The 288,358-nt window shown below is 43.5% G+C and overlaps 3 protein-coding genes and 1 long non-coding RNA gene across 7 annotated transcripts; 1 reads left to right on the forward strand and 3 right to left on the reverse strand.

Moving 5' to 3' along the window:
• Positions 1 to 938: 938 nt before the first annotated feature.
• LOC115130457 (ras-related protein Rab-18) lies at positions 939 to 18,900 on the reverse strand. Its single transcript, XM_029661623.2, has 7 exons — positions 18,709 to 18,900; positions 16,482 to 16,537; positions 10,309 to 10,370; positions 9,814 to 9,886; positions 8,938 to 9,056; positions 4,556 to 4,622; positions 939 to 3,614 (listed from the first exon to the last, which is right to left on the reverse strand). The coding sequence occupies exons 1-7, from the start codon at positions 18,774 to 18,776 to the stop codon at positions 3,442 to 3,444; spliced, it is 618 nt and encodes a 205-aa protein (XP_029517483.1). The 5' UTR covers positions 18,777 to 18,900; the 3' UTR covers positions 939 to 3,441.
• A 235-nt stretch (positions 18,901 to 19,135) lies between these two features.
• On the reverse strand, positions 19,136 to 66,275 carry LOC115130458 (integrin beta-1-like). Of its 2 annotated transcripts, XM_029661625.2 has the most exons (17): positions 65,920 to 66,275; positions 46,578 to 46,644; positions 46,036 to 46,121; positions 45,539 to 45,758; positions 44,894 to 45,064; positions 44,383 to 44,621; positions 39,763 to 39,918; positions 35,042 to 35,137; positions 31,816 to 31,905; positions 31,443 to 31,583; positions 31,027 to 31,229; positions 30,532 to 30,770; positions 29,974 to 30,196; positions 28,824 to 29,056; positions 28,363 to 28,529; positions 22,945 to 23,022; positions 19,136 to 20,706 (listed from the first exon to the last, which is right to left on the reverse strand). In XM_029661625.2, exons 2-16 carry the CDS (start codon positions 46,642 to 46,644, stop codon positions 22,945 to 22,947), a joined length of 2,409 nt encoding a protein of 802 aa, XP_029517485.1. In that variant the 5' UTR covers positions 65,920 to 66,275; the 3' UTR covers positions 19,136 to 20,706. The 2 variants fall into 2 exon arrangements, with proteins under 2 accessions (XP_029517485.1, XP_029517486.1); XM_029661626.2 differs by lacking the exon at positions 22,945 to 23,022.
• Positions 66,276 to 85,964: 19,689 nt separating this feature from the next.
• On the reverse strand, positions 85,965 to 205,261 carry LOC115130459 (neuropilin-1a-like). 3 transcript variants are annotated; one of them, XM_029661631.2, is made up of 18 exons: positions 205,139 to 205,261; positions 202,700 to 202,874; positions 164,576 to 164,757; positions 150,918 to 151,145; positions 143,450 to 143,605; positions 140,786 to 140,952; positions 120,408 to 120,563; positions 112,899 to 113,043; positions 101,141 to 101,316; positions 100,670 to 100,825; positions 99,014 to 99,158; positions 92,491 to 92,577; positions 91,501 to 91,548; positions 89,848 to 89,991; positions 88,425 to 88,702; positions 88,055 to 88,151; positions 87,688 to 87,741; positions 85,965 to 87,382 (listed from the first exon to the last, which is right to left on the reverse strand). In XM_029661631.2, the coding sequence occupies exons 1-18, from the start codon at positions 205,203 to 205,205 to the stop codon at positions 87,081 to 87,083; spliced, it is 2,763 nt and encodes a 920-aa protein (XP_029517491.1). In that variant the 5' UTR covers positions 205,206 to 205,261; the 3' UTR covers positions 85,965 to 87,080. The 3 variants fall into 3 exon arrangements, with proteins under 3 accessions (XP_029517491.1, XP_029517489.1, XP_029517492.1); XM_029661629.2 differs by having other exon boundaries at positions 92,470 to 92,577; XM_029661632.2 differs by lacking the exons at positions 202,700 to 202,874; positions 205,139 to 205,261 and adding an exon at positions 183,643 to 183,766 and having other exon boundaries at positions 92,470 to 92,577.
• Positions 205,262 to 205,487: 226 nt separating this feature from the next.
• LOC135572186 (uncharacterized) lies at positions 205,488 to 213,586 on the forward strand. Its single transcript, XR_010464086.1, has 3 exons — positions 205,488 to 205,575; positions 213,180 to 213,266; positions 213,356 to 213,586. It is a non-coding gene; the product is annotated as an uncharacterized LOC135572186 (long non-coding RNA).
• Positions 213,587 to 288,358: the final 74,772 nt, after the last annotated feature.

A 288,358-nucleotide genomic window follows, 5' to 3' on the forward strand; every position in this document is an offset into this window, starting at 1 on the left:
TCCTTAAACTTGACCCCCCCCAAAATATCTGGGTCAGATGGTTTAGACCCTTTCTTCTTTAATAGTGCTCAAATATGTTTTATTTCGTTTTTTAAATACTTTGCGCAATTGATTGAGGTCTGCCTGGAGAGTGCAAGATGGACAGGGTTTGTGTTTTTGGAAACAAATACTATTTGAACTCAGGTCTGGGTTTTGAGGTTGGTGGTGGGTGAGCACCCTCTGGGACAAATGTGCCTTCTATTTGGAAGTTAGCAGTGCCTGCCTTGGCAACCTCTATTCTGTGGAATAAAGCAGATATTTAGGTTGAGAATAAGATGAATGCTACATTATGTACGGGCTAGGTCTCTGTTGATGCTACAGACATTCCGTTATGTCGTAGGTCTGTGTTGGTGTTTGACTGAGACATATTTTGAGACTAACTGCCTTTGCTGAGCGGTGAGGAGAACGGAGGTTAGCGGGTAGCGGTCAGCTCTGCCAGCCCTTTCATAATCACACAGGAATGATGCACATCCCAGTCAAACCCACCGCACCAGGGTAAAAGAGTTATTGCCGTAGTGCTGTTTCCTGAACCTCTGCCCAAAAGATGATTTAGATACATCACAGGCCTGGGAGCCAACGGAAGAGTCATTGGACTGTTTTTAAAACAAACACACTTCTACGTATCTACGTCTCCATTCCGTATCTATAAAACTTAGGAATTCAAATTCTGAAAAAATGAAACAGGCAAGAAAAAAAGAAAAAACTTCCTCTCACCAAATTATGACATTTCCAAGTCCAACATGGTAAGTAGTCTAGGTCGTTTTCCACGAAGACTTCTTGGATGAGGTAAAGTACAATTACTGTGTGAAGATTTATATTAAGTTAATAGGATCTGGCACTTTGTTTTACAATAGGCGAAGGCTCCTTAGCTCGGGCAGGAATAAGCATTAACTTCAGAATCCTTTAAAAAGCATTTTATTCACATAATACATAGTGTGGTTTTATAATTGTAATATGGATACATTAAAAATTGTACAATCCATACAGGAATTATTTTTGATAGAATTCCTAAGTACACACATTCATTTACAATGTGTTTATATGCTGTCAAGCAAAAAAACAAAACAAGAGTTAGTTCAAGAGTTAGTCTGATTCAATCATAAAGCAGACATTAGTTCAGGACAAATAGATTATATAATATCCCAATGTAGTATACTCTATAAACCTGTTTGGAAGGTTCTGGATGCAGGTAAATCTAACTAGTGTTGTGTAAGTGTGGTTCATACAGTCCAAGATTGTGTCCGAAATAGGAGTGACCAGCTTGGTCAAAAGTAATGCACTATACAGGCAATAGGGAGCCATTTGGGACACAAACCAAATGTCTCTGCAAGTCATTCCCAGACTAAACATGAATAAAAAAAGAATTCTCATGCAATTAAGGATGAGAAATAATGATATTCTGATTAGATACACTGTAAAGGCATCTGTCATTACTGCCACAAATATAGGTGATAGGTATGGCCACCCAAAACTACATTTCCCAAACACATTCTGGCCCTCAAGCAGGGCTGGGCGGTATACCGTATTTGACTTAATACCGGTATTGATGCACTTACCAGTTTAAGTTTTTACTTTACCTTCTATAATGGTATTTCTATGTTTGGTTTGTTAACTCCGGGTCACATAATTTTTTATAGTTTACTCTATTTTTTACTTGAGTTGTCTCTCTCCATCTGCTGCATGCCGCTAACCACACTAAGCCAAGCCCCATCACTTAAGAGAGCAGTTGCTTGACATGCTGCTTTCCACAAGCGTTCTATACAGTATTAGTTTGTGTATCTTACTGTCTGCAAACTACCACCTACTAGTTTGTCTTTTCTTAGCAAGGTGTTGCTAAAATTATTTGTGTAAGTTGCTAACGGTATCTTATCAGAGAAGAATAGGCGAAGCATGAATATGTTGGCTAGCTAGAAAACATGTAATGTAACATTTAATTAGGTTCACCTGGAAACACTGACCAACACTTGGGTTCCTAGCCTGTTAATAATTCCTATGATTTATTCATTCGTCATTTCAAACAATGTATTCAAGGTGCTGCCCACTATATTTCAATTATAGAATTAGAATAATCATTACATTTCCATCACTCCAACAGTTCACCAATTAACTGGGCCTATATTTTCCCCCCATATCATCCTGCGTGGCACAAAGGGGAAATTATAATAAAAGTGCAGGAAATATAGAAATTAATCAAAATGCTGAAAAATGTATTTTGCTTGGAGTTGGATTGAACAGTATAAATGGAGAAAGAGAACTCTGCAAAAAAACATTTGTACAGGGTTTAAGCCGCTTTAATTTCAGATTTCAATGGAAACACCCATATGACTCATTGTATTCTTTAATATAAAACACTTTTCCTTTTGTATTTTTTCCCACTCCACATAGGGATGAATTATGAAAAGCTGAAGCTAGGCTATAGCATTGATATTACTAATATCATCTGTGTGAGTGGCAGATGGGCTGTGACCAAACAGGCTATTAGAACAACTAGAAACAAAACAGCAGCGTTCGTTCGTTTAGTTCCTTTTTCATTACACACACAATGGAAAGCCACCCCCCGGTGCCTGCCAATATGTTTGATTTATAAACCCTTCAAAAACACGCTGAAAGTTTTAAGTCCAAGTCAATAAAAGTAGTAAAACTTCATTCCAGAAACTTCGTAACTATTACTTTTGAACAAAATAGGTTTGTGGACAAAAGAGAGACTCATTATGTGGGACTGAGTGGTGAAAGGGAATACAAGACGACTTGGGCTGATAAGACTATAAAACACAAGGCTGTTAGAAGAGTGAGCACTGGAGGATGACAAAGGTTTCATGATCACACAGGGCAGATACACCAGAGAATCAGCTCTGCAGCCAACCCACACTGGTTGTGCTTGCCTTGCTAAGAGGAACAAAGTGCTAAGGGAGAGAAAATAGGAGGAATCTACAAAGAGGGGAGGGCAAAGAACATTTGTAAAAAAAACATTAAATAGAACAGGTGATAATAAAAAAAAAATCCTTGCTAAATAAGCATAATACCCCCATGTGCTATTGATGGTAGTGTTTTTTCCTCACTATTCATTACCAAGTCATACACTCATTAATTTTCTCAATTCCGGTCAGTGGACAAAGACAGACAGAAAGACAGGGAAGACGACTTATAAAAAGCATTATAGCCATGATACCAGGAAGTGTGCAAACAGCAATGTCCCTATGAATGATCACAGCCAGGAAGCTTAGGGTGCTGGTCAGGAGCAGCCCTGCTTCACACCACACCTCAGGGGCTGATGGGGGAAGTAGTCTGAATACCACAGCCTTCATAGTCCTCTTCAAAGTACATCAGCCATTAGTGTTTGGTAGGGCGTCTTTCAAGTGTGTGTGTATGTGATTTTTGTATATGTATGTGAGTATGTGTTGTCTACACCAAGGAGCAGTAGCCCCCACAGCTACCCCCTGCAGTCTGGTCCTGCCTGCCCAGCTGGACTCCTCGGCCCTGCGTCTCGCTCTCCCACAGTCCCGGCGTCTGGATGATCTTTTCAACCAGCTCCTCAAACGCACACTGCACCCCATCTCGCGTCTTCGCACTGGCCTCTGGCCCACACGAGACAGAAAAACAAAGTGTGAGAGAGGAGGAAGAAAGGACACCGACTGGCTGCAGTCAGTGACTGGCTGCTTCTTCATCTCCTCTAGCTACTGAACTCCACAGCTGCAACGCAAGACGCTGAAAATATACTGAAACCAGAATGTGTCATTTTGTTGAAGATTCTTTGTGTGCCTCCCCTGTGCATAGGGCCCAACAACTCCATTTACCCGTGACTATATTCATGACAGAGTCTTATTGCTTAATTAGAATGTGCTCCCCTGTGCCATCATTGGATAATTTCAACATCAGGAAGTTATTTTAGCTAAAATAAAATATTTTAACATTGCGGTTACTCAAATAGCCATAAACTCTTGATTGGTAGAACTTATTTCTGTTCTGATTGCTGAATGGAATAGCGAAGACATGGACAAATAGTTCATACACTAGTTTGTCTTACTTGTTGGGAAAGTGGTCAACATTATTGTTTCTTAAATTTGAGAGAAAAAAAGTAGTTGACGCAGTTACTAAAACAGCCGTATCTCCGGATTGGTAGATTGGTATCTCTGTTCTGATTCATTATTTATTCCAATGTTGGTCTCACTGCTCTATAACACATAGCGTGTGTGGTTATCATATGAAAATGATCTAAAATATGTAATACTAAATCTAGGCGAAAACGTGGTAAATGTACACTAATTTCAAAAGTCATTAAATTGCTGTATTCAAATAAATCCTGAAAATTTAACCACAAGAGCGGAGGGTTTGGCCATGAATCAATGTGAAAAAGTGTTAGACAGAGGACAAAAAAAAGAGTTAAAAATAGAACTAGGCAAACATTTCAATCCAAGTATGAGAGATATCCAAAAAGCAGATTCCCCTGCATAACGGTCTACGATAACTCATGCCCCGGGTCAGTTCGAGAGGGGAATCTTCTCAGCTCCTGGCTTACCTATAAACAGCATGGAATGTTTTCTTGCAAACTTCAGGCCTTCGTTCCTGTCTAGTTCACGGTTTTCCTAAAACAAAGAATAGTAATCTTTTATGAGGTCTGTCTGGCATACCTGTCAGCTATGGGGAATATGACTGGGCTGGAAATACAGGAAACATAGTAGTCCAGTCAGTCCCACAGACAAAGGCTAGTACTACACAGTACTGTAAATTATGTCTACTCAAGTTATTACTACAGGGTCAACAACAACAACCAAGGACATATAATGGTGGAAGATGAGCATGACATGAATACAACAGAGGCAGCAGGATACATTTCAATGTAATTATATGTTTAAAAGAACACAAACTTATAGAACTAAACCCAGAGAGAACATGTGAACATTTTTAAAAACACTGCTGTGGGCCACATGGGCTCGGGCTGTGTTAAAATATGATGAGGACATTACACACCAAGACCTCTTCTCTCAGTTCAGTTTAATGGGACACAACTGGATGGGGGAGGTAATATTACTAACAATACATTCCAGCTCAAATTGGTAACATACCCATGTAGTATTAGTGATGCACCGATATGACATTTTTGGAGAAAGAAAACGATAACAATATAGATGTTTTTTTGCGGCCTTCTAAGCATTCTAGTACAGTTAAATAGTTAACACACACGGATGCAGCAGTCTAAGGCACTGCATCTCAGTGCAAGAGGCATCACTACAGTCCCTGGTTTGAATCCAGGTTGTATCACATCACGTCTCGTGATTGGGAGTCCCATAGGGCGACGCACAATTCGCCCAGTGTCATTTGGGCTGTCATTGTAAATAAGAATTTGTTCTTAACGGACTTACCTAGTTAAATAAAGGTTAAATAAATTCAACAATGGTACATTTTGTATTTCATATGGCACAACGATTCATATGCTATAATGCTAGTAAAGTTGCACCAACAGTGCTGGTCATAAAAAAAAATATATTTTTTTATATATTTTTTCAGTAGCATTAGTAAAAAAAAAAAAAAAAATACTCCACTATTGGGCCTAATCCTTGTGGCTAGCTTCACAACACATAAACCAGTCCGGTCAAGCCTCACTAGCCAGATGAAGCTAGCTGGCTGTTTATAACCTTAGCTTTGGGCTAAGTAGCTGGCTAGTTATTTATTTTCATGAACTGAAGTTCAATTTCAATAGGAGAACAACAAGTGGCAACCTAGCTAATACTTAGGTCACATGGATTCCTAAATCATTGCTAAGAATAATGAAAATGACTGCAGTTTCTACTGGTCATTGTTTTCAGGCTGGTTGTATTGGTGCTAGCTATGTACTAAGCTAAAGCTAGCTGCCCAAGAAGTTGCGGTCAAACAAATGATGCTTTATTACCAACGCGGTATTGTAAACACATCGTTTCTGGCCGGTGTTTGCAGACTTTTTTTTGTACAGCTTTGACAGTGCTACTGTATATTTTTTGACACGCAAAGACCCAAACGGTGTTCCATAGTATGTATGTCGTGAAGCTTATAGCAGTGACGCTATTACTGTGTAACTCCGGTAGGGCAACATCTGAAAAATAGCACACATGGTAGTGTGTACTGGTGCTTGACCAGTCAGCGGAAGCCAACATTACCCACGACAGATAACCGTTGATTGTCAAGGGCAAGGAATTCCATTATCTTGGCTTTAATGGATTTCACCTATGAGTGGTCTCGCTGAAATGTTCTTAATGTGTCAAATGACTGCTCGATCCACACAGCAGACATTCTGGTGCTAGGTTAAGAATATTGTGTTGCACGTGTAGCACAAAATTTTACGTGGCGTCATTACGCCACCAATGTTATATAGGTATGCACTGCAGCATTGACATCGGCTTTTAACATCGGGCTATACCGATTGACATTTTTAGCTAATATTGGCCGATTCCGATAAGTTCACCGATATATTGTGCATCCCTAGTTGTTATTGTAGTATTTACTGGATTACTACATAGGTATAAAATAAAAACTTAATGTAAAGTGTTACCCTCATACGTAAATAGAAAGCATTCCACAAATTGTATAATGTATGCAATAAAGTATGTGTTGTCATTCTCAGGACGGAATCCCTTGTTACCTGTAAATTATAAACTAACACATTTCTCCCTGATTCCAGACCACTCTGATCTGACAAACTCTATACTTAACAAAAATATAAAATGCATGTAATGTGTTGTTACTATTTTTCATGAGCTGAAATAAAAGCTTCCAGAAATGTTCCATATGCACAAAAAGCTTATTTCGCTCAAATTCTGTAGACAAATTCATTTACATCCCTGTTAGTGAGCTTTTCTCCTTTGCCAAGATAATCAAAATGGATTAAACAGCATGATCATAACACAGGTGCACCTTGTGCTGGGGACAACAAAAGGCCACTAAAATGTGCAGTTTTGCCATACAACAAAATGGCACAGATGTCTCAAGTTGAGGGAGTGTGCAATTGGCATGCTGACTGCAGTAATGTCCAACAGAGGTACGGCCAGAGAATTTAATGTTAATTTCTCTACCATAAACCAAATCCAATGTAGTTTTAGAAAATTGTACGTGTATCCGAGCCCGGGGTGTTGAGGAATATTTCTGTCTGTAATAAAGCCCTTTTGTGTGGAAAACCTCATTTTGATTGGCTCGGCCTGGCTCCCCAGTGAGTGGGCCTATGCCCTCGCAGGCTGACCCACGGCCTGCCCAGTCATGTGAAATCCATAGATGAGGGCCTAATTTATTTATTTAAATTGACTGATTTCCTTCCATGAAGTGTAAATCCACACACACACACGAAAGTATTCACCCCCCTTGGCATTTGTCCTATTTTGTTGCCTTTACAACCTGGAATTAAAATTGATTTTTGGGGGGGGTTTGGATAATTTGATTTACACAACATGCCTACCACTTTGAAGATGCTAAATATTTTTTCGTGAAACAAACAAGAAATAAGACAAAAAAAATGAAAACTTGAGCGTGCATAACTATTCACCCCCCCATAGACAATACTTTGTAGAGCCACTTTTTGCAGCAATTAGAGCTGCAAATCTCTTGGGATACGTCTCTATAAACTTGGCACATCTAGCCACTGGGATTTTTGCCCATTCTTCAAGGCAAAACTGTTCCAGCTCCTTCAAGTTGGATGGTGTACAGCAATCTTTAAGTCATACCACATATTCTCAATTGAGGGCTGGGTTTTGACTAGGCCATTCCAAGACATTTAAATGTTTCCCCTTAAACCACTCGAGTGTTGCTTGAGCTGTATGCTTAGGGTCATTGTCCTGCTGGAAGGTGAACCTCCGTCCCAGTCTCAAATCTCTGGAACACTGAAACAGGTTTCCCTCAAGAATCTCCCTGTATTTAGCGCCATCCATCATTCCTTCAATTCTGACCAGTTTCCCAGTCCCTGCCGATGAAAAATATCCCCACAGCATGATGCTGCCACCACCATGCTTCACTGTGGGGATGTTGTTCTCGGGGTGATGAGAGGTGTGGGTGTTGGGTTTGTGCCAGACATAGTGTTTTCCTTGATCGCCAAAAAGCTGAATTTGAGTCTCATCTGACCAGAGTACCTTCTTCCATATGTCTGGGGAGTCTCCCACATGCCTTTTGGTGAACACCGAACATGTTTCCTTATTTTCTTCTGTAAGCAATGGCTTTTTTTCTAGCCACTCTTCAGTAAAGCCCAGCTCTGTGGAGTGTACGGCTTAAAGTGGTCCTATGGGCAGATACTCCGATGTGGAGCTTTGCAGTTCCTTCAGGGTTTCTTTGGTCTTTTTTAATGCCTCTCTGATTAATGCCCTCCTTGTCTAGTCCGTGAGTTTTTGTGGGCGTCCCTATCTTGGCAGGTTTGTTGTGGTGCTACATTCTTTAAATTTTTTAATAACGGATTCAATGGTGTTCCGTGGGATGTTCAAAGTTTTGGATATTTTTTTAATAATCCAACCCTGATCTGTACTTCTCCACAACTTTGTCCCTGACCTGTTTGGAGAGCTCCTTGATCTTCATGGTGCCGCTTGCTTGGTGGTGCCCCTTGCCAAGTGTGGTTGCAGACTCCAGTGCCTTTCAGAACAGGTGTATATATATATACACTGAGATCATGTGACAGATCATGTGACACTTAGATTGCACACAGGTGAACTTTATTTAATACATTATGCGACTTCTGAAGGTAATTGTACCAGATCTTATTTAGGGGCTTCATATGCAAGAACCATTTAAAAAATAAATAATAATAATAATATTTCACCAATTTGAACTATTTTTGTATGTCCATTACATGAAATCCAAATTTGTTGTAATGCAACAAAATAGGAAAAACGCCAAGGGGGGTGAATACTTCGGCAAGGCACTGTATTTATATACACACACATACAGACTCACCTTATCAATTTTGTTCCCGACCAGCATCTTGACGAGGTCATTCCTTGTACAGTACGTCTCTAGCTCATTGAGCCAGTTGTCCAGCTTGGTGAAAGTATCCCGTCGTGTTACGTCATACACTGAGGGAGAGATAAGAGACGAGATGCTCGGTCAGAAACATCACCAGAAGGCTGCAGGACATACTGTCACTGAGGGGGGCCACTTGACCTTTCAAACTGTTCCACAATAACCCGACATATAAAAAACACCAGAATCTGTATGTTTTACATAATTGAATAGGCCTAAGCTTAGGGCTGGCACAGCCATAACTGTTGGGGAATGAACAGCTGACTGAAGACAGGCTGGCCAATTACTGTCATCCAATTACCATTCCCCATAATTTCATGACCGTAACAGCCCTACCTGACCTGTGTATCAACATAGTGAGTTACAACACTGGTCCTGGTCTTAATAGGTACTAAAATTATGAGGTAGGGTTGCAAAATCCCAGTAACTTTACCCAAATTCCAGTTTTTCAGAAAGCCTGGTTGGAGGATTCCTAGATTTCCTGCTAACTTGCCCTCCTGATACAGGGAATTTTCAAACATGATTTCTGGAAAACCTGGGAATTGTGCAACTCCAGGATGAGGAAAAAGATACCTACTTTCATTTCGAATGGGAGCTCTACTTCACCCGTGGTGTTAACCACTAAGTCATAGCCTCCACACATTGTGTGCTTCGGAGGATGTCTGCTTTAGCGTTAAGAGTCGTAAAGTCTGTTCCAGAGAGCAAGGAAGAGGACAGGATGAAAATCCATCACTGTCTTTATGGCGGCTGTCCGGACCAACAGTGGCTGACTGCGTCTAAAGCGTCTGAATTATGAAGGTGTTTGCTCACCCAGGATGACTCCCTGAGCGCCCCGGTAGTAACTAGGCGTCAGGGTTCGGAAACGCTCCTGGCCAGCTGTGTCCTGCAAAAGACAACCATTACAGCTCTGGAGTCTGGACCATAACAGCTCTGGGCACATCAAAACACAACCCTCTCAGCTATCATGCTCTGGACACATGGGGAGGAAGATATGGTGGTGTGACTAGGACAGAAGCATAACAAGTGATGCAGGACCAGGACTAAAGCATAAAGATACATTTGACTGCCATTTATCATTGATGGTTGGTGCTCAGAATGCTGTACATGATCGCTATCTTGTGGACATTTAGTGAACAACATTTTAAGCGGAAAGAATGGGAATTCAGCAATGTGATAATTTTTTTAACTAAACCTTAAAAAACACACATACCTAGGAGGTAGAACTGTCAACAACAATACAATTGAATGTGCATCCCAAACCAGCTCCTTACCAGTCTGAATTTCTAAGTTCAGAAGAATACATACCCATATTGCCAACTTTGCCTTGTTCCCATCCACTGAAATGGTCTTCACTTTGAAATCAACGCCTGCATGAACACACACAACATTTCACAGATGATTCATCACACAAGTCATATACGCCAATAATATGAATCAAGAAGAAGTATGATGATATGTGATTCATTTAAAATGGTCAAAAACATTCATAGGCCTACATACCACAAAATATGTGTCTGAACTCAAACTAACCCTTCCACTAGTCAAGACAGGGTTTCAGCCTTGTGCACTTAAATTATGATGTGAGTCCTGATTTAAAACTACACAGGGAATATGTGGTTTAATATGCAAAGATCAAACAAATACAGCAGCTTTCAATACAACAAAAACTCCACATGTGACATTGCTCAGAAGTGTAATGATTCATTCTTGAAAATCCCCTACGTTCGGCACGAGAAATACATTTACATAAAATAACAGCGCTGTGCTCGTCACACTCGATGAGTAAATCTCTTCTATGGCTTCTTTCAGCGCACATGGCATGAAGCGTTTGGCTGGAGGTATTGCCCATAGTTTTAGCACACACTGAAAGATTTATCAAGAAAAACATATCACCGGGATGGAGTTGTTTCTGTCTGGACCAGGCCCCAGACAAGATCCAAAACAGAGGGGGGTTAAGGACATCAGCCTCCCATTTTCCTACACCCCACGACCCAGGAGGTTGTCAATCATGGCCATTCGTTCTTCTCTGAGCCCAGCAGGGTCGCTCCACTTCTGTCGCCAGTCGCGTAGCAATTGACAATTTACACTAAACAGTCCTGCCGGCCTACAGGCCGTGGTGTTTAGCACACACTACAATAGTTCACCAAGTGCCATGATGCAGTATTTGATTGATATATCATCAACCCAACAATTGACTCACCACACTATATACATTTTACTCACACAGCATATTGTAAAACATACTGTGTTCGTAAAATGTATGTAGTGTATAAGCTGGAAGTAGATACCTAAGTGTTGTTGTCCATTAGTTTACTCCAATTAGGGGAGGGTTAAAATAATAAAAGGATATATATATTTTAATACACACACTTAGAAATGTACTTGTTTTTGAAGAAAAGCACATTTTTGTCCGTTAAAATAACATCAAATGTATCAGAAATATAGTTTAGACATTGTTAATGTTCTAAATAACAATTTTAGCTGGAAACTGATTTTTTTATGGAAGATCTACATAGGCCCATTATCAAGAAACCATCACTCCTATGTTCCAATGGCACGTTGTGTTAGCTAATCCAAGTTTATCATTTTAAAAAGGCTAATTGATCATTAGAAAACCCTTTTGCAAATATGTTAGCACAGCTGAAAACTGTTGTTCTGATTAAAGAAGCAATAAAACGGTCCCTCTAGACTAGTTGAGTATCTGGAGCATCATCATTTGTGGGTTCGATTACAGGCTCAAATGGCCAGAAACAGGGAACTTTCTTCTGAAACTCGTCAGTCTATTCTTGTTCTGAGAAATGCGAGAAATTGCCAAGAAACTGAAGATCTCGTACAACGCTGTGTACTACTCCCTTCACAGAACAGCGCAAACTGGCTCTAACCAGAACAGAAAGAGGAGTGGGAGGCCCCGGTGCACAACTCAGCAAGAGGACAAGTACTTTAGAATGGCTAATTTGAGAAACAGAGGCCTCACAAGTCCTCAACTAGCAGCTTCATTATATAGTACCCGCAAAACACCAGTCTAAGCGTCAACAGTAAAGAGGAAACTCCGGGATGCGACAATGTTTCTGTAGCGATCATGTAATTGGTTTGAAAAACAAATGCAAATAATCATATCATCATTCTGACAGGTAGGCATTGGCTACTTTGAAGTTAACATTCCAATTGAGAAGGTTAATGGGAAAGCCTTTCCATCTCTACCAGAAGGATATCATTAGCACCACACACATACACAGATAGAGGCATTCCTGTGCAGTTTCAGAAAGTTGCAAAAAAAATACAAGTCACTGATGTATTTTGTTCTTGTCTAATGATTAACTTGACAAATTAATGCATTTCTAATCATTCTAAAATATTTAGTTGATTTAAGTAAGTTCAATAAAAAAAATTATATAGTTGAATTCCATTTTAATGTCTGGATTGTGTCCGCAATGCAGGTTTTATAGGGCCCTAAACATAGTGAACAGCCGCCAAAGGCACCAAGTCAGTAGCAGTGCCAAGTATTTTCCCCAGGTTAATAGATTACAGATAAAGTGTCTGAGGTTCTGCTTTTAGGCTCTTTATGAGATATTCATCTGAATTTCTCATCACCATAGTAGTTGTTGAATAATAGGGAGGTAGTTGTATTTGGTTGGCTCTATTTAATGTCAAATGGGCAATACAAATCATGTGTTCCAATACAGATTTATTTAACACGCTGCTACAAAATTAGAGCAACTCTCAAATAAGATGTCTACAGAGACCTCGGAATGTTTATGCCAATATGACAAGTTTATAGTGAACCATCATCTCTGATTGTTCTGAAATTGTTTATTTTGTTAGATAGATAAGATTAGCATTCCTGCAACATTATTTTGATCTGAGAAATTAAGCTAATTGATTGCACTCAAATTGTCCATTTTAATTGATAGAATTCATATATGTTCCGGGGGGCCGGAACATAATTACAAATCCGTTATAGACTGCAATTTCACAGCAAGAATCACAAAGATATAATAATAATAATTGACTAAAACATGATAATTTCAAACCTTACATTTGTATACGATCACGCGCTTTTATTCGACAGAATACTTGGGAACAGATTTCCAAAATTAAAATAACTGGTGTTTTTACATAATAATTGGTGTTTTTATTTTATATACACTGCTCAAAAAATAAAGGGAACACTTAAACAACATAATGTAACTCCAAGTCAATCACACTTCTGTGAAATCAAACTGTCCACTTAGGAAGAAACACTGATTGACAATACATTTCACATGCTGTTGTGCAAATGGAATAGACAACAGGTGGAAATTATAGGCAATTAGCAAGACACCCCCAATAAAGGAGCGGTTCGGCAGGTGGGGACCACAGACCACTTCTCAGTTCCTATGCTTCCTGGCTGATGTTTTGGGCACTTTTGAATGCTGGCGGTGCTTTCACTCTAGTGGTAGCATGAGACGGAGTCTACAACCCACACAAGTGGCTCAGGTAGTGGAGCTCATCCAGGATGGAACATCAATGCGAGCTGTGGCAAGAAGGTTTGCGGTGTCTGTCAGCGTAGTGTCCAGAGCATGGAGGCGCTACCAGGAGACAGGCCAGTACATCAGGAGACATGGAGGAGGCCGTAGGAGGGCAACAACCCAGCAGCAGGACCACTACCTCCGCCTTTGCGCAAGGAGGAGCAGGAGGAGCACTGCCAGAGCCCTGCAAAATGACCTCCAGCAGGCCACAAATGTGCATGTGTCTGCTAAAACGGTCAGAAACAGACTCCATGAGGGTGGTATGAGGGACCGACGTCCACAGGTGGGGGTTGTGCTTACAGCCCAACACCGTGCAAGACGGTTGGCATTTGCCAGAGAACACCAAGATTGGCAAATCCGCCACTGGCACCCTGTGCTCTTCCCAGATGAAAGCAGGTTCACACTGAGCACATGTGACAGACGTGACAGAGTCTGGAGACGCCGTAGAGAACGTTCTGCTGCCTGCAACATCCTCCAGCATGACCGGTTTGGCGGTGGGTCAGTCAATGTGTGGGGTGGCATTTCTTTGGGGGGCCGCACAGCCCTCCACGTGCTCGCCAGAGGTAGCCTGACTGCCATTAGGTACAGAGATGAGATCCTCAGACCCCTTGTGAGACAATATGCTGGTGCGGTTGGCCCTGGGTTCCTCCTAATGCAAGACAATGCTAGACCTCATGTGGCTGGAGTGTGTCAGCAGTTCCTGCAAGAGGAAGGCATTGATGCTATAGACTGGCCCGCCCGTTCCCCAGACCTGAATCCAATTGAGCCCATCTGGGACATCATGTCTCGCTCCATCCACCAATGCCACGTTGCACCACAGACTGTCCAGGAGTTGGCGGATGCTTTAGTCCAGGTCTGGGAGGAGGTCCCGCAGGAGACCATCCGCCACCTCATCAGGAGCATGCCCAGGCGTTGTAGGGAGGTCATACAGGCACGTGGAGGCCACACACACTACTGAGCTTCATTTTGACTTGTTTTAAGGACATTACATCAAAGTTGGATCAGCCTTTAGTGTGGTTTTCCACTTTAATTTTGAGTGTGACTCCAAATCCAGACCTCCATGGGTTGATAAATTTGATTTCCATTGATAATTTTTGTGTGTGATTTTGTTGTCAGCACATTCAACTATGTAAAGAAGAAAGTATTTAATAAGAATATTTCATTCATTCAGATCTAGGATGTGTTATTTGAGTGTTTCCTTCATTTTTTGAGCAGTGTATTTTTTCTCTCAAAAACTTGGGGGGGGCAAATTAAACCACCTGATTTTTAAAGATTTTTTTTAGATACATTTTTAGATAGTTTAGGATGATTTGCATTTGAAACAGCGTAAAACAAAACCAAAGCATGGATTACTGTCATACCTTGCTTACAGAAACAAATGTCCTTTTTTTATTTGGATGAACTATCCCTTTAACGTTGTTAAAAAAAATCAGCCCGGAACAGCACCATCTAGTCATCTTCAATAACTCATTTCTCTGAACAGGGGAAAAAAAACATCACCAAATTCACTGGTTATACATTACATAGGAGGAAGCAACAATACTGTGAGCCGAAGCTCCATACTATTTGTCAGACATAGAGAACTGATACCATATACTTGTTGTTGGGTTGGGATTGGTGTGGGGAGATCATTGGTGGCTTTTGACAATTTATTTGGATTCCTCATGTCTAACTCTTGGTCCAAATCAGATGTTAGGTAGTATATTTATTGGATATTATATGAATCCTCTTTAAAAATTGCCAATTTGGGTGCAATCAATTAGCTACATTTCTCAGAGATCAAATTATATTTCATCAAAGTAATGTTGCAGGAATGCTAAACTTATCTAAACTACAGAAGTGATTTCAGAACAATCAGATGGTAGGTGTCATGCTTGATGAAATGGAACAACCCCGTTGCTTTATACCACAGCTGTCAAACTCATTCTACGGTGTCTCTGCGGGTTTTCACTCCTCCCTTGTACTTGATTGATGAATTAGCAAGGAACTCCCCATACCTGGTTGTCTAGGGCTTAATTGAAAGGAAAAACAAAAACCTGCGGACACTAGGCTCTCCATGAAATTAGTTTGACACCCCTGCTTTATAAAAAGAGAGGAAGCAGGAATTGAGTGGTTTTCAGCAACAAATCACAAGGGACTTGTGTCAATGTGGGGAGTTCCGTAGCTAGACTTCTATGGGGACATCTGTTTGGCAAATATATCAAGTTGGCCAAGTAAAATAGGAGTGAGGCATGCTTACCTCTCTGGGAATCCACAGGCATGTATGGTTGTTTCAACAAAGACTACATTGTGCAGTCAGAATAACTTCAGAGAAATCACATTATAGTTAAAAAAAAGCTATTAAAAAAAACGTTGGTTTTCATGTCACCCCATCCCAGTATCAATAGCGCTATGAATTTTTGCCTGCCTTGCACTTATTCCATTAAGTCACTCCTGGCTGTTAACTGTCTCAAGGCTACCTGAAAATAATAATTGGGGTGTCTTTGAAGAGTCTAATTGTTTGCTATTCTGATATAATTTCCAGATACGTGAAGGAAAGAATGATCCTTTTCCCAAACCATGTATTTCACCATCAGATGAATTACTCATTCACTGTAGACCGGGTCGTATCAAATACATTTTATTGAATTTAGAGAGTATTACATTTCAAATAGTTGTGATATTATCTAGACACCTGAAACCCCACCTCTTTAAGGAATACCTAGGATAGGATAAAGTAATCCCTCTCACCCCCCCTCCCCCTGAAAAGATTTAGATGCACTACTGTTCCACTGGAGGTCATAAGGTGAATGCACCAATTTGTAAGTCGCTCTGGATAAGAGCGTCTGCTAAATGACTTAAATGTAAATGTAAATGTAAATCTATGCTTTTGATTCAGAATACTAGTTAGTGAGTACAAGTTATACATTTTTTATTTAACTTTTAGGCAACCCAACTTATTTTTTCTTCATACAGTAAGAAATGACTTACCTATTGTTGCTGCTAATTCCGGGTCAAATGTGTCATCTGTGAATCTCAAGAGAAGACTGCAAAAAAAGAAACAAAAGACATTAACAGGGAACTTGATGAAACCTTACCATGTCTCTTCTATGGCCGATAAGTAGAAAACATTTAATTTAATATGTGAGTCAACCCTTATACAGAGTTTTTAGAGTAGGCCTACATAACACATTTGAAATTAGGGCAAACTCCACAAAGTCAAATAGCCAACGGAACTTTTACTGGTATTGTACAGAGTCTGTGTTTGGTTTCCAATTTGCCTAGATATCGCTAAATGAAAATCAGCCCTGCCCTGGGGAGCTACTTGGAGTCCCCCCCCCAGGTCTATTTATTGCAAAATGATTGGACATGAGAACAAAGGCCTACATATTCAACACAACAATAACCAGACATCAGATTACATCATTACTTGCTGCATGGTCAGAGGGTCAGTGATCAGTTGTGAGTCACTAATCAAGTGCTAGGAACTGAATCACAGTGCTAATGATGTAGCTAATCCTTCTTATTTCCAGTCAACCCAAACACAGATAATAGCCTAATGCTCAAATATTCTTATTCAACCATACTCTAACTTCCTTCATCCATATTCATAACAAATTGCTTCATCAGGTAGAATGTCAGAGCAATGACTGATCATTGTTTTATGTCTCAGTAGCCTGATACCTCAGTAGCAATGCGGTTAGCCTAGCAGTGCAACATGCCAATTTGTCTGGTAGAATGAAACCTCTTCTCTGCTAGGGATATTTCTAATGATTTGAAGACCTAGGCAGAAGACCTAGGTCCACACCGCAGTCCAGTTGGTAGTGCACCTTAAAGTGGGTTGCCAACCTCCATATAAAGTCCAAAGAAGAAGCCTGAAGGAGGAGGGATTACTAGAAACGAACTCAGTTTATCCTTTTATCTGTGGATTAATTGTCGGAGTAGAGGACCTTGTGCATTTCAGGTAAAATAACAACCCAATGTTTATGTCCCTGGAAAAATTAGCTAGCAACAACAATATAGCTAGCTAAATTGCCATACATGTTTCATGCTTTTCAACCTGTCCCCAAATAAATATATTTGGTTCAGAGTTTGTTTTGATATTTCAACCTGCATATCCTGATCGCATCTGGTGTGGGTGGTGAGCATGTTAGATGTTAGAGTTTTGTTAAGACCCTCATCTTTCATTCTAGCAAGATGAAAAGGGGTTAAATTGATACACACCATTTTGGTCCCACATGGCCATATCTCCATGTTACAGTGCTTGTTTATGGAAAATAGAAGAAAGACGAGACCACCTATGCTAATTAGCTATCTTGCATGCTCTTAACACCTGTGTGGGAAGTGTAGTTTCAGTGGATGGAGGCACCCAGAGATGTATGTATCTGTGCAAAACTGCTACAGTAAGTGTATATTTTTAAGGATTCTTTCTCGCTGAGCCATATCGCAAGCTATGATTAATGAGGGTTCTAAACATAAAAAAAACAATATCGGGATTGTAGTTCACATGAGGCAGTCGTGGGCGAAGCTAATGGCTGAGATCTGTAGGGAGAGTTTTCAAGAACTAACAATACTCAGACATAACATAATTATTTCTAGCAGTCTAAGAGCCAAAGATATACACAGCTTGGTACATGTTGGCACCAACCATTGCATAATAACAACATTCTATAAAAAATTTTATTGGAACATATGTTGCCAACATAGCATCCATTAACATTATATTATCTGTTGAGTATATTATCACTCTCACTCAGGACACATAACTATAGTTAAACCCTGCCTCATATGACAGCAGAGTTTATCACTTCGCGGACACTTTTCCTAATAAGTGAAATCACTTACTGATGTGACTACTGAAGGTAGATCAATACATTTGCTTTGTCAAACTGTGTGAAAATATGTAATTACAGCCACCCTAGTTGTTCTCCACTTAAACACAAACGTTCCACGCAGCCATGCTAGCAAACGTTGTTAGCTAACTGATGTGGGATAGCAAACAAGTGTGTTACATTAGCCTGTTCGCTGTGGTCCCCTAATATACATTCGTTTTTGCTTTGTTGATAACCTCTGCTTAACTGACAAAATATTGACGTTTAATTATTGGGCATATTTTTAAACGAGACAACAATAGCTCCTAGCTAATCGTCCCGACTAACAGTTAGCTCTACAACAACTTCACTGAGCTAACGTCAGTTGGTTACTGTAGCCTTCTTACCTGGACTTCCCAACGCCACTTTCTCCAATTATTAATATTTTCAGTGTTGTCAAAACGTCGTCTTCCATCTTCCTATCCTATGTATAGTTTCAATTCAACGGGTAGCTGTAAAATACAACCCAGAAGTGTTGTCAGCCGGGGAGCTGAATGATAAGACAACCAACACTTCTCGTACTTCCGGTTTTCCTTGGTAGATTCCCGGTATAATGTTGAGCGAGTTCTCTTCTTTTCAAAGTTACACATCTAACTTTGCTTAAGTATCAAACTGATTTTCACAACAATATAGTTGATTAACAGGCCAAATATGATGTATTTGTTTAAAATAAAACCACAGAGAGGAAGGAGCGAGTTACAAGTATCTTTGATCAAACCATGCCTCCTCTTTCTAGAACCAATGTAGCAAAGCTAAAATAAAATAAGCATTCCATGTCATTTAGGTACTTTTTAATAAATAAATTCAGAAACAGCATTGGGAAAAGTGAACATAATATTGAAATAAAAGGCACTTTAAAAACAAGATATGGTATTGAGGAGTTGTATTTTAAAACAATTCCAAGAGGCCATTCACTTAATACTGATTTTACACAAGCACTGCAGATGAGGGGTTACCCCAGCCCAATGATTTCAAAAGGGGGAAACAACAGATTAAAACAAGCTAACTTGTATCAATCAGTATGTCTTCAGAACAAAGTTTACAATTTGTTTAACATTGATCAACATGAAACACATGGAATAAGGCTTTGCAAAGAAGGCAGATATTTGGCTTTGCTAGTAATGAGTACAGAAAAGGACCTGAGGTTGAATACTGAAATCTTATAGAATAAAACTAAATTATACAAAAAATAAATGAAATTTCTAATTTTGTCACAAATGCATGTCAATTGATTATGTAATTAAGTGATTTACATTTCTTTATCCCATTAATACAAGTGGTTTTCAATCCCTTTAAAATAGGTTGTTTATGACAGTTATATGAAATCATTGATTTTTTCCCCCAGTCATTTTGCAAGGCAAAACCTGTTCTCATCAATAGTGCAATAACCTTTGACATCTAAACATCAATGCTTTCCATGTATTAGTTCTTAGCACATCTTCACACATTACATGTAATGCGTCCCAAATATAGCACCTTGTTCCCCATGTAGTGCACTACTTTTGACCAGGAAGCCTATAGGGTGTTGGTCAAAAGTAGCACGCTATAAACGGAATTGGGTGCCATTTGGGATGCACATGTTACCTGATGACTATGTTAGAATTTATGTGATCTTTAAAAACTACCCCTAATGATGAATCCAGATTCTTGCAATCATGCTTGATGGATGTCTCTTATCCACAAATTAATAAGGATATAGCCCTGTCTGAGCCAGAACGGCCCATATGACAGGAGCCCATCTCCTGTTTCTGTAGTGTGAGGCAGGTTGATATACAAGTACACACCCTGAACAGGATGCTAGTCTATCGCAAGGCAAAATCAATGTTTACTACATATGTACCCTATGGTTGAAAAAATACTTCACAGCCACAATGCAAAATATTGGTATGCTTTAGTCTCAGGTGCTGTTTGACACTCAATGGCACAATAATAACAAGTCCATGAACAGAAAGAGAGTACTCTCTGTGCCCATATGGGTATGGTCTCTGAAAGGCACAACCCGTGGCCCATACCAGTCCTGTGGCAAAAACCTTATTTCTAACCAATTCTTCAAGAAAAAAAAGCACCTTAAAGTATATACACTTAACAACTAACTGTACATTTTAAAAGACAATGATTGCATAGAAAATAAACTGTTAGTAAGAAGACCAAATGTAGTGGCCAAATGTAACGTTATAATACTGAAGCGACAAGAAGAAGAAATTACCAAAGACCGTATACCTCTCATGCCCTAGAACTATATTTGCATACAGTGTTGTTCTGGGAGACCTGAAACTCCATCATTTGCCTTCATATTTGGGGTTGACCACCGTCGTAACAGCACTCTTGTAGATGGGATTTTCTCCCTGGAAGGCACAAGAGAAACAAGAAGAAAATGTTAGAATTGTAATTTACAGTCATTATATACAGTGGGGCAAAAAAGTATTTAGTCAGCCACCAATTGTGCAAGTTCTCCCATTTAAAAAGATGAGAGAGGCCTGTAATTTTCATCATGGGTACACTTCAACTATGGACGATGGACAAAATGGAAAAAAAAATCCAGAAAATCACATCGTAGGAATTTTAATGAATTTATTTGCAAATTATGGTGGAAAATAAGTATTTGGTCATTAACAAAAGTTTCTCAATACTTTGTTATATACCCTTTGTTGGCAATGACAGAGGTCAAACGTTTTCTGTAAGTCTTTACAAGGTTTTCACACACTGTTGCTGGTATTTTGGCCCATTCCTCCATGCAGATCTCCTCTAGAGCAGTGATGTTTTGGGGCTGTTGCTGGGCAACACGGACTTTCAACTCCTTCCAAAGAGTTTCTATGGGGTTGAGTTCTGGAAACTGGCTAGGCCAGTCCAGGACCTTGAAATGCTTCTTACGAAGCCACTCCTTCATTGCCCGGGTGGTGTGTTTGGGATCATTGTCATGCTGAAAGACCCAGCCACATTTCATCTTCAATGCCCTTGCTGATGGAAGGAGGTTTTCACTCAAAATCTCACGGTACATGGCCCCATTCATTATTTCCTTTACACGGTGCAGTCGTCCTGGTCCCTTTGCAGAAAAACAGCCCCAAAGCATGATGTTTCCACCCCCATGCTTCACAGTAGGTATGGTGTTCTTTGGATGCAACTCTGCATTCTTTGTCCTCCAAACACGACGAGTTGAGTTTTTACCAAAAAGTTTTATTTTGGTTTCATCTGACCATATGACATTCTCCCAATCTTCTTCTGGATCATCCAAATGCTCTCTAGCAAACTTCAGACGGGCCTGGACATGTACTGGCTTAAGCAGGGGGACACGTCTGGCACTGCAGGATTTGAGTCCCTGGCGGCATAGTGTGTTACTGATGGTAGGCTTTGTTACTTTGGTCCCAGCTCTCTGCAGGTCATTCACTAGGTCCCCCCGTGTGGTTCTGGGATTTTTGCTCACCGTTCTTGTGATCATTTTGACCCCACGGGGTGAGATCTTGCGTGGAGCCCCAGATCGAGGGAGATTATCAGTGGTCTTGTATGTCTTCCATTTCCTAATAATTGCTCCCACAGTTGATTTCTTCAAACCAAGCTGCTTACCTATTGCAGATTCAGTCTTCCCAGCCTGGTGCAGGTCTACAATTTTGTTTCTGGTGTCCTTTGACAGCTCTTTGGTCTTGACCATAGTGGAGTTTGGAGTGTGACTGTTTGAGGTTGTCTTTTATACTGATAACAAGTTCAAACAGGTGCCAGTAATACAGGTAACGAGTTGAGGACAGAGGAGCCTCTTAAAGAAGTTACAGGTCTGTGAGAGCCAGAAATCTTGCTTGTTTGTAGGTGACCAAATACTTATTTTCCACCATAATTTGCAAATAAATTCTTTAAAAAAATCATACAATTTGATTTTCTGGATTATTTTTCCAATTTTGTCTGTCATAGTTGAAGTGCACCTATGATGAAATTTACAGGCCTCTCTTATCTTTTTAAGTGGGAGAACGTGCACAATTGGTGGCTGACTAAATACTTTTTTGCCCCACTGTATGTAACATGTCAGTCATAACACAAAAGTTGCAATTTATGAGGAAAAATAACCCACAACAAAATCCGAGCCCATTTAGAATATCAAATCATTATCAAGCATTCTTTGGAAAGATCATGCCATCATATGGATATCTTGGTGTCATTTTGAGTGAGGATTCGTGTGTTGTCATCCAGGTAACACTGTTAGAAGAAATAACAACAAACGTCTCTGACACATCATGCCATTTCAATCATAGCTTCAAATATGACACAACGTACATACTGCGGTTAAACTGAAGTGTAATAGGCTTATATGTGATGACCTGTTACAGTACTTACCTCTAGTCAAACTGTTAACAGAGGGGACAGTTTACAGTATATGGGTTTATTGTTGGTTTTAATATACCATCATGTGGATCTGTCTGTACAATTTCCTCAACTGACTTACTTGGCCCAAAGAGTGACCAAAGGAAAGCCAGAAATATTGAGATTGATAAAATAGTGACAGCTTACAGTACGTTGACAAACACAAAGAAACACACAAATAAAACAAACAGGAAACCCATGCATGAAAACAGACGAGAGAGAAAGTAAATACAAACTTATAGAACCGCAGCTTTACGTCCATAGATAGGATTCTGGAACTTATTAATAGGGCTCTTGTATATAGGATTGTCTTGCTATGGGTAGAGAGAGTGGGACAGACATTTCAGAACAGGAAAGAAACAACAGAAGAGAAACAGAGACAGAATGAAATGAAATCATGGGTAAAGACAAATGAGAAGGACTGAAACAATGATATATGGAAAAGAGGTTAAAAAAAGGAAGTATTTCTACATCGGGATCAGAGGCTCAGAAGTTGAGAATCATCTAAGAGTGCTGGGAAGATTCCCTTTCTACAGTTGAAGTCGGAAGTTTACATACACTTAGCTTGGAGTCATTAAAACTGGTTTTTCAACCACTCTACAAATTCCTTGTTAACAAACTATAGTTTTGGCAAGTAGTTAGGACATCTACTTTGTGCATGACAGAAGTCATTTTTCCAACAATTGTTTACAGACAGATTATTTCACTGTATCACAATCCCAGTGGGTCAGAAGTTTACAGAAGTGACTGTGCCTTTAAACAGCTTGGAAAATTCCCCAAAATGATGTAATGGCTATAGAAACTTCTGATAGGCTAATTGACATAATTTGAGTCAATTGGAGGTGTACCTGTGGATGTATTTCAAGGACTACCTTCAAACACAGTGCCTCTTTGCTTCACATCATTGGAAAATCAAAAGAAATCAGCCAAGATGTCAGAAAAAAATTGTAGACCTCCACAAGTCTGGTTCATCCGTGGGAGCAACATCAAAACACCTGAAGGTACAACGTTCATCTGTACAAACAATAGTACGCAAGTATAAACACCATGGGACAACGCAGCAGTCATACCGCTCAGGAAGGAGACGTGTTCTGTCCCCTAGAGATGAACGTACTTTGGTGCGAAAAGTGCAAATCAATCCCAGAACAACAGCAAAGGACCTTGTGAAGATGCTGGAGGAAACCGGTACAAAAGTATCTATATCCACAGTAAAACGAGTCCTAATCTCCAACATAACCTGAAAGGCCGCTCAGCAAGGAAGAAGCCACTGCTCCAAAGCCGCCATAAAAAAGCCAGACTACAGTTTTCAACTGCACACAGGGACAAAGATCAGAGAAACGTCCTCTGGTCTGATGAAACAAAAATAGAACTGTTTGGCCATAATGACCATCGTTATGTTTGGAGGAAAAAGGGGGAGGCTTGCAAGCTGAAGAACACCATCCCAACCATGAAGCACTAGGGTGGCAGCATCATGTTGTGGGGGTGCTTTGCTGCAGGAGGGACTGGTGCACTTCACAAAATAGATAGAATAAAATTTAATTCTCAGAGTAAATAACTCAACGGACACTATGAAAGCTTAACCAAGTTTAATTCTTCCCAGAGGATCAATACAGCTGCATTAGACAAAACATGTTTCCACCACCACAACTATATACAGTGGGGCAAAAAAGTATTTAGTCAGCCACCAATTGTGCAAAATCTCCCACTTAAAAAGATGAGAGAGGCCTGTAATTTTCATCATAGGTACACTTCAACTATGACAGACAAAATGAGATTTTTTTTCCCAGAAAATCACATTGTATGATTTTTAATGAATTTATTTGCAAATTATGGTGGAAAATAAGTGTTTGGTCACCTACAAACAAGCAAGATTTCTGGCTCTCACAGACCTGTGACTCCTTCTTTAAGAGTCTCCTCTGTCCTCCACTCGTTACCTGTATTAATGGCACCTGTTTGAACTTGTTATCAGTATAAAAGACACCTGTCCACAACCTCAAACAGTCACACTCCAAACTCCACTATGGCCAAGACCAAAGAGCTGTCAAAGGACACCAGAAACAAAATTGTAGACCTGCACCAGGCTGGGAAGACTGAATCTGCAATAGGTAAGCAGCTTGGTTTGAAGAAATCAACTGTGGGAGCAAATGGAAGACATACAAGACCACTGATAATCTCCCTCGATCTGGGGCTCCACACAAGATCTCACCCCGTGGGGTCAAAATGATCACAAGAACGGTGAGCAAAAATCCCAGAACCACACGGGGGGACCTAGTGAATGACCTGCAGAGAGCTGGGACCAAAGTAACAAAGCCTACCATCAGTAACACACTACGCCGCCAGGGACTCAAATCCTGCAGTGCCAGACATGCCCCCCTGCTTAAGCCAGTACATGTCCAGGCCAGTCTGAAGTTTGCTAGAGAGCATTTGGATGATCCAGAAGAAGATTGGGAGAATGTCATGTGGTCAGATGAAACCAAAATAGAACTTTTTGGTAAAAACTCAACTCGTCGTGTTTGGAGGACAAAGAATGCTGAATTGTATCCAAAGAACACCATACCTACTGTGAAGCATGGGGGTGGAAACATCATGCTTTGGGGCTGTTTTTCTGCAAAGGGACCAGGACGACTGATCCGTGTAAAGGAAGGAATGAATGGGGCCATGTATCGTGAGACTGAGTGAAAACCTCCTTCCATCAGCAAGGGCATTGAAGATGAAACGTGGCTGGGTCTTCATGCATGACAATGATCCCAAACACACCGCCCGGGCAACGAATGAGTGGCTTCGTAAGAAGCATTTCAAGGTCCTGGAGTGGCCTAGCCAGTTTCCAGATCTCAACCCATAGAAAATCTTTGGAGGGAGTTGAAAGTCCGTGTTGCCCAGCAACGGCCCCAAAACATCACTGCTCTAGAGGAGATCTGCATGGAGGAATGGGCCAAAATACCAGCAATAGTGTGTTAAAATCTTGTGATGACTTACAGAAAATGTTTGACCTCTGTCATTGCCAACAAATGGTATATAACAAAGTATTGAGATAAACTTTTGTTATTGACCAAATACTTATTTTCCACCATAATTTTCAAATAAATTCATAAAAAATCCTACAATGTGATTTTCTGGATTTTTGAAGTTGAAGTGTACCTATGATGAAAATTACAGGCCTCTCTCATCTTTTTAAGTGAGATACCTTGCACAATTGGTGGCTGACTAAATACTTTTTGCCCCACTGTATTACACTCCAATTTTAGGCACTCCTCCTTCTCTCCAATCCTTACATTTATTATGGTTCGACAGGAAGACGAAGTAATAGGGTAATAAACCATAATTTCTCCCTTAAGGGGATCTGACCTGACCTCAACCCCTGTGCCTAATCCACAGATGTCCATCCGTATCCCCTATAGCAATCCTGTGACTTCCTCACGTCCATCGAACACATTCCAAAGCCATCTGGCTCCTACAGATAACCATTAACTTCTGATGTAAAAACCAGTCTCTTTCCCTCGTCAGATACTATATTTTTGAGTATAACAATGTTCCAAGTTTATCCCAGAATCTAACAGTGCCTAATGAATACCACCCTGCTGTCCGGAATTTAACCTCTGCCTGCTGTGTGGTTAACACGACACTAGATGGCAGCAGAACTCCACCAACCAAACTAGGCTTCTGTAGCAACTCCCAGGAAAAGACAGATATACATTACCAGTCAAAAGTTTGAACATACCTACTCATTGAAAGGTTTCTTTATTTGTACTATTTTCTACATTGTAGAATAATAGTGAAGAACTCATAAATACAATAAAATAACACATATGGAAATGTGTAGTAACCACAAAAGTGTTAAACAAATCAAAACATGAGATTTTTCAAAGTTGCCACCCTTTGCCTTAATGACAGCTCTGCTTACTCTTGGCATTCTCTCAACCAGCTTCATGATGTAGTCACCTGGAATGCATTTCAATTAACAGGTCTGCCTTTGTTAAAAGTTCATTTGTGGAATTTATTTCCTTCTTAATGCGTTTGGGCCAATCAATTGTGTTGTGACAAGGTAGGGGTGGTATACAGAAGATAGCCCTATTTGGTAAAATACCAAGTCCATATTATGGCAAGAAGAGCTCAAATAGGAAAGAGAAATGACAGTCCATCATTACTTTAAGACATGAAGGTCAGTCATTTCGGACCAATTCAAGAACTTTGAAAGTTTCTTCAAGCGCAGTCGCAAAAACCATCAAGCGCTATGATGAAACTGGCTCTCATGGAGGACCGCCACAGCAAAGGAAGACCCAGAGTTACCTCTGCTGCAGAGGATAAGTTCATTAGTTAACTGCACCTCAGATTGCAGCTTAAATGCTTAATAGAGTTCAAGTAACAGACATCTCAACATCAACTGTTCAGAAGAGACTACGTGAATCGGGCCTACATGGACTATTTGCTGCAAAGAAACCACTACTAAAGGACCCCAATAAGAAGAAGAGATTTGCTTGGGCCAAGAAACATGAGCAATGGACATTAGACCGGTGGAAATGTGTCCTTTGGTCTGACGAGTCCAAATTTGAGATTTTTGGTTCCAACCGCCGTGTCTTTGTGAGATGCAGACTAGGTAAATGGATGATCTCTGCATGTGTGGATCCCACTGTGAAGCATGGAGGAGGTGGCGTGATGGTGCTTTGCTGGTGACACTGTCAGTGATTTATTTAGAATTCAAGGTACAATTAACCAGCATGGCTACCACAGCATTCTGCAGCGATACGCCATCTGGTTTGCGCTTAGTGGGACTATCATTTGTTTTTCAACAGGTTAATGACCCCAAAAACACCTCCAGGCTGTGTAAGGGTTATTTGACCAATAAGGAGAGTGATGAGTACTGCATCATGTGACCTGGCCCCCACAATCATCCGACCTCAACCCAAATTAGATGATTTGGGAGGAGTTGGACCGCAGAGTGAAGGAAAAGCAGCCAATAAGTGCTCTGCATGTATCGGAACTCTTTCAAGACTGTTGGAAAAACATTCCTCATGAAGCTGGGTGAGAGATGCCAACAGTATGCAAAACTGTCATCAAGGCAAAGGGTGGCTACTTGGAATAATATCATAACTAATATATTTTCCTTTTTTAACACTTGTTGTTACTACATGACTCCATATGTGTTATTTTATTGTATTTATGAGTTCTTCACAATTATTCTACAATGTAGAAAATAGTAAAAAATAAAGAAAAACCCTTGAATGAGTAGGTGTGTCCAAAATTGACTGGTACTGTATGTGTATTCAGGGACCGTCACATTCCAAAAAAGCTTCTGTTTTTTGGTTTCTCTATTTTGCACAGAGATGACTTCAAACTTCTAAGATATTTACTTTGAAGTTGAAATTGAGTAGGACTGTCTGTGCGTCTTATAAAATCCTCATCATCAACAGGTCTGTTAGTCATCAAAGGCTGAGAGAGAGTACAACACTGTTTCCAACTCTATATTCCTCTAGGAGTCCATTCTCTGTTTAAGAGATTCAGATGGTTGTCATATCTATAACACCTGTTTTCCATGTCTCAATAAACCTACTGAAATTAGCCAGGGAGAATATAAACTAAGACCGGCAAAAATACATAATCACCCTTACAAACTTCTCAAAGATGGCTGCCAGGTACTGTCTACTATCCACTCTTACCGTGTCCCATTTAGCATTCATCTTCTCCTTTTCAAACTTGGCGAACTCCCTCCTGTCGTGGATGATCATGAGTAGCTTCCAAATGAGCAGCAAAGCCAGGCCGATCAGCACAATGCCCGCCACAACGCCAGCCACGATGGGGATGATGTCCGGGCCCGCAGGGCAGTCTGGAACACAGACAGGGAAACACATAGCAAGAAAATGAAGTTAGCCCAATATTTTTGAGGGTATTTAACCAGGCAAGTCAGCTGATGTAAAATCAAATTCATATACACAATTACATTCTGATTTGCATTATACTGCATCTAGGACAAGGAACTTCTGGTCAGTTCTTCACGGTCAGGCCAAGAACTCCGAGCTCTAATGACAACACTACTCAATGGATAAAACAAATAAACCTATTTTTCACCTTGTTATATCCTCAGTCACAATGCCATGCCAGAGACTACATATTCTCTCACCTAGTGTTTCCACCACATGGACCTCCTTCTCTGTGTTGTTGTTGACAGCGTAGGTGTAGTAGAACCAGCAGTCGTTGGCATCCCTCTCCTTACAGTGCATCAGGGGGAAGGCCTGTCCTGGCTGGGGCAGCTTGTCTCGGTCCTTCACCTTGATCAGGTTGAAGTAGCTACAGTCCCTCTCACACGTCTCCTTCTTCTCCCCCGTCCCAAAGGCCCTGCACTGAACACACTCCCTGTGGAAGACAGGACATTGACATTAAACTCTGTACAGATTTTTATTTTTTTACCTTTATTTTACTAGGCAAGTCAGTTAAGAACACATTTTATTTTCAATGACGGCCTAGGAACAGTGGGTTAGCTGCCTGTTCAGGGGCAGAACGACAGATTTGTACCTTGTCAGCTTGGGGTTACTAGTCCAACGCTCTAACCACTAGGCTACCCTGCCGCGACTACCTGCATGGAGTAACACATGCAGGTAGTCTCACATTGGGATTCCTAGACTTGTAACATATTCACTTGTCTATTGGAATGTAAGAAAGCTAAATATTGAGGTTTATGCAAGCGTCTGTAGTGGGCAATGCTGTACCCTACACTCTTAGAATATTTTTTCGATCTAGAACCTAAAAGGGTTCTTCAGCTGTCCCCATAGGAGGACCCTTTGAAGAACCCTGTTTGATTCCAGGTAGAACCAGTTTGGGTTTTGGGAACCCAAAAGGGTTCTACGTTGAATCAAAAAGGGTTATTCTATGGGGACAGCCGAAGAACCCTTTTATCTAAGAGTGCAACTAGCACCACTGGTTTTAGATCTCACAGTCTAAACGGTCCATTGTTCCCTTTTTTTGGAATGATTGGAAGAAAGGAAACAAGAGGTCACAAAAATAATGCAGGTTAAGTCGGATAAATGAAGAAGGCTAGATGCCTATTTAAAAAAGGTTGAGAGGCAAACGTAAGGCTGAAGAAAGAGAGAAGGGATCGGCCCCTTAAAAAAAAGAACGGGGGGGAGCTGAATTATTTTCAACCATTACAATAAACCTTTATGTAATCCACATATAACATTCCCACAAGGAAATACAGCAAATAGTTGTTTTTTTGCATTGTTAAAACAATATAATGATCAAATAAAATTAATGAATTCCTTTATTCAACTCACTTGTGTTCTGCGCAGACTCCTGGACAGGTGGGGCAGATCTCACAGGTAGGCCCCTGGAACTTGGGGTCAGTGCACTTACAGGTTCCACACTCACAGGTGCCCCGGCCATTACAGATCTGCTTGTTAGAGGCCAGGCAGGTTGTGGTGTCCAGAGAACAGTCACAGGCACTGCCCGTCCAGTTGGCATCACAGATACACACCCTGCACTCACAACGACCGTGTCCTGCCACAACACAACACACACAGGGTCAGAGATGAGAGATTACCCTGCAAAGATCAAATACAATCACAGATAAAAAAAGGCTGACATTAACGAGGGTAAATCTAATTTCATAACGGGCAATGATCTGTAATTTCATTGGAAATGGGCTCATTATAACCACAAACGATCACGAGGTCACTCATTTGTGTGCAGAGCAGGATGTCACACTTGTCTTCAGATGGTAGAGCTTGGCCATCATTTCACAGTAAGCAAAATCTGTAATTATATAATTTAACACATTTATCTGCTTTGACGCATGCCTATTGCACACCACAGCAGCTCAACTGATGACTTACCTCCACAGAGTTTGTTGTTGGAGCGGTCACAGTTAAAGTTGTCACAATCGCAGAACTTTCCACTGTAGCGTTCCTCTGGGTTCTCCCTCTTCTTACACTCGCAGGTTCCACACACACAGTCTCCATTGTTGCTGCAGATGTCTGTACCATTGTCTTTACGACAGTTCTTATCCAGGTCTTCGCTGGTCACTTCGTTGGTGCTGCACTCACAATGTCTACCTATACGGCCCTCGTTGCACCTGAGCGACAATAAAGAAAATCAAATGTAATCCTTTTTTACAACAACATGCCAATATTGTAGAATATTCAGAAAAACCAATGCAATACACCGGAAATCAGTTACATATCAATGGACTATAGAAATAGATTTACAATGCATTATACATTCAGTATCAAACATCATACTGTACACTTTCTCTATGCCATGGACAATATTACAATATGAAAGGTAAATAAGGGTTAAGATCTTCTGCCTGTGAAACATAAGTGCCTTACCTGCAGGCTCCACATTCATATGTCCCGTTGCCTTTGTGGCAGATTTCACTGTTCTCAGTGCCGTTTTTGTGACAGTCACATTCACAGATGAAGTTCAGAGCGATCTCCACCTCCTCTGTGAACCCTAGGGGTTTGATCTTGATGGTCTCTGGTTTGCCCATCTTAGGACACTGCTTAGCTGTGATGCTTATGGTGAAAGACACCTACAGATAAGTGATGAAGGAACGCATTCACACTAAGGGCATACTATTTACATTTCATAATAAAAAAAACGATGCATTTGACTCGTCGGACATCTAATAACAGACCAATCCAATGCACTTGATCAGAAAACTGAAATAACTGAACCTGAAAGATGAAAAAAAATAGATCTATATTTAGAATAGAAAACGACGGAGGATGTTTTGGTTACCCACCTCGTCTCCGATGGAGATGTTGGAGCATTTTCTTCCCATCTCTCCCTCACCAGTCACTCCGTTCTTGCAGCGTGACTGGTACGCGATGGTCACTCCCTCTGCTAGCTTACTGTTCTCCAGAATCACCTCTGAGGAAAGAGACTACCACACAAAGAACAAGAGTTAGCCCACTGCAAATTAAAAATATACTATATTCAGTAATCTACAGTTTTTAAAATGCATATTTGAAAAATGTCCCATGCAAAGAACAGTTCAGACAGAGACGTGATGACTTTAAAGTAAGAGCAGCACGTTTTTTGCCAACTATTTTGAGGCTGAAAGTGAGATTGTGTGCAGTGCATATTGTCTAGTAACCAATTTAATTTATACTTACATTGTAGGCATCAATAATGAGGTTGATAACGTTGCTGGAGTTTGCAGAGAGTGTCCCAACTGCAGACTTAGGAATGAGATTCTTCAACTCCTGAGAAGAGAGAGAACACCGTAGAGTAAATTATCTAGTATGTCAATATGAATCATGTACAATCGTGGCCAAAAGTTTTGAGAATGACACAAATATTAACTTCCACAAAGTTTGCTGCTTCAGTGTCTTTAGATATTTTTGTCAGATGTTACTATGGAATACTGAAGTATAATTACACGCATTTCATAAGTGTCAAAGGCTTTTATTGACAATTACATGAAGTTGATGCAAAGAGTCTATATTTGCAGTGTTGACCCTTCTTTTTCAAGAACTCTGCAATCCGCCCCTGGCATGCTGTCAATTCATTTCTGGGCCACATCCTGACTTATGGCAGCCCATTCTTGCATAATCAATGCTTGGAGTTTGTCAGAATTATTTTTTTTTGGTTTGTCCACCCGCCTCTTGATCACAAGTTCTCAATGGGATTAAGGTCTGAGGAGTTTCCTGGCCATGGACCCAAAATATCGATGTGTTGTTCCCCGAGCCACTTAGTTATCACTTTTACCTTATGGCAAGGTGCTCCATCATGCCGGAAAAGGCATTGTTCATCACCAAACTGTTCCTGGATGGTTGGGAGAAGTTGCTTAAGGAGGATGTGTTGGTACCATTCTTTATTCATGGCTGTGTTCTTAGGCAAAATTGTGAGTGAGCCCACTCCCTTGGCTGAGAAGCAACCCCACACATGAATGGTCTCAAGATGCTTTACTGTTGGCATGACACAGGACTGATGGTAGCGCTCACCTTGTCTTCTCCGGACAAGCTTTTTTCCGGATGCCCCAAACAATCAGAAAGGGGATTCATCAGAGAAAATGACTTTACCCCAGTACTCAGCAGTCCAATCCCTGTACCTTTTGCAGAATATCAGTCTGTTCCTGATATTTTCCCTGAGGAGAAGTGGCTTCTTTGCTGCCCTTCTTGACACCAGGCCATCCTCCAAAAGTATTTGCTTCACTGTGCGTGCAGATGCACTCACACCTGCCTGCTGCCATTCCCGAGCAAGCTCTGTACTGGTGGTGCCCCAATCCTGCAGCTGAATCAACTTTAGGAGACGTCCTGGTGCTTGCTGGACTTTCTTGGGCACCCTGAAGCCTTTTTCACAACAATTGAACCGCTCTCCTTGAAGTTCTTGATGATCCGATAAATTGTTGATTTAGGTGCAATCTTACTGGCAGCAATATCCTTGCCTGTAAAGCCCATTTTTTTGTGCAAAGCAATGGTGAGGGCACGTGTTTCCTTGCAGGTAACTATGGTTGACCGAGGAAGAACAATGATTCCAAGCACCACCCTCCTTTTGAAGCTTCCAGTCTGTTATTCGAACTCAACCAGCATGACAGAGTGATCTCCAGCCTTGTCCTCGTCAACACTCACACCTGTGTTAACGAGAGAATCACTGACATGCTGTCAGCTGGTCCTTTTGTGGCAGGGCTGAAATGCAGTGGCATTTTGGGGGGATTCAGTTAATTTGCATGGCAAAGAGGGACTTTGCAATTAATTGCAATTCATCTGATCACTCTTCACAACATTCTGGAGTATTTGCAAATTGTCATCATACAAACTGAGGCAGCAGACTTTGTGAAAATTAATATTTGTGTCATTCTCAAAACTTTTGTCCATGACTGTAGATCTCTAAATAATCAATGCACCAGAAAAGTTTCTCAGAGCAAAGCTGTTATGTTTTGCCTGACCATTTAGATTGGAGAGCAGTTTGATTGTGGTCTGCAAACACATAGTTGTAAGGTCTGAATCTAAAGTTATAACTATTTAGTGTTGTGACATTCTACATTTTGACAAAGATCCAAGTCAAAGACTATATCAAAATGGCACCATATTCCTTAAACAATGTAGTGCACAATATACATTGCCTTCGGAAAGTATTCAGACCCCTTGACTTTTTCCACATTTTGTTACGTTACAGCCTTATTCTAAAATTGATAAAATATATATCCTCAGCAATTAACACAAAATACCCCATAATGACAAAGCCAAAACAGGTTTAGACATTTTTGCAAATGTATTAAAAATAAACAAAAACCTTATTTACATAAGTTCAGACCCTTTGCTATGAGACTCACAATTTAGCTCAGTTGCATCCTGATAATTCTACAACTTGATTGGAGTCCACTTGTAGTAAATTCAATTGATTGGACATAGTTTGGAAAGGCACACACCTGTCTATATAAGGTCCTACAGTTGACCGTGCATGTCAAAAAACCAAGACCTGAGGTCAAAGGAATTGTCTGTAGAGCTCCGAGACAGGACTGTGTCGAGGCACAGATCTTGGGAAGGGTACCAAAAAAGACTCTTCCTAGAGCTGGCCGCACGAGAGAAAGGCCTTAGTCAGGGAGGTGACCTTTGGGATAAGTCTCTAAATGTCCTTGAGTGGCCCAGCCAGAGTTTGGACTTAAACTCGATCAAACGTCTCTGGAGAGACCTGAAAATAGCAGTGCAGCAATGCTCCCCATCCAACCTGACAGAGCTTGAGAGGATCTTCAGAGAAGAACAGGAGAAACTCCCCAAATACGGGTCCGCCAGGCTTGTAGCATCATACCCAATAAGACTCAAGGCTGTAATTGCTACCAAAGGTGCTTCAACAAATGTCTAAACCTGTTTTTGCTTTGTCATTATGGGGTATTGCGTGTAGATTGATGAAGAGAATACGGCTGTAACCTAACAAAATGTGGAAAAAGTCAAAGGGTCTGAATACTTTCCGAAGGCACTGTACATCATAGGGTGCCATTTGGGATGTAACCCAAGTCTAACAGTAGAATCAAATAATCAAAGACTTTCTCCCGAGGTTGACAAACACTGTCCAAGCATTGGAACTGATGTGGATATGATAAAGGAATGTTGTCGAACTCCAGGCAGACATCTAAATGGCTTGAAAAGGGCAAAAAGGAACATTCAGAGGCTTGTGTCCCAAATGGCACCCTATTCCTTATAAAGTGCACTACAAAAGTAGTGCAATATATAGGGAAATTGTTGCCAGTTGGGACACAACCAGATGTCCAAAGATATGTTACTAGTAAAGGTAAAGGTAAATGCTTCTCTGCTCTTCAAAGGGTTGGGCTTCCTCCAACCTCCAACAGAGAAGCACAGAAACTTGAAAATTCCACACACAACTGACTGACTGACTGACCTTGTAAACAGGCTGGAACTCCTCTGTGATGGCAAAGATTGTCTGGATGTTGTTGTCACTTAGTTTCTGAACCAGATGGGCGATGGAGGGGTAGTCCTGTTACAGGGAGACAATTAGTAAGTACAGGTACTAGGTTAGCCCTTTGATGCCATCACTAAGGCAAGTAGCCCATAACCTTCAACTCTTGTCATATTCAAAATACAGACCACACAGAAGAGAAAAAGGCCACAATACATACAGTAAATAGCAGTGTATTAATTAAGAAATAATGCCTAAGAACCCGGGCATTACAGTGTGACAACTCCCGACAAGGGCTGTTCTAAGGCCCAGGGTGAAGCCATAATTCCTGGGTTCCAGGGCATTATTGTTTTAAGTTATTTCCTCATCTTTTGACCCAGTCTTAATTCTATTCATTCAACATTGCTATGCTAAACAAATCATTGGCATGTACAGTTGAAGTCAGAAGTTTACATACACATTAGCCAAATATATTTAAAATAAGTTTTTCACAATTACTGACATTTAATCCTAGTAAAAAGTCCTTGTCTTAGGATCACCACTTTATTTTAAGAATGTGAAATGTCAGAATAATAGTAGAGAATTATTTCAGCTTTGATTTATTTTGTTCACATTCCCAGTGGGTCAGAAATGTACAAACACTCAACTAGTATTTGGTAGCATTGCCTTTCAATTGTTTAACTTGGGTCAAATGTTTCGGGAAACCTTCCACAAGCTTCCCACAATAAATTGGGTGAATTTTGGCCCATTCCTCCTGACAGAGCTGGTGTAACTGAGTCAGGTTTGTAGACCTCCTTGCTCGCACGTGCTTTTTCTGTTCTGCCCACAAATCTTATATTGGATTGAGGTCAGGGCTTTGATGGCCACTCCAATACCTTGACTTTGTTGTCCTTAAAGATCGGGTGCTTTTTTTCAACTTTTTGTTAAAAATCTCGCATAATTTCAACATCCTGCTACTCATGCCAGGAATATAGTATATGCATATGATTAGTATGTGTGGATAGATAACACTCTGGAGTTTCTAAAACTGGTTACATAATGTCTGTGACTATAACAGAACGTGTGTAGCAGGCAAAACCCCAAGGAAAAACTGTTCACAAAAAAACAAATTATACAGTGCCTTGCGAAAGTATTCGGCCCCATTGAACTTTGCGACCTTTTGCCACATTTCAGGCTTCAAACATAAAGATATAAAATTGTATTTGTTTGTGAAGAATCAACAACAAGTGGGACACAATCATGAAGTGGAACGACATTTATTGGATATTTCAAACTTTTTTAACAAATCAAAAACTGAAAAATTGGGCGTGCAAAATTATTCAGCCCCTTTACTTTCAGTGCAGCAAACTCTCTGCAGAAGTTCAGTGAGGATCTCTGAATGATCCAATGTTGACCTAAATGACTAATGATGATAAATACAATCCACCTGTGTGTAATCAAGTCTCCGTATAAATGCACCTGCACTGTGATAGTCTCAGAGGTCCGTTAAAAGCGCAGAGAGCATCATGAAGAACAAGGAACACACCAGGCAGGTCCGAGATACTGTTGTGAAGAAGTTTAAAGCCGGATTTGGATACAAAAAGATTTCCCAAGCTTTAAACATCCCAAGGAGCACTGTGCAAGCGATAATATTGAAATGGAAGGCGTATCAGACCACTGCAAATCTACCAAGACCTGGCCGTTCCTCTAAACTTTCAGCTCATACAAGGAGAAGACTGATCAGAGATGCAGCCAAGAGGCCCATGATCACTCTGGATGAACTGCAGAGATCTACAGCTGAGGTGGGAGACTCTGTCCATAGGACAACAATCAGTCGTATATTGCACAAATCTGGCCTTTATGGAAGAGTGGCAAGAAGAAAGCCATTTCTTAAAGATATCCATAAAAAGTGTCGTTTAAAGTTTGCCACAAGCCACCTGGGAGACACACCAAACATGTGGAAGAAGGTGCTCTGGTCAGATGAAACCAAAATTGAACTTTTTGGCAACACTGCAAAACGTTATGTTTGGCGTAAAAGCAACACAGCTCATCACCCTGAACACACCATCCCCACTGTCAAACATGGTGGTGGCAGCATCATGGTTTGGGCCTGCTTTTCTTCAGCAGGGACAGGGAAGATGGTTAAAATTGATGGGAAGATGGATGGAGCCAAATACAGGACCATTCTGGAAGAAAACCTGATGGAGTCTGCAAAAGACCTGAGACTGGGACGGAGATTTGTCTTCCAACAAGACAATGATCCAAAACATAAAGCAAAATCTACAATGGAATGGTTCAAAAATAAACATATCCAGGTGTTAGAATGGCCAAGTCAAAGTCCAGACCTGAATCCAATCGAGAATCTGTGGAAAGAACTGAAAACTGCTGTTCACAAATGCTCTCCATCCAACCTCACTGAGCTCGAGCTGTTTTGCAAGGAGGAATGGGAAAAAATTTCAGTCTCTCAATGTGCAAAACCGATAGAGACATACCCCAAGCGACTTACAGCTGTAATCGCAGCAAAAGGTGGCGCTACAAAGTATTAACTTAAGGGGGCTGAATAATTTTGCACGCCCAATTTTTCAGTTTTTGATTTGTTAAAAAAGTTTGAAATATCCAATAAATGTCGTTCCACTTCATGATTGTGTCCCACTTGTTGTTGATTCTTCACAAAACAATACAGTTTTATATCTTTATGTTTGAAGCCTGAAATGTGGCAAAAGGTCGCAAAGTTCAAGGGGGCCGAATACTTTCGCAAGGCACTGTATATCCCTCCGCGAGGTCCCTGTATTGTCTATGGCAAGGGAAAATAGATAGCGCCCAGTTTACAGTTCCTACAGCTTCCACACGCCATTTTGCCACAATTTTGGAAGTATGCTTGGGGTCATTGTCCATTTGGAAGACCTAATTGCAACCAAGCTTTAACTTCCTGACTTATGTCTTGAGATCTTGCTTCAATATATCCACAACATTTTCCTTATTCATGATGCCATCTATTTTGTGAAGTGCACCAGTCCCTCCTGCAGCAAAGCACCCCTACAACATGATGCTACCACCCCAGTGCTTCATGGTTGGGATGGTGTTCTTCAGCTTGCAAGCCTCCCCCTTTTCCTCCAAACATAACAATGGTCATTATGGCCAAACAGTTCTATTTTTGTTTCATCAGACCAGAGGACGTTTCTCCAAAAAGTATGATCTTTGTCCACATGTGCAGTTGCACCGCAGTCCGTAGTCTGGCTTTCTTATGGCGGCTTTGGAGCAGTGGCTTCTTCCTTGCTGAGCAGCCTTATTTTTTGCACAGATGAACGTGGTACCTTCCGGCGTTTGGAAATTGCTCCCAAGGATGAACCAGACTTGTGGAGGTCTACAATTGTTTTTCTGAAGTCTTGGCTGATTTCTTTTGATTTTCCCATGATGTCAAGCAAAGAGGCACTGAGTTTGAAGGTAGGCCTTGAAATACATGCACAGGTACACAGGCTAACTGACATCATTTGAGTTAATCAGAAGCTTCTAAAGCCATGACATTTTCTGGAATTTCCCAAGCTGTTTAAAGGCACAGTCAACTTATTGTATGTAAACTTCTGACCTACTGGAATTGTGATACAGTGAATTATAAGTGAAATAATCTGTCTGTAACCAATTGTTGGAAGAAAATACTTGTCATGCACAAAGTAGATGTCCTAACCGACTTGCCAAAACTATAGTTTGTTAACAAGAAATATGTGGAGTGGTTGAAAAACGAGTTTTGATAACTCCAACCAAAGTGCATGTAAACTTCCGACTTCAACTGTAGCTAGGTAGCATAGATTCAATGATGATAAGACAAGAACTTCAATAAATAATGACTTAATACTGTAAACATCCAATAGGCCTACATAGGCAAGCACTATTATGGTTGACGAGTCCGAGCTAACCAAGCTGGTGATGTTAATAGTGATGTTTCCGTTGATGGCACATGAGTGGTAGAACTGTCCATGCTCCTGGCGCTGGTGGTGACGGTCAGTGTTTACCTAACACTGAACCCAAACCGGCTACGCACGTGCGCCATCGTGCATACATTTATTTTGTCCCCCCACACCAAACGCGATCACGACACACAGGTTAAAATATCAAAACAAACTATGAACCAATTATATTCATTTGGGGACTGGTCAAAAAGCATTAAACATTTATGGCAATTTAGATAGCTTGCACTTTCTAGCTAATTTGTCCTGGGATATAAAATTGAGTTGTTATTTTACCTGAAATGCACAAGGTCCCCTACTCCGACAATTAATCCACACATAAAATGGTCAACCGAATCATTTCCAGTCATCTCTCCTCCTTCTAGGCCTTTTCTTCTCTTGACTTTATATTGCGATTGTCTACTTTCATAAATTAGGTGCATTACCGCTTCTGACCTCGTTCATCTTTCAATCACCCACGTGGGTATAACCAATGAGGAGAAGGCACGTGGGTACCTGCTTCTATAAACCAATGAGTAGATGGGAGAGGCAGGACTTGTAGCGCGATCTGCGTCATAAATAGAACTGACTTCTATTTTAGCCCTTCGCAACGCAGACTCAATAATTGAATAATATAGATTTCTGAATTTATTTTGCAAAGCTTGCGCAGTGAGATTGAACAGAGTAAATAGGCATTTCAAGGCATAGACACTGGCTGGAAAGCAGTTTTAACCCATCAGCATTCAGGATTAGAATCACCCGTTGTATTATTATACATACATAGTAGTGGCTCATGGTGTACATATTGTTCTCCAGGTGGCATTTCCCATCGTTGGGCAGAACAATCCCTCCCAGTTTCCCATCTCCAGCAAAGTGGAAGCCAGCATCAGTGGAAAACACCAGCAGACGTGTGACGTTCCTCCAGCCAATGTGCTCCTGGGAGGAGGGAGAGAGAGAGGCCCATACAAACTCAATGTAAAATAAAACAACATACCGAAAAAGGACACAGCTTACAGAAATACCTGAGAACAAAATAGGAAAGATACAGGAAATATATTTAAAAAACTAGGAACAGCTATGTAAGAGGTTAAAACTTCTTAGGGCTAGGCGTTCCGCTAGTGGGACAAATTCCGGTGAACCTGGAGGGCGTGCAATTCAAATAAATAATCACACAAATTATGGATATTAAACATTTAGCTTAAATTCTTGTTATCTTCCTCTGATTTGTCATCCAAAGGGACCCAGCTATAACAGGTAGTGTCATTTTGTTAGATAAAATCCTTCTTTATATCCCAAAAAGTCTTTTAGTTGGCGCCATCGATTTGAGTAATCCACTCGTTCAACATGCAGAGAAAAGAATCCGAAAATCTACCCCTAAACTTTGTTTCAACAAATCAAAATAGGTTTCTATCTACTCCTCAGATACCCTAAAATGTAATCAAACTCTAATATTTCTTACGGAAAAAAGTATGTTCAATAAGAAACCGATTTTAGCAGGTGTGTCTTGTCTTCATGGCGCGCCCAAACACGAATTTCCAAGACTGTGTCCCTGAACTAAAACTCATGTTTCTTATTAGTTTTTGAAGTTACAAGCCTGAAACCTTGAACACAGACTGCTGACACCCTGTGAAAGCCACAGGAATTGCATCATGGGAGCTAGAATTCAGTATGCCCCTATACTTTTCATTGTAAGAGCATGGTCTCTCAAAAACATAATAATTCCGGTTGGTTTTTCTCCTCCCATATCTCTTGTGTTATAGTCTCTTACATAATTTTAACATTTCTACAAACGTCAGTGTTTTATTTCCAATGGTACCAATTATATGCATATCCTGGATTCAGGACCTGAGCAACCGGCAGTTTACTTTGGGCACGTCAGTCAGGCGGAAATTGAGAAAAAAGGGACCAAGTGCAGTGCATCTCCTCCTCATGGACTGCACCAGATTTGCCAGTTCTTGCTGTGAGATGTTACCCCACTCTTCCACCAAGGCACCTGCAAGTTCCCAGACATTTCTTGGAGGAATGGCCCTAGCCCTCAACCTCCGATCCAACAGGTCCCAGATGTGTTCAATGTGATTGAGATCCGGGCTCTTCGCTGGCCATGGCAGAGCACTGACATTCCTGTCTTGCAAGAAATCAGGCAAGGAACGAGCAGTATGGCTGGTGGCATTGTTATGCTGGAGGGTCATGTCAGGATGAGCCTGCAGGAAAGGTACCACATGAGGGAGGAGGATGTCTTCCATGTAACGCACAGTGTTGAGATTGCCTGCAATGACAACAAGCTCAGTCCGATGATGCTGTGACACACCGCCCCAGACCATGAGGGACCCCCCACCTCCAAATCGATCCTGCTCCAGAGTACAGGCCTCGGTGTAATGCTCATTCCTTCGACGATAAACTCGAATGACCATCACCCCTGGTGAGACAAAACAGCGACTCATCAGTGAAGAGCACTTTTTGCCAGTCCTGTCTGGTCCAGCGACGGTGGGTTTGTGCCCATAGGCGACGTCGTTGCCAGTGATGTCTTGTGAGGACCTGCCTTACAAACAGGCCTACAAGCCCTCAGTCCAGCCTCTCTCAGCCTATTGTGGACAGTCTGAGCACTGATGGAGGGATTGTGCGTTCCTGGTGTAACTCGGGCAGTTGTTGCTATCCTGTACCTGTCCCGCAGGTGTGATGTTCGGATATATCGATCCTGTGCAGGTGTTGTTACACATGGTCTGCCACTGCAAGGACGATCAGCTGACCGTCATGTCTCCCCGTAGCGCTGTCTTAACCGTCTCACAGTACAGACATTGTAATTTATTTCCCTGGCCACATCTGCAGTCCTCAAGCCTCCTTGCAGCATGCCTAAGGCACGTTCACACAGATGAGCAGGGACCCTGGGCATCTTTCTTTTGGTGTTTTTTCAGAGTCAATAGAAAGGCCTCTTTAGTGTCCTAAGTTTTCATAACTGTGACCTTAATTGCCTATCGTCTGTTAGCTGTTAGTGTCTTAACGACCGTTCCACAGGTGCATGTTCATTAATTGTTTATGGTTCATTGAACAAGCATGGGAAACATGTTTAAACACTTTACAATGAAGATTTGAATTTATTTTGATTTTTAGAATTATCTTTGAAAGGCAGGGTCCTGAAAAAGGAAAGTTTCTTTTTTTGCTGAGTTTATATTGATTCAAGACAAAGAGGAGTAAGTAAGTACGTTTATATTCTCTGTGAATTGATCTCGTGGTACCAGACCTTAACACCCTATTCTCATTTGAGAATGGCTGGAGTGGAGGCTAACTGGAAGCTAAGAGAAGGCCGTTTTATAAAACCTTAATGTTTGAGAGTTCATTCACTCTAGGGTCCTAAACGGCTATTTCAAAGGAATAATGCAGCTGGTGGCCACACCAGATACCGACTGTTACTTTTGATTTTGACCCCCTCCCCCCCCTTTGTTCAAGGACACATTATTCCATTTCTGTTAGTCACCTGTCTGTGGAACTTGTTCAGTTTATGTCTCAGTTTTTGAATCTTATGTTCATACAAATATTTACACATGTTAAGTTTGCTGAAAATAAACGCAGTTGACAGTGAGAGGGCGTTTCTATATTTGCTGAGTTTAAAACCCTGATAAAATGATTATTTGAATAATTTACAGTATACCTACTCATTCAAGGGTTTTTCTTTATATTTACTATTTTCTCAATTTAAAAATAATAGTGAAGACATCAAAACTATGAAGTAACACATATGGAATAATGTAGTAACCCAAAAAGTGTTTAACAAATATATTTTAGATTCTTCAAATTAGCCACCCTTTTCCTTGATGACAGCTTTGCACACTCTTGGCATTCTCTCTACCAGCTTCACCTGGAATGCTTTTCCAGCCTTGAAGGAGTTTCCACATATGCTGAGCACTTGTTGGCTGCATTTCCTTCACTCTGTGGTCCAATTCATCCCAAAACATCTCAATTGGGTTGAGTTCGGATGATTGTGGGGGCCAGGTCATCTGAAGCAGCACTCATTTTCTCTCCTTCTTGTTCAAATAGCCCTTACACGGCCTGAAGATGTGTTGAAAAACAAATGATAGTCCCACTAAGAGCAAACCAGATGGGATGGCGTAACGGTGCAGAATGCTGTGGTAGCCATGCTAGTTAAGTGTGTCTTGAATTCTAAATAAATCACTGACAGTGTCACCAGCAAAGCACCCCCACACAATCACACCTCTTCCTCTATGCTTCATGGTGGGAACCACACATGCGGAGATCATCCGTTCATCTACTCTGCGTCTCACGAAGACACAGAGTTTGGAGTGGTCGAATGTCCATTGCTCGTGTTTCTTGACCCAGGCAAGTCTCTTCTTCTTATTGGTGTCTTTTAGTAGTGGATTCTTTGCAGCAATTTGACCACGAAGGCCTGATTCACACAGTCTCGTCTGAACAGTTGATGTTGAGATTTGTCTGTTACTTGAAATCTGTGAAGCATTTATTTGGGCTACAATCTGAGGTGCAGCTAACTCTAATGAACTTATCCTCTGCAACAGAGATAACTCTGGGTCTTCCTTTCCTGTGGCGGTCCTCATGAGAGCCAGTTTCATCATAGCGCTGGATAGTTTTTGCAACTGCACTCAAAGTTCTTGAAATTTTCCGGATTGACTGACCTTCATGTCTTAAAGTTGTTAGGTTGTAATTATCAGAGTAAGAACTCAACGGACACTATGAAAGCTCAAATCAAGTTTATTCTTCCCAAAGGATCGAACAGCTGAATAGACAACAACATTTCACACAAGCACTGATATTTAACCCTTTCTCCTATGCGGTCTCCTCCAGATCTGAACAGCCAATGCATCGCTGTTGCTAGACAGAACCTTAGTGATATCTGTTCTTGCTCACTTCATCTGACCTGACCTGTGCCCCAATGTGCTCACTCCTCCCCAACTCACGTCTGTCATGGTGCCTGGTACCAGACTGCGTCTCTTCTCCTCCCAGAGGATCCCTGATGGTTAATAACATATCCTTACAAAATGTAAACGTTATACATTACCCTCTCTCCCTTAGTGACACGAATAAGTATATTTCATATTCTCAGAACCCAACAAAGTAATGATGGATTGTCGTTTCTCTTTGCTTATTTGAGCTGTTATATACAACCCCTACCTTGTCACAACACAACTGATTGTTTCAGTGCCAAGAGTGTCATCAAGGCAAAGGGTGGCTACTTTGAAGAATCTCATCTAAAATATATTTTGATTAGTTTGACACTTTTTAAAAATTCCATGTGGTTATGTCATAGTTTTGATGTCTTCACTATTATTCTACCATGTAGAAAATAGTGAAAATAAAGAAAACCCCTGAAATTAGTAGGTGTGTCCAAACTTTGACTAGTACTGTATATTATAATAAAAGCATAATACTTACACCACAGACAGCCACTTGCATGATGGCATCAAAGCCTCCCTCTGGTGAGTCCAGGTTTCCAGAGATCTGCTGTCGTCCCACCAGGGTGTTGAACTCCTGTCCATTGCTGGTCAGCTTCAGGACGTTCTTATAGCTGAATGGACTGGTGCAGTTCTGGTCCCCAGTACAGGGGTTCAGCAGCTTGGCTGGGGTGGTGCTTATGTAAGGCATCACAGTCTTCTCAACGAAGGAACCAAAACCTGACAGAAAAGAAGAAGAGAAGATATCCAGCTCACATATACACTGTATTGGTAAGGAGACAGGACACCAATTTGTTAGCTTCAGAACATCTTTACTAAGATAAAACTGGATATGTTACACATAACATTATGGGTATTGTAGAAAATTTATAATTATGCAATATGCACCCAAACAGCACTGAAAGCAGAAGATATCAAGTTGTTGTGGAGAAAAAGTTCAAAGAAATATGGACATCCCCATTCCTCATACCGGGGCGGATTCATAATCTTACCGATTCTGAAATCAGATGTGATCTTTGACATCTCCAGCATCAGCTGTGTTCCCAGGTTCTTTACATTTTCCAGATCATCCTTCATTGAGTAGGAGAGGTCCATCAGGTAGTAGAGGTCGATGGGGTAATCCTCAGCTCGTTTAAACTTCAGATTAAAAGACTGGGGTTCACCTACAATATACAAACAGATAGGCAAGGTTAAACCAGGGACTGTGGTTGACAATTTGCACTTTTGCCAACTCTGGCACATTTACATTGATGTTAACACTGAAATGTTGATTAAGGTGAATTGTCCCTGTCAAATAAGCCTCTGGGATGGAAGAGTGCAAGGAGCACTCCTTCCTTCCACATAATAACAGCTGTACAGTTGATAGCTTAAACTCTCAAAGAAAATAGAGGATACTGTAACTAATCAACATAACAGTGAAAGACCACAGAAAATATCAGGAAACAGCAACCCTCAGCAAAATTGCTTCAGCAATGATCAAAACGGGAAGTTATGGCTGAAACAAAGTTAACTAAGACTACGTCCCAAATGGCACCCTATCCCCAATATGAGGCACTACTTTTGACCAGAGCGAAAAGTAGTAGAACTAAATAGGGAAAAGGTTGCCATTTGGGATGCACCCTTATCAAAGTTCCCACCAGATCTGAGGCTAAGGGTGAGTTTCTGGGGCTGGATCTGTGTGATATCCTCTGGTCTGAGTTTCTTTGCTCCCTTGTTGCGGTTGGTCACAGTCTTGTTCTTCAGGGCCTGTTGGCTGCCTCGGGGGTTCTCTACCTTGGCGCCACTGCAACCTCTCTTCCGCAGGGACTCTAGCTCGTCACAGCGGGTCGACGTGGCCTCACCCTGCTTAAGAAACTCCTGGGGGAGAAGGGAGGAGGTTAATCAGTATCATGACAAATTGCATTATGCACTCAGAGGGAATCCACCCAAAATGTAAGGTCCTTATTTTCTGAAAATATATTTCCTACACTCCAAAGCAGGTTATAAACAATATTGCCTGACACACTAGTGTTGTAATTCCAAGGGACAGTTTAGATGACATACTTCTCTCCTTGATTGCATGCGAGTTCTAATGCGGAGTCAGTTATAGTAACAATGCAGTAACAAAGTTATTGACAAATTCAAATGCACATACTGGGTCTGTGCACCATCCACATTTCGCTCCCACTTGAATACACTCCCCACAGGACTTGGCATTGGCCTTGATGCACTCGTTCCCTTCTGAAGGTTGAAGAGAAGCAAACTCATTATATACTCCTAAAGACTAAGCAGGCAAAACGCCCCAGTGTTTACACATTGTTTAATTTAAAATTAGGAAAACAGTAATTGGAGCCAGAACGGAATATTCCGCTGTTCCATAGTTCTATGATGCCCTAACTACTAAGCTCCAAAAAGCCTAGGTGGAGCTGCTTCTTCTTCTGACAAATAACATCATTACATTACAGCAGCATGCTCGCTTTGCTTCGACTCACCCATGGAAAATCAGGCTATTAGTCACCATTCTGTATTGTATGTAGGCCAACATCGTTTATGACATAATATGATTAGATGATGTACTGTGTAGTCATGTACAGAAACAGAACAGTGATGTTGCTGTTGAGGATTGATTTTGTCTAACAAGGTGGAAGTTAAAGTAAGAAGGACAGAAACTTGAGATATGAGAGAGAATAACTTTACCTTGCTGAGCAATGCTGTAACAAATGACTGCTAACAATGTTGATATCAGAGGTAGTTTCAGGTCCATCTGAAAAATAAAACAGATACAACATCACAAGGTTAGTGTGAGAATACAGTAAAAGCTAGCAGTGAATACTGTGTTTTTGTTTACATTTGTAGTACAAATAGAAGACATTAGGCTGGATACCAGTTAATTGATATAGCCTTAGGGCCCAGAGCTATTGATGGTCAGGTGGTCACATATTGATGGTCAGGTGGAGCCCTATATGGTGCCTTCAGAAACTATTCAAACCCTTTTCCTTTTTCCACATTTTGTCGTGTTACAGACTGGATTTAAAATGGATTAAATTGATATTTTTAGTCACAGGCCTACACACAATACCCCATAATGTCAAAGTGGAATTATGTTTTTAGAAATGTCTACAAATGTACATTTACATTTAAGTCATTTAGCAGACGCTCTTATCCAGAGCGACTTACAAATTGGTGCATTCACTTTATGACATCCAGTGGAGCAGCCACTTTACAATAGTGCATCTAAATCTTTTAAGGGGGGGTGAGAAGGATTACTTTATCCTATCCTAGGTATTCCTTAAAGAGGTGGGGTTTCAGGTGTCTCCGGAAGGTGGTGATTGACTCCGCTGTCCTGGCGTCGTGAGGGAGTTTGTTCCACCATTGGGGGGCCAGAGCAGCGAACAGTTTTGACTGGGCTGAGCGGGAACTGTACTTCCTCAGTGGTAGGGAGGCGAGCAGGCCAGAGGTGGATGAACGCAGTGCCCTTGTTTGGGTGTAGGGCCTGATCAGAGCCTGGAGGTACTGAGGTGCCGTTCCCCTCACAGCTCCGTAGGCAAGCACCATGGTCTTGTAGCGGATGCGAGCTTCAACTGGAAGCCAGTGGAGAGAGCGGAGGAGCGGGGTGACGTGAGAGAACTTGGGAAGGTTGAACACCAGACGGGCTGCGGCGTTCTGGATGAGTTGTAGGGGTTTAATGGCACAGGCAGGGAGCCCAGCCAACAGCGAGTTGCAGTAATCCAGACGGGAGATGACAAGTGCCTGGATTAGGACCTGCGCCGCTTCCTGTGTGAGGCAGGGTCGTACTCTGCGGATGTTGTAGAGCATGAACCTACAGGAACGGGCCACCGCCTTGATGTTAGTTGAGAACGACAGGGAACGACAGGATCACGCCAAGGTTCTTAGCGCTCTGGGAGGAGGACACAGTGGAGTTGTCAACCGTGATGGCGAGATCATGGAACGGGCAGTCCTTCCCCGGGAGGAAGAGCAGCTCCGTCTTGCCGAGGTTCAGCTTGAGGTGGTGATCCGTCATCCACACTGATATGTCTGCCAGACATGCAGAGATGCGATTCGCCACCTGGTCATCAGAAGGGGGAAAGGAGAAGATTAATTGTGTGTCGTCTGCATAGCAATGATAGGAGAGACCATGTGAGGTTATGACAGAGCCAAGTGACTTGGTGTATAGCGAGAATAGGAGAGGGCCTAGAACAGAGCCCTGGGGGACACCAGTGGTGAGAGCACGTGGTGAGGAGAAGGATTCTCGCCACGCCACCTGGTAGGAGCGACCTGTCAGGTAGGACGCAATCCAAGCGTGGGCCGCGCCGGAGATGCCCAACTCGGAGAGGGTGGAGAGGAGGATCTGATGGTTCACAGTATCGAAGGCAGCCGATAGGTCTAGAAGGATGAGAGCAGAGGAGAGAGAGTTAGCTTTAGCAGTGCGGAGCGCCTCCGTGATACAGAGAAGAGCAGTCTCAGTTGAATGACTAGTCTTGAAACCTGACTGATTTGGATCAAGAAGGTCATTCTGAGAGAGATAGCGGGAGAGCTGGCCAAGGACGGCACGTTCAAGAGTTTTGGAGAGAAAAGAAAGAAGGGATACTGGTCTGTAGTTGTTGACATCGGAGGGATCGAGTGTAGGTTTTTTCAGAAGGGGTGCAACTCTCGCTCTCTTGAAGACGGAAGGGACGTAGCCAGCGGTCAGGGATGAGTTGATGAGCGAGGTGAGGTAAGGGAGAAGGTCTCCGGAAATGGTCTGGAGAAGAGAGGAGGGGATAGGGTCAAGCGGGCAGGTTGTTGGGCGGCCGGCCGTCACAAGACGCGAGATTTCGTCTGGAGAGAGAGGGGAGAAAGAGGTCAGAGCACAGGGTAGGGCAGTGTGAGCAGAACCAGCGGTGTCGTTTGACTTAGCAAACGAGGATCGGATGTCGTCGACCTTCTTTTCAAAATGGTTGACGAAGTCATCTGCAGAGAGGGAGGAGGATTCAGGAGGGAGGAGAAGGTGGCAAAGAGCTTCCTAGGGTTAGAGGCAGATGCTTGGAATTTAGAGTGGTAGAAAGTGGCTTTAGCAGCAGCGACAGAAGAGGAAAATGTAGAGAGGAGGGAGTGAAAGGATGCCAGGTCCGCAGGGAGGCGAGTTTTCCTCCATTTCCGCTCGGCTGCCCGGAGCCCTGTTCTGTGAGCTCGCAATGAGTCGTCGAGCCACGGAGCGGGAGGGGAGGACCGAGCCGGCCTGGAGGATAGGGGACATAGAGAGTCAAAGGATGCAGAAAGGGAGGAGAGGAGGGTTGAGGAGGCAGAATCAGGAGATAGGTTGGAGAAGGTTTGAGCAGAGGGAAGAGATGATAGGATGGAAGAGGAGATAAATGAGAGAGTAGCGGGGGAGAGAGAGCGAAGGTTGGGACGGCGCGATACCATCCGAGTAGGGGCAGTGTGGGAAGTGTTGGATGAGAGCGAGAGGGAAAAGGATACAAGGTAGTGGTCGGAGACTTGGAGGGGAGTTGCAATGAGGTTAGTGGAAGAACAGCATCTAGTAAAGATGAGGTCGAGCGTATTGCCTGCCTTGTGAGTAGGGGGAAGGTGAGAGGGAGAGGTCAAAAGAGGAGAGGAGTGGAAAGAAGGAGGCAGAGAGGAATGAGTCAAAGGTAGACGTGGGGAGGTTAAAGTCGCCCAGAACTGTGAGAGGTGAGCCGTCCTCAGGAAAGGAGCTTATCAAGGCATCAAGCTCATTGATGAACTCTCCGAGGAACCTGGAGGGCGATAAATGATAAGGATGTTAAGCTTGAAAGGGCTGGTAACTGTGACAGCATGGAATTCAAAGGAGGCGATAGACAGATGGGTAAGGGGAAAGAGAGAATGACCACTTGGGAGAGATGAGGATCCCGGTGCCACCACCCCGCTGACCAGAAGCTCTCGGGGTGTGCGAGAACACGTGGGCGGACGAAGAGAGAGCAGTAGGAGTAGCAGTGTTATCTGTGGTGATCCATGTTTCCGTCAGTGCCAAGAAGTCGAGGGACTGGAGGGAGGCATAGGCTGAGATGAACTCTGCCTTGTTGGCCGCAGATCGGCAGTTCCAGAGGCTACCGGAGACCTGGAACTCCACGTGGGTCGTGCGCGCTGGGACCACCAGATTAGGGTGGCCGCGGCCACGCGGTGTGGAGCGTTTGTATGGTCTGTGCAGAGAGGAGAGAACAGGGATAGACAGACACATAGTTGACAGGCTACAGAAGAGGCTACGCTAATGCAAAGGAGATTGGAATGACAAGTGGACAACACGTCTCGAATGTAGCAAGAATCTTATTGACTAAAATGATTAAAAATGATACAGTACTGCTGAAGTAGGCTAGCTGGCAGTGGCTGCGTTGTTGACTTTGTAGGCTAGCTGGCAGTGGCTGCGTTGTTGATTCGGGGGCTAGCTGGCTAGCTAGCAGTGTTGATTACGTTACGTTGCGTTAAAAGAACGACAATAGCTGGCTAGGTAACCTAGAAAATCGCTCTAGACTACACAATTATCTTTGATACAGAGACGGCTATGTAGCTAGCTATGTAGCTAGCTACGATCAAACAAATCAAACTGTTGTACTGTAATGAAATGAAATGAAAATGTGATACTACCTGTGGAGCGAGGCAGAATGCGACCGGGTTGTTAAGTTCTATTCGGTAGACGTTGGCTAGCTGTTGGCTAGCTAGCAGTGTTTCCTACGTTAAGGACGACAAATAGCTAGCAAGCTAACCTCGGTAAATTAAGATAATCACTCTAAAACTACACACTCTAAACTACACAATTATCTTGGATACGAAGACAGCAAAGACAACTATGTAGCTAGCTAACACTACACTAATCAAGTCGTTCAGTTGAGGGTAATAGTTACTACAGTGCTGCTATACGGTAGACGGTGGACGTTAGCTAGCTGGCTAGCTGCTGGGCAGATAGCAGTGTAGGCTACGTTAGGACAACGAAATACGATAATTACGCAATTATCTTTGATACAAAGACGGCTATGTAGCTAGCTAAGAAGAAATTGCTAAGATTAGACAAAATCAAACCGTTGTACTATAATGAAATGTAATGAAATGTAATGAAAAGTTATACTACCTGCAGACCGAAGTTGAAAAAAAGTTGAAATGTCTTGAGCCAATAATTATTCAACCCCTTTGTTTAGGCTTGCCATAACAAGTTCAAGAGTCAACATTTGCTTAACAAGTCACATAACAATTTGTATGGACTCACTCTGTGTGCAAAAATAGTGTTTAACATGATTTTTGAATGACTACCTCATCTCTGTACCCCCAAACAGACGCCTCACAAGTCCTCAAATGGTAGTTTCATTAAATAGTACCCGCAAAACACCAGTCTCAACGTAAACAGTGAAGAGGCGACTCCGGGATGCTGGCCTTCTAGGCAGAGTTGCAAAGAAAAAGACATATCTCAGACTGGCCAATAAAAGAAAATATTAAGATGGGCAAAAGAACACAGACAAAGGACAGAGGAACTCTGCCTAGAAGGCCAGCATGCCGGAGTCACATTGAGACTGGTGTTTTGCGGGTACTATATAATGAAGCTTCCAGTTGAGGACTTGTGAGGCGTCTGTTTCTCAAACTAGGCATTCTAAAGTACTTGTCCTCTTGCTCAGTTGTGCACCGGGGCCTCTCACTCCTCTTTCTATTCTGGTTAGGGCCAGTTTGCGCTGTTCTGTGAAGGGAGTAGTACACAGCATAGTGCGAGATATTCAGTTTCTTGGCAATTTCTCACATGGAATAGCCTTCATTTCTCAAAACTAGAATAAACTGATGAGTTTCAGAAGAAAGTTCTTTGTTTCTGGACATTTTGAGCCTGTAATCGAAGCAAGAAACGCTGATGCTCCATATACTCAACTAGTCTAAAGAAGGCCAGTTTTATTGCTTCTTTAATCAGAACGACAGTTTTCAGCTGTGCTAACATAATTGCAAAAGGGTTTTCTAATGATCAATTAGCCTTTTAAAACTATAAACTTCGATTAACTAACACAATGTGCCATTGGAACACAGGAGTGATGGTTGCTGATAATGGGCCTCTGTACGCCTATGTAAATATTCAATTTAAAATGTGCAGTTTCCAGCTACAATAGTCATTTACAACATTAACAATGTCTACACTGTATTTCTGATAAATTTTATGTTATTTTAATGGACAAAATAAATGCTTTTCTTTCAAAAACAACAACATTTCTACGTGACCCCAAACCTTTGAAAGGTAGTGTATGTAATTCATTTTCCAAAAATTTGCAACAATTTATAACATTTTGAATTTAGGCTGTAACATCTAAAAGTGGAATAAGTATTCAGACCCCTTGACTTTTTCTTTGTTATGTTACAGCCTTATTCTAAAATGGATTCAATATTTTTTTCCAGCAATCTACACACAATACCCTACTGTAACAAAGCGAACAGGTTTAGACATTTTTGCAAATGTATTGAAATTAAAAAACAAACACCTTATTTACATAAGTATTAAGACCCATTCCTATGAGACTCGAAATTGAGCTCAAGTGCATCGAGTTTCCATTAATCATCCTTGAGATGTTTCTACAAATTGATTGGACATGATTTGGAAAGGCACACACCTATCTATATAAGGTCCCACAGTTGACAGTGCATGTCAGAGCAAAAACCAAGTCATGAGGTTGAAGGAATTGTCTGTAGAGCTCTGAGATAGGATTGTGTCGAGGGGAAGGGTACCAAAACATGTCTGCTGCATAGTAGGTCCACAAGAACACAGTGCCGTCAATCATTCTTAAATGGAAGGAGTTTGGAACCACCAAGAGTCTTCCTAGAGCTGGCCGCCCGGCCAAACTGAGCAATTGGGGGAGAAGGGCCTTGGTCAGGTAGGTGACCAAGAACCAGATGGTCACTCTGACTGAGCTCCAGAGTTCCTCTGTGGAGATGATAAAGCCTTCCAGAAGGACAACCAACTCTGCAGCACTCTACCAAATCAGGCCTTTATGGAATCAGACGGAAGCCACTCCTCAGTAAAAGGCACATGACAGCCCGCTTGGAGTTTGCCAAAAGGCACCTAAAGGATTCTCAGACCATGAGACCAAGATTAAACTCTTTGGCCTGAATGCCAAGTGTCACGTCTGGAAGAAATCTGGCACCGTCCCTCCGGTGAAGCACGGTGGTGGCAGCATTATGCTGTGGGGATGATTTTCAGGGCAGGGACTGGGAGACTAGGGATTGAGGCAAAGATGAACAGAGCAAAGTACAGCGTAATCCTTGATGAAAACCTGCTCCAGAGCGCCCAGGGCCTCAGATTCACCTTCCAACAGAACAACAACCCTAAGCACACAGCTAAAACAACGCAGGAGTGGTTTCGGGACAAGTCTCTGAATGTTCTTGAGTGGCCAGCCAGAGCCCGGACTTGAACCTGATATAACATCTCTGGAGAGACCTGAAAATAGCTGTGCAGCGACGCTCCCCATCAAACCTGACAGAGCTTGAGAGGATCTGCAGAGAAGACTGGGAGAAACTCCCCAAATACAGGTGTGCCAAGCTTGTAGCGTCATACCAATCAAACTCGAGGCTGTGATAGCTGCCAAAGGTGCTTCAACAAAGTACTGAGTAAGGGTCTGAATACTTATGTAAATGTGATATTAGTATTAGTAAATTACAAGTTTGCTAAAATGTCTAAACCTGTTTTTGCTTTGTCATTATGGGTTATTGTGTGTTGACTGAGGGGGGGGAAAAACTATTTAATCCATTTTAGAATAAGGCTGTAACGTAACAAATTGTGGGAAAAGTCAAGGGGTCTGAATGCCTCCCGAATGCACTGTAGATGTATATGAGATGGGATGTATAGACATTATGGACAGTATGTGGATAGAATATTTAGTATTTCTGTAGGATACGAAGGATATATATATATATATATACACTATACACAGCAAAAGTTGAATAGGATGGCATTGACTAGAATACAATACATACATATGAAGTGAGCAAAACAGTATGTACAGTACTTGTAAGGGGTGCGTAACTGGTGGCAGGGAAGTCAAACGCAGGAGAGCAGAACTTGGTGAATATCCGGAGCAGTTTAATAAATAAACTAACGGCATACAAAACAACAAACACATGGGTACAAAACCCGTATCTCAGCAGTAACACATAGCTAGAGTACTTACAAATAAACAATTCCCGACAAGGACATGGGGGAAACAGAGGGAAAATATACAACATGTAATTAGGGTTTTGAAACCAGATGCGTGTGAAAACAAGACAAAACAAATGGAACATGAAAAATGGATCGGCGATGGCTAGAAGACCGGTGACGTCGACCGCCGATAAAGTCGTCATCAAGGTCACAACAATAGACAAACACAGTCTGCTTAAACTACATTTACATTTAAACTAATAACACACAAACAATTATACGTTTTCATGTCTTTATTGAACACACCGTGTTAACATTCACAGTGCAGGGTGGAAAAAGTATGTGACATTAAAGAATAACAAGGCCAAATCAGGAAGTGCAGTCGCCCTTTAACAGTTTGAAGAATCTGCTAAGTGGGCAATGCTACGGGAAAACGGATAAGCACAGCATACATCACAGAATCCCCTAAGGTGGAAGAGGGGGTTGAGAGTGGAAGAGGGGGTTGAGAAAGCACTGGGTGGAAGAGGGGGTTGAGAAAGCACTGGGTGGAAGAAAGGGTTGAGAGTGCACCAATATGGAGAATTTAGAAGAATTTATGTCCAACTTCCTGTCTCAGTTCAACACACCAACCCTAGGGATTAGACCTCTGCAAATGCCTATAATGCTGAGGACATCCGTCCAACATAGAACTGATAATCATCAGCATGCTGAACTTGTGTACAGTAATGCACATGGTTTACAATAACGCTGGTACGACCAGCCGGCCAGAGATAAAGAAGCTAGTTATGAATTCGGATTCCTCCCCATTTTACACACCATTGAAATGTGTGGTAGGGACCTGTCTTAGGACCAAAATATACAGTTTACCCCTGACCTGTCAATGACACCAATCGCTAGGCAGAGTTACTGCATTAAGAGTGCTGCTGTATTTTCAGTGCTTTACATGGGGAGGGGGAGTTCTGGCAGTCAGTACTGTATGGTGTTGAGTGACGCATTCCTTAGCGCCTCTGTGTGTGTATATGCGTGTGTGTGTACTCCATCATGTTCTATACAGAGCCTAGCTGCACAGACAGCCTGTCTGCGACCCCAAGATTAGACTGAATAGCTGACTTGCTGACAGACTGACTGGCTGACTGATAGACTGACTGGCTGGCTAACTGGCTAACTGACTGAACTTAGAAGAGCTGAGAGCCACAATTAGTTCTTCTGCCATGGCATTACCCAACTTCTGTGTTGCAGAAATGCAACTGACCAAAGGTCCTTCAGTCAGGTTAAGGCCAACAGCCCATGGCTCCAAACTCTAAAGGAATGTATCCTAGACCTAATAAATCTAAGCTAATAATCTATAATGTGATTCAGTTGTTGAGAAGTCTTTATGTTAGAGACTAAATGTTGTAAATGTCTTCAGCAAAAGTTGAAGTTCACGCAACACCGATTTGAGCCCAAAATGTCTTGCACCTACTTTGTACCAGCTCAAATAATCATCTGAGATCTCTGGACAGTGTAAATGAAGATAATTTATATGTTTTTGGTCAGAACCAAAACCACAGCCCCTGTTATTTTCTCCAACATTCCTGTTGGTTTGACTTTTAGTCCAGTACAGAGTTCCAAGGAAACGTTCGAATGAGAAAATATGCCTGTAAAATGCCAGCGAGGTGTCAAGTGAGAAAAACCAAAAAGGCTACTTCTATTCTATGAAGCTTAGCAGCTGGAGACAGGAATGTTCTTTAAGTCTTCAGAGGGACTAAGGACATGGCAGCAAAACATAAGATAACATTTAGACCAACACAAGGGTTATCGAAGATGATAACCCTACACAATAGTGCTTTTGAGAGGTTGCATCTTTTTATTTTTAACTTTTTTATTTATCCGTTATTTTACCAGGTAAGTTGACTGAGAACACGTTCTCATTTACAGAAACAACCTGGGGAATAGTTACAGGGGAGAGGAGGGGGATGAATGAGCCAATTGTAAACTGGGGATTATTAGGTGACTGTGATGGTTTGCGGGCCATATTGGGGATTTAGCCAGGACACCGGGGTTAACACCCATACTCTTACAATAAGTGCCATGGAATCTTTTAATGACCTCAGAGAGTCAGGACACCCGTTTAACGTCCCATCCGAAAGACAGAACCCTACACAGGGCAGTGTGACTAATCACTGCCCTGGGGCATTTGGATATGTTTTAGACCAGAGGAAAGAGTGCCTCCTACTGGCCCTCCATCACCACTTCCAGCAGCATTTGGTCTTCCATCCAGGGACTGACCAGGACCAACCCTGCTTAGCTTCAGAAGCAAGCCAGCAGTGGTATGCAGCTCATGAGGGTAACTTAACTTAAGAATCAGTACCTCCTGGAAAGATCTTTCACTGGGCAGATATACAACACAGGGGCCAACAGGGTGGAGGGGGGGATTGAGACTATTATGGGAAGTTGACTTAACAACCAAATTGCTGAAAGTATTTGCCTCCTCTGGGAGTGGAACAAAAACAGACAGATCTCCAGTTAAACTCAACCATGTCCAAAACCAGACATAGATCACTGGTGCTTAGACAGCGTGGTAGTGGGGCAGCTCCCTCAAACACCATCATCCAGGTGGTACACGTACACACACAAACATACACACACACACAAACCCTCTCATCAACTCATTGCGGTGTTGAAGAGAAGAGAGGTGACACATGGTGGTCTGTCTGTGGAGAGTACCATGACTAAAAAAGGACATGACCTGAGCTCTCAGGCAATTCTCTGGGACAAGATACTTTCAGCAGTCAGACCAGGATAGTAGCTGCCTGCCTGGTGCCTGCACTTCATTGGGGAAACCAGAGCACTCACAGCCATGTTCCTGAGCCGAGTAGAGCTTCCATATTTGGACAGGCACCAGTTGTCATGCCCATCTCTCCTACAACGTTCCCTCAACCTGGTATTTTCCCCATGATAACCGCCCTTTTTCCTTAAAAAAACATACAGCCCACTCGGAGCACTTTCCCTGTTTTTTTATTTAGCTAAAAAATGTTTTCTAGGACCTCAATGGAGCTTCCTGGATAAATAAAGACACATTAAAAATAAAAATAAAAGCTGACCAATCGTGTATAAAGCTGGATGGGAGAGGGTTAAAAACAATCTCTGCATGTCTAGATTGTTGAAAGCTGTGTGACTCTAAGCATCAGATTGAGTCGCTCGCAGGCCTTAGCCACGACAGGCTTTATTTGTCAGCTCCTCTGCTTTAGAAATATCTACACGTCAGCAAATGCTTCCTAGCAGCAGCAGCAATAATAGTAGAGTCACAAATCCCAAGCTAGCTGCTTTTCTGGGTAAAGCAGAGAGAGAACTTGGCAGTACTCCACTGTGACAATGCTCCAGAGAGAGCTTGCATTGGGATTTCTCCTTCTCCAGCCATGAAAAGAAGGAATGGAAAAACAGGAAAAGAAGGTTTTGTAACAGGGAAAGGGCTGCCTTAAACCCAGAGAAAATAACTTTTACAGTGACTGCGCCACTCTGGTCCCTCCCTCCTTCTCCCTCCTCTTTATGCTCCTCCCCCATCTCAACAGACTCTCTTATGACAGACAAAAGCTATTTATTTTTATTTTATCTTTATTTTACTAGGCAAGTCAGTTAAGAACAAATTCTTATTTTCAATGACGGCCTAGGAACAGTGGGTTAACTGCCTGTTCAGGGGCAGAACGACAGATTTGTACCTTGTCAGCTCGGGGATTTGAACTTGCAACCTTTCGGTTACTAGTCCAACGCTCTAACCACTAGAATGGGAGAATCTCATATGCATTTCCTTGATTTCTCACGTCCTCTGTCCTCGCCTCCTTCTCAACCCATCGGAAGAGAAGGTCAGAGGGGAAGGGACCTATTCCCGGAGTAGGAGAGGCTGAGCCGAGACTATCCTGATAATGTCTTCACTGCCCCAAATTGCCAGCATGCTTTGAGAGCCCGTGTAGATCCTACTAATGAGAGCTCTTCAGTCACAGAATAAAATAAAGAATGGAATAGAAATCCGCCATGTTAAAATATATAGCCTACACGAACACAATTCCACTGGAATATCCCCAGAAAGGTCACTCAATGTTTGAAAGCTGATTCCAGTTGCAATAACAACAGATGTTTTAAAAATACAACTTTGTGAAGAATATTGACTGGAAGTTACTTCAGCTCCCTGCAGTCCTTCAAAAAATCTATAGCACTTTCGCCTTTCTAGTGCGTTTTCAATTAAGCCTATTTTTGTCTCCCCTCCCCTTCAAAAATACATCTGCTTCTAGTCTTGCAAAACTAATAATTATCCTAATAATACAATTCCCCAGTTGAAATTGTCATTAGGCCTATAACAAGGACTACTAGGCCAAAAAAAAGAACAACCCAAAATATCTGGAGCATGGCCAAGTTCACACTACTCCCGTGCTGACTATTTCTGACTCGCCCATCGCCCATATGGTTTTCACCCTCCGATAATAATCAACCATCTCACAGACTAGGCCTATGAGCATGATGCTTAGTGTAAGAAGCATAAATCCTCAAAAAGTATCCATTTGCCACACCATCTCAAATGATGAATCCATAAAATCATTCAGGCAAGGGGAAATATAGAGACATTTGATTTCATCTGAATCTTAGCTAACGGAGAGCAATCACTTCCATACACAATCCATTTCTGTGCTACTCATAGTACTTGAGTTTATTTTCTGTCGCACACCCATGGCCCCAACGAACAGCTGAGCTATGATAATGAGTCCACCTGTACAGAGATAAAATAAGGGAGATGAATACTATGAGCCTGGGGGCTTGCTCTCTGGGCTGGAGTTCAGACCAGCAGCAGTTGCCAGCAGCAGTTGTAGTCAGACCTGGGTTCAAATACTATTTGAAATCAATTAAATACTTTGAACCTTTGATCTCGAATGCCTGGAGTGTGAGATGGGTGGTGTTTGCCGTTTACAGTCTATACTATTGGTCCATTAAACCAGGCAAGCTCAATCAAGCATATTTGAAATTATTTCAAAATAGTATATGAACCCAGGTCTGACAGGAGTACAGTGAGACATCTCTCTCTGCATTGGTTTGCTGAATTGGCCCTTCCTTTGCTGGAACACAGGAAGCTCATCTCAATCACACAGGAAGATAGCTGACATGCTGCCTGGCAATAGGCCACATCTTTAAATCTATCCATCCACAATGATTTAAGTTCTGGAAAACACAGCAACACAGCACAGCAACAAGACCATTCACTGCTACCGCAACCACCCAGAGCTTATCTTTAATGGATAATAGTGGCAGAAATTAATGTCAGAGAAGGTCTTGCAAAAATAATAAATTCATTTGACAAATAAGGATGTTTGGGTAGCTATTCGAAGCGTCATGGCAGAAGACAGATGACCATTAAAGGGGTCAATATTTACTGTGAGAAGTGATTGATCAGTTTCTCAAAGCCTTGATGTTGGAGCAGGATCAACACAGATGCTCATATGGAGGATTAGTAAAGTCCCTCAGCCTGCCGTAGAAAATCCTGCTAGCTGCCTGGTACTGTGTTCCCAGTTGAGCTAAGGACTAATTTACTAAAGTTGTTAAAGATTTAATAATAAGCCACTAAGAATATAAGTTGAATAAAGAGAAAACAATACCTTAAATAATCCATTAAAAATGGATCATTCTTGTGCAATTTATATTGATAGAAAAACCTCAGTGTAGCCTATCATTATTTTAGGCTATCTGGCATTAGCGCGGAAGCTTTGGGGCCTAACTGTACGCTTGCCAAATAGCCTATACGCCAATCAGAAAATGCTTTTGAAAACGGGCAGAACAAGTGAACGTCGATCCACTGAGGCAAAAAGGACAATGGTGGAGTTCAATAATTCAATAAGAAAAAAGCTTTGAAATGAAGAGTTCAAAATAAAGAGAAGGAAGGGCAAGAAAAGTCATGTTTGGGAAAGATTTAGTGAAGTGGTAAAAGAGGAGGATGGCAGTGTCTGCCGATACCATAACTCCACCTCAACTCATGGGGCACACTGTTCACGACGTTAACGTCAGCCAACCGCTCGCCCACATGACCCCATACACGCCGCCTGCCAGGTACAGTTGAAACCAGGATTCATCCGTGAAGAGCACATTTATCCAGCGTGCCAGTGGGGAGGATGTCAAGCACACAGATGAGCTTCCCCCGAGACGGTTTCTGACAGTTTGTGCAGAAATCCTTCATTTGTGCAAACCCACAGTTTCATCAGCTGTTCGGGTGACTGGTCTCAGACTGGTCTGCAGTTGAAGAAGCTGGATGTGGAGGTCCTGGGCTGGAGTGGTTACATGCGGTCTGCGCTTGTGAGTCCCAGTGGGCGTACTGCCAAATTAAAAATTACGTTGGAGGTGGCTTATAGAGAAATGAACATGAACAACAGTCCATGCCAATTGCACGCTCCCTCAAAACTTGAGACATCTGTGGCATTGTGTTGTGTGACAAAACAGTCAAATTTGAGAGTGGCCTTTTATTGTCCCCAGCACAAGGTGCACCTGTGTATTGATCATGTTGTTTAATCAGCTTCTTGATATGCCACACCCGCCAGAATTATCTTGGCAAAGGAGAAACGCTCACTAACAGGGAAGTAAACAAATTTGATTGACAGAAGCTTGTGAGTATGGGAAAATTCTGGGATCAGCTTATGAAACATGGGTCCAACACTTCAAATGTTGCGTTTATATTTGTTTCAGTGTATTTATGACATTCTGGTGAGCAAGGGTTTATTTAGTCTTATAGGGCAACATGTAATGACAGAAGAGAAGCTGCATGTATCCAATTATAGACAATATAGACAACTATAGATTATAGACAACTATAGACAGTGAAAACTCACTGTATTAGCCTAGGAATTAAATCTCTGCAGGCCTAGAACAGTAAGCACTCACTACTTCCTCCTGGAATCGTTGGGGGAAAAATGGTAAACTTTCATTGCAAGGCAATATGTCATTTTTTCAGAAGCTGCAATTGAATATTGTGTTGGGTTTTGCATTCTTCTACTCACCTGAAATGGCACAAAGCATTGATTCTTCATCCATGTTATGTCTTACTAAAGCAAATGAAAAGCTAGTATTTGTAACAAGGGGAAAAGCCATTTTGAACAGAACTGCATTGAATCCTACAGCCTACAAACCTTTACATTTCTGGGCTATAGGCTAAAGGAAAATATGCAACTAAGTGACCATGCATGACCCTTGAGGTCTCAGAATTCTGTAGGAACAGAAGCTTCTAAGCGAGGACCATGCAGAGTCCCTTCAATGTCCTTGAAAGATCAACATTTAACAAATATCATTCATGTAGCTTGAACACAGGCACTTTGTTCATTTCGGTATACTCGTGCATAGAGTATAGATACGAATACCATGGCAATGACGGTCTGGTAAATGTTAGGTAATCCGTTATCTTAAACAAAGATATACTGTATGGTGTAACTTTAAATTAAAACAAATTTAAACTCCTCCAAAATAGAACGTTCACATTGCAAAGAGTCCTCAATTCCACTTAAAGCCCTCCAATGTTCAAACTGTCATAACAATAAACAACATCTGACTACACACCAGCTGAGATAATATGGCTGCACAGAGCCTGAGATCATCCCACTCTATTATTTACTAACAATACAAGGAGTTTGGCCCATTTTCAACACAGACCTCCTGTAGCCTTGCCAGGTTGACTAAACCAAGGCTCTGTCCCAAATGGCATCCCCTATGGAGGCACTCCTCCATTCCCCGATGGACCCCGGTCAACAGCAGTGCACTACATAGGGAATAGGGTTCCACTTGCACAACCTTAACCACACCCTTTCTCGGAGTGGTTTTGATGCCGTTTTTAGACCTGGACGTGGAAATCACAAAATGGCTCCGTCAGAGAGGACTGGCAGGGCCTTAGGGCCACACTCTATGTAAACTACCGAGGAGGTCAAACCTAAACTCAAAGCCCTAACCTGCAATTTCCACACACAAAATGGCAATTATAACCCAGACAGCACACATACTTTTATAAGAGTGGAAATCAATCCGATATAGGCTTGACCATAGAAATCCTATAACTCACGGTTCTATATGTAATCCAATGGCTAAAACACAGTAAATCATGCCTATTCTTATACCTTTATCTCATTCAGATACACTGCAATAGAGCACAGTTTATTTCTAACATCAGCATGAGATGATTTCATAATTAGACTGAAGTAGGACTAAAAATCAAGTTGAGAACTTATTATGAATTCTAAATTTGTCCACTCTCCCACGGTTAAAGTCCTTAGGTGATTCCAGGATGTGCTAGTTAGAGCAGACAGTGATTTACTGACAAACAAAACATGATAACCATATTGTTATCATATGTTTGTTGTAGTCAGACGACTCCTTGTTGTGTGTTATGGGTGTAACAGGCAGGCCTTGTACTACTTGTTTTCTAAACAAATCTCCCCTTTCAGCACAAATCATGTGTTGGAGTAGCAGCAGATGTAGTGCACATTCATCACTTCCATCTCAGAGGGACAGGAGGTCTATGTCTCACACACACAAAACATTACATGACTCCCAGAACGGCAGGGCGGGGTCTTCTGTCAGTGAATCTGTAAATCAGATGAAAAGCCAGCCCTCCAGCAGCTGTTATCTGGGGTTGGAGGTCACATCCATTCAGCTGGTAGATCCCCAGCCTAGCATCTCCTACAGTACCTACTATCTCCACACTCAATCTCTCCTAACACACACACACACACCACGCACACACAATGTCCCACGTGTAAACACACACACCCATTCTCTCCTTCTCCCTCAATTAGCCCTAACTCCTTCTCCTCCTCCCTTCCTCTACTTTCCTTCCTCCCTCATTCCACCACTCCACTCCCTTAATTAAACTCTAGCCACACTGAGAAGTCAGCTCGCCTCGGCCAGCTGTATTTACAAGGTTAAAGAAAACCACACAAACACAACAGACATCATACCTGAGATTAAATGGGGGCCTTTTTCTGCTTGATCCAATTAATGTGACAGCCTGCACAGTGCACAACATCTCACTCCTCCTTCCAAAAATAAAACAATTTTTGCATACACATATTTAGCAATGTTATTAGGGGTGTAGCAAATTGCTTGTGTTCCTAGCTCCAACAGCGGAGTAGTAACTAACAATTCACAACAGTACACACAAATCTAAATGTAAAAAATGGAATGACGAAATATATAAATATTAGGACGAGCAATGTCGGAGTGGCATTGACTAGAATACAGTAGAATAAATAATATACATATGATATGAGTAAAACAGTATGTAAACATTATTAAATTGACTAGTGTTCCATTATTAAAGTGTCCAGTGATTCCATGTCTATGTACATAGGGCAGCAGCCTCTAAGGTGCAGGGTTGAGTAACCGTGTGGGAGCTGGCTAGTGACCGTGACAGGATACTGGGTGGAGGCCTGCTAGTGATGGCTATTTAACAGTCCGATGGCCTTGAGATGGAAGCTGTTCTTCAGTCTCTCGGTCCCAGCTTTGATCCACCTGTACTGACCTCGCCTTCTGGATGATAGTGGGGTGAACAGGCTGTGGCTCGGGTGGTTGATGTCCTTGATTATCTTTTTGGCCTTCCTGTGACATCTGGTGCTGTAGGTGTCCTGGAGGGCATGCAGTTTGCCCCCGGTGATGCATTGGGCAGACCTCACTGGTTGCGGGAGGTCCAGTTGCCATACTAGGCGGTGATACAGTCCGACAGGATGCATCTGTAAAAGTTTGTGAGAGTCTTAGGGGCCAAGACACATTTCTTCAGACTCCTGAGGTTGAAGAGGCGCTGTTGCACCTTCTTCATTACACTGTGTTCATTACACACATATCTGTGTTGGTGGACTATTTCACCTTATCCAGTGCGGTCCTGCCGATGTGGATGGGGGCGAGCTCCCTCTGCTGTCTCCTGAAGTCCACAATCAACTCCTTCCTTTTGTTGACGTTGAGTTATTTTCCTGGAACCCCTCTGCCAGGGCCCTCACCTCCTCCCTGTAGGATGTCTCATCATTGTTGGTACTCACACCTACTACTGTTGTGTCATCTGCATACTTGATGATTGAGTTGGAGGCGTGCGTGGCCACGCAATCATGGGTGAACAGGGAGCACAGGAGGGGGCTGAGCATGCACCCTTGTGGGGCCCCTATGTTAAGTGTAGTGGAGTTTTTTTCCCTAACTTCACCACCTGGGGGTGGCGTGTCAGAAAGTCCAGGACCCAGTTGCACAGGGCGGGGTTTAAACCCAGGGCCCTAAGCTTAATGATGAGCTTGGAGGGTACTATGGTGTCGAAGGCTGAGCTGTAGTTAATAAACAGCATTCTTACATAGTTATTCCTCTTGTCCAGATGGGATAGGGCAGTGTGTTGGCAATCCCAATAGATCTGTGTATCAATTCGGGCAGTATGCAAATTGAAGTGGGTGTAGGGTAAGGTGGACGTGATATGATCCTTACTTATCATCTTACATTATAAAGGGCAACTGAATGTCTGAAGCTGTTGATTTTGTAAGCTGATTGGTGGTGGATCAAAGAAAATGACATTGACTGTATCAGGAGAGAGAGATGTCGCTCTATAAGACTAAAAGGAGGCTGAGTGTGTAGACTTGTTTGTTTTGAAGTCATAACCACTGGCTGTGTTCTTCTTTGGGACACACCTAGCCCTGATGTTATCTACGTGTCATGACCCGAACACACATCTCAACACACACACACACGCAGTGGCCTTCTCAGCATACACAAACCGATCTCTCAAGCATCAACACCACAGTTAATGTGATGATGTCCATCAACAGAAGCAGCTTTGTGGCCTTAGTCTATAAGATTATTTATTGTTAATTTGACACAGACCTACTTGTATGAGACACGGATCATACTTGTATGAGACACTGATCATATGTGATCACAAGGAGCTAACTTCTTCATCCCTTAACTGTGACACATTTTTGTGTATAATTAAACAATATTGGCCATTATAAACTGGGTGGGTCGAGCCCTGAATGTTGATTGGCTGACAGCCATGGTAGATCAGGGGTATGACAAAACATGTATTTTTACTGCTCTAATTATTTTCGCAACCAGTTTATAATAGCAATAAGGCACCTAGGGTGTTTGTGATATATGGCCAATATACCACGGCTAAGGGCTGTGTCCAGGCACTCTGCATTGCATCGTTCTTAAGAACAGCCCTTAGCCGTGGTATATTGGCCATATACCACACCTTCTCCGGCCTTATTGCTTAAATATACCACGCCTAAGGGCTTTTCTTAGACACAATGCAGAGATCCTCGAAGCAGCCCTTTGCAGTGGCATATTAGTCATATACTACACACCTCAGAGGTTCCTTATTGCTATTATAAACCGGTTACCAACATAAATATAACAGTACAAATATACCACAGATTTCAGCCAATCAGCATCCAAAGGCCAAACAACCCGGTTTATTATCTATTATAGACCTGTGGCCCCCAATGTAGGACAGGCATCAAGCACAATAGCCTATCCAACTCGCCTACAAACACGGCAAGATTATCATGAGGATGACATTCGTTGTTGAATGAAAAAAAAACATGGAAGGCAAAATTGTCAGATGAAATGTTGTTCGAAACACTACTTAAAAACAATATACTGTCCAAAATATATTTCTCTGTACCAGATCATGTGAAGATTCAACCTCAACTACAAAAAAAAAGACAGATTGAGATCCATCTGGAACAAATATTCTCTCTCCACCCAAAATATTTATTCTGGTCCAAATTGGAAGACTGCCAAGATCCTACTGTCTGCCTGTAAAAAAAAACTTGAATTCTAGATAGGATATCCATCATCCAAGTCCTTCATCCATGTGGAAAAAGAATAGACTTTGGTTGGAGAGTAATCAACGAACGGATAAAAACAGGGTTCATACAATTATCAAATTATAACATTTACCTTCTCCTCGTGATTTATTGCCAAGGCAACATACGTAAATGTATCTCCTTTTCAAAATATCCGTAGTGATCCGCTACCCAGCGTAGACACAGCAACAATTGCCTTGTTGGCAAAGGGAGCTACTTTCTCCTCCTGCAAAAAGTCACGGTCGATTTACTCCCCCACGGGTCATTCCTTAAACAGTTACTCCATTGCGAAAGGGAAAAATATGATCTACTATTTGGTTGTATAAAAGTGTACTTATTAGATATATTTAGTATTTTCCAGTAGCCGCGAACCTCTTTTTCTTCGCAAAATTAGATGAAGAGACAAGTACGCAGTGCCCTCCTCTGAACGAAGCCCCAATTTCACAGGAAAAACCGGGTGACGTCATGAATTTAAGACACGCCCATATTCTATTACAGGCTATTATCCGTTATTATGGATATGGCTACTGGTGACATGTATGAGCATAATGAAAGTTCTCCCAAAACTAACCTTGGTATAGCCCCCTCTTGTCAAATCAATTTCTTGAATGTTGTGTATGGATGGGTTTTTGTTATGTAACCTATTACGTAGCCTGTTCAGTCTCTCTCTTTTATAAGGTACCTACTTTTTAATGGATATTGTATGTTTAAAAAATATATATATCTATACACACTTTGCAACAGGTTCTTGGGGGAATTGTTGACATCTACGACTACTATAACAGTCATTACTGAGTAGACTGACTGAGGGTGTGACAACAGTTTCCTTGTGTCTGTTAGGGACTGGTCTGGTAAGGGTGTACACATACATGCTCCCTTGAAGCTGGGCCTGTCTGAATGGAACACAGCGACACTGTTTGGGCTATACAGAAAACTTCATTTAGTAAAGAATCAAAGGGGCATTCATTCTTTCTCATATTTGGACTTCTCACTTCCACTCAACAACTTAATACACTACCTGTTATTTTATTATTTTATTGTGTGCTTTAGCGACCTCCTGTGTTGGACTAGACCTAGAGTATGACACAAATCTGGCAAATCCTATGACAGGCCAGGGCATTTATCACTGCAGGATGTAATCACAGTTTGTCCTGTTTAATGTAAATCAAAACTGCTTTTGTTTGTGAACGATATCTTACAGTTTGATTGGTACTACAAATATAATCACATTAAATGGATATTCCACTTTCCGACAAATGTTTGTCTATATTCTAATAAACGGAGAGTAGCCTACGTCAATCTTCAACCAGATGACAAGTACTGTTTCAAATAATTTTCTTCATTTCTTTTCATGATTGTCGTTATTATCCCATGATTGTTTATTGTTGACCTGAAACCAGTAGCTATGAATATTTATACTGTGTAATTGAATATGTGTGCATTTTGTTTTGCACTCTGGTTTGTTGTTTTGTAACCTTTATTTTCCAAGGTAGAGTACATGATCCATGAATATATTAAATGTAGAGGCTACAATGTGGGGATCTCATGCATGGTAATAACTACATCATCCTTGGCACAAAGTAATAATAAAGTCTTCTCAATCCATAGACTTCATTAATGTCATTCAGACTGTTTTGAAGTTGATAGGTTCTGAACTAATACCAAATGTTTTAAGGTCCATATGTTACAGTATAGCTTCTGTCCCTCTCCTCGCCCCGAACCAGGGACCCTCTGCACACATCAACCACAGTCACTCAAGAAGCATCGTTACCCTTCGCGCCACAAAAGCCACGGCCACGGCCCTTGCAGAGCAAGGGGAACAACTACTTCTAGGTCTCAGAGCGAGTGACGTCATCGACTGAAACACTATTAGCACGCACCACCGCTAACTAGCTAGCCATTTCACATCGGCCACACATACACAAATAGAGCTACAACTTTCCGAGCTGAAGATCACTGATGTCACGATTTGACCTTGTTTTTTTCAGAGTTCCCAGTTGTCTTAAAAGCACAATGAATAGACCCCATTGTCTATTAGGATTAGAACATTAGTTGAAAGGCAGTGTCAGGCCTGGAGCAAATTATACCCTAAATTACAAACCCACTGCATAAGGACCAAACATCCAGACAACTGGCAGAGTAAGTTAAAAGTTCAGACTAAGTTCAAAGTTCCTTTACCTTTTGGATGAGTTATATTCATAGCAAGTTTGTATTGCTTAATCTTGAATGTTTGATTTGAGCACATTTATTATTGTTTGCCTAATTGATTGTTGCCATCTGCTCTTTTATCTAAGAAAGTATTTTACATTAGTATGTGCAGTATGTTGTGTATATTAATTCCTTTACATGCTGTTTCATACACTCCCTTACTGTATGTATTTGGACAGTGATGCTAATTTTTTTTATTTGGCTCTAAACTCCAGCATTTTGGATTTCAGATCAAATGTGTCATATGAGACAGTGACGGTACATACTGTAAGGTTAACCTTTTATTTGAGGGTATTTTCATACACATCTGATTTACCATTTAGAAATGAAAGTGCTTTTGTTTATCCAGGCCCCCCGTTTGAAGATGTCATAAGTATTTGGATTTGGTCAAATTTTAGTATTTGTTCCCAAATTCCTTGCACACAATGACAACATTAAGCTTGTGACTCTATAAACTCGCTGGATGCATTTACAGCTTGTTTTGGTTGTGTTTCGGATCATGTTCTAGTCCCATAGGGCGGCGCACAATTGGCCCTGTGTCGTCCAGGTTAGGGGAGGGTTTGGCCGGGTTGGCCGTCATTGTAAAATAAGAATTTGTTCATAACTGACTTGCCTAGTTAAATAACGGTTAAATAAAAAACATAGTAAAAAATGTTGGTCCAATAAGAAGTGAATGGTGAATAATGTACTGTTTCATTTTGGAGTCACTTTTATTGTAAGTAAGAATATAAGATGTTTGTGAACACTTCTACGTGATTGTGGCTGCTACCATGATTATGAATAATCATGAATAAATCGTGAATGACGATGATTGAGAAAGTTACACAGGGACAAAAAGCTCATCTCCCCCATTATTGGTAATGGTGAGAAATTAACATGCTTTGTTGCAGCCTCTGTAACTTCCTCGTTCATTAAAATTCATGATTAATTCATGATTATTCTTAATCATGGCATTATCAGGATTGACTTGTTCAGAAACATGTTACCTACTGAAAATTACTCCTGTCATCAATCACCATTCAGTTCCTATTGGGCAAACCACAACCAAAACAAAAGGCAAATGCCTCCAACGACTTTGTAGAGTCACAAGCTTGATGTAGTCTTTGCGTGCTAGGAAAATGGGACCAAATACTAGAGTTTTGACTACTTTGGTACACTATAAGTGAAATTTGTCCAATTACTCAACCTGGACTCAGGGATAGACGTAACATAGTAAATGTAAATCGGTAAACCCTCCATTTAGATATGTTATGTTACGATTTTGTGATATGTGTCACGTTCTGACCTTAGTTCCTTTGTTATGTCTTTGTTTTAGTTTGGTCAGGGCGTGAGTTGGGGTGGGTAGTCTATGTGCTTTTTTCTATGTTACGGTTTTGTGTTTGGCCTGGTATGGTATGGTATGGTTCTCAATCAGAGGCAGGTGTCGTTCGTTGTCTCTGATTGAGAATCATACTTAGGTAGCCTTTTCCCACCTGTGCTTTGTGGGTGGTTATTTCCTGTTTAGTGTTTTTTCCATTCACCTTACGGGACTGTTTGTTTGTCGTTTATTGTTTTGTTCAGTGTTCAGTTATTTTATCAAAAATATGAACACTTACCATGCTGCGCTTTGGTCCTCACCTTCTTCCACAACAGACGATCATTACAGAATCACCCACCAACCAAGGACCAAGCAGTGTGGGAAGGAGCAGCGCTATCTGGAGGAGGTGACAACATGGGACGAAATAGAGAGGTGGTCGGTCGACCCAGGGAGAGTGCCGGAGCCCGCCTGGGATTCTCTGGAGCAGTGTGAGGAGAGTTACAGGAGAATGGAGTTCGCGACATGTACATGGCAGCGCAACAGGGACGAGAGGCAGCCCCAAAAATGTATTGGGGTGGCACACGGGGAGTGTGGTTAAGGCAGGTAGGAGACCTGAGCCAACTCCCCTGCTTACCGTGGAGAGACTCCGTGTTATGCCGTGAGGCGCACAGTGTCCCCAGTGCGCAGGCATAGCCCGGTGCGCTACATTGCAGCGCCTCCTATCGGCTGTGCTAGCTAGAGTGGGCATCGAGCCAGGTGCTATGAAGCCGGCACAGCGCATCTGGTCTCCAGTGCATCTCCTCGGCCCGGGGTATATGGCACCAGCCCTACAGCACAGTGCCCCCGGTTCGCACAGCCCAGTGCAGTCTGTTCCACCCCGCCACACTGGCCAGGCTATGGGGAGTATCCAGCCAGGAAAGGTTGTACGTCTCCTTCCTCAGGTGCTCCCTCCTGTCCAGTGCTGCCAGAGTGTCCCTCCTGTCCAGCGCTGCCAGAGTCTCCCTCCTGTCCAGCGCTGCCAGAGTCTCCCTCCTGTCCAGCGCTGCCAGAGTCTCCCTCCTGTCCAGCGCTGCCAGAGTCTCCCTCCTGTCCAGCGCTGCCAGAGTCTCCCTCCTGTCCAGCGCTGCCAGAGTCTCCCTCTTGTCCAGCGCTGCCAGAGTCTCCCTCTTGTCCAGCGCTGCCAGAGTCTCCCTCTTGTCCAGCGCTGCCAGAGTCTCCCTCTTGTCCAGCGCTGCCAGAGTCTCCCTCTTGTCCAGCACTGCCAGATTCTCCCTCCTGCCCAGAGTCTTCCTCCTGTCCAGCGCTGCCAGAGACTCCCTCCTGTCCAGAGTCTCCCTCTTGTCCAGCGCTGCCAGAGTCTCCCTCTTGTCCAGCGCTGCCAGAGTCTCCCTCTTGTCCAGCGCTGCCAGAGTCTCCCTCTTGTCCAGCGCTGCCAGAGTCTCCCTCTTGTCCAGCGCTGCCAGAGTCTCCCTCTTGTCCAGCACTGCCAGAGTCTCCCTCCTGTCCAGCGCTGCCAGTCTCCCTCCTGTCCAGAGTCTTCCTCCTGTCCAGCGCTGCCTGAGTCTCCCTCTTGTCCAGCGCTACCAGAGTCTTCCTCTTGTCCAGCGCTGCCAGAGTCTCCCTCCTGTCCAGCGCTGCCAGAGTACCCGTCAGTCCTGAGCTTCCGGAGCCGCCCGTCAGTCCTGAGCTGCCGGATCCGCCCGTCAGTCAGGAGCTGCCGGAGCCGCCCGTCAGTCAGGAGCTGCCGGAGCCGCCCTTCAGTCAGGAGCTGCCGGAGCTGCCCTCTTGTCCAGCGCTGCCAGAGTCTCCCTCTTGTCCAGCGCTGCCAGAGTCTCCCTCTTGTCCAGCGCTGCCAGAGTCTCCCTCTTGTCCAGCGCTGCCAGAGTGTCCCTCCTGTCCAGAGTCTCCCTCCTGTCCAGCGCTGCCAGAGTCTCCCTCCTGTCCAGCGCTGTCAGAGTCTCCCTCCTGTCCAGAGTCTCCCTCTTGTCCAGCGCTGCCAGAGTCTCCCTCCTGTCCAGAGTCTCCCTCCTGTCCAGCGCTGCCAGAATCTCCCTCCTGTCCAGCGCTGCCAGAGTACCCGTCAGTCAGGAGCTGCCGGAGCCGCCCTTACGGGACTGTTCGTTTGTCGTTTATTGTTTTGTTCAGTGTTCAGGTATTTTATAAAAAAATATGAACACTTACCCTGCTGCGCTTTGGTCCTCACCTTCTTCCACCACAGACGATCGTTACAATATGATGATATGTTATGTTTTGTATGGTATGTATGAAAATTTACGGATGCATCATCCATTTCGTATGATGTGTTACGAATTGCAATTTGTATTATATGTTATGAATTTACAATACGCATTAATTCCACCTTGTTGTGGCTAACATTACCTAGTTGGCTAGGTGTTAGGGTTAAGGGTTAAGGTTAGGGTTAGGGGAAGGTTTAGCTAACATGCTAAGTAGTTGCAAAGTAGCTTAAAAGTAGGAAGTAGCTGCATTGTTGCAAAAAAAATCTAAAATGCCATAGTTGTTCATTGATATGATTCAAAAACACAACATTTTGATTGTTAGACATTCACGTTATACGCCCACCCACCCATCCTGCCCGACCAACCTCCTTCTTTTCGTTTTTTTTGGCTTAAGTAACCTTCTGTCTTATGTAACCATACCAATCGTAACATATCATACTAATTTGAGTGTCACAGATTTACATTTACTATGCACTAGTGTTTGAGGCCAGGCTTCCAGAGCGTTTATTGTAAACACAGGCTGTACCCGCTTTAAGTTACAGTTTTAACAGTGGCTAAGTAGGCTACTGTGGCTATTTGATCATAATGTGGGACTACGAGAGTGGTCTACCATAAAAAACAATGGTGATGTATCCCATAACATTTTAACATAGATATAGCTATCTTTCAGCCTACAGTAGCAGCCAATGTGTGGTGTTTAACATAGGCCTACATTCCATGAGGGCTTGACATGAACTTGTGTTACATTTTATTATTTTTTACTTGAGTTTATTTGGTAAATATTTTCTTAACTCTTTCTTGAACTGCATTGTTGGTTAATTAAGGGCTTGTAAGTAAGCATTTCACGGTAAGGTCTACACCTGTTGTATTCGGCGCAAAAAAAGTTTGATTTGATTTATTCACTTGTCCTTCAGACATGGAGGTGACTGAAAATATTGTTGTGTTGTTTGATGCAAGAAACCACTTTACAAAATAAAAAAACATTATTAGTTCCATACCATTATTACAGAGAATCAGACAAATGAGGCTACCCTCTGACTATTGGCTACTTAGTTTATTCAAGCCTGTCTCAAAATACAATACTCCCCCTTACCTGACTTGCTTTTCAAAGATGTCTAGAAATGTACACGTTTTGTAATCTTGAAAGGAGCAATCCCTTCCCTATTGCTGACTCCAAATTAACTATAATTGGGCTAATAATAACTAACTAGCTAAGGATATAAACAAACGGTGCACATATGGTTACATGAAGCTCTAGTCAAAACAAGCACATCTTCTCACTACCACTCATGCTCTTAACACAGTCCAGTTCAAAGTAAATGGCACAGATCCATATGACAATGTTCTATTTGCTTATAAGCCTACTGCAGCTTTTATTTGTTATGCCGCACTAGTCTTTGTAGAGTACGGGCTGAGTCATTCATGTCAATGCAATGGAATCCTACTCCTATGCGTTCTGCCTACAAAATCTCTTGCATAGTTTTTTTTGTTTCGGTATGATGCATTGAAAGTGGTTAATATTGCGTCGATTGCCACAGTAAAGGGAAACAATATTGCGTCAATTGCCACAGTAAAGGGAAACATTGATAGTGTTATTAACAGGGAAAACTCTAGAGCAGTGGCCACCAACCTTTGAGTCAAGATGATTTTCTGAGTCAAAACGCAACCCGAGATCTACCACTTAAAAAACGTCAGCCTATGCAACATTGACCAGTACTGTACCATTAAACAGTACTGTAGCAATGAGGTTTGTGCAGTAAGCTATAGGACCAGTACATTATCACCACATATTGGCTTTGCTTGAATTGCCCTGCCAGTTTTTGTAATTATATTTTGAACTTTGAGGTGGACTATAAAGTCTCACCGGTAATAGAGCCCTTGTTGTATTATTTGTGAGGCACAGCTGAGTGAGCATACATTTAAATGATTCACTTTTTATTTTACTGGGCTTATGGTACCTGCATCTAATGGTAATTTACAGTGGGAGAGAGCAGCAGATTGAGGGTTCGCCACTCAACATCCCTCTGCTCTCCCTTTCTTCCACTGACCAAAAAGGGACACCGTCTTTCAGCTGATGGTGAAACTAGAGTCGCACAGCATTATTTCTTCCTCATGCACAAATAAATGTTGTTTACTCCAGAGAAAGTGAAATATTCCTCTATATAAAAAAAATACTCAAGCCGCTAATATTTTTTAAATATTTTTTTAATTTTTTTATTTCACCTTTATTTAACCAGGTAGGCTAGTTGAGAACAAGTTCTCATTTGCAACTGCGACCTGGCCAAGATAAAGCATAGCAGTGTGAACAGACAACACAGAGTTACACATGGAGTAAACAATTAACAAGTCAATAACACAGTAGAAAAAAAGGGGGAGTCTATATACAATGTGTGCAAAAGGCATGAGGAGGTAGGCGAATAATTACAATATTGCAGATTAACACTGGAGTGACAAATGATCAGATGATCATGTACAGGTAGAGATATTGGTGTGCAAAAGAGCAGAAAAGTAAATAAATAAAAACTGTGGGGATGAGGTAGGTGAAAATGGGTGGGCTGTTTACCAATAGATTATGTACAGCTGCAGCGATCGGTTAGCTGCTCAGATAGCAGATGTTTGAAGTTGGTGAGGGAGATAAAAGTCTCCAACTTCAGCGATTTTTGCAATTCGTTCCAGTCACAGGCAGCAGAGTACTGGAACGAAAGGCGGCCGAATGAGGTGTTGGCTTTAGGGATGATCAGTGAGATACACCTGCTGGAGCGCGTGCTACGGATGGGTGTTGCCATCAAGACCAGTGAACTGAGATAAGGCGGAGCTTTACCTAGCATGGCCTTGTAGATGACCTGGAGCCAGTGGGTCTGGCGACGATAACAATAATAACAACAACGCAAACCTATACACTTTCCTACTTATTCATAACTGTTGCAGTGCTTGATATAGGCAGCGCTGAGTGGAAATGGGAATAACGCGCCTTTTATTCCTTATAAAAGTGTTGAATACAAAGAGTTGACAGTGCTGAGTAAGAACTTAAACATGAACTCACTCATAAAAACAGGAGCTCTTTGCTGTATTCGTCTATATCTAGTCATGGTTTTAAACGTTTTGAAATCTCGGTCAATTTTGCTGTATCTTTCTTATATACCTGCTAAATTACTGCAGACACAGTAATCTGAGCCATCCAACACATGAAATGGTTCAAAATGGCAACAGTTCGCAGTTCATTTTTTGAGTAGACCTGAGATCAAACGCGGCTGCCCTGCACACCAGGTAGGCCTGGGTAGGTTTGATCTCAGGCATACCCAAAAAATGTCCCAGAAGTTATTCAATATAAATTGTGTATTATTGTCACGCCCTGACCTTAGAGCCTTTTTATTTCTCTATTTGGTTAGTTCAGGGCATGATTTGGGTGGGCATTCTATGTTTTCTGTTTCTTTGTTTTGGTGGAACATTTAATAAAGAAAATGTATGCCTACCACGCTGCACCTTGGTCCGGTCATTCTATCACTAACGACGGATGTAACAATTATTTGATTACATTTTTAAAAGAAACACATGTGAGATTTATTTTCTATGGGTCATTTTATTATCATGTAACAAAGAAATAGTCCGCAACCATGAAATTGACTTCCGACTATTGATTACATTTTTTAAAAATTGTCTGGAGGAAAAGGAGTGTGTGCCAGAATTATTTGGATCAATCTACCGATATCTTCCAGAATGAGACATTAACAGGTGGCGCCAGGATAGAAACAACCGCAATCGCCATCACAACCGCCAACGTAGCGTTGAGCCAGGCATGCTTGCCTACCCCACCGTCTCCTCTCGTTCTTGATGCTACGGTCGGGGGTGAACCTGCAATAGGTCCACCGACAGATTTGTCTGCCGTTGATGAACCAGCCTGTCAACCAAAGCAAGCACAGATCCCTTCAAGTATGATAAATGGCAAATCATGCTGCTTCCCTTCAAGGTGGTATGACCAGTTCGTGTGGATTGAGTATAGTAAAGCAAAAAGTATAGTAAAGTAAAATATGCAATTTATTATAAGATTTATACGAGATGGATTTAAAAAATTGGAGACTCACAAGAAATGCTTGCTGCAAACATGAGAATAGCAAATTACATGCTAGTGCCCTTGCAAAATGTTAATCCTACAAGGCGACCCATGGTCCTAGAAGTACTTCTGACTGGGTTGAACCAAATGCATGGTGATGCAAACATGGATTTTATAGAAAGAAACCGTGCACATGTTAAAGTGGTCATAGATATTGTTCTCATGTATGCAAAGCAGGATATTCTACTCAGAGGGCATAGAGAAACCGAAGAGGCAATCAACAAAGGTAACTTTTCAGAAATCTTAAAATTTCATGTCAAAGTATGACTCAGAAACACAAAACAGGCTTAAAACCTCTTTGGGCTAGGGGGCAGTATTATGACGTCTGAATGAAAAGCGTAGTAAACTACCTGATACTCAGGCCCAGAAGCTAGGATATGCATATAATTGGTAGATTTGGATAGAAAACACTCTAACGTTTCTAAAAATGTTAAAATTATGTCTGTGAGTATAACAGAACTGATTTGACAGGCGAAACCCAGAGGACAAACCATCCAAAAAAAACAATGTTTCCAATGGCTCTCATGTTTATTATGGGGAGAAGTCCTCCCAGATTGCAGTTCCTAGGGCTTCCACTAGATGTCAACAGTCTTTGGAAAGAGATTCAGGCTTGTTTTTTGAAAAATTAGCTAGAATTTGTCGTTTTTCTAGGTGGCTCCCATTTTGGCTGTAAGTGTTTTCATGTGCGTGGATGAGAGCTTGTTCTTTGTTTTATATCTCCGGTAAAGACAATAATGATTCTCCGTCTTAAATGTTATCGTTTATTTACGTATTACGGTAGCTGAGGTTGGATTATAAACATTGTTTGACTTGTTTGGAAAAGTTTATTGGTAACGTTTGGGATTCATTTTGTATGCATTTTGATGGAGGGAAACCGGTGGATTATTGACTGAAGCGCGCCAGCTAAACTGAGTTTTTATGGATATAAAGAAGGACTTTATCGAACAAAAGGACAATTTGTGATGTTCCTGGGACCTTTTGGAGTGCCAACAGAAGAAGATCTACAAAGGTAAGGCATTTATTATATCGCTATTTCTGACTTTCGTGGCGCACCTGCCTGGTTGAAATATGTTTTTAATGCTTTCGTATGCGGGGCGCTGTCCTCAGATAATCGCATGGTGTGCTTTCGCTGTAAAGCCTTTTTGAAATCTGACACAGCGGCTAGATTAACAAGAAGTTTTATTTTGATGTATTACACTTGTGATTTTATGAAAGTGAAAGTTTATGAAAGTTATATATTTATATTGACCAGCACAAAAACATCCTGTGGCGTACTGCATTAGCATTGAATAGCCCCTGTGATATGCAACTTTTCAGGGAAGTACCTTCTCCACTATTCAATCTGGTTTCAGAGCTGGTCATGGGTGCACCTCAGCCACGCTCAAGGTCCTAAACGATATCATAACCGCCATTGATAAGAGACATTACTCTGCAGCCGTATTCATCGACCTTGCCAAGGCTTTCGACTCTTATCAGCAGACTAAACAGCCAAGCTTTCTCAAATGACTGCCTCGCCTGGTTCACCAACTACTTCTCTGATAGAGTTTAGTGTGTCAAACTGGAGGGCCTGTTGTCCGGACATCTGGCTGTCTCTATGGGGGGCCGACTCTCTTCTCTGTATACATCAATGATGTCGCTCTTGCTGCTGGTGATTCTCTGATCCACCTCGCAGACGACACCATTCTGTATACTTCTGTCCCATCTTTGGACAGTGTTAACTAACCTCCAGACAAGCTTCAATGCCATTCAACTCTCCTTCCGTGGCCTTCAACTTCTCTTAAATGCAAGTAAAACTAAATGCATGTTCTTCAACCGATCACTGCCCACACCTGCCCGCCCGTCCAGCATCACTACTCTGGACGGTTCTGACTTAGAATATGTGGACAACTACAAATACCTAGGTGTCTGGTTAGACTGTAAACTCTCCTTCCAAATTTAAGCATCTCCAATCCTAAATTAAATCTAGAATTGGCTTCCTATTTCGCAACAAAGCATCCTTCACTCATGCTGCTAAACATACCCTCGTAAAACTGACCATCCTCGCCATCTGCGCATTGTAATGTAGGTCACGCCGTATGATACGCCTACTAAAGGTAAGGTACCTTTTATAGGGGCGGCAGGGTAGCCAAGTGGTTAGAGCGTTGGACTAGTAACCGGCAGGTTGCAAGTTCAAACCCCTGAGCTGACAAGATAAAAATCTGTCATTCTGCCCCTGAACAGGCAGTTAATCCACTGTTCCTAGGCTGTCATTGAAAATAAGAATTTGTTCTTAACTGACTTGCGTGGTTAAATAAAGGTTAAAAAAATAGTACTAGTGCCCGCCGTGGTATAAATTGTAACATCAAATATAGGCTTGTTTGCCCATCGAGATTAAAGTGTGTCTGAAGATGAGTTTTATGTTGTTGGCAACTGGTCTAACGTTACTATCTTATTTTAATATGCTGGGATAGGTAATGATTTGTATATGTAACGAGGTCCCTCCAAGTACAATGCACTGGTATAAAATGATTGTAATACCAAATAATATATGGTGCACGTCGCAAAATAAATGAAATAATTAGAAAAAAGCCTACCCAAATGTTTCTATGCCTATCCACCCAAACAATTCTGTCTACGCCCCTGGTGCAGGGAAGATAAATCGGGTGCACCTACCGGCAACAGCCCGAATAAAAAAATTCTAATATGAGCACAAGGCTTTATCGATGGGTTTTGTACAGAAATGCTTGACGATCAACTAGGAAGGCCTTGACGATCGACTAGGAAGGCCTTGACGATCGACTAGGAAGGCATTGACGATCGACTAGGAAGGCCTTGGATCGACTAGGAAGGCCTTGGATCGACTAGGAAGGCCTTGACGATCGACTAGGAAGGCCTTGACGATCGACTAGGAAGACCTTGGATCCACTAGGAAGGCCTTGGATCCACTAGGAAGGCCTTGACGATCGACTAGGAAGGCCTTGGACCGACTAGGAAGACCTTGACAATCGACTAGGAAGGCCTTGGATCGACTAGGAAGGCCTTGACGATCGACTAGGAAGGCCTTGGATCGACTAGGGAATGCCTTGGATCGACTAGGAAGGCCTTGGATCGACTAGGGAATGCCTTGGATCGACTAGGAAGGCCTTGGATTGACTAGGAAGGCCTTGGATCGACTAGGAAGGCCTTGACGATCGACTAGGAAGGCCTTGGATCGACTAGGAAGGCCTTGGCAATCGATAGGTTGGTGACCACCGCTCTATTGAGTTGAGTGAAATTACATCTTGTGCTTCTTTCTATGGGCTGATATTTCTTTCTTGTCCCGGCGGAGTTGTGTGCCCGTGCACACACGCAGTTTAGAGGTATTGGTTACGGCCTGAATTCAAAATGAATTTAATAGATTTTGTTTTTCTCACCATCTACACACAATACCCCATAATGACAAAGTGAAAACTTGTTTTTAGAAATCTTTCCAAATGTATTAAAAATGAAATACAGAAATATCTCATTTACATACAGTACCAGTCAAAGGTTTGGACATACCTACTCATTCCAGGGTTTTTCTTTATTTTTTTAAATGTTCTATATTGTAGAATAATAGTGAATACATCAACACTATGAAGTAACACATATGGAATCATGTATTAACCAAAAAAGTGTTAAACAAATCAAAATATATTTTAGATTTTAGATTCTTCAAAGTATCCAACCTTTGTTGTTTACTACATGATTCCATATGTGTTATTTCATAGTTCTGATGTCTATTATTCTACAACGTAGAAAATAAAGAAAAACCCTTGAATGAGTAGGTGTGTTCAAACTTTTGACTGGTACTTTAAGTACTCACACCCCTGAATCAATACTTTGTACAAGCGCCTTTGGCAGCAATTACAGTCTTTCTGGGTCCCTAAGAGCTTTCCACACCTGGGTTGTGCAACAATTTCCCATTATTCTTTTCAAAATTCTTAAAGCGTTGTCAAATTGGTTGTTGATCATTGCTAGGCAACTATTTTCATGTCTTGCCATAGATTTTCAAATAGATTTATGTCAAAACTGTAAATTGTCCACTCAGGAACATACACTGTGTTCTTGTTAAGCAACACCAAGGTAGATTTGGCCTTGTGTTTTAGGTTATTGTCCTGCTGAAAGGTGAATTCATTTCCCACTGTCTGGTGGAAAGCAGACTGAACAAGATTTTCCTACAGGAGTTTGCCTGTGCTTACCTCCATTCAGTTTTTTTTTTTATAGTGAAAAACTCCCCAGCCCTTAACAATTACAAGCATACCCATAACATAATGCCGCCACCATTATACTTGAGAATATTTACAGTAGTACTCAGTAATGTGTTGTATCGGATTTGCCCCAAACATAACACTTTTTATTCAGGGCAAAAAGTGAATTGCTTTGCCACATTGTTTGCATTATTACTTTAGTGACTTGTTGCAAATAGGATGTTTTGGAACATTTTTTATTCTGTACGGGCTTCCTTCTTTTCCCTCTGTCAGTTAGGTTAGTATGTGGAGTAACTACAATGTTGTTGATACATCCTCAGTTTTCTCCTTTCACAGAGATTCATCTCTAACTGTTTTAAAATCACTATTGGCCTAATGGTGAACTCCCAGTGTCCTTCCTCTACGGCAACTAAATTAGGAAGGACGCCTGTATCTTTGTAGTGACTGGGTATATTACTACATCATCCAAAGTGTAATGAATAACTTCACCATTTTCAATGGGATATTCAATGTCTATTTTAGTTTTTTCTCGACAGCAACTAAATTAGGAAGGACGCCTGTATCTTTGTAGTGACTGGGTGTATTGATACACCATCCAAAGTGTAATTAATAACTTCACCATGCTCAATGGGATATTCAATGTCTGTTTTTTTTTCTTCTACTCACCTACTGTAATGCGGATATCGGGAGTCGGGAAGTAAGTGCAGATGGTGAGTTTAATAATAAACGGAACAATACAAGATACACGAGTGGCCTACAGATATGAAACACATAGTCAATACTGCCTGGGGAATGGAACTAAGAGAGTGACAGATATGCGGGAGGTAAGAAGTGAAGTAATGGAGTCCAGGTGTGCCTATTGATGAAGTGCAGGTGCGCGTAATGATGAAAGCCAGGACCGGTGGTTAGTAAACTGGCGATGTTGAACACCGGAATGGAGGAGCGGGAATAGACGTGACAGTACCCGACCTCCGACCCGCGGCTCTAGCCGCAGGAAGACGCCGGCCCCCAGGATGAGGAGCGTGACGGTCCGAGCTGCGAAGATGGAAATCATGGGTGATGTTGGGGTCCAGAATGTCCTCCACCGGAACCCAACACCACTCCTTTGGGCCGTACACCTCCCAGTCCACCAGGTACTGGAGCCGACACCCACGATGTCTGGATTCCAGGAGGGATCTGACGACATAAGCAGGACCTCCCTTCATGTCCACGGACGCCTCACTGCGGTGGTGATCCACCTGCTCCTTCTGGCGACAGATGGCACACTGGAGCCTCACATAAGCATCACTCCAAACCTCCTCTGTGAGGAGTCCACTGAGCCAGGGCCGGCCGATAACCCAGGACAACACACTGGAAGGGAGTAAGTCCACCGAGCCAGGGCCGGCCGATAACCCAGGACAACACACTGGAAGGGAGTAAGGCCACCGAGCCAGGGCCGGCCGATAACCCAGGACAACACACTGGAAGGGAGTAAGTCCACCGAGCCAGGGCCGGCCGATAACCCAGGACAACACACTGGAAGGGAGTAAGTCCACCGAACCAGGGCTGGCCGATAACCCAGGACAACACACTGGAAGGGAGTAAGTCCACCGAGCCAGGGCCGGCAGATAACCCAGGACAACACACTGGAAGGGAGTAAGTCCACCGAACCAGGGCCAGCCGATAACCCAGGACAACACACTGGAAGGGAGTAAGTCCACCGAGCCAGGGCCGGCAGACAACCCAGGACAACACACTGGAAGGGAGTAAGTCCGGTGGAGGAGTGACGTAATGAATTCTGGTCGTATTCAGCCCAGGGAAGGAATCGGGCCCACTCCCCCTTCCGGTCCTGGCAGTGACTCCTCATGAACCTCCCCAGCTCCTGGTTCATCCTCTCCACCTGCCCGTTGGACTGAGGCCAGTACCCAGAAGTGAGGCTGACCATGAACCCCAGTTTCTCCATGAAAGCCATACATACCCGCAACGTGAATTGCTGGTACAATAGAGGCAGGATACTTGTCCACATGATTAAGCTTGTATTTAATGTTGCAAAAATTACATTAACTCATTTTCGACCAAATGAGCAGTTATTGCCTTTTTGCTTGGTAGGGCAGAGTAGACGTGACACCTACCAATAGGTGCCCTTCTTTGCGAGGCATTGGAGATTCTCCCTAGCCTTTGTGGTTGAATCTGTGTTTGAAATTCGTTGCTCGACTAAGGGACATTACTGATAATTGTATTTACTGATAATTGTATTTGTGGGGTACAAAGATGAGGTAGTCATTCAAAATCATGTTAAACACCCTATTATTGCACACAGAGTGAGTCAATGCAACTTATATGAATTGTTAAGCAGCATTTATTTTACTCCTGTATTTATTTTGGCTTGCCATAACAAAGGGATTGAATACTTATTGACCCACAACATTTCAGCTTTTCATTTTTAATTAATTTGTAAACATTTCAAAAATATAATTCCACTTTGACATTATGGGTACTGTGTGTAGGCCAGTGACAAAACAAATCTAAATTTAATACATTTTAAATTCAGGCTGTAACAGAGCAAAATGTGGAAAAAGTCAAGGGGTATTAATACATTCCGAATGCATTGTATGCATGAGCAAAACACTCAAATAAAAAGTGAAGCTATGTACTGTCATATGAAACATTTTGATCTCAAATCCAAAATGCTGGAGTATAAAGACACATTCTATTTTATTTTAGAATCACTATCCAAATGCATACGTAGGGGAGTGTACAGTGGCTTGTGAAAGTATTCACCCCTTTGGCATTTTTCCTATTTTGTTGCCTTACAACCTGGAATTCAAATGGATTTTTGGGGGGGTTTGTATCATTTGATTTACACAATCACTTTGAAGATGCAAAATATGTTTTTATTGTGAAACAAACAAGAAATAAGACAAAAAACAGAACACAAGAGCGTGCATAACTATTCACCCACCCAAAGTCAATACTTTGTAGAGCCACCTTTTGCAGCAATTACAGTTGCAAGTCTCTTGGGGAATGTCTCCATAAACTTGGCACATCTAGCCACTGGGATTTTTGCCCATTCTTCAAGGCAAAACTGCTCCAGCTTGGATTGAGGTCTGGGCTTTGACTAGGCCATTCCAAGAAATGTAAATGTTTCCCCTTAAACCACTCGAGTGTTGCTTGAGTTGTATGCTTAGGGTCATTGTCCTGCTGGAAGGTTAAACTCCGTCCCAGTCTCAAATCTCTGGAAGACTGAAACAGGTTTCCCTCAAGAATTTCCCTGTATTTAGCGCCATCCATCATTCCATCCATTCTGACCAGTTTCCCAGTCCCTGCCGATGGAAAAACATCCGCACAGCATGATGCTGCCACCACTGGTGTTCTCGGGGTGATGAGAGGTGTTGGGTTTGCGCCAGACATAGCGCTTTCCTTGATGGCCAAAAAAGCTACATTTTAGTCTCATCTGACCAGAGTACCTTCTTCCATATGTTTGCTTATTTTTTTCTTTAAACAATTGGCTTTTTTCTTGCCATTCTTCCGTAAAGCCCAGCTCTGTGAAGTGTACGGCTTAAAGTGGTCCTATGGACAGATACTCCAATCTCTACTTGTGGAGCTTTGCAGCTCATTCAGGGTTATCTTTTGGTCTTTTTGTTGCCTCTCTGATTAATCCCCTCCTTGCCTGGTCTGTGAGTTTTGGTGGGCGGCCCTCTCTTGGCAGGTTTGTTGTGGTGCCATATTCTTTTCATTTTTTAATAATGGATTTAATGGTGCTCCATGGGATGTTCAAAGTTTCTGATATTATTTTATAACCCAACCCTGATCTGTACTTCACAACTTTGTTCCTGACCTGTTTGGAGAGCTCCTTGGTCTTCATGATGCTGCTTGTTTGGTGGTGCCCCTTGCTTAGTGGTGTTGCAGACTCTGGGGCCTTTCAGAACAGGTGTGTTTATACTGAGATCATGTGACAGATCATGCGACACTTAGAATGCACAAAGGTGGACTTTATTTAACTTATTATGTGACTTCTGAAGGTAATTGGTTGCACCAGATATTATTTAGGGGCTTCATATCAAAGGGGGTGGATACATATGCATGCACCAATTTTCTGTTTTTTATTTTTAAGATTTCTTTGAAACAAGTTATTTTTTTACATTTCACTTCACCAATTTAAACTATTTTGTGTAATGTCCATTACATGATCTCCAAATAAAAATATATTTATTTACAGGTTGTAATTCAACAAAATAGGAAAAAGCCTAGGAGATTAATACTTTTGCAAGGCACTGTAAATAACTTAATATACATTTATTTGTATTCTATTAGTTTATGACGACAGTATATGTTTTTTCCCTTGTTTGTAGAGCAACCATCCAGAACCTTGTTAAATAAATCACCCCTTCCATTCCTACCAAATAAACCGGGTGAAATCCCTTTGTAATGTACCTCCTCCTCCTGTGTTATCGGCACACCATCACAGTAGCCCACACCCAAACCACCAGCATGTTCAACTCCAATAACAGTAGTTTAAACCACAACCCTACAATACCAACACAAACGTTCTGTTCAGTTTTTTAAGGCCTTGCTGTTTATTCATCTTTTCCTACAACAGCAAATTACAGAATTAATTATATAGTAGAAGCAGTATTGAAAATACACGTTTTTTTGTAAAAAGAAGTTGCACAAAATGTTAATGACAGTACAAAACGAAGCAATAATAATTCAGGTAAATGGCTACATTACTATAGGAAATTTGTGTACCTTTTTCAATAATGAAAACATCTCAATAATTTGTACATTTCAGAATTATATCACATAATCTGAAACTATAAAAATAAGAAAGAAAATTAACACTTTTTTTCTGTTTTTGTTTTTGTTTACAAATGACAACCTTATTGAATATATTTATCAGTGCAACATTGTTTATTTTTAGTTTCCACGCTACAGTATCCATTTTCTCTAGTTACCAGACTGAGGCTACTGTCCTCGAAGCTGGATGCACAAAACAGTAAGCATTGCAAAGTGGGAAATCAAACCTGAAATGAACATAACCCAAGCTGAGAATGTGTTCACCACAGCACACGACATAGCACACAGATGTAGCAGATGTCCCCCTGTTCAACATCATTATGTCTCTCTGATGGTTGTGCTGTAGAAAATCCACTGGACATTTCCAAAGGTCAAGTCCTCCTCAGACCTGATACTGTGAGCCTCTTACTAAGTCCTTACTACAGATCCCCCTTACTTCTCCATCCCAAACACTCTAGGAGGGTTGATAGCTAGATTGATTGGTAAAGTGAGTCTGAAATCCAAGACTCGAGATTTCAGAGTTGACATCGATGCAACTTCAGCTGAAAAAATTACGAACCATCGAACAGTATCGTTTCTACAGTCAACCCACCTTCCCCTCTTGACTTTGCCAGGAGTCCAGTCCATTTACTGTGAACATTTGTTGAAAAGGGGTGGTTGTGGTTGAAATGCTGCAGTCCAGTAGCAGTAGTGTGTTGATAACAAACCCCTCCCCCAGTAGAAGAGGTATCCAATCATCCTTTGGTAATGACAACAGGGCAAGTGGCCTGATTCGCCATGCTTGATGACATCACTCAACCCCTTAGCTCTGTACCAGCGTCCCTTCCTAATGAAATCAGCCCTGACATCACAGCGTATAGCTGTTACACATAAACCTTACGGCGCGACTATTTTGTAGTAGGGTACAGAATGTGACAATACAATCCAAACTGTGTTATTGTTATGATTATGAGCATCTAGTCTGCAGTGTGAACGCGATAGCACCATTGATACACCCCAGTATATGTAATCCTCCACCCCTCAGTATATCTCACTAGTGAGGATTAAGATGTTGGATAACGAAGTGCATGGTCGTAAAAGTTAGCACTTTTTTGTATGACAATCCACAGATGTATGTAGCTGGAAATAACAAGCCACTGGTCAACCCCATGAAGCTAAAGCAATAGTTTTTTTGGTATGCTGGCAGACATTATACATATCTTCTTCCACTGCTGCAGTTGATATGAGAGATGATAGACCCTGTGACCACAGAAGGATATGGGGTGTGTGGCTGCCATATGTTAATTAGTGTATAGAAGTTAGTAACATGAATACAACTGTTTTTATTTTTTCCTTTTCTGTTTACAGTAACTTCTTCGTCCTCCCCATGGTGCCGTGAAGTGGATTGCATCTAGAAGATGTAGAACAAGAAAATGTATTCTTTGAATGTGCACTGGCCTATCTTTACACAGCACACAGAGCCTACTCGAAATGAAACCATTAAACCAAAATACTTCACTCTTCACAACAACAGGCAGATGATTGTATTTACAACACACAACCCATTGGAAAAAGGGATACTGCAGCTTTTTTTCAATTTTTTCTTCTTTAAAATAATTCAAATATATTAAAACGTATATACAATTATTATGTGGGTCTGGGACAGAGAGAGAGAAAAGTGCCATGGAGGGATTGGATCCTGTTTTGCAGACTTGATTATTAGCTCATTTAAAGCCCCTGCTTCAGATGTCACAACGTGGTCAGAACGTAAGAGATGTAAAATCTCCAAAATCAACAAGGAAGCCAACAAATATGTATTAAAGGCACTCAGAACCATCTACTGCCAAGGGGTGCAACCTTTACCTTTAACCTCTGACCCACACCTGTAGACAGGGGCAGAGGTCAGGGGGGCAGAGGGCACACCCTGCTGCTACTCCACCATGGTGCAGTATGACCAACAATATTGTCAGTTATGGTTAATTTTGGGTTTTGATACTTCTCCTTCAACACAAACATTACTTTGATTTAAAATAATTATAATAACAAAAATGTTTCTTCCTCACAGAATATGATAAATACTTTAAACATTGATAATTAAATTGGTCTCAACACCAGCATCCGATTGTAAAAATGAATGAAAATCAAATAGAACAATTTAAATAATAATCTAATCATCTGTACATATTTTTTCCTCCTGTATTTAAATTTGTACACAGTGTCTCCTACTGGTAGGTTCCCATTACTGCAGCTCCTGAGAAAAGCAATGGCTCAATCACAACCTCCCATTGGTTCCTAAACCTGGGCCTCCTCCAATGAGAGGCCTCCAGCAGTTCCTTTAGCCCCAGCCACACATTGAGTCTTGGCTATGCCTACAGTCTTGTGCACACGCACAAAATGCTACACTCCCCACACACACACATCTCACTTCCCCCTTCCCGCTCACGCCTCTGTGTATGAATTCTGTGAGTTGAGTTTGTCTTTCTTTAGCTTGACTCCGTCCACCAGCTCAAAGTTATAGTTCTCCAGAGCGGATAAGTTCCTGTCTGACATGTGGCCATGTGAGCAGGCACAGTAGAGGACGACCCCACAGATGGCCCCCAGGAAGACCCCCAGGGCACTCATAGCGATGATGGTGATGAGGATGGGGTCCAGTGTCTGCAGCATGTTGCCTGCCCCGCCACTGACACCGTTGAGGATCTCATTGTTCTCCATCATGTCAGGGAAGTCTGTGATGTCCACAACTACAGGAGAGAAGAAGAAGAGGGTGAGTAGACCCTCATCTCATTTTCAACCATCCCAGTATTCATGGTAATCTACAGCTTTGTAGATAGCTGTTACATATGTTTGGACAATGATTGTTATTATCTTTCCAACACTGAATCCCTAAGCTTTGTGTTACAGAGTAAAGAGAGAGAGGTAGAGGGGGAGCAGACGTATTAGTGAAATCTACTGCATTGCTAACACATGTCATCATATGTATGTTACTCTGTTTTACAACACTCAACCCCATAGACGTTGTGTATTAATATGTAATATGGTGACATACTCATTTCATTAAATCGGTCTTCAGGCAGCATGGGCTCTGTAGGAACATCAGGATCTGTTGAAAATGATAGGACGAGTCAGTTACAAAAGCACTTCCCTCCAGCACAATAGTAAAAAAATCACCATCACTCTTTACATTGAACATGCCATAGAGGGACAGTTTCCCAGACACAGATTATGCCTAGCCATGGACAAAAAAAAGCATGTTCAATAGCGAATCTCCATTGAGTTACATTTTTTTTGTCCAGAACGTTGCTTAATCTGTGTCTGGGAAACTGGCGCTAAAGGTCAGGCCTGTCAACACTGGTGTCCTTAGGTCACTGGTTCAAATCCAGCTCAAAAGATCAATGTAGCGAAGTAACAGTCACCCTTGCAGTCAGCCATGTTCAGATTGTCCAGGATCTTGATATCATCCACAGCAATGTCACCCCAACTCTTCCTCTCCACAAACCCTTCAATCACCACCTGGGAGAGAGAGAACAATTGTTATAATAAAAAAATAAAAAATGTATTTAACAACCCTTGAGCAACCTCTCAGCAACTAATTTCACAATTCTAACTTTATCACTACGCCAATCACCAAGTAGCACTAATAAAACAGACAAAACTGGCACTGCAATTCAAACAATGTATTTATACAATTCACACATACAATTCACACATTTAATGTATATGATGCTACATTGATCTGTCCAAGCTTATAGTTCAGTGTATGGACACTCTCTCTCCATACCATACCTGGTAGGGTTTACTGGAGTGTGGTACTAGCACGCGTCCCTCTCTCCAGCGGTTGCCCTGGTGACCGCTGACGGTCCACAGTAGTATGTCAGCAATGCCATCGACCGTCTCCTTCCTCTGTTTGATGTGCAACGTGCCAATGTGCGAGCCAAACATGTGGTACCAGAACGACACGCACAGGTCAGACTGACCAACTGTCACCACCGGACTGACCAGCCTAGCAACCTCCGTTTCCTGGGAGCCCGTCGCTAGGGTGTAGATGAAGTTACCGGATCCGCCTGAAGAGGGAAATGATAAAGTAGGAATAGCCCATGAGAAAAGGGTGTAGATGAAGTTACCTGATCCGTCCGAAGAGGGAAATGATAAAGTAGGAATAGCCCATGAGAAAAGGGTGTAGATGAAGTTACCGGATCCGCCTGAAGAGGGAAATGATAAAGTTGGAATAGCCCATGAGAAAAGGGTGTAGATGAAGTTACCGGATCCGCCTGAAGAGGAAATGATAAAGTTGGAATAGCCCATGAGAAAAGGGTGTAGATGAAGTTACCGGATCCGCCTGAAGAGGGAAATGATAAAGTTGGAATAGCCCATGAGAAAAGGGTGTAGATGAAGTTACCGGATCCGCCTGAAGAGGGAAATGATAAAGTTGGAATAGCCCATGAGAAAAGGGTGTAGATGAAGTTACCGGATCCGCCTGAAGAGGGAAATGATAAAGTAGGAATAGCCCATGAGAAAAGGGTGTAGATGAAGTTACCGGATCCGCCTGAAGAGGGAAATGATAAAGTTGGAATAGCCCATGAGAAAAGGGTGTAGATGAAGTTACCGGATCCGCCTGAAGAGGAAATGATAAAGTTGGAATAGCCCATGAGAAAAGGGTGTAGATGAAGTTACCGGATCCGCCTGAAGAGGGAAATGATAAAATTGGAATAGCCCATGAGAAAAGGGTGTAGATGAAGTTACCGGATCCGCCTGAAGAGGGAAATGATAAAGTTGGAATAGCCCATGAGAAAAGGGTGTAGATGAAGTTACCGGATCCGCCTGAAGAGGGAAATGATAAAGTTGGAATAGCCCATGAGAAAAGGGTGTAGATGAAGTTACCGGATCCGCCTGAAGAGGGAAATGATAAAGTTGGAATAGGCCATGAGAAAAGGGTGTAGATGAAGTTACCGGATCCGCCTGAAGAGGGAAATGATAAAATTGGAATAGCCCATGAGAAAAGGGTGTAGATGAAGTTACCGGATCCGCCTGAAGAGGGAAATGATAAAGTTGGAATAGCCCATGAGAAAAGGGGTAGGTGATGACATCTAAAGTAGTGGTGGGGAAACAAATCATCTAATGACAACTCTTGGTTTTGACAGTTTTTACACTGGACATAAATGACGTATACTGTTATCATTAGCTTCTGTTGTTGTTGTTGTGTCTGTACCTGTGTGGTCCATGTTGGGTCCGGTGTTGAGCGTGGGCGTGCCGCTGGACTGTATCTGCCATCTGAAGTCGCTGTCCACTGAGGTCCAGCCGCAAAACGAGGGGTCGTTGGCCCAGCCAAAGTCACATGCAAACCACAGGAACGCTGCAGACAGGGGGACAGATCACAGGTCAGTTATGTCTCATAGAGATGCATATAAATAGGAGCGGTTTCCTGGACACAGATAAAGCCTTGTCCTGGACAATAAAAAAATTTTTTTTTAAAAAAGGTAATCTGTGGTGTGACAGGGGTCAGGGTAAGAACACCGACTGGTTGAAATAGACCATTGTTTTAATATGGTACTGAGAGATATACTCCAAGAGTATTTGTGTTGACCTGAGGGTCCACTCGACGAGAAACAGTGAGTCTTGTGGAGGTGGAATATTTAGGTAAACCACTAGAGGGCAGCAGAGAACTCTGAAACTCAAATTTCAGAGGAAAGGGTAGATACAAAAAACTATGAGAAAGGGAGAGAGAATTAGAGGATGGTACATTCTTGACAGAATAGGGTGGTGGTGGTAGGAGTGAAGAGACTCCATGCAGACTTTTCAAGGAGGGAGATTGAATAAATCCAGTTAATCATCTATTTTAATTAAAGGGCCTGTGAACGTGATATGGGTTCATAAAAGAAAGTGTACAATGACAGTAAAGGGATACATAGCAGGTGAGAGGAGAGAGACAGAGAGAGAGACAGAGAGCTTGTGTGTGTGTTTTCCTTTACAACAGCCTGCTGAGAGAGAGCCCATTGGGCACAGACGTCAATTCAATGTCTATTCTAGGTTGGTTCAACGTAATTCCATTGAAATGATGTGGAAACGACATTGACTCAACTAGTGTTAGCCCAGTGTGAGGTCTTTATAATGAGCAGAGCAGAGCCCCGTTGGACTCTAAAGGCAGATATGGCTAATAGAAAGGACTTGCATTCCTGACACACAATCCCTCTACGGACACACACACACACACACACACACACACACACACACACACACACACACACACACACACACACACACACACACACACACACACACACACACGTGTGTGAGAGCGGGTCGATGGGGAGCCTCGTTTTGTTATGAAATTGGATAAAGAAAGAGACTTCCAAAGAAGCAGCACAACAGAGATATGTTTAGAATGTCAGCAATGCTTCAGAAGCCCTGTGTGTCTGTGTACGTTGGGCACTAAGGCCCCAGCTCACCAAAGAATAAAACATTTGAGCCAATATTCCCTTTAATAATCTCTGGGTTTTAACTAGTTTCTGCAGGCACCAGAATATATTTACCCATTAAACACAAAGCATGGAATTCTCATGTGGAACCACATTTCAGGCACAGAGACACATTTTTCCGTTCCCAATTAAGAGGGCTTTTTGTTTTTTTCCATTCTAGGGAGGACTGAAGCAGGGATTCTGAAAAGTTACCCGTAAAATGAGCAGCCCAACAGTTCTGAGGAACACTAGAGAACACATTTTTCTTAAATAGTCTGCTGGAAAAAACTATATCTACCCACACACGAATTAACCTCACATGCTCACACATGCATTCAAAGCCCCTCAAACACATACAGTCACAAGAGTCTTGTATACAGTACATTGATAATACAATGGATCCTAACCTGGGATGGTGTCCACCTCTGTCTTGCCCTCTGGCGCTGTGGTCCCACCTGTCAGAACAACAACACAGTGGCAGGACAGTTAGTCTAGCCGTAACACATAACAATGATATATATATATATAGATATGCCATTTAGCAGATGCTTTTCTCTAAAGCGACTTACAGTCATGCGTTCATACATTCTACATATGGGTGGTCCCGGGAATCAAACCCACTACCCTGATGTTACAAGCGCCATGCTCAACAAACTGAGTTACAGAGTACAGTTAGCCTAGTGGTAACGCATAACAGTGTAGCACAGTTAGCCTAGCTTCCTCTAGCTCAGAACACAATGTAGCTCAGTTAGCCGAGCTAGCTTCCCTCTTTTGCTGACACTCGTCTGTGTTGAGGCTATAGTTAAAGAGGAGCCTTGCTGACAGAAGGATAAGGGTCATACACATTCCTCCTTTATTCTGGTTCAAACATATGCCCTCTATCCTATCTCTCTTAACTCATACCAAACATTTCCACACTCCCTCTTTCACGACATATAGGGCCAGGAGGGAGAGAACCAGAGTAACTGAGAGTGCCATGCACATCACTGATGGCTGGAGACTGCTGCTTTAAAATGGGAGGAATAGCCATAAAGATAACTCTATGCCTGAGTCCAAAATGGCACCCTAGTCCCTATATGTTGACATACTTCTGACCACAGCCCTAGGGGCCCTGGCCAAATTAAATGCACTATGAAGGGAACAGGGTGCCATTTGGGAGGTATCCATAAGGAACAGCAAGGTATAGCAAGGTTGAAGGCAGGGGGAGTAAGGCAGGCTATAATTAGGTTAGTAGGGAAAGAGGTCAGGCTAGAAAGAGAACAAGGCTGTCTGTCTGTCTGTCTGTGTGTGTATGTGTGTATGCCAGGTTATTATATAGCGAGAGTAGGGGTAGAGGGGTAGGTGAGATAGCAGTCTCATGAGAGTGATGTTAGCACCTGTCACATCGTAGTCATCACCTGTTCCACTGTGGCAGCTGGCCTGGTCATCATCACACTCATCTGACGGAGTTGTGGATGCCAGTGTGGTGGGGAGGGGAGTGGGAGCTGCGGAGCAGAGGGAGAGAGAGGGCAAGAGAGTGAGAGAGGACACATGTTAAACTTGCAATCAGCTGCTCCTTTATGGTTTGCGGTACCACACGCACATACACACACATAATACAAACATATACAAGGCAGGCCGTGCCAGTGTCACGAAACTGGGATTCAATCACTGAGCTATTAGCAGCCCTCCTTTTATGAGGATGCAGAGGGATGTATAAATATATATTTTGGATGGTGCATGGTGGATGCTTAGGCTTTAGGTTGAGGTGTGTCCCCCAAATGGTACCCTATTCCCCATGTCTTGCAATACTTTTGACCAGAGCCAATAGGCCTCTCATCAAAAGTTGTGAACTTTATAGGGAATAGGGTGCCATTTGGGACGCAGTTTAGGTTTGGGTTTAGGCTGGATAGGAGATGCATAGGGCCTGGGATTGGGCTGAAGACTGGGCCCCACCCTGGTCTATCATTAGGGCCCGCTGGCCTTGTTGGATGTGGGCACGGCCCCAGCTCTGTTCCACACTCTGCTAACACACAGCCTGGATGTGTTTACCCTGACTGAGTAATGAGGGCTTCCCCTGGAGGGAGGGAGTGAAAGTGAGAGAGCGCGAGAGGCAGAGAGGCCGAAGGGGAGAGAGGGAGAGGAAATGGTGCAAGTGTAATCTATAATTTCCCTCGCCCTCTGCTAGATGAAATATGAGTGAGTTCAACCTCTGTCAGACTCAGGGTGAAGAGGTCATTGACAGGTTCAGTGTTCTAGTTGGAGACTTCCATAGAAAAATTTGAATTAGGTTTTACTAACTCGGGTTTAGCTTACATACCACCACTCATTGTCTCCTAGCTGGTATTAGCACCTGTGTGTGTGTGTGTGTGCAAGTGGTGCACAGGTCAGCTAATAACCCATTCGCAACTGCCCAACTATATGAGATAAAGTGAAAATATGAGGCCTGCACCCAACCCTAACCTGCAAATATAGAAAATGCGCTATAGGCTATTCAAAGACGGCAGAATTTTTTTTTGATGGGGGTGCCTGATTTAGATATGTTTCTGCTTATAGTTTCCGACATTTTGGTAGGCTATTTGTTGGTCAACTTGTCTATAATTACATACATGCAGCTTCTCTTCTGTCATCATATGTTGCCATAGAAGACTAAATTGTCACGTTCTGACCTTTGTTTTGTCTGTATTTAGTATGGTCAGGGAGTGAGTTGGGGTGGACAGTCTATGTTTGTTTTTCTATGATTTGGGTATTTCTATGTTTCGGCCTAGTATGGTTCTCAATCAGAGGCAGGTGTCATTAGTTGTCTCTGATTGAGAATCATACTTAGGTAGCCTGGGTTTCACTGTGTGTTTGTGGGTGATTGTTCCTGTCTCTGTGTTTGCACCAGATAGGACTGTTTTGGGTTTTCACGTTTCTTGTTTTTGTTAGTTTGTTCATGTGAAGTGATTTATTAAAACATGAATCAAAATAACCACGCTGCGCTTTGGTCCGCCTCTCTTTCACATAAAGAAAGCCGTTACATAAATAAACCCTTGCTAACCAGAATAATGCAATAAGAGCGATAGAATTAATACTTCAATCTAGTTGACATCGTTAAAGTTCTCTGTCATCTGTCACGGAGCCAAGACGTTTAGGGACTGGGGAGAAAATACAATAGCCAAGAAGAAACGGGAAAGATTTTCTTATGAAAAATGTCCAAATGACATCAGTTTTACCAGTTGTAAGGGTAAAAAACAAGATTCCAGTTCGGCTTCGATGCATATTTTATGTGGTTGAAACACTATCAGCTTTTATGATGCTTTTATTATGAAGACAGAACCTCTACAGATGGTATCTAACTGAGCATTGCATTCTCTCAAGATGCAGAAATAAATCAATAATACTTCTGTTCCAACGTCCAAATTTTGCTTATCATTTAACTGAAGAAATGCTTAATTCTGCAGGAGCCTTAATTAATATTAACTATGTGAGAGGTTATAGAACCACGGTCAGTGTCCAGATTTCAGTTCCCATTTAACCCATCTAAACATTAGGCTACAGTTCCCTTGACAAGCCATATGTCTATTTGAAGTCCCGTCTTGCAAACTGTCAAATTTGTAAAGCGCCTCTCAATCATCAAACATAACATAGCTGGCACTGCTGTTATCCTCTTTACCACTTCACCAAATCTTTTCCAAACATTACTTTTCTGGCCTTCCCATCTTTTTATTTTTAACTCTCCTTTCGCAGCTTCTTTCGTATTGAATTAAACTTCTACAATATCCTTTTTGCCTCCTTGGATTGACGGTAACTTTTTCTAATACCAGATATATCAGGATAAGGTAAGACCCAGATGCAGACCGTGTCGAAGTAACAATGTTGATTACAGCAACAGAGGCAAAGGTACAGAACGGCAGGCAGGGTCAGGTCAGGCAGAGTTCTGAAATCCAGATGGGGGAAAGGTACAGGACGGCAGTCAGGGTCAGGGGCAGGCAGAGTGAACAGGCGGGCGGGTTCTGGGTCAGGACAGGCAAGGGTAAAAAACCAGGAGGGCGAGAAAAAGAGAGGCTGGGAAAAGACAGGAGTGACAGTACCCCCCCACCCTCCCCTTTAGTAGTGCCACCTGGCGTCCTACCTGGGCGCATACCTGGTTGACCGGGGTGCCGGCGGTGGAAGTTGGCGATGAGGGCTGGGTCCAGAATGTCTCTAGCAGGGACCCAACACCTCTCCTCCAGGCCATAACCCTCCCAGTCAACCAGGTATTGGAAACCCCTGCCCCGTGGTCGAACCCTCAGGAAGCGTCTCACTGTGTACGCGGAATGGCCATCAGTGACACGGGGAGGAGGGGTGGGCCTGGAAATGGAAGACAAGGGGCTGTGAGACACAATCTTGATACGGGACACATGAAAGGTGGGGTGTATACGAAGGGTACGGGGCAACAGAAGACGAACAGCAGAGGGGCAGATCCCGGGTGGAGAGCCATACCTTGGAGATGGGGAAAGGGCCGGTAAACCGGGGACAGTTTGCGAGACTCCACCCGGAGGGGAAGATAGCGGATGAAGAGCCATATCTTCTGCCTGAGATGAAACCGGGAAGCCGGGGTCCGATGGCGATCCGCTTGTCATCGACACCTGGAGGTGGTCTTGAGGAGGGCCGACCGGGCTCTCCTCCAGGTAAGACGACAGCGGCAGAAGGTATCCCGGCCTCCTCTTCCTGCTCAGGGAAGTGTGGGGGCTGATACCCCAGGGAACACTCAAAGGGAGATAGGCCTGTGGCAGAGAAAGGAAGGGTGTTGCAGGCATATTTGACCCATACAAGCTGCTGGATCCAGGGGGTGGGGTTGGCAGAGACCAGGCAGTGCAGGGTGGTCTCGGGGTCCTGGTTGGCTTGCTCAGATTGGCTGTTGGACTGGGGTGGAACCCGGAGGACAGGCTGGCCGACGACCCAATGAGGATGCAGAACACTTTCCTGAACTGGGACGAGAAATGAGGACCCCGGTCGGAGACCATGTCCACGGGCAGTCCATGGATCCGGAAGATGTGCTGCACCATGAGCTGGGCCGTTTCTTTGGCAGAGGGTCATTTGGGAAGAGGAATGAAGTGGGCGGCCTTTGGAGAACCGATCCACCATGGTCAGGATGACAGTGTTGCCATCGGATGGGTGAAGACCTGTGACAAAGTCCCGGGAGATGTGAGACCAGGGACGGTGAGGGACAGGCAGAGATTGGAGAAGACCAGCCAGAGCTTGCCAAGGAGTCATGTTCTGTGTACAAACTGTGCAAATGGCGATGAATGAGGACACGTCCAGGACCATGGAAGGCCACCAAAAGCGCTGTCGCACAAAGGCCAGGGTCCGACGAGCGCCCGGGTGACAGGCCAGCCTGGAGGAGTGGGCCCACTCCAGGACTGCAGAGCGGACGGTGTTGGGAATGAACATCCGGTTATCAGTGCCTCCCCCGGGGTTTGGCTGGGAATGCTGTGCCTCACGGACCTGCTTTCCCTATTCCCCAGCTGAGTGCCGTCGCCAGGCATGAGGTGGGATGGTGGTCTCGGTTCCAGGGTAGTAGTCGTGGGGCTATAGCGGTGCGACAGTGCATCCGGCTTGACATTCTTGGATCCCAGCGGGAATGAGAGAGAGAAGTTGAACCGTGTGAACAGCAGGGCCCATATGGCTTGCCTGGAGTCGAGGCACTTGGCGGTGCGGAAATACTGCAGGTTCTTGTGGTCAGTCCTCACGATGAACGGATGTTCCGCCCCTCCAGCCAGTGCCTCCATTCCTCCATCTTCACCGCAAGAAGCTCCCGATTCCCCACATCATAGTTCCTTTCTGTGGTGTTGAGGCAATGGGAGAAAAAGGCGCAGGGATGTAGCTTGAGATGAAGGGCAGAACGCTGGGACAGGACAGCCCCCACTCCGACGTCCGAGGCTTTGGCTTCCACCACGAACTGATGAGATGGGTCCGGATGAACCAGGATGGGAGCTGTGGTGTAGCAATGTATGAGGTCCCGGAATGCCCGGTCAGCAGCTGGAGACCACGTGAACGGAACCTTGGGAGTGGTGAGTAATGGTGAAGCCAGGGTGCTGTAACCCCGGATAAAGCGGTGAAAGAAATTTGGCAAACCCCAGGAAATGTTGCAGCTTCACCCTGGACGTGGGCTAAGGCCAATCCATCACTACTCTCACCTTCCTGGGATCGATCTGGACACTCCAAGCAGAGATGATGTAACCCAGAAAGAGGATGGTGGAGCGATGGAACTCACACCTCTCCGCCTTCACAAACAGCGGATTCTCCAGAAGGCGTTGAAGGACCTGCCGGATGTGGAGCACGTGTTCTTGAGGAGAGTGGGAGAAGATGAAGACGAAGACGAACCGGTTCAACATGTCAAAGAACATCATTCACCAGAGCCTGGAACACAGCAGGGGCATTGGTGAGGCCAAAGGGCATGACCAGATACTCGTAGTGGTCACTAGGCGTGTTGAAGGCGGTCTTCCACTCTTCCCCCTCTTGGATCCGCACCAGGTGGTAGGCGTTCTGTAGATCCAGCTTGGAAACACAGTGGCACCCTGGAGCGGCTCGGAGGCCGAGGAGATGAGGGGTAGCGGGTAGCGGTTCTTAAGCATAATGTTGATGAGTCCACGGTAGTCAAATCAAATCAAATCAAATGTTATTTGTCACATACACATGGTTAGCAGATGTTAGTGCGAGTGTAGCGAAATGCTTGTGCTTCTAGTTCCGACAATGCAGTAATAACCAACAAGTAATCTAGCTAACAATTCCGAGAAGGTGGAGTGGCCGATGAGATGGCGCTGCTAGCAACTGGGTTACTGAGTTACCAAGAGAGTCTGGGAAAAGACAGGAGCTGACAGGACAAACGCTGGTAATCTTGACAAACAAGACGAACTGGCAACAGACGAACAGAGAACACAGGTATAAATACACAGGGGATAATAGGGAAGATGGGCGACACTTGAAGGGGGTGGAGACAATTACAAAGACAGGTGAAACAAATCAGGGCATGACAAGATAGCCTAAAATAATGAAAGAATAACCTCAATGTAGCCTATATAAATTGCACACAGATTTTTTTAAGGTATTGTTTTCTCTTTATTTTACCCGTCCGCCACCCCCCTGCCCTTCAGCCACACAATATTTGATGACGCTAAACCCGTCCGCCCCGCGGATATAACCTCGGGGACTGAAGGTTATGAGTCAACCCGTGCATCACTAGTGTATGTGTGTGAGTGTATGTGTGTGAGAGAGAGAGCATATGTGTGTGTGTTCGAGTGTGTGGTAGCATTAATAGTGAAAACAAGCATTATCATCCCTCTAAAGCCCCCAGTGGGACTCCATGTCTTACACAGGGCTGCGCTCCATACAGCCTCCCTGAAATCCAATATGTACATCCACTTAGGCCTGGCAGAACATGTTCTTATAGCTGAGCTGGTTCTAGTCTAAATTAGCTTTCAGTGGGGGGGGGTAGAGAAAGGGAAGAGAGATAAAGTAAAGGAGGTGAGAGAAAGAGAGAAAGGGGGGGGGAGAAAGAAAGAGATAGAAAGCGAGAGAGAGGGGCAGAGGGGGGAGGGAAGGGTGGGAGAGAGGCCCCAGAGATGGAACCGGGACTAGAAGGGGCTTGCAGTAATCCTCAGGCCAGGTGGGGTTTCATTTGATCCCATGTGCAATGTGCATGAGTGGTCTTTCTTCAGGAATAACTTTTATGCAGCACACATGGAGACAAGACAACTGTCCCTCTCAGGGAGATAGTGTTGCCTTTTGTGCCTAGGACAAGCACCATACATTCAAACACCACCTCGACAAACACCATGCATTCAGCTCTAAAACTGTCATCACACAGATGATAGAAGATGGACTATGTGTGTCTGTGTGTGTGCCTGTGTGTCTGTGTGTTGTGTGTGTGTGTCTACAATTAAAATGCGTGTGTGTAGGATTCCATTTGAGGCCTACCTTCAATCTCACAGCCCAGGAGCTCGAGTCGGAGGCCCATTCCAGCAGGGGTGGACCTCTCTGGGTAGACCCTGACGTAGCGTGTCAGCAAGGGCTCCACGGTCCTCAGCTCTGGTGTATCGTAGTTCTGATTCCCCTCAAAAATCTGTGGAGAGAGACAAAGAGAGAGAGACAGAGGTAGTAAGACCTAGATGCACTATTGTAAAGTGGCTGTTCCACTGGATGTCATAAGGTGAAAGCACCAATTTGTAAGTCGCTCTGGATAAGAGCGTCTGCTAAATGACTTAAATGTAAATGTAAATGTTAAATGTAGAGCGAGGTAGAGAGATCTATTGTTATTTTTAGAAATCCTTTATTGGCACCATTTAGCTACTGTGCATACAAAGCAAGAGAGATATAAAACGAGACAGAGACATTCAGAGAGAGATACAAAGAGAGAGAGAGAGAGCGCGCAATATTACTGTCTGATAATGTCATTGCTCTGTCTGATATCTCTCCTATCAGAGGCACGAAAGCAGGCTTATTCCTTCCTTCTGAAAAGGAGCAGGGCTTTAGCAAGGCTGAGAGGGGGGAGAAAACAATGGAACGTTGACCCATTCCTCTGGCTGACATCTAAAGTGCTGTCAGTGGGACTGCAAACAAGAGCCCGGTGGCTACAACTAGCACCAGCCACCCAGCAGGACACAGAGGTCAAAGACAGACTCGGCTCTCTCTGTCTCTGCTCAGGCTCTGATAAAGAGAGAGGCTAGGGGCCCTTTAGTTGGTAATAACGTAGAGATGAGGTACGATAGAGGAAAGGAGAGGTTTGATTCTGTCTCCGCTCAGCCTCTGAAGTTATCTTCTGAAAGAAAGGGGGATTCACTTTGGGAATAACAGAGGTAGACGTAGAGGAGAGGACAGTATAGGAGAGGAGAGGAGAGTATAGGAGAGGAGAGGAGAGTATAGGAGAGGAGAGTGGTGGAGTGCAGTGGATTAATGGCCTTTAACACAGGAACAAGTCTTGTCTGTCTTTGATGCTCGGAGGTTTTTAGCAAAAAAGGGAGAGACGGAAAGAGAGAGGAAGAGAAAGGAGTGATACGTAGGACAGGAGGATATCGAGCCTCTCACTCCTTCATAAATCAACCATCAGGCCATCTGGAACACATTTGTATCCTGTCAAAGGAGGTTGTAATTGGGGATGGGCTGTAGCGGTGCTTCCTGGAGAGGTATGTGTGTGTGTGACACGCACAAAGCATATCAAGGCCTGCAGATACATCTGGGGTGGTTTCTGCGTGTCACATGCTCTCTCTCAGCTCTCCTGCCTCTTCTCACCTCTCCTCTCTCTTGAGGAGAGCATAATTCCACTGAAATGCTTGAGCAACACCAGTAGAATATTAAGAGCAAAGACGCTAGGCAGCATAGGACTAGGAGAAGCATTACAGGTGGTTATACAAATGTGCTATAGAGTACTACCCAAATGGATTCGGCCACAGGACAGGGATTATTACCTGTATCAATGTCACTGTATGTCTGTGGATGGTTTTCAGTTGAAAATATTAAGATCATTTTCCATTAGTTAGTCAACCAAACCCTATTTTTTTGTCAACTCCTCAACACGGTAAACACAACAAACAAACAAACAAACAAACAACCAATCAAAACCGTCCTTTCTCTCACCTTTGGCTTGTTGCCGTTAGCGTCCTGGACCATCTTCCAATCAGATTCATTGTTACTGTATCCCAGTCTGAACTTCTTCATGAAAACCTTGTTCTCTCTGTATTTCCCTCCCTGGATGATGAGTCCTCTCACCAGCTTCTCCTCCCCCAGATCCACCTGCAGATGAATGGAGATGAAACACCTCATAAGCAGTTCATAGACATGCATGACAAGTCTTATAATGCATTATGACAGAATCATAATGCATTATACCTGCATGCCTTAAGTAAAACGTTACCAAACTGTTTATTTGCAATGTCATCATAAATTTTGCCAAATTCTTTGTACGTGAATGCAGAATATATACTGAAAACCAAAATGTATTGTGATATGTTACTGTATATGAACCAATATTTCATAACCATCAAACCTTTCTCTAATTACAAAGCGATTAAAAATATAAGAAAAGTCTATTATTGTAGGTGATCTAACCTGTAGCCACTCTGAGGTGAAGGGCTGGGGCTGGGGAAGCAGGGTCCACCCGGAGCGGCTGGTCAGCAGGCGGGCGTTCTCAGGAACCCAGCTCCGGTCAGTGTGGGACGAAGCTGTGATCTGGGCATCTGTGATCAGACCTGATACCATGCCCAGCATGCCCGAACATGGGTACTCTGAGAGAGGGAGAGAGAGGGGTTAACAGAAGTCTTTCATTGAGCAAGAGGTGATTTGAGAGAGTACCTGCTGGGATATAAATATAGCAATAAATTATTTGTATCAGCAGCCAGAGAAAGTTGTTCTTCATGGTTTACGTTTTTAAGGGGGGAAAGATGGGGATGAAGTGAATGATTGAGACAGTGAGTTATAGCGATGAATAGGGATGGTGTGAGAAACAGTTTCTCTGATGCATCCACCTCTCTAGACATTTCTCTCTCGCTCTCTCTCTCTCACACACACTCTACCTCTCTCCTGACGTCTTGCATACTAATGTCTCTGCCCACAGCGATTGTCTCCCGGCAGCCAATTAAAATGATCCTCTCCTTCGGCGTTCGTTTCTACCTCTATGCATTCTGGGATTTTCTTTCATCTCTAACCCTCTCCCTCTATGCCCATTCCCCCCCCCCTTTCCTTTTGTCTTTCTATACCTCTGCTTTCATTTAGCCCTCTGTTCTCAGAGCTTTCATCCTGAATCTGCGTTAGTTCATTTTCACCCCCTTGAGAACCTTGTGCATTCTGCCTTTCATTCTACGTTTCATATGCCCTAGCTGCATGCTTCCAGTACCGATTTCACTTTGTGCTGCGCCGTTTCGTTTGCTGGCAGAAATGTTCTGTCAAAGAACCAACACACATACAGGCTGGCTGGCTTGTCTGTCTCCTGGCTGGCCGTCTCTTCCATTTCCTTCCACTTCATCAAAAGCGTCTGATTCTGCAGTGACCTGCAGTAACCAATATCATCCTTACAATCTGCTCCCAGGGAACGGGATAAAAGCAGATACATTTTGGAACGTCTGCATCTGTATTAAACTCAGAATAACTCTGCCAACTCAACAGAAAAAGGCTTCGTTTCAGTCCTCTCTCTCTCTGCCTTTATAGTTATCTGATGTTGTTCCTGTTCGAATCAGAGAATGAACTAGTCTAAATTAAATTAGAGAGAACTCCATGGTTCCTCGGGACAGGTCCAAACGCTCACTGGGAGATTTGTCATCCATTTGAGGGTTCCCTTTCGTCAGCTGCCAAGAGCCCTATGAGTGTGATCTCTGATAGTGCCTGTGTCAGAGGGAGGCTAAGGCACTCCAGTGCAATGGCTCGCACTCTCGCTCTTTGAAGTAGATGGATAAAACAGAGTTGGGGGGGGGGGGTTCCAGGGGGTTGGAAAGTTTGGGTGATCAGAGCCATCCAAACTGTTGTAATGAGCTGTTAATGCACCTCAGCGGTCTGGTTGGAGATTGTTTGGGACGGCACGCATGGCGGACACACCGACCGTGTATATGTGTGTGTGTGTGTGGTGGAACACCACTGTAAGGGGCAGGGTAACCCAGGGTTTGAGTGGAGAATTCTCTGGCTAAACACACACATGGGCTTATTTACCAACAGAACAGCAGAAACTAAGCAGTCAGCAGGGATGAGGTTAATAAGTAGCTGTGTATCTCTGACCGCAGGGCACATCTCACATGTGCAAATACCAGATGTGATTAGACACAGCCTGAAGGCCCTGGTTTTCTGTGGGCTTAAATTGGGACACATTTTTGTATCTCATGAAAAGTATTTGTATACTGTCAGTAATCTCATTAAATGATGATTCTCTCTGAATGTATGTGATTATAGGATTGCCAGGTGGACTGGACTGAACTGAAAACAGTTAAAAACCCTGTTGACATGTATGAACACGTGGGTGTGATCATTCTACAGTGGTCCCTGCAACATACGCTCTAACCGGTGTGATTAGAAACACTTCATTGGAACGTCTAGTGACGATTGACGCAACAGTCAGCGTTTGAGCAAACCACCGTTTTTTTTCACAGAAACATTTTGCACAAACACAGCCTTCACAAGGTTATGTCCTCAATGTGAACCGTTTATTTCTTCCTAGGTTCTGGCCTTTCTAGGGAGCTTGTCCTAGCCTTTCTAGGGAGCTTGTCCTAGTGCTTCTACACCTGCATTGCTTGCTGTTTGGGGTTTTAGGCTGGGTTTCTGTACAGCACTTTGTGACATCAGCTGATGGAAGAAGGGCTTTATAAATACATTTGAGTGATTTCTGTATGCAATGTTCAGACAGTCACAGAAGTAGCAACTGCATAACACTTTTGTCATCCAAATCGGAAAATGTAGGCTACATTACTCTTAGCACTAACTGAGTAGGGTGAGCTAACACAAGTGGTTATATTTAGCCAACTCTCAGCTCATAGTAATTATACAACGGGTGGGTTTAATCCTGAATGCTGATTGGTTATAAACCGCATTCCAGCCGGTGTCTATTCCACAAGTTACCATCGGCTAAGTCTATGACATTAAAATGCCTATTTACTCTGTTCTGACTGTGCAATCCACTGTCTCATCAGCCCAGCCAAGCAATTTATAAACTTGATCTCCACTATAAAAAGCATCTAGACATTATCTCACATTTCTTTTAGACTAACATTTCGTTTTCAACAGCGGAGATTTGTATAAATCATGCTGTCTCTCCGACATTTGCAGTATTGTTTCAAATTCGATCTCCAGTTGTCCCATATTAATGAACGTGTCGGGATTAGACGGACAGGCAGGCAATGTTTCTCAACCAGTCGAAGTCATGAATCAGCAGGCATAATTTTTATGGATATGTACAAAGAAATGTCATTTGAAAAAAAGATCAAATGAAACAAAGTGCAGCTAGTTTGCCGTCTTTCCAGCTTCAGTTTGAAGTGATTGTGCTAGCCAATAACACAGCTATCTCCTCTGAGCAACAGTGTCCTGATGAGTGAGCACATTTTCTATGCCAGGCGAAATCGTGCCTCATTAGCTTATTGTTATGGATGCATCCAAATGAATGTGTCTAGAAACAAATGCAAATGTAACTACTTTGCCATTATTCTGGCTGCACTTTCAGACGTGACCGTAGTTGGCTAGCTAGCTAGCTAGCAAGGGATAAGAGCGTTGCCAGCCAGTATGGCAATGGAACACTCAGAAGGACTGGGTCGCGTCCATAGATACAAAACAAAAAGCTCTAGCAACCGAACCGATAGAACGAACGACCATCCGGGTTGGGTAGCAACCCTAGATTTGTGTCTAGACTATATCTTGTGGAAGGATGAAATAGTATGAGTAAATTAATACAAATAAAATGTTTAATGAAAATATGTCAATTATTATTTGAATATGTTGGTAATCCGTTGTATAAAAGTGATAATGCCCTTGAAGCCATTTTTTGGAGGATTAATCTTTCAAACACCAGCTTCTCCAGCATTATCACTTAATTTTAAGATTGGTTGTTTGGATACTGGATGACGATTGGACGAGCAGCGTTCCATGCCGTGCTGTAATGGCCATTACAGACACACCTACTGTATGCCTGCTAATTTGAAAATGATCACTGCGCCTCAATAAGAATAAATTGTTCATGTTGCTGTCCGAATCATCTGTTTGATTTATCTCAACTTGAACATTATTTTCCCCTTGCTTCCAGCCAAGCATTTAGTTTGGTACATTAGGGGTTATAAACCTCGCTGTCTGCCTGTACGACCTTTTGAAGTTTGATCTCTGTATTATCAGAGTGAACAGTGCCCAGACAAAAAACTTTTTCTGAGCCAGTCGAAATCATGCAACAAACGTCATTATCATGGACATATCCAAGTAAATGCCAATTGAAATGCAAATAGTGTACTGTTATTCCAGGTTCAATGTTTGACGTGACTGAATTAGCTGCAGTTAGCTAGCTAGCAACTGACAAGAATATTTTTCTTTGTCAACCAAAGATAAGAGGTGACAAGTTATGTTGGGTTTGTTTGCAATATGCATGTTGAAGGCGAAGGGGGTGTGTCATCTACCATCATTCACTTCCCATCACTCATTTCCGGAAAGATGAGTGAACAATCCCTTTACCTCGTTTTGCTATAACATCTTTGGTCTGACAGACGTTTACATGATACCCAAAATGCTTTGAATGATGTCAACAAACATGGATCCACATATAGCTGGAAAATAGCTTAGCTTATCATAACCAGTACAACCTTCAAAAAAGTATTTAACACACGTGTCCATTACAATCTATGCAAGAATTGGAATGCATGATTTGTCACCAGTACTTGAAAACGTGAATAAAACAGTAAATAAAGAAATGATTACCACACAAACCATTTTCTAATAGTGATTTATTGATACAAGTGGCCCATGCCATTGTTATGATGCTGATGATTTGTTTACATTTTTACTGTTGTGGCTAGATGGAGTAGCTAGGCCTACAACAGATTTATCTAGTCGTCGTGTCAGGGACAAAGTTGTTGACAACTAGTGCTGTAGCTAAGCCTTGCCCCTAACTCTTTTCCTAAGCTAAACCTCATTCTCTTAACCTCCTATTTTAATTCACCTAACCTTCTGCATTAGTTCCTAACTTGCCACGTTAATTATCCTAACCTGCAATGTAAACAAACAATCTGTGGAGACATATCATCAGTATCACCACACCGGCAGCCAATCACGTCAACTGACACTCTGATCATTGTTGTTGTTTATGTAGCCTATGTAGCTAGTGGGCTAAGCTGTAGCATGTCTTTCAAAAAGAGACAGCTCACAAATGCAGAAATTCTGGAGATTTTTGTACATTTTAACAATGATTATTTTTTGGGTGATGTAGGCAGACCAACATTGGATGAAGTACAGTAGGTCTGCAGGAGCTGGAAGGCCTCGAGCCATTTCACCCCTCCTGGCCCTGATCTTGGTTTTGATGATATCCAGTCTTGAGTGCCAAGCCCCTTTTTTATTTGCAAATTGACATACAGTTCACATACAAATCAAATATAGTCCATTATGCAATTGTATTGACAATATCTCACCCACCTCCCCACTCTCTCATCATGGTATCCACTCCCTCATCCTCCCTACTCCCTCTTCAAACAGTATGTTGCTAGCATACAACGCTGCCCTCAATCTTCAGCACAAAAGATGTTCAGTTCCAGTTATGATGTTTTATTTGTTTTTTAAATTTATTTAACCAGTTAGGCTAGTTGAGAACAAGTTCTCATTTGCAACTGCGACCTGGCCAAGAGAAAGCATAGCAGTGTGAACAGACAACACAGAGTTACACATGGAGTAAACAATTAACAAGTCAATAACACAGTAGAAAAAAAAGAGAGTCTATATACATTGTGTGCAAAAGGCATGAGGAGGTAGGCGAATAATTACAATTTTGCAGATTAACACTCGAGTGATAAATCATCAGATGGTCATGTACAGGTAGAGATATTGGTGTGCAAAAGAGCAGAAACGTAAATAAATAAAAACAGTATGGGGAAGAGGTAGGTAAATATGGGTGGGCCATTTACCGATAGACTATGTACAGCACAGCTGCAGCGATCGGCTAGCTGCTCAGATAGCAGATGTCTGAAGTTGGTGAGGGAGATAAAAGTCTCCAACTTCAGCGATTTCTGCAATTCGTTCCAGTGTTGGCTTTAGGGATGATCAGTGAGATACACCTGCTGGAGCGCGTGCTACGGGTGAGTGTTGCCATCGTGACCAGTGAACTGAGATAAGGCGGAGCTTTACCTAGCATGGACTTGTAGATGACCTGGAGCCAGTGGGTCTGGCGACGAATATGTAGCGAGGGCCAGCCGACTAGAGCATACAAGTCGCAGTGGTGGGTGGTATAAGGTGCTTTAGTGACAAAACGGATGGCACTGTGATAAACTGCATCCAGTTTGCTGAGTAGAGTGTTGGAAGCTATTTTGTAGATGACATCGCCGAAGTCGAGGATCGGTAGGATAGTCAGTTTTACTAGGGCAAGTTTGGCGGGGTGAGTGAAGGAGGCTTTGTTGCGGAATAGAAAGCCGACTCTAGATTTGATTTTCGATTGGAGATGTTTGATATGAGTCTGGAAGGAGAGTTTACAGTCTAGCCAGACACCTAGGTACTTATAGATGTCCACATATTCAAGGTCGGAACCATCCAGGGTGGTGATGCAAGTCAGGCAGCGAACGGTTGAAAAGCATGCATTTGGTTTTACTAGCGTTTAAGAGCAGTTGGAGGCCGCGGAAGGAGTGTTGTATGGCATTGAAGCTCGTTTGGAGGTTAGATAGCACAGTGTCCAAGGACGGGCCGGAAGTATATAGAATGGTGTCGTCTGCATAGAGGTGGATCAGGGAATCGCCCGCAGCAAGAGCAACATCATTGATATATACAGAGAAAAGAGTCGGCCCGAGAATTGAACCCTGTGGCACCCCCATAGAGACTGCCAGAAGACTGGACAGCATGCCTTCCGATTTGACACACTGAACTCTGTCTGCAAAGTAGTTGGTGAACCAGGCACGGCAGTCATTAGAAAAATCGAGGCTACTGAGTCTGCCGATAAGAATATGGTGATTGACAGAGTCGAAAGCCTTGGCAAGGTCGATGAAGATGGCTGCACAGTACTGTCTTTTATCGATGGCGGTTATGATATCTTTTAGTACCTTGAGCGTGGCTGAGGTGCACCCGTGACCGGCTCGGAAACCAGATTGCACAGCGGAGAAGGTACGGTGGGATTCGAGATGGTCAGTGACCTGTTTGTTGACTTGGCTTTCGAAGACCTTAGATAGGCAGGGCAGGATGGATATAGGTCTGTAACAGTTTGGGTCCAGGGTGTCTCCCCCTTTGAAGAGGGGGATGACTGCGGCAGCTTTCCAATCCTTGGGGATCTCAGACGATATGAAAGAGAGGTTGAACAGGCTGGTAAATAGGGGTTGCGACAATGTTCCTTGATGATTTGTGTGAGAATGAGGGCATCTAGCTTAGATTGTAGGACTGCCGGGGTGTTAAGCATATCACAGTTTAGGTCACCTAACAGAACAAACTCTGAAGCTAGATGGGGAGGTCAATTCACAAATGGTGTCCAGGGCACAGCTGGGAGCTGAGGGGGCGGATACAGGCAATGAGGCAGGCGGCAACAGTGAGAGACTTATTTCTGGAGAGTAATTTTTTAAAATTAGTAGTTCGAACTGTTTGGGTATGGACCTGGAAAGTATGACATTACTTTGCAGGCTCTCTCTGCAGATGGGACTGCAACTCCTCCCCCTTTGGCAGTTCTATCTTGATTTTTAAAATGTTATAGTTTGGGTATGAACCTGGAAAGTATGACATTACTTTGCAGGCTCTCTGCAATAGACTGCAACTCCTCCCCCTGGTTCTATGGAAATCTCTCCGAATTTTTGGTCGCCTTCCTGAGCCAGGATTCAGACACTACAAGGACATCAGGGTTAGCAGAGTGTGCTAAAGCAGTGAGTAAAACAAACTTAGGGAGGAGGCTTCTGATGTTGACATGCATGAAACCAAGGCTTTTTCGATCACAGAAGTCAACAAATGAGGGTGCCTGGGGACATGCAGGGCCTGAGTTTACCTCCACATCACCCGCGGAACAGAGGAGGAGTAGTATGAGGGTGCGGCTAAAGGCTATCAAAACTGGTCGCCTAGAGCGTTGGGGACAGAGAATAAAAGGAGCAGATTTCTGGGCATGGTAGAATATATTCAGGGCATAATGCTCAGACAGGGGTATGGTGGGGGTGCGGGTACAACGGAGGTAAGCCCAGGCACTGGGTGATGATGAGAGAGGTTGTATCTCTGGACATGCTGGTTGTAATGGGCGAGGTCACTGCATGTGTGGGAGATGGGACAAAGGAGGTATCAGGGGTATGACGAGTGGAACTAGGGGCTCCATTGTAAACTAAAACAATGATAACTAACCTGAACAACAGTATACAAGGCATATTGACATTTGATAGAGACATACAGCGAGGCATACAGTAATCACAGGTGTTGAATTGGGAGAGCTAGCTAAAACAGTAGGTGAGACAACAACAGCTAATCAGCTAGCACAACAACAGCAGGTAAAATGGCGTTGACTAGGCAGGGAGGGTCGGATTAACTACACACAGAGCCTGAGTGCGGCTGGGGCCGACAGATAAAACATAAACAAGCAGAATGGAGTACCGCATGCATCAGCTATGTAGCCAAGTGATCAGTGTCCAGGGGGTCAGCGGTGGATGGGGCAGGGAAGCTAGACTGGTGAGTATTATCCAGGTTAAAAAAACTGGCTGGCTGTGCAGAAGGTAAAAGCCGCTAGCAGTGGCTAACAATGACTAAATAGCTTGTAGCTAGTTAGCTGGTTAGCTTCTGGAGGTTCTTGAATGTGTTCTAAAAATAAAAAATAATAGCGATTCCGTATCACATTGGGTGAGGCAGGTTACCGGAAGGTATAATCGAATTAAAAATCGAAAAGAGATTGAAAGTAAATATGTTGGCAAGTTATGTTCTATACTGTGTGTGTGTAGTTTCTGAAATACAGAATAAAGAGGAATTATTAGTAATTACAATACAATATCAGGATATAGCAATAAAACACTATTACAAGTAACATAATAAATTCAGAGCTCCATAAGGGGGAAGGGCATAGCTATGCAGGCCAAATACAGGCCAATTCAATGGTTATGATAAGGCCAGCCTGGGTAGCTTCAGGATACAACAGAAGTTTTGCACATGCACACTTCACAGGGTAGGCATTCCCTAACGGAACTATGCAAATAAATGCTAGAACGCACCAATAGGATCTTACTAGCTCATGCTTGGCTCTGCCCACCTCTTGGCTCTGCCTACCTCCTTGCTTATTCTGCCCACTATGATTAATTTGCTCCCATTGGAAATGACAGGCGCTGGTCTATCTTGGGTTGGTTATAAAAATCTTTGCTAATACTTCTTTGATGCCATTAGCATCAGCATTGTTTTACAGAACTAATAGAAACATGTAACTACATAAGCACAATTGAGTATAACACCATAAAGGTTATGAAATCAGTACCTTGCTTGTCCGTGGCTGTAAAGGAATACACACAGAATACAATATGCGCCATACATAAATACGGTGTGCTACAGTAGAAATTACACAACCCAATATACAGAAACTGCATTATGATAAAGTAACAAGGCACTTACTTTGATAGGAACACACAGAGTAATTATTAGTAAGGAAAACATCAATAAAAGACCTGGGTGAAAAAGTTTGGGCCGGTTCTGTTCTGACTGGAAATGTAGCAAATGTCTGCATACTTGACCTAGGGAAACACTGGTGGAATGCTTGGGCCATTGGGCTCTCATCGAAAAGAGAAGTTTGTCCGCCTCATCTAGCTAATCCTTGCATTACATCAGCATAGCGTGCCTCAAACGTAAGTTTTCTGCCACAGTGTAATGGGCTACTTCTATGTGAATTAATGAGGAGGAGGAACGCACCTCGTTTCAAACTGTTGTGAAATATACAAGTTGAAAGATAGCAGAAAGACAATTAGCAGGCAGCGTGCCTTGGTTTTTACTGGCAGTGGGGGATAACTGTCCTGTTGCCTAAGAATCCCATTTTGGAACAATAACCATGTTTCCATCCACAGTTTTTATGCGAGTTTTATTTGATTTCACCTTTATTTTACCAGGTAGGCTAGTTGAGAACAAGTTCTCATTTGCAACTGCGACCTGGCCAGGATAAAGGGAAGCAATTTGACACATACAACAACACAGAGGTACACATGGAATAAACCAACATACAATCAATAATACAGTAAAAAAAAATCTATATACAGCATGTGTAGAGTAAAGTATTAAAAAAAAGTCAAGACAGCTGTGTGGAAACAGGAAGTTTCGGTACAATTTTATAAATGCCGACAATTTGTTTGTTCTACATTGTGGGATCTTTTTGGGTCTGTAAAATTAATTACATGAGAAACGCCTTTATGCGCAAATATTGATATAATAACCATCATATTGAAGTAAACTTGCAGTCAAGCAATGATATGGTGTGTGGTCCTCCCACTATGCTTGGGAAACCGAGCAGTTTAGTAGGCTACAGATGAAATGATGAATTTCGCAGGGTGGTGAAAGTGCACTGTGACCTTGATTCGCCTTTCCAAGGCGCACAAGCGTGTGTGTATGTGTAATAATAATCTCATCATGTAGACTAGCCTACCTGCAGAGCCTACCAACACTGTATCTGCAATCTGTTTGCTGGAGCGCAAATGCCAAGACCAGAGCAGGCACATTTGCTATTTAACACAACCGTTTTTTGTGGCAAAAATATCGATAGAGTTGAAAGTATGATGGAAATATATTGAACTTTACATTTTTATTCAGTACATGAAAATTGAAGTGAATTTTTTTTATTTTGTGTGCACTACATCATCACGCACATTTTGGCACATTTTCTTTATGCGGATTCTAGAGTATTTGCATGAAAATCTGTTGCCAGTTGGAAGGAAATCTAGCTAAGGAACAAATTCAGAAATCACGCGCATAAGAATATATACTTGGAACCTTCTCAAACCTGACTTGAGCATTACAAGATTCCCCTCCCACCCCCACCCGCTCTCTGAGTGCCTGCAGAACATCCCAGCTGGCAGCATGATCAGAGTGGTGTTCTGCCTGCCGCAGGCTGATGACGGCACAGAGGGGCCCTGTGGCACTCCCTGCTCCTGTGATGTGTCTGCAGTGTGGTCTTTGTGTCTGTAGTGCAGTCTGGTCGCAAGCCCAAACCCTCTCCAGCTATGTGCCAGCACCGCACTGTCCTCCTCTCTGCCACAGATACACATATATGTAAATACACACACACACACACACACACACACACACACACACACACACACACACACACACACACACACACACACACACACACACACACACACACACACACGCAATGAGACGCACACACATAAAAGGCACACACACTAACAAGCACAAATACTAATAAACATTCAAAAGCAAGAGAACATAGACAGACTTGCAGACAAACAATTTCACACACATGAAAAAGAACCCCACACACACATAACTCCTTTCACATGCCCATAAAAGAAATGGATGACAAAAAGGGAAGTGACGATATGAACCCAGCCACAATCAAAGCCTTGCAGTGGGTGGAAAGGTTCCAACATCACACTGATGAGGATCACTGTAGCGGGAGACTGAGGCTAGGGGGGTGGGGTGGGGAGGGGAAGGTGGACCAGAGCCATGGAGGTGGTGTGTGTGTGTGTGTATGTGTGTGTCTACGCAGTAGAAGCAGCAGCACTCAGCTAGGGGAAGGCGCTCTGCTGGCCCCCGCTCCAAGAGCTCTGCCTGCCTGCTTGCTGTTGAAGTCATCCATATTGAATGAGGTACATTCAAACATCAGGTAACATAAATACGTAATCCCCTTCATGTGCCTCTCCTTCATAATGCAGAAGGCAGCACTTGCCTCAGAGTAAACCTTCTCTCACTGGGCTCTCACTACTGTGAGATAGTAAACCATTTCAGCTAAGACGAGGAGGAAAACATCAACCAGGTAGGTTACACGAGAGACAAAAGGCCTAAACAAATCCCAAAGGAGCCCTGTGCAAAAATATCACTTACTCATTTTACCAAAAAGTAAAATCGGGTAAATAAAATATCATCAGCAGTCAGTGACTTGCATGCATTTGAATATTGTTTTGCCATTTGGATGGCAAACTAACATCGCTAAGTAGAGTCTGGTCTGCCAGTGCCAGACAGTGTGAAACACTGAGATTTCTATGGTACTGACCTGATATCTTACAGCCGTACACCTCGAAGCGCAGAGCGATGCCCATTTCCCAGGCAACGGGCCGGACCCGGACGAAGCGGGTGAGAGTGGGTTTGGGAAGCATCGTCCTGGCAACATCAGTAGGGTTGGTGTTCCCTTGGAAAACCTGGGATGGAGACAAGAAGTTGTTAATTATTCACAGTTTGTTTAGTACGTGATGTAGATTCACCAGGAGAGAGGCCCACTTGGCCAACTGAGGCCTGGGCCTCGGATCACACAGTTTCCCACACAGCATAGGGACAGTATATTGTAATTTATTTTAATGGCCACATTAACTATTTGACTTGTAACACTGCTGCAAAAAGCAACACAGGAATTCAATCTTTTAGCCTACAGTTTTACCACCAAAATGAGGTACCACCAAACTGAGTGTTAATGACATGTCAACTAAACTAATACATACAGGTAATACATGTCTTCCAGAGAGGACAGACACAGATGAGTGTATAGTACAGCACAGTGCCCTTTCTGCTGCTCCATCAGTGATTCTGAACATCTTTCCGCTACTCCATCAGTTATCTGAACAACTTTTATTACAAGCACGCGCGCATACACGCAGGCACGGACACACACATACATACATACATACATACATACAGTGGGGTAAAAAAGTATTTAGTCAGCCACCAATTGTGCAAGTTCTCCCACTTAAAAAGATGAGAGAGGCCTGTAATTTTCATCATAGGTACACTTCAACTATGAAAGACAAAATGAGAAAAAAAAATCCAGAACATTATGGTGCAAATTATGGTGGAAAATAAGTATTTGGTCAATAACAAAAGTTTCTCAATACTTTGTTATGTAAACTTTGTTGGCAATGACAGAGGTCAAACGTTTTCTGTAAGTCTTCACAAGGTTTTCACACACTGTTGCTGGTATTTTGGCCCATTCCTCCATGCAGATCTCCTCTAGAGCAGTGATGTTTTGGGGCTGTTGCTGGGCAACACGTACTTTCAACTCCCTCCAAAGATTTTCTATGGGGTTGAGATCTGGAGACTGGCTAGGCCACTCCAGGACCTTGAAATGCTTCTTACGAAGCCACTCCTTCGTTGCCCGGGTGGTGTGTTTGGGATCATTGTCATGCTGAAAGACCCAGCCACGTTTCATCTTCAATGCCCTTGCTGATGGAAGGAGGTTTTCACTCAAAATCTCACGGTACATGGCCCCATTCATTCTTTCCTTTACACGGCCCCATTCATTCTTTCCTTTACACTGATCAGTCGTCCTGGTCCCTTTGCAGAAAAACAGCCCCAAAGCATGATGTTTCCACCCCCATGCTTCACAGTAGGTATGGTGTTCTTTGGATGCAACTCAGCATTCTTTGTCCTCCAGACACGATGATTTGAGTTTTTACCAAAAAGTTATATTTTGGTTTCATCTGACCATATGACATTCTCCCAATCTTCTTCTGGATCATCCAAATGCTCTCTAGCAAACTTCAGACAGGCCTGGACATGTACTGGCTTAAGCAGGCGGACATGTCTGGCACCGCAGGATTTGTGTCCCTGGCGGCGTAGTGTGTTACTGATGGTAGGCTTTGTTACTTTGGTCCCAGCTCTCTGCAGGTCATTCACTAGGTCCCCCAGTGTGGTTCTGGGATTTTTGCTCACCGTTCTTGTGATCATTTTGACTCCACGGGGTGAGATCTTGCGTGGAGCCCCAGATCGAGGGAGATTATCAGTGGTCTTGTATGTCTTCCATTTCCCAATAATTGCTCCCACAGTTGATTTCTTCAAACCAAGCTCTCTCAGGTCTACAATTTTGTTTTTGGTGTCCTTTGACAGATCTTTGGTCTTGGCCATAGTGGAGTTTGGAGTGTGACTGTTTGAGGTTGTGGACAGGTGTCCTTTATACTGATAACAAGTTCAAACAGGTGACATTAATACAGGTAATGAGTGGAGGACCGAGGAGCCTCTTAAAGAAGAAGTTACAGGTCTGTGAGAGCCAGAAATCTTGCTTGTTTGTAGGTGACCAAATACTTATTTTCCACCATAATTTGCAAATTAATTAATTAAAATCCTACAATGTGATTTTCTGGATTTTTTTTCTCATTTTGTCTGTCATAGTTGAAGTGTACCTATGATGAAAATTACAGGCCTCTCTCATATTTTTAAGTGGGAGAACTTGCACAATTGGTGGCTGACTAAATACTTTTTTGCCCCACTTTACATACAACCCTAACCCTAACCCCTAACCCTAATTCTAGTCCTAACCCAAAAATAGTATTCTCTGAATTTTAGTTGGTTTACTATTCTTGTGTGGACTTCTGGTACTCACAAGTATAGTAAAACGTACACACACACACACACACACACACACACACACACACACACACACACACACACACACACACACACACACACTTGGTGACACACACACACACACACACACACACACACACACTTGGTGGGACCTCTCTGACCTGTCTGACTGAGTGACTCTGTACTCTGCTGACGTCCAGTGGTACTGTGGTGTTAACCCTGTGGGAGAATAATGCTAGCCAATCAGTATCAGCTTGGCAGTAAACCTAACCTTGGCTGAAGTGTATGAGACAAATTAGATAAAATATCAGCAGGCAGGGCCAATGGGACCTTAAGTCCATCTAAGAGCCTTCCTCTCCCCGTCCCTATCCTCACTTCCCTGTCTTTATCTTCACTTCCCTGTCGCTATCCTCATTTCCCTGTCTTTATCTTCACTTCCCCGTCCTTATCTTCACTTCTCCATCCCTATCCTCACTTCCCCGTCCCTATCCTCACTTCCCCGTCCCTATCTTCACTTCCCCATCCCTATCCTCACTTCCCCGTCCTTATCTTCACTTCCCCATCCTTATCCTCAGTTCCCCGTCCCTATCCTCACTTCCCCGTCCCTATCCTCACTTCCCCGTCCCTATCCTCACCTCCCCGTCCCTATCTTCACTTCCCTGTCCCTATCTTCACTTCCCCGTCCCTATCCTCACTTCCCCATCCCTATCCTCACTTCCCTGTCCCTATCTTCACCTCCCTGTCCCTATCCTCACCTCCCTGTCCCTATCTTCACCTCCCTGTCCCTATCTTCACTTCCCCGTCCCTATCTTCACTTCCCCGTCCCTATCTTCACTTCCCCGTCCCTATCCTCACTTCCCCGTCCCTATCCTCACTTCCCCGTCCCCATCTTCACTTCCCCGTCCCCATCTTCACTTCCCTGTCCCCATCTTCACTTCCCTGTCCCCATCCTCACTTCCCTGTCCCCATCCTCACTTCCCTGTCCCCATCCTCACTTCCCTGTCCCCATCCTCACTTCCCTGTCCCCATCCTCACTTCCCTGTCCCCATCCTCACTTCCCTGTCCCTACTTCCCACTCCTGGTTCCCTATAGATACTGTAATAGTCATCAACTGAGTAACGGAAGTAAGAAAAAAAGTAAAGTAAGTAAGTAAAAAAGATAGTTATCCACTCTCTTAAATGTCAGGCCGGTCAGAGATTCTCTCTCTCTGTCGCAGTACCTGGCTTTTTCCAGCTAGCTAGCGCCATCACCATCACGGTAAAGCGCCAAACTGCGGGCTCAGCACCTAGTAAATGGGACCCACTCCTCACAAAAGCACTTTAGAGTCCGGAACAGAGAAACATGGTTTTCCACATCACATTTAAGCACCCGGTGCTTTACAAAAAGAACTGTATACTTTGGAGAGGTCTTAAAAAAATTGGGCCTGAGAGGGGTGGTGGGTAGGGTACACACACTCACACACAAGCACAAAAAGTGCTACTTTGGTTGCTATTTGGGGAAAATGTTGCTGTCCTTGACATAAACACACACACATTTTGACACAAACACACACACGCACAATGGTGACTGTTTACAGGTTCCACAGATCCTTAGTCTGGTCAAACTAACATCTTGTTGGTCCTGTGGAGTGTGAACACCCAGAGAGATGTTTACAGATAGAGAGTCTGCTGGTCTGTTTCACAGGCTGATCGCTGATCGGTTAGTAATGCTCGGGTTGATTCTCTCTCTTTCACTATTAGCCACCTCTACCAGCTGCTCAAACATGGAACCTCTCCTCTTTCCATCCATTCATCTTTTTCTTTCTCTCTCCCTCCTCCCCATTCCATTCATCCATCTCACTCCTGGTTTATTAAAGCCTTTAATAACCCCTTTCCTTCTTCAGAAAAATTCCAGAGCCTGACACACAGTAAACACTGACTTCATCCAGCCCCCACTAAATGACTAGGACCTATATACCAGGCGGTGTCAGAGGAAGGCCCAAAAAATTGTCAAAGACTCCAGTCACCCAAGTCATAGACTGTTCTCTATGCTACCGCACGGCAACTGGTACCAGAGCGCCAAGTCTAGGTCCAAAAGGCTCCTTAACCTCTTGCTCCTACGCGGGATGCTTGCGTCCCATCTAGAGCTCTGGAAATGCAAATGCACTACGCTAAATGCTAATAGTATTAGTTAAAACTCAAACGTTCATTAAAATACACATGCAGGGTATTGAATTAAAGCTACACTCGTTGTGAATCCAGGCAACAAGTCAGATTTTTAAAATGTATCTGATAGCATGTAACACCACAAAAGACCCGCAGGGGACGTAAACAAAATAATTAGCATATTCGGCGCTACACAAACCGCACAATAAAATAGAAAACATTCATTACCTTTGACCATCTTCTTTGTTGGCACTCCTAGATGTCCCATAATCACTATTGGGTCTTTTTTTCGATTAAATCGGTCCATATATAGCCTAGATATCGTTATATGTAGACTGTGTGATCAACGAAGAAAAAAAAGCGTTTCATAACGTAACGTAATTTTTTAAAATTCAAAAAGTCGACGATAAACTTTCACAAAACACTTCGAAATACTTTTGTAATGCAACTTTAGGTATTAGTAAACGTTAATAAGCGATCAAATTAATCACAAGACGAAGTATATTCTATAGCTGTCCGTCTGGAAAAATGTCAGTGTCGAAACTCAACCAAAATAATCCGGTCCGAGACCTGAAGAACTGCGCTGCCTTGCATCTGTTTGACCAAGAAAAAAATAGTAGGCAAATGACAAGACTCTAGACACCGTGTGGAAGCTGTAGGCACTGCAACCTCAGCCCCATTAATTGTGGTTCACCTTTATCAATGGGTTCAAGTCACGCAGGGATATATTTTTCCATTTTCAGTGATCTGATTTTCCTGCGCTTTCCGATGAAACGCACGTTATGTTACAGCCACAGCCGTTATTTAACCAGTTTTATAAACGTCTGAGTGTTTTCTATCCACACATACTAATCATATGCATATACTATATTCCTGGCATGAGTAGCAGGGCGCTGAAATGTTGCGCGATTTTTAACAGAATGTTCAAAAAAGTAGGGGGTAGGAGTAACAGCTTCTATCCCCAAGCTATAAGACTGTGGAACAATTCATCAAATGGCCACCAGGACTATTTACATTGCCCCCCCCCCCACCCCTACTTGCTGTTTATTATCTATGCATAGTCACCTCTATCTACATGTAAAAATTACCTTGACTAACCTGTATCCCCATTATTGTTGTTTTGTGTTACTCTGTGTTTTATTTTGAAAATATGTTCTTAAAACCTGTTGAGGCGAGGGGTTCCCCTCAGGGAACTCCACCCCCCACCCCCCGTTCAGCTGAAAGCTGGCGCAGGGAATGCAAAAATATTCTTTTGAAATATTTAACCTCCACACATTAACAAGTCCAATAGCTCAAATGAAAGATAAACACCTTGTTCATCTACCCAGCGTGTCAGATTTTTTAAATGTTTAAGGCGAAAACACAACATATATTTATGTTAGACCACCACCAAATCAAAGAAAAAACATAGCCATTTTTTTCCAGCAAAAGATAAAATCACAAAAGCAGGATTAAAAATAAAATCAATCACTAACCTCTTGAAAATCTTTATCAGATGACAGTCATATGACAAGTTACACAGTACATTTATGTTTTGTTCGATAATATGCATTTTATATCCATAAATCTTGGTTTACATTGACGCCATACTCATCATAAACTTTGACTAAAGATACATGTTCTACATATAATTAAAGATACACTGGTTCTTAATGCAACCGCTGTGTCACATTTTTACGTTACGGAAAAAGCCTAACATTGCAATAATCTGAGACGGCGCTCAGATGTAACAATATTTCTCTGCCATGTTGGAGTCAACAGAAGTACAAAATTACAACATAAATATTCCCTTACCTTTGATGAGATTTCATCAGAATGTAGTGCAAGGAGTCCTAGTTCAACAATAAATCGTTTTGTTCCATAATGTTCAATTCTAGTGTCCAAGTAGCAGCATTTGCTATCACTTTCAGCTCACATGCCCAAAAAATGACTTCTGGTCCAGGATAACTTGCATGAAAACTTCCAAAAGACATATTACAGGTCGATAAAACTGGTCAAACTAAGTGCAGAATGAATCTTCAGGATGTTATAATCATATATATCCAATAACATTCCAACGGGATCATTCGTTTTCATCTGGGGCTGATCTGGGGCTGACAGCCGTAGCACTCAAAGAGAAATGCGCCATAACAAAATGGCATTCTCTTGCGACACCGACTATTTTCCCTCCCATTAAGTCAAGGTTCACAGCAAATGCTCCATTACACTTTCTACTGAATGAGGACATCTAGTGTAAGACGTAGGAAGTGTTCCCAGATCCATAACTTGTTGGGAAGGGAGGGGGCGATGACATCAATGTTGCCCCAACTTTCAGGATTTCAAAACATGTTTGGAAGATTGCCTGTCCTGTGAGTTCTGTTATACTCACAGACATAATTCAAACGGTTTTAGAAACTTCAGAGTGTTTTCTATCCAATATTAATAATAATATGCATATATTAGCAATTTAGGACAGATTTTGATGCAGTTCACTATGGGCACGCAATTCATCCAAAGTGAAAATACTGCCCCCTATCTCTATTTCTTGAACTACATTGTTTGTTAACGGCTTGTAAGTAAGCATTTCATGGTAAGGTCTGTTGTATTTGGCTCTTGTGACAAATCTAATTTGATTTGGCGACTGTAGTCTCTTTAAACGACAGAGTAGTACGGCACTGTAAATACAGTCTCTCTCACACAATGTTGTGTGTATTAGCATTCCACTCTAAGCACATAATATTATAGTGGGAACAGTTTTGTTACACAAAGACAGAACACAGACCAGGCCAGGGGCATTCCCCTTTTTTGAGGTATGGTGTGGCTGAGACAGAGATCCAAGCTAATATTAAGGAGGAGACCACAATTCAACTCTGGCTGACTGTTAGTTTACACATTACTGGCTATTTTAAGTACTGGGTCTGGTTGGCCATGTCTTCTACTTTTGATATAATATTCTATAAGTACTGCTACTTCTGCAGTAACACACACAGTGCTGAAGTATAAGAAAAGTCAATGCGCTTATGACACCATGCAATCTTAGAGGTGGGCAGTGGGGTACAGAGTGGGTGAGGAGTAATCTCTCTTACCTTCTGTTTTGACCCCTCCTTTAGTGTGATCCAGTCTTCTCCGTTAGAGCTGACATCCACCTTGTAGGACTTGATCCAGTAGGTTTTCCTGGTCTCCTGGGAAACGGCCCCCTGTGTTCCGATGGCCGACACAAACCGAAGGAAACCCAAGTCCACCTGAGGAGAGAGGGAACGGTCAGTAAAGTTCAATTCAAACTTGATCTTTTCTGTGGAATAGTACAGAGCAAACAGAAATACTGTACTTTCAGTATAAAGAGAAACTGACGATATAAAACAGTTATTGGAAAGCACCTTTAGCCCACCTCATCAAACTATGATTGAAATGTAATAAACAGCAGGAGTACGGAATGATATTCTATTGATAAAAAGGACACTGGATGAAATCTTAATTTCCTGTGATGGGAAGAGCTTATTTGATAAAAGTGAATATTGAATGGAATGGAGTGTCCTCATATTCAAAACAGAAAAAAAGCCGATATTAGATTGAATTTCAAATAGTATAAGGCGGCGTTAAAGCAAAAATTGAGCTTCATAAATAATCATGAACTGCTGTAACATTACTGATTTATATTATTATTTTTACGAGCTGACTGCCAGACTGGTGGAAACCGGGCCAAGAGGTTATTGGAGAGAAGGGAGATAGAACAGAGTCAGTAAGGTTGAAAGGACTGTGATGCTGAACAGACTAAAGTGAAGGAGGTTTCCATGCATCAGGGTTTGAGAACGTTTACACTGTTTTCTATCAGAACTGTGGACAGTCTCTGTCTCGGTCTGTCTCTGTCAGGAAGAAGCAAACCCATACTCCTGGCACTGCCTCTCCATGTGTTGACTCCTACTCCTCTGAACAATCACGACATCTCAACCTCAACCACCCCATCTCCCCATGGATCCCCTTAAATGGACAGATCCATGTCCCATCAAGCTTGTCTAACAGGGCTAAAGTTACAGTAGGGGCTTGAGTCTGGATTGATTAAACAGTTCAGACGTGGCCTGTTAGTTACAGTAGCCCCCACTCAGAGAGAGAAGACATTGTTTCGGCTCGCTGGTCCCTCACGCAGAGAAAGAAAAACAACACTTGTCCTTTTGACTTGTCTTCAATCCTCTGGTCTGCCCGTATGGATGCCACTTAAATCCTGCGTCTCATCTCTCTATCCAGAACAGAAGAGAAGGGGAGGAAAGACTGGTGGACGACTGATGAAGGAGAGGAAGGCTCGTGGGAGAAGCCTCCAGTAGCGGAGAGTGAGGTTATGCTGCAAGGAGGAGTAAAGGACGCATCTCAAATGGCTCCCTACTCCGTATAGTGCACTAATCTGACCAGGGTCCATACAGCTAGTGCACTAAATCGGGAGCCATTTGGTATGCAACCACAGAGAGCCGAGGAGATCAGCCTTTCAATACCAGCTTAAACCAGTTGACTAGAGCACTAGCCGGCTAGCCAGTCAGCACAGGCAGCCCAGGCAGTGCAGGTTAAAGACATCCATACAGCCTTAAACAGTGAAGAGTGCTCCTCTCTCTCTCTTGCTCCATTGCACATGCTTAACATATCATAGTTAAGACTCACATCTGCATATCACAGTGAATACATTGTGAATACATTGTCAGCCGATGGATGAATGAAGAAAGAAAAAAAAGAGAGCGAAAGACAGAATACTTTTGTTCTCGCCTTGGAGCTTAACTGGGTTTACAGAATAAGGCCCAGATTTTGTTGTTTCCCATAAACGGAGACAGAATCAACTCCCCTGTTTCAGAGCATTCCTTTTTAATAACAGACGAGTCACAATGGGTCACAAAGTCACATGGCTGGAAGGGAGAGGGGAAGAAAGGAAGAATGTGCCAGTACAGATGGAGAGCGGTCTGGATGGGGGGAAAATGAGAGAGGAGAGGAGAAGAGTGAGGCAAGGCATGTCATGAGAGTTGCCTCCTGTGTGCTTCACGGTTGACCTGAACCAATGACAGAGTGGCTTACTGAGAAGACAAGGTCAAATGGGATGACTTGGCCTTGGATCATCCTTCTGCTTGGACCCTCATTAGCCATAATGGAATAATGGAATTAGAACGTTACGAGAGCTAGGAGCTCTCTCAGTCAGTGACCACCCCTAATTGAGACCTCATGAAAACTTATAGTCAGTCAGATAGGCTGTGTCATTCGCTGGCTAAATGGTTTCCTCTGCCTGTGTCTCCTTCACTCTTCTTAGTTATGAGTCAGTGAGCAGTCACCTGATCACGATGTTCTGCTCTGTACCTCCAGACCATGGACTCAGAAACACAGAGTTGTGATTCCTCTATCAGGCCCAGTCTGAGCATGTTCAAAAAATGCATCGCTCGAAAGAGCAGTACTCTGAGTGAGGGCCATGAGGAGAGGTGAGGTGAGGCGAAGGAGAGAGGGAGAGCAAAAGAGAAGACAAGACAAGGAGAGAGAGAGAGAGAGAGAGGAGAAGAGAGGAGAGAACAGAAGAACAAAAATAAGGAAAATAAAACTGAAGCGAGGAGAAGCCGGGCTGCTTTGCTGAGGACCTGAGGATCTAAAGGACAGGGACTTGTAAGGCTATTCTGGTGTAAGGAGAGAACAGACATACTGGATCAATTTCACAGACATGAGCCTGATAACAGGGCTGTGCTAATGAGAGACATGATTTATTTATGACTCCTTGTTTCAGTCAAAATAGAGCAGAAAAGGGAACCATGGCAATGCTAACAGACCAGTGTTGCAAGGGTTATGGATACTGGACAGACAAGCTAAAATAATAATGGCTGAACATACTTTACACAGTCCAAAACGCATAGGACAAAGAGGGTAATCATATCTGCTGGCACTTCTTTAACTCGGAGTGTGTTTGTATCTGTGAGTGTGTGCACGGTGTGTGTGTGTGTGTGTGTGTGTGTCTGAGGCATGGAAGGCATAGCTCACCCAAACCCCTTAACACCCCTCAGGATGCGTGAGGAAGGAGTTGGGTGCAGTTGAATAAGAGAAGGTAACCTGTAGTGGACTATTTATATTTGTTTGTTGTTTGTTAGTTTTTTCTGACCAAAGAGAGCAGACACTCCGTGTCATGCAACTTGGGTCAAGATCTGTTTCTTGCTTTGCTCTTAGGAACAGGGCACCATTGAAATGAGTGATTTCTGGGGTAGCGTTAAGTGTGGAGTTGAAAATTGAAAATTCCTGGTGTTTAGTGCGACGCAGACCCGGTGGGGAGCGTGGTGAAACATAGGAGTCATTGTCAGTCCTTTTGAGTTCGAGTCTCTACCAGACAAAGTCATGTTAGGAAGTGTCAGTTATCCTTTTTCGGTGGATAAAGTTGTGTGTGTCTACTGTAAAGGGTGCTCATGTGGCTGGGGATCAGAAGTGTCCAGTGCGAGAGAGGCAGGTTGAAGTGGCCAGAGTGGTGCAGAATCAGAGTAGTTCAGAAGGTGTCGTATGCTGAGGCAGAGAAGTAGCTGGGTGTACTTTTTGTTTATCTTTATGAAAAAGTGGTATATAGGTGTAGGGTTTTTATTTTTATTTTACCTTTACTTATACAGGTTTTTCTCATTGAGATAACATATTTTTTTCCAAGAGAGACCTGGTCCAATACCAATTTCTGGTACTGTTAGAAGCAAATGAGAATGGGACCGTAATTGATATTTACTTACCGACCTGACTAAAAAAGAACAGAGATTTTTATTTTGTATTTTATTTCATCTTTATTTAACCAGGTAGGCTAGTTGAGAACAAGTTGTCATTTACAACTGCAACCTGGCCAAGATAAAGCATAGCAGTATGAACAGACAACAACCACAGAGTTACACATGGAGTAAACAATAAACAAGTCAATAACACAGTAGAAAGAAAAAAAATGTCTATATACATTGTGTGCAAAAGGCATGAGGAGGTAGGCGGATAATTACAATTTTGCAGATTAACACTGGAGTGATAAATGATCAGATGGTCATGTGCAGGTAGAGATACTGGTGTGTAAAAGAGCAGAAAAGTAAATAAATATAAACAGTATGGGGATGAGGTAGGTAAATTGGGTGGGCTATTTACCGATGCACTATGTCCAGCTGCAGCGATCGGTAACTGCTCAGATAGCAGATGTTTGAAGTTGGTGAGGGTGATAAATTCGTTCCAGTCACAGGCAGCAGAGAACTGGAAGGAAAGGCGGCCAAATGAGGTGTTGGCTTTAGGGATGATCAGTGAGATACACCTGCTGGAGCGAGTGCTACGGGTGGGTGTTGCCATCGTGACCAGTGAACTGAGATAAGGCGGAGCTTTACCTAGCATGGACTTGTAGATGACCTGGAGCCAGTGGGTCTGGCGACGAATATGTAGCGAGGGCCAGCCGACTAGAGCATACAGGTCGCAGTGGTGGGTGGTATAAGGTGCTTTAGTAACAAAACGGATGGCACTGTGATAAACTGCATCCAGTTTGCTGAGTAGAGTATTGGAAGCTATTTTGTAGATGACATCGCCGAAGTCAAGGATCGGTAGGATAGTCAGTTTTACTAGGGTAAGTTTGGCGGCGTGAGAAGGAGGCTTTGTTGTGGAATAGAAAGCCGACTCTAGATTTGATTTTAGATTGGAGATGTTTGATATGAGTCTGGAAGGAGAGTTTACAGTCTAGCCAGACACCTAGATACTTATAGATGTCCACATATTCTAGGTCGGAACCATCCAGGGTGGTGATGCTAGTCGGGCGTGCGGGTGCAGGCAGCGAACAGTTGAAAAGCATGCATTTGGTTTTACTAGCGTTTAAGAGCAGTTGGAGGCCACGGAAGGAGTGTTGTATGGCATTGAAGCTCATTTGGAGGTTAGATAGCACAGTATCCAAGGAAGGACCAGAAGTATACAGAATGGTGTCGTCTGCGTAGAGGTGGATCAGGGAATCTGCCGCAGCAAGAGCAACATCATTGATATATATACAGAATAAAGAGTCGGCCCGAGAATTGAACCCTGTGCCACCCCCATAGAGACTGCCAGAGGACCGGACAACATGCCCTCCGATTTGACACACTGAACTCTGTCTGCAAAGTAGTTGGTGGACCAGGCCAGGCAGTCATTAGAAAATCCGAGGCTACTGAGTCTGCCGATAAGAATATGGTGATTGACAGAGTCGAAAGCCTTGGCCAGGTCGATGAAGATGGCTGCACAGTACTGTCTTTTATCGATGGCGGTTATGATATCGTTTAGTACCTTGAGCGTGGCTGAGGTACACCAGTGAGCGGCTCGGAAACCAGATTGCACAGCTGAGAAGGTACGAACGATGGGATTCAAGATGGTCAGTGATCTGTTTGTTGACTTGGCTTTTGAAGACCTTAGATAAGCAGGGCAGGATGGATATAGGTCTGTAACAGTTTGGGTCCAGGGTGTCTCCCCCTTTGAAGAGGGGGATGACTGCAGCAGCTTTCCAATCTTTGGGGATCTCAGACGATATGAAAGAGAGGTTGAACAGGCTGGTAATAGGCGTTGCGACAATGGCGCCAGATAGTTTCAGAAATAGAGGGTCCGGATTGTCAAGCCCAGCTGATTTGTATGGGTCCAGGTTTTGCAGCTCTTTCAAAACATCTGCTATCTGGATTTGGGTAAAGGAGAAGCTGGGGAGGCTTGGGCGAGTAGCTGGGGGGGGGGGGGGGGCGGAGCTGTTGCCCGAGGTTGGAGTAGCCAGGAGGAAGGGATGGCATGGACTTTACAGTGTCCCAGAACTTTTTGGAGTGAGAGCTACAGGATGCAAATTTCTGCTTGAAGCAGCTGGCCTTTGCATTCCTGACTGACTGTGTGTATTGGTTCCTGATTCCCCTGAGCAGTTGCATATCGCGGGGACTATTCGATGCTATTGCAGTCCGCCACAGGATGTTCTTGTGCTGGTCGAGGGCAGTCAGGTCTGGAGTGAACCAAAGGCTATATCTGTTCTTAGTTCTGCATTTTTTTAATGGAGCATGATTATCTAAGATGGTGAGGAAGTTACTTTTGAAGAATGACCAGGCATCCTCAACTGACGGGATGAGGTCAATATCCTTCCAGGATACCCGGGTTTTAGGGAGCGTTTGACAGTGATGAGGGGTGGTCGTTTGACTGCGGACCCGTTGCGGATACAGGCAATGAGGCAGTGATCGCTGAGATCCTGGTTGAAGACAGCGGAGGTGTATTTGGAGGGCCAGTCGGTCAGGATAACGTCTATGAGGGTGCCCTTGTTTACAGATTTAGGGTTGTACCTGATGGGTTCCTTGATGATTTGTGTGAGAATGAGGGCATCTAGCTTAGATTGTAGGACTGCTGGGGTGTTAAGCATATCACAGTTTAGGTCACCTAACAGAACAAACTCTGAAGCTAGATGGGGGGCGATCTATTCACAAATGGTGTCCAGGGCACAGCTGGGAGCTGAGGGGGGTCGGTAGCAGGCGGCAACAGTGAGATACTTATTTCTGGAGAGAGTAATTTTTAAAATTAGTAGTTCGAACTGTTTTGGTATGGACCTGGAAAGTATGACATTACTTTGCAGGCTATCTCTGCAGTAGACTGCAACTCCTCCCCCTTTGATAGTTCTATCTTGTCGGAAAATGTTATAGTTGGGTATGGAAATCTCAGAATTTTTGTTGACCTTCCTAAGCCAGGATTCAGACACGGCAACGACATCAGGGTTGGCAGAGTGTGCTAAAGCGGTGAGTAAAACAAACTTAGGGAGGAGGCTTCTGATGTTGACATGCATGAAACCAAGGCTTTTTCGTTCACCGAAGTCAACAAATGAGGGTGCCTGGGGACATGCAGGGCCTGGGTTTACCTCCACATCCCTGCGGAACAGAGGAGGAGTAGTATGAGGGTGCGGCTAAAGGCTATGAAAACTGGTCGCCTAGAGCGTTGGGGACAAAGAATAAAAGGAGCAGATTTCTGGGCATGGTAGAATATATTCAGGGCATAATGCGCAGACAGGGGTATGGTGGGGTGTAAAATGGCATTTTACACAATATGGTCTTGTAAATCAGTGTAAACAAGTGTTTCAGGGCAGTGGTTGAGGCCTGCATATATATAACATCACTAAAATCTAAAACCGCCAGTAATGTACATCGTACCAGATCGTTCCTGGCCTCAAAAGAAAAACAAGCCTCATGCCGGTAATAAAACCTATTTTCAGCTTGAGCTTCCTTATCAAGTTCTCTACATGCACAGTGAAGCTCAGCTTATCATCAAGCCAAACACCCAAATATTTGTACATTTTAACTTGCTCTATAGTTTGTCATGCCAATGTAGCAATGACATGATTAGGAACATGCCTGGCATTTGAAAATACCATACATTTGGTTTACCTGAATTTAGAACCAGCTTTAAATCATACAGATTCTGCTGTATGATGTTAAATGCTCTTTGGGCATTTTCAAAAGCCAAAGATAAACTCCTACCACTTGAATAAAGAACAGTGTCATCTGCATAAAAATGAACATCCGCTGTTTCAATGAGATCCTCAATGTTGTTGATATACAAAATGAACAACAGTGGGCCCAAAATAGAACCTCTATGGACACAGATTTACAACCATCCGCCATTACACATTGTGTACGATTTGATAGGTAATTTATAAACCAATCTAGAGAATGACCAGTAATTCCACAACATTTTAACCTGCACTAACACAGCATGGTCCACGGTGTCAAAATCCTTCAACATATCAATAAAGACAGACACACAATGTAACTTCTTATCAAGAGCACAGTGGATGTCAGTGGATGTTAGTTGGTGGTGCTATTTTTTTCCTTTTAGAAACAGGAATAAGGATGATAATTTAATTTAGGTAGGCCGTGACTGGCCTCACACTTCAGTACAGTAGGTGGACGTGTATGCACCTTTTAAGTTGGATGCGATCTGCCAACCAAATCCCAAAGAAGAAGAAGACGTGTTGATAGTCCTTTCTACCGCTGATTTTTTGAGCCATCGAGAACTAAAAAAAGTTTTGCTACTTTTCTCAACAACATTGATGCCCTGAATTTAGCAGGCACTATTAACAGATCAGTTGGAAAAAGTTAGCTAGCGAACATTAGCTTGCTGGCTCGCTAGCTAACGTTACATGTATGATCTGTGTAGTAATATTATTCAAATCAAAAATCAATTTGCATTGCTAGTTATTGCCTAATGTTAGCTAGCTAGTTAATTAGATTTACCCTTCTTCCATATTCATACTACAGCTATGACAATCAGTTTCTATTGGTGGTACAGTAGTAGTATGAGTTGGGATTATGCTGGTTCATTATTTAGCTAGTTATCTAGCAAGCTACATGTCTAATTCAAAAGACTCCACTTCGCCAGATGATTACATGACCCATCAAGTTAGCCAGATGTGTCTGGGGATGATATCGGCCATCTATTGTACAAGTATAAACCATTTCAAATTTCTTATATTAAGCAAACCAGACGGAACAGTTTTGTGTTTTTTTCTTTTTTCGATTTTATGGATAGCCAGGGGCACACTCCAATACTCAGACACCATTTACAAATGAAGCGTTTGTGTTTAGTGAGTCCACCAGACCAGAGGCAGTAGGGATGGACCAGAGATGTTCTCTTGATAAGTGTGTGAATTGGACCATTTTCCTGCCAAAATGTAACGAGTACTTTTGGGTGTCAGGGAAAATGTATGGACTAAAAGGTACATTATTTTCTTTAAGAATGTGGTGAAGTAAAACTACAGGTTATCTTATATTATATGATTTTATAGTAAGAAGAATATAGTTGAACTTAGCTGAATACAATAGAAAGGGCCTTTTTCCCATTCTGAAGCGAGCAAATATGAAGTGGCTTTGTTGAGCGTAAAAACTATAATTTGAAACAGGTTATGTATGCTAGATTTAGAGTTATTTGACAACTTTTGTTGTGAATGTTACAAACCTTAGAATGTCTTAGAAATCAAAACATACATTGCATTCGGAAAGTATTCAGAGCTCTTGACTTTTTCCACATTTTAGCCTTATTCTAAAATGTATTAAAACATTTTTTCCCTCTCATCAATCTACACAAAATACCCCATAAGGACAAAGCAAAAACAGGTAAAAAAAAACTTGGCACACCTGTATTTGGGGAGTTTCTCCCATTCTTCTCTGCAGATCCTCTCAAGCTCTGTCATGTTGGATGGGGAGCTTCGTTGCACAGCTATTTTCAGGTCTCTCCAGAGATGTTCAATCAGGTTCAAGTCCAGGATCTGGCTGGGCCACTCAAGGACATTCAGAGACTTGTCCCGAAGCCACTCCTGCATTGTCTTGGCTGTGTGCTTAGGGTCGCTGTCCTGTTGGAAGGTGAACCTTCGCCCCAGTCTGAGGTCCTGAGCGCCCTGGAGCAAGTTTTCACCAAGGATCTCTCTGTACTTCTCTCGATCCTGACTAGTCTCCCAGTCCCTGCCGCTAAAAAACATTCCCACAGCATGATGCTGCCACCACAATGCTTCAGGCCAAAGAGTTTCATCAGACCAGAGAATCTTGTTTCTCATTGTCTGAGGGTCCTGTAGGTGCCCTTTGGCAAACTACGAGTGGGCTGTCATGTGCCTTTTACTGAGGAGTGACTTCCGTCTGGAGTGTCACAGAGATGGTTGTCCTTCTAAGTATCCCTTTCTTCTTCCCTTTCTAGAAGGTTCTCCCATCTCCACAGAGGAACTCTGGAGCTCTGTCAGTGACCATCGGGTTGAATGATAGGGGCCACTGTGTTCTTGGACACTGCTGCAGAATTGGTTTTGAACCCTTCCCCAGATCTGTGCTTCGACACAATCCTTTCTCGGAGCTCTACAGACCATTCCGTCGATCTCATGGCTTGGTTTATTCTCTGACATGCACTGTCAACTGTGGGACCGTACATAGACAGGTGTGTGCCTTTCCAAATCATGTCCAATCAATTGAATTCACCACAGGTGGACTCCAATTAAGTTGAAGAAAAATCTCAAGGATGATGAAAGGAAACAGGATACCCCTGAGCTCAATTTCGAGTCTCATAGCAAAAGGTCTGAATAATTATGTAAATAAGGTATTTCTGTTTTTTATTTTCAATAAATGTGCAAGATTTTCAAAAACTCTCTTTTCGCTATGTAATTATGGGGTATTGTGTGTATATTGATGAGGGAAAAATATAATATCATCCATTTTAGAATAAGGCTGTAACATATCAAAATGTGGAAAAAATCAAGGGGTCTGAATACTTTCCAAATGGGCGGCATGATGCGACTATAGGCTATTGGTCATTTTAAAAAGTTGCAGAAAAAGCTTGTGCTCTTTTCCTTGCCTCAGGCTGCACGCGCTGTTCTCTCACAATGGCTCATTATCAAATGGTTAGGGGCAGGTGAAAAATACATGTCGCCTGTATCCGAATGGAGGTTGTTTTCCCAGTTTTATAGTGGCGTAATGCTTTATTTTAGCAACTGAGAAATAAATATAGTAGCAGTAAAGGCTGGGATCCTCCTGTTTATAGTGGCAACCATCAAAACATTACTTTGCAAATAGAAATGTCTGGGCTTCTAAGAACACATTTCACTCCATCTATCAACCACTGTTTGAGGAACATGCAGCCTCTCGCTGTGTGACAGATGATATTCAATCCAAACTCTGTATGCCATGGGCTCTCCAACCCTGTTCCTGCAGCTACCCAGTGCTTAATTTGGGAAATCAAGTGAAATCTGTTTGGGAACATCGATAGTAACATGTTTTCACAACTAAGTGCATTTCATTAAACTGTTAAAGCCCCTCTGCGCAATGTCTATAATATAATAAAGAAGAGAGAGGAGGAGATGGAAATGCATGGTGGTGAGATATTCTGTAGCTTAAGGTAATATGTCAGCCTATTAAGAAAATATAAAAAATGCCCTATGACAAGGCTATTGAACATCAAATATAAATTCACTATAATTGTAGGCTAACTCTGTAAGCTGGCCTGCACAATCAATCAACCTACCGCATTGCCTAGGCCAATACGGTCTCTCCCAGATTCATGGATATATAGTTTGGAGCATAGGATAAGGTAAACAGTCCATCCAGTATGTATAATAATACAGGCCACACTCATAGGCAACTACTTCAATGTGTTTAATTTTGGAGTATAAGCTAGACAAATGATGTACCTAAGACATCTTAAATCAATGTATTTTTTATGTTTTTCTGCAGTGCGTAATATTCGGTAGGCTATAAGGCTATGTATATGTTTTTTTCAGGCTTGTGCTCATTTTTAGGCCTATGCATATGCATAAGCTCTAATAGGCGTATGGGTGTTTTGATTTAATCATCACCTTAGGACAATGGTTCCCAAACCATGGGGCGAGGGTAACATTTTCAGTCCGGCTTTTAACGTACTCTTGAAAGTTGTAATAGTACAATGCAATTTCGAAGGTGCAATTTCGGGAACTTGGGTAGGGAATCATCAGTTCCTCTTGTCATGTTAGTCATTCCATACTATTTATAACTTCTCAGAAATGTCCAGATCAACAAGCCCATGTCAGCTAACTTTGTTTTATTTCGTTTTTTTTAGACCATAGATAGTGCTATAATGTTTGAGTCACTCAAATATCAAATGCATACACATTAGACATGGCAAAATTGTATTGATTTGCAAGAAAAGGACCTTTAAACCTACAAAATCCTCTCCACCAACAAGAGGGATGTGAACAGTTTGTGTCATTAACAGTGCTTGTTCCAATAGAAATAGACGTGGCGTGTGCGTGTGCGCAGGGGGTGGGATGTTCCCCAATGATGAAAGGGGGGGACCGAGAGAGAAAGTTTGGGAACCCCTGCCTAAGGAAGCGATGTCCATTCCATTGTGTTTGGATTTGAAACAACATTCACAATTACCATGTTTTCTACTCACCTTCAACCTGTTGTTGAGCTTCTTTCTTCAAATTGTTCAATCACATTGAGGTGAGTTTTACACAAACAATACACGGGGGTGGGTCTGACCCGAGGTCGACACTCCTACTCTGAGACTCTTTATGAATATGGGCCCTGATCTTTTTGTGTTTGATGTGATTTTGATTGCATTTGCAATGATGTCAGAGTGGCTAGAGGGACAATAGAGCTATGAGTACCAGGCTATTAGCGACCTGAAGATCATTAGTTAGTACTATCAACACGTATCCAGAGTGCATAAGAAGAGATTACCATGACTCAACGGTCACGTGGAATTTGACTGTGGTCATGACCAATGTTCCCTCTAAGCTGCTTAGGAGCTAGAAGCAGAGCTGCCATATCTGTCAGTGTCATCTTACTATCCCGTGCGCAGAGAAGCACAAGATTGAACTTCGCTCAACTTTCTAGAGTTTTCCCCTTTAGTTAACACAATCAAAGTTTTGCTCTACTGTGGGAATTGTGCTCGAATCAGTGCCATATTGGCCACTTTCAATGTAACATACCGAAACAAAGCAAACTATGCAAGACTTAGTATGCAAAACTAACTGTGCGATAGATTTTCTTGGAGGCAGAGCGCTTTGGAGTAGGATCTATTGCATTGACAGGCGCGACTCAGGCCTGTATCCTACACAGACTGGTGTGCCATAACCAATCAGAGCTGCAGTAGGCCTATACGCAAATAGCCATTGCCATATGTGGATCTGTGCCATTCACTTTGAACTGGACTGTGTTTATAACATGAGTAGTTGCGAGTATATGAGCTTGTTTTGATATTAAAGTGAGAGCTGCATGTAGCCACCTGTGCACATTTGTTCATATTCTTTGCTAGTTAGTAAGTTATAGGGGAGTGGTTGCTCCCTACAAGAGCACAACATGTGAGCATTTCTAACCATCTTTCAAAAGTGAATCAGGTAAAGAGCTTTTTTTATGTCTTAAAGGGGCAGTGAAGTATTTTGAGATGGTCTTGAATGAGCTAAGAAGCCAATAGGCAGAGGGTAGCATAATTTGTCTTTTTCTCTCTAATAATGGCATGCAAATAATAATTCATTTTATTTTATAAAGTGGTTTCTTGCATCAAACAACACAACATTTTCAGTCACCTCCTTGTCTGAAAGAGTCTCATGGAATGTAAGCCTACATTGAACACATTTGCTGCTATTGACAGAACAGCTATTCCCATGTTCAAATGTTATGGGATGCATTTTTCTACATTGTTTTTGATGGTAGGCCACTCTCGTAGTCCTACATTATGACCAAATAGACACAGCAGCCTGATTGGCCACTGTTAAAACTGTAACTTAAAGTGGGTACAGCCTCAGTTTTCACAGTAAATGCGTGCCGGAAGTTGCACAGAATTTTCGATGTTCAAGTTTGTGCTCAGCAGACCTGAAATATGCTCAATACCCCAAAGAATTGAGGGAACATGTGTTCCTCAAGTTCGATGAGATTACTTCCATGAATCATCTATTATTATCACCACAGACAGTGTCGGAGAAGGTCATAATCCTCATCCATTGCTCTATATATATATATATATAGTGACTAGGGTGCCATTTGGGACTCTGGAACAGGATCACTGTCTGAGGTTACAGTTACAGTTACAGTTAACTCATTGTTATGTGGCTGCCAACTGAATAGCTGAGGGGTGGGGTGTGGTTGTAGAAGCAGAAGGGAATACAGAGTTCATTTCAGAGAACAATGACTTCCAAAGCCATTATCGTACTGTTTGACTACCTCATAATTGAGCTGGTGGAAGTTAGTACAATCACTTCTCAAGGATAGTTTATAGATAGTTTCGTTTTTTACTGAGTTTGGGCTCTATTTTGCCTTGCCTCCCTGACTGTGCATGGGAAAAATAGATTCCCCATCTGTTGGTGTGTGGGCTGTATGAATAATCAGGAAACTCCAGGGAACACAATAATACATTTTCTCTTCTTATTTTCTCTCTTTCTCTCTTTCTCTCTCTCTAAAAACAACAACAACAACCACAGAAAAAGCTGATCACCAAACAGAAAGGGGGAATTATCTTACTGTATTTCAAAGTCAAACACCAGCTGGTAGTCGTAGACCAGACAGAAACACTGACTCCCAGCTACAGTAGATCTCTGGCTGCATGGGGAGGTTGTGTGATCCTCTTTGGCAATCCAAAACAAACAAACGGAGGCACAGTATTTCTAAACTAGCCTGGTCCCAGACCTGTATCTCTGGGACCAGACTACAGTACATCTGAACAGTGTGATAGATAGCGATTCATCACTATTGCCTCTTCCTCTAATTCCATGTAGAGACTTTGGCTAGATGGTGTTATATTATTATATTGGTTTGGTCTTTTAAAAAATGCCATTAGCCTAAAGTATAATCAATTCCTCTTTCATAAAAATGTTATAACCACAACAACGCTGTAATGCTGTGAAACCTATGAGCTCCCTCGAAGACCTTCCATTCATAACAGGGTTTACCTGACGGAATTACGAGCGTATTTTTAGCTCTTTCTGCCGTTAAATTATGCACGTCTTTACTAAGCAGTTGATCATCTATTTTATCCTGAAAAAAGAGGGCTGATGTGTGAGGTGGGTGGGTCTAACGGGTGTAGCAGGTATGCGTATGTGTGTGCGGGTGTGTGTACTTGTGTGTGTGCGTGTGTGTGCCAGATGTGGCATGATTACAGATTTCAGTCTGAGACAGTAGCCTTGCTTCAGGGCAGGTAGTTTATTACCTGTTGAATCAAAGCTTGATGATGAGTTGGTTATTTGCATCAGCTGTGTAGAGCTAGGGCAAAAAACAAAATGTGCACCCAGAGTGGGTCCCAAGACTGAGTTTGGGAAACTCTGGTAGTAATAGGTAGTAAACTTTTGGATTGCATCCTAAATGGCACCTTATTCCTTATATAGTGCACAACTATGGGCCTTGTGTGCCCTGGCTTAGTAGTGCACTAAATATTGAATAGGATGCAACCATGGTTAAAAGTAATGCACTAAATAGAGAATTTGGGATGGTTGGGTACACTGGCGTTGAGAAAACACAGCAGCTGTCCTGTCCCAATGTTCTGCCCTGGACCTTAAGCTGCATCCCTGTGCCTTCTTCTCCCACCACCTCAATGCCACGGAGAGGAACTACGATGTGGGGAATCGGGAGCTTCTCGCTGTGAAGATGGTGTTGGAGGAATGGAGGCACTGGTTAGAATGGGCGGGACATCCGTTCATTGTGTGGACCAACCACAAAAACCTGGAGTATCTCCACACCGCCAAGCGCCTCAACTCCAGGCAAGCGAGATGGGCCCTGCTGTTTACCCGGTTCAACTTTTCCCTCTCCTACCAGCCCGGGGTCCAAGAACATCAAGCCGGATGCCCTGTCTCGCCGCTATAACCCCATCGTTACCACCTTGGAGCCCGAGACCATCCTTCCCACCTCGTGCCTGGCGACAGCACTCAGCTGGGGTATAGAGAAACAGGTCCGGGAGGCGCAGCGGTTCCAGCCGAACCCTCTGTCTCGGTCTCCGAGGTGGTATTTGTGCCTGACTCTGTCCGCTCCGTGGTTCTGGAGTTGGCCCATTCCTCCAGGCTTGCCTGTTACTCGGGTTCTCGTCGGACCCTGGCCTTTGTGCGACAACACTTTTGGTGGCCTGTGTTTACCAGTGTTAACACTGGTAATACAGGCTTAGGAGATCTTATACATTTTGTTCTGTGAGATCATCTTCAGCTAACGTCCCTTTTTGTGAATTTGGAAGCATTTCTGTAATCAAAACAAGCACATAAAGCACATAAAGCACATAAAGGCTTCATAATTCATGAAGGTCATGTTAACTGATAGATCTTACAGAACAAACATATAAGAGATCCTAAGTCTGTGTTAACCTCCAACCTTATTTTTTACATTTATGCCTGAACCCCATTCTTTCACTATTAATTTCCCCCATAGGAATGGCTGAACAAACCAAAGGTAACTCCTTTCAGTTTTTTAGGACTACAAGCTCTATTACTAGAATGAGAATCTCCAGGATATTGTCCTGCTCCTTATCGCAATAGATGGAGAGAGGCAACATTAAAATGGATGACAAACCAACGTTAGATATCGTAGATATATTTTATCTGAATAAACAATGGGCAGAAATATGCCCGAGATATCAACAAGTCAAACCCCACCCCCATCATGAATAGCTAATATAACGTCTGCTGCAAATTGCATTCAGATAATGAATTAAATAAATAATGAATTGATTATATACATCTAACAGGCGTGTGAGATGATGATTTGTGCCGTGCTGCTGTGAGGGTGCCTGCCATTAACGATGTGGAGAGATTGTGGTTGCTGCTGCTGCTCCCTCCCTCCGACAGGCTTAATGAAATGAAGAATTCCAGCCTTTTAATGACAATTGTTATAATTAAACCTCTCTCTTCATGAGCACAGGGAGGGCATAAGTGAAGCAGCAACGATTTCATAAAATTATACATTTGTTATGGGATTTTTATGAATAATGACTAAATGATGTATACATTTAACGTAGGATTATAACTGATAGGATTCTATGCTGTTTGATGAAGAATATGTTTGTACATAGGCCAAGAGGAAGTGTTAACAGACAATTTGTGACCACAGTGAAACTAACAACAGGAAGGATGTCTGGTCCCCACCCAGGGAGGGGAGAAACCCATTGGGCATGCAGTAGATTGTGTAACATGTGGTAGCATATGATAAGCAATATGTATGTGTTGGAGTGGAATTGAAAAGCGGCTTTGTCATTGTCTGAGAGGAGGAGGGACATTTATGACGAAATGAGAGGTATATAAACCAATGTACATGAAATGATGGGTAGAGCTCTCGAGAATAAACGCTATTGGCTAATTTGGTGGCTGGTCTCTGTCCATTTTATGTAAATAAGACCCTTACAAATTCTCTGAAATGGACAGAGTGTTTTAATTGAATTGGTTAATGAACACATAGTTACTAAATTCATCTAACAAAATTACACACTACACCAACCACGGAATTCACTCTTTCTTACCCTAGAAACAGATGTGCCAGGCTTCGACTTATTTGTCATTTGATTGGCTGAGGAGGGAATTGGAGCACCCAGCAGAGCATATCCCCTTTTTTATCCAGTTTGTATTTTACTGCCAAATAAAATGATAGAAATAAATAAGAAATCCTCAGACTAATCAATACTATATTGACCACTCTGAACTGTTCCAAAATCGTTGTTCTACTGCTCTGGCATCAGCACAGCGCGAGAGTGACCATTTAGAGTTTAATTACAATCTGAAATGACTAGCAGAGTTAGGAGAGAAAGTCTATGAAGTCTACTTGATTATTGGGAGTAGTATATGAAGTGGCAACTGTTAAGCAGTGCAGTGCAGAACAGAACAGAGCAGAACAGAACGGCCCACTTGGTTTTAACGGCTGGTTTTATCCTTCCATTTGCAAGTTATTATTGCTTCTTGATTGTTGGTGAAACTAAGCCATAGGATCTCTATGTTCATAAAGGCTTTTGCATGCTTCAGAACTTGGCTAGGCGAACCGAACGAGTGTGTTCGCATACTTCCTTAAAAGAAGGTTGCTTGAAAAATGAGAAATAGCAGCAATAGCACTGTTTGTCCATCTTACATTTACATTTAAGTCATTTAGCAGACGCTCTTATCCAGAGCGACTTACAAATTGGTGCGTTCACCTTAAGACATCCAGTGGAACAGCCACTTTACAATAGTGCATCTAAATATTTTAAGGGGGGGTGTGAGAAGGATTACTTTATCCTATCCTAGGTATTCCTGAAAGAGGTGGGGTTTCAGGTGTCTCCGGAAGGTGGTGATTGACTCCGCTGATCTTGAGACGTCGTAGACAGTATACACTTCCTTAAAAATGGTCAGATAATTTAAGATATCTGTCATTCATTTTGACGTTTTTGCCAAGGAGATCTAACTAAGATGTTTGGTGCAGTATCTTGCAAGTGGAAACATTTGCATGAAAACGAGTCATCTCTCGTTGAATGACAACAAACACTTCATTGAAGAATCCCTACTGTTGACCAATGACCGATGAAGGTGCATAGAGTTTGGCTCTCGAACTTCGGCTTGCCTCAATAATTTTTGTGTGTGCACGAACAGCTAAAAAAAAAACTTGCCAAAGAGCAAAACAAACAAAAACATCACAAAATGTTGTCATAATACGTGAACTGTTTCCGATGGGAAGCATTCATACGTTTAACTCTCTGGTCAAACTCACAGGTTATTCCAGATATGATAAGACCTATGACAATATATATATATTTTATTTTACCCCCTTTTTTTGCCCCAATTTGGTAGTATCCAATTGTTTTTAGTAGTTTCTATCTTGTCTCATCGCTACAACTCCCAGACGGGCTCGGGAGAGACGAACGTCGAGAGTCATGCGTCCGCCGAAACACAACCCAACCAAGCCCCACTGGTTCTTAACACAGCGCACATCCAACCCGGAAGCCAGCCGGGAGGAAGGAAGAAACACCGTGCCCCTAGTGACCTGGTCAGCGTGCACTGCGCCCGGCCCGCCACAGGAGTCACTAGTGCGCGATGAGACAAGGATATCCCTACCGGCCAAACCCTCCCTGACCCGGACGACGCTAGGCCAATTGTGCATCGCCCCATGGACCTCCCGGTCGCGGCTGGCTGCGACAGAGCCTGGCCTGTTTACAATATGAACGTGTGTTCTGTAGATCAGTAACCTCCTCTCTGTCCCATTGACCTACTACTGGTATCTTAGGGCTTAAGTGTGGAATTTCCCCTCTGAGAGACTATCAGTGATACACAACTGTCTGTCTCATCTCCTATACAGGAACTGCTTCAGGAAGTAGTCTGGGACGGGACGGGAGGGCATTGTGTGCCTGCCTCCCAAATTGCAACCTATTCCCTATATGATGCACTACTTTAGACTACTTTATAGGGAATATGCTGCTATTTGGGACACACACACATGGGTTCCTCTCCAGTACAATGGGCCCCCGCCAAGCCCAGCCAGGCCAAGGACCCTCCTCCCACTCACCCACAGAGCCAAGGCCCCTCTCCACACACACACACACACACACACACACACACACACACACACACACACACACACACACACACACACACACACACACACACACACACACACACACCCCTGCCACTGATTCAATTAGTCTGCAAGGAGCAACAGGGGCCCTTAGGACAATATTTTCATAGCAATAAGGAAAACCTTGCTTATGGACCTCCTCATGTAAATATTTGGCTGCAGGTCGAATCTATTATAAGGCCCCCGAGGATTATATACGTATGGTCTGGCCAAACTTTAACTTTTAAGCGACGTGGGGATGGATTGTAGGACCTAATAATATGGAAAAATAAGTCTGAGCATTTACAAGGCCTGGAGGCTTTTAGGTTACTAAATCAAACATGCCCAGAACTGTGTATAGGTATTAGTGTATGGTTTGGTCAAGTGGGGTTGTCATGTCAACACAATAACAGGTTCCAGTGTATGTGACATAGTCATGCCCTTGGGATCAGAGACTCAGAAACTCAGAGCTCCAGTCTTTTCATATAAAGTTCCCTTTCTGTGAATTATAATGCCAGATATTCTAAAATGCATACTCTAGTCTACAGTATAGTAATACCAAATGATAACAAAGTTATGTGTGTGTGACTGGATGTGGTGGATATGTCCCCTGGGGCAGTCACCATAGCGGATGACAGGATGCCAGCGATTATCAGGTAGGAGAGGAGGAAAACCACAGAGAGAGAGAGAGAGAGAGAGACAGAGAGCGAGAGCTTTGTGGAGTGTCTGGAATCCACAGCTAGCCTGGAGTTCCATCAGACAGGAAGCAGAAAGTAGTCAGATTTCTGGATCACCTTAAAGGATTTACCCAGCATGCCACAGGGGTGTCCACAGAGGACACAGTCAGCAGACAGACTCCTGGCATTGGACCAGGAACTAGAAAGTAGGAAGGAGTCACCTCTACTGTAGTCACCACTCTGAATCAGACTGTGTCTGAGTCTGAAATGGCACCTATTCCCTATGTAGTGCACTACTTTAGACCCTATTGCCTACACTAACTTTGACCAGGGCCCATGCCACTACTTATTAACCTATTCCCCATGTAATGCACAACTTTTGACAAGAGCTTTACGTAGGAAATGTTCAAAAGTAGGGAGTAAGGTGCCATTTTGGTGATTCAGCTTCAATAACACAGTCAAAAAGCCGGTTGTTGTTTTGTGTCCAAACAGCTTTGGGTAAATTGACTTTGGAGAAGTATTGCTCACAGTATTACTCATAAGGTATATGGCCTTTTTTCTGCCATAAACACACACATTCTTCTCATTAGCCATCTCTGTGACAGTCTGTGACATGTTAGGGATCTATGCCATGTGGCTCAATTGGTAGAGCATGGCGCTAGCAACTTTAAGATTGTGGGTTTGAATCCTGCTGGGGCCATCGATACCAATATGTATGCACTCATTGATGTACAGTATGTATCTTGGGATAAAAGCATCTACGAAATGGCATATATTATATATGGTTTGAGGTTACGGCGCAGACCATACCTGTATCCACTCCTTGTTGTTGTCCTCTCCTGGTGTCCATGCGTTCTCGTAGTAGTTGAGTCTGGCTCGCTCCGGGGACCAGCCGGGGTTGTACTGAGAAGAAGCTACGATCTGCTCTGATGCTATCTCCCCCGATTCCATACCTAATGCGTCTGTACAGTCAAAATCTGAGAAAGAGAGAGAGCGAGATTGTTGAGACACTTTAGTCTACATTTTTAGCTGAAAGCACCATCCAGGCCAGAGTACACATCAACTCCCAAAACAGAGCTGGTCCCTGAGGATAGGGACACTCACTGGCAGGGTCTGGGCTGGCACTCTGGTGGCCGGAATAAAGAGCCACATCAGCACCGCCTCAGAAGATCCCCGCTTCCTCTCCCTCTCCCTCGCCCACCACACACATAGGCTTTAATGGACGGCAAGCACAGTGGAACGGTGGTGCTACATCAAGACATAAAGCTTTATTCATAAAACATTCAGTGTAGGGCTAAGTTCACTATTGTGCATTAAAGTGGAGCCAGTAGTTTTTCATTGGAGCTGGTTCATTCCTCCTTCAAAGCTCCCTGTAGGCAGTTTGTGTTTCGTACATGGTGCAAATATCCTAATATTTTTGTCCTGTGGGATTTTAAGGCAGATGTAGTGTCAGTGTGTGTCAGAGTTCTGGGTCGTAAAATTCTCCCAGAATGCTCTGTATCACCCGGGATAGAGGGTATCTCCTTGTTTGTGTCGACATGGTGCAGTCGGCCAGGGTCAGCCTGAGTGAGTGAGTGTGTGTGTGGGTGTCTGAGTGAATGTGTGTAAGTATATGACTACCGGTATACTACGTCATTCCCCAGAGCCCTATGTGTGTGGATCAGCAACCAGGGGTGTCTGGGCGCTGACCCTATGACCCCAGGGGTCAGACCCTGGCACCAGGTTGACCCTGCTGTCTCTAGTCACCCACACTGTCACACACACATTCAGGCAGGCACATTGCGTATACCAGCGCTGTGCAGCGTCCCAGAGACTCAGGTCTGAAAGGCTTCAAGCAGATGGAGAGACCATCTGTGTTAGCTCATAGACAGTCCCTGACTGCTGCACATCCTATACTGTACACACTGAGATAGAGAGAGAGAGAGAGAGATACTGTACACACTGAGAGAGAGAGAGAGAGAGAGAGAGAGAGAGAGAGAGAGAGAGAGAGAGAGAGAGAGAGAGAGAACCCTAGCAGGGCTGTCAGGGTGTCACACCCTGATCTGTTTCACCTGTCTTTGTGCTTGTCTCCACCCCCCTCCAGGTGTCGACCATCTTTCCAATTATCCCCCGTGTATTTATACCTGTGTTCTCTGTTTGTCTGTTGCAAGTTCGTCTTGTTTTGTCAGGTCAACCAGAGTGTTTTTTCGTGCTCCTGCTTTTTCCCAATCTCTGTTTTTCTAGTCTTCCTGGTTTTTGCCTGCCCTGACACTGAGACCGCCTGCCTGACCATTCAGCCTCCCCTGACCTCGAGCCTGCCTGCCACTCTGTACCTCCTGGACTCTGACCTGGTTTATGATGCATGCCCGTTGTTTATAATAAATATCAGAGACTCAAACCATCTGCCTCCCATGTCTGCATCTGGGTCTCGCCCTGTATCATTATACAGGGAGAGAAGAGAGAAGACAAGCCTGCTTTATTCCCATCAAAGCAACACCTGTGCTCAGGCTCTGTGTGAGTCTATCTAGGGGCCTGTGCATACATGCATATCCCTACTCCCCATGGGGGACCTAGAACCATCTGGAATGATCAGTGTTTTATTTAACACCAGCTATCGCTGGTGTAGCGTTGGGGGGGAGGGGGGGGAGTTGACTGGGTGAGCCTGTGGAAAGATTTACTGGCTTCAAGGTGGTTGTGTTTCGCAAATTAAATGTTTAGTCGGAGCATTTCTAAAATTGTGGTCATGGGGGCCAGGCCCTAGAACGATGATGATGCTGTGTTAGTAGCTGGGACACTGTCTGTCTGGAGAGGCTGTCTGTCCGCCCCACAGTGTCTCTACCACTGCTGTGTTAATGTCAGGCCTCATAAACTGGGGGAGATTGCGCGTGCCTTGTAACACGTCCACTTAATGAAAAGACCAGGAGCTGTTGATTTAATAACTCCCTTTAGTGCCACATTAACGTAAATGTGTATAGCAGTGGGACAGGGACCACCCCTTGTGTGTGTGAAGGCATTTCACCCTATTGTATTGACCCGAACCAAACTCTACTTGTTTGAATATTTTATTTTCACATTGTCTCTTTCAGTATAGTCCCAGCAAATGTGGTGGATGCATAACCAGGCCAGCTAAATCCAGCTTGGGTTTGGCTCAGATGTAGGATCTTAATTCATTTGATCACTCTTTTGTTGATGAGAAGTTTCCCACACACATGAGCTTCATGATTTACATAAATTCACTGAAAACCTGCACTAACAAATGGTTATATTAACAGTATTGCATTTTTCACGTAGCCTAATTTTGGCGAGCTAATAGTCCAAACACTGATCAAGCAACACTACGGACTAAATGTTTAAATCCTTTTGCTGCAGGATTATTTAGCTGTGACAATTCACGTCAAATTAAGATTCAACACTGCAGGTTCGGCTCAGAATCATGAATTCCCTCTAGATTGTTTCTCTGGTCCAGTTTGCCAATCAATGATAAACAACACTCACCCTCTGGCACAGTCCGCTCCAACACCGTGAAGTTGGCAGAGAAGCCTTCCTTGGCGATGGCACTATCGGTGTTGATTGTCAGTGCCAAGATGCCCGTGTAGGAGATGATACGACCCGGGGTGTTCTGACCACAGTACCGCCCAATGTACGGACCAACTGCAGAGGGAGGAGGGGTGAGGGAGAGAAAAAGATGAAGAGGTAGATAGAGAGAGGAGAGGAAGAGAGAGGGCGGTGGGAAGGAGAGTGAGCGATCGAAAGAGCGAGAGATTGAGGGGTTGGAGAGAGGGGGGTGGAGGCAAGAGAGAAAGATCGTCAGTTACCAAGGTAATAACTAAAGATGGGAGTGTGAGTAGAGTTAAGAGTTATGTCAGTATTTGCTTGCTGTAGATCTGTCACATGGGCGTTCATACGCAGTACAACAGCTGAAGAACATAAGCACATCCAGGTACTTTCCGCAGGTTCTGGAGTTGTAGGCAAACTCATGGAAAACAGAAAGGAAAACGCTGCACACTGGGAGCATATGAGCTGGAGTGTTTTTGGCCTCCCAAGTGGCGTAACGGTCTACGGCATTGCATTGCTAGGGCTGTCACTGCAGACCCAGGTTCGTTCCCAGGCTGTCACAACTGTCCATGACCGGGAGTCCCATTGGGCGGCGCACAATTGTGTTAGGGGAGGGTTTTGCTGGGGGGAGGGGGGTAGGCCGTCATTGTAATTAAGAATTTGTTCTTAACTGATTTAATAATAAAATGAAAGTAGGCAGCGCATTCCTTTCTGTTGTTCATACAGAGTAACCCCCTCATGGGCAACCCTCATGAAGGTAAAACTCCCCCACATGCCAACAAAACACGTAGAGAGAGAGATGAAGAAGAAGAAGAAGAAGGGACTCCTGTTTAAGACAAGGCAAAGTTGAGGCTTCTGTCTGTTTTACACCCGTCATAAATTCCTGGGCCTTCTTTTATGTGATGGTTTAGAGCGGAGCTGGGTATGATCTGGCCACTAAGACCAAACAAACAGAGATAAGGGGAAATACAAGGGAATGTCAAAAGAAAAGAGGGCAATAAAAGTGAACCAAGGAGCTGTGTGTGTGTGTGTGTGTGTGTGTGTGTGTGTGTGTGTGTGTGTGTGTGTGTGTGTGTGTGTGTGTGTGTCTGCCTGCCTGCCTGACTGTGTGTGTGTTCCTCTGTCTAGATGTTAAGCAGGTTTGGAGGCCTGGTGCTTATCTATGATTAGTAAGCCTGTGATCAGTGGCAAGTGACAGCCTGCTGCCCTCTAAACCTTTCACATCCCCTCACTTTGACATGCCACTTACAGCCTGGCCTTACAACCAGAAACACAGATGAAAGGGAGAGAGGGGTTAGCTAGGGTGTGGGGCTGATGGCTCAGATTCAGCATCGTAACACAGGAGGGTTCGGGTTAGCCATCTCCTAGAGTTTCTGCATGACTCAACGGCTCTGCTCTGAACTCTATGGTCTCTATGGTCCTGGGGGAGGCGAGAGGGTAGATGGAGGGAGGGGGAAGAGAGAGGAAGGGGAGGAGAGAAGAGGGGGAGGTTGCCACAGCCACACTCTCTGCCCATCTCAGTCTGCCTGAGACGGGGGAGAAAGGGAGTAGGGAGCGAAGAAGGGTGAATGAGAGAGGGAGGGAAGAAGGCGCGACTCCCCAGGCGCTACATGGGAGTCCTCATCCTCACCTCACCCTCTCATTGCCCCCTGTGGTGAGCGTACCTCCAGCCTTCCGTGCCAATGCACTATTGATCCAAAAGGAACCACAGGTACTGTGCCCAGCACTCATCAGACAGGGCAAGACACACCCCAGCCTCCCCTCTATGTCTTCCCTGTCTCCCCCATGGCCCCCCCATGTTTCAGGCCCGCTCTCTCACACTCTCAATTACTCTGGATGTGAGAAGAGTGTTATTTTGCTATTTTCTAGACCCCCCCAAAGATAATAGAGGAGACATTGCTGTTGGTGGCTATTTCTTTTCTTTGTTTTCAATGGAAACATTATATGCTCTTAGACAGTAATATGAACCCTTAGTCTGAGAGTGTTGTAAAGTAAAAGTTTCAGAATTTCATACACAGAATAAACTTGTGTTCCTAAGAGAGTTAGTCTCATGGTAAAAGTCTCCATTGTTGATCACAGATGTCAGTTTTCTGAATGCATTTCGCAAGTGATGAAAATAAAGGTGATAATAATGTGAAAGACTGAGCCCTCAAGGTCTTCACAGCTTGTTTAATCAACACTGTTCGTTTTAGAGAAATGATAAACCTCCCACCTTGCAACACTTTTATATGAAATACCTGAGCCAAGTCTGGCACTGTTACAAGCCAGTTTATTAACCTCTAGAACAGTGTTTCCCAAACTTTTTATAGTCCCATACCTCTTCAAAACATTCAACCTCCAGCAACCTCTAAGCAACAGGATCAGCGTACTCTCAATTTTTTTTTTTTTGTGGCCATCATTGTAAGCCTGCCACACACACACTATATGATACATTTATTAAACATAAGAATGAGTGAGTTGTCGTCACGACCGCGCCTCATGGGAAGTGACAAAGAGTTCTTATAGGACCAGGGCACAAATAACAATATAATCATAATCAATCATTTTGCTCTTTATTTAGCCATCTTACATATAAAACCTTATTTGTTCATCAAAAATTGTGAATAACTCACCAAAGGTTAATGCTTGAAAGGACGCACATAACTCTGCAATGTTGGGTTGTATTGGAGGGAGTCTCAATCTTAAATCATTTTCCACACACAGTCTGTGCCTGTATTTTGTTTTCATGCTAGTGAGGACTGAGAATCCACTCTCACATAGGTACGTGGTTGCAAAGGTCATCAGTGTCTTAACAGCGCGATTTGCCAAGGCAGGATACTCTGAGCGCAGCCCAATCTAGAAATCTGGCAGTGGCTTCTGATTAAATTCCATTTTCACAGAACTGCTTGTTGCAATATTGATGAGGCTCTCTTGTTCAGATATCGGTAGACTGGAGGCAGGACATGAAAGGGATAACGAATCTGTTACGGCTTTCTTCTTGGGAAGGAGAGGCGGACCAAAATGCAGCGTGGTTATAGTTCATGGTAATTTAATAAGGTAACTCAAACATGAACAGGAATACAAAACAATAAACGTGACAACCAAAACAGTCCTATCTGGTGCAGAAAACACAAAGACAGGAAACAACCACCCAACAAAACCCAACACAAAACAGGCTACCTAAATATGGTTCCCAATCAGAGACAATGACTCTGATTGAGAACCATATCAGGCCAAACATAGAAATAGACAAACTAGACACACAACATAGAATGCCCACCCAGCTCACGTCCTGACCAACACTAAAACAAGGAAAACACAAAAGAACTATGGACTCCGACCGCACAACCTAAACCTATAGGGGAGGGTCTGGGTGGGCATCTGTCCGCGGTGGCGGCTCTGGCGCTGGACGTGGACCCCACTCCATCATTGTCTTAGTCCACCTCCTTAGTGTCCTTTGAGTGGCGACCCTCGCCACCGACCTTGGCCTAGGAACCCTAACAGAGGGCCCCACTGGACTGAGGGGCAGCTCCGGACAGAGGGTCAGCTCGGGACTGAGGTGGCTCAGGACTGAGGGGTAGCTCAGGACTGAGGGGTAGCTCAGGACTGAGAGGTAGCTCAGGACTGAGAGGTAGCTCAGGCTGGTTGACGGTTCTGGCAGCTTCTGGCTGAATGGCGGCTCTGGCGGATCCTGGCTGAATGGCGGCTCTGGCGGATCCTGGCTGACTGGCGGCTCTGGTGGATCCTGGTTGACTGGCGGCTCTGGCGGATCCTGGCTGACTGGTGGCTCTGGCGGATCCTGGCTGACTGGCGGCTCTGGCGGATCCTGGCTGACTGGTGGCTCTGGCGGATCCTGGCTGACTGGCGGCTCTGGCGGATACTGGCTGACTGGCGGCTCTGGCGGATCCTGGCTGACTGGCGGATCCTGGCTGACTGGCGGCTCTGGCGGATCCTGGCTGACTGGCGGCTCTGGCGGATCCTGGCTGACTGGCGGCTCTGGCGGATACTGGCTGACTGGCGGCTCTGGCGGATCCTGGCTGACTGGCGGATCCTGGCTGACTGGCGGCTCTGGAGGATCCTGGCTGACTGGTGGCTCTGGAAGATCCTGACTGACTGGCGGCTCTGGAAGATCCTGGCGGGAGACTCTAGCGGCTCTGGACAGACTGGAGACTCTAGCGGCTCTGGACAGACGGGAGACTCTAGCGGCTCTGGACAGACGGGAGACTCTAGCGGCTCTGGACAGACGGGAGACTCTAGCGGCTCTGGACAGACGGGAGACTCTAGCGGCTCTGGACAGACGGGAGACTCTAGCGGCTCTGGACAGACGGCAGACCCTAGCAGCTCTGGACAGACGGGCAGCTCAGACAACGCTGGAGAGGAGGAAGGCTCTGGCAGCGCTGGACTGGGGGGCGGAAGCTCTGGCAGAGCTGAACAGGCGGGAGACTCCGGCTGCGCTGGAGAGGAGGAAGGCTCTGGCAGCACTGAACAGGCGAGGCGCACTGTAGGCCTGGTGCGTGGTGCCGGCACTGGTGGTACTGGGCCGAGGACACGCACCTCAGGGCGACTGCGGGGAGCTGCCACCGGAGGGCTGATGCGTGGAGGTGGTACTGGTTAGACCGGACCGTGCAGGCGCACTGGAGCTCTTGAGCACCGAGCCTGCCCAACCTTACCTGGTTGAATGCTCCCGGTCGCCCTGCCACTACGGCGAGGTGGAATAGCCCGCACTGGGCAGTGCAGGCGAACCGGGGACACCATGCGTAAGGCTGCCTTTTACGCCGGCCCAAGGAGATGCACTGGAGACCAGTTGCGTAGAGCCGGCTTCATGGCACCTGGCTCGATGCCCACTCTAGCCCGGCCGACACGAGGAGCTGGTATGTACCTCACCGCGCTATGTACCCGCACTGGGGACACCGTGCTCTCCACAGCATAACACAGTGCCTGCCCGGTCTCTCTCGCCTCCCCGGTAAGCACAGGAAGTTGGCGCAGGTCTCATACCTGGCTTCGCCATACTCCTGTGTGCCCCCCCAAGACATTTTTGGGGCTGACTCTCGGGCTTCCATCCACGCCGCTGTGCTACCTCCTCATACCAGCGCCTCTCCGCCTTCGCTGCCTCCAGCTCTTCTTTGGGGCGGCGATAATCTCCTGGCTGTGCCCAGGGTCCTTTCCCGTCTAGGATCTCCTCCCAAGTCCATTTCTCCAAATAGTTCTGCCTCTCTTGCTGTTGCTGCTGCTGCTGCCTCTCCTGCTGTTGCTGCTTTTCACCACGCCGCTTGGTCCTGTTGTGGTGGGTGGTTCTGTAACGGCTTTCTTCCTGGGAAGGAGAGGCGGACCAAAACGCAGCGTGGTTATAGTTCATGGTAATTTAATAAGGTAACTCAAACATGAACAGGAATACAAAACAATAAATGTGACAACCAAAACAGCCCTATCTGGTGCAGAAAACACAAAGACAGGAAACAACCACCCAACAAAACCCAACACAAAACAGGCTACCTAAATATGGTTCCCAATCAGAGACAATGACTCTGATTGAGAACCATATCAGGCCAAACATAGAAATAGACAAACTAGACACACAACATAGAATGCCCACCCAGCTCACGTCCTGACCAACACTAAAACAAGGAAAACACAAAGGAACTATGGTCAGAACATGACAGAATCCAGTTGTTTGTGTCATTCATTTCGGGAAAGTACCTGCATAATTGCGCACACAGTTCACTCAGGTGTTTCGCTATATCACATTTTACATTGTCCGTAAGCTTGAGTTCATTTGCACACCAAAAAATCATACAATGATGGAAAGACCTGTGTGTTGTCCTTGTTAATGCAGACAGAAAAGAGCTTTCAACTTCTTAATCATATCCTCAGTTTTGTCCTGCACATTGAATATAGTTGTGGAGAGTCCCTGTAATCCAAGATTCAGATAATTCAGGCAAGAAAAAACATCACCCAGATAGGCCAGTCATGTGAGAAACTCGTCATCATGCAAGCGGTCAGACATGTGAAAATTATGGTCAGTAAAGAAACCTTAAGCTCGTCTCTCAATTCAAAGAAACGTGTCAATACTTTTCCCCTTGATAACCAGCGCACTTCTGTATGTTGTTAAAGTGTTACATGGTTGCTGCCCATATCATTGCATGATGAAGAAAATACACGAGAGTTCAGGGGCCTTGCTTTAACAAAGTTAACCACTTTCACTGTAGTGTCCAAAACGTCTTTCAAGCTGTCAGGCATTCCCTTGGCAGCAAGAGCCTCTCGGGGGATGCCGCAGTGTACTCAAGTGGCATCGGGAGCAACTGCTCACCACTCCACTGTCTCCCTCTCATGGCTTTTGCGCCATCAATACAATACCAACACATTTTGACCACCGAAGTCCATTTGATATCAGTTGATGTCCAGTACTTAAAACATATCCTCTCATGTTGTTCTGGTTTCCAGTGGTCTGTAGAAGAGGCTGTCTTGCTTAATTGACCCCCCATAAACATAACTGACATATACCAGGAGCTATGCCAGGCCCGCCACATCTGCTGTAAAGCATATAATTCACTGGCTTGTAATTGCAGTAATTGTTTCAAAACATCTCCTGCCATGTCACTGATACATCGTGAAAAAGTGTTGTTTGATGAAGGAATTGTCCGTCTAGTTTTTTGGCCTTTCCCCCCCAGCATTGTCCCAGCCATATCCATGGCAGCAGGAAGAATTAAGGTGCTTGCCTGTCCTAGGCACTCGGTAGCTCACCATATAAGATGTTCTAGCCCCTTCATATTAATGGTATCTGTTGCTTTTATACATGTCATACTACTCGAAAGTCGTCTTTATTCTCTCTCAAAAAACGCCGATGATGTCACGTTCTGACCATAGTTCTGTTATTTTATTCTTTGTTTTAGTATGGTCAAGGGCGTGAGTTGGGGTGGGAAGTCTATGTTTGTCTTTCTATGTTGGTTTTTGTGTTCAGCCTACTATGGTTCTCAATCAGAGGCAGGTGTCGTTTGTTGTCTCTGATTGAGAATCATACTTAGGTAGCCTGGGTTTCACTGTTGGTTTGTGGGTGTTTGTTTCCGTGTGAGTGTTTGTCGCCACACGGTACTGTTTCGGTTTTCATCACATCGTTTATTGTTTTGTATTTCAGTGTTCAGTTCGTTTTTAATAAATCGTCATGAACACTTACCACGCTGCATCTTGGTCCGATCCTTACTCCTCTTCAGACGAAGAGGATATCTGCCGTTACACATGGCTTATTTTTCAAATTGTCATGTTTTGTTTCTAATGTTTGGCATTGAGTTAGGACAACTAGGCTAGGTGTCCTGTCCACATTCATTGCCCTATTAATATATATTAAATGTGTTAATATTACCCTACTGTATAATACCGAGAATGCTAACAAAGATACTAGTGATATCTGACTAGATGTATGACTGTGACTCACCTCCAGGGAAGCCGTCCCAGATCTCCAGCCTATCGTATCGACAGAAGACCCCGGTGGGAGGGGTGGTGTCAGGCTCAAGCTCGAAGCTCTCAAACTCCAGGATGATCTCGGACATCTTGGGGGCAAAGATCATGAAGGTGCAGTCCAGGTTGTTAGGATACTTCTCTGGAAAACCAGGTGACTTTATTACCCCATTGTTAGATGTGAAGTTCCTGGAACATTCCGGACCTGAGAGAAGGAGAGGAAAAGAAAGATTTCGAATGTATTTCTTTATTAAACCAGGGAAGTCGCATTGAGACTGACATCTCTTCTGTAAGTCAGACAGGAGGAGACCCACAGGGAACACACTGATTGAACCAATGTTGTTTCCACGTCATTTCAATGAAAATACATTTACCACATTTCTATCAGCATGTTTTAATTATACAACGACTTTGGACCACCTCTACTCCACACACAGAGATGCATACAAAGCTCTTCCTCGCCCTCCACCTGGCAAATCTGACCATAATTCCATCCTCCTGATTCATGCTTTTAAAGCAGGAAGCACCAGTGACAAGATCAATAAAAAAGTGGTCAGATGAAGCAGATGCTAAGCTACAGGACTGGAATATGTTCCGGGATTCCTCCAATGGCATTGAAGAGTACACCACATCTGTCATTGGCTTCATCAATAAGTGCACCGATGACGTCGATCCCCACAGTGACCGTACGTACATACCCCAACCAAAGGCTAGAGCTACCGCTTTCAAGGAGCGGGCCTCTACCCCGGAAGCTTATAAGAAATCCCGCTATGCCCTCCGACGAACCATCAAACAGGCAAAGCGTTAATACAGGACTAAGATCGAGTCATACTACACCGGCTCCGATGCTTGTCGGATGTGGCAGGGCGTGCAAACCCTTACAGACTACAAAGGGAAGCACAGCCGAGAGCTGCCCAGTGACACGAGCCTACCGGACAAGCTAAACGAACTATATGCTCACTTCGAGGCAAATAACACTGAAACAGGCATGCACCAGCTGTACCGGAAGACTGTGTGATCACACTCTTTGCAGCCTATGTGAGTAAGAACTTTAGACAGGTCAACAAGGCCACAGGGCCAGATGGATTACCAGGACGTGTACTGCGAGCATACGCTGACCAACTAGCAAGTGTCTTCACTGACATTTTCAACCTCTCCCTGTCTGAGTCTGTAATACCAACATGTTTTAAGCAGACCACCATAGTGCCTGTGCCCAAGAACACTAAGGGAACCTTCCTAAATGACTACCGACTCGTAGCACTCACGTCTGTAGCCATGAAGTGCTTTGAAAGGCTGGCCATGGCTCACAACACCATCATCCCAGATACCCTAGATCCACTCCAGTTTGCATACCGCCCCAACAGATCCACAGATGATTCAGTCTCTATTACACTCCACACTGCCCTTTCCCACCTGGACAAAAGGAAAGCCAATGTGAGAATGCTATTCATTGACTACAGCTCAGCGTTCAACACCATATTCCCTAAAAACTCATCACTAAGCTAAGGACCATGGGACTAAACATCTCCCTCTGCAACTGGATCCTGGACTTCCTGATGGGCCGCCCACCAGGTGGTAAGGGTAGGTAACAACACATCCGCCACACTGATCCTCAACACAGGGGCCCCTCAGGGGTGTGTGCTCAGCCCCCCCCCTGTACTCCCAGTTCACTCATGACTGTACAGCCAGGTACGACTCCAACACCATCATTAAGTTTGCTGATGACAAAACAGTGGTAGGCCTGATCACCGAAAACAACGAGACAGCCTACAGGGAGGAGGTCAGAGACCTGGCTATGTGGTGCCAGGAAAACAACCTCTCCCTCAACGTGATCAAGACAAAGGAGATAATTGTGGACTACAGCAAAAAGAGGACTGAGCACACCCCGATTCTCATCGACGGGGCTGCAGTGGAGCAGGTTGAGAGCTACAGGTTCCTTGGTGTCCACATCACCAACAAATTAACATGTTCCAAGCACACCAGGACAGTCGTGAAGAGGGCACGACAAACCCCCCTCGGGAGACTGAAAAGATTTGTCATGGGTCCTCAGATCCTCAAAAGGTTCTACAGCAGCACCATTGAGAGCATTGGTTGCCTCACTGCTTGGTATGGCAACTGCTAGGCCTCTGACCGCAAGGCACTACAGAGTGTAGTGCGAACTCCCCAGTACATCACTGGGGCCAAACTTCCTGCCATCCAGGACCTGTAGACAGGGCGGTGTCAGAGGAAGGCCCTAAAAATTGTCAAAGACTCCAGCCACCCTAGCCATAGCCTGTTCTCCTTGCTACCACACGGCAAGTCTAGGTCCAAGAGGCTTCTAAACAGCTTCTATCCCCAAGCCATAAGACTCCTGAACATCTAGTCAAATGGCTACCCAGACTATTTGCATTGCCCCCCCTCACTCCACACCACTGCCACTCTCTGTTGTCATCTATGCATAGTCGCTTTAATTAACTCTACCTACATGTACATACTACCTCAACTAACTGGTGCCCCTGCACATTGACTCTGTGCCGGCTTTCCCCCTGTATATATTGTTATTTTTTACTGCTGCTCTTTAATTACTTGTTATTTTTATCTCTTATTCTTATCCATATTTTTTTTCAATTGCACTGTCGGTTAGGGGCTCGTAAGAAAGCATTTCACTGTAAGGTCTACACATGTTGTATTCGGCGCATGTGACTCATAAAATTTGATTTGATTTGAATAGACGTTGAATTGAACTCTGTGCCCAGTTGGGAGAGGAAGAAAGAGTAGAGAAAAATAAAGAGAGAGGAAGAGAAAGAAAGAAGGTGATACTTTTGAGTGTCTTGTTTTATGGTTTGTTTGTTTGCCTGTTCTTTTGTGCTTTGTGATGGTTTGTGATGGAGAAGCTCTGCGAGCCAGCTGCCGCTTTGAGACAGAGCTTTATGGCCCTGAGACGGAGACCACCTTGAATCTGTTGTAATTCATTCAATGGGCTGCTGATACACACTACACGCCGTCTTCCTCTCTTCCTCTCTCTGACTGTCTTACTCTTTGTCTGTCCTTGACTTCACACTTCTTTATGCTTCTGTGTGTGTGTGTGTGTGTGTGTGTGTGTGTGTGTGAATCTGTTGCTGCTGCTGTAACATCTGGCCAGAGTGATTGTAAACATCAGTGAAAGGCCTCAATCACCAGCACGGGACTGAATAAACATGCCCCCCCCAGCCATGTCATTACGCATCTGTGTGACATATGAGAAGTGCTTAGAGAAAATTACATCCTCAAAGTTGAGGCAAGGGGGGCTGCGTACACACACATACACACAAGCATGCACACACTCACACCAGTTTTATGTTTTATACCAGCAAGTCAAAACATTTACCCATGGCTCCCTGGAGAAGAGGCTTTCAGCTGATTAGGGAACTGAGCAGATTTCACACATTCATCACTTTACACTGCATCATCACCAGATGAGTATGATTTTAAAAATATGTGAACCGTGGCAAGGAAAACACCCCAAAATGCATAACAAAGATGTACTATACTTCAACTCAAGAGACAGAGAACATAAAACAGTGAGTCTCAGACATTCAATTCAGAGTAAATTGTCCCATTGAATGTATCTTAGTTATTTCTGATGAACTATGACCATTAGTGGGTGGAAATGAGCAGCTGTTAATGTTATGTCCATGTTATTCAGTAAACCATCCTTTCCATGGGCGGAGGCCAACTGAGGCAGAAATTGTGGGAGAGCCATCAACCAGCCATCCATGGCAAGCTTGATGGAGGCATATAGCTTATTATACCAGTGTAACAGCCCATGCAGCTTGAGTGAATGTGGCTAACTGTTTTTCCCCTGTCATTTAGTCATCTGCAGGCATCTCGTTGGGCCCCTAATTCAGGACCACTTCAGCCTGTCTGACACACTTTGTAAATGAGAGTGGCTTATTTATTTTCTTTCTTTTTTGAAGGGGAAAGAGGGGGGGGAGAAAGGAAAGGCAGGAACACCAGGCAAGTTGATATTTAGTGCTGCTCTGAAAGCTACCGATTCCAAAACAGCGGGTCTGGCCATTCATTCTGCAGTTTTCCTCTTTTTTCCTGTTTGAAAAACTGTAGACCAGAAAGACTTTTCTAAAATATCAGGGCCAGGGATGTGGTCATCCAGAACTCTGTGGGCCTCCACAGACTAATCCCATGGATGACTGAGTTTGGGAAAAGAGGGAGGTTCAGGGGCAGACAGGTGTGTGTGTGTCTGTGTGTGTATCTGCGTGTGTGTATGTTTCAAGTTCAAGTTCCGATAAGGAATAATAAAATAAAAAAATCATAAAAGATAAGAATGCGAACTTAAAGTAAATGGCTGAGAAATATTTTTGCATAATATTGTATAGCAAGGCCAATTATAGTCCAATATTTGCAAGTTTTGGGGAAGGGGTGATTTGGGGGCAAGTGTTTAAATTGTGCAGTATTTAGCAATAATAACAAGAGTCTTGGAGCAGCAGGGTTGATGTGGTGTAGCATCAATATATATATATATATATGTGTGTGTGTGTGTGTGTGTGTGTGTGTGTGTGTGTGTGTGTGTGTGTGTGTGGATGAGAGTATGTCTGTATGGGTGTGTGGTTGAGTGAATGCATGTGTTCTAAGGTGCAGAGAGTCAGCGCAGGTGGTCAGTCCAGTTCAAGTGTTCAGCAGTCTGATGGCTTGTCTGATGGCCACAGACGATGCAATCGACATCACACTGTACTATCCCATTTGGACAAGAGGAATGCCTATGTAAGACTGCTGCTCATTGACTATAGCTCAGCATTGGACACCATAGTACCCTCCAAGCTCATCAATAAGCTTGAGGACCTGGGTCTCAAACCCACCCTGTGAAATTGGTCCTGGACTTCCTGACGGGCCGCCCCCAGGTGGTGAAGGTAGGAAATAACATCTCCACTTTGCTGATCCTCAACACTGGGGCCCCAAAAGGGTGCATGCTCAGCCCCCTCCTGAACTCCCTATTCACCCATGACTGCGTGGCCATGCACGCCTCCATCTCAATCATCAAGTTTGCAGACGACACAACAGTAGTAGGCTTGATTACCAACAATGACGAGACAGCCTACAGAGAGAAGGTGAGGGCACTCGGAGTGTGGTGTCAGGAAAACAAGGCTATCAGACTGTTAAACAGCCATCAATAAGACAGAGAGGCTACTCACTACATACAGACTTGAACAGCTCATGGCTAGGGTGTGTGGGGTGTTTGCTGCGGGCCTTCCTCGGGCACCATTTTGACTAGATTTTCTGGATGGGTGGGAGCACAGTCCCAGTGATGTAGTGGGCCGTCTTCACCACCTGCTTGAAGTTAAAAATCAACTCCTTTGTTTTTCTGACATAGAGGGAGAGGTTGTTGTCCTGGCACCACTATACCAATTAACTTACCTCCTCCCTATAGGCTGACTCGTTGCTGTTATTTATCAGGCCGACAACCGCGGTGTCGTCAGCAAACTTCATGATGGGTTTGGTTTCGTGCAAAGCCACGCAGTCATGGGTGGATAGGGAGTAGAGGAGAGAGCTGATGACAAACCTTTCATCTTTTGAATACCGATGGAAATGGCATCTTCCATGAATCTGTTGGAGAGGTAGGCAAATTGGAGTGGGTCTAGTGCATCTGGCCTTGATGTTGGCCATGACCAGCCTCTCGAAGCACATCATGATAACCGTTGAGAGTGCGACGGGGCAATAGTCATTTGGGCATGTCAACTTGTTTTTCTTGGGCACTGTACAGCCTGGGACAGGGACAAGTTGAAGATGTCTGATAAGACACGTGTGTGTGTGTGTGTGTGTGTGTGTGTGTGTGTGTGTGTGTGTGTGTGTGTGTGTGTGTGTGGTAAAGTAGAGAGGTCTAAACAAGTGGCCATTCCATGGAAAGAAGACTCCCACAGCCCTTCAGTGCACTGGACTACAGTCTGCTGCAGAGTTCATAGTGGGTGTACAAGGCAAAGAAAGACTGTAGCTCTGTCTGACAGCAGCTTTCCATTTGATCGTCTCTGTCTGACGCTGTTGTCGCACATGGTGTTTGACAAGTGCAGAATTGGGCCAAAAGAAAATCCTTTCAGACAATTTTAAAATCCTTTCACACTGTAAAACTTTATTCCCAATGCCTAGGTGAGGAGAGGACAGCGCTAGTCGCTCGCTAGGACTGCAGGGCTAGGACTGCATGATCAATATCTAGTCAAAGTGAGTAGGAAAGATAAAGTGCTAGCCTCGTGGGTAACAAGAGAGCATGTCTGTCTCGCCTATGTTCTCTCTGTGTACCATAATTACATGTTATCACCACCAACCTCCATCCCGGCTCCCCCCCTTTTCTAGTTTCATTCAGCCACAGAGAAAAAAGGGACAGGCAAGGGCAAACTGGCGGCCATTGTGTGCCTTTGTGTGGGTGTCTTTAAAAAGATAATGGGCATAGAGAAAAGAGATCAGAACAGAATAAGGAAAAGGTCCAGTCTCTCCCCTGAAGAGATAGACAATAGATAACATTTTTTTTATCTTCTATTATCTCCGTCTCCAAAGGGCTTTGGTCCACAGAAGCCACTCAGGCCCTCGTCGCTAGCGCTCTCTCTACCCACAATGCTTTGTGCTGTGTGCATGGTATTTATGCACTTACAATCTGACTATTTACTGTGGTGTGACCAGCTTCAAGAGGCAAATAATGTGTCATTGCTAACCACACGCTAACTCACAACCCTGTTTGTCTCATTCTAGTTTTACTACTGCTGTTGTTTTTGTTAGGTTTGTGAATCGCATCGCCACTGAAAGCCGACACGTTAGAGGTATTTTCACCAGACAGGATGGAGAGTATTGAAATGGCAAAGTTGCAAAGGACCTGTAAACACGCCAGAACTTCTCCCCGAGAAACAACTACATTTCTCAGAGTGAAGTTCAGTAGAGAGCATCCTATCACCACCCACTCCTCTCACGCCATGGCCCACTGCCACACACACACACACACACACACACACACACACACACACACACACACACACACACACACACACACACACACACACACACACACACACACACACACACACTTGCGCGCGCACGCACATTTATTTCAGTTTACATTTGAGTTTATGTGACAAAACAAGCAGTCATTGTGTAGAGAATCATTGTACCATTTAAACTGCTGTGAAATATATTTTCCATAGCCAAAAATATTGCATTTTCAGCTGTTTGAAGCCAGTTTACAAAACTGAAAGTAAAAGATGCAAAAAACGAATTTAAGAACGGGCAGCGTAGAAATAGCGCACATAGAATAGATCTATAGCTTGTTAGACTTTTGATCGGGTCGCCCAAAAAGTTAAATTTTGCAGCTTCAAACTATAGAATTTATGACGGGATTGAGACAAGCTGCAGCCTTAAAAACACATGCGTATGCCCCCAATTGGCACCCTACTCCCTATACAGTGCACTACTTTTGACCAGGACCCATAGGGCTCTGGTCAAAAGTAGTGCACTGCGTAGGGAATAGGGTGCCATTTGGGACACAGGCCTGTCTTTTAAAACAGGCTCTAAGTGCTCTCTTTGACATTTACAAGCCTCCATAATGGCTTCTAGATGGCATCTTTCAAACTTGTGTATGTTGCGCCATATCTCCCATGGGTGAGGGGGTAAACAAATATACCTCGTAGAGTTATGAGAGTTTATTTAACAGGACAAAGTCACAGCGTGTTAAATATATATTTTACATAATCTAAACTCGAAATCTCAAAGTGCTAAGGATTTATGCTTCATATCCAAATCTTAAATAAATATGGTTTTAACAGCCGACTTGGGGCCTCTTTCAACATACCTTTCCCCTGATTACTTTTTCCTTAAGCTAGGTTTTCTATTTAACATTTCAAAACGTTTCTTTAGATGGTGAAAGCAGACTGCTGCTTCAAGACTGTGTTGTTAATCATTGAGTGACTTCCCCCCCCCCCCCCTCTCTCTCTCTCTCTCTCTCACACACACACATCATTCCTCTCCCTCCTTTCCCCCTCCGTGGTCAGTGTTATTAGGGACTGGGGACTTAATGACCTGAGGTGTTGTTCTAAGACTGCTGAGCAAATACCTATAGTTTATACTCCATGTATCACTCTATTTGATAGTTAGCCCAGTTTGTCTAGTAACTAGCTACCTCCTGGATGGACGTTTCCTCCCCTGTAGCTAGGCTGATAGAAGGGTTAATGGGCAATGGAGAATTACCGGTAACTCTCTGGACACATAATCAAATATTAACCTGAAGCCACAGCTGGGGGTGTGTGTCATTCATTTATACAAACACACACACACACACACACACACACACACACACACACACACACACACACACACACACACACACACACACACACACACACACACACACAATCTGACACACTGACAAGACATTTAGCATGCCAACATGCTGATGACATCATTTCCCCCCTGTACTGTCAGTGAGCTATGAGAGAGAGCATGAATGAGGGGCCCGTGCCCCCCTGTGGCCTTTAGAGAATTTGGGTCTTAAGTTTCCATGTGGGCAGGCTGTGTGTCTGTTTCTGTGTGTGCGCTTGGCGACAGACAGTGAGTGCTGTGCCAGATGTGACCTTTGCCCATCAGAGCGCTCATCAGATGAAAGCCCAATGGCCCTGCATCTGTCTCCCCCTTCTCTCCCCTACATCCTCTCCTCAACACCCCCTCCTTCTTCATCTCGTTCCCCCCTCCTGGGTGTTGACACAGGTGTCCTCGTAACAAGTGTCGCATAGCCGCGACATGATGAACGGCTCTAGTGGGTGAAATGCCGATGATGGAGCTTTTCACTTATAGGTAAGGCAGGGCAGTGGCACGATCCCTGAATCTCTCTCCTCCCTCTCTCTCTCTCTCTCTCTCTCTCTCTGCCCCCAGCGCCATGCTTGATGTGGCTCTAAGAGTAACAAATTGCAGAGCTGTTAACCAGAAGCACATGACTTTTTTTCAGAGAGAAAGAGACCCAGTTGTGACAGACTTTAAGTGAGACAAGATTAGAGGATAAATATAGAGGTTTCTGGTCAGAGAGAATGGCCTGTTTTTATTCTGAAATCCGGAGAGGCGGACATTAGGGACTACTTGGGCTAAAGGGGTGGTAGTGACCTTAGTGGACTTCAGCACTAGACAACACCAGCAGTAGCACAGGTACAGTGTGTTCTCTTCCTGTAGCCGACTATCTACCGCTGAGTTCAGTGTATCCATAAAAATAAGCTGTCCTTATCCCCTTTCTCAGCTCTCTTTTATTCCTCTCCTCACTCCCCTCTGTCTCTGTTTTCATCCCTCCCTCCCTCCCTCCCTCCCTCCCTCCCTCCCTCCCTCCCTCCCTCCCTCCCTCCCTCCTACTGTTCGGTCAGTGGAGCAAGGCAGGCAATTTTGCTGCCCATAAAATAAATAGCCCGGTCTAATCAAGATCCCTGGATTGAAAAAGTAATGTGTGTGTGTGTGTGTGTGTGTGTGTGAGTTGTGAAAGGCGATGGACGACCACAAACAATCTGTTTTCTCCCAATTAGACATTATTTTGCGCTACTGATGGCACCGCTGATGAGAACCAGGGCTACTCTCCAGTTTCATTACAGAGGGAGATAGAGTGTGTACCCTGTTTCCCATCTGACCTTGAACCCTCATTTACCTCTAAAAGAACCCAGCTCCATTCCCTGAAGCTGCCCTCGAACCCGAGTCTGTAGTACTGTACACACAGCATTCTTCCATCCAGACTCATTAAGATGCACTGCATTCCTTGCATTACTTCTCCAACGATACCTCAACATCTGTGTACCATCATTAAGTTTACATGTATTAGCCAACACAAATCTGCTGATTCTGTCCACTTAATACCCACCCTGGTGTTGATAAGCTTACCTAATCAACAAGCTAGCTGATCTCTAAACCAAAGGAGGGAGGCTTAGGATATGTTCCAAATGGCACCCTATTCCCTATATAGTGCACTACTTTTAACCAGAGCACTATGGGTCCTGGTCAAAAGTACTGCACTAAATAGGTAATAGGGTGCCATTTGGGACACAGTCTTAATTGATCTCAAAGCCACCGCCTTGGAGGCGGCCGGCTCTGCTGTAGTCAAAACACAGCACTGGTTTCAAAGCTAAACAAGTTTCTGTTGCCTGCTTCAGAAGAACCGGCCCGGCCCCACGACACACCCATGGTGTGGTGCCAGCTCTACAGGGGATGGTCCTGATCAAAACATCCCACAGAGGGTGCACCATACTCGGCTGTGTCTCCAGCTGGCTCCCCCTTGGTGCATCCCCTCTTACTAACAACACTTCTGGGGAACCATATTTGCTCATATCTCAACACCCTGCATTCAGCACTTCTTTCCCCCATCCCTCATAGCCCAGGTGCCCTAACACAACTAATTTATAATCAGTCCTTTTAATGGATGAGACTGGGAAATACCTCATCAGGAGATGAATGTGGGGTGCACATTTTAACCGCATCACCAAGAAGGAATGCTGCACTTCACTGAGGTGTGGGGAGATGTGTGTCACGCAAATACATCAGATTAAAGGGACATCCTCTCAGACACACACAGACATACATACACCCTCGGCGTTACTCTGGACCATGATCTCTCTTTTGAAGAAGATATCCCTCTAGTGGTGTGGGGGCTATGCTTTGGCAAAATGGGTGGGGTTATATCCTTCCTGTTTGGCCCTGTCCGGGGGTGTCCTCGGATGGGGCCACAGTGTCCCCTGACCCCTCCTGTCTTAGCCTCCAGTATTTATGCTGCAGTAGTTTATGTGTCGGGGGGTTAGGGTCAGTTTGTTATATCTGGAGTACTTCTCCTGTCCTATTCGGTGTCCTGTGTGAATTTAAGTGTGCTCTCTCTAATTCTCTCTTTCTCTCTTTCTTTCTCTCTCTCGGAGGACCTGAGCCCTAGGACCATGCCTCAGGACTACCTGACATGATGACTCCTTGCTGTCCCCAGTCCACCTGGCCGTGCTGTTGCTCCAGTTTCAACTGTTCTGCCTTATTATTATTGGACCACGCTGGTCATTTATGAACATTTGAACATCTTGGCCATGTTCTGTTACAATCTCCACCCGGCACAGCCAGAAGAGGACTGGCCACCCCACTTAGCCTGGTTCCTCTCTAGGTTTCTTCCTAGGTTTTGGCCTTTCTAGGGAGTTTTTCCTAGCCACCGTGCTTCTACACCTGCATTGCTTGCTGTTTGGGGTTTTAGGCTGGGTTTCTGTACAGCACTTTGAGATATCAGCTGATGTACGAAGGGCTATATAAATACATTTGATTTGATTTTGATTTGATTTGATCAAGACTGTTTCAAGGACAGCTTTTTCCATGTACGTAACATTGCAAAAATCAGAAACTTTCTGTCCAAAAATGATGCAGAAAAATTAATCTGTGCTTTTGTCACTTCTAGGTTAGACAACTGCAATGCTCTACTTTCCGGCTACCCGGATAAAGCACTAAATAAACTTCAGTTAGTGCTAAATACGGCTGCTAGAATCCTGACTAGAACCAAAGAATTTGATCATATTACTCCAGTGCTAGCCTCCCTACACTGGCTTCCTGTCAAGGCAAGGGCTGATTTCAAGGTTTTACTGCTAACCTACAAAGCATTACATGGGCTTGCTCCTACCTATCTCTCTGATTTGGTCCAGCCGTACATACCTACACGTACGCTACGGTCACAAGACGCAGGCCTCCTAATTGTCCCTAGAATTTCTAAGCAAACAGCTGGAGGCAGGGCTTTCTCCTATAGAGCTCCATTTTTATGGAATGGTCTGCCTACCCATGTGAGAGACGCAAACTCGGACTCAACCTTTAAGTCTTTACTGAAGACTCATCTCTTCAGTGGGTCATATGATTGAGTGTAGTCTGGCCCAGGAGTGGGAAGGTGAACGGAAAGGCTCTGGAGCAACGAACAGCCCTTGCTGTCTCTGACTGGCCGGTTCCCCTCTTTCCACTAGGATTCTCTGCCTCTAACCCTATTACAGGGGCTGAGTCACTGGCTTACTGAGGCTCTTTCATACCGTCCCTAGGAGGGGTACATCACTTGAGTGGGTTGAGTCACTGATGTGATCTTCCTGTCTGGGTTGCCCCCCCCCCCTTGGGTTGTGCCGTGGTGGAGATCTTTGTGGGCTATACTCGGCCTTGTCTCAGGATGGTAAGTTGGTGGTTGAAGATATCCCTCTAGTGGTGTGGGGGCTGTGCTTTGGCAAAGTGGGTGGGGTTATATCCTTCCTGTTTGGCCCTGTCCGGGGGTGTCCTCGGATTGGGCCACAGTGTCTCCTGACCCCTCCTGTCTCAGCCTCCAGTATTTATGCTGCAGTGGTTTATGTGTCGGGGGGCTAGGGTCAGTTTGTTATATCTGGAGTACTTCTCCTGTCCTATCTGGTGTCCTGTGTGAATTTAAGTATGCCCTCTCTAATTCTCTCTTTCTCTCTTTCTTTCTCTCTCTCGGAGGACCTGAGCTCTAGGACCATGCCTCAGGACTACCTGACATGATGACTCCTTGCTGTCCCCAGTCCACCTGGCCGTGCTGCTGCTCCAGTTTCAACTGTTCTGCCTTATTATTATTGGACCACGCTGGTCATTTATGAACATTTGAACATCTTGGCCATGTTCTGTTACAATCTCCACCCGGCACAGCCAGAAGAGGACTGGCCACCCCACATAGCCTGGTTCCTCTCTAGGTTTCTTCCTAGGTTTTGGCCTTTCTATGGAGTTTTTCCTAGCCACAGTGATTCTACACCTGCATTGCTTGCTGTTTGGGGTTTTAGGCTGGGTTTCTGTACAGCACTTTGAGATATCAGCTGATGTACGAAGGGCTATATAAATACATTTGATTTGATTTGATTTGACCCTACCCCTACAAGCACACACACACACACACACACACACACACACACACACGCACACACTTCTGAGATTAAAAAGAGGGCATCCGTCTTCGCTGTGGGTCACTCTGGGTCATCCCATAGACTAGCTGAGGGTTAATTAATCGGAGTGAAGTCTGCTGTCTGTTGCACCTGTTTGTGTCCTACTCCCTTCCCCTCTCCCTCTCCCAATCACTCAATGGAAATCTACCCCCGTCCCATGGCAGCCATAAACTCAAAACACAGTCAGGAAGTCAAGCCAACAACAGGAAGCTTTCCCTTTTATTGTATTGTTTTCAGATAAGAAATGAGAGTGTCCCCTGAGTGTACTTGTGAAAATAAGGCTGCTTGGTGAGTTCCCGTTTCAGCAGGGATACGTCTGTGGTCTTTTTTGTGATATTTTATTGTTGAGGATACTTCTCAGGGTTGGACAACATTATCGGTTCATCTGATCGTCTGCATAAGCAGCAGTATGCTACCGCAACGGAATATATGTATGAATTGAGCTTATCAGGAGCAGGAATAGGAGAAAGCACTTCCTTCATTCATGATCTTTAAACTGTTGGGGACTCACTTTCTCCACTTAACCATGATGATGTAGCATCACATAAACAGAGAAAGGGGACATTATTATGTCTGGATGAACAGATATCATCATAACTACAGTAAGTCTTAGAAGTACCATAAATACATTGTTGCTGCTTCACGAGCTGTGTGTGAACTTGTGTGTGTGTGTGATGATATTTTGTGATTGTTTGCCATTCACTATTTCTCATCTCACCTGTTTTGAAGACCTCGTAGCGGATGGAGAAGCCTGCTCCATGGGTCTCGTAGTCGGACACAAACTTGATGTAGAGCTGGTACCCAGAAGACACCACGGGTGACGGGGCGATCTTCCCACAGTACTTCCCCACCAGCTGCCCACTCTCGTCCACACCGTCACGTACCTCCACATAGTCATACCTGGACAGAGAGGGGGAGAGGGGGAGTGAGTACCTGTCAGGGACCTGTTGTTGTATTAGGTATTTTATGCACACACACACACACACACAAGTTCATGTTTGATAGGTCATCCTCCATAATGCAGAAAAAAACATAATCTAGCGGTAATGAGGTGTACAGGATAAATCTCTCTCTCTGACAACACAATCAATCATTTAAACTCAGTCTCATTTATTTTCAAAGGAAAGTATTAGTGTATACAGTTTAGGAGTCATAAATATCAGAAAGTGCAGGTGTGATTCATGTCAAAATATGATTGTTACAGTGCCTTTTTAGTTTTTTAGATATGTCCATTATTACATGGCCACTATTTGTTTTGACATCTGAATCAAGAGCGGAAACAGAGAAACACATGTTACTGCAGCACACACACACACACACACACACACACACACACACACACACACACACACACACACACACACACACACACACACACACACACAACACACAATAAGTTGGAAACAACAATCAAGTTCATGTTTTGATAGGTGATCCTCCATAATGCAGAAAAAAACATGCTCTAGTGGTAGTGAGATCTACAGGATAAATCCAAGACCAGGTGGGCAGGTTGGTTAACCTTCTCATATTTCCTCCACGTGGCACGGCTCCATGTTGTTAGCTAGAAAATGCGGACACTGCAGAGATTCTATAACAATGACTCCCAGCTGTACGGAGTCTAGGTTTACATAAAACTGGTCTAGTGGAGCTGTGAGTGTGTGGTGGAGCTATGTCGAAACTGTCAGTGCAGCTCAATAGCTGTCTTCTCCCTGTAAAAGAGCCGATGCCTAAAGAGAGAAGTGTGTGTGGGGTTTATATGTGTTTCTGTGTTGTCTGTTGTTCTGTGTGTGTCTGTGTGTATTTGAGTATATTTAATGTCAGTGATCGTATTATACTCCTTGGAGGCAGGTACAGGGAGACCACCAGACGCACGTGTTAACGCAATCAGGCGGCAGCTATGGGATTGCAGCTCATGCGCACGCACGCACGCACGCACGCACGCACGCACGCACGCACGCACGCACGCACACACACACACACACACACACACACACACACACACACACACACACACACACGCACGCTCCACATCCTACTCAAATGGAATTTCAGATCCAGGGCTATTGGCATGAGGAGCTGGCTAATTGAGTCAGCAAGAAGCTTTAAGACCAAGGGAGGAAATCGCCTTCAGAATGTGCACGGGTAACAACGGGAGCCAATGCACTCACACATCGTGTGTGTAACATAAGATGGAGCGAAGAGGGCAATCTGAATCTGATCCGTTGGCCAACCAGGATGGCCTGAACGAACACAGCCCATGGGGATCTGGGCTGAAAAGCAATGTGTTCCTGTGTGTGTGTTTGCGTATGTGTTTGTGTTTACGTGTGCCTGTGTATCTGTATGTAAGTATGCGGTGTATACCTTTGCATGTACGTGTGTGTGTCTGCAGTGCAGGAGAAATTAATCATCCATGCTTTGTTAGGGGTTCAAGCAGCGAAACTGGTAAAAAGGGTCACAGTCGGACATTCAGAGAGAGGGCATATTATTGTGGCCCTGGTGGCACAAAATCATTAAAGGCCTGACTGCACAGAGATGCTTGGGAATATGGTCCAACGGGGGACCGTTTGTGGGTGTTTACAGGGGGGAAGGGGTATATCTGATCTCCATCACCTAGGACTTGACAATGGTTAACCAAATCTCTCCATTTCTGCTCAATTTCGCATGCCTTCTCATACAGCTGCAGCTGTATATGCATTCGGAAATCAAGGCCTTTCTTGAGTCGGGCTCTGGGATGGCGCAACAGTTAAGCATTTGAATGTATAGTTGTTTGTTGGGGAAAGGGGTTGAGTGTGTGTGTGTGTGTGTGTGTGTGTGTGTGTGTGTGTGTGTGTGTGTGTGTGTGTGTGTGTGTCACAGTCTCACAACTGTTGTGAGGGAGTAAAGATGTTCGGGACAATATAGGATTAATAACAATAATTGTTTGCTAAAATAATAATTGCTTGTCAAAACGTATCTTTTATAATGGCAATACTGGTAGGAGGTAACAATCCTTTGCATAAACTACCAACCTTATTACAAATATAAATGTCTAAATATGGAAATTAGACTAGTAGAATTTTTTTAATAGATATATATACATTTTAATAGCTATATATAATACAAATTGAGGTGAGGGCGATGGAAATTATTTTGGCGATTGATCTGCTTCTGTTCTGTGGTTGGCACTGTGTGCTCTTTTTGAAGGATGGGTCCCGGTCTCTCGGGGGCCATGTGATCTGGGGGGTCGAGGGTGGTCTGCCGGTCAATGGGATGACAGCCCAACTCAGGATGAGGAGGATTTTTAGGGGGTGTAATAGTGGAGACCAATTGGCGGTTTACTTAGCAATGCAAATATCATGGTACAGCTATATGGACACTCATGTTACTTTTTAATGGTACGTTTACAAACATATATTATGATAAATATAATTGAAACTTGTGTTTACCCGTATTTACCTGGCTCAAAGAGAAGGAATATAATATCTATTGCTTACAGGAAACTCATTCAACAATTTTAGATGAAGTTTTGTGGGAAAAGGATTGGGGGGCGAAGTATATTTCTCCCATGGGCAAAGAAATTCAAAAGGGGTGATGATATTAATTAACAGTAATTTTGACACAAATGTGCAAATTTTCCAAACAGATCCTCAAGGTAGATGGATGATTTAAATATGTTATTGGACCTTAAAGAGATATGGCTTATTAACCTAAGCGGTCCAAATAATGATGATCCATGCTTCTTTGAAAATATATAGAATAATTTATCAACCCGACAAGCAACACAATACTATTATTACAGTGGGAGATTATAATACAGTTTTAAATACCTCAATGGACCATAAAGGAAATCACAATACAAACTATCACACTAATGCACTTAAGGAAATAATGAATGTCATGGATACATTGGAATTTGTGGATATATGAAGGCTTAAATACCCTGACCTAGTGAGATATACAGTTGAAGTCGGAGGTTTACATACACCTTAGCCAAATACATGTAAACTCAGTTTTTCAGAACTCCTGACATTTAATCCTAGTAAAAATGCACTGTTTTAGGTCAGTTAGGATCATCACTTCATTTTAAGAACGTCGCGCCCTGACCATAGAGAGCTGTTCATTCTCTATGTCGGTTAGGTCGGGGTGTGATTAAGGTTGGGTTATCTAGGGGAATTGTATATCTATGTTGGCCTGGTAAGGTTCCCAATCAGAGGCAGCTGTTTATCGTTGTCTCTGATTGTGGATCATATTTAGGTAGCCATTTCCCCATTGTGCTTTGTGGGATCTTGTCTATGTATAGTTGCCTGTGAGCATTATTATAGCGTCACGGTTCGTTTGTTTGCGTTGTTGTTCTTTGACGTTTTCTATTCCAAAATAAAGGATGGAAACATACCACGCTACATCTTGGTCTACTCCTTATGACGAGTGTGACAAAGAATGTGAAATGTCAGAATAATAGTAGAGAGAATGATTTAAGTCAGCGTTTATTTCTTTTAACCACAATCCCAGTGGGTCAGAAGTTTACATACACTCAATTAGTATTTGGTAGCATTCCTTTTAAATTGTTTAACTTGGGTCAAACATTTCAGGTAGCCTCCCACAAGCTTCCCACAATAAGTTGGGTGAATTTTGGCCCATTCCTCCTGACAGAGCCGGTGTAACTGAGTCAGGTTTGTAGGCCTCCTTGCTCGCACACGCCTTTTTCAGTTCTGCACACACATTTTCTATAGGATTGAGGTCAGGAATTTGTGATGGCCACTCCAATATCTTGACTTTGTTGTCCTTAAGCCATTTGCCACAACTTTGGAAGTATGCTTGGGGGCATTATCCACTTGGAAGACGCATTTGCGACCAAGCTTTAACTTCCTGACTGATGTCTTGAGATGTTGCTTCAATCTATCCACGTAATTTTCCTCCCTCATGATGCCATCTATTTTGTGAAGTGCACCAGTCCCTCGTGCAGCAAAGCACCCCCACAACATGATGCCGCCACCCCCAAGCTTCACGGTTGGGATGGTGTTCTTCGGCTTGCAAGCCTCCCCCTTTTCATCCAACAGAATAATGGTCATCATGGCCAAACTGTTCTATTTTTGTTTCATCAGACCAGAGGATATTTCTCCAAAAAGTCTGATCTTTGTACCATGTGCAGGTGCCAACCATAGTCTGAGTTTTTTATGGCGGTTTTGGAGCAGTGGCCTCTTCCTTGCTGTGCTGCCTTTCAGGTTATGTCGATATTGGTCTCGTTTTACTGTGGATATAGATACTTTTTAAAAACCTATTTCCTCCAGCATCTTCACAAGGTAATTTGCTGTTGTTCTGGGAATGATTTACACTTTTCGCACTAAAGTACGTTAGGAGACAGAACGCGTCTCCTTCCTGAGCGGTATGATGGCTGTGTGGTCCCATGGTGTTTATACTTGCATGCTACTGTTTGTACAGATGAACATGGTACCTTCAGGTGTTTGGAAATTGCTCCCAGGGATGAACCAGTGTGAAGGTTTACATTTTGTTTCTGAGGTCTTGGCTGATTTCTTTTGATTTTCCCATGATGTCAAGCAAGAGGCACTGAGTTTGAATGTAGGCCTTGAAATACATCCACAGGTACACCTCCAATTGATTCAAATGATGTCAATTAGCCTATCAGAAGCATCTAAAGCTATGACATAATTTCCTGGAGTTTCCCAAGCTGTTTAAAGGCACAGTCAACTTAGTCAACTTTAAAGGCACAGTCAACTTAGTAATGTAAACTTAGTTATGTAAACTTCTGACGCACTGGAATTGTGATACAGTGAATTATAAGTGAAATAATCTCTCTGCAAACAAATGTTGGAAAAATTACTTGTGTCATGCACAAAGTAGATGTCCTAACCGACTTGCCAGAGCTATAGATTGTTAACAATACATTTGTGGATTGGTTGAAAAATGAGTTTTAATTACTCCAACGTAGGTGTATCTAAACTTCCGACTTGTACGTGGTGGAGGCTTAATCAAGCTAGTCATCTTGATTACTTTTTTTATGTCCAGTAAAAAGTGTTGATAGGGGACAGAATGCGGGTGGACCATCACATAATTAGCATACATTTTACTCTTACAGAATTTCCACGTGGGCAAGGATATTGGACATTTAATCAAAGCCTATTGGATGATAACAGAATCATTTTTAACTGATTTTTTCTGACATAACATTGGCACAGTAGATCCCCTTATTGTATGGGACATTTTAAAATGTACCTTTAGAGGCCATGCAATTCAGTATTTAATTATAAAACAAAAGCAATTTAGGTCAAAAGAGAATGGAAGGACTAACAGTACAGACAGATAGCAATACAAACTGTACCATAGAGTCTCAGAGTAAGTTAGAGGAAAAACTAAAGAAATGGAGTAACTTATTCAATAAAGATCCAGTGTAATATATTATAAAAATAATGCGAACTGGATGGAATATTGGGAAAAATGCACCGAATTCTTTTTCAATCTTCAATATAGAAATGCTACCAAAAATGATTTACTGACACTTGTTACAAATGATGGAGTCACCCATGATTCACCAATCAATATTTAGAAAGAGGAAGTAAAGCATATGTTTTCCTCCTCCAACTCCACTAACAAATGCTAAATGTATGGATTTTTTTCATATTAATGTAAAAGTAACATGTGTACAGAAAGACCAATGTGAAGGACAAATTACAAAGGAGGAACGTCTTAATGCAATTACAGTGGCTTGCAAAAGTATTCACCCCCTTGGCATTTTTCCTATTTTGTTGCCTACAACCTGGAATTGACATGGATCTTTGGGGGGTTTGTATCATTTGATTTACACAAGATGCCTACCACTTTGAAGGTGCAAAATATTTTTTATTGTGAAAGAAACAAGAAATAAGTCAATAATTTGTAGAGACACCTTTTGCAGCAATTACAGCAGCAAGTCTCTTGGGGTATGTCTCTATAAGCTTGGCACATCTAGCCACTGGGATTTTTGCACCTTCTTCAAGGCAAAACTGCTCCAGCTCCTTCAAGTTGGATGGGTTCCGCTGGTGTAAGCAATCCTTAAGTCATACCACAGGTTCTCAATTGGATTGAGGTCTGGCCTTTGACTAGGCCATTCCAAACCTCCGTTCCAGTCTCAAATCTCTAGATGATTGAAACAGGTTTCCCTCAAGAATTTCCCTGTATTTATCACCATCCATCATCCTTCAATTCTGACCAGTTTCCCAGTCCCTGCCGATGAAAAACATCCCCACAGCATGATGCTGGATGTTGTTCTCGGGGTGATGTGAGGTGTTGGGTTTGCACCAGACATAGCGTTTTCCTTGATGGCCAAAAAGCTACATTTTAGTCTCATCTGACCAGACTACCTTCTTTCATATGTTTGGGGAGTCTCCCACAACACCAAACGTTAGCTAATTTTATTCTTTAAGCAATGTATTTTTTCTGGCCACTCTTCCGTAAAGCCCAGCTCTGTGAAGTGTACGGCTTAAAGTGGTCCTATGGACAGATACTCCAATCTTCGCTGTGGAGCTTTGCAGCTCCTTCAGGGTTATCTTTGGTCTCTTTGTTGCCTCTCTGATTAATTCCCTCCTTGCCTGGTCTGGGAGTTTTGGTGGGCGGCCCTCTCTTGGCAGGTTTGTTGTGTTGCCATATTCTTTCCATTTTTTTATAATGGATTTAATGGTGGATGTTCAAAGTTTCTGATAATTTCTATAACCCAACCCTGAACTGTACTTCTCCACAACTTTGTCTCTGACCTGTTTGGAGAGCTCCTTGGTCTTCATGATGCTGCTTGTTTGGTGGTGCCCCTTGCTTAGTAGTGTTGCAGACTCTGGGGCCTTTCAGAACAAGTGTACAGTCGTGGCCAAAGGTTTTGAGAATGACACAAATATAAATTTCTACAAAGTTTGCTGCTTCAGTGTCTCTAGATATTGATTTCAGATGTTGCTATGGAATACTGAAGTATAATTACAAGCTTTTCATAAGTGTCAAAGGCTTTTATTGACAATTACATGAAGTTGATACAAAGAGTCAATATTTGCAGTGTTGACCCTTCTTTTTCAAGACCTCTGCAATCCGCCCTGGCATGCTGTCAATTAACTTCTGGGAGACATCCTGACTGATGGCAGCCCACTCTTGCATAATCAATGCTTGGAGTTTGTCAGAATTTGTGGGGTTTTGTTTGTCCACCTGCCTCTTGACGATTGACCACAAATTCTTAATGGGATTAAGGTCTGGGGAGTTTCCTGGCCATGGACCCAAAATATCAATGTTTTGTTCCCCGAGCCACTTAGTTATCACTTTTGCCTTATGGCAAGGTGCTCCATCATGCCGGAAAAGGCATTGTTCGTCACCAAACTGTTCCTGGATAGTTGGGAGAAGTTGCTCAAGGAGGATGTGTTGGTACCATTCTTTATTCATGGCTGTGTTCTTAGGCAAAATTGTGAGTGAGCCCACTCCCTTGGCTGAGAAGCAACCCCACACATGAATAGTCTCAGGATGCTTTACTGTTGGCATGACAAGGACTGATGGTAGCGCTCATCTTGTCTTCTCCGGACAAGCTTTTTTCCGGATGCCCCAAACAATCGGAAAGGGGATTCATCAGAGAAAATGACTTTACCCCAGTCCTCAGCAGTCCAATCCCTGTACCTTTTTCAGAATATCAGTCTGTCCCTGATGTTTTTCCTGGAGAGAAGTGGCTTCTTTACTGCCCTTCTTGAAACCAGGCCATCCTCCAAAAGTCAGCCTCACTGTGCATGCAGATGCACCACACCTGCCTGCTGCCACCACTTTTCCGTAAAAAAAAAGAACATTTAACATCAAATTTTTACATTTCACTTCACCAATTTGGACTGTTTTGTGTATATGTCCATTACATGAAATCCAAATAAAAAATAAAAAAATGTATAGCTAAATGCTTAGCGCATAGAAGGAGAAGGAGAGTTTATAAGGGATTGCATAGGAGATGTTGCACCTACTGTGACTATGCAATCCTACCTTAACCAGAAACCGGGGATAGATAGCGACATTCGCGCAAAACTGAAAGAGCGAACCACCGCATTTAACCTTGGGAAGGTGAGGTGACTGGGAATATGGCTGAATATAAACAGTGTAGTTATTCCCTCCGCAAGGCAAGCGAAATATCAGTATAGAGACTAAGTGGAGTAGCAGTTCAACAGCTCAGACACGAGACACATGCGGCAGGGTCTATAGACATTCACAGACTACAAAAGGAAAACCAGCCACATTATGGACACCGACGTCTTGCTTCCAGATAAACAAAACACCTTCTTTTCCCGCTTTGAGGATAATACAGTGCCACCGACGTGGCCCGCTGCCAAGGACTGTGGGTTCTCCTTCTCTGTGGCCAACGTGAGTAAGACATTTAAACGTGTTAACCCTATCCGCGTCCTCAGAGCATGCGCAGACCAGCTGGCTGGTGTGTTTACGGACATATTCAATCTCTCACTCTCCCAGTCTGCTGTCACCACATGCTTCAAGATGGCCACCATTGTTCCTGTACCCAAGAAGGCAAAGGCAAAGTGAGTAGCACTCACTTCTGTCATCATGAAGTGCGTTGAAAGGCTAGTCAAGTATCATGTCACCTCCACCTTACCTGTCACCCTAGACCCACTTAAATTTGCTTACCGCTCCACAAGGTCCACAGGCGATGCAATCGCCATCACACTGCACACTGCCCTATTCCATCTGGACAAGTGCAAAACCTATGTAAGAATGCTGTTCATTAACACCATAGTAGCTCATCATTAAGCTTGAGGCCCTGGGTCTCAACCCCACCTGCATCCTGGACTTGCTGTTGGGCCGCCCCCAGGTGGTGAAGGTAGGAAATAAAATCTCAGTTTCACTGATCCTCAAAACCGGGGTCCCACAAGGGTGCATGCTCAGCCCCCCCCGTACTCCCTGTTCACTCAAGACTGCGTGACCATGCACGCCTCCATCTCAATCATCAAGTTTGCAGATGACACAACAGCAGTGGGCTTGATTATCAACAACGATGAGACAGCCTACAGGGAAGAGGCGAGGGCATCTCTCACTCAACATCAACAAAACAAAGGAGATGATTGTGGACTTTAGGAAACAGCACATATCCACATTGATGGGACAGCAGTGGAGAAGGTGGAAAGTACACATCACGGACGAACTGAAATGGTCCACCCACACAGACAGTGTGGTGAATGAAGAAATGCGGCTTGTCACCTAAAACCCTCACAAGCTTTTACAGATGCACAATCGAGAGTCTCCGGTCAAGCTGTATGGCAACTGCACCGCCCACAACCGTAAGGCTCTCCAGAGGGTGGTGCAGTCTGCATAACGTACCAACGGGGACAAAATACCTGCCCACCAGGACACCTACAGCACCCGATGTCACAGGAAGGCCAAAAAGATCATCAAGAACAACAACCACCTGAGCCACTGCCTGTTCACTCCACTACCATCCAGAAGGTGAGGTATGATCTCCAGTGAACCAGTGGACAATAACAGGTGCATCAAAGCTGGGACTGAGAGACTGAAAAACAACTATCTCAAGGCCACCCCTAATACAGAGGCTGCTGCCTACATACAGGCTTGAAATTATTGTCCACTTTAATAAATGGATCACTAGTCACTTTAATAATGCCACTTTCATAATGTTTACATATCTTGCATTACTCATCAGTATGTATAGTATATACTGTTTTTTTTATACATTCTATTGTATCTTGCCTATGCCGCTCTGTCGTTGCTCATTCTTATATTTATATGCATATATTCATATTCCTTTACTTAGATTTGTGTACATTAGGTAGTTGTTTTGGAATTGTTAGATTACATGTTAGATATTGCAGTACTTTCGGAACTAGAAGCACAAGCATTTCGCTACACAAGTTGGTTGTAATTTCAGTTTAATCCACCTGAAAAGACAGAACAAATAACACAACAAATATTGTGGTTAAACTCAAATATATTAATTGATAAAAGAACAACATTTTTCAATATAATTTTGAAAAAGGTATAATCTATATAAATAAATGATATCATACATAGGACTGGTGGAGTTATGTCACACATGACATTGAAATGTCTGCTCTACCCAAAATTACAACCAACTAATTGCAGCTTTACTGCAAAAATGAAAGAGGCAAGTGAAAGGGGAAAAAGTAAAGAACTTGTATGTTGGCCCTGCATTAAAGGCCAAAATTGGTTATAAATAAAAATATATTCCAGTTTCATTTAAGGAACAAAAAATTGACAGCTGTTCCATATAAATAGCAAAATAGTTGGGAAGAGATTTTCGATGCACCGATTCCATGGCACATGGTTTATGAATTGACACACAAAACGACACCGGATTCAAAACTTCAAATGTTTCTATTTAAATGATTATACAAAATTCTTGCAGCCAATAGAATGATATATATATATATATATATGGAGTATACAATCTTTCCAGCTCTGCAGATTTAGCTTTTGTTTGTTAAGCTACTGTGCAGTCTGACAAGTAAACATAGCCTACAATACATATTGTAGTAAACGTGGGAAAGTGCCTAATTCCTTACCTAAGGGAGAGAAGGCCATGTCTGTACTACAAAATGCAGGCACGCGGGAGACCGGGGCTCAATTCCCCGATGGGGCAGAAGGAGTAGGCTGTCCTTGTAAATAGGAATTTGTTCCATATGTAAAATTAATTAATAAAAAAATCCTACAATGTGATTTTCTGGATTTTTTTTTCTCCTTTTGTCTGTCATAGTTGAAGTGTACCTATGATGAAAATTACAGGCCTCTCTCATCTTTTTAAGTGGGGGACCCTGCACAATTGGTGGCTGACTAAATACTTTTTTGCCCCACTGTACTTATGTCATGCAATAACATGCAAATGAATTACTTAAAAATCATACAATGTGATTTTCTGGATTTTTGTTTTAGATTTCGTCTCTCACAGTTGAAGTGTACCTATGATAAAATTCCAGACCTCTACATGTTTTGTACTCCCCACTGTAAATCTCCCTAGTTCAGGATATTTAAGCCTCCATATATCCACTAGTTCCAATTATCCATGACATTCGTGATTTCCTTAAGAGCATGAAGGTGATAGTTTGTAGTGTGATTTCCTTTACGGTTCATTGAGGTATTTAAAACAGTATTATAATCTTCCACTATAATATTAGAGTCTTGTATTGCTTGTAGGGTTGATAATTTATTTTACATATTTTTGAAGAAAGTTGATCATCATTATTTGGTCTGTAAAGGTTAATGAGCAATATCCGTTTATGGTTGTAAGGGATTTCCTCCTCTTCTTCCGAAGAGGAGAGGTGAAAAGGATCGGAGGACCAATATGCGGCGTGGTAAGTGTCCTTGGTTCTTTTAATACGAAATAGTACACATGAACAACTGAATACAAAAACAATAAACTTGGAATGAACGAAACCCAAAACATGGTGGTGAAAAACACAGACACGGAAACAAACACACAGTGAAACCCAGGCTACCTAAATATGATTCTCAATCAGAGACAACTAATGACACCTGCCTCTGATTGAGAACCATACTAGGCTGAAACATAGAAATACCCAAATCATAGAAAAACAAACATAGACTGCCCACCCCAACTCAAAACTCAATACCAATACTAAATAATGACAAAACAAAGGAAATAAAGGTCAGAACGTGACAATGGTCCAATAACATATTTAAATGTTTATTTACATTTATTTAAAATCATACATCTACCTTGCGGACACAGTTGGACAATTTTCACATTCGGATCAAAATTACTGTTCATTAATATCATCACCCCTTTTGAGTTTCTTTGCCCATGTGAGATGTATATTTCGCCCCCCAATCCTTTTTCCACACAACTTCATCTAAAATTGTTGAATGACTTTCCTGTAAACAATAGATATTACATTTCTTCTCATTAAGCCAGGTAAATATTGTTAGTGTTTTCATATTATCTGCTAAGCCATTACAATTCAAACCTGTTGCAGGAGAACTTTCCTGCAATCCAGTGTATTTGAAGTTTAAAATAGCATATGAAGTTCTTAATTTCCACTTCGGGATTTCCATTAATTAGAATAATTCACATTTCCTGTTGCTGTAGGATTATTTCCTGTTGTAGCAAACAGACTCAAATTAAGATCCGACAGCTGTAGAGACCAGTCTGACCAATAGGTCTTTACTTTAGGACCTTGGTGTGGTATGGCTACAATACGTTCACCTGGCTGTGATAATGGTGTGGTCTGACTGCGATGTTTCAGTCGTAATGAGTACTCTGTGTTTGCATGAGCCTGTTTGGCTTCTTTTCCCTCTGTTTGCATTTTAAGAGCTGACCCTTCCTTTCAGCTTTTAGGACCAGCTGTGGCAACAGCCCATGTACTGGTTGGCTTGGACAAATAAGACCCTGTTTCACAAGTCTACTTCATCAGTGTGCTTGAGACATGTAAAAAACAAGATACCGTGTGCCTGTGCGGCGTGTCAACATAAGGAGTTTATCATGGTACATTCGCCCAGTAATCCATTGGTTTACAGTGTTTTTCCTGTGCTTTACAACACAATGACCATGGAGGCTCCCATTATCCAGTTTAAGACAGATTGGGTTTCTTGCCTTTCTTATGTCCCTGTATGCATCCCAAATGGCACCATAATCCCGACATAGTGCACTACTTTTGACCAGAGCCCCATGGGCCATTACATAACGATAATTTAGACACAGCAGGTTATTGTCCAAGAGAGAACATTGTGTGGCATAGCACAGCTTAAATTGGCATATTGTAACTTCCAAGAAGTATTATATGCAGCTTGTCATGTGTTAAAGCAGAAGATAATATCAGAAAGAGATCGTATCTACTGTGAGTCATATGTTTTTGTGGTGTATTGCTCTACAGTTTTTCTCAGTATCCCCTACTGTAACAGATCTTCAGTGAGGTAATATTGGGCAGGCTGCATTGGCCCTGTCTGTTCCACAGCTCACAGCACAGAGAGGGCATCAATCTTTTGCAAGCACTGTTCTGTTCTCCTAACTTCTATATGTTTCAACTCAGTGCCTCTACCTCGGTCTCTGCAGCCCACCTCCCTCCTCCTCCCTCACTGACCAAAACCTGAGACTTGCCAGGTGTTTAAAAAATGTATGCGGGAATGCATCAACGTCGAAGGAGGGAGGAAAGCTGCAGGACTATTACGGATGTGTGTGTGTGTACAGATATGGATCATATCAAATCAAATTGTATTTGTCACATGCGCCGAATGCAACAAGTGTAGACCTTACAGTGAAATGCTTACTTACAAACAATGAAGTTTTAAGAAAAATAGGTTTTAAGTAAAAAATGGAATAGTAAAAAATAAAAATAACAAATAATTAAAGAGCAGCAGGAAAATAACAGTAGCGAGGCTACTTACAGGGTGTACTGGTTCAGAATCAATGTGCAGGTAGAGTTATTAAAGTGACTATGCATAGATAATAAGAGAGTAGCAGCAGCTTAAAATAGAGGGTATGCAAATAGTCAGTCTGGTTAGCCATTGATTAGATGTTCAGGAGTCTTATGGCATGGGGGTAGAAACTGTTTAGAAGCCTCTTGGACCTAGACTTGGCACTCCAGTACTGCTTGCCGTGAGGTAGCAGAGAGAACAGTCAATGACTATGGTGGCTGGAGTCTTCAACAGCTTTTAGGGCCTTCCTCTGACACCGCCTGTTATAGAGGTCCTGGATGGCAGGAAACTTGGCCCCAGTGATGTACACACTATCCTCTGTAGTGGCTTGCGTTTGGAGGCCGAGCAGTCGCCATACCAGGCAGTGAAGTAGCCAGTTATGATTCTCTCAATGGTGCAGCTGTAGAACGTTTTGAGGATCTGAGGACCCATGCCAAAGCTTTTCAGTCTCCTGAGGGGGAATAGGCTTTGTCATGCCCTCCTCGTGACTGTCTTGGACCATTCTAGTTTGTTGTTGATGTGGACACCAAGGAACTTGAAGCTCTCAACCTACTCCACTACAGCCCTGTCGATGAGAACGGGGACGTACTCGGCCCTCCTTTTCCTGTAGTCCACAATCATCTCTTTTGTCTTGATCATTTTGAGGGAGAAGTTGTTGTCCTGGCATCACACTGCCAGGTCTCTGACCTCCTTCCTATAGGCTCATCGTTGGCGGTGACACTGTTGTGTCATTGGCAAACTTAATGATGGTGTTGGAGTGGTGCCTGGCCGTGCAGTCATGAGTGAACAGGGAGTACAGGAGAGGACTGAGCATGCATCCCTGAGGGGCCCCCGTGTTGAGGATCAGCATGACAGATGTGTTGTTACCTACCCTTACCACCTGGGGGTGGCAAGTCAGGAAGTCCACAATCCAGTTGCAGAGGGAGGTGTTTAGTCCCAGGGTCCTTAGCTTAGTGATGAGTTTTTAGGGAATATGGTGTTGAACGCTGAGCTGTAGTCAATGAATAGCATTCTCACACAGGTGTTTATTTTGTCCAGGTGGGAAAGGGCAGTGTGGAGTGAAATAGAGATTGCGTAATCTGTGAAAACTGTTGGGGCGGTATGTAAATTGGAGTGGGTCTAGGGTATCTGGGAGAATAGTGTTGATGTGAGCCATGACCAGCTTTTCAAAGCACTTCATGGCTATAGACGTGAGTGCTATGGGTTGGTAGTCATTTAGGCAGGTTGCCTTAGTGTTTTTGGGCACAGGTACTATGGTGTCTGCTTGAAACATGTTGGTATTACAGACTCAGTTAGGGACAGGTTGAAAATGTCAGTGAAGATACTTGCCAGTTGGTCAGCACATGCTCACAGTACATGTCCTGGTAATCTGTCTGGCCCTGTGGCCTTGTGAATGTTGACCTGTATAAAGGTCTTACTCACATCGGCTACGGAGAGTGTGATCCGAAACAGCTGATGCTGTCATGCATGCTTCAGTGTTGCTTGCCTCGAAGTGAGCATAGAAGTAATTTAGCTCGTCTTGTAGGCTCTTGTCACTTGGCAGCTCTCGGCTGTGCTTCCCTTTGTAGTCTGCAATGGTTTGCAAGCCCTGCCACATCCGACAAGCGTCGGAACCAGTGTAGTACTTAGTCCTGTATTGACTCTTTGCCTGTTTGTTGGTTAATCGGAGGGCATAGCAGGATTTCTTATCAGCGTCCGGGTTAAAGTCCCGCTCCTTGAAAGCAGCAGCTCTACTCTTTAGCTCAGTGAGGATGTTGCCTGTAATCCACGGCTTCTGGTTGGGGTATGTACGTACAGTCACTGTGAGGACGACGTCATCAATGTACTTATTGATGAAGCCAGTGACTGATGTGGTGTACTCAATGCCATTGGAAGAATCCCGGAACATATATCAGTCTGTGCTATCAAAACAGTCCTGTAGTTTAGCATCTGCGTCATCTGACCATTTCTTTATTGGCCGAGTCACTAAAGGATGAGTGGCTCATTGTGTGTGTGTGCGTGTGGGCGTGTGCATGCATGTGTGTGTGCCCTAAGCTTCCTCTCTAATGTCTAGTCCTGTTATGATCTGATCCGAGTACAGTGGTACAGTTGCCCAGACCAGACTGTTTTCATCTGGAAGACATTATGGGATCATTTGCTAGACTGTCCAACACAACGCCTCAGAAAACCTTTCTCTTGCCAGCTGTATTAAATGCCCTATGGACTAAACCGTGTGCGGCTTACATACTGTATGTTGACCTCTGTGTGTGTGTTTGTGTGTCTGTGTGTGTCCTTGTTTGGGAGCCCTATGAGATGAGGACCCAAAGGCCCAGGACAGACAGACAGACACCATTAGAGAGTATAGAGGGGGATACCGTTCTTATCAAAACACAGCCTGGACAATCCTCCTGCTGCCCTCCACTCATAATTTCTTTCCTCAGGCTCTACCAAGTTACATTTGGACCCCCCCCCCCCCACACACACAGAAAGTATCATAATTTGTTATGTTTTGTGTTGTTGTTGTTTTCCCTCATAGACAATAGGATCCAGCTGAGGCATGCCCAGACTATAACAGTCATTAATCTGTCTGCTCCACTCCAGCCCGGGTAGACCAGTGCCGTACCAATGGAGCACACACACTCCCTCCCGCAGCGCTAATGGTGAAAATGGTCTGCCAATCCAGAGGGCAAATTAAAAGCAAAAAGGGATGAATCTAATTCTCCCCGACTTTCGCTTCAGTGCCTCCAAATGTATTGCCCTGCCTTCGTACTGCGGGGAGAGAGAGAGAGAAAGCAATCCTACAGTGACAAATAGGAACATTAGCCCACCTCACACAGCCCAGGAGGAGGCGATGAACCACACTCTAACAATATAACAGGTTTTTAAATGCCTTGAGCTTTTCCTTAGAAATGATTGTCTCTCTATAGCTCTATCTAAAAACATAGAACGATATGTTGTGATATATGGAATATGATCCAGGTAAAGGAATAATGTTATGAAGTGCCGTTAAGCTTGATACAAGACGTTACAGTTTCTTTATCAGGTCCATTTATAAACATAAGCCCATAGCCTAGTGGAAAGCAATGAAACCAATGTTGTTTTATATTCCCTCCTTTGGCAGAACTGTGTCAAAAGAAACGGTCAAAGAGAGCATTCCAAATGGCAGCCTATTCCCTTTATAGTGCACTACATGTGGCCTGGTCAATAGTAGTACACTATAGGGAAAAGGGTGCCATTTGGGACAGAGACCATGTCTGTTCTCTAGTGTTTCTCTTTCGAGACCTGTCGCAAGGGCTAACGATCACACCAAAAACATGTCACCTCCAAACATTTAAAAACAACTCTCGGGGTTAAACTAACTAAACTGGTAAAGCCCAAACAACAAAAGAGATCTGTGACAGCTCAGCTCAGTGAGGCCTAGCCTGCATCCCAAATGGCACCCTATTCCCTATATGTGGTGAGCTACTTTTGACCAGAGCCCTGTGGGCCCTGTTCAAAAGTATTGCACTACATAGTAAATAGGATGCTATTTTAGACGCACCTCCAGAGAGGCCTAAATGGGGTTTACAGGAAAAGCCTGTTGTCGGCTGTCAAGAAATCCGTCTCGGAGATCTGAAATCCTGCTCAAGTGCTAGCTAGACATCAGGGCTAACAAACTGTCACTTAGGACTGGAGCATAACATCATTACCGTTTGCACAATGAGGCCGCCGGCTGAGACAAAGTTTCGTTTTTTTGAGCCTGGCAGGGACATACCTCACCGATTCAGATGGACTGCGCTTACCGTCTTTCTCCAGCATGTGATATTCATTAACCAAAACTATAATAATAGTCTCACCCTCCTCACTCTCCTCCCTCCTCCCCCGTCCTCAGTGCCATCCAGGTTTGTAATGAACTGTCAGTCGCTGAGTCTGACGACGGGGAGGGAACGGTGTGGGCAGCAACAGACTCTACATTTAAACGTCCGACTCCGACCAGAAATAAAAACACACCCTAGGGGATTTATTATGATCGGTGACTGCAGAGCGGCACGGAACGGGTAGAGTAGTAAAGACCCGCAGTTCCCTGAACTGAAATGGAAACCAGCCCAGCCTAGCTCAGATCAGCCCATTGCAAAACCCAGCCGCTCATATTTTTTAGATGCAACTGGTTGGTGTCTGCAGTGTCTGCTCTTATACACAAGTCATTATCATTAACATTGATGGATCTAGTGCGCCTCCATCCATTAGGTTCCCCCTAATGACGCGGTTGAAAGATCCTGCATATGTGCTCTACCCAACAATCAGATACATGAATTGGAGCATTTAGACCTAATTATTGCATCTCACACAACAATAATCCTTTATTTAGGAAATATGAGAGAGCAAGCAGACAGATTGGAGAGAAGTTGGCAAGCCTGAATGGGGGGGGGTCTTGCTTTGCTTTAAGTTGGTTCACGCTGCAGTGGAAGGGTAGCGTAAGGGAGAGATATCAAAAGAGAGAAATTGAGAGAGATATAGAGAGAAAGAGGGAGAGAGAGAGAGAGAGGAAGGGGGAGAGATGGAAAGGGAGAGTGAGCATGAGAGAGATGGGAGGGGATATAAATCAACCACAAAAACTCCTACTGTTAGCAAGGCCCTCTAAACTCTATGTCCTTGTTGCACATGTGAGGGTTTGTGCTGTCTGCTGTTTTGGAAAGATCATTATGTCACGAAAACATGATTACAGAAACTTGGAACGTTGTGTAATATAATGGTTTGCTGTAAAATGGTTGTAAATGATTAGCTAGCAATGGCCTAGTTGAAACTGTTGGAGAATTGCATGTGAGATAGCTGTGACTCAAGTGTGTTGCCTCAAGTGCTGAATGACATTCTGATACACAGTGGTACATTCACTGTCAAATAAATAGTTAATGTCACGACGACACACACACTCTAAGAATATATAAGAGACATTATGACCAGTTGTTCCATAAACCATAAATCAATCCACTCTGGATAAACACACTTAGACTTGATCTAACCACTAAATGTATAGAGCACATGCTTTGTAAAGGACAGGCTCAAAGTGCAAACAAACACCTTAATTCCTTCCCACCCTTAATCATCACCTTTCAATGTTTATTCTATTCATGGGTTAAACATTTAATGGAAGCAGTGTTTATAGTACAGATTGATGAGAAAGCGGTGAAGTGCTTGTATTTTGCCCATATTATAATCCATTCATTTTCCATAGTACATCTTGTTATCATGAATAAAGCAGGAATGAATAACTACAAATAATTAGCGAATCGCCCAGGGCAGAATGGAAATATGCATTTAGCACTTGCTCCTTTTCAAGTCAGCGCCTGAAATTAAATCACTTAGCTCGGCTACAATACGGCAGTGTTTCTGTGCATATTTGTAGAAGAATGTTGTTATGAATATTCAGGTACTCACGGAGCTGTCACTGAATACCCCAGCAGCTGGTTTTCTAGGAAATGCATGATAACATTACCTGGGGGTCGGGTGACATTGAATAACCTAAATGATTAGTAACTGACTAAATTACTCAACAATTCCCACATACTGAAGTCCAGCCTCATGTCTTGCAACACAGCCTTTACTGTACAAAACCACACCTTGGTTCAATTTCACAATTTAACACAACAGAGTAACTAGCAACCTTATCAGAAAGAGAAAGAGAGAAAAGCGCTCATTGGAAAAGAGATACAGAAGAGTGGAAGACAATAAGGTAGACACAGACAGTGGCAGAGTAGCAGGTACTCGTGTGGTCTGTGTCAGTGAGCCATTACTGAGAGAACAGCACCCATTTGTCGCACCATGACATCTGAGAGCCCTGTGGTGACAGAGGAGAGAAGGAGAGGCGAGGAGGGGAAGAGAGTAGAAGAGAGAAGAGAGGAGTCTCCATATAATCCTACTCATCCATGTGATTAAGATAAAATCAAATAAATGTAAATGTTATTAGTCACATGCGCCTAATACAACAGTGAAATGCTTACTTACAAGCCCTTAACCAACAATACAGTTTTAAGAAAAATACCCCCCCAAAATACTATAAGAAATAAAAGTAACAAATAATTAAAGAGCAGCAGTAAAATAACAATAGCGAGGCTATAGACAGGGGGTACCGGTACAGAGTCAATGTGCTGATATGAAGCTGATATAATGAATACTATGACGAATACATACAAAACGAGGAGAAAAAAATAAAAGATGAGGTGGAAGAGGACAAAAAAGTGGTCAGCTGTAAAATATGGGCTCGTGACCAGACAAGATACTGTATGATTTCTGATTTATGTGACAGCCAGCACTGCAAGCAAAACATATGTAAAAAAAACTTTATGGCCCATTTATTGACTACTGTGAGATGCATTCTCCCTCCCTCCCTCGTGGGTAATGAGCTGTGTGTATTCTGCACAGTGGATTCTAAGGGTGGGGGGAGGAAAGGGGGAGGAATGGGGTCAGACAGAGGTAAAGCCTGTTTCAAACTGTTTCAAGGCTGGGTGCCGTTGCAAGACTCTTTCCTCTCCACAATGAGGAGAGAGAAAGAAGAGGATTGGAAAAGAGAAAGGGAGTGGGGGTAGGAGAGATTAAGGAGAGCGAGAGACATAGAGGAGAGGTAGCACAAGAGACAGAGAGAGCAAGAGAGAGAGGTAGTAGTAGTAGGCTAATTGGTGACAACATGAAAAATGCTGGCGGCCTGGAGGAGCAGTGTCATGTGAAGGATTCCTGCCGGGCAGAGCAGACAGGATAGACCAAGCTAGGCCTCTATCCTCTCTCTCCCAGCTGTCCCCTGATTATTTTATCTGGCTCCGCACTGACTATAGAGCTGGTGGGCAATAGCAATAAATGCTTATTTAATTAAAAGGTCCATCCGTCTCTCTCTTCCTCCCCATCCACCCTCTCCTCTCCTCCCAGAAGACCGCAACAGAGAAACAGCAGGGGTTTAGGGGAGGCCAGGCCCTGCTGCCCCTCAACCAGGTCAGAGAGATATACAGCCAGCTGGGAGAGGCTACAGAGCCTGTGATAAGACAGTGGCTGGCTGGAGAAAGGAGCAGGGAGGACAGGAGGACAAATGATTTTGGGCAGGTCGCCCTTTCTACTCTAACACACACACATACAGAGACACAAGCACACACACACATTTAAGACCGGCAGGCAGCTATTTCTACTCTTGACAGGAAGCGGAAGAGGATGACGATAACAAGCAGCAGTGATTTAGAATGTGTGTGCCAAATGTATTTTGGCGTGACCAGTTATTTGACTTATTGTCAAATAGCCAAGGACACTCACATCCTCTATCTGGTACGCTGATCCTCCCTAGTGATCATTCACCTCTCTTAGCTCCCTCCTCCCATACGCATTTCCACACTAGCTATAGTATACTTTATTTTTTTCATGACAAGTTTGTTTGGAAGCCAAATAGGCCATGCTGCGAAGGCTGTGAGGGATGCCATCTCTTCAATAACAACAACAACCTGTGTGGGCCGTGGGCTGTAGGCCGATCAGAGCTGAGTATAGGGGGTATGGAGGGGTTGGCATTGCCCATTCTTTACCCACTGCCCATGCTGATCAAAGTGCCGTTCTGATGGGCCAGCCTAGCAAATCCTGCCAAGTTTTTGGAGGGTGAATTAACTGACCTCTCCATTTACTGGCCCTTCCATGCAAACCCTGGTCTGTCAGCCAACATGGAGCCCATCCACCTAGTAATTAGCTTCCTCTGCATTCTGACCATGGTTGCATGCTTAACTGCACCCTATTCCCTATATAGTGCACTACTTTTGACCAGGGGCCCTGGTTAAAAGTAGTGCACTATATAGCAGAGGTGTGGACTCAAGTCACAAATATCATGACTTGCAACTCGACTTTGACTTTAACACCATTGACTCGTGACTCGACCTGACTTGATAAAGGTGTGCAGCGCATCAACTCTTCATTTAACGGATTACAATTTGAATCGGACAGCAGCCAATCAAATTGTGCCAGCTGAGAAAAAGTTGTGTGTGGCAGTGCAGAGGAATGTTGGCGGGTGAATTCAGATGGAGCCCTTGGAAAGATGATACCCCAAATTATTATTTTCGGATATAAAGACGACGCTGTATCAACAAAAAATGGATTGCAACTTGCAAAACATGCAACTTTGTTTGACATTTGAAGCTGCACATCGCTAATATAGCCGACAGATGTATATTTTATTACTTTACTAGTGTATCATGTAGGCTAGCGTAACGTTAAATCAATGAGGCTCCACACAGTCAGTCATTGCGGGAACGTGGTCATTGCATCCAAGATTGAGGTACAACTGGCTAGGCAGTTGGTAGGCTAAATCCTGCCTGATGTTCCTAAAACAAGGTTGGGTGATTGTGGTTGGGCGGTTGTGTACAAGCCTACATCGCCCGATTTAGCCCCATAACGATCCAAGATAGTCAATCACTATTTGGGGGGGGGGGGGGGGTCTTTCTCATGGCTACCCATGTATTTCCATGGAAATAGAACGTTTTTTAGAAAGTAATAAATATATAGATATTTTAAAAAACATTAATGATTTGCCTAAATGTAATATACTCACTATTACACTTGTTAAAAATATGAAATAGTATTACATTCAGTGAAGAGCACATTATGACTTGCTTAGGACTCGAAACTCAAAGTTAAAGACTTGAGACTTGAGTTGATACTTGACGGTCTTGAGTTGAGACTTGACTTGGGACTTGACTTGAGACTTGCCTGTCTTGACTTGGGACTTGACTTGGAACTTGAGTGCTAAGACTTGAGACTTACTTGTGACTTGTAAAACAATAACTTGGTCCCACCTCTGCTATATAGTGTAAAGGGTGCCATTATGGAAGCAGTTTGTGTCCTCCTCTGGCCTCTGGAGGATCCATGGATGGTGGTGCGATGGGAGGGGGTGGCACCTGGGGTACAGGGGTAAAGTATGGCAATGGGAGACCACCATCACCCCATTGCAAAACAATTTGATCTTAAAAGCGTAGTATATTGAGGTGTAGAGTGGCCAAATGCACCATATATGTGCCTATTGAGGCTATTTAGGAAATATAATTATGCCGTGAGAAAAAGGCGGTAGCTTTTCTGGTTTACAGAGAAGAGATCAAGTGGGAAAGCCAACAAAGCAAGTATTTGAGGGGTTTGCTCTAAGTCAATCAGAGAGCAGTGGGGTCCAGAGGCATCCATCAAAGTCTTCTTTGCTGCTGCTGCTGCATGCAGCCAACCCACACACACACACACACAAACACGCAGGCACACACACACACACACCCTTGTCAACCTACAGAGAGCTGTGGAGGTCGGGCCGGGGAAAGACCACACAAGCTATCGATGGACGGGCTGGCAAACCACCCCACGGGGTGCACAACTGACAGGGCTGGATCCAAGATGGCGTAGCAGTAAGTCGTCCTGTCGTGTCTTGTCCCTTGTATATATCGTTTCTTTTTCATTTTTACATATTTTTCTTCACATATCTCTTTAAAAACATTTTGCTAAACCTAAGCTTCCAAATACTTTCCTGCAACCCGCCTCACCCAATGTAGCTATTTTTCCCAAAGTATTTATATTTACTTCGGAACCGGAACCCCTCAACTGAAGCTAGCCAGCTAACCACCAGCTATGCTAGCGGTCTTCAGCTAACCGGTCATCAGCTAACCTTTAGCTCGGAAAGCTCTCGCCAGTTCGAACAACGCGACTCTAACCAGAGCATAACGGACCTATTTATTTTTCATCCCCGGATTCCCACCGCAAACGGAACATTTTTCAGCTGGATCTTCACAACTAGCTATCTAGCTAAACCGCAACCCCGGATGATTACTCCTGGCTAGCGTTTCCACCCACTTAGCTTGAAGCTAGCCCGGCCAGAGCACCTGTGCTACCACCGTAGCATACTCCTGGGCTACAATACCCTGGCCCACGACCGGTCTATCGATGTCACCGCATGAAGAGGAATAAACAGACTCACCCCATCGCGACGTCCCCCAAAGGCTAACTCTCTAGCCCTTGCTATCTCCTTGCTTGCTAATTCGGCCTGCTAACTGCTAGCTTGTTTAGCTCCGGTCCGCTAACTGCTACCTTGTTTAGTCCCGGCCTACGAACTGTTAGCTTGTTAGCACAGGCCTGCTAACCGTCTGAATCGCCGCGTCCCAAACACTCACTGGACCCATATTTACTTTCTATCTCCTTTCGATTTTTAATTTGTTTATACCTTCCGGAAACCTACCTCACCCAATGTGATACGGAATCGCTATTATTTTTAATTTTTAGAACACACTCAAGAACCTCCAGAAGCTAACCAGCGAACTAGCAACAAGCTATTTAGTCATTGTTAGTTTTTTTAACCTGGATAACACTCGCCAGTCCAGCTTCCCTGCCCCATCCACCGCTGCCCCCTGGACACTGATCTCTTGGCTACATAGCTGATGCACGCTGGACTGTCCATTAATCACGGTACTCCATTCTGCTTGTTTGTTTTATCTGTCGGCCCCGTTGCCTAGTCAACGCCATTTTACCTGCTGTTGTTGTGCTAGCTGATTAGCTGTTGTTGTCTCACCTACTGTTTTAGCTAGCTTTCCCAATTCAACACCTATGATTACTGTATGCCTCGCTGTATGTCTCTCTCAAATGTCAATATGCCTTGTATACTGTTGTTCAGGTTAGTTATCATTGTTTTAGTTCACAATGGAGCCCCTAGTTCCACTCTTCATACCCCTGATACCTCCTTTGTCCCACCTCCCACACATGCGGTGACCTCACCCATTACAACCAGCATGTCCAGAGATACAACCTCTCTCATCATCACCCAGTGCCTGGGCTTACCTCCGCTGTACCCGCACCCCACCATACCCCTGTCTGCGCATTATGCCCTGAATATATTCTACCATGCCCAGAAACCTGCCCCTCTTATTCTCTGTCCCCAACGCTCTAGGCGACCAGTTTTGATAGCCTTTAGCCGCACTCTCATACTACTCCTTCTCTGTTCCGCGGGTGTTGTGGAGGTAAACCCAGGCCCTGCATGTCCCCAGGCACCCTCATTTGTTGACTTCTGTGATCGAAAAAGCCTTGGTTTCATGCATGTCAACATCAGAAGCCTCCTCCCTAAGTTTGTTTTACTCACTGCTTTAGCACACTCTGCTAACCCTGATGTCCTTGCCGTGTCTGAATCCTTGCTCAGGAAGGCCACCAAAAATTCAGAGATTTCCATACCCAACTATAACATCTTCCGTCAAGATAGAACTGCCAAAGTGGGAGGAGATGCAGTCTACTGCAGAGATAGCCTGCAAAGTAATGTCATACTTTCCAGGTCCATACCCAAACAGTTCGAACTACTAATTTTGAAAATTACTCTCTCCAGAAATAAGTCTCTCACTGTTGTCGCCTGCTATACCGACCCCCCTCAGCTCCCAGCTGTGCCCTGGACACCATTTGTGAATTGATCGCCCCCCATCTAGCTTCAGAGTTTGTTCTGTTAGGTGACCTAAACTGGGATATGCTTAACACCCCGGCAGTCCTACAATCTAAGCTAGATGCCCTCAATCTCACACAAATCATCAAGGAACCCACCAGGTACAACCCTAACTCTGTAAACAAGGGCACCCTCATAGACGTCATCCTGACCAACTGGCCCTCCAAATACACCTCCGCTGTCTTCAACCAGGATCTCAGCGATCACTGCCTCATTGCCTGTATCCGCTACGGAGCCGCAGTCAAACGACCACCCCTCATCACTGTCAAATGCACCCTAAAACACTTCTGTGAGCAGGCCTTTCTAATCGACCTGGCCCGGGTATCCTGGAAGGACATTGACCTCATCCCGTCAGTTGAGGATGCCTGGTCATTCTTTAAAAGTAACTTCCTCACCATTTTAGATAAGCATGCTCCGTTCAAAAAATGCAGAACTAAGAACAGATACAGCCCTTGGTTCACTCCAGACCTGACTGCCCTCGACCAGCAAAAAAACATCCTGTGGCGGACTGCAATAGCATCGAATAGTCCCCGCGATATGCAACTGTTCAGGGAAGTCAGGAACCAATACACGCAGTCAGTCAGGAAAGCTAAGGCCAGCTTCTTCAGGCAGAAGTTTGCATCCTGTAGCTCCAACTCCAAAAAGTTCTGGGACACTGTGAAGTCCATGGAGAACAAGAGCACCTCCTCCCAGCTGCCCACTGCACTGAGGCTAGGTAACACGGTCACCACCGATAAATCCATGATTATCGAAAACTTCAATAAGCATTTCTCAACGGCTGGCCATGCCTTCCGCCTGGCTACTCCAACCTCGGCCAACAGGTCCGCCCCCCCCCGCAGCTCCTCGCCCAAGCCTCTCCAGGTTCTCCTTTACCCAAATCCAGATAGCAGATGTTCTGAAAGAGCTGCAAAACCTGGACCCGTACAAATCAGCTGGGCTTGACAATCTGGACCCTCTATTTCTGAAACTATCCGCCGCCATTGTCGCAACCCCTATTACCAGCCTGTTCAACCTCTCTTTCATATCGTCTGAGATCCCCAAGGATTGAAAGCTGCCGCAGTCATCCCCCTCTTCAAAGGGGAGACACCCTGGACCCAAACTGTTACAGACCTATATCCATCCTGCCCTGCCTATCTAAGGTCTTGAAAGCCAAGTCAACAAACAGGTCACTGACCATCTCGCATCCCACCGTACCTTCTCCGCTGTGCAATCTGGTTTCCGAGCCGGTCACGGGTGCACCTCAGCCACACTCAAGGTACTAAACCATATCATAACCGCCATCGATAAAAGACAGTACTGTGCAGCCATCTTCATCGACCTTGCCAAGGCTTTCGAATCTGTCAATCACCATATTCTTATCGGCAGACTCAGTAGCCTCGGTTTTTCGGATGACTGCCTTGCCTGGTTCACCAATTACTTTGCAGACAGAGTTCAGTGTGTCAAATCGGAGGGCATGCTGTCCGGTCCTCTGGCAGTCTCCATGGGGGTGCCACAGGGTTCAATTCTCGGGCCGACTCTTTTTCTCTGTATATATCAATGATGTTGCTCTTGCTGCGGGCGATTCCCTGATCCACCTCTACGCAGACGACACCATTCTATATACTTTCGGCCCGTCATTGGACACTGTGCTATCTAACCTCCAAACGAGCTTCAATGCCATACAACACTCCTTCCGTGGCCTCCAACTGCTCTTTAACGCTAGTAAAACCAAATGCATGCTTTTCAACCGATCGCTGCCTGCACCCGCATGCCCGACTAGCATCACCACCCTGGATGGTTCCGACCTAGAATATGTGGACATCTATAAGTACCTAGGTGTCTGGCTAGACTGCAAACTCTCCTTCCAGACTCATATCAAACATCTCCAATCGAAAATCAAATCAAGAGTCGGCTTTCTATTCCGCAACAAAGCCTCCTTCACTCACGCCGCCAAGCTTACCCTAGTAAAACTGACTATCCTACCGATCCTCGACTTCGGCGATGTCATCTACAAAATGGCTTCCAACACTCTACTCAGCAAACTGGATGCAGTTTATCACAGTGCCATCCGTTTTGTCACTAAAGCACCTTATACCACCCACCACTGCGACTTGTATGCTCTAGTCGGCTGGCCCTCGCTACATATTCGTCGCCAGACCCACTGGCTCCAGGTCATCTACAAGTCCATGCTAGGTAAAGCTCCGCCTTATCTCAGCTCACTGGTCACGATGGCAACACCCATCCGTAGCACGCGCTCCAGCAGGTGTATCTCACTGATCATCCCTAAAGCCAATACCTCATTTGGCCGCCTTTCGTTCCAGTACTCTGCTGCCTGTGACTGGAACGAATTGCAAAAATCGCTGAAGTTGGAGACTTTTATCTCCCTCACCAACTTCAAACATCAGCTATCTGAGCAGCTAACCGATTGCTGCAGCTGTACATCGTCTATTGGTAAATAGCCCACCCATTTTCACCTACCTCATCCCCATACTGTTTTTATTTATTTACTTTTCTGCTCTTTTGCACACCAATATCTCTACCTGTACATGACCATCTGATGATTTATCACTCCAGTGTTAATCTGCAAAATTGTAATTATTCGCCTACCTCCTCATGCCTTTTGCACACATTGTATATAGACTCCCCTTTTTTTGTTGTTGACTTGTTAATTGTTTACTCCATGTGTAACTCTGTGTTGTCTGTTCACACTGCTATGCTTTATCTTGGCCAGGTCGCAGTTGCAAATGAGAACTTGTTCTCAACTAGCCTACCTGGTTAAATAAAGGTGAAATAAATAAATAAAAAAATTTAAAAAACACACACACACACACACAGACAAGCAGAGAACGATGGACCACGGACGGTTGGAATGTGCTGGCCTGAAATAGGACGACTGTCCTACCTACTGCAAAACAAACCCACTTGGATGCAGAGCCTCTCCTGGTTGATGCTGGAAGCTGGAAGAACAGCCCCCAGTCTCTGAAGGTGCATTTATATTTGGTCTGACAACTCGGCTGTTTATAATTATACCTAGAGTCCTCCATTCCTCTCGCCCCCCTGCAGCTCATAAAGCACTGAGGCTTTAGGGCAACCAGGCATGGAAGGAGCTGAAGACCAGGGCCACATCAATCAAACCTTGAGGGCCATTCAGGGCTACGCCACTAAACTAAACACGGCTGACGTGCCTGGACATGGTGTATAAAAGACTTCACAGACTCTACAGCTCCATCTGGCCTCATCAACAGGCCTCAACAACCTCCAACTGGTCTCATCAATTGAAAAAGGATTCCATGGACTCCACTCATTCCTCTCGGGACTGGGAGCGTGGATGGAGGGAGGAGAAGAAAGACATTGTGAGGTGCTGTTTTCTACTACTACTCCCACCAATATCCCATAATTACCACTTGTTTATTTCCCCTTTCGTTGTTTTGGAAACAGAGAGAAAGAGAAAGAGAGGAGGGGAAAACCTGTTGCTAATCACATCTATATCCAAAAAGAGCTTGAGTTGAGACTGAGTGCTCGTATGTCTTTGGAAACAGAACACTTAATTAAATTATGAACTGAGAGTGTAATGCTTTTTACGCTGGAAGGAAAACATTTTATGATTTTCTTACAGTCCAAAGATCTGTGTCCATGTTACCATGCTGTCCTCTAATCAAGGCTGCATCCCAAATGGCTCCCTATTCGCTACAAAGTGCACTACTTTCGACCAGGCCCCTATCTTTTGACCAGGGCCCACAGTGCACTAGGGAATAGGGTGCCATTTGGGATGCATCCATGGACTTGACCATAAAGCTCTTTTCCTGGGAGTCGGTTTCAGATAAAAGCAAAAGCATACGACAAGAAATCCCTCAGCTGTGCGGGCTGCGACTTCATCCACCAAAAATGTCCATATAGGGATGCTTGTATGACTCTGGAGGGAAAAACAAAAAAGGCTGCTGCCAAAAAAACTCAAGATACTCAATACTCCATTCTCAGTGAACATGGGAGGATTACTCCTCACATTAAAAATGAAATAAAAACCTAAAACTTGATATCTTTATATCGTTGTGTAGCAGAGTTATAGGTCTCCAGTTCAGTTTTTTATTACGACTGTGGCCCCTTACTTCTCTTATCCTTCCATTCCACTTCATCCCACTGTTTCATCTCCCCCTTCTTCTCCTCCTCTGAAGTGGAGTTCTCTCCTGCGGGGTAGAGGAGTGGCTCGCCTCCCAATCGCGGTGTGCGTGAGCTGGGTGCGCATGAATCAAAGTGGTGACAGAGCAGCAGGGAAGATGGCAGATGTCACAGTGAGAAAGCTTTTCAATCAAGCTGTCCTTCCAACACTGGCCAAGGTGAAAACTTCACCCCGGTAAACCCTTCTCCTCGGGGATAGACACACACACACACACACACACACACACACACACACACACACACACACACACACACACACACACACACACACACACACACACACACACACTAGGACTTTACAACCATTAACGCTTTGAGTAACATGGAAGATTGATGACAGAGAGAGACAGAAAGAGAGAGAGAGAGAGAGAGAGAGAGAGAGAGAGAGAGAGAGGATTCCTACCCAACTCTCATTTTCAGCCTTTTGTCCTCTAACTCATGACAGAGGTGAACCTCTCTTTTAAACATGACCCCAGAGAGATAGTTAAAACAGGGCTTTCATCTGCTCGGAAATGCTAATTACACTAGTTATAATGGATCACCGGATGTGTCAGAGGTACTTCTGTATTCTGTGAATGTAGCAGAAGAAAAGGGATTTCTGACGACATGTTTTCTATCATGGCAAGTTATGATTTGGGATAATTCATAGCAACTGCTAACAACTTCACTTGACGGAAATTGCTATCTGTCACGCCCTGACCGTAGAGATCTTTTTATTCTCTATGTTTGGTTGGTCAGGGTGTGACTCGGGAGGGAAATGTTTTGGTCGGGTATGGTACTCAATCAGGGACAGCTGTCTATCGTTGTCTCTGATTGGGAATCATACTTAGGCAGCCTTTTTTCTTCCTGTATTTTGTGGGTAGTTGTCTTTGTTAGCGACCTGTATAGCCCTAGTAAGCTTCATGTTCGTTTTTGTTGTTTATTGTTTTGTTGGCGACATTTAAAAGAAAGAGAACGGCGATCGTGACACTATCAGTGGTGCTGTCACAATGTCGTTTGAGATACAATGCACTTCCTACTGTACAACACTGGAGACTGATGTTACGCAGAATTACCAGGTACATAATTTCAACTGCCATTGTCCTATAAGAAACAGTGCTGCTGCTCTCTTCATTTTGTCTCATTGTGCGGATCTGCCTCTGTTATTTGAACTCTGCTTTGATCTTGAAAAGCATAAATGCCTCACTGGTACATTCTTACATAAAAGACAACCATAAACAGCTATAAGTGTCTCAAACAATTCATATCAGCCCAAGCCTCTTCCCCTGGCCCTGAGAGGTCACAGCCTGCCAGCCCATTTTAAAAGGCATGACCTTGCTGATGGAGGATTAAAAAAAAGGCTTTGTTACATTCCTGCCTTATTTATTTTTGTCCATGACAACGGCTGATGGACGATCACGCAACCCACTCACAAGTTTTCCTCATTTGCTTGTGCGGTGGTGGAGCGTGAGAGGGGCCTTTAATCCCAAATGGCACTTTATTCCCTTAATAGTGCACTACTTTTGACCAGGGCACATAGGAGTCTATTCAAAAGTAGTGCACTGTATAGGGAATAGGGTGCCATTTGGGACACATCCAGGGTGAGATAAGGGAAGTGAAGCGCACTTTATTCAGGGAATTTTTTGGGAGAGTTATAGAGCACTTCCCCAAAGAAATAGAGCCTCTCCAGATAGGAGAGAGAACTCCCACTGATCCCAAACCCCATCAGGAAGCCTCAGATCCAGCCAGGCTGTATAGACGTTGTGTGGCAGTACCAGGGAAAGCAATCACAGCATTGAGTCCCATGCACACACCCTCTTCTTCCCCACAGTACCCCTCCTCTACTCTGAATAACTCAGTGGAGTGAGTGGACTTCATTGTTAAACATGAGTGTTGTGTTATGAAGCTATGAGTCAGTCAGGGTGTCAGGATCCCTGCTTAACAAAATAACCTGTATGAAAAGAGAACTCTCCAGAACCAACAGGGGGCTGAGTACTACTTTCCCCTTTCCCTGCTTTCCCTGCTGTAACTCATGTCTGCAGTGTAGGTCTGTGTAGGTTGCTTCCCAAATGGCACCCTATTCCTTACATAGTGCACTACTTTTGACCAGAGCCCTAATTGTGCCTGGTCAAAAGTAGTGCACTATATAGGGAATAGGGTCCTATTTGGACGCAAGCCTGTAGTCCAGCAGGCCTGACCTAGACGAATGCCTGGCAGGGAGGGCGGAGAGTGGAGGGCAGCGGGGCAGGCAGGATGTACATTGTCTCAGGCCACAGAGGAGAGTGTTTGTCTTCCCAGCGGGGTATGTTGCTCTCCGAGGGGGCTACTAGACAGGAGAGGGGAGTGGGGTCATAATTAGAGAGGGGGAAAGGCTGCTTTTTCAAGCCTAGAATTATGGGCAGTCACAGTCAGGAGCGGGAAGAGAGGAGAGCAAGTGGGGAGCTCACTTCAGAGCCATTGTGTGTGAGGCAAGCTGAAGCTTTCACTCACTCATTGACTGACTTTCTCACTCTCCTTCTCTCCACTCCTTTCTCACCACAAAGGGCAGACCTTCTTCAGAAGGCATTCCCCATTTATTTTCCCCCACCCTCCCCAGCTAGTATATTTGGTTCCTTGGAAGTTGTGTGAATGTACGTTTCTGGTTTCTCATTGGTTCTGGGAATGAAGCTATACGTTTTCTGACTGATAAAAGTGAGAAAAAAATGTACGTTCTGAGAACAGAAGTGAAAATGTTGCCTGTTCTGGGAACGCACATTTTTTTCAGGTTGCAGGGAGGTTCTGAGAACGTTTTACTATGGTTCCCTGAAAGTTTTTCTGGGAGGTTAAATTAACATTCTGGTAATTAAAAGTACAGCTTATTTGAAGGTAATTAAATAACGTTCTAAGAACATGTTCCAATAATAATTTTAATAACACTGCTAGCATAATAACACTAATTGTATTGAACTCCAAGCACAGAAAGGACACATGGAAATGTGATTATTTTAGTCTATTCAAACAGATCCCAATTCAAAGGAAAAAAAGAACTCAAGAAGATCAGGTGTGGCCAATTAGTGGGCGTGGCCAACACACCTGAACACACTTAACAAGATAGTGGAAAGAGAGAGTTTAGTTGACGTTATGCTGAAGTACTGAAATTCCCACAGAAGAACATGGTTTCTTAACATTCCCCGAACTATTTGAGAACATTCCCAATGTCAAACCAGTTTCAGAACATTCCTAGAACCTTACCAAAATGTAAATGAAATTGTTAGAAAACATTCTGGTAAAGTTATGAAATATCAAGATAATGTTTTTTTTTTGTCAAATTCCTTAAATGTGTTAAGAATGTTCCAAAGCCAAGCAACTATCCTACACCATTCTCAGAAAGTTGTGGGAAGGTTGTATGAAAATAACCATAGGACAACCACACTCTCACCAAGCTCTAAGAAACATATGGTTCTCAGAATGTTATGTGCTAGCTGGGATACCTCCTCGCTATCTCAGGACTGCACAGGCTGTCGCATAGGAATTCACTGTTCTCTGAGCTCCAGCAATCACAGGCCAGGCAGAAAGTGAAAAGAGGGACAAGGGAATAGGGAGACTCACTCTCATATAAAAAGTATCCTATTCTCATCTATCCATTTTAACCCATCTTTCTCTCAAAAACGTAGGAGAGGAAGAGAGAAATTCTCATATAGAAAGCATCCTCTCCTCTTCTACTTCATCAATCAATTTGAACCCCTCTTTCCCTCAAAAGTTAGCTCTACTCTACTGCACCATAGCTTCAAGGGGATTTCACAATGTGTAGGCCTAGAAAAAAATCTGTGTCTTGTTGTTTGGTCAGTGGATCCAAGCAGATCAATGATTCATTGTGCTGTCAAAAGCATATAATATCGGTGGCATGTTGATTCCAGCCAACGCAGCTTTCACAGAAAGCAACAACAACACAGTCAACAAGGTTTTTTAGCAAAGGTTTTCTAAGTCTCCCATTGAATGGGGTATGTTTGAATTTTACAGAATACGACCTCAATCTTCGAGAAAATCTCCTAATAATTGTTTTTATTAAAACAGAAAAAGACTGTTCAAATTATCATTCCACTTCCTATATGTGAAATACACTATATACTGTATACAATATGTGTATGTGGACACCCCTTCAAATGAGTGGATTTGGCTATTTCAGCCACACCCGTTGCTGACAGGTGTATAAAGTTGAGCACACAGCCATGCAATCTCCATAGACAAACATTGGCAGTAGAATGGCCTTACTGAAGAGCTCAGTGACTTTCAATGTGGCACAGTCATAGGATGCTATCTTTCCAACAAGTCAGTTCCTTGGATTTCTGTTCTGCTAGAGCTGCCCCGGTCAGCTGTAAGTGCTGTTATTGTGAAGTAGAACATTTTAGGAGCAACAATGGCTCAGCCGCAAAGTGGGAGGCCACACTAGCTCACAGAAAGGGACCGCCTAGTGCAGAAGTGCGTAGAATGTAAAAATAGTCTGTCCTCGGTTGCAACACTCACTACTGAGTTCCAAACTGCCTCTGGAAGCAACGTCAGCACAAGAACTGTTCATCGGGAGCTTCACAAGCCTAAGATCACCATGCACAGTGCCAAGCATAGGTTGGAGGGGTATATAGCTCACCGTCATTGGACTCTGGAGCAGTGGAAATGCATTCTCTGGAGTGAGGAATCACAATTTTGGAATGAGATGTTCGACGAGCAGCTGTCCACATACTTTTGGTCATGTAGTTAATGTCTGTCACTTGTTTATGACTTCATATCCAGCCAAACATCCATTTCTCCATGACACGGCATAACTGCCACAACTACATGTCTGTCTAACACTTTATCAGATTGTAGTGAACTTAATAAGTACCCAGAAGGCAAGCTCATAGAATATACATTTACTCAATTTTGCCTTCTCGCCAAGAAAGCTGTTCATTCCACTGAAGATCAGAACGAATTGACTTAAAATATTTGTCTTGACGGACCGGGCTTTTACCTCAAAGTTCTTAAGGTTTCTGTGAGAATACACGTTAGTGCCATGAGAGTCTATATTACAGTGTGTGGAAAGGTAAAATTAATTTGTGGAATTGAATTCCTTCTTAATGATTTTGAGCCAATCAGTTGTGTTGGGACAAGGTAGGGGGTATACAGAAGATAGCCATATTTGGTAAAAGAACAGCTCAAATAAGCAAAAATACATGAATGTCAGTCAATTCGGAACATTTTAAGAACTTTGAAAGTTTCTTCAAGTGCAGTCGCAAAAATCATCAAGCGCTATGATGAAACTGGCTCTCATGAAGAACGCACAGGAATGGAAGACCCAGAGTTACCTCTGCTGCAGAGGATAAGTTCATTAGAGTAACTAACCTCAGAAATTGCAGCTCAAATAAATGCTTCACAGAGTTCAAGTAAGAGACACATTTCAACATCAACTGTTCAGAGGAGGCTTTCATGATCGAATTCCTGCAAAGAAACCATTACTGAAGGACACCAATAAGAAGAAGAGATTTGCTTTAGCGAAGAAACACGAGCAATGGACATTAGACCGGTGGAAATTCGTCCTTTGGTTTGGAGTCCAAATTGGAGATTTTCGGCTCCAAACTGCCATGTCTTTGTGAGAAGCAGTGTGTGTGAATGGATGATCTCCTCATGTGTATTTCCCACCGTAAAGCATGGAGGAGGAGGTGTGATGGTGTGGGGGTGCTTTGCTGGTGACACTGTCTGTGATTTATTTAGAATTCAAGGCACACTTAACCAGCATGGCTACCACAGCATTCTGCAGCAATACGCCATCCAATCTGGTTTCGGCTTAGAGGGACTATCATTTATTTTTCAACAGGACAATGACCCAACACATCTCCAGGCTGTGTAAGGGATATTTGACCAAGAAGGAGAGTGATGGAGTGCTGCATCAGTTGACCTGACCTCCATACTCCCCCGACCTCAACCAAATTGAGATGGTTTGGGAAGAGTTTGACTGCAGAGTGAAGGAAAAGCGGCCAACAAGTGCTCAGCATATGTGGGAACTCCTTCAAGACTGTTGAAAAGCATTCCAGGTGAAGCTGGTTGAGAGAATTCCAAGAGTGTGCAAAGCTGTGATCAAGGCAAAGGATGGCTATTTGAAGAATCTCAAATATAAAATATATTTTGATTTGTTTAACACATTTTTGTTTACTACATGATTCCATATGTGTTATTTCATAGTTTTGATGTCTTCACTACATTGTAGAAAATAGTATAAATATAGAAAAACCCTTGAATGAGTAGGTGTTCTATAACTTTTGACTGGTAGTGTACATAGGGAATTGGGCGCTATTTGAGACCCTAACCTTCCAAACAAACCCGTTAGGGAGGGAGTGCCAGCAGTCACACATGTTACAACAGAGGTAGGCTCAGCCACTGATGGTTTTTACAAGCACTTTCAGCTTGATTCTTGTTTGGTTTGTTGATAACGGTCATGTAGGAGCACATGTATAGCATGTGTGTTCCATTTGGACCACTAATTAGATTGCAGGGGAGTGCACTGAGGCATGCATTGTAGCTGCCTGCTTCTCCCCTACCCGCTTGTCAATCAGATAAGGAAGGCAATGTCGCCATTCTGGTGCTGGCCATTATCAGTTTCCAGTATGTAAGGGTGTTTGTGTGAGTCGAGCTGCGACTAGACAGCCCATGGTAGTCTGATTACTGCTGTTGTACAAATCACATCAACCAACCGAACCGCTATCTACCAACAAAGACAGCACGGCCATGATGCACATGCCTCTCCCTCTCAAGCCTTAATCGATTTAGATATGACATGTCCCTCTTACTACTAACACAATAGCGGCATTCACTTTACAAAGCACCACTGGGCTACTTGAGTTGAAACTTTTGGAATGAGAGTAATTGAATGACTGCATCTTAATAAACTGCACCCTATGGGCTCTGGTCAAAAGTAATGCACTATGTAGGGAATATGGTTCCATTTGGCATCCGGACAATGTCACTGACCATCTTCCTCAGCCAGTCTGAAGTGAACACATAACAAGGTGAAATAGTGAAGTGGAACTAGTGGAACTAAAGTCCCATGAAAACCGCTCCATTAAAACATTACATATGGAACAGTAGCAGACCAAGTAGAGCAGAGGAGAGGTGGTTAAAATAGAAGAGCCTTGAGATCAATCGGGCCCTGTTTCTCCACTGTATGTAACTATATCCCGGATGGCACCCTATTCCCTATGTGGTACACTACTTTTCAATAGAACCCTATGGAAAACCCTATGGGCTCTGGTCAAAAGTAGTGCATTATGTAGGGAATAGGGTGCCATTTAGTATGCATACAACTGTGTGAACCACATGAGTCACTAGTGACTTGATTAAGTTTTACAGACGTCTCTGCAGATCAGTTGTTAGTGTGTTTCTCTCTAGCACTGAGGTTTATATTCCGTGACCACTCTATGGGCAGCATTACACAGTATTATACACATTACACCCTGGCTCCGCTCCAAACATAACAAGCACATTTGGCAATGGTAGGGACAAGAAAAATAACATGCTCTTTATCTACAACTAACAAATGTACAGGCAGACAAGCAATTGACGGCATGGCAGTTCAGTACCCACTTGGAAAACAGAAAACTTTAATCGACCTTGGATTGAAATGAACGGCAGAAGTCATTTGAAAAACGACACGACAATGGATCAAACTTGAAGTTCACCGAGTACATTTATTTTAACTCAAAAAGGGAAGCCGTTTGATCGGTTACATTCCTTGACTTTTAGAGTGTGCTTTTAAACAACACCGGAAACTCATTCCTGGTTCATTTCATTGACAAACAGACATGCACTTGCACGCACGCACACACACGTGCACACACAGCCGTCCCGCTGCGCAACCTTGGGTTTTGGGAAACTTTAACAGATGCTGGGTAGTGACACCTGAGCCAGAAGAAGTCAGGACCATCAGGATCCTTCTCTAAAAGACAGGAGTGGTCAACCAGGCAGTAAATCGCAGACTGCCCCTTTAAAGAGCAAATAAAGCGGTATATACCTACAGTTTCTTTTTTCACCACACTTTTTTTGTTGATTTCACTTTGAATTCAAATTTGTTGACAACTCAATCAAATGTAAATCAAAACTATAGATGTTGAACTGACATCTGTGCACAGTGGATAGAGATCATGATAAAACAGCACAATCTTTAGACCTACACTGTATTCAGTGAAAACACAAAGGGCGTAGCAGTGAGAGAAAGAGCTGAGCTTGGGCGTAGTGCGTAGTGGGGATACAGTAACAGTATCCAGCCGTATTCACTCTGTGTGTTCTCTAGCTGCCCCTCCAGCATAAACAACAGCTCAGAAGGAACACACACGCACGTACACACACACACACACACACACACACACACACACACACACACACACACACACACACACACACACACACACACACACACACACACACACACAATGCTAAGGCATTGCATGTCTTGCTTCACCTCAGGGCACCACTGACACAGGGAGGCAGCAGGTTCATCACATTACTGTGGAGCTCTGGTTTCATAGGCAGCTGCCAGGTTAACCGTTTAGCCCTAGTCTGGTTTAATACCTTACATCTTAAAAGTTAAACAGGGATTTGTAACTAACCCAGCAAGAAGGGTAATGAGTTAAGACATCCACTAAAGTTTAGACAGCCACTAAATGGGATTACTTCCTCAATGATGTGAAACCATGATAACAGGAAAAATATTACAACATGGTAATACAATTACTCTCAAACAATGACCAGCAAAGAAACTCCAATCCAAGGATTTTTTTTTATACTCATGTTGCCCAGTACTGCGCGCTCAAGAATTCCACGACCACTAGATGGCGGGCTTTCATGTACAATATGCAGGAGTGGAGTAGAGGGCAGCTAACTTACTTGCACTCTCTGTCCTCGAGATCAAAATGCGGGTTAAAGTTGATTAGAATTCTCTGGTGAGGTCCAGGCGCTGTAATCACCCAAACGCATTTCTGAGATGGCAAATATGATGCCGGATAGCCAGGTGAAGTGAGGTAATTCGCATTCGTTATTCTGATGTTGTCCCCACACTTGTCTGCAAGAAAGAACGTGGGAAAAAATACAGTTAGCACAACACCCCAAAGCAACGCAGATAGCCTACAGAGTCAATAATGTTGGCAAGAGTATGTGTTATAAGCAATTATAGCCTAGGTGTTCTAAACTATAGGCTATATTATTGTAGAGATGAGGGGGATCTGTTCAAAATCAAACTGGATTTGAGTTGATCTGAATGTCAAAACAATCATTATAAAAGTACATTCAGGATCATCATTTATAGGCCCACTCACGCCATACAAATATTTTCCTACATTACATTTACATTACATTTAAGTCATTTAGCAGACGCTCTTATCCAGAGCGACTTACAAATTGTCTAAAGATGTCTTAACTAGACCAATCGAATATGTTTTTTGCTAAGTTAGATAAGCTACATGCGTAAAGACGCACGGGTAAGGTACATCCTTTCTGACCATCAAAATGCTAACAATTAGGGAGCCTATTTCCCCCAAATCTGAGAAATTGAGAGTTTGGGACTGTGGTTCTATCTGCATTTTTGTAAAAATGTTGTTATTGACATAGCCTTGTTCTGTTCAATGTTCTCTACCTATGTAGTACTATATGTACCCCAATATGGATTGTTAAGTTACAAATAATACAATATAAACATGTCTCGTTTAATTCAAGCTAATTCTCTCAGAATCACATTGTTTCTGATAGAACCTTTATAGTCCCAAACTCTCGAAATCTATTTTAAATGTATTTAATTTGCTCAGATGAGATAATACACTTTTTACAGGCTTGATGTTAAACTATACAGTTGTTCACAAACATTACCAAACGTGTAATTAGTGTTATTATTCTTATTTAGTGTTATTATCGATCACTATTGGTGTTTTATGTTGGGGCATAACGGTTAGGATAAATATGTTAGTCACTTATAGCCCAAGTTAAAATTATAAATGTTCTTACTTTTACGCTTGAAAAATGTTTAAATCTGTGAAATGTCACCGACAGTAATTAGCTAGAACAACTCGTAATGACTAAGGGCCATATACCCTGGCAAGGAGTAATTGATTAATGTAGAGGACTGAGAGTGGACGGGGAACGGATACTACACTGTGGCTGTGCGGGGTTTGGCTGAGCTTCGATAGGAATGGCCGATATGGTGCCATGTGACTTGTAGACAATATATCATATGGCAATAACGCCAAATAATTCGAATGTATTATAAATCCGAGTACTTCCCAGATTATATGTGGCGAGCTACATTTATTTGTGGATTGGGGGTATGAAAACACAGGCTAAACATAGACACAGACTAAACTTTATTAACAAATTATTATCGCCTTATAAAACGTATTTTTATTTTCATACAGACCACTTCTCCAAGCGCCGGAGAATAACGCGCCTTTCTTGTGTCTAGAGGCAAACCACTTCAAGTAGCCCAAATTACCCTATCAGTTTATCTCAATTTATGTGTGCGCAGTCATGCGTTTGGATTATAACTACAATCTGCCATGTAAAGTAGGCTACTTGAAATGAGTTTTGAATAGGATAGGTGACAATGCGATGTTCAAGAGAATGGGAAATATAGCTAGTTCTTTCTTTGTCTTTCTTTAGTTTTTCTCGTAAATAAGTTTACTCATAGAAACGAAACAATTAGGCTAAGTGTCGCCTATATGCTACAGCAAGAAACAGCCTACTACTGTACCCAAACTTTGACAGACTCTTTTCATAATATTCTACAAAAATAGAAGAACCTGCACACTCAAATAATAAGCCGGTGGCAATGACAGCACTGACCCGCGGGGAAGACTTGACAGGTGAATGCATGGAGGTTTTGAGACTCATGTGTCCTTAAAGGTCAAATGCAGCAGTTTTTGTCTCAATATCAAATAACAATTAAGTACCTTACAGTGATTGTTTTCAATTAAAAAGAAGTCCAATTTTGCTAGGACTGTCTGGGAGTGGTCTGAATGAGGAGGGGAAAACTGAAAACTGGATGTAATTGGCAGAGAGGTTTGGAACTCTCTTTTTTATTTGTCTAATAACTAATTTACCGTCTGATGATGTCACCAGGCATGCCAAAACTCCATCCCACCAAAACAGGCTGAAATTGCAGGCTGTCTTTTCAAACAGCTGTTAGACTACACTAAAATGGTAATTTTCACAATTTCGGAGAATTATTCCAACCTCATTGTGTGGATATATAAAACACAGCTAAATCATGTTTGTGGCTGCACTGGGCCTTTAACAACATCAGGATAAGTATCCCAGCATATAATAGTTGTCACTTACCATTTTTGAAAGCTTTAGCAACGAAGAAGATTTCCATTAAGAGGAACAGCACTAATCCACAATGCATCCTTGTTTTGTTATAAAAATATTCATAGGAAAAACAAAAAACGAACCTAAATAAAACTCCTCCTGAGGTTTTCAGGCCGTGTTAGTCTTCCTTATTTTCAAGCTTGGGGCTGAAGGAAAACAAATAAAGCAGAAGTGTCTTGACTGAGGCAGTTGAAATGTGTCTGGATATGTCTCAGGTTGTCTGCTGCATCCTGTCATTCAGCTCCGGTTTCCTCTCTCCTCTTCCAGTTGAGTTACTATCTCAAACGCTGGCGTTGCCATTTCCTCCACACAAGTCATCGGAGCTAGCAAAGGAAGAAGTAAAAAGCCCAGGCACCAGCACCAACAACTCCCGTTTCAACTCCTTGGAAACGATGACAAGGCAAGAGGTAAACCGTCGGTGCTAAATGGAAATAAATATTGAAAGTAAGCAGCAGCAGTGGTGATGATATTCGTTTCAAATGTGGGCAGATCATCAAATCAAGCTCGTGTTGTGGCCCTTCGCGCCCTGCTCATTCTCAAATCTGACAGGACACGAACTAGTAATACTAACATCTGGCGAAAGACATTGCCATAAAAGGGGCTTAAAGCGATGGATACACCCCCTAATTTGAGAACGCTTTTCCTCTTTTCAAATAGTGTGCTGCCTGCCTCAGCCTTACTGCTCGAGCCGAAATCTCAGAGGGGTCTCTGATTGGTTTGATTACAAATGTGCAAAGCCCAACCTTTGGAAGCCACCTCTCTCTTTATTAGCGGAGGAGGTCTCGGCTCCTGCTCCGAGACTCACTAGACTCGCTCTCACTCGCAGATCACCAGCCAGACCTGAAAGTGTCAGCGTATAGGCGCGGGCGCTCTCTCTCTTTCACCATCCCTCCCCTAGGAGATGGACTGTCACAATGTGTAAGATGCCACTAAACTCCCTAATCAACTATGCTAACAAACATCACGACTGGAGAACAATAACATAGACCACTGTCTGCCCCCGAAACTTGAATGTTTGTGTGCCAAACGACTTCTCTCAGAGCTACTATAGTAATTCGGAATAAATTGAGCTCCCTGGGAGAGAATAGCCTCAATTCTATTTTTGTATTCAATATCGAATTATCATGCTAAAGAAGAGATATTTATTTGAAATATTCATGTATTTTAACATTGATCTATTTTTTACCCATTAATGGGCTACTTAGATATACTACTTGTAAAAACATGTAGTATTTTATTTTGTATTTTATTTGACCTTTATTTATCTAGGCAAGTCAGTTAAGAACACATTCTTATTTACAATGACAACCTACGGTTAAAGCATGGATCGTGATAGAGCAATCATTAAAACGTCACGTTGAAACTTTAGGGAAACCCAATAGAAGTGCAGAGCATCAAGCAATTTGGCATTTCAAACTGTCTCTTCTTATGGCATTGCACAAAATAATGAATTATATTCAACATGGAATGCTGCGGACAAGCTGCTATGCTCACATCTGGGATAAAATGGTATGCAACTTCTCTGACACGAATCCAAAAGCGTCTAACATTCCTTACATGTGGAAATCTGAATTACAGAGTAATTCAACATTTAAAGCAATATTCTTATGGACACCACACAACTTGCATTCCTTGCGTGCTATGCTGTTCAGAGAGATAATACTTACATTTAGTGTATTTTCAAAGCCATGTGAATGAAAGCTAAGAGCATTCTTCACTCAGTGCTCTCCATATAGCAACATTGTTCTGCCTCTCCTGATTTAACCCAGCCACGTAAAGCAAGCAAACGGCAATCACCTGTGTCTCGTAGACTCACTCACAACCCCATATGTATCCGATATCGAAGCGAAGCAGCTGTCGGCAGGCTGGCAGTAACCCCCTCTCTCTTTCTCTTTATCAAATGCTGCGGAATTCTATCCCAAATCGGCAAACATCAAAATCACCACAGGAAAGGACAGGTCTCCACAGGTGATGAGAGAGATAGTCAATTTCCAAGTATTTTACTCGTCAATCAATAGCTTTTAAGTTTGCAACCTTACGCTGGGGCCGGTCCGGGGCAGTCATGTAAGGAACGCAGCCGCTGCCGATATCTCCGAGACTCAACTCAGTGCAGACAGCCACCTTTCCGCCTTCACAAGTGAGGGAAACGGGATTTGCGCTGACAATGAACAGCTCTGCGCCGGTAATAGACAGCCAGTCAAAAAAAATCACAGCATTGGAGAAGATATCTCCTGTATAGATCCTTGATTGATTTTATGCATTGAATTGAATGTAGACCGATTCCTTATTGCTGTATCTGTACTGCACGTCACGCACCACTCTTGTTTCTGACTGCTGTTTTCCGCTACTGTAGCGCTGCTGAGAACACAGGACTGGTTTGGAGTCTCCGGGGTCTCGAGACCCAGCTAGCCAGTCACACGCGCCTTTATCAGGAGGTTGCATCTGCAATCGAGTTGCAGATTAAACTGCCGTCGCAGTCTCCAGACTAGACTCTGTACATAGATCTGTGTCACAAAGTGGATTAGAGTAGGACACATCTGAACACACCCGCATCATTAGCACTGACATTACAACTTCCAATCATTTTACTCATTCTCTACATTACAGGATATTAGTCTTCTGAAGCGCTCACGTTGAATGTGTTGAAATTCAAATGTAATTTTGACCGGCATCTTGAAGTGTCTAGTACTGTTGAGACCTGGGCTGGGGAGCGCGCGTAGGGCGCACTCAATCCTGTGTGTTTGGAACTTCCTATTGACCAAGAAGTAGGATAAACAAACCCTGTGTCGTGATTTGAATAATGTCTTGTGAAAATGAAACAAATGTGAGTTATTGATTGACATGACAATTTAAACGAGCTGAACACACGACGTTCCAAAGTACTTTGGAGATTGTTATTCATTAACATAAAGATTTTAACTCCCATTGCTGTCATATTGAAATGAATCTCATCCAACGCATGAAAAATAATTGCTGAAATATTGACTCAAATATTGCATTCTCAACACACCAGGGTGGCACCGAGGTTGCAGGGTCTGGGAGACAGAAAATGTGTCTTGGAGATGGCCTCCAACTGAGAGCTCACGCGATAAGGTTAAAGCAGGTGGTATGGAGGCATCTTGGGGAATTCCCTAATGTCTATAAGACTTCTATATTTGCAAACAAGTGTATACTTAAGCAATAAGGGGGGTATGGTACAGTGCATTCGGAAAGCATTCAGACCACTTAACTTTTTCCATTACTTGTTACATTACTGCCTTATTCTAAAATCGATGGTGAAAAAAATTCCTCATCAATCTACACACAATACCCCATAATGACAAAGCGAAAACAGGTTTTTAGATTTTCTTTTGCAAATGGGAGAAACTCCCCGAATGCAGGTGTGCCAAGCTTGTCGCGTCATACCCAAGAAGACTCAAGGCTGTAATCGCTGCCAAAGGCGCTTCAACAAAGTACTGAGTAAGGGGTCTGAATACTTATGTAAATAATATATTTTATTTTTTTATTTTTAATAAATTTGCAAAAATTTCGAAAAAAAAGTGTTTGCTTTATCATTATTGGGTATTGTGTCACGTTCTGACCTTAGTTCTTTTGTTATGTCTTTGTTTTAGTATGGTCAGGGCGTGAGTTGGGCGGGTTGTCTATGTTAGATTTTCTATGATTTGCTATTTCTGTGTTTGGCCTGGTATGGTTCTCAATCAGAGGCATCTGTCAATCATTGTCCCTGATTGAGAACCATATTTAGGGAGCCTGTATTCTATTGTGTTTCATGGGAGAATATTTTCTGTTCTGTGTTTTATTTCACCGTTCAGGACTGTTCGTTTGTCATTTTATTGTTTTTGTTTAAGTGTTCACTATTTGTATTAAAAATCAAGATGAACACTTACCACGCTGCGCTTTGGTCCTCGCCTTCATACGACGACCGTTACAGAATCACCCACCACCAAAGGACCAAGCAGCGTGGTAACGGGCAGCAGCAACGATCTCCAGTCTCCTGGACATAGGAGGAGATCCTGGATGGCAAGGGACCCTGGGTACAGCCAGGAGAGTATCGCTTCCCCAAGGCTGGAGGCAGCGAAAGCCGAGAGGCAGTGATATGAGGAGGCAGCACGGCAGCGTGGTTGGAAGCCCGAGAGGCAGCCCCAAACATTTATTGGGGGGGGGGGGTGGCACACGGGGAGTGTGGCTAAGTCAGGTAGGAGACCTGAGCCAACATCCCGTGCTTACCGTGGAGAGAGAGGGACCGGGCAGGCACTGTGTTATGCCGTGAGGCGCACGGTGTCCCCGGTGTGCAGGCATAGCCCGGTGCGATACATAGCAGGGCCTCGTATCGGCCGGGCTAGAGTGGGCATCGAGCCAGGTGCCATGAAGCCAGCTCAGCACATCTGGTCTCCAGTGCGTCTCCTCGGGCCAGGGTACATGGCACCAGCCTTACGCATGGTGTCCCCGGTTCGCCAGCACAGCCCAGTGCGGGCTATTCCACTCGCCGCACTGGCCTGGCTACGGGCAGCATTCAACCAGGTAAGGTTGGGCAAGCTCGGTGCTCGAGAGCTCCAGTGCGCCCTCACGGTCCGGTCTATCCGGTGCCACCTCCAGCAACCAGCCCTTCGGTGGCAGCCCCCCGCACCAGGCCGTCTCTCCGTCTCCTCCCTACAGTTGCTCCCGTCTGTCCTGAGCTGACAGAGTCTCCCATCTGTCCTGAGCTGCCAGAGTCTCCCGTCTGTCCTGAGCTGCCAGAGCCGCCTGTCAGTCAGGAGCTGCCAGAGCCGTCCGTTACTCCGGTGCTGCCGGAATCGCACTTCACTCCGGAGCTGCCGAAATCGCCCTTCACTCCGGAGCTGCCAGAGTCTCCCGCCTGTCCGGTGCTGCCGGAACCTCCCGTCCATTCGGGATCCGTGGCTAGGGTCCCCAGTCCGAGGTCGGCGGCCACGGAGGCGGGCTAAGAGGCGGACAAGGACTATGGTGGAGTGGGGTCCAGGTCCCGAATGGACGGGACACCCACCCAGACCCTCCCCTATAGGTTCAGGTTTTGCGGCCGGAGTCTGCACCTTTTTTGGGGGGGGGTACTGTCACGTTCTGGCCTTAGTTCTTTTGTTATGTCTTTGTTTTAGTATGGTCAGGGCGTGAGTTGGGTGGGTTGTCTATGTTAGTTTTTCTATGATTTGCTATTTCTGTGTTTGGCTTGGTATGGTTCTCAATCAGAGGCAGCTGTCAATCATTGTCCCTGATTGAGAACCATATTTAGAGAGCCTGTTTTCTATTGTGTTTCGTGGGTGAATATTTTCTGTTCTGTGTTTTATTTCACCGTTCAGGACTGTTCGTTTGTCGCTTTATTGTTTTTGCTTCAAGGTTCACTATTCATATTAAAAATCAAGATGAACACTTACCACGCTGCGCTTTGGTCCTCTCCTTCATACGACGACCGTTACATATTGTGTGTAGATTGATGAGGGGGAGAAATTTAATCCATTTTTGAATAAGGCTGTAATGTAACAAAATGTGGGAAAAGTAAAGGGGTCTGAATACTTTCCGAATGCACTGTATTTGGCCAATATATCACGGCTAAGAGCTGTTCTTATGTACGACTGCTGGCATGTATTCATTGATGCAAACATAAACCAGGCGTCCCCCCCAAAAATGGACCAATATAAAAAAAATGTACATCACATAATGTATCTTTCATCTTTCTGTGTTTCATCATTTTCCTTCAATTAGCAAGTGGCTCAATCTACTGTGTCTCACAGGAGAAAGTATCCGAGTGAGCGAAACAGAGCCCCTCTGTATCTCTACGTGTAGGCCATCTATCAGATGCTGTCTGGTCCAAACGAGTATGACATTGTTGCAGCCCGTAGCATTGAATGCGAGGGAAGCCAGCGAGCATTTGGCCTCCCTTGATAAAAAATGTATAAAAAATGTGTCAATCAGCGTCTAGCTAAAAAACAGTGTCAAAGGAAGCCAGCTTGGATTTGGCGTCACTCCTATCAAATTCATTTGAGAGCATACATCTCGTTGTGTTTTTGTCCTCTGGTGGCTAGCTAGCCAGCTAGCTAAAACTGTCCCTTTCCTAAATTAACCATGGATGGAGATAGGTATTTGGACTTGTGGTTTTACTTAATTCTCCGTACTGGCCAATGATTATAACGGCAATTCTGATCCAACCATTAAGTCATACATGGTTGTGTTCTTGGCCTGAGAGGATGGAAGTTCAAGATGTAGAAGGCTAATGTTAACTAGCTAACGTTGCCCATGAATGGAAGTTATTCTAACCATCAAGCATTATAGCCAGGTAGCCTAGGACAACAAAAAATAAAAGCGTGTACTGAGTGATAGACCGTTTTGTCAACATGAAAGAGAGAAGGATGGCACGCACACACGCACACACACGCACGCACGCACGCACGCACGCACACACACACACACACACACACACACACACACACACACACACACACACACACACACACACACACACACATATCAATGAACAGGTTACAGGGCGAACAGTGAAATTGTCACAATGCATAGCTTGGAATATGGGGCTTCCACAGTGATTTTACCCACGCATCACTACTGTGTACTACGCAATGCAGAATGCCTGGATACAGCCCTTAGCCATGGTATATTGGCCATAATTTTTTTAAAACAAAGTTGCCTTACTGCTATTATAAACTGGTTACCAATGTAATTAGAACAGTAAAAATAAATGTTTTGTCATACCCTTGGTACCACGGCTTTCAGCCAATCAGCATCCAGGGCTGTAAACCACCCAGTTTATAATTATGAATGGAGTCTTGGGTCCTCATTCAATCAAACTCACAATGCAGAATTTTTTTTATCTAAATAATAGGCCTATAGCCTATATGAGGACTGTATGGGCCTAAAAATTATGAACACCAATACAAATAAAAAATACTGAAGTTTATAGATACCACTCTTCTTCAAATAAATTGCTAATATTAAATGGAGTGTTTAAAAAAAAATATGCCATAGCCCTATAAAGAAATGGAGCAAGATGAGACAATCACGGCACTAGCCAGGCTAATGGTAACTGTCTGTAGTCTTCCTAGAGAGAAAGGAATGGGCTGCTTTATTCCACTCACCACTGGTAATTCCCCCTTTTGCAGATAACACTCTATGTTAGAGAGGTATTGAGCCCCTCTATCAAAGCGCCACTAACTAGACTTGTGTGTCTTGTGGATAACAAGGCTTTGGAATAATGGAACGGGGTAATTTCACAAGGGCGGCTGCCTACTGCCATATCTGAAATGAGGGGGATTGTGGGGGAACAATGAGAGAGCCATTTAAAGGATTTGCTCCTTCATATCCCACAGTAATCTTTAATACATTCCTGGAATAATTAGCCAAAGCACAAAGACAGACATTATATTTTTTTGCTCAATCGTGAGCTGAGTTGACGGTCTGATTTCATTAGGGGAGCCTTGCCTTCTTCTTGCTTATTCTTCTTCCCCTGAAACAGAAGAGTCCTGCCCCATTGACCAAAACACATTTTCATTTATTCAATACAAACTCAGGGTGAAAGATTTCATTATTTATTTTCTAATCAATGGAAAATAGACTATACTCAGTCAGGGCTAATGTAGGCTACGTCCCAAAATGGCACCATATTCACTATTTAGTGCACTACTTTTTTTTTTTTTTCAAAAGTAGTGGACTTTATAAGGAATAGGGTGCCATTTGAAATTCAAACAAAATATGGCCACCCTTTCGAGGGCCCGCCATTTCAGTTCTCCAGTTACAGCTGCACACTAAAGGCAACATTTTCAGCTATGCCTCAAATTACTGGGTGTGTGGTGCCAGTCCTGATGTCATATCAAGTCTATGGTATGGCACACTGAGCCCATAAATTCACACTGGTTAATCCTGCTATATGAACAGTAATGTTACATCTGCGTCTACCATGCCCTCTACTGCTTATCCTTTGTCTCCTTGACCTGCCGCCTCTCTCTCTCTCTCTCTCTCTCTCTGTGTTCGATTGTGTGGGCGGAGACAGGTGTGCTGGAGTCAGAGCAGCTGCAACCTGTTCCATAATCAAGACGTCTACAAATACTCAGCCCTGCCACTTCCACTCTGCCAGATGGTAATCTCTGCTCAGTCAGTCTATGCTGCTAACGGTTTGTTACGGTTAGATCCTGTTGTGTCTGACTCTGTTTTTCTCTTCGCTTACAGTTCCGCCCGCTCTGACTCTGGTCCCTGTCTCCAGTTCCACGTCTCGTCATCCTGCTACCCTGTCCTGGATTCCCCACTCTACTACTCCCTTGGATTCCTCTGGACCTGCTTACCCTGTCCCAACCCCTCTCGCCTCAGCCTACACACCTGGTTCCCTGCAACCCACCCGAGCTTCCCCTGTCCTGCACTCCATCTTCCCCATGTGTTTCAATAAATACCTTGGTTACTTCATCCCAGTTTCCTTGTCTGAGTCTGCTCTTGGGTTCCCCTGTTCCACTCCGCGTAACCAGTAACTGCCGGAACCATGGCTTATGATAATATAGACAATGCCATAGATAACCTTTATGAATTTGTATGGTAATATTCAGATCTATTTCCTTTGTGAAAACTGGTGATATTTTCGAATGTATCGTTATCAGACAGTCCCCTCTGTACTGTAGCTTTACCTCTTCTTTCAGCATTATTGTGAAGTAGTTCAATGCTGAACTTCTAGAAAATGTTCTGACTTTATATTTTCCGTCTGGGTCGGACAAAGCTTTCTCAGATGGCGTTGGCTCTTTCATAGTCTGTGACCTCAACTTTGGTTGCATCATGGGAACAAGGGAACATGGGAACTACCTTTGTGTACTGAGTCCCATAGTGCCTCCATAAGATCCAGATTGGAAGTAATTGTAAGCAAAGACTTTTTCTTTCTGCCTCCAGGCAGTGTCAGAGAAAAGGCCTAAATTGTCCAAGACTCCAGCCACCCAAGACTTCTCTCTCTGCTACCTCACTGCAAGCCGTACCAATGCACCAGGTCTATAACCAAGAGGACCCTGAACAGCTTCTACCCCCAAGCCATAAGACTGCTAAATAGCTAGCCATCGGACTAACTGTATTGACCCCATTTTGTACTTACTGTACTGAACAAAAAAAGTTAGTTACAGTTGATAAGGAAATCAGTCAATTCAAGTAAATTCATTACGCCCTAATCCTTTTCACATGACTGGGCAGGGGCACAGTCAATCAGTTTTTACACACAAGAGCTTAATCACAGACAGAAATACTCTGTTTCATTAGCTGTCTGAGTGGCTTGTCTCAAACGATCCTGCAGGTGTGGTTACACTTGGGTTGTCAGACCGGTTGAATGTACTGCCAAAGTTTCTAAAATGATGTTGAAGGCAGCTTATGGAAAGAAATGAATGTTGAATTCTATGGCAACAGCTCTGGTGGACATTCCTGCAGTCAGCATGCCAATTGATGTCTCAAAACTTAAGACATCTGTAGCATTATGTTTGACACAACTGCACATTTTAGAGAGGCATTTTATTGTCCCCAGCACAAGGTGCACCTTTGTAATGATCATGCTTCTTGATAGCTTCTTGATCTGTCAGGTGGATGGATTATCTTGGCAAAGGAGAAATGTTCACTAACAGAAATGTAAACAGATTTGTGCACACAATTTGAGAGAAATATGCTTTTGTGCATATGGAACATTTCTGGGATCTTTTATTTCAGTTCATGAAACATGGGACCAACACTTGACATATTACATTTATATATTTGTTCAGTTTGACTCATCACATACTGCTACTGCTACTATTTTTCTCTCTGCGTGGTTGGAAGGGCCCTTTAAGTAAGCATTTCACTGTTAGTGTACACCTGTTATTTGTGAAGCATTTGATTGGATTCTCCTCAGAGGCTCATTGCGCTGGGTGAAACTAAGTGTGAATGGAATTAGCAGAGGACTAAAACTCATAGGCAGGAACTTGGAGGAGGAGCATTAGGAATAGGAAGAGATGGAGAAAATAAGAGTAAAAGACTAGAATGCCTTCATTAGAAGAAGAAACATTTACGATGACATTTAGTGAAGTGGAAAGGATGTAGGTATAAATATGCATAATGTTGCCAGAAGAATATTGAAGAGTTTCTCAGGGGTAGAAAGATAAGAGAATGATGGATTCTTAATGATGAGGTAGTCTCCCTGTGTGTGCGTGTGTGTTCGTGCATGTGTGGATGTACGTGTGCATGTGTGTGTGAGTGAATGCATGTGTATGTGTGTGGGTGTGTGTGTGACAGCATCACACTGTAATTGGGTCCGTGCCTTAACTTCCTTCACATTTAACTCACTCTAGTAGCATCCCAAATTCATATCATCACAGACAGAAATGTCCCAATGCTAGATGCCTAATCAAGCAAACCTTTTTTTGGAGACACGGAAGACTGAAAGACATCTTCATTGCTTAATTAAATTTCTGAAGACATAATGAGACAACAGTCTGGTGAATTCAGATTTCGGTGCATTTCTGGAGTTGTTTTTACTGAATCTTCCCTGACAGTTCAGATTCTAGGTTGAGAAGATAAAGTATTGTAATCAATGTTCCCTCTAAGCTGCGCGGGCACGCAGCTCCCCTTGACTGCCTGGCAGAAGAAATATCAGCCCACATTGAGAATCACGAGATTGAAGTTAACTCAACTTTAGTTAGTTAATACTAACTTTTCACTCTACTGTGGGAATTGTGCTTGAATCAAGGCAATATTAGCCACTTTCAATGTAACATACCGAAATAAAACAAATTATGCAAGATTTAGTATGCGAAACAAACTGTGCAACAGAAGGCAGCGCGCATTGGAGTAGGATTCAATTGCATTGACAGGCACGACTCTACACAGACTGGTGCACCATAACCAGAGCTGCAGTAGGCCAATATGCAAATAGCAATTGCCATATACGGATCTGTGCGATTCACTTTGAACTGGACTGTGTTTACGGTCTCGAGTGGATGCGCTTGTTTTGAGATCAAGGCAAGAGCTGCATGTAGCCACCTGTGCACATTTGTTCATATCTTTGCCAGTTAGTGAGTTATTAGCCCAGTTATAGGTAATTTCTAGTCAACAATGGCAAAGTGGTGGTTGCTTCCGACAAGAGCACAAAAGCTGTACATTTTTAGCCATCTTTGACAAGCGAATCAGGTAAAGAGCTTTTTCATGTCTTAAAGGGGCAGTGTTGTATTTTGAGATGGTCTTGAATAAGCTAAGTAGCCATTAGGCAGAGGGTAGCATAATTTGACTGATTCTCTGTGATAATGGTATGGGAATAATAATTAATTGTTTTTTGTAAAGTGGTTTCTTGCATCAAACAACACAAGAAAATGTTCAACCACCTTGTCTGTTTAAAAAAAAGTTTAATGGAAGTTAGATCACCATTGAACACATTTGCTGCTACTGTAGGCTGAATGATATTTCCATGTTAAAATGTGATGGGATGCCTTTTTCTCCATTGTTGTTGATGGCAGGCCACTCTGGTAGGCCTACATTATGACCAAATAGCCACAGTCGTCTACTTTGCCTCTGTTAAAACTGTAATTTAAAGTGGGTACAGCCTCATTGTTCAATGTAAACTTGCACTGGAAGTTGCAGAGAATTTTCACAATGTTCAAGTTTGTGCTCAGCAGACCTGGTATTTGCTCAGTGCCTCATTTTTTTTAAAGGAACATTGATTTTGATCCCTGACTGCAGAGAGAGAAAGACAGAGAGAAAGACAGAGAGAGAGAGAGAGAGAGAGAGAGAGAGAGAGAGAGAGAGAAACCCCCAGAGAACAACCCAAAAGAGAGAGAAAAAGAGAGACATAGAGAGGGAGGGAGAGAGATTGAAACATAAGAGCATAGAGAAAAAAAGAAAGAAAGAAAGAAAGAAAGGAGAGAAACTCCAGAGAACAACCCAAAAGAGAGCGGTGTAAATGGGAGGGGAACTGTCAGAAAGGAGAAATGTTATATAGGTCAATGAAGAAGTGTGCTGCATGGTGGAGATAATATTGCTGCTTCAGCTCAGCCTTCACTCTGTCTGGGAGGCTGATTTGATTTCCCCATGAATCCGTCTGACTTGAATTATGAGCGATCATCCCATTTAAAATCACCCCAGTGACCACCCTGGAAATCTGTCTTGAAAACTCACTGTCTCAGAACAGGAATCAATACACTGAGTGTACAGAATATTCAAACATCTGCTCTCTCCATGACCTGGTTATTCCAAGTGAAAGCTATAATCCCTTATTGATGTAATTTGTTAAATCCACTTCAATCAGTATAGATGGAGGGGAGGAGACAGATTAAAGAAGGATTTTTAAACCTTGAGACAATTGAAACATGGATTGTGTATGTGACCAATTCAGTGGGTGAATGGGCAAGACAACATATTTAAGTGCCTTTGAACAAGGTATGGTAGTATTTACAATTTGTTATTGAACCTTTATTTAACTAGGCAAGTCAGTTAATCGTATTTACAATGACGGCCTACCCCGACCAAACCCTAACCCGGACGACACAGGTCCAATTGTGCGCCTCCCTATGGTACTCCCAATCTCTCTCTCTTGTGATACAGCCTGGAATCGAACCAGGGGCTGTAGTGACGCATCTAGCACTGAAATGCAGTGCCTTAGACCCCTGCGCCACTCGGTAGAAGTTGCCAGGCGCACAAGTTTGTGTCAAGAACTGCCACGCTGCTGGGTTGTGCATGTGTGTATCAAGAATGGTCCACCACCCAAAGGACATACAGCCAACTTGACACAACTGTGGGAAGTATTGAAGTCAACATGGGCCAGCATCCCTGTGGAATGCTTTCGACACCTTGAAGATTCCATTCCCCGGGGGGGGACCCTATTAGTGCACTATATAAGGAATAGGGTGCCATTTGGGCAAAAGACAATATCTCTGGGTTACTGTAGTGCATTTTACTTTAAGACAGAAGTGTTGTGTCATTAGATAATCCGTTTCCTGACAAGATGAAAAATGACCAGTGAAATTGACACCTTTATCCACCATCCCCACCCTTCCTTCCCTCCCTCCACCTTCCCTCCATTCTTTGTTAAGTCAATAATTACCATAACAGGTGGTAAGGCAAGTCGCCAATCACCCCCTGGCCTAGCCCATATCTTGCAGTAGGTTAAAGTCCTATACAAGAGACCGGGGCAGAAATGGTGCCTGAAATGTGTGCGTGTGTGTGTGTGTGGACGTGGTATGCGTCTGGACGTAGTATGCGTGTATGCTTATGTACATTTCCGTGTGTGTGTGTGTGTGTGTTGTCTTCCTCTCACGGTTTCTGGAGGGAAATGCTGTAGGAATGCTCAACCGGTGTCGCTCATTCAGCTAACAGAAACTTTCAACCGGTTTTCCCCATTAAGCAACGAGTCGGAGTCAGAGGCCGAGCCTTCTCTTGTCTCTACTCCTCCTACTACGGGGTCTGAGACGCCGAAGCTTCCAACCATTAGCTCTGACAAATTGAAAACTCTAGTCATTGGCGACTCCATTACCCGCAGTATTAGACTTAAAATTAATCATCCAGCGATCATACACTGTTTACCAGGGGGCAGGGCTACCGACGTTAAGGCTAATCTGAAGATGGTGCTGCCTAAAGCTAAAACTGGCGAGTGTAGAGAGTATAGAGATATTGTTATCCACGTCGGCACCAACGATGTTAGGATGAAACAGTCAGAGATCACCAAGTGCAACATAACTTCAGCGTGTAAATCAGCTAGAAAGATGTGTCGGCATCGAGTAATTGTCTCTGGCCCCCTCCCAGTTAGGAGGAGTGATGAGCTCTACAGCAGAGTCTCACAACTCAATCGCTGGTTGAAAACTGTTTTCTGCCCCTCCCAAAAGATAGAATTTGCAGATAATTGGCCCTCTTTCTGGGACTCACCCACAAACAGGACCAAGCCTGACCTGCTGAGGAGTGACGGACTCCATCCTAGCTGGAGGGGTGCTCTCATCTTATCTACCAACATAGACAGGGCTCTAACTCCTCTAGCTCCACAATGAAATAGGGTGCAGGCCAGGCAGCAGGCTGTTAGCCAGCCTGCCAGCATAGTGGAGTCTGCCACCAGCACAGTCAGCGTAGTCAGCTCAGCTATCCCCATTGAGACCGTGTCTGTGCCTCGACCTAGGTTGGGCAAAACTAAACATGGCGGTGTTCGCCTTAGCAATCTCACTAGGATAAAGACCTCCTCCATTCCTGTCATTATTGAAAGAGATCATGATACCTCACATCTCAAAATAGGGCTACTTAATGTTAGATCCCTTACTTCAAAGGCAATTATAGTCAATGAACTAATCACTGATCATAATCTTGATGTGATTGGCCTGACTGAAACATGGTTTAAGCCTGATGAATTTACTGTGTTAAATGAGGCCTCACCTCCTGGCTACACTAGTGACCATATCCCCCGTGCATCCCACAAAGGCGGAGGTGTTGCTAACATTTACGATAGCAAATTTCAATTTACAAAAAAAAAAGAAGTTTTCGTCTTTTGAGCTTCTAGTCATGAAATCTATGCAGCCTACTCAATCACCTTTTATAGCTACTGTTTACAGGCCTCCTGGGCCATATACAGCGTTCCTCATTGAGTTCCCTGAATTCCTATCGGACCTTGTAGTCATAGCAGATAATATTCAAATTTTTGGTGACTTTAATATTCACATGGAAAAGTCCACAGACCCACTCCAAAAGGATTTCGGAGCCATCATCGACTCAGTGGGTTTTGTCCAACATGTCTCTGGACCTACTCACTGTCATAGTCATACACTGGACCTAGTTTTGTCCCATGGAATAAATGTTGTGGATCTTAATGTTTTTCCTCATAATCCTGGTCTATCGGACCACCATTTTATTACGTATGCAATTGCAACAAATAATCTGCTCAGACCCCAACCAAGGAACATCAAAAGTAATGCTATAAATTCACAGACAACACAAAGATTCCTTGATGTACTTCCAGACTCCCTCTGTCTACCCAAGGACGCAAGAGGACAAAAATCAGTTAACCACCTAACTGAGGAACTCAATTTAACCTTGCGCAATACCCTAGATGCAGTTACACCCCTATAAACTAAAAACATTTCTCATAAGAAACTAGCTCCCTGGTGCACAGAAAATACTTGAGCTCTGAAGCAAGCTTCCAGAAAATTGGAACAGAAATGGCGCCACACCAAACTGGAAGTCTTCCGACTACCTTGGAAAGACAGTACCGTGCAGTATCGTAGAGCCCTTACTGCTGCTCGATCATCCTATTTTTCCAACTTAATTGAGGAAAATAAGAACAACCCGAAATTCCTTTTTGATACGGTCGCAAAGCTAACTAAAAAGCAGCATTCCCCAAGAGAGGATGGCTTTCACCTCAGCAGTAATAAATTCATGAACTTCTTTGAGGAAAAGCTCATGATTATTAGAAAGCAAATTACGGACTCCTCTTTAAATCTGCATATTCCTTCAAAGCTCAGTTGTCCTGAGTCTGCACAACTCTGCAAGGACCTAGGATCAAGAGAGACACTCAAGTGTTTTAGTACTATATCTTTTGACACAATGATGAAAATAATCATGGTCTCTAAACCTTCAAGCTGCATACTGGACCCCATTCCAACTGAACTACTGAAAGAGCTGCTTCCTGTGTTTGGCCCTCCTATGTTGAACATAATAAACGGCTCTCTATCCACCGGATGTATACCAAACTCACTAAAAGTGGCAGTAATAAAGCCTCTCTTGAAAAAGCCAAACCTTGACCCAGAAAATATAAAAAACTATCGGCCTATATCGAATCTTCCATTCCCCTCAATTTTCTTTGAAAAGGCTGTTGGGCAGCAACTCAGTGCCTTCCTGAAGACAAACAATGTATACGAAATGCTTCAGTCTGGTTTTAGACCCCATCATAGCACTGAGACTGCACTTGTGAAGGTGGTAAATTACCTTTTAATGGCATCAGACCGAGGCTCTGCATCTGTTCTCGTGCTCCTAGACCTTAGTGCTGCTTTTGATACCATCGATCACCACATTCTTTTGGAGAGATTGGAAACCCAAATTGGTCTACACGGACAAGTTCTGGCCTGGTTTAGATCTTATCTGTCGGAAAGATATCAGTTTGTCTCTGTGAATGGCTTGTCCTCTGACAAATCAACTGTAAATGTCGGTGTTCCTCAAGGTTCTGTTTTAGGACCACTATTGTTTTCACTATATATTTTACCTCTTGGGGATGTCATTCGAAAACATAATGTTAACTTTCACTGCTATGACACACAGCTGTACATTTCAGTGAAACATGGTGAAGCCCCAAAATTACCCTCGCTAGAAGCATGTGTTTCAGACATAAGGAAGTGGATGGCTGCAAACTTTCTACTTTTAAACTCTGACAAAACAGAGATGCTTGTTCTAGGTCCCAAGAAACAAAGAGATCTTCTGTTGAATCTGATAATTAATCTTAATGGTTGTACAGTCGTCTCAAATAAAACTGTGAAGGACCTCGGCGTTACTCTGGACCCTGATCTCTCTTTTGAAGAACATCTCAAGACTGTTTCAAGGACAGTTTTTTTCCATCTACGTAACATTGCAAAAATCAGAAACTTTCTGTCCAAAAATGCTAAAGAAAAATTAAAACATGCTTTTGTCACTTCTAGGTTAGACTACTGCAATGCTCTACTTTCCGGCTACCCGGATAAAACACTAAATAAACTTCAGTTAGTGCTAAATACGGCTGCTAGAATCCTGACTAGAACCCAAAAACGTGATCATATTACTCCAGTGCTAGCCTCCCTACAAGGCAAGGGCTGATTTCAAGCTTTTACTGCTAACCTACAAAGCATTACATGGGTTTGCTCCTACCTATCTCGCTGATTTGGTCCTGCCGTACATACCTACACGTACGCTACGGTCACAAGACGCAGGCCTCCTAATTGTCCCTAGAATTTCTAAGCAAACAGCTGGAGGCAGGGCTTTCTCCTATAGAGCTCCATTTTTATGGAATGGTCTGCCTACCCATGTGAGAGACGCAAACTCGGTCTCAACCTTTAAGTCTTTACTGAAGACTCATCTCTTCAGTGGGTCATATGAGTGAGTGTAGTCTGGCCCAGGAGTGTGAAGGTGAACGGAAAGGCTCTGGAGCAACGAACTGCCCTTGCTGTCTCTGCCTGGCCGGTTCCCCTCTTTCCACTGGGATTCTCTGCCTCTAACCCTATTACAGGGGCTGAGTCACTGGTTTACTAGGGCTCTTTCATACTGTCCCTAGGAGGGGTGCGTCACTTGAGTGGAAGAAGTGAAAGAAAGAGACAGCGGTGTTCCAACGGTAGAGATGCAATGAGGTCAAAGGTCAAACCATGAAGTGTCCTTCATGAGGTCAGAGGATGAAATAAAATACAATGAAACAATGACATAAAAAATGTAACATTGTGTAAATCCCATCTGTCATTAAGTGATTGTGTTTTCTCTCTCTTGTTATAAAAGATAACCGCTCCTGCAATCATGAGCTAAAGCCAGAGACATTGCCTGACATTGTGATGTTGCTGACCTCTGGTGACCCTATTTGTCTGAGCCAGAAGTGATCACACACACACACACACACAACAACCAGGCCCGTTCATTACTTCAGGATCCTACTCTCAACCTTCACACCCCGGCACACCAGTCATAATCAATGTCATATCACAGTCAATGTCAGGAGTGGCAAACACACTCTCAAAATGATCCCTGTAAAAGGAAGTGTTCAGGCCTTATGGTTTCTTGTCTAGTCTGTTTTCCCATTATACATGGCCATCATGCTGTCAGGCAGGCAAGAAGCAGATCGGGGCTGAGGCAGGCAAGGCAGTTCAGTAGCACAGCTGAGCCGACACTTAATTTGTATTTTTTTGTCATTAGTTCAGTGGCCACCGTCTGACCCATGCAAACATTTATTTTATTGATTTAACATCACATCACTCCACGGCAGTGATACACATCTCGCAGCTAGCTGAGCTGCTCTCATTTTGGTAAAAACTAATGGACATCACATTGTAGTGTACTGTATGAAGCACATCCAACTGGCAGATTGTTGACAATGAGAATTGAAGGTAGTGGGCCTTTCTTGGGCTGAAAGCCTTTTATATGTTGTCTGTGGCTTCAGTGCTTTGAGCTTGGACAAAAAATGTCCAACAACCTGAAGATGTGAAATAGTAGCGCAGATTGGATAATACATCATGGCAAACCACAGTCATGAGCTAGATACATCAAGGTCATCCTGCTTTTCTACCATGTTTTGACATTGTAATTTCAGTAAAAAATGGTTGATAAGGTGGTCATGAGATTATTCTTGCAAAAGTCCGTACTTCAGAAGAAGCATGAGTCCTTAGGAATCCCCCCGCTCTCTCTGTTCTTTACTTTTCTGTATAAAGGACGTTCTCTCCTTGAAGACGGTGTGTCCTCTCATCATTTTGTTATGAGGCTGCTGAAGGGATCTACTGTAGAGGAATACTTAGCAGCAGTGAAATTAACAATAGTAATACTGTTTGGATTTACATGTTTAATGAAGATTGCACAAGAGCTGCAAACACATTTCATTAAGAAATGCAGGGGAGGGCATAGAAGATCTCGAAGACTCAGTGAAATGAAACACAAAGAGAGACAACAAAATTCAACAACAGATGACTGCAAAAAGGTCAAACTGGCATTCGTATCAGTGTTAATTCAGACTGCCAAAACAAATACCAATGATTAAGATGCTTTAGGGAACATTTAATACTTCCGAGAATATTCAGACCCCTTTGACCTTTTCCACATTATGTTACGTTACGGCCTTAATCTAAAATGTGTTAAATAATCCCCCCCCCCCCATCAATCTACACACAATAGCCCATAATGACAAAGCAAAAACAGGGTTTTAGAAAATGTAAAACAGAAATACCTTAAGTATTCAGACCTTTTTCTATGAGACTCGAAATTGAGTTCAGGTGTATCCTGTTTCCATTAATCACCATTGAGATGTTTCTACAACTTGATTGGAGTCCACCTGTGGTAAATTCTATTGATTGGACATGATTTGGAAAAGCACACACCTGTCTACAACTTGATTGGAGTCCACCTGTGGTAAATTCTATTGATTGGACATGATTTGGAAAAGCACACACCTGTCTATTCAAGGTCCCACAGTTGACAGTGCATGTCAGAGCAAAAACACTTTTATGGAGGAGTGGCCAGACGGAAGCCACTCCTCAAGTAAAAGGCACATGACAGCTCGCTTGGAGTTTGCCAAAAGGCACCTAACGGACGCTCAGACCATGAGAATCAAATCAAATGTTTTATTGGCCACATACATGTGTTTAGCAGAAGTTATTGCGGGTGTAGCGAAATGCACGTTTCTCTGGTCTGATGAAACCAAGATTGAACTCCTTGGCCTGAATGCCAAGCATCACATCTGGAGGAAACCTGGCACCATCCCTACTGTGAAGCGAGGGAAAGATGAACAGAGCAAAGTACAGACAGATTCTTGCTCAAGAGCGCTTAGCCAAGACAAACCAGGAGTGGTTTTGGGACACGTTTCTGAATATCCTTGAGTGGCCCAGCCAGAGCCTGGACTTGAACCCGATCCAACATCTCTGGTGAGACCTGAAAATAGCTGTGCAGTGTGTTCCTCCCCATCCAACCCGACAGAGCTTGAGAGGATCGGCAGAGAAGAATCAGAGAAACTCCCCAAATATAGGTGTGCCAAGCTTGTTTGCGTTATACCCAAGCAAACTTGAGGCTTTAATTGTTGCCAAAGGTGCTTCAACAAAGTAAAGGGTCTGAATACTTAATACTGAATACTTTTTTATGCATTTGCAAAAATGTCTTAAAACCTGTTTTTGCTTTGTCATTATGGTGTATTGTTTCTATTTGATCAATTTTCGAATAAGGCTGTAACGTGTTATTACAATGTTTTTAACAACCTATCAGATCATTCAGCAGTCGTGCATAGGGGCATTTAGAAATGTAACTAATATCTGGGTATGATTCCCAAATGGCACCCTATTCCTTCCTTATATAAATACTGTATATTCCTTATACCATATGGGCTCTGGTCAAAAGTAGTACACTATAGTACACTATAAAAATAATTGGGTGCCATTTGGGACGCAAACTTTGACTCTGTCTGATTTGCGGCTGTGGGTGTCCGTTCCAGTACAGTTACGCTTATCGGTAGAGATAGAGGTGGAATATGAGTCAATGTTTGTACATGTGTCATGACTAGTGTGTGAGTCAGAATGTTGAATTCTCCTATGGGTTAATGACACAAACAGCATCAAGCACATAACAAAACATGGTGTAGTGTCTGCAGCTGGCTGCCTGAACACTTGCTTCACACTTGCAACACTTGCTTTATGTCCGTACTGTGGTAAGGTGTGTGTGTGTTTGTGTGTTATTTTACAATCACACTTGGTGTCCCACAACAACGCTGACAGGAAGCAGATAAATAACAGAGAAATGCAATGCTTGTTGGTAGACCTGTGGTAGACTGAGGACCACTGTGCACGGAACTGTCTTGGAGATGTTTGGTGCACATTCCACTGGTTCTATTGAAAGCAGTGTTCTCAAAGATAAAAACCAAGATGGTTCTTTGTGTCTTTCACAGTGTCTTTATTTCACTTTAGCTCTATGACAACTTCCCTCAAAGTCTCGCAATGTCTGACCTTTTATGACCTTAAAGACACTCTCTTCTTCAAAAAGGCCTGAATCATTTTCAAAAGTTAGCAAGAGTTTAGTCAAGTCTTTTTTAGTTTTTACATAAAGAAAGCAATGCACTGGGGGATCTTTGTTGGCAGTCAAATAAAGAACAATGGGTTTGGAAACTACTATTCCCTACACATCTACTGTTGTGCTTTTTATGCGCACTGAGTCATGTTATCACCTCGCTTTATTAAAGCCTCCATTTCACGACCCTGTTTTCTTATTGGATTCTCGTCCAGGCTCAGAAAATGCCATAATAACCTGATATCTTATTCAATTTAAATGCCAGCAAGCAATAATGATGTGGTACTACAAACAGATTTGAAATAAGCCTTTTATCTGAGCTATAATAAAAAGCCTCATGTGGTATGCGTTATATTAGAACATACGGCACAAAATCAAATAGATGTTATCTATATTGCTTTATTATTTCTCTGGAATTCAGAGAGGATTTTAGGTACTTGGGGGAGGTAGTGCAAACCTGACAGAAATATCCACATGGCGTACAGCTAACACAGCTAACTGAAGCGACGTCTACACGCTAAGAAATGCTGGGTTAAAAACAATTTGGGTTATTTGGTAACCCAGCGCTGGGTAAATACTGGACAGAACAAACGCTGGATTCATTTGACCCAGCCGAACATAGCCACGCCCCTACTCAACCACACCTCCAGTCTTCTGAGCCGAACCGGTTGGGTCATATCTCAATAAGCCAGCACCAATAACCCAGCATCAACAAGCCAACCATGCTCTTTTTAAAGAAAACAACCAAACTAAATGACCCACCGCCTGCAGCCCGGGCAGTTGGGTCAACCAAACAATGCAGCATTTGTTTTGTGTGTATATCACTATCCAATAACTCGCTGTCACTAACTCCAATAACTCACTGTGTGCTCCCTCTCCGGCCTCTAGGTCACCAGGCTGCTCGCTATGGCGCACACCTGTCACCATCGTTATGCGCACCTGCACGTCCCTATATATGTCACTCCCTTTGGTTCCTTCCCAAGGTGCCATTGTTTCTGTTCCTGTATCAGTTCTGTGCGTTGTTTGTGTTTCTAATTTTGGTATTAGGTTGTGTTTATTTATTAAAACACACTCCCTGAACTTGCTTCCCGACTCTCTGAGCACATTGTTACACTCACGTCCTAAAAGACAACATCAATGGAACAAAATTCTAGAAAGCCTTATAGAATCACAGCACCATTCCTCACTATATGAAGGCATATATTGGCCAAATAAACAAAATATGTTAGGATAAGAAAATGCATTAATAGTTATCATCCTGGCCAGCAGACAGAGATACAATTGTGTTGGCTCTGTCAGTTCAGTTCAGGCCTCTGTTCAGATGTAAATGTTATATTGTTATAAACATTGTTATAAATGTTATAAATGTTATATTTGTTTTTGAGGCTGAGGGTGGTGGTTTCTGTGGGTGACCCAGAGAGATACTGTATCTATCTTCCCTATCCCTCTACCCTCGGCAAAATAACCATGTACCATCCCACAACAACTTCAAACATTATGAGGCCTTTTTCATTACATTTTCTATAGATAATTTTTCCACAAAAATACTTTGTTCTGAAAAAATATGAATTATTTTTGTGATCTAGAAACTGGTTTAATATGTCCTTAATGGTGAAAGACAGATGTCACACAGGTTTTTTTCACATGGTTGAGTCAGATGAGGGCCAGCTTACATCCCAAAGGATACCCTGTTCCCTACATAAGCGCACTACTTTTAAGCAGAGCCCTATCAAAGGTAGTGCACTATATAGGGAATACACTGCTATTTCAGACACAGGCCTCCAGTTTTGGCAGGCCAGGATATGATATCCTATCCTAACAGAGGGGTCCTGAGAATCTGTCAGAATTACAGAATGACTAATAGACTATCAGTGTTTACAAAGGTCAGTACTTTAAGCGCCAATTGAACATAACCCAGCTTATCAGTCACCTGGCCTTGATGACCATGGCCAAACAGGGCTTCCGTGTGTTGAGGGGTGGGAGCGTGTGCGTATTTGTCTTTGTGTGTGTGTATCAGAGGACACTGGTGGTAGGAACTATAAGACGACAGGCTCACTGTAATGGCTGGAACGGAATAATTGGAACGGAGTCAAACATTACATTTCAATATGTTTCATGTGTTTAATACCGTTCCATTTATGTCATTCCAGCCATTACAATGAGCCCATCCTCTTATAGCTCCTCCCACCAGCCTCCTCTGGTGTGTGTGTGTGTGTGTGTGTGTGTGTGTGTGTGTGTGTGTGTGTGTGTGTGTTTGAGCAGGGTGGTGTGAGAGTGGACAAGGCCATGGTTACTATCTAAACAAGTTTTGACAAGATCTACGCCATGCAAGGGGCTAGTTAATGGTTACCAGAGCAGCATTGAGAAGGGCCCCAGAACACAATTAGACTGGCCCCGTCAGCACACCATACCATTGACTGACCACCCGATAGGAGAGGAGGAGAGGAGAGGGGGAGAGGATAGGAGAAGAGCTTGCATGTGCTTAGTTCCCTTGTAATTGTAAAGTAATATGTGACAATAGACATCATTATTTTAGTTGGTTGGGCTGCTTTATGAAATTTGTATTCAATAAACCCACATTTCCTTGTCAATTAAAGATACAGTAGAAGTTGTGTAGCCTTGTTTGAAAAAACACTCTTACCCTCTTCATGACTCTTGATGCTGAATCATCCTGCCACCGAGAGAGAGAGAGAGAGAGAGAGAGAGAGAGAGAGAGAGGTGTTGCTAGCCCCAGCCATACGTATAGAATTACACCCGAAAGGCAACGTAATAATCGTCAATTTGGTCCCATTTGTTTTGCTGCCACCCATTCGCCCAAACACATACACACACAAGCATGCACACACACACACACAAGCACACGCGCTTGCACACACACACACACACACACACACACACACACACACACACACACACACACACACACACACACACACACACACACACACACACACACACACGTGTCCATCAGATAGAGGGGAATATTAAGGTGTCCATTGTAGTCTCTGCTGCTTCCCTCCTGCATGTAGAGCAGAGAGCACAGTGATCCCCCCCACACACACAAACACTAACTAAATTACTGGAAACAATTACTGGAAACAGGTTTCATTGCTATTGATACTCTCTCTCTCTCTCTCTCTCGCGTGTGCTATTTCTCTTTCCCACCTTCTTCCCCATCCTCAATTTATTTTTCTCTTTTTATTTTCTATTTCTCATTATCTTTCCCTTTTTTCTCTCTCTCACTCTCTTGCTCTATCTCTCTCTCAGTTTTGATCATGCCATTCCAGATCATACATTCTTTATCCCCTCTCCCTCGATTGCTTCTAATTCAAATTCTCTGGTATCTTTTGGTAATGTGAAACTTATTTCCAATGCCAGTCAAAACAAATTCTGAATAACTACCACAGCTTTGAGTGAATGGGTGAATTAATGAATTAACTAGCAAACGAACAAACAAATGAAAAAGCGAACGAACAAATAAACTAACTAAGTAACAAACAAATACATTAATGGATGAATATGTGTCTCTACATCTGTGCCAGTCTGCCGCAGGCAGCTTTCTGGTTGGGGCCACGCACACTCACACGCACAGTGAGTCATTAAAGTGCATCTGCCTACACTCCACCATCCTCCTCCACCCATCCTATGCTCCACTCGGCATCCCCCTCTTCCACTCTTCCTCTACCCCACTGGGCTAATGGTCCATGCTAATGGTCCACAACCCTGCACAGCCACCACGCGCTGCAAGAATGTCACACTGCTGCCAGCCCAGGGCTCTGGGACTGAAGGGGGCGAGCGTGCGTGTGTGTAGAGGGGTGTGAACCCAACCCAGAGGGAAAGCAAAGGGGGAGCATATGGCTGGGAGGTTGAGGGCTTTGCACTACACCACACTAGATTCAACTTTGACCCTGAGCGTGAAGCCCTACATTTCGGAGAGGGACAACTGTGAGAGGTGTTGCATATCTGTTTAATGACATGGTGTGAGAGGTGCTGGCCAGGGGGTGAAAGCTTCAGATAGCTCTTCTCTGGAGTCTGTAATTAACCAGGGTCACTGTGGATGGCCTCTCGTTAGACTCATCACTTTTGGGAAAGAAATGGTAATGTAGTGTTTGTCTCATTAAACATCTTAAAACATCTAATCTAATATATGCTCGCCAGTACTAATTATATATAAGAGTGAGAAGACCTGTGTTTGGATGTTTTATCTAGGCTTAAAGAAATCTGTGTTTCCTTTGTTTAATCTGACAACTGTGAATATGTAGGCCTAACTGGAAAATGGTTATTCTACATCAATGTGTCACGTCTAATGGGTGGAATCAGGCGCAGAGAGCAGATAGCGATATAAAGTTTTATTCTCCGGTGAACAAAACAAACACGGTCAAACCAAACACACACAGGGTGAAATTATCCAACACAGGATAACAGACTAACCGGAGAATAAGAAACACAATAACACCGACAGACGAAATGAATGACAAAATAAACAATCCCACACAAAACAAGGGTGGGACAACCTACATTATATACAGACACTAATTAACTAAACAACACACAGGTGCAACCAATCAGACAAAACCAACAGATACACGAAAAGGGATCGGTAGTGGCTAGTAGGACGGTGACGACGACCGCCGAGCACCGCCCGAACGGGCAGGAGAGCCAACCTCGGCGGAAGTCGTGACAGTACCCCCCCCCCCTGACGCGCGGCTCCCGTGCCTCGCGCGCCGCCGAGGACGACCCGGAGGACGAGGTGCTGGGCGATCCGGGTGGAGGCGGTGGAAATCTATCAGGAGAGAAGGGTCCAAAATGTCCCTCACCGGAACCCAGCATCTCTCCTCCGGGCCGTACCCCTCCCAGTCCACGAGGTACTGTAGGCCCCCCACCCGGCGTCTCGAATCCAGAATGCCTCGAACTGTATACGCCGGGGGCCCATCGATGTCCAGAGGGGGCGGAGGGACCTCAGACACCTCACCTTCTTGCAGGGGACCAGCCACCACCGGCCTGAGGAGAGACACATAAAACGAGGGGTTAATACGGTAATACCTAGGAAGTTGTAACCTATAACACACCTCGTTTATTCTCCTCAGGACTTTGAACGGCCCCACACACTGCGGCCCCAGCTTCCGACAGGGCAGGCGGAGAGACAGGTTCCGGGTCGAGAGCCAGACCCTGTCCCTCGGTGCAAACACGGGGGTCTCACTGCGGTGTTGGTCAGCGCTCCTCTTCTGCCGTTCTCCCGCCAACCGTAATGAGTCCTGAATGGCTTTCCAGGTGTCCTTGGAGCGCTGTACCCATTCCTCCACCGCAGGAGCCTCGGTCTGACTCTGATGCCATGGAGCCAGGACCGGCTGGTAACCTAACACACACTCAAAAGGAGACAAGTTAGTAGAGGAGTGGCGTAAGGAGTTCTGGGCTAGTTCGGCCCATGGAACATACCTAGCCCACTCACCAGGCCGGTCCCGGCAATAGGACTGCAGAAACCTGCCCACATCCTGGTTAACGCGCTCCACCTGCCCATTACTCTCGGGGTGAAAACCTGAGGTTAAGCTAACCGAGACCCCCAGTCTCTCCATAAACGCCCTCCACACTCTGGACGTGAATTGGGGACCCCGATCAGAGACGATGTCCTCAGGCACCCCATAGTGCCGGAAGACATGGGTAAACAAAGCCTCAGCAGTCTGCAGGGCCGTAGGAAGACCGGGCAATGGAATGAGACGACAGGACTTAGAAAACCGATCCACAACGACCAGGATCGTAGTACTTCCCTGGGACGGGGGAAGGTCGGTAAGAAAATCCACCGATAAATGTGTCCACGGCCGTTGTGGAACGGGGAGGGGTTGTAATTTCCCTCTAGGTAGGTGCCGAGGAGCCTTGCTCTGAGCACACACTGAGCAGGAGGAGACATAAAATCTCACGTCTTTAGCCAGTGTGGGCCACCAGTATCTCCCTCTCAGACTCTGCACTGTCCTCTTAATACCAGGATGACCCGAGGAGGGAAGAGTATGAGCCCACCTAATCAGCTTGTCCCGGACCACCCTCGGCACGTACTTGGTCCCTACTGGACAGTTGGGAGGAGCCGGCTCTGACCGTGAGGCCCTCTCTATCTCAGCATCCACCTCCCATACCACCGGTGCCACGAGACATGACGGTGGAATGATGGGAGTTGGCTCTACTGACCGTTCCTCGGTATCATAGAGGCGAGACAGTGCGTCAGCTTTGGTGTTTTGGGAGCCTGGCCGATATGTGAGGGTAAACTGGAACCTAGTAAAAAACATGGCCCATCTAGCCTGACGTGGATTTAGTCTCTTAGCTGCCCGGATGTACTCGAGATTACGATGGTCAGTCCAGATGAGAAAAGGGTATTTAGGCCCCTCAAGCCAATGTCTCCACACCTTCAGAGCCTTGACTACAGCTAACAACTCCCGGTCCCCCACATCATAGTTTCGCTCCGCTGGGGCACTCCCGAGCGTTGGGACAGCACGGCTCCAACCCCAGCCTCGGACGCATCCACCTCCACTATGAACGCTAAAGAGGGGTCCGGATGCGCCAACACGGGCGCATTGGTGAACAGCTCCTTCAGACGACTGAAAGCTCTGCCCGCCTCTGCTGACCAGCGCAAGCGCACCGGTCCTCCCTTCAGCAGTGAGGTGATGGGAGCAGCCACCTGACCAAAACCCCGGATAAACCTCCGGTAGTAATTGGCAAACCCTAAAAACCGCTGCACTTCCTTCACCGTGGTCGGAGTCGGCCAATTACGCACGGCTGTAACGCGATCATCCTCCATCACCACCCCGGAGGTGGAAATACGATACCCCAGGAAGGAAACGGACTGTTTGAAAAACTCACATTTCTCCGCCTTGCAATACAGGTCATGCTCCAGTAGTCGCCCAAGTACCTTACGCACCAGAGACACATGCTCCGCGCGTGTGGCAGAATAGATCAAGATGTCATCAATGTACACTACCACTCCCTGCCCGAGCAGGTCTCGGAGAATCTCATCTACGAAGGATTGGAAAATGGCTGGAGCATTCTTCAACCCGTATGGCATGACGCAGTACTCATAATGACCAGAAGTAGTACTAAATGCGGTTTTCCACTCATCTCCTCCCCGGATACGTACCAGATTATACGCGCTCCTCAGGTCCAGTTTTGTGAAGAATCGCGCCCCGTGAAATTATTCCATTGCCGTAGCGATGAGAGGTAGTGGGTAACTAAACCCCACTGTGATGGAATTTAGACCTCTATAATCAATACACGGACGCAGACCTCCATCCTTCTTCTTCACAAAAAAGAAGCTTGAGGAGACGGGTGATATGGAGGGCTGAATGTACCCCTGTCCCAGTGATTCGGAAACATATGTTTCCATCGCAACTGTCTCCTCCTGGGACAATGGATACACGTGACTCCTAGGAAGTGCAGCGTTTTCCAGAAGGTTTATCGCGCAGTCCTCTCGACAATGAGGTGGTAATTGGGTCGCCTTCACTTTACTGAAGGCGATAGCCAAATCAGCATATTCAGAGGGAATGCGCACGGTGGAAACTTGGTCTGGACTCTCCACCGTAGTCGCACCAACGGCAACTCCTATACACCTACCTGAATACTCCTCTGAACACCCCTTAAGAGCCCCCTGTCGCCAGAAAATCACTGGGTTGTGTTGAGCTAACCAGGGAACCCCCAACACCACTGGAAACGCAGGTGAATCTATAAGGAACAGGCTAATCTGCTCCTTATGATCACCCTGCGTTACCATGTCCAGCGGCACCGTAGCCTCCCTAATTACTCCTGACCCTACTGGTCGGCTATCTAAGGAGTGCACGGGGAAAGGTCGATCTAACGACACCAGGGGAATCCCTAGCCTTAATGCAAGCCCACGATCCATCAAATTCCCAGCTGCGCCTGAATCGACTAGCGCCTTATGCTGTAGAGAGGGGGAAAACCCAGGGAAAGAAATCAATACAAACACATGACCGACAGGAAGCTCTGAATGAGTTTGGTGCTTACTCACCTGGGGTGATCGAGCAGTGTTCCGCCTGTCCTCCCGACTCCTAGACGAGTTCCTCCAGCACCGGTCGGACGTGTGCCCTCGTCGACCACAACTGGTGCAGGAGGACACTCCTCCTCCGGTCCCCCCGTACCTCCTAATTCCTTAGGGATAGGAACAGGGGGGCTGGGGATTGGAAACGACAGGACCTGATCCGAACGCCCGCGAGCAGCCAGCAGGTTGTCGAGACGGATAGCCAGATCGATAAGTCCATCCAGTGTGAATGTGGTGTCCCGACATGCCAGCTCCCTGTGGACGTCTTCACTGAGACTACATCTAAAATGATCAATCAAGGCCCTGTTGTTCCATCCTGCTCCTGCTGCCAAAGTCCTAAACTCTAGGGCAAAATCCTGTACGCTCCTCGTCTCCTGACGCAGGTGAAACAGACGTTCACCCGTCGCCCGACCCTCGGGTGGATGGTCAAAAACAGCTCGGAATCGGCGGGTGAACTCTGGGTAATTGTCCTTAGCCGAGTCCGGACCATTCCACACTGCGTTGGCCCACTCGAGGGCTCGCCCAGTCAAGCAGGAGACGAGGGCGCACACGCTCTCCTCTCCAGAGGGAGCAGGACGCACGGTAGCCAGGTATAGTTCCAGCTGAAGGAGGAAAACCTGGCACCCAGCCGCCGATCCGTCAAACTCCCGTGGGAGTGTCAGCTGAAGAGCCCCAGAGCCAGATGTGGTCGCAGGAACAGGAGGTGCTGGAGAAGGGGTTGCTAGAGATGAGGTGGGGAGGTCACTCCTCTCCCATCGATCCATTCTCTCCATCATTTGGTCCATAGCAGAACCAATCCGGTGAAGCACGCTGGTATGATGGAGGACCCTCTCTTCCATCGATGGGAGAGGAGACGCTGCTGCTCCTGCTGATTCCATGGTGGTGCGGGATTCTGTCACGTCTAATCAAGGTGGGTGGAATCAGGCGCAGAGAGCAGATAGCGATATAAAGTTTTATTCTCCGGTGAACAAAACAAACACGGTCAACCCAAACACACACAGGGTGAAATTATCCAACATAGGATAACAGACTAACCGGAGAATAAGAAACACAATAACACCGACAGACGAAATGAATGACAAAATAAACAATCCCGCACAAAACAAGGGTGGGACAACCTACATTATATACAGACACTAATTAACTAAACAACACACAGGTGCAACCAATCAGACAAAACCAACAGATACACGAAAAGGGATCGGTAGTGGCTAGTAGGACGGTGACGACGACCGCCGAGCACCTTAGTCATTATACATATTCAGCAAGTATTATTAATAATGTCTTTGTAACACGCTATCATTATGTTGATACAATAGCTGCTCTTGACAATGTTTTATTGTCCCACTATTTATCATTCTAAAGGAGTTTATGTGTTTCAAGGTAAAAAAAAAAGTATATATTCACACAGTTATTTTGAATATTTCTAATATCTTACTATCATGAATAAAAATGCCTCATTCTGTAGGCCTACAATTACATCTGTTCTTGATTCATATTTATCTGTTTCTAGAGGAGCAACATTTTCATAATACCGGGTGTTGGGATTAGAAATGTGAACAGACAAAAACAAAGTTGAAACTGGCCTCTTGAAAAGCCATCGTATGATTGCAGAGTGTGGGTGCTTCCCAAATGGCACCCTATTCCATATATAATGCACTGATTTTGGTTAGAGCCCTATGGGACCTGATCAAAAAAAGTGCACCACATAAGGAATTAGCACCCCATTTGGGACTCATTCTGTGTCTTCACTTTCTGTTTGTCATTGTGCTGGCAGAGGCTACGTCTTATTAAATGACACCTTTATACACCAATTCTGATCAGGGCCCATAGGGTTCTGGTCAAAGGTAGTACACTACATAGGCAATATGGTGCCATTTGGGATTAACTCGGTCTGATTCTGAAGCAGCTCCCACTCAGGAACATTTTGAGAGAGCACTTTACAGACTCCTCTCTTGTCGCTGATTACCTTTGCTTCCACAATGACACACTCAAGGAGGGACAAGCAAATGTGGCGTAGATTTGCTTTCACTCTGTGTCTTCACTTTGTGTTTATTGTTTTAAACGTGGGGGATGAGAATAGGGTTGGCTTTCACTTTGCACTTGCCTTGACTTTTAGTCTGAGACAAAGAGCAAGTGTCACATCTGGTGGTTGAATATCAACGAGTTGCAATTCATCCATTGTCTCTTTGTGTATCCATTAGTTTGGATTGACAGTTGCACTGTGGCTCATCCAATGCATTTCCACCTATTGTATAAAACATAAATGTCAGGCAATTTTCTTGTCATAGTTATTGCCATACAGGGAGTAACCCACATACTGTACATTATCAAAATCCTACCCTTGCTTCAGTGTTCATTATCTGCTCACACTGTATACTGTACAACTACAGGGTACTGACAAAATAAAGGAAACACCAACATAAAGTATCTTAATAATGCGGTGGGCCACTACGAGCCACCGGAACATTTATTCTGGCAGTGGCCTGTAACCCCTATTAACTGTTGCACGTATGGATGATATTTAGCAAAACATTTAAGATACTGTATGTACAGTATGTGGAGGTAAATGTGTTAATGGGTTATCCATAATGAAGACAATGAGGTATTGGGTCATTGGTCAACACCTTGCAATAATTCACAGCTTTCTACATCCCCAGGAGACATACTGAAGCACAACACATGGGAGCTGGAGAAATATACATCATTGATGAAATGCAGTTAGAGTGAGCAAGAATCTCACCTTTTCACCCCACATTCCTAACTGTAACAGTCAATTTTGATTTGTGGCACACAGGGACGTGAACTATGAACCACAACTAGATGTGCAAAATACATCTAACATCTACATGAAGCAAGGAAGTTCCAGGAAGATGGCGGCGAGTGAAGACAGGATTTTAGGCTGCTCCGAATAACCTTAACTTGTATCCATCTCAAACTTACTTAAAGCTGCCCCTAAAAATGTTGAAAACAAAAATACATAAAAAAATAAATAATTACTATTGGGGAGACGCTCATTCTATACGAGCCCCTCAATCTCTCCAGCAATGGAGCCGTCATACATTTTTGACGATGTTTGTGTTTTCGAGTGGTACTCCTCTATGAGTGATAAGTAAATCTACAGACTTGGACTTTTATTAAGGAGTTCCTATGGAAGTCAGAGCAGGGGATGTGGGAGATGATGGATGTAAATTCATTCCTCAGGAAAGTAAGTGGGTGACACAAAAATGCTATAGCTTTTGTTATCACTGAAAGAGAAACTTTTCCAAAATCAAGGAGAAAGAAACTACAAAATGCTGCTAAACTACTGCATTACCTCCAGCAAGAAAAACATATATGACATAATTGAACATTTTACCAGCAGGCAACTAGCCCAGACATTCCTTGCGGTTAGGGAATAATCTGTTATTTTAATGCAACCTTCCATCACCGTTGCCTCAGAGTCAGAACGTCCTAAGATGTACAGTAGTTTATACGAGGTAGAGTGTTCTATTACATAGGGTATTTCCTCTCTAGAGCAATACTGTTGACCATGGCCCATAGTATCTTTGTTGGGAATAAGGTGCCAATTGAGACGCACCCATAGTGTGTGTGTTGCGTAGAAGGGCAATGTTTTGTGTGTCCGCCAAGCTACTATCTTATCAGGAGGGATGTGTGTTTGTGTCTTAGTGAACTCATTAAATGCGGGGATGTCTTAATTAAAAGCGGGTTCGCATGTAGAAATTAAATGGCAGGTAGTCATTGTGTATCAGTGGTTAGAGTGTTGGACTCATAACTGAAAGGTTGCAAGATCAAAGTAACAATCTGTCTTTCTGCCCCTGAACAAGGCAGTTAACCCTATGTTCATAGGCTGTCATTGAAATAAGAATTTGTTCTTAAACTGACTTGTCTAGTTAAATAAAGGTAATAAAAAAAACAGATAGCAGATGGTCTCAGGTTCTGTTAAGTTCAATGGGTGAAAGAAGGGATTTGCTGATGTAGGGTCTTAATTTCACAGTAAACAAATTAACCAAATGTGCAATTAAAAAAAAGAGCGGTTTTTGTAACTTATTTTTTTAACTTATTGTGTACATAATGTTGCTGCTACCGTCTCTTTTAACCGAAAATAACTTCTGCACATCAGAAAAGCAATTACTCACCACGGACTGGAAGAAACTTTTTCCTTTAACGAGTCCGACAAGAAGGATATCCTGCTTTCACTGGAACAGGCCCAGATCCATGTCTTTTGCTGAAGAAAAAAAGGGGACGCAGATCGGGGATCCTTCTGAGAAGCCGGAGGCGAGCGAGTAAACTCCCAATGCCTTCCATTCTCCTTGCTAACATGCAATCATTAGAAAATAAAATTGATGACCTACTATTAAAATGATCCTACCAACATTAAAAACTGTAACATCTTATGTTTCACTGAAATGTGGCTGAACGAAGAAATGGACAATATAGACCTGGTGGGATTTTGCATGCACTGGCATTACAGATACGCTACCTCTGGTGAGACTAGGGGTGGGGGTGTGTGTATTTTTGTCAATAACAGCTAGGTGCACGATGTCTAATATTAAAGAAGTCTCGAGGTATTGCTCGCCTGAGGTAGAGTACCTTATGATAAACTGTCAACCACACTAATTACCTAGAGTGTTCTCATCTGTATTATTCTTAGCCGTCTATTTACCACCACCAAGCGAAGCTGGCACTAAGACTGCTCTCAACCAACTCTATAAGGCCATAAGCAAAGAAGAAAATGCTCACCCAGAAGCGGCGCTCCTAGTGGCCGGGGACTTTAATGCAGGCAAACTTAAATCAGTTTAAAACTCAAACGTTCATTAAAATACACATGCAGGGTATTGAATTAAAGTTACACTCGTTGTGAATCCAGGCAACAAGTCAGATTTCTAAAATGCTTTTCGGCGAAAGCATGAGAAGCTATTATCTGATAGCATGTAACACCCCAAAAGACCCGCAGGAGACGTAAACAAAATAATTAGCATAGTCGGCGCTACACAAACCGCACAAATAAAATATAAAACATTCATTACCTTTGACCATCTTCTTTGTTGGCACTCCTAGATGTCCCATAATCACTATTGGGTCTTTTTTTCGATTAAATAGGTCCATATATTGCCTAGATATCGATCTATGAAGACTGTGTGATAAACTGAAAAAAAATAGCGTCTTATAACGTAACGTCATTTTTTTAAATTAAAAAAGTCGACGATAAACTTTCACAAAACACTTCGAAATACTTTTGCAATGCAACTTTAGGTATTAGTAAACGTTAATAAGCGATCAAATTAATCACGAGACGAAGTATATTCTATAGGGGTACGTCTGGAAATAATGTCCGGGTAAATCTCAACCAAAATATCCGGTCGGAGACCTGAAGAAAAAGCCTGTCTCTTGTTCGTTTGACCAAGAAACAAAGACTAGGCAAATGACAAGACTGTTGACATCGTGTGGAAGCTGTAGGTACTGCAACCTCGGCCGCATTTATTGTGGTTCACCTTTATCAATCGGTTGAAGTCGCGCATGGATATATTTTTCCATTTTCAGTGATCAGATTTTCCTGCACTTTTCGATGAAACGCACGTTCTGTTATAGTCACAGCCGTGATTTAACCAGTTTTATAAACGTCTGAGTGTTTTCTATCCACACATACTAATCATATGCATATACTATATTCCTGGCATGAGTAGCAGGGCGCTGAAATGTTGCGCGATTTTTAACAGAATGTTCGAAAAAGTAAGCCCTAAGCTTAATTAACTTGTTAGGGCCGTGGTTCCGTGGTGGCAACATCAATCAGCGGAAAATGTTCAAGTGCGCCACCTATAGTTGTTGATAAAACTCAAACTTTCATTAAAATGCACATACAATGTACTGAATTAAAGCTACACTCGTGAATCTATCCACCAAGTCAGATTTGTAAAATGCTTTTCGGCAAAAGCATGAGAAGCTATTATCTGATAGCATGTATCCCCCAAAATACTGCAACGTCACCTAACGACAGATTTTGCGATAGCCGGGGGCTACTCAAAACGCAGAAATAAAATATAAAACATTCATTACCTTTGACGAGCTTCTTTCTTGGCACTCCTAGATGTCCCATAAACATCATTGTGGGTCTTTTTTTCGATTAAATCGGTCCATATATAGCCTAGATATCGATCTATGAATAGTGTGTGATCAAGGAAAAAATGAGCGTTTTTTAACGTAACGTCATTTTTTTTAATTAAAAAAGTCGACGATAAACTTTCACAAAACACTTCGAAATACTTTTGTAATGCAACTTTAGGTATTAGTAAACGTTAATACTCTATCAAAATGATCACGGGGCGATGTATATTCTTTAACTTCACGTCTTGAAATCATGGCCGGATATTGCTCAACCAAAACATCCTGTCGGAGAGGCTCCCTTGTTTCGGTTTGACCAAGAAACAAAGCCGAAGCAAATGACAAGACTCTAGACATCGTGTGGAAGCTGTAGTAGGTATTGCAACCTCGACCTCATTTAATCCGGTTCAAAAAAATTTGCAGCTTCCCTATGAGGATCATTTATTTTTGATAGATTTTTATTTATTTTTATTTATTTCACCTTTATTTAACCAGGTAGGCAAGTTGAGAACAAGTTCTCATTTACAATTGTGGCCAAGATAAAGCAAAGCAGTTCGACAGATACAACGACACAGAGTTACACATGGAGTAAAACAAACATACAGTCAATAATACAGTATAAACAAGTCTATATACAATGTGAGCAAATGAGGTGAGAAGAGAGGTAAAGGCAAAAAGGCCATGGTGGCAAAGTAAATACAATATAGCAAGTAAAACACTGGAATTGTAGTTTTGCGATGGAAGAATGTGCAAAGTAGAAATAAAAATAATGGGGTGCAAAGGAGCAAAATAAATAAATTAATTAAATACAGTTGGGAAAGAGGTAGTTGTTTGGGCTAAATTATAGGTGGGCTATGTACAGGTGCAGTAATCTGTGAGCTGCTCTGACAGTTGGTGCTTAAAGCTAGTGAGGGAGATAAGTTTTTCCAGTTTCAGAGATTTTTGTAGTTCGTTCCAGTAATTGGCAGCAGAGAACTGGAAGGAGAGGCGGCCAAAGAAAGAATTGGTTTTGGGGGTGACTAGAGAGATATACCTGCTGGAGCATGTGCTACAGGTGGGAGATGCTATGGTGACCAGCGAGCTGAGATAAGGGGGGACTTTACCTAGCAGGGTCTTGTAGATGACATGGAGCCAGTGGGTTTGGCGACGAGTATGAAGCGAGGGCCAGCCAACGAGAGCGTATAGGTCGCAATGTTGGGTAGTAATATGGGGCTTTGGTGACAAAACGGATTGCACTGTGATAGACTGCATCCAATTTGTTGAGTAGGGTATTGGAGGCTATTTTGTAAATGACATCGCCAAAGTCGAGGATTGGTAGGATGGTCAGTTTTACAAGGGTATGTTTGGCAGCATGAGTGAAGGATGCTTTGTTGCGAAATAGGAAGCCAATTCTAGATTTAACTTTGGATTGGAGATGTTTGATATGGGTCTGGAAGGAGAGTTTACAGTCTAACCAGACACCTAAGTATTTGTAGTTGTCCACGTATTCTAAGTCAGAGCCGTCCAGAGTAGTGATGTTGGACAGGCGGGTAGGTGCAGGTAGCGATCGGTTGAAGAGCATGCATTTAGTTTTACTTGTATTTAAGAGCAATTGGAGGCCACGGAAGGAGAGTTGTATGGCATTGAAGCTTGCCTGGAGGGTTGTTAACACAGTGTCCAAAGAAGGGCCAGAAGTATACAGAATGGTGTCGTCTGCGTAGAGGTGGATCAGAGACTCACCAGCAGCAAGAGCGAGCTCATTGATGTATACTGAGAAGAGAGTCGGTCCAAGAATTGAACTCTGTGGCACCCCCATAGAGACTGCCAGAGGTCCGGACAGCAGACCCTCCGATTTGACACACTGAACTCTATCAGAGAAGTAGTTGGTGAACCAGGCAAGGCAATCATTTGAGAAACCAAGGCTGTCGAGTCTGCCGATGAGGATGTGGTGATTGACAGAGTCGAAAGCCTTGGCCAGATCAATGAATACGGCTGCACAGTAATGTCTCTTATCGATGGCGGTTAAGATATCGTTTAGGACCTTAAGCGTGGCTGAGGTGCACCCATGACCAGCTCTGAAACCAGATTGCATAGCAGAGAAGGTATGGTGAGATTCGAAATGGTCAGTAATCTGTTTGTTGACTTGGCTTTCGAAGACCTTAGAAAGGCATGGTAGGATAGATATAGGTCTGTAGCAGTTTGGGTCAAGAGTGCCACCCCCTTTGAAGAGGTGGATGACCGCAGCTGCTTTCCAATCTTTGGGAATCTCAGACGACACGAAAGAGAGGTTGAACAGGCTAGTAATAGGGGTGGCAACAATTTCGGCAGATAATTTTAGAAAGAAAGGGTCCAGATTGTCTAGCCCGGCTGATTTGTAGGGGTCCAGATTTTGCAGCTCTTTCAGAACATCAGCTGAACGGATTTGGGAGAAGGAGAAATGGGGAAGGCTTGGGCGAGTTGCTGTTGGGGGTGCAGTGCTGTTGACCGGGGTAGGAGTAGCCAGGTGGAAAGCATGGCCAGCCGTAGAAAAATGCTTATTGAAATTCTCAATTATGGTGGATTTGTCAGTGGTGACAGTGTTTCCTATCTTCAGTGCAGTGGGCAGCTGGGAGGAGGTGTTCTTATTCTCCATGGACTTTACAGTGTCCCAGAACTTTTTTGAGTTAGTGTTGCAGGAAGCAAATTTCTGCTTGAAAAAGCTAGCCTTGGCTTTTCTAACTGCCTGTGTATAATGGTTTCTAGCTTCCCTGAACAGCTGCATATCACGGGGGCTGTTCGATGCTAATGCAGAATGCCATAGGATGTTTTTGTGTTGGTTAAGGGCAGTCAGGTCTGGGGAGAACCAAGGGCTATATCTGTTCCTGGTTCAAAATTTCTTGAATGGGGCATGTTTATTTAAGATGGTTAGGAAGGCATTTAAAACCTGTTAGGGAAGTTGCGAATTTTCGCAGCTTTTTGTTAAAAATCGCGCAACATTTCAGAGCCCTGCTATTCATGCCAGGAATATAGTATATGCATATGATTAGTATGTGTGGATAGAAAACACTCAGACGTTTCTAAAACGGGTTAAATCACGGCTGTGACTATAACAGAACGTGCGTTTCATTGAAAAGTGCAGGAAAATCTGATCACTGAAAATGGAAAAAAATATCCATGCGCGACTTCCAGGAATTGTTATAGGTGAACCGAATTAAATGAGATCGAGGTTGCAGTACCTACAGCTTCCACACGATGTCTAGAGTCTTGTCATTTGCTTCGGCTTTGATTCTTGGTCAAACCGACACAAGGGAACCGATTCCCTCCGGTCTCCCGACCGGATGTTTTGGTTGAGATTTCTACGGACATGTTTTCTAGACGGACACCTATAGAATTTACATCGCCTCCTGATGAATTTTATCGCTTATTAACGTGTACTAATACCTAAAGTTGCATTACAAAAGTATTTCGAAGTGGTTTGTGAAAGTTTTTCGTCGACTTTTTTAATTTAAAAAAATGACGTTACGTTCTAAAACGCTATTTTTTTTCCGTTGTTCACACAGTATTCATAGATCGATATCTAGGCTATATATGGACCGATTTAATCGAAAAAAAGACCCAAATGATGTTTATGGGACATCTAGGAGTGCCAAGAAAGAAGCTCGTCAAAGGTAATGAATGTTTTATATTTTATTTCTGCGTTTTGAGTAGCCCCCGGCTATCGCAAAATCTGTCGTTAGGTGACGTTGCTGTATTCTGGGCGATACATGCTATCAGATAATAGCTTCTCATGCTTTTGCCGAAAAGCATTTTACAAATCTGACTTGGTGGATAGATTCACAACGAGTGTAGCTTTAATTCAGTACATTGTATGTCCATTTTTAATGAAAGTTTGAGTTTTATCAACCACTATAGGTGGCGCTCTTGAACATTTCCGCTGATTGATGTTCCTACCACGGGACCACGGCCCTAACAAGTTAAAAAAAATATCCAGGCATCCTCTACTGACGGGATGAGATCAATATCCTTCCAGGATACCCCGGCCAGGTCGATTAGAAAGGCCTGCTCGCTGAAGTGTTTCAGGGAGCGTTTTACAGTGATGAGTGGAGGCCGTTTGACCGCTGACCCATTACGGATGCAGGCAATGAGGCAGTGATCGCTGAGATCTTGGTTGAAGACAGCAGAGGTGTATTTAGAGGGGAAGTTGGTTAGGATGATATCTATGAGGGTGCCTGTGTTTAAAGATCTTTACACAGAGGTACAGTACCAGTGAAAAGTTTGGACACACCTACTCATTTCTTTATTTGGACTATTTTCTACATTCTAGAATAATAGTGAAGACATCAACACGATGAAATAACACATGGAATCCTGTTGTAACCAACAAATTGTCAAACAAATCAAAAAATATTTTATAATTTAGATTCTTCAAAGTAGCCCCCCTTTTGCCTTGATGACTGCTTTGTACACTCGTAGCATTCTCTAATGCCAACCGAATGTCCAGATTCCTCCATTTCTTCTCCTGAGGAATCAGGTGGCGGTTTCTCTCCGGTGTATGACGGTGTATGAGTGGTCAGATAGGAACTGCCTTCTCCTCCCTTTGCCATTTCAGACATTTTTTTCTGCCATTTTGCCAAGTTGATATATGAAATGAATATTGACATGTGTGGTCGTAACATGATTTTGTGACATAACACAACAATGTCATGTGATCGTATCAAGTGCCCACCACATAAATATATGGCGCATGCATCTGTTTATGTACTGTACATGTGCACCTCACACAGGTTTCAACTCAGGTTGCATGGTCTTAACTTATGTATGGAATACTATGTGATAAGTGTGTGTGTAAAAGTATATAAAGTATGCTAATGTACTGGTGTGAAGGCATTTTGGCAGTGGTGTAAAGTACTTCAGTAAAAATACTTTAAAGTACTACTTAAGTATTTTTGGGGGTATTTGTACATTACTTTGCTATTTATATTTTTGGCAACTTTAACTTCACTACATTTCGAAAGAAAATAATGTACTTTTTACTCCATACATTTTCCCTGACAATAAAAAGTACTTGTTACATTTTGACAGGTAAATTGTCCAGTTCACACACTTATCAAGAGAACATCCCTGGTCATCCCTACTGCATTTGATCTGGGAGAGTCACTAAACACAAATGCTTCGTTTGTAAATTATGTCTGAGTGTTGGAGTGTGCCCCTGGCTATCCGTCTATGAAAATAACAAATAAAAATGGGTCCGTTTGGTTTAATATAAGGAATTTGAAATGTTTTATACTTTTACTTTTGATACTTAAGTATATTTTAGCAAATCCATTTACTTTTGATACTTAAGTATTTTTAAAACCAAATATTTTTAGACTTTTACTCAAGTAGTATGTGACTTTAAGTTTTTCTATTAAGGTATCTTTACATTTACTCAAGTATGACAATTTAGTACATTGTCTACCACTGGATGTGGCGGGAGGTTAAAGCATTTCTTTCACATGACCCATCCATTTAGACAAGTGTATCTGGGTAAGCATCATCTGATATTTATAAAATATTTTTTCCTTATTGTAGGCTACTACCACTTTTAATCTTCATCTTTACTGCACTACTCACTGTTTAGCACATGACCTCACATGTGAATATTTAAAGAGATGGGTGGGGCTGGGTTTAGAGGTTGTGAACAATGCTGAATGGGTGTAGACAAAGGAGAGCTCTCCATTAGGTACCAAAACATTCAACGGCCCTTTTCTCAAAAGTGAGTTTACAAGTTTATCAACTTTCAAAGAATAATTACTTGTTCCTCAAAAATGCAGTATATGATATACCATGTTGTAGCTCCGAGTTTCTACTTTTTACCAATGTAAAAACCCAATTTCAAATTTTTCTAAATAAGACCGAATCCAGGCGGTAAGTCACAAATTAACGGTCTACTGAGCATTGTTCTCTGTTGTGTTTGCTATAAACCGAGTTTTGTTACATTTAATATTGCAGATATATTGTGGCTTCCATCAATGTAATTGTCTGCATCATTTCCAATCCCCCATATATAAACTAGATTTATATTTGATATATTTTCCTTTATTTTCCCCTAACCCTACACCCCTCCCCTAATTGGATTAAACTAATGGACAACAACAAGCTTCTACTTCCAGCTTATACATACACATTTTACGGACACAGTATATTTTACAACAGTTATCTTTTTTTTTTGTCCCATCATTCAGCTGCCTTCAGCCCCTCCCATCTATCTCTGAAAATGATCCAGTTTTGATTTCTTTTGGCCAAATATTTTTCAACCGTGTTGTTTCACAAAGGTTCTGAACCTATATACATTTTACGGACACGGTGGTTGTTAGTTTGTCAACATCCTTAGCCGTGACGTGCAACTCAATGTACTGTATATTGATTACCAACCACAAACATAAAGGTCGAACCCTGTGAGGTTTATCAAAATAGTAAAAATGCTGCACCCCAGCTGAAACAGCTGGTAGGATGGGTAAGTTGATTCAATACATATATCTTCGAAAAGTATTTTAACAATTCAAAAGTCCCCTAGAGTTAGTCATACCTGGGTGTAATAAAACACTGGATAGTTTCCAGATCAGGATCAGTGGAGATACAGATCTCTGGGCCCGTATTCATAAAGCGTCTCTGAGTAGGAGTGCTGATCCAGGATCAGGTCCCCCTTGTCCATGTAAAGGCAAAACTGATCCTCGATCAGCACTTTTACTCTAAAACACTTTGTGAATACAATCAAAACATCCCCATGTCAACCTCACTACAACCCCCGAAACCAACTACTGAGGCTGGGATTTAGGGCCCGTCCCAAATGCCCCCCCTATTTCCAATACAGTGCACTACTTTTGACCATGGCCCATAGGGTAGGGTGCTATTTGGGATGCACCCTCAGAACTTAGAATAGAATTTAGATAGTCTGCTGTAATTTTTTTACCTTTATTTAACTAGGCAACAAATTCTTATTTTCAATGACAGCCTGGGAACAGTGGGTTAACTGCCTGTTCAGGGGCAGAACAACAGATTTGTACCTTGTCAGCTTGGGGATTTGAACTTGCAACATTCTGGTTACTAGTCCAACGCCCTAACCACTAGGCTACCCTGCCGCCCATTGACTATTTTCAAGTTTCAAGTTCTAACTTCTAACTTCAAGATGACAGTAACTCCAAGTTAATGGTGCAATGATAATAATGAACAATTGTGGTGCAACTCGACAGTGAAAAATAATTTTAGTGTCAATGGGGCATCCTTGTTTAATACTACTTCTTCCCTAAGATATGGCAAGTATTACTGCCATTCTAATATACACTTTACAATCTAATACTCAACAATTTCCTACAATCTGCAGATCAACTTCTGCTAAATCTTTATAGGCTGTGTGTGTTTGTTGTCATCAGAAGACATTTAGGTGGGGACAGGTAACATCGGCTGATGTCAAAAGGGCTTTATAAATACATTTGATTGATTGATTGAAATGTTATTGATATAACATACACGGTTTACAGGAAACTCACTCTACATCTTTATATGAAGTTGTGTGGAAAAAGGTACCATGGATAAAGGAACTCAAAAGGTGTGATTATATTATTCAACAAACCCTTTTGAATATGAAAGTGGATGAAACATTTATTTGGCTCATTAGTCTATATGGTCCAAATCAGGATGATCCACACATATTTATACCAATCTGATGAATTTACAGACAACAAACGATCAAATCATTACGGTGGGAGACTATCAGAGCCGTTTCTGACCTCCCTGGGGCCCTAAGCAAAATTATGCTAATGGACCCTCCTACCTGATCCGTGAGCAATGTAAACCATTTGCCATTGCCACACAGTCACACCTGACACCCCAGTGCTCCCACTACAATCCCCCTTCTTTAAAACAGTTTGCTCCATCTGTCTGTCTAAGAATAAGAACATACAGAACAGAACGAGGTATAAACAAACAATATTTATTGAATAGATTATTTTTTCTAGAATATTAAGATAAGTGAATATTAACATTAACATAAATAAGAAGTTGTAGAAATATAAAAAGTAGAAAATAATAAAATATAACATGGTAATATTATATCCTGGTAATTAGTCCAGTCCTCACAATATTATACAATTAGCTTTGTCTATACAATGTAAACATAAGCCTATAGGCTGTGGCTGCAGCTATATGTCTTAAAATAGTAAAACAAAACCTATACAGCTGTGTGATTAGCTTTGTCTATACAATGTAAACATAAGCCTATAGGCTGTGGCTGCAGCTATATGTCTTAAAATAGTAAAACAAAACCTATACAGCTGTGTGATTAGCTTTGTCTATACAATGTAAACATAAGCCTATAGGCTGTGGCTGCAGCTATATGTCTCAAAATAGTAAAACAAAACCTATACAGCTGTGTGATTAGCTTTGTCTATACAATGTAAACATAAGCCTATAGGCTGTGGCTGCAGCTATATGTCTCAAAATAGTAAAATAAAACCGATACAGCTGTGTGATTAACTTTGGTTTCCTCTACAGCCTGGGCATTTTCAGCATCAGCATGGGCACCAGTCGATCTGGACGAAGAAATTGAGAAAGTATGTCATATAGTTAGTTAAGCAGTCATTTACACAAATGCACTTCTGCCATACAATCTGAAATATTACGAAGTCTGTAAACATTTGAATGTTTGAATTAAAATCTTGCCATCAAGAAATTCATCTTCTGCACCTTCTTGAGGCAAAATCATCAATAATGTCATCATCATAGGACACGTGTTTCCCTACATCATGACTTATACTCATGATGGCCAGAGCAGCAGCACTTCATATTTACTTTTCACCTTGTTGAGTGTTTCAAATCTCTCATCCATGGATGTCACAGCAGAGTTGACCACAATGTTGAAGTAGTTGACTTCAAGGTATTTCAGTGCATCAGTCACTGGTTCATCAGGAGCCTCAAGCTTAAGTGCCTCTTGTTGTTTCTCAGTCTCTTCTCTTTCAGAACAGCCACCACATGCATTTCTCACAAATGCTTTTGGCTGTTGTCTGGGCCTCAGAGAATCCAGTTTCCCGGTATGTAGTGAGGGAGGCCTTTGCATTTGAGATTAAATTCACTGCGATATCCAACTGCACTGAGGCAGATTGGAGGAGCTTGTTCACCTTGTTTGTCATTGTCAGTGTCTCACACCATACGACACAGCAAATCAAGAAGCGGTAGGACACAACTTCCTCTGCATGTGCTTGTGCCTCCACTTTGGCCACAGGATCGTTGATCATCTATCTGTCATCCAGTAATGCCCCCCGAACCTCAGAAGCCTGATGCCTGTTTGCATGAACACTTTGGAGCCTACTCTCCCATCTTGTGTCATTCCATGACTTCACGGTTATGTTCACGTGTTTCTTCAAAGCACTCCATCTTTATGTGCCAGCTGAAAAGAAGGTGAAGAGCTTTTGCACATGCCCTCAAAAAACCCAACTGCATCTTTTGAAGATTTGGCAGCATCTTCAATGACAAGGTTTAGAGTATGTGCTCCACATGGGACTAACACGGCTCTGGGATTTTTTTTTATGCTCCTTGGTGCTTGCCCTTCACGTTAGCCCCATTTTCATAAGCTTGCCCTCTGCAATCTTCAAATAGAATCTTCAGCTCGTTCAGCTTATCTAAAATGACAGTGTACAGATTCAAGCCTGTTGCAACCTCAACATTCACAAAGCTGAGGAAGTGCTCCTTGATCTCTGACTAATGTCAGGTGTATAGTCCAAGATAATGGTGAAGTACTTTGAGTCTCTTTCTTGAGTTTTATTTGATTGCTTCCTGTCACTCACAATCTGTATCAGCTAATTTTGTGTGCGCTTCCCAAGGTAATGAGCATGTGTCTCTCCATCTTTAATTTTGCTTAGATGATTTTCCATTACGGGGTCAAATTTTGCAAGTAGTTCAACCTCTTTTAGGAAGTGTCCATTATCTGGTTAGAAGAGTTTGTCTGATGAACCCCTGAATGCTAGGTTTCTTTCAGCCAGAGACTGGGTGATACTTATTAAACATGTAAGGACATCCCGCCATATCTTTCTTTCAGCCTCCAAATTGTAATTTGTATCTGGTCAATAGTCTGTCCCCTACTTAGGCGCAGATCAAGTTCTCTCCACTTAAACATATTGTTTGTGTGTTCAGGACTACCTGCATGATGCTTCAGAATGGCGTTGATATTTGACTAGTCAATTCATGCCTTCCTTTAATATTTTGTATCATCTTTAGAAATGAGCTAACAGCAAAAACAATATACAGCGTTGTTTTTGATTGAGTATGAAAGCCAGCTCCTGGTAATCTTTGCCCCATTTGACAGCTGTCTCTGTAATAAGCCTAAATGGAAACGTCTTCTAGATTTGTCTTTAGGGTAAGAAAATGAATGGACCTCTGCGCACTAACTCAGTCCTCATAACGTCTGTTAAGAACAGCTAGCTAACTAACAAAACATACAGTGGGTGGTCCGCCCAGTTCTATCTAGTGTTCTTAGACAAAGTATTCCTACGGGTAGTGCATGCCAATGGGCGACTTGTCTTGGTACCCCCTTTTCCCACCATCAAACAAACACCATAACAAAAACAATACTCACAGGTGGGGACAAAGTGACATGTAGTTGCAAAGAGAGAGAGAGAGAGAGAGAGAGAGAGAGAGAGAGAGAGAGAGAGAGAGAGAGAGAGAGAGAGACAGAGAGAGAGAGAGATCGAGAGAGAGAGAGATCGAGAGATCGAGAGAGAGATCGAGAGAGAGAGAGAGAGACAGAGAGAGAGACAGAGAGAGAGAGAGACAGATCGAGAGAGAGAGAGAAGAGAGAGAGAGACAGATCGAGAGATCAAGAGAGAGAGAGAGAGACAGATCGAGAGATCGAGAGAGAGAGAGAGAGAGAGAGAGAGAGAGAGAGAGAGAGAGAGAGAGAGAAAATCGAGACAGAGACAGAGAGATCGAGAGGGCAGAGAAACAAAGACAGAGAGCAAGGTACAAGGAGAGTCAGAGAGAGAGAAGAAAATGGGGAGAAATGGGAAGACAAGTAAAGAAAAATAAAATAGAAAGAGCCACAGAGGAACCAACTGAATGGGTTTTCAAACCAAGGGGATGTGATTGGGTAATGAAAACAGGAGGAGGTGTATCTTCTGATTGATGACTGCATGCTGACTGATTTGGGAATGATGATTGCCACCTGTGAGGAGGGGAGAAGGAGAGAAAAGAAACACACACACAGGATACCTGTATCCGTAACAATTATAGATAACAATACTATTATTAATTTCATCAGCTGCATCAGGCCCATTCAAACTGGCTCGCCCAGATTTCCTTTTATACATTTTCAAATATAAAATGCTATTCATACTATGGCTTGGCTAAATACTTGATGATTATTATTTACTGAGAAATGTGCAAATATATTGCCCAGTATGCCCAGCTAATCAACATTTTAAGTTCAATATATGTCACGCCCTGACCTTAGTTATCTTTGTTTTCTTTATTATTTTGGTTAGGTCAGGGTGTGACAAGGGTGGTTGGTTTAGTTTTTGTATTGTCTATGTGTAGTTGCATGTCAGCACTCGTGTTTATAGCTTCAAGTTCATTTGGTTATTTTGTTAGTTTGTTTAAGTGTTCTTTTAATAAAAGAAGTGTTCTTTAAGTGTTCTTTTAATACAAGTTTTAATAAAAGAAGAATGTATTTATCTCACACTGCGCCTTGGTCTCATCGTTATGACGAACGTGACAATATATGAATCAATAGTCAATAATGAATCAATGTCAATTCATTGCTTTCCATCTTGAATAAGTCCAGAGTTGGAACTAATCCTTGACAGAGACTAGATAATCATTGCCTTGTTTTAAAACTGTGTGCCTAAGAGGAGTGCCATCACGCCCATATATAGTCTGGACTGGTCCCCACGGAGGTTGCTGCTGGAAAGCGCACGTTTCATTTCTTGCACGCGCATATGAACGCATGTTGATGCGTGACACAGTTATCTTTTCCGAGTTGCAGTTTATTAAGACTGTTGCCCGTTGGCGTTTATCAAACTATTTCAGTCTCACTTTTGTCAGGTACAAAATCACAGAACACAGCCCTGGAAGTGGCTGGCAAACAAGCAAGAAACAGACAGACCAAGAGATGCACTGCCCAGCTAGGTTAGCAAGACAGACAGACAGACTAGAGAGAAATGCACTGCAATTTAACGTTACTGATATTTGCTGTCATCAAACTTGGAGAGGAAAGAACACAGGTTTGCCTGATTGCTGTTCCCGGAAATTCACTCTTATGGTGTTTAGTTTTTCTCTTTTCATGACCAGAAGGATAGTTCCGCTTCATCCTCGCATTGAAGTTGTAAACATTGATAACTGCTTTGACACGAGGAGGAGGTGTGGCCCTTGCGTAATTTGCTGGGCCCTACTCAACTTGCGTAGTGAGCGTATAGGGCCGACTGGCTCTGGAGACTATAACACAGTGTTAGATACCTCAAAAAATCTATCTACAAACTATCATCACCATACCCTTAACGAGATCACAAATACTTTGGACACTTTAGAAATAGTGGATATTTGGAGACTAAAAAACCCTGACCTTGTGAGATATACAGTACATGGAGGAGACTTAATTAAGCTAGTCATCTTGACTACTTTCTTTTCTCTTTCTGTGTTGCGTCAAAGGTTAAAAAAGTATTGAAAGGAGAGAGAATGAGATTGGACCATCATCTAATTGGTCTTCACAAAAGCTCTTACAGAATTTCCTCTTGGACGGGGATATTGGAAAATGTATCAGTCTACTGGAAGACAATTTGTTCTTAATTAAGACAAAATAATTTATAACTGCATTTTTCCAGTATCCCCTTATTGTTTGGGACAGCTTTAAATGTACCTTCAGAGGTCATTCAATTCAATATTCATCAGTAAAAAAAGCAGTTTAAAGAGAATTCTAACAAGTGAAATACAGGAACTAATAGTACAGGTAGATAGCAATAAAAACGGTACAACAGAATTACAAAACAACAAAAAGAAATGGAGGAACTTATTCAAGAAGGATCTAATGTAATATATTACAAAAATAAAGCAAACTGGATGGAATATGGAGAAAAATTTACCAAATTCTTCCTAAGTCTTCAGCACAGGAAAACTACCAATATAATTTGCAGAAACTCATTACTAAAGACAGGGTCATCCATGATTCTCTGAATGATATTTAAAATATATATTTTTATATGTATCTTTTTCTTATTTTTCTCCACAATTTTGGCCTTGTCTCATCGCTGCAACTCCCCAACGGGCTCGGGGGGTAAAGGTCGAGTAATGCGTCCTCCGAAACTTGACCCGCCAAATGCACTTGCTTAACCCAGAAGACAGCCGCACCACTGTGTCAGAGGAAACACCGTTCACCTGACAACAAAGGTCAGCCTGCAGGTGCCAGGGCCTGCCACAAGGAGTTGCTAGAGTGCAAGTAACCCCCCCCCCCGGCCAAACCCGGACAACGCTGGGCCAATTGTGTGCCGCCCTATGGGACTCCCGATCACGGCCGGTTGTGATACAGCCATGGATCAAACCATGATTGACAGACTCGAAAGCCCTGGCCAGGTCGATGAAGATGGCTGCACAGTACTGTCTTTTATCGATGGCAGTTATGATATCATTTAATACCCTGAGCGTGGCTGAGGTGCACCCGTGACTAGCTCAGAAACCAGATTGCACAGCAGAGAAGGTACTGTGGAATTCAAAATGGTCAGTGATATGTTTATTAACTTGGCTTTCGAAGACTTTAGAAAGGCAGGACAGGATGGATATAGGTCTGTAACAGTTTGGGTCTAGAGTGTCACCCCCTTTGAAGGGGGGGGAGGGATGACCGCAGCAGCTTTCCAATCTTTAGGGATCTCGGACAATAAGAAAGAGAGATTGAAGAGACTGGTAAAAGGGGTTGCAACAATGGCGGCGGATAATTTTAAAAAGAGAGGGTCCAGCTGATTTGTATGGGTCCAGGTTTTGCAGTTCTTTCAGAACATCTGCTATCTGGATTTGGGCGAAGGAGAAACTGGGGAGGTTTGGGCAAGTTGCTGCGGGGGGTACGGAGCTGTTGGCCGGGGTTGGGGTAGCCAGGAGGATAGCATTGCCAGCCGTAGATATATGCTTATTGCAAAGTTCTGTTTGAAAAAGCTAGCCTTTGCTTTCCTGACTGACTGCCTGTATTGGTTCCTGACTTCCCTGAAAAGTTGCATATAGCGGGGACTATTCGATGCTAGTACATTCCACCACAGGATGTTTTTGTGCTGGTCGAGGGCAGTCAGGTATGGAGTGAACCAAGGGCTATATCTGTTCTTAGTTCTACATTTTTTGAATGTTGCATGCTAATTTAAGATGGTGAGAAAATTACTTTTAAAGAACGACCAGGCATCCTCTACTGATGGGATGAGGTCAATATCCTTCCAGGATACCCGGTCCAGGTCGATTAGAAAGGCCTGATTGCAGAAGTGTTTTAGGGAGCGTTTGAGAGTGATGAGGGGTGGTCGTTTGACCGCAGACCCATAGTGGATGCAGGCAATGGGCAGTAATGGCTGAGATCCTGATTGAAAACAGCAGAGGTGTATTTGGAGGGCAAGTTGGTCAGGATAATATCTATGAGGGTGCCCATGTTTACAGATTTAGGGTTGTACCTGGTGGGTTCCTTGATAATTTGTGTGAGATTGAGGTTATCTAGCTTAGATTGTAGGACTGCCGGGGTGTTAAGTATATTCCAGGTAAGGGCACCTAACAGAATGAACTCTGAAGATAGATGGGGGCAATCAATTAACATATGGTGTCCAGCGCACAGCTGGGAGCTGAGGTGGGTCTATAACAGGCGACAACAGTGAGAGACTTATTTCTGGAGAGATTGATTTTTTAAATTAGAAGCTCGAATTGTTTGGGCATAGACCTGGAAAGTATGACAGAACTTTGCATGCTATCTCTGCAGTAGATTACAACTCCTCCCCCTTTGGCAGTTCTATCTTGACGGAAAATGTTGTAGTTGGGGATTGAAATCTCAGAATTTTTGGTGGCCTTCCTATGCCAGGATTCAGACACAGCAAGGACATCAGGGTTGGAGGAGTGCGCTAAAGCAGTGAGTAAAACAAACTTAGGGAGGAGGCTTCTGATGTTAACATGCATGAAACCAAGGCTTTTACGGTTACAGAAGTCAACAAATCAGAGCGCCTGGGGACACGCAGGGCCTGGGTTAACCTCCACATCACCCAAGGAACAGAGGAGGAGTAGGATGACGGTACGGCTAAAGGCTAGCAAAACTGGTCGTCTGGTGCGTTGGGGACAAAGAATAAAAGGAGTAGATTTCTGGGCGTGGTAGGATAGATTCAGGGCATAATGTACAGACGGTATGGTAGGGTGCGGGTACAGTGGAGGTTAACCTAGGCATTGAGTGACGATAAGAGAGGTTGCATCTCTGGACGCACTAGTTATGCCGGGTGAGATCACCGCATGTGTGGGAGGTAGGCCAAAAGAGGTATCTGAGGCATGTTGAGTGGGACTAGGGGCTCTGCAGGAAACTAAAACAATGATAACTATCCTAAACAACAGTATACAAGGCATATTGACATTAGAGAGAGACATAAAGCGAAGCATAAAGCAATCACAGGTGTTGATTGGGAGAGCTAGCTAAGACAACAACGGGTAAGACAGGTAAAATGGCGATGAAGGGCAGAGAGGGTCAGTTAACTTAACATACTTAACATAATGCTTGACTAGTTGGGCCCAAGCTTGCTGTACAACATTAAACCTATTCAGTCTGTCTACAAACAGGCTCTCAAAGTGCTTGATAGGAAGCCCAATAGCCATCATCATTGTCACATCCTTAGAAAGCATGAGCTCTTGAGTTGGGAAAATCTTGTGCAATACACCGACGCATGTCTTGTATTCAAGATCATTAATGGCCTGGCTCCCCCTCCACTCAATATTTTTGTTAAACAGAAAACCCAGACATATGGCAGCAGATCCACAAGGTCTGCCATGAGAGGTGACTGTATAGTTCCCCTAAGGAAAAGCACCTTTAGTAAATCTGCATTCTCTGTGAGAGCTTCCCATGTCTGGAATACACTGCCATCAGACACACATAACTGCACCACATATCACACTTTCACAAAATGCTTGAAGACCTGGCTAAAGGTCAATCAGATTTGTGAACATGGTCCCTAGCTGTGTGTTGCCGCTTTCCATGTTGTCTGTTGTCTGTAGCTTGTGAGGTGTGGAAACACTTTGTTGCTTTTATGAATTTTGTCTTGCTGCTTTTTGTTCTATGTTGATCTGTCTGTATGCTATGTCTTGCTTGTCCTATGTTGCTATGTCTTGCTTGTTCTATGGTGCTATTGTCTATATTGTAATTGTTTTTAATAACCTGCCCAGGGACTGCGGTTGAAAATTAGCCAGCTGGCTAAAACCGGCACTTTTACTGAAACGTTGATTAATGTGCACTGTCCCTGTAAAAATAAAATAAACTAAACTAAACTAACTACACACAGGGCCTGAGTTCGAGGCTGGGGCCGACAGATAAACAAAAATAAACAAAATGGAGTACCGTGATTAATGAACAGTCCAGCAGACATCAGTTATGTAGCCAAGTGGGCATAGGGACCAGTGAACAGCAATAGATGAAACAGGGAAGCCGCTGGGTAGTCATTACTACGCTAGCAAGCGGGAGACACGGCGCTCAAAAAAAGTTAGCAGGCCGGGGCTAGTAGAAGCGTCTGCCCCGACTTCCGGCAGAGGCTGGTTGAGGGCACAACAGATGGAATTACGTCGGTAGACCAGTCGTAATGGAACGGCAGGGCTCTGTGGTGACAAAGGGTCCAGGCCAGTTGGCAAAAGAGGTATTGTACCTGGAGTAATTTTGTCTGCTAGCCGGGAGATGCTCGTGGCTATCTGTTGCTAGCTTCGGGACAAGGATGTTAGCCACAATAGCCACTTGGTACTAGCTAGCTAGCAGCGATGATCCAGTGCAAAGGTCTTACGGCAAGAATCCGGTGGAGTAGTGGATTCTGGAGGTATCAGCTGTGTGACCGAGTGATCACTGAGCAGGCCGGGAGGTGGGCCTAGCTCAAAGCTAGCTTCGGGGCTGGGCCACTCAGTGGCAGCTAGCCAGCTGTGATGATCAGGAGTAATGGTCCAGGGCTTACGGCAGGAATCAGGAGGAAGGAGGAAACAGTCCGATACTGGCAGGTTGGCAAGTATTATCCAGGCTGAAGCTGCTGGTGTCTGTGCAAAAGGTAAAGGCAGCTATAATTAGCTAGTAGCTAATTAGCTGGTTAGCTTCTGATGGCTAGCTCCTGATGGAGGTTCTGACTATAAGGTCTAAAAATAGCCGATCTGTATCACATTGGGTGAGGCGGGTTGCTGGAAGGTATATTTGATTTAAAAATGGAAAAAGAGATAAATTGAAAAATAAAATTAATTGATGATGTAATACAAAAAAAGACAAAAAATACTAAATGTACACAGGAGAAAAACAAACAATGTCTGCACTGCTACGCCATCTTGGACATGGGTATATGAGATGATAAATAAAACGAAGCAAGATTCAAAACTTTGAATATTTGTGGCATACAATCATTGCAGCATTGCAGATTTTGTTGCAAGAACACAGAATCAATATACCATTTTTGGTGTTGCCTTTCAGGTAGCCCGTTTCTGGTCTCAGGTTCTGGAATGGCTGAAAAAGCCTAACATTAATCTAAAATGTACCCTAGAAATAGCATTGTTGGGAGATTTGGAGAGACCTGGTCAGTCAATTACTAATATACTAATACTCTTAATATCTGTGGATTATATTTGATTAGATAGATTGAAATTGTTACATCAAATGCCTGTTTGCCATAGGCTGATGCCGCACAGGTGCTTGTACGCGTGTACTAATGCATACACACACACTCACATTCAAACTAACACACACGGACACACACACACACACACACACACACACACACACACACACACACACACACACACACACACACACGTAAATAATACCACACATGCACTCAAACATGTACAGTTGGCCTTGCTGTCTAGATTTCTGTTGTCCTTGATGTCTTTTGTTTTTGCAGTGTCGTTTTCTGTTGTTGAATTCCTTAATTTTTCATTTTTAGTCGGGGGATGATGAATGGATGAATGAGGTGCAGCTCTCAGGGAACTGTGGGGGAGATTTTGGATTGTTGGGTGTCTGGCAGTTGGGAGCTTGGGCCGGTGGCCAATAGGTCACTGACTCGGGTCCCCGATTTGACTTGGTGGGAGATCTGTCGACATGCCCTTGGGCGGGGTGCTTGACTCTGGTTGCTCCTGTGGGTCGCTCCAGATGGGAGTGTCTGCTAGCTGACTGAATGTAATGTAAAGCCTCTCTTCTCCGCTGCGACGAAGGTTTGACTTAAAATGAAATAAAATGAAAGACAAAACAAATAGCCTGCTAAGCACTGTCTGTCCATATGAAGAAGGCACGGCAGCAGCCACACTGATGTGGTTTATCGAAAGGCAGCTAAAGTTAAATAGTCAAATCAGGGATTTCTTTCAGAGGAACATTGATTGACAGGTAAAGGATTGATGAGGCTGTGTACACAGGCTTGTCTGCTGTAACAACACATCTATTCATCCTTTCAAACAAACATTCATCTTGTGAACAGCAAAGTTACCAGCCGGCCAGCTACATGTGAAGTGAGTGAACATAACACAGAGAGAGTTGGCTTTGTGGCCTCCCATGGGCCTGGTCCTGGGCAGGCGATAACTTGTTTGTGTGAGTGTGTGTGTGTGCGTGCGTGCGTGCGTGCATGTGCAGGTGCTTGTACGTAGGCCTCTGTGTGTGTTAGTCTCTCCACTGGTCTGAATGCCCCAGTGGAGAACCATGTCTTGCAGGCAGGCGGCCATGGCAGGAAGGGCATGCATCTGAGGCGGCCTAGACCAAGTGACTGGCAGCTGCTCCGGGGCCACCATCACCAGATGGCTAGGCGTCGATCCACACCAGTCACGGTGAGTGACCCTGTGTCACTGTGTTACTGTGTGCGCCTGTAGCTCATGTCTAAACCCTGGCAGGGACAGCATGGTCGGCCAGACGTCTAGCTGTCACAAAAACCTCCCCATCATCATGGGGACCAATCTTGGGCAACAGATGAGTCGCTGCCATCAACATTACGGTCAAGCACCTGATGCTGTGGTGGCGGCAGTAGGACGTCTTTGGCAATGCTCCAAATAGGATGTGAGGGAATGGGCAGGGGTTAGTTAGAGAATTGGCTAGTATAATGCCAACCGGAATAAGGAAGTAGTGAGGGCTGGGTTACTGTAACCTGGTATCTCCAGAAGTTCTGCTGAACACGAGTCATACTTTGCTATTGAACTGTACCATTTTGCAACACTACTTTCTCATCTACACTTTGAAATAAGGTGTTATCTGTTTTTTTCCCAAGAATAGGATATACTCCGCTGTTTGTATGAAGGCTACATAGCCTACACTGGCAGGATGATATCAAAGCCCGAGGCATGGTTAACCTACTGATTAATGATCAACCTTCAAATCAGGTCACCATCCTTAGAGATGGATGTGAGACGAGAGGCTACTAGCAGGAAGCCAATATATGGAGGTGATGCTCCCTCTCTCCCCAGGATACCCTGCTGTTGGTAAATGCAGTAAATGCACAGAGAGCAGAGGGATTGAGAGAGAGAGTTAATCTGGTCCGCATAAAAGAGCTGAGCTGAGAGCTGGTCTGACTGCTCTGCTTGTCACACCCTGATCTGTTTCACCTGTCTTCGTGATTGTCTCTACCCCCCTCCAGGTGTCGCCCATCTTCCCCATTGCCTGTCCTGACCCTGAGCCCGCCCACCTGACCACTCTGCCTGCCCCTGACCCTGACCCTGCCTGCCGTCCTGTACCGTTGCCCCTGTTGCTGTAATAAACATTGTTACTTCGACAACGGTCTGCATCTGGGTCTCACCATTATCCTGATTACTGCTCTTTCCTTCTCTCTCTCTCTCTCTCTCTCTCTCTCTCTCTCTCTCTCTCAGACTCTCTTGTGTGGCCTTTCCTGAGAACTGTAGAATATCCAACACGAAGACAGACAGCCAGGTGACCAATATTTGTGCAGCCGTGTTGCCTGTTGTTCCCCATTGGTGTCACAGGGTCCCTGTTCCTCTCTGGATCCAGCCAACACCAAGACAAGTGCCAGGTTAGCAGTTTCTTTGAGGGATGGTTAGAGAGGTGATGTTTTTACCAGCGCTCGCCTTGATACATTATAAATCAACTTGGGAATCCAGACACACAAACACAGGCTCAAACATACACACACACTGAGATTATCTGAGATAATAATTCACTGTATTGTTCTGCCTTCTCTCTCCCTCCATTCTCTCTTTCTCTCTTTCATCTTTGGGTACGGCCTTCACACAAAATAAACATCATTAGAGGCACAGCAAGATAAGCCGCATCTCTGAGAGAGAGAAGGTCCTTGCCTCTGATCATTCAAAGTGTTATGGCAGGCAGAACAACTACAGAAGACATGTTGGCTAAACTGTGGACTTTGAAATGATGTATGAATTAAATAACTCCCCACCCATCTCCACACCACTTTACACATTAGAAAATTAGAAATGTGATCCTCTGTGGTATGGTAAGTTTGATCATGTTGTGAAGTCTGACTCAAAAAGAGAAACTACTGCGTCCACTCTAAAGTTTTGGAATTGTGCACAAATTTGTTTACATTCCTGTTAGTGAGCATTTCTCCTTTGACAAGTGTGGCATATCAAGAAGCTGATTAAACAGTATGATCATTACACAGGCATACCTTGTGTTGGGGACAATAAAAGGCCATTTTAAAATGTGCACAAGACAATGCGTCACAAGACAATGCCACAGACGTCTCAAGTTTTGAGGGAGCGTGTAATTGGCATGCTGCCTGCAGGAATGTCCACCAGAGCTGTTGCCAGAAAATGTAATGTTAATTTTTATCATAACCTGCCTCCAACGTTGTTGTAGAGAATTCGGCAGTACGTCCAACCAGCCTCGCAACCGCAGACCACATCAAATAAACATTAAAAAAATTAAAATGTTCACATGCGCCAAATACAACAAGTTTAATGCTTACTTACAAGCCCTTAACCAACAATGAAGTTTTAAGTAAAGAGAGTTAAGAAAATATTTACTAAATAAACTAAAGTTAAAAAAAGGAACGTAATAACATAACAATAATGAGGCTATATACAGGGGGTGGTACCAAGTCAATATGCGGGGGAACAGATTAGCTGAGGTAAATTGTACATGTAGGTAGGGGTAAAGTGACAATGCATAGATAATAAACAGAGAGTAGCAGCAGTGTAAAAACAAAGGGGGGGGGGGGGTCAATGCAAATAGTAAAGGTTGCCATTTAAGTAATTGTTCAGCAGTCTTATGGCTTGGGGGCAGAAGCTGTTAAGGAGGAGGAGCCTTTTGGACCTAGACTTGGCACTCTGTAGCAGAGAGAGCAGTCTATGACTTGGGTGACTGGAGTCTTTGACAATTTTTTCGGCCTTCCTCTGACACCGCCTAGTATATAGGTCCTGGAAGGCAGTAAGCTTGGCCACAGTGATGTACTGGGCCATAACACTACCCTCTGTAGCGCTTTATGGTCGGATGCCGAGCAGTTCCATACCAGGAGGTTATGCAACCGGCCAGGATGCTCTCGATGGTGCAGATGTAGAACTTTTTGAGGATCTGGGTTTCCGAGACGATGGTATTTTCAGATGTTACATGTTTCTAATTTTGGCAGAACGTGGTTTCATTTCAAGTATACTGTTAGCTTGCTAACATTAGCTGGCCGGGTCGCTAGCCAACGTTATGTGTATGATCTTATTCTTCGTATCTCAGACACATTTGCTGGACTAGTTATAGCCATAGAACTTGGTTGTTTATCTACCTGCAGATTCATGCATCATTGTGGAGTTGTGATTATGGTCCTTTGTTAAGCTAGCTACATCTCAACAAAAGACACCACTTTCATTTTGACAAAGTATTTTCATTTCAAGTTAGTGTACTGTTAGCTAGCTAGCTAACATTAGCTGTCTGGCTCACTAACTTATGTTATGTCATGTGTTGGGATTCATTGATTACATAGCTAGCTATCTAGCTACATTTCTTAACAAAAGACTCGTCTTAGTGTGTCATAGCGCAGAATAACTGATTAATTTTTGAACGCTCAACACCCGTTGAATATGTCCGGTGTCAGTAAACGTTGGCAACAAAGCATACTTCAATTGATGCCAGCAGCACAGTTACAGTCACCAATGCTATTGGATAACATGAAAACCGCCTAACCAGCTCTGCTAGGGGGAGTAAAATGGTCAGAGTGGGGTGTTCTCTCATTATGTGTCTGGAAGTAGCTAGCCAATGTTAGCCAGTTAGCTTGGGTGTTTGACTGTCATTGTGAGGTCAGAGCTTTCGAAATAACCCTACTTATTGGCCAGAGCGTCCAGTGTGTGCTCTGATCGTGAAACTCTCAGAATTTTCAAAAGGACAATCTGACAGCACAGTTGCAGTCACCAACGCTCTACATAACATAACAGCCTAACCAGCTCTGCTAGGGCGAGTAATGTTCAGTGAACTGTTCTCTCTCTCTCTTAGATGTCTGGAAGTAGGTGGCAAGTTAGTACATAACTCTTGGGTCAATCCTTAAAGAAATGGGTGGGGCTAAGACTTAAGAGGGTGTGAACAATGCAGAATGGGTGTAGACAAAGAAGGGCTCCAATAATAGTACCAAAACATTGAAAGACGGTTTTTCTCAAAAGTGAGTTTACAAGTTGATCAACTTTCAAAGCAGAATTACCTTCCCATTGTTTCCTCAAATGCATTGTATGATATACCATTTTGTAGCTCTGAGTCTCTACTTTTATCCAATGTAAACCCGAATCCAGGTGGTGAGTCACATATTCTCGTTTCAGTCTCCTCCATTTCCACTAATTGTAAAGATTGTTTTCCTAATAATAGTGTAAAATGAACCTCTATGGAATCTCTGTCCCCCCCCACAGGATGGTTTAGCTAACGTAGGCTAATGTGATTAGCATGAGGTTGTAAGTAACATGACAATTTCCCAGGACATAGACATATCTGATGTGGGCAGAAAGCTTAAATTCGTGTGAATTGAGAGGTCAATTATTTAAGATACTGTTTGAAGAGGTAGAGTTTTAGATGTTTTCGGAAGATGGGCAAGGACTCTGCTGTCCTGAGAAAGCTGGTTCCACCATTTGGGTGCAAGGACAGAGAAGAGCTTGGACTGGGCTGAGTGGGAGCTGCCCTCCCATAGGTGGGAGGGCCAAGAGACCTGAGGTGACAGAATGGAGTGTTCGGGTTGGGGTGTAGGGTTTGAGCATAGCCTGAATGTAGGGAGGGGCAGTTCCTCTTGCTGTTGTGTAGGTTAGCACCATGGTCTTGTAGTGGATGCGAGCTTCGATTGGAAGCCAGTGGAGTGTGCGGAGGAGCGGGGTGACATGAGAGATCTTAGGAAGGTTGAAAACCAGGCTTCAGCGTTTTGAATAATTTGCAGGGGTTTGATGGCACAAGTGGGGAACCAAGCCAACAGCGAGTTGCAGTAGTCCAGACGGTAGAGGACAAGTGCCTGGATTAGGACCTGTGCTGCTTCCTGTGTGAGGTAGGGTCATACTCTATGGATGGTGTAGAGCACGAACCTGCTAGAACATTTATCTAAAATTAACCCTAAAAATAGCACTGTTGGGAGATTTGGAAAGCCATAGTCAATCTATCAACAATACAATAATACTTTTAGTAAAAGTATTTGTCTTTCACTTAAAATCTGTTGATACCATGAGATTAGAAAGGTTCAGAATTTATGTGAAACATCACAGCAAGTTGAAAAATATATGGCACATGGAAATCATAAGAGGACATTTTACGGAACTAGGTGGGATGGACTGAGAGTAGCTGAGGGGTGGGTTTAAAAACTCATATTCTGTAATAGTTATGACTGAAAACACAATGTATAATTGCTATCTATCCAGGTGTATGTCAAATTACTTTATTTGTGATATGTAACTACTGTGAAAAAAAGAGCCATGTATGTAAAATATGTGTGGAATGTGCATGAAAAATCAAAAGATGGGGGGAATGGCCAAACAAATAAGAAAATTAAAATGATAATCGATCCACAGGTGTGGCATGTCAAGAAGCTGATTAAACAGCATGACCATTACACAGGGGACAATAAAAGGACACTCTAAAATGTGCAGTATTGTCACACAACACAAAGCCACAGATGTCTCAAGTTTTGAGGAAGTGTGCAATTGGCACGATGACTGCAGGAATGTCCATCAGAGCTGTTGCCAAATAATTTAATGTTCAGTCAATCACATTTATTTATAAAGCCCTTTTTACATCAGCCGATGTCATAAAGTGCTGTACAGAAACCCATCCTAAAAACCCAAACAGCAAGCAATGCATATGTAGAAGCACAGTGGCTAGGAAAAACTCCCTAGAAAGCCCAGAGCCTAGGAAGAAGAACCAGGCTCTAAGGGGTGGCCAGTCCTCTTCTGGCTGTGCCGGGTGGAGATAATAACAGAACATGGCCAATATGTTCAAATGTTCATAGATGACCAGTAGGGTCAGATAATAATAATCACAGTGGTTGTAGAGGGTGCAAAGGGTCAGCACCTCAGGAGTAAATGTCAGTTGGCTTTTTATAGCCGATCAATCAGAGTTAGAGACAGCAGGTGGGGTAGAGAGAGAGTCAAAAACAGCAGGTCCGGGACAAGGTAGCACGTCCAGTGAACAGGTCAGGGATCCATAGCCGCAGGCAGAACAGTTGGAACTGGAAAAGCAGCATGACCAGGTGGACTGGGGACAGCAAGGCCAGGTAGTCCTGAGGCATGGTCCTAGGGCTCAGGTCCTCCGGGAGAAGAGAAAGAGAAGAGAGAGAGAAAAAGAGAGAGATCAGAGAGAGAATTAGAGGGAGCATACTTAAATCCACACAGGACACCGGACAAGACATGAGAAATACTCCAGATTTAACAGACTGACCCTAGCCCCCCGACACATAAACTACTGCAGCATAAATACTGGAGGCTGAGACAGGAGGGGTCTGAGACACTGTGGCCCTGTCCGACAACACCCCCGGACAGGGCCAGACAGGCAGGATATAACCCCACCCACTTTGCCAAGGCGCAGCCCCCACACCAATAGAGGGATATCTTCAACCACCAACCTACTACCCTGAGACAAGGCAGAGTATAGCCCACAAAGACCTCCCCCACGGCATGAACCCGAGGGGGGCGCCAACCAAGCCAGGGAAGCTGCTGTTGTCACCAGGGTCTTGAACTAACTGCAGTTTGGCATCGTAACTGACTTCAGTGGGCAAACGAAGTGCTCACCTTCGTTGGCTACTGGCACGCTGAAGAAGTGTGATCTTCACAGATGAATTCCGTTTTCAACTTTTCGGGCAGATGGCAGACAGCGTGGATGGCGTTGTGTGGGTGAGCAGTGGTGGCGTTGGGGCAATGGTATGGGCAGGCAAAAGCTACGGACAACGATAGCAATTGCATTTGATCTAAAGCAATTGGAATGCCGTGATGAGATCCTGATGCCCATTGTCGTGCCATTCATCCGCCGCCATCACCTCATGTTTAAGCATGATAATGCACGACCCCATGTCGCAAGGATCTGTACAAAATTCTTGGAAGCTGAACATATCCCAGTTCTTCTATGGCCTGCATGCTCACTAGAAATGTCACATATTGAGCATGTTTGGGATGCTCTGGATTGATGTCTACGATAGCTTGATTTAGTTCCTGTCAATATCCAGTAACTTTGCACAGCCATTGAAGAGGAGCGGGGAAATATTCCAGAGGCCACAATCAACAGCCTGATCAACTCTTTGTGAAGGAGATGTGTCACGCTGCATGAGGCAAATGGTGGTCACACCAGATACTGACTGGTTTTCTGATCCACGCCCCTACCATTTATTTTAAAGGTGTCTGTCATCAACAGATGCTGTTTTCCCAGTCATGTGAAATCCATAGAGTGGGGCTAGTGAATTTATTTAAAATGACTGATTTCCTTATTAAATTAACTGTAACTTAGTAAAAGCTTTGAAATTGTTGAATGTTGCATTTATATTTTTCTTTGGTGTAATTAAAAATGTAAAGCTGAAATGTCTTGAGTCAATATTAATTCAAACCATTTGTTATGGCAAGCCTAAATAGGTTCGGGCATAAACATTTGCTTAACAAGTCGCTTAATAAGTTGTATGGACTCACCTTGTGTGCAATAATATTGTTTAACATGATTTTTGAATGACTACCTCATCTCTGTACCCCACCCATACAATTAACAAAGACCAGGGAGGTTTTCCAATGCCTCGCAAAGATGGGTAAAAAAACACGGACAATGAATATCCCTTTGAGCGAGGGGAAGTTTTCAATTATGCTTTCAATTACACCCAGTCACTACAAAGATACAGGCGTCATTCCTAACTCAGTTGCCGGAGAGGAAGGAAACCGTTCAGGGATTTCACCATGATTCCAAAGGTGATTTTAAAACCATTACAAAACGTCTCATATAGGAGAAAATGGAGGATGGATCAACAGCATTGTAGTTACTCCACAATGCTAACCTAAATTACAAAGTGAAAAGAAAGAAGCCTGTTTGCAATAAGACACTAATGTAAAACTGCAAAAAAAGTGGAAAAGAAATGTAATTTATGTCCTGAATACAAAGCGTTATTTTGGGGGCAAATCACTGAGTGCCACTCTTTATATTTTCATGCATGGTGGTGGCTGTATGCTTGTCATCGGCAAGGACTAGGGAGTTTCCTAGGATAAAAACAAATGGATTAGCGCTAGGCACAGGCAAGATCCTAGAGGAAAACCTGGTTCAGTCTGCTTTCCAACAGACACTGTGTGACAAATTCACCTTTTCAACAAGACAATAACCTAAAACACAAGGCCAAATATACACTTGAGTTGCTTACCAAAATGACGAGTAACCTAATTACAGTTTAGACTTAAATTCGGGTTGAAAAGCTATGGCAAGGCTTGCAAATTGTTCCCTTGCAAGGATCAACAACCAACTAGACAGAGCAACCAACTTGACAAAATAAAAATGAGTAAATATTCCAATTGAGGTTTGCAAAGCTCTTAGAGACTTACCCAGAAAGACACTGCTGTAAGTTAATTTGAGTTACCAGCCTCAGAAATTGCAGCCCAAATAAATGCTTCACAGAGTTCAAGTAACAGACACACCTCAACATCAACTGTGTTCTCTGTATCACGGAGGCGCTCCGCACTGCTAAAGCTAACTCTCTCTCCTCTGCTCTCATCCTTCTAGACCGATCGGCTGCCTTCGATACTGTGAACCATCAGATCCTCCTCTCCACCCTCTCCGAGTTGGGCATCTCCGGCGCGGCCCACGCTTGGATTGCGTCCTACCTGACAGGTCGCTCCTACCAGGTGGCGTGGCGAGAATCTGTCTCCTCACCACGCGCTCTCACCACTGGCGTCCCCCAGGGCTCTGTTCTAGGCCCTCTCCTATTCTCGCTATACACCAAGTCACTTGGCTCTGTCATAACCTCACATGGTCTCTCCTATCATTGCTATGCAGACGACACACAATTAATCTTCTCCTTTCCCCCTTCTGATGACCAGGTGGCGAATCGCATCTCTGCATGTCTGGCAGACATATCAGTGTGGATGACGGATCACCACCTCAAGCTGAACCTCGGCAAGACGGAGCTGCTCTTCCTCCCGGGGAAGGACTGCCCGTTCCATGATCTCGCCATCACGGTTGACAACTCCATTGTGTCCTCCTCCCAGAGCGCTAAGAACCTTGGCGTGATCCTGGACAACACCCTGTCGTTCTCAACTAACATCAAGGCGGTGGCCCGTTCCTGTAGGTTCATGCTCTACAACATCCGCAGAGTACGACCCTGCCTCACACAGGAAGCGGCGCAGGTCCTAATCCAGGCACTTGTCATCTCCCGTCTGGATTACTGCAACTCGCTGTTGGCTGGGCTCCCTGCCTGTGCCATTAAACCCCTACTACTCATCCAGAACGCCGCAGCCCGTCTGGTGTTCAACCTTCCCAAGTTCTCTCACGTCACCCCGCTCCTCCGCTCTCTCCACTGGCTTCCAGTTGAAGCTCGCAGCCGCTACAAGACCATGGTGCTTGCCTACGGAGCTGTGAGGGGAACGGCACCTCAGTACCTCCAGGCTCTGATCAGGCCCTACACCCAAACAAGGGCACTGTGTTCATCCACCTCTGGCCTGCTCGCCTCCCTACCACTGAGGAAGTACAGTTCCCGCTCAGCCCAGTCAAAACTGTTCGCTGCTCTGGCCCCCCAATGGTGGAACAAACTCCCTCACGACGCCAGGACAGCGGAGTCAATCACCACCTTCCGGAGACACCTGAAACCCCACCTCTTTAAGGAATACCTAGGATAGGATAAAGTAATCCCTCTCACCCCCCCTTAAAAGATTTAGATGCACTACTGTTCCACTGGATGTCATAAGGTGAATGCACCAATTTGTAAGTCGCTCTGGATAAGAGCGTCTGCTAAATGACTTAAATGTAAATGTAATGAGAATGCGTGAATCAGGCCTTCATGGTTGAATTGCTGCAACAACAAAAAAAATATTACTAAAGGACATCAATAAGTAGAAGAGACTTGCTTGGGCCAAGAAACACGAGCAATCGACATTAGACCGGTGGAAATCTGATTCTGACCGCCGTGTCTTTGTGAGACGCAGAGTAGGTGAACAGATGATATCCGCATCTGTGGTTCCCACCGTGAAGCATGGAGGAGGAGGTGATGGTGTCTGGGTTCTTTGCTGGTGACACTGTCTGTGATTTATTTAGAATTCAAGACACACTTAACCAGTATGGCTACCACAGCATTCTGCAGTGATACGCCATCCCATCTGGTTTGAGCTAAGGGGGACTATAATTTGTTTGTTTTTCAAAAGGACAATGACCCAACACACCTCAAGGCGGTGTAAGGGCTATTTGACCAAGAAGGAGAGTGATGGAGTGCTGCATCAGATGACCTGGCCTCCACAATCACCCAACCTCAACCCAATTGAGAATGTTCGGGATGAGTTGGACTGCAGAGTGAAGGAAAAGCAGCCAACAAGTGCTCAGCATATGTGGGAACTCCTTCAAGACTGTTTGAAAAGTATTCCAGGTGAAGCTGGTGAATGCCAAGAGTGTGCAAAGCTGTCATCAAGGCAAAGGGTGGCTACTTTGAAGAATATAAAAGGATTAGTTTAACACTTTTTGGTTACTACATGATTTCATATGTGTTATTTCGTACTTCACTATTATTCTACAATGTAGAAAAAAGGAAAAATGAAGAAAAACTCTTGAATGAGTAGTTGTGTCCAAACTTTTGATTGGTACTGTATATCCATACACCAGTGTTTACACAAGTGTGTTTGTGTGAGTGTGTGTGCATAGCAGGTTGCAGGTGTAGGCTGATGTGTATGCACTATACATTTACATGAATATTTGCAAACACAGTATGGATTTTCCCAATTAGCCACCACCTGTTTTGTTGCCCGGTTTCGCCATCCGGATTCTCCCATGTCTATTTCCACCTCCTCACATCTGAAACAGTACAATTATGGTCTCCAAGGTAATGCCATTAGGAGGAGGTTTCAGGTTAGACATTTTTACAGATAGGATGATTATCGTTGATAGATGCTGCCCACCCCTATCTAATTCATAATTTGTTGCACATGGCACAAGCAAATCACACTGCATCTGTGGTAGGTGATGTTATTTTCCGCTTAGGAAAAGTACATTGCTGCAGCAGGTCTAATAAATAGTCTAAGCAGTGTTTCCCAGCCCTGGTCCCCGAGTACCCCCAACAGTACACAGTTTCATTGTAGCCTTTGACAAACACACCTCATTTAACTAGTTGAGGTTTTGATGATTAGTTGACAAGATGAATCAGGGGTGCTTGTCCAGAGTACCAATAAAAATATGTACTGTTAGGGGTACATGAACACCAGGGTTGTGATACACTGGTCTAAGGCAGTGAATATATAGGCAACCTACAAGCTTCTCCTCCTATAGGACTTCCTAGGGTACTTTTCAAGGCTAATTAGGAGAGTTATTCTACCTGCTAATCATTATTTGTTGTTTCAATGTCCTCAGTAAAGAAACAAAGCAGCCAGACAGCCAGGTCACCTCTTACGGGGCAATAAATCTACATTTGAGAAGTGTGAAATTCAATAAGCCTGAATCTTAATCACCACTCCTGTTCAGTTCCCATTCAACCGTGACCACGAAACAAAACAAAAACACCCACAGAGAATATGGCAGCGGTAGGGCGTAGAGAAGGAATGTGGTTCACCTTGTGGTTCCCATAAAACCCATAAATCAACTCATTGACAAGAAGAGAGAGAACGAGATTATTTTATAATCATTATTATACATTTTCTGAGCTATTCAGATCATTAACAAGCTGTAATATTGTTTATGGCAAATGTTTGTATATGTGTGTAACGAAACTCTTCTTCATCATCTGAGGAGGAGTATGAAATATCGGTGAATGTTCATTTATTAACCGAACAGACAAAAGCAAACTAACGAAGTGAATGAAAGAAACAAAACAGTTCTGCAAGGTGACATACACTAGACAGAAAACAACCACCCACAAACAAGAGTGGGAAAACAGGCTACCTACAGTAAGTATGGCTCTCAATCAGGATTGACAGCTTACATTTTACATTTAAGTAATTTAGCAGACGCTCTTATCCAGAGCGACTTACAAATTGGTGCTTTCACCTTATGACATCCAGTGGAACAGCCACTTTACAATAGTGCATCTAGGTCTTTTAAGGGGGGGGGGAGAAGGATTACTTTATCCTATCCTAGGTATTCCTTAAAGAGGTGGGGTTTCAGGTGTCTCCGGAAGGTGGTGATTGACTCCGCTGTCCTGGCGTCGTGAGGGAGTTTGTTCCACCATTGGGGGGCCAGAGCAGCGAACAGTTTTGACTGGGCTGAGCGGGAACTGTACTTCCTCAGTGGTAGGGAGGCGAGCAGGCCAGAGGTGGATGAACGCAGTGCCCTTGTTTGGGTGTAGGGCCTGATCAGAGCCTGGAGGTACTGAGGTGCCGTTCCCCTCACAGCTCCGTAGGCAAGCACCATGGTCTTGTAGCGGATGCGAGCTTCAACTGGAAGCCAGTGGAGAGAGCGGAGGAGCGGGGTGACGTGAGAGAACTTGGGAAGGTTGAACACCAGACGGGCTGCGGCGTTCTGGATGAGTTGTAGGGGTTTAATGGCACAGGCAGGGAGCCCAGCCAACAGCGAGTTGCAGTAATCCAGACGGGAGATGACAAGTGCCTGGATTAGGACCTGCGCCGCTTCCTGTGTGAGGCAGGGTCGTACTCTGCGGATGTTGTAGAGCATGAACCTACAGGAACGGGCCACCGCCTTGATGTTATTTGTATTTGTACAGCTGCCTCTGATTGGGAACCATACCAGGCCAAACACATAGAAACACCAAACATAGAACAAAAACATTGAATGCCCACCCCAACTCACGCCCTGACCAAACTAAAATAGAAACATACAAAAGGAACTAAGGTCAGGACGTGACAAATTGGGGAGCAGCGTGATTGCTCCATAGAATGTTGGCAAACACGACTTTTCAAAAGTTTTCTGTAATAAGCAAACATATGTAACTAATGTAACCAAGTCTTACGCCATCTGAAGAGATGTCTGTTTCTGTAAAAAAGGTGAGAGCTGATCTTTAAATCCTTTGATGAATATGCTGGCTGAGTATGTAACAGCAACAGCTGTGGTGTGTTAAAATCTGTCATGAGAATAATGGTATCCACTTGAGATAACAAAATACCTCCATTCAGCATCAATACTTCCATTCAGCGTCCATTCAGGTAAAACCATGTTTGGCCCAGCACTCATTTGTGTCCTAACACTTTGGCTGTGGTGGCGTGATACAGAGAACAATGGGAGAATTAGTGTGCGTGCGTGTACATGTGTGTGTATGTGTGTGTGCGAGCGTGTTTGTGTGTCTAACTCTCTCCCAACTGATCCAGAAAACAAAGACACATTTTTGGCTCTGTAACCATTTGACATTGAGGAAGCTGCTAAGACCATCAACACAAAACCACACAGGTGGAGTTATTAGCTGTTTCCCCAGTAGGCCTATCTTATTTGATAAGCTAATATTTTATACAGTATTACTAAACTGAGAAACAGTGAACATTTTAATGTGCAATTTACAAATACATATTTCAATACATTTGAATTCAGAAATTCATATATTTTATTGAAAAATCATTCTCAATGCAATTGCTGATGGAATTGTTGTTTGATAGATATATTATCCTACAGTAACACTGTGGGGGGCCCACTCATGCTTTTCAAAACCCATTTTAATCATCTTCACAATCCAGAAAAAGAAGTGTATAAATCAACAGTAATTATCTCTCTGCTGGGTCTTAATGACAGACTAAGCTTCACCCTCATCCTCTAAAGAAACAGCTTGATGAAACTATGAGCCGCCATCAAAAGAATTTGATACAAAACACCCCTCCTGAGTTCCAAATTAAACCCTATTCTCGTGCACTACTTTTATCCAGGGTTGACCGGGGATCATAGGGTTCTGGTCAAAAGTAGTGCACTATATAGGGAATAGGGCGCCATTTGGGACACATTTTCCTGGTCCACACCCCACCCTGTCTGCCATACAGGTGCATTCATCCAGCCAGAACAGCCCTTCTCCTTGACTGACCTTGAAGGAAACGTAATGTGCCAAACATAGAGGCTTTGTCTCTGTGAAATGTCACCAATTAATGGATGGAGCCAAGCGTGGGGTTATTTTTACAAGCTGATCGGGGACAAACAGCCAGGCACAGTCAGGCAAAGGAAGGGGACCTGAGTAGTGGAGCAGCAGGGGCCTGGGTGTGAGAGGCAGAGAGAGGAGCCAGAAGGTCAGGAATAATTAGAAGCCTTTGTGGGCTCTCTCCAGAGGCTCAGGAGGCTGCTACAGATGGGCCCTCAACTCAGCTTCACACCACCTTATACAGGGATACACACACAAACAAACAAACACACACACACACACACACACACACACACACACACACACTCCAGACACCTGGGAGACGTGCTGGGGTGCTGGATACAAAGAGCGCTAACAAGGGGGAGTGTACACAGGAGGAGAGCAAAGTAGAAGAAAGAGATGAGGAGAGAAAGGAGGGCAGCATGGTTTTGGTAGGAAATTAGTGAAGCCCCATTTGTCACTTTCCCTAATTGTTGCCTCATCTGGTATTGACTAATTGATAAATGGCTGAATGAATGTGTGTAGTGTAAGCGTTTTGTAATAGCTGGATGTATTTTGCCACTGGTCATTGTTTACAAAAGTCTTATTAGAGCTTGGCAGTTGTTTACTACATACTCCATATTATCTTTATAATGCCAGACGAAACTCCTGGCTGAATAACATGAGTTTTAGCAACACACTCCAGAGTTACAGAGTAGACCCACATTTGATTTTCCCATTTAAAATGTCAATGATGTCAACGAGCCCTATAACCAACTGTAATCTTTCTCCTTTTTTGAGCTGAGCTAGGGGAGAAAATCAATTTAGTCTAACCATGACTCGTTGTGCTGCAGGTCTGACTACATAAAACGGCCCAGACACTGGCAATTAGTGACCTGACATTTCTATCGTAGCAGCAACATGCAAATTCACTCACACAGTCCACTCCGGTGAATTAAATGGAGCTCATATCAACTATGGCACCTGGATAGTCTATTGGCTGTTTATGAACCTGAGACAAACTCCATATAGCTACTATACATGTCTACATGAATAAACATTGGTTTATTCACATAAGGCTGTGTAAATCGGGTTCATCCTGATTCACGTCACTCAGTGCTATTGAGCCAGTGATTCCCATCATCATTCCCATTGTACCACACAGTCTGTATTGTGACATGCAGAAGTAAAGTGTTTCTATGGCCTGCACCTGTCTGCCTGTCACTCAGTCAGGTGATGTCTTCATTCGGGCTGGTAATGATGATCGCATCGGCTTAGTGGCGCTGACAATCTCATCATCAGGTGTCTACACGTACCATGCTCTCCAGGGAATTCATTTGAGGGAATACACTCACCACGTACGCATACACACATGCATGCGTGCACATGAAACACACACACACACACACGTTTCCCCATCTCAGGCAGCAACAGCGAACTGATGTACATTAAACAAATATGTTATGGTCAACGTGGTGAGCTGCCATTTGACAGTGTGAGATGGGAAATTGAAAATAGCCCCTGATATTTAACATCTTGCCAGAACACAAATCACAGAACCATTTTTAAGTTTCTCACAGAAAGATAGCCGACAGTGACGTACGCTGCTACAGTGATGTGCACTGCTCTGCTCCACCAGTATGCAAATAACAGGAGTGTGTAACATTTTAATGAACGTTGGAAGCATTCTGGATAAGCGTTTTTCTTGTCTAAGCTGCATAGGTCACCTGCAATATATCTTTACATGATTTATTGTGTGTAATTGCTAAACTTTATTTAATCTAAGCTTAGTGTTCTGCATGCTAATTCAGCATCATGCCTAACATGTAAATATCAGCTAAATGTCACGTTCATTAGGGCATGCAAAAATGTGGGTTTGTTACCCCCTCCCCTCCTTTTTCACTTTGGCTTCAAATCAGTGCAACCCTCTTGGCCTGGTTTTAAATGAGAGAGGTCTCTCATGAGGGTGAGGGGTGGGTTGGGGGGGTGTCTGTCCCCAAGACGGGGTCATGTCCTCAGTGAATATAGCTGGGAGCAAGTATGTGTGTGTGTGGGTTGGGGGTCTTTGTGTGTAAGTGTATATGTGTGTGTGTGTTTCCACCATCAGCCAGAGCTCAATCCAGTTAATGAACAGTGACTTTATTGTTGACTACAGTGTGAAATGTCATCATTTTGACAGCCCTGTGTGGAGTTCCCCATCACTGAGCACATGATGGTGTGTATGTGTGTGTGTGCATGCGTGCGTTTGTGCATGTGTGCTTGGGAGAGAGTGAGTGTGTGTGTGTGTGTGTCTGTCTCTTCAACTCTAAGCACAGCTTGTCCTCCACTGATCTGGGATTTATTTATACTACATGACCAAAAGTATGTGGACATCTCAATCCAAAATCATATGGAGATGGTCCCCCTTTTGCTGCTATAACAGCCTCCACTAGATGTCGGAACATTGCTGTGGGGACTTTCTTCCATTCAGCCACAAGAGCATTGGTGAGGCCGGGCACTGAGGTTGGGTGATTAGGCCTGGCTCGGAGTCGGCGTTCCAATTCAGCCCAAAGGTGTTCATTGGGGTTGAGGGCAGGGCTCTGTGGAGGCCAGTCAAGTTCTTCTGCACCGATCTCGACAAACCGTTTCTGTAGGGACCTTGGTGCCCTGTTGATATTTTCTGTATTCCCTCCCTTGGCTCAGCATCCAGCCCCGTCACCCTCACCTTTCACCCTCAGGCGCCCAGGTAGGTGTGAGGGTGTCTGGGGTGGAGGAGCGGGGCGATGCCTTGTTCAGGATGGAGAAAGCCCTGGTAATTAGCTAAACAGCATCTTAATGGCTTGCCACACCATCTGGTTACAGGGTGGTGGGGTGTGGAGGGGGTGAGAGGGATGTGGAGAGGCAGAGAGGGGGGGTGTCACACCTTTTAATGGGCCAAAATATTTGCGCAGAGCAATTATTTGGGAGAACCGCATGAGACCTGCACCACACCGGGCCAAAATATGTCAGAATGTGTCGAGGAAAAAGCCCTCTTCCAATAAGCAAGTCCCCATGACCAGACCTACCCCCAGCCACCTCCTAGCCATACAGCTAATCTGTTAGTCATAGACACACACACACACACACACACACTCATGCACGCACTCCGCACACACACAAGTGTGCCCCCGCCCACACACACACGAACAGGGGGAATAGCAACAAAATCTCAAGGTTTTACCAATTTGGATTCAGATTCTGATGTTTATCCATGTTTCTCCAAACGTCAATTGACGAAGGTACTCCAAACATTACATTTTGAAGTATTTTTACACCCTGGGTTGCTCCTCTGCATCATTCCATTTCACAAAACATCAAACTTTAAATTTGCTCCCAACTTCAAATTTCAAGGTTAAAGGGATACTTTGTGATTTTGGCAAGGAGGCCCCTTATCTACTTCCCCAAAGTCAGATGAACTCGTGGATACCATTTTTATATCTTTGCATCGAGTATGAAGGAAGTTAGAGTTAGTTTCGTGAGCCAATGCTAACTAGTATTAGCGCCATGACTGGAAGTCTATGGTATCTAATAGCATGCTAATGCTTGTTAGCAACTGTGCTAACGCTAATTAGCAACTTCCTTCAAACTGCTTGCAGAGACATGAAAATAATGATAATGGATATTAACAGATATTTATGTAGTTGGTGCTGTATATAAACTAATATACAGGTTTTTATTTTTTTATTTAACATTTATTTATCTAGGCAAGTCAGTTATTGTAAATAAGAATTTGTTCTTAACGGCATACCAAGAGGCAAAAGGCCTCCTGCTTGGATTAAACATAAAAATAAAGGACAAAACACACATCACAACAAGAGAGACACCACAACACTACATAAGGAGAGACCTAAGACAACACAACATGGCAGCAGCACAACATGATATCAGCACAAACATGGTACATTCTTTGTTAGTTTTCAATTGTACAATTTATGCTCCCCACATACAAAATCCACAAAGACTGCCGAACGCAAGATTGTCATTTCTATGACACTGTGGAGAAATATATTTTTACTCTAGCCTACTTTACATGGTAAGCTGTAAGTGGCAATTTTTTTTTTTGTGTGGAGAACATCTGTGAGGATTTTCTACAATATTAAGAACATTACACATTTTCACATGTAAACTGTTGGTCCCATGTTTCGTGAGCTGTAATAAAAGATCGGCAAAATGTTCCATACACACAAAAAGCTTATTTATCTAAAGAAATGTGCACGAATTTGTTTACATTCGTCAGTGAGCATTTCTCCCTTGCCAAGATAATCTATCCACCTGACAGGTGTGGCATATCAATATGCTGATTAAACAACATGATCATTACACAGGTGCACCTTGTGCTGGGGACAATAAAAATACACTCTAAAATATGCAGTCTTGTCACACACACAATGCCACAGTTCTGAGGGAGCGTGCAATTGGCATGAATGTCCACCAGAGATTTTGCCATAGTATTGAATGTTTATTTCTCTACCATGAGCCACCTCCGTCATTTTAGAGAAATTGGCAGTACATCCAACCGGCCTCACAACAGCAGACCATGTGAAACCACGCCAGACCCGGATCTCCACATCCGGCTTCTTCACCTGCAGGATTGTCTGAGACCAGCCACCTGAACAGCTGATGAAAGTGTGGGTTTCCACAACCAAAGGATTTCTGCACAAACTTTCTGAAAACGTCTCAGGTAAGCTCGTCTGCATTCTCGTCATCCTCACCAGTGTATTGACCTGAGTGCAGTTTGGTGTCGTAACTGACTTAAGTGGGCAAATTCTCACGTTCGATGGCCCCTGGCACGCTGGAGAAGTGTGCTCTTCATGGATGAATCCCTTGTTTCAACTGTTTCAGGCAGAAGGCAGACAGCGTGTAGCATCGTGTGGGTGAGCGGTTTGCTGATGTCAGCAGGCATAAGCTACGGACAACAAACACAATTGCATTTTATCGATGGCAATTTGAATGCACATACCATGACAAGATCCTGAGGCCCATTGTCGTTCCATTCATCCGCCACCATCGCCTCTTATTTCAGCATGATAATGCACAGCCCCATGTCACAAGGATCTATACACAATTCCTGGAAGCTGAAAATATCCCAGCTCTTCCATGGCTTGCATACTCAGACACCCATTGAGCATGTTTGGGATACTCTTGATGAATGTGTACGACAGCAGGTTCCAGTTCCCAACATTATCCATCAACTTCGCACAGCCATTGAAGAGGAGTGGGACAACATTCCACAGGCCACAATCAACAGCCTGATCAACTATATGTGAAGGAGATGTTTCATGCTGCACAAGGAAAATGGTGGTCAGACTAGATGCTGATTGGTACTGACTGGTTTTCTGATCCACACGTTTTGTAAGGTATCAGTGACCATCTGATGCGTTCCAGTCATGTGAAATCCATATATTAGGGCCTAATGAACTCATTTCAATTGACATTTCCTTATATGAACTTTAACTCAGTAAAATCTTTGAAATTGTTACATGTTGCACTTATATTTTGTTCAGTGTAGAATAAAACACATTTGATCAATTACATGTGGAAATAATATTGAGTGAACATTAGCAAGCCAGCAGCAGATGCAACAGAAAGTCAATTGTTTTCTCCATGTTTTAGCTTGCCACCTATCTGGCCTGTATTTTTGGCATATCTTGAGGTCATGCCACAGCATCTCAATTGGGTTGAGGTCAGGAATCTGACTGGGCCACTCCAGAAGGCATATTTTCTTCTGTTGAAGCCATTCTGTTGTTGATTTACTTCTGTGTTTTGGGTCGTTGTCCTGTTGCATCACCCAAATTCTGTTGAGCTTCAATTGGAGGACAGATAGCCTAACATTCTCCTGCAAAATGTCTTGATGAACTTGGGAATTAATTTTTCCGTCGATGATAACAAGCTGTGCAGGCCCTGAGGCAGCTGAGCTGCCCCAAACCATTATGCTCCCTCCACCATACTTTACAGTTGGGATGAGGTTTTGATGTTGGTGTGCTGTGCCTTTTTTTCCTCCACACATAGTGTTGTGTGTGCCATCCAAACAACTCAACTGTAGTTTCATCTTGTGGTGGTTAATTTCTTTACTATCAAATGAGGAGACAAACTTATCACACAAGTCAGTTATACTTAAACCAAATCTTTAATCACTTATTAATAATGGAGCAGGTCAATACAATGCACACATATAAAGTGAATCGATTGAGTGCTCTACGATAATGATGGCTGGTCATGGCTGGTCGACGAGTCACGGTCAAATGATTCGTTGAGAGCCCCGAGACAAAAGTACCAAGGATTTTATAGCCAAGATACACCCCTTTCAACCTACATGACAAACAACAGATATATAGAATGGGTCACACGGTTAAGATTGGTATGAAAGATACCTATAATACATAGCAGGCAGTATCAAATCAAATCAAATTTATTTATATAGCCCTTCGTACATCAGCTGATATCTCAAAGTGCTGTACAGAAACCCAGCCTAAAACCCCAAACAGCAAACAATGCAGGTGTAAAAGCACGGTGGCTAGGAAAAACTCCCTAGAAAGGCCAAAACCTAGGAAGAAACCTAGAGAGGAACCAGGCTATGTGGGGTGGCCAGTCCTCTTCTGGCTGTGCCGGGTAGAGATTATAACAGAACATGACCAAGATGTTCAAATGTTCATAAATGACCAGCATGGTCGAATAATAATAAGGCAGAACAGTTAAAACTGGAGCAGCAGCACAGTCAGGTGGACTGGGGACAGCAAGGAGTCATCATGTCAGGTAGTCCTGGGGCACGGTCCTAGGGCTCAGGTCCTCCGAGAGAGAGAGAAAGAAAGAGAGAATTAGAGAGAGCATATGTGGGGTGGCCAGTCCTCTTCTGGCTGTGCCGGGTGGAGATTATAACAGAACGTGGCCAAGATGTTCAAATGTTCATAAATGACCAGCATGGTTGAATAATAGTAAGGCAGAACAGTTGAAACTGGAGCAGCAGCATGGCCAGGTGGACTGGGGACAGCAAGGAGTCATCATGTCAGGTAGTCCTGGGACATGGTCCTAGGGCCCAGGCCAGTTGAAACTGGAGCAGCAGCATGGCCAGGTGGACTGGGGACAGCAAGGAGTCATCATGTCAGGTAGTCCTGGGGCATGGTCCTAGGGCTCAGGTCCTCCGAGAGAGAAAAGAAAGAGAGGAGAGAATTAGAGAACGCACACGCACAGTATCTGCTGTGTCAACAATTTTCATTGTATAGAGTAGTGTCTGCCCCTCCGACTACAAACTGGAACCATCTCTCCCTGGTACGGTATAGAACAGAAACATTAAATCATGCTCTGGAATGCTCTTTAGGTTTTGTCACCCAAAATACATCATAAATCTCCTGTCAGTGCTATCTCCCAGAGGCCCATCCTCAGTAGAACACACACACAATAGTTAATTAAGAATAGTCTATTCTGTTGCATAAAACCACCATTTGATGCAATAAAAGTATTATAAGTCTTGCAATTTTGCTCTCACAATCTATCCACAGAATATTTTGCCAGTAGCGCTGTGGAACATCCAGGTGCACTTTTTAAAATTTCAGACGTGTAGATTTTTTTGGGGGTCAGCAATGGCTTCTTTCATGGTGTCCTCCCATGAACACCATTCTTGTTTAGTGTTTGTAGACTCGTTAACAGAGATGTTACCAGAGATATCTTTATATCTTCAGCTGACACACTAGGATTCTTCTAAACCTCATTGAGCATTCTGTGTTGTGCTCTTGCAGTCATCTTTGCAGGACAGCCACTCCTAGGGAGAGTTTTCCATTGATAGACAATTTGTCTTACCTTTGACTGATGAACACCAAGGCTTCTAGAGATACTATTGGAACCTATTCCAGCTTTATGCAAGGCAACAATTCTTAATCTTAGGTCGCTTTTGTTCGCATCAGGCAATGGCTCTTGTGAATAACAAACTCAAATTTTGTGAGTGTTTTTTATAGGGCAAAGCAGCTCTAACCAACATCTCCAATGTCATCTCATTGATTGGACTCCAGGTTAGCTGACTCCTGACTCCAATTAGTTTTTGGAGAAGTCATTAGCCTAGGGGTTCAGATCTTTTTCCAACCTACACTGTGAATGTTTAAATTAAGTTTTCATTATAGACAAAAAAATAAAAGGATTTGTGTGTTAGTTTAAGCACACTATGTCTATTGTTGTGACTTACATGAAGATCAGATCAAATTTGATGACACATTTATGCAGAAATCCAGATACTTTTTCTTGCCACTGTATATTACCTTCAATAGTGTTATCCTGTGATCAAGACGTCAATGTTTTGTTATTGGTGTCGTAAAAATGTTAGCTAATGGGTTAGCAATTAGCATGTTTGACATTTCAGTGGAAATACTATTATCAGCTTTTTGATAAGCAGTTTAGCAAAAAAATACTTCCCGTATTATCGGTATATGGTCACAAGTTATTGGCCACCTTCCCATTTTGTTCAATTACAATCACGGACTACAAGAAGAAACCCAGCCCAGTCACGGACCAGGATGTCTTGCTCCCAGGCAGACTAAATCACTTTTTTGCCCGCTTTGAGGACAATACAGTGCCACTGACACGGCCTGCAACGAAAACATGCGGTCTCTCCTTCACTGCAGCCGAGGTGAGTAAGACATTTAAACGTGTTAACCCTCGCAAGGCTGCAGGCCCAGACGGCATCCCCAGCCGCGCCCTCAGAGCATGCGCAGACCAGCTGGCCGGTGTGTTTACGGACATATTCAATCAATCCCTATACCAGTCTGCTGTTCCCACATGCTTCAAGAGGGCCACCATTGTTCCTGTTCCCAAGAAAGCTAAGGTAACTGAGCTAAACGACTACCGCCCGTAGCACTCACTTCCGTCATCATGAAGTGCTTTGAGAGACTAGTCAAGGACCATATCACCTCCACCCTACCTGACACCCTAGACCCACTCCAATTTGCTTACCGCCCAAATAGGTCCACAGACGATGCAATCTCAACCACACTGCACACTGCCCTAACCCACCTGGACAAGAGGAATACCTATGTGAGAATGCTGTTCATCGACTACAGCTCGGCATTCAATACCATAGTACCCTCCAAGCTCGTCATCAAGCTCGAGACCCTGGGTCTCGACCCCGCCCTGTGCAACTGGGTACTGGACTTCCTGACGGGCCGCCCACAGGTGGTGAGGGTAGGCAACAACATCTCCTCCCCGCTGATCCTCAACACGGGGCCCCACAAGGGTGCGTTCTGAGCCCTCTCCTGTACTCCCTGTTCACCCACGACTGCGTGGCCATGCACGCCTCCAACTCAATCATCAAGTTTGCGGACGACACAACAGTGGTAGGCTTGATTACCAACAACGACGAGACGGCCTACAGGGAGGAGGTGAGGGCCCTCGGAGTGTGGTGTCAGGAAAATAACCTCACACTCAACGTCAACAAAACTAAGGAGATGATTGTGGACTTCAGGAAACAGCAGAGGGAACACCCCCTATCCACATCGATGGATCAGTAGTGGAGAGGGTAGCAAGTTTTAAGTTCCTCGGCATACACATCACAGACAAACTGAATTGGTCCACTCACACTGACAGCGTCGTGAAGAAGGCGCAGCAGCGCCTCTTCAACCTCAGGAGGCTGAAGAAATTTGGCTTGTCACCAAAAGCACTCACAAACTTCTACAGATGCACAATCGAGAGCATCCTGGCGGGCTGTATCACCGCCTGGTACGGCAACTGCTCCGCCCTCAACCGTAAGGCTCTCCAGAGGGTAGTGAGGTCTGCACAACGCATCACCGGGGCAAACTACCTGCCCTCCAGGACACCTACACCACCCGATGTTACAGGAAGGCCATAAAGATCATCAAGGACATCAACCACCGAACCACTGCCTGTTCACCCCGCTATCATCCAGAAGGCGAGGTCAGTACAGGTGCATCAAAGCTGGGACCGAGAGACTGAAAAACAGCTTCTATCTCAAGGCCATCAGACTGTTAAACAGCAATCACTAACATTGAGTGGCTGCTGCCAACACACTGTCATTGACACTGACCCAACTCCAGCCACTTTAATAATGGGAATTGATGGGAAATGATGTAAATATATCACTAGCCACTTTAAACAATGCTACCTTATATAATGTTACTTACCCTACACTATTCATCTCATATGCATATGTATATACTGTACTCTAGATCATCGACTGCATTCTTATGTCACTAGCCACTTTAACTATGCCACTTTGTTTACTTTGTCTACATACTCATCTCATATGTATATACTGTACTCGATACCATCTACTGTATGCTGCTCTGTACCATCACTCATTCATATATCCTTATGTACATATTCCTTATCCCCTTACACTGTGTATAAGACAGTAGTTTTGGAATTGTTAGTTAGATTACTTGTTGGTTATCACTGCATTGTCGGAACTAGAAGCACAAGCATTTCGCTACACTCGCATTAACATCTGCTAACCATGTGTATGTGACAAATAAAATTTGATTTGATTTGATTTACAAGATATATCCATTTCATTTGTTAAAAAAATAGACACAAACCTTGTCTCCGAAGTGTTTACTAGATAGTTGACTAGCCTTCCAGTTGAAAAAAATTGACTTGCCAGTCAAATTTTCATAGCCTAGTGCGCTCTTCTGTGGACTCTTAAAAATGGATCTTCACTGACATGTTTTTCAATGTTGTAACCAAATAATGTCTCATCATTTGTTTTACAGATTAATCTTATGTTTTGAGAAAGCAGATACGTTTATATTAATACTAAAATATAAATGAGTATGAATAATTTACATCAAATAACATTTTAGTTTCAGTGATGTGCTTTGACAGAAACAATGAAAACACTGTGTTGGAGTTTGTGTTGCAGAGCTGCACTTAGAAAGTAAAGGAAGAAACACACCAGAAGGGTTGAATAAATATGTTTATTATAATTTAGACATTTTTTTTTGACAAATAATTGCATATGAAAAAGCAAATAAACAATTAGATTTCAACCTCCATATTATCACAGAAAAATCACAATAAAAAAATCAAGCTCCATTGATTAACATGGTTTGCAATACAGCAACAATAGTAATTGATACAACAGAGAGAGAGAAACAAACAGATTGTGAAGTACCTGAGGGTGGTGCAATGGGTGGCGTGACAGGTGGCCGGTAGAGCTTTTCTCTTCCTTTTCTGTGCTGCAGTTGAGAGAAAAGGTAGTGTTAGGGCATGTTTTCAACTTTTTTTTACATCAATACCTCTGGAGGAAGCTGCAGAAGTTTTAAGGAGGTGGACAGACATGCCTTGTGGGCTGGTGTCTTGGACTGTAGATATGTAAAGCGAGATTCTTTTTTTTAAACAACACATAACAAACAGTATGTATTTTTTAAATCATTTAACATGTATTTACCTGTAGAGGTGTCTGTATTCGAATTGCCGTGGTCAGGAATACCAGATGAGGCTGCTGTGGTTCAGTGACCAGGGGAGATGGAGGAGGCAGTTGGTCCAGAGGAGGCTGTTTCGGGGTTGACAGCAGGGGGTGGCTGGTTTGCATTGTGGTGGTGGACAAAACCTGACGCCGATGGCTTGGAGAAGCTGGTGTTGGTGGGATTGAGCAACCGACAATCGTGTGGCTGGGGGAGAGCATACACACGGCCTGCTCCTACAGGTGTTGCACACTGGGAGGCATGGGCGGTGGTGATGCAGCTGTCAGGTATGGTTCCAGTGCGGGGGGGGTCCAGCATAGGCGATGGCGTCGATGGTCTCATCCATGGCAGCCCTCTCCTGTGCCCTCTGTTCTGAGGGCTGCCCAACAGTATTCTCCTCTGCCCTCTCACCTGCCACTGGGGCATGTATTCCTCCCTGGTGGGGTATGTGGCGACCACAGGGAGTCTTCTGTATCGGTCTGGCTGATACTTCAGCAAGGTAAGGACCCTTCCACCACATACAGCATGTCTTAGTAGTGCTGGTACAGGTAGAAGAATACTCTAGCAAATTCTGATTTGTTTACCATATAGGAGTGGTCAAAATGGCTGAGGTCTTCAACTACCTTGGAGAACTCAGCCTCACAGCGCCACAATATGCCACATCCAGCGGCTGCTGGACATGGGTGCAGTGTGGTGGAAGACAAAGTAGTATAACCCCTACCCTTTGAGCCGCAGCGAGCACCTCTGGGTCCATGCGGCTCGTGCCCATCGAAGGGGAGAAGGAGACAGGGGGACCTCCTCAGCTGCGTGGATGCAGGCCAGCACTAATGTGCTCCTTGGTTCCCGGAGCCTGCTGGTACACGTGTTTTGCACCCCAGAGAGCCAGGACTTTGCCTGCTCTGGTCGCTAAAAAAGATTTGTCTGGGTTTCTCCCTCAACCCACTCTCCTCCAAGAAGAAGGTGTCCATCATCGGACGGGTGGCACACTCAGTTCTCCCCCTGTCCAGGGTGTCTGGCCTCCTCATGCTCAGTTTCTTGTGCTTCCTCCTGAACATTTCCTACCACCTCTTCCCCAGTGGTGGGATTGTTTCTCCTCGGTGCCAAAACCTAGAATGGAAAATAAATTGTCCATCCAGGATGAAAATGTTTGTTTTGGCATCCCCATACACATCACACATTGAGAACAGTCAGTCCAGCATTCTACATACAGTTGAACTCAGAAGTTTACATACACTTAAGTTGGAGTCATTAAATCTCGTTTTTCAACCACTCCACATATTTCTTATTAACAAACTATAGTTTTGGCAAGTCGGTTGGGATATCTACTTTGTGCATGACACAAGTAATTTTTGCAACTATTGTTTACAGACAGATTAATTCACTGTATCACAATTCCAGTGGGTCAGAAGTTTACATACACCAAGTGCCTTTAAAACTGTGCCTTTAAAACGCTTGGAAAAATCCTGAAAATTGTGTCATAGGCTAATTGACATAATTTGAGTCAGTTGGAGGTGTACCTGTGGATGTATCTATTTGGCCATAATGACTATTGTTAAGTTTGGAGGAAAAAGGGGCTTGCAAGCCAAAGAACACAATCCCAACCGTGAAGCGCTGGGGTGGCAGCATCATGTTGTGGGGGTGCTTTGCTGCAGGAGGGACTGGTGCACTTCACAAAATAGATGGCATGATGAGGAATATTCTGTGGATATATTGAAGCAACAGCTCAAGACATCAGTCAGGACGTTAAAGCTTGGTCGCAAAAGGGTCTTCCAAATGGACAATGACCCCAAACATACTTCCAAAGTTGTGGAAAAATGGCTTAAGGACAACAAAGTCAAGGTATTGGTGTGGCCATCACAAAGCCCCGACCTCAATCCCATAGAACATTTGTGGGCAGAACTGAAAAAGCGTTTGCGAGCAAGGAGGCCTTCAAACCTGACTCAGTTACACCAGCTCTGTCAGGAGGAATGGGCCAAAATTTACCCAACTTATTGTGGGAAGCTTGTGGAAGGCTAACTGAAACGTTTGACCCAAGTAAAAAATTTTAAAGGTAATGCTACCAAATGTAAACTTCTCACCCACTGGGAATGTGATGAAATAAAAGCTGAAATAAATCACTCTCTACTATTATTCTGACATTTCACATTCTTAAAATAAAGTGGTGATCCTAACTGACCTAAGACAGGGAATTTTTACTATGATTAAAAGTCAGGAATTGTGAAAAACGTATATTTGTATTTGACAAAGGTGTACGTAAACCTCCGACTTCAACTGTACATAAACACATAGAACAGCAGTTACCTGCTTATTTTGTTGGATGTGTCATTAGCCGTTGTCTGGTGAAAGGAAACCCCATGGCTAGCGCAGTAGATATAGTACTGCACCAGAGAATTTTCATCCTCTGGTGCAAGCAATGTGGGTGGTGCACTGCGACAACCATGGGTTATCTGGCCGCTCAGAGTGTCCGTCAGGGTTTTCCGAGGTACACTATACACCTTGGTAGAAAAAAAGAAAACTGTCATTAAGCAGATGAAATGAACTTACATGTGGTAATCTTCTGAAAACAAAAGTTGACAAACCTTGGCAGCCTGGTGGATAGTCATCCCATCCCCAAAGTCCTTCACGGCATGGAAGATGTCCACCTCACGCCACTGCTTCCTTTTGACTTTATCTATGCAGTGGAGAGAAATACAGTATATGTAGCTAATTAACTTGGCATACTATACACATTTTAGAACGATAACTCCATCTGAATATGTATAAGGCATTGAAAGGTGACACTGAAAGGCTTCACAAATTGACAGTGTACCCACGTTTTTTGTGTGTTACCTGTAATGAAAATTTGTGTCCCAATTAGTTTAATATTGTTGCGTACAGTAACATTTGACTAAATACTGCCTCTATGTAGCTGTTGTATCACGAAACATAGCCTACACTGACTGATGTGTCAAAAAAGTTTGTTTCAAAGTTCAAAATAGATTTTTGCAGATTGGGCAAAACGCCCCCGTCAGACGACTCCAAATTTGATACGTTAAAGTTTAAAAACATTCAGCTGTTTTCGTGGTGTCTATTCTCTAACACTTACAATTTATTTTCCTTTTGGTTACTAAGCAGTTCTATGAACATTTAGCAACGAAGCTAGCAACATTAGCAAATCCACTATATTTCAGAGGTTAAAAGCTGGATGGTGTGGTCTGTCGTGCAGTCGAACTAAACAATATACAGAGTGTCCCAGAAAATGTGTATAAATAACCTAACTTACATAAATTGTAATGAAAATTAATGGTCAGCTAGCTAGAATGGTGTATTTAGTCGCAAAACGTACCGTTATTTTCCAGTCCATTAATTTTGAGCTGGAGGTGATTTAGTCCTCCAACCGCTAGTGTCCAAAGTTGGGGGAAAATTCACTAGCTAGAAAGAAATAGGCTAGCTATAGCGAGCTGACGTTAGCAGCTGCCTCGAACAAGAAAGCGGCAACTGTGACAACATTGACCGTAAGAAGAAAAAAAAGTACTTTCCCATTTGAGCGAAATCCACGCTGCCAAAGAAAGCATGCTCTGGGTCTACTGCAAAATGCAACTAGATCGGCAATCGGATCCATGCCGAAGCGTCACATTTCAGGTTAGCCCGCACTCGGCAGGCAGTACAGAAAACTCCCCCAGGAGCAACAGAATGGCCGAATTAAAAGAACGTGCAGCCCCCACCAACACCTTAAAAACGTGCTCTGTCAGTGGATGCTGGTGACGTAAAAAATTTAGGAGGATCATCAAAAACTAATTATTTTAACCTAAAGCATTTAATAAAAGACATTTACAGTGGGGAATGGGAATTTAACATTTATTTTGTTTAACTAGGCACGTCAATTTTGAACAAATTCTTATTTACACCGGCCAAACCCAGATGACGCTGGGCCAAATGTGCGCCGCCCTATGGTACTCCCAATCATTGCCGGTTGTGATTCAGCCTGGAATCGAACATGCAGGCCAGGCTCATCATGGATGGATGGATGGATGGTGTTAGAGAAGAGCATAACTCTTTCACTGAGGGCAGGACAGGATTTGACTGGGAAGACAAAACACAATACACTACACAGTTAGACAATAGAGCTAAGAATGAGTTAGTCTAAGCAAGGATGATTGATGTGTAATATGTGATTGTGTGTGTGAATGACTCTACATACAGTAATGAGAGA

This window comes from Oncorhynchus nerka, linkage group LG6 (assembly GCF_034236695.1).
Source record: "Oncorhynchus nerka isolate Pitt River linkage group LG6, Oner_Uvic_2.0, whole genome shotgun sequence".
Taxonomy (NCBI): domain Eukaryota; kingdom Metazoa; phylum Chordata; class Actinopteri; order Salmoniformes; family Salmonidae; genus Oncorhynchus; species Oncorhynchus nerka.

Bases quoted from the DNA above. Each gene is read 5' to 3' on its own strand.
- LOC115130457 (XM_029661623.2), bottom strand. From the start codon at position 18,776: ATGGAAGACGACGTTTTGACAACACTGAAAATATTAATAATTGGAGAA. The intron at 10,371-16,481 runs GTAAGTCATTTC...GTGTTCATGCAG, and splicing joins GGAATTAGCAGCAACAATAG to GCGTTGATTTCAAAGTGAAG. The intron at 9,057-9,813 runs GTGAGCAAACAC...TCTCTCCCTCAG, and splicing joins CGCTCAGGGAGTCATCCTGG to TGTATGACGTAACACGACGG.
- LOC115130458 (XM_029661625.2), bottom strand. From the start codon at position 46,644: ATGGACCTGAAACTACCTCTGATATCAACATTGTTAGCAGTCATTTGT. The intron at 44,622-44,893 runs GTAAGATTATGA...CTTTTCTGTCAG, and splicing joins CACATCTGATTTCAGAATCG to GTTTTGGTTCCTTCGTTGAG. The intron at 30,197-30,531 runs GTAAGTCATCAG...GTGTTGTGGCAG, and splicing joins CAACAACAAACTCTGTGGAG to GACACGGTCGTTGTGAGTGC.
- LOC115130459 (XM_029661629.2), bottom strand. From the start codon at position 205,205: ATGCATTGTGGATTAGTGCTGTTCCTCTTAATGGAAATCTTCTTCGTT. The intron at 140,953-143,449 runs GTGAGTGTTGTT...TCTCTTTCTCAG, and splicing joins GGAGCGGACTGTGCCAGAGG to ATTTTGACTGTACAGACGCA. The intron at 89,992-91,500 runs GTTAGGATCCAT...CCCTGTCTGCAG, and splicing joins AGAGGTGGACACCATCCCAG to CGTTCCTGTGGTTTGCATGT.